At 31.9% G+C, this 288,358-nt stretch overlaps 12 protein-coding genes across 18 annotated transcripts in view; 4 read left to right on the forward strand and 8 right to left on the reverse strand.

The window, feature by feature from the left end:
* The first annotated feature begins 5,201 nt into the window (after positions 1-5,201).
* Positions 5,202-12,284, forward strand: LOC134690981 (uncharacterized). The gene is made up of 3 exons (XM_063551171.1): positions 5,202-5,221; positions 7,126-7,452; positions 9,933-12,284. Exons 2-3 carry the CDS (start codon positions 7,134-7,136, stop codon positions 10,277-10,279), a joined length of 666 nt encoding a protein of 221 aa, XP_063407241.1. The 5' UTR covers positions 5,202-5,221; positions 7,126-7,133; the 3' UTR covers positions 10,280-12,284.
* A 5,026-nt stretch (positions 12,285-17,310) lies between these two features.
* On the forward strand, positions 17,311-29,020 carry LOC134690993 (protein SSUH2 homolog). 2 transcript variants are annotated; one of them, XM_063551179.1, is made up of 13 exons: positions 17,311-17,544; positions 20,212-20,546; positions 20,746-20,892; positions 21,822-21,894; positions 22,278-22,407; positions 22,678-22,738; positions 23,352-23,476; positions 23,968-24,030; positions 24,721-24,881; positions 25,314-25,406; positions 26,320-26,422; positions 27,673-27,771; positions 28,636-29,020. In XM_063551179.1, the coding sequence occupies exons 1-13, from the start codon at positions 17,507-17,509 to the stop codon at positions 28,780-28,782; spliced, it is 1,575 nt and encodes a 524-aa protein (XP_063407249.1). In that variant the 5' UTR covers positions 17,311-17,506; the 3' UTR covers positions 28,783-29,020. The 2 variants fall into 2 exon arrangements, with proteins under 2 accessions (XP_063407249.1, XP_063407256.1); XM_063551186.1 differs by lacking the exon at positions 17,311-17,544 and adding an exon at positions 17,727-17,846.
* A 10,352-nt stretch (positions 29,021-39,372) lies between these two features.
* LOC134691008 (ATP synthase subunit gamma, mitochondrial-like) lies at positions 39,373-51,609 on the reverse strand. The gene is made up of 7 exons (XM_063551195.1): positions 51,497-51,609; positions 47,102-47,136; positions 46,461-46,592; positions 44,558-44,759; positions 43,894-44,037; positions 41,515-41,735; positions 39,373-39,584 (listed from the first exon to the last, which is right to left on the reverse strand). The coding sequence occupies exons 1-7, from the start codon at positions 51,529-51,531 to the stop codon at positions 39,484-39,486; spliced, it is 870 nt and encodes a 289-aa protein (XP_063407265.1). The 5' UTR covers positions 51,532-51,609; the 3' UTR covers positions 39,373-39,483.
* An 11,978-nt stretch (positions 51,610-63,587) lies between these two features.
* On the reverse strand, positions 63,588-113,417 carry LOC134691016 (sortilin-like). Of its 2 annotated transcripts, XM_063551207.1 has the most exons (23): positions 113,145-113,417; positions 106,098-106,157; positions 103,724-103,791; positions 102,207-102,315; positions 99,299-99,466; positions 98,727-98,753; positions 96,063-96,133; positions 95,248-95,330; positions 94,716-94,846; positions 94,002-94,085; positions 93,162-93,222; positions 92,370-92,620; positions 85,802-85,904; positions 85,316-85,392; positions 83,922-84,213; positions 82,418-82,535; positions 82,017-82,091; positions 81,100-81,216; positions 79,381-79,513; positions 78,437-78,543; positions 77,478-77,592; positions 76,346-76,483; positions 63,588-67,469 (listed from the first exon to the last, which is right to left on the reverse strand). In XM_063551207.1, the coding sequence occupies exons 1-23, from the start codon at positions 113,370-113,372 to the stop codon at positions 67,455-67,457; spliced, it is 2,631 nt and encodes an 876-aa protein (XP_063407277.1). In that variant the 5' UTR covers positions 113,373-113,417; the 3' UTR covers positions 63,588-67,454. The 2 variants fall into 2 exon arrangements, with proteins under 2 accessions (XP_063407277.1, XP_063407283.1); XM_063551213.1 differs by lacking the exon at positions 98,727-98,753.
* Positions 113,418-122,529: 9,112 nt separating this feature from the next.
* LOC134691030 (U3 small nucleolar RNA-interacting protein 2-like) lies at positions 122,530-149,821 on the reverse strand. Its single transcript, XM_063551223.1, has 14 exons — positions 149,624-149,821; positions 148,276-148,373; positions 140,502-140,611; positions 136,645-136,712; positions 134,792-134,833; positions 134,190-134,316; positions 133,723-133,838; positions 130,442-130,534; positions 128,300-128,400; positions 127,189-127,323; positions 126,507-126,569; positions 125,683-125,822; positions 123,555-123,634; positions 122,530-122,701 (listed from the first exon to the last, which is right to left on the reverse strand). The coding sequence occupies exons 1-14, from the start codon at positions 149,675-149,677 to the stop codon at positions 122,549-122,551; spliced, it is 1,380 nt and encodes a 459-aa protein (XP_063407293.1). The 5' UTR covers positions 149,678-149,821; the 3' UTR covers positions 122,530-122,548.
* Positions 149,822-158,047: 8,226 nt separating this feature from the next.
* Positions 158,048-169,116, reverse strand: LOC134691040 (uncharacterized). 2 transcript variants are annotated; one of them, XM_063551243.1, is made up of 4 exons: positions 168,977-169,116; positions 168,512-168,584; positions 167,360-167,516; positions 158,048-158,171 (listed from the first exon to the last, which is right to left on the reverse strand). In XM_063551243.1, the coding sequence occupies exons 2-4, from the start codon at positions 168,558-168,560 to the stop codon at positions 158,120-158,122; spliced, it is 258 nt and encodes an 85-aa protein (XP_063407313.1). In that variant the 5' UTR covers positions 168,561-168,584; positions 168,977-169,116; the 3' UTR covers positions 158,048-158,119. The 2 variants fall into 2 exon arrangements, with proteins under 2 accessions (XP_063407313.1, XP_063407305.1); XM_063551235.1 differs by lacking the exon at positions 158,048-158,171 and adding an exon at positions 166,253-166,502 and having other exon boundaries at positions 168,977-169,101.
* Positions 169,117-173,775: 4,659 nt separating this feature from the next.
* Positions 173,776-176,585, reverse strand: LOC134691053 (uncharacterized). The gene is made up of 3 exons (XM_063551254.1): positions 176,503-176,585; positions 175,514-175,670; positions 173,776-173,897 (listed from the first exon to the last, which is right to left on the reverse strand). Exons 1-3 carry the CDS (start codon positions 176,552-176,554, stop codon positions 173,798-173,800), a joined length of 309 nt encoding a protein of 102 aa, XP_063407324.1. The 5' UTR covers positions 176,555-176,585; the 3' UTR covers positions 173,776-173,797.
* Positions 176,586-181,003: 4,418 nt separating this feature from the next.
* LOC134691075 (uncharacterized) lies at positions 181,004-183,595 on the reverse strand. Its single transcript, XM_063551275.1, has 4 exons — positions 183,514-183,595; positions 183,077-183,153; positions 181,906-182,062; positions 181,004-181,212 (listed from the first exon to the last, which is right to left on the reverse strand). The coding sequence occupies exons 2-4, from the start codon at positions 183,123-183,125 to the stop codon at positions 181,125-181,127; spliced, it is 294 nt and encodes a 97-aa protein (XP_063407345.1). The 5' UTR covers positions 183,126-183,153; positions 183,514-183,595; the 3' UTR covers positions 181,004-181,124.
* A 6,554-nt stretch (positions 183,596-190,149) lies between these two features.
* On the reverse strand, positions 190,150-192,996 carry LOC134691063 (uncharacterized). Its single transcript, XM_063551264.1, has 4 exons — positions 192,915-192,996; positions 192,588-192,665; positions 191,692-191,851; positions 190,150-190,391 (listed from the first exon to the last, which is right to left on the reverse strand). Exons 2-4 carry the CDS (start codon positions 192,634-192,636, stop codon positions 190,301-190,303), a joined length of 300 nt encoding a protein of 99 aa, XP_063407334.1. The 5' UTR covers positions 192,637-192,665; positions 192,915-192,996; the 3' UTR covers positions 190,150-190,300.
* Positions 192,997-211,290: 18,294 nt separating this feature from the next.
* Positions 211,291-213,114, forward strand: LOC134711201 (uncharacterized). The gene is made up of 2 exons (XM_063571663.1): positions 211,291-211,937; positions 212,584-213,114. The coding sequence occupies exons 1-2, from the start codon at positions 211,412-211,414 to the stop codon at positions 213,042-213,044; spliced, it is 987 nt and encodes a 328-aa protein (XP_063427733.1). The 5' UTR covers positions 211,291-211,411; the 3' UTR covers positions 213,045-213,114.
* Positions 213,115-217,001: 3,887 nt separating this feature from the next.
* Positions 217,002-234,936, forward strand: LOC134691081 (uncharacterized). 4 transcript variants are annotated; one of them, XM_063551299.1, is made up of 14 exons: positions 217,002-217,910; positions 220,615-220,704; positions 221,317-221,424; positions 222,721-222,805; positions 224,712-224,773; positions 225,355-225,408; positions 226,129-226,239; positions 227,374-227,394; positions 229,019-229,104; positions 229,564-229,643; positions 230,432-230,635; positions 231,743-232,098; positions 232,981-233,027; positions 234,771-234,936. In XM_063551299.1, the coding sequence occupies exons 1-14, from the start codon at positions 217,803-217,805 to the stop codon at positions 234,838-234,840; spliced, it is 1,482 nt and encodes a 493-aa protein (XP_063407369.1). In that variant the 5' UTR covers positions 217,002-217,802; the 3' UTR covers positions 234,841-234,936. The 4 variants fall into 4 exon arrangements, with proteins under 4 accessions (XP_063407369.1, XP_063407359.1, XP_063407379.1 ...); XM_063551289.1 differs by lacking the exon at positions 227,374-227,394 and adding an exon at positions 227,581-227,610; XM_063551309.1 differs by lacking the exon at positions 227,374-227,394.
* A 50,627-nt stretch (positions 234,937-285,563) lies between these two features.
* Positions 285,564-288,358, reverse strand: part of LOC134691096 (RING1 and YY1-binding protein B-like) — a 22,928-nt gene continuing 20,133 nt past the window's right edge. Inside the window, exon 4 of the mRNA XM_063551330.1 lies at positions 285,564-285,849. Coding sequence (XP_063407400.1) covers positions 285,630-285,849 — 220 coding nt within the window. The 3' untranslated portion in view covers positions 285,564-285,629. The remainder of the gene's footprint in view (positions 285,850-288,358) is intronic.

Raw genomic sequence — 288,358 nt, forward strand, 5'->3', positions numbered from 1 at the left:
TGTATTTGATGATAATACATAACATATATGAAGGTAGAGGATGAACACATATGCGGACATTTTCATTTTTGACAGATGAACCTGAAATTTGAGGCCAAAATCGGCCATAACCGGACCTACCCCTTTGTTACATAATACCATTTGATATCTAGAGCCTGTGTATCGAAACTGTCCTAAGATTGGTCATAAAAGATATTCTTTGAACAGAAATTATGATAAAGTAAGGACCGACTTACGACATGTCTCATAATTCACATCGAAGTTATCTGAGGTTCATCTTTGAGGATTATCTTAGCTAGGATGTCCTAACCACTGTCCTAAGTATTGGCGTAAAAGAAAATACCAAATGAAGAAAAGAAAATATTGTATCAAATTTAACAAACAACTTAAATTTTAAACCGATTAATTATTAGAAAATAATTATAAGTTTAAATTTTAAAAATATAATAAAATAATTTTGATATTATAATCGTACATTTTAACTCTTTGAAACAAATCATAAGTAAAAAATATAACTACCTTTTATATTTGAATTGAACAAACTAATTGTAAATAGCTAAAAATATATATTCGGTAAAAACATTATATGCTTTGAGGGAGCTAAATTCGAAGTGTCACGGTTTCATACTTAAAAGTTAAAAAGCAAATCTCGTGTATCTTTCATATACATACTGAGTACTTCAACTATTTTATTTATTACTGCAATTAGCATACGTTTGAATATGAGCAAAAGAAAAAAATCGAAATTTACCGATGCCAAAACTACAGGGCCAAGTTTCACCCTAAAAATAGAAAGAAGATGTGGTATGATAGCCAATGAGACAACTCTGCACAAGAGAGCGGAAATAAAAGCACTAATAAAATATTTTATTTATATCAAAACGCATCAAATACCTATTTAAAAATCTGAAAAACTTGACAAAAAATTGTGTTTAAATCATTTTGTTATCACAAGATGTGTAACTTTTAACAAAGACAGTTTATTTATCAAAAACAAAAATTGGAAAGTGGTGTGAGAAAAAAATCATACCTTAATTTTGTCTACTTTTGACCAGTTCAAACCATTTTGATTAGTGAGGTGTACAAATTTTCAAATATTTTTTTTTAATATTTTTTAAAAACATGACAAAAGTATGAGTAAAATCTGTATTTTTAACTGCTTAAATTACTTAATAAACTTACTAAATTAGAAGATCTGTCAAATAAATGTAACTATATTTATACATGTAATATTAGAAATATAATTAAGAAACGACTTTATATCAAGAACAAATCAACAAATATGCATAAATTCCCGAGTTTACTTATTGCCTAAAATTATGTTCGGCAAAAGGATGAAAAATAATCATCAGAAGTTAGGAAATAATACGAAGTTTCAGGACATTTAACGCAAGATTTGTTTTAATGTTGTCCAAAATACAGCAAAAGCAATCCATGCTTTTTATATAGTTTTAAGAATTTGTCAAGCAAGAACTTAATGCCTCGGCATTAGTTTATTGCCTAGGATTTAAGCTCAATGTCTAATTTCAATTATTGCCGCTAACATATATATGAAGTCTTTTAAAACAATCATTGGGTCGTTGTTACAGTTTTTGGACGTTGCTTCAATATTGATTCTAATTTTCGTTTTCTTTGACTGCCTCATGGTCTTTTAGCAGCGTGCTTCCTTCTAGTGCGGGAGGTTGTGGGTTTGACCATTTAAACCTAATGCCAGGTTTCACTGTACAATGTATACATACTCGTTGGATTCTTATGAAGTTTAGACACTACCTTCAGCATTATTTGAAATGTTTATTTTAAGCTCATACCAATGTAAGCAACTAAATTTTCACCAGTATGAAGTATTTCTAAAGTTGACAATATTGAGCACCATTATTTTTTGTTTTTATCTCCAATAGATGTCAACTGAAACAGTTACTTGTGCGTAGGCTATAAAGATCTGAATTTTCAGATGTTGCCCACTTCATTATACAAATTTTCCAAGCTACATCATAATTTTATAACAATAATAGAGATTAGCTAAATTGTTTTGGCCAAAAATAACTAACAAATGACTGCCACTATAAACTAACATTGTTTTTTTCATAAATAATTAACTTTTTGTATTGTGATGTGATAGACTTATGTAACAATTTGCCTAAAAACTTTTTATAATGATGCTGCATGTGTATTCAAACACTGTGCATTGATTTAGTTGTGCAATGATGCCATGGTCTCATCTTTTTGTCATCCCCTTCATTTATTCATGATGATAAAAAAAATTATGCAACACTGAATTTGAGATAAAAATAACAGCGTTGTTGCTTTCTATGCAAGTTTAAAGTTTTACAAATTGGGACCTTAAGAGTGTTTAATTATATATACAGTGCTTTAAATAACGTTTTTTTGTGGTACGTTGAGTGATAGCAATAATGGGGAGGTTTTTTCAATAAAAAGGTCACATCTAGGACATAATATATTGAATGTAAGTTAAACTGTTTACAGGTCACTTATATTTAGTTGTCTCAGTCACTCATTATGGAAGTGAAGTATGGGGTGTAATCAAAGTGTTCAAATATTCAAATCCATTTGAACATTTAAAAATAAATTTAATTATGGAAATTTTAGAGAAACAGTGCAACATAACTCATGTAGCTTGTCTAGCTGAGACAAACAGTACACCTTAAGTTTGTACTTTTATATAAAAAAAAAAGTTCAACTTTCAGCTATAACATTTCTAAACAATATAGTAAACTTACTTAAATCATATGTCTACTTCATATATAATGATGTAGAGAAATCATGTAACGGGTTAACATTGCAAAAGACTGGTTTAATGAATTAGGTTTTAGCAATCTTACTTTTGACACCTTGCATTTGAAATATTTTATAAATACTTTCAACAAAGAATCTTTGACAAGGCTTATCAGATTATGAATTGTATTATCCAAAAATGTGAAAAATAATAGACTAGAAATTGAGGATCGATAACATTTCTTCTCAGTATGTCCATGCTGTATATCATTGAAGAATACCAATGCACAAAATATTGATACTTATCTTAATTTAAATTTCATTAAATTGCACTCAGCTATAACACTGAGGCATATGGCCTCATTTTTAACCAGCAGTTTACTAGTTCAATATAATCATATTCAAGTGAGTGTGGTCCTGGCCATTGATTGACGACCTAAATTATCCCATTGACTGGGACAGATTAGGTGAACGTTTGTCGGTAACAATCACTGCTCACTGTGTACTTGTTAGAGACACTGAATCTGTGGGGTCACCAAAGGTTCTCAACACCTAAATAAAGCAATTCGAAAAACGAATCCGGAATAATACGATGTGTTGATTTATATCAATAATATAAATCAAAACATAAAGTTTATTCAATAATTTTTCGAATTATTTTATTATTAAAGGTGTTAAGAACCTTTGGTGACCCCACAGTTTAAATTCTATAATAAGTAAGAAGTGAGCAATAGTCGTCAGAGACAAACGTTTGCCTAATCTGTCCCAGTCAATGGGATAATTTAGGTTGTCAATCAATGGCCAGGACCACACTGTTTTGAATATGATTCTAAATCACCCAAAGTATATGAATGAATGCCTTTTATTGAGAACATCTGTATGATTTATATTATTTTTATGTATCATTTTCTTTTTTCTTTTTTCTTTTGTTTGTTAATGAAGTATTTTAATGTGTTAACTGTCAATACACACATATTTCTAGTCTTTTTTTGGTTGAATACCACTGTCACTCATTGTTTAATTATAATAAATTGAATTATTTTTTTTTGTAATTTATTTTTATTTCATCTGAAAATACACCAAGTATTGTGATACATAATTATATAGTTCTTTCAAAGTACAAATATTGATATTAAATTTTTCAATAACAGTCTAAAATTAAAAAGTTAGTTATGCTAATTGTTCTAAATTTTCTACTCGATCATACACATCCTTTATCACTCTGGATTAGAATACCTGAATAAGCTGCTAGGGTTAATGATTGCATCAGCCTTCTCCTCTAGCCACATGCATCACTGCCTATACAATGATGTTGAACATCAGAGGTACCAGGAGAGGCAACCAGAGATCATTAACAGATAACATGTTGGACAATCAATTATTGTCGGTTTATTGTCTCAATACTGTATGCCATAACCATTTAATGTAAATGTGTCTGTGCAAATAAATATTGTCTATTGTCTATAATTACAACCAATAATCAGTTTTGTTATGATTGTTCTAAATAATAAGGATGTTCTTATCCCAAGCAGAAAACCCTAGCCGTATTTGGCACAACCTTTTTGAACTTTTAACCCTCAGTGCTGTACAACTTTGTACTTGTTTTGACTTCCGAATTTTTATATCTGGGCGTCACTGGTATGTGTCCTCTGTGCACGTTTTTTTCATTTCTACGCCAATACATCGTATAATCGTCATTTTGTTTTCTCTCTGTCTGTTATGATTTAACAAATATGGCTGCAAATGAAATGCCGTGTTTTAAAGCCAAAGTTTATCGATTACCACCTAATAGTAAACAAATAACAAAAAGCATTGGCATTGAGCACGTGTTTAACATGTACAATCAGATAATTGTTGATCCATGACCGAATTTGTACGAGGAGGGTTACACTAAGGTCACTATGCATACGGAAAATATGCCGGAGAATTGCTTCCTGGAAGCAAGCAATTAACGATAAGTAACCTTCTTCTAAATGTGGACAAGTTGAAGAATTTTCGTCAGAAAAAATTATATGTACATAAGTTGCATAGTGAAAACTATCCATTTAGTTATAAAAAAAATATGTGCATATTTTTTTTAATTTGAGGTTTCTTATGACTTTAATTACAAAATATTTTTCCATCTGCGCAACGATAACTTACCTTTTTAATATATTCACGATATCCGTCTTTTTTTTCGTGTTTGTTATCAGCAATGACCTTTGCACCTAAATGGATGATTTCCCTTGATTTTTGTCGCACTTGCTCATTGCGGAACTCCGGACTCCCATATTAGATTTCCTGACCAGTGAATCCAGTGCCGGTATATCAATTTCTTACCATGATATACTGTTGATAATACAACTGAACTGACATCAGAAAAACTGCCGAAATTGTTTAATAATCTTTAATATGAAATTGGGTTCACCAAAAACTAAGATTTAACATATTTCATATAAAATAGTTCTTGGAAAGTAATTTACTTCCTGGTTCAAACTTTGTCGAGCAGGTAAATGTGTTGCTACAATGTATGTATTGAATAGATTATACACACCGATTGCGTGCTCTAGTTTTTCTTTGTATGTTACAATGCCTTTGGCTTAGGTTTGTTTACGGTACAGTGAAGATTGTACGTTTTCGGTCGTAAACCATGCAGTTACAGTCAGGAATCTCAGATATGACTGTGAGGCATTTTTTTGTTATTGATTGAATTAGATCTTCCGCACACAGTTAATTTAATATCTCTAGGCTTGTACCTAGGAAAGAGGATGACCTTGTTTTCTCTCTCCTACAACAATGATCAACAATGTCATGTTTACATAATTAGTGAACGTCTCACACCGAGTTTTATTTTCTTTGCTCTATACCAGATCATGTTGATGTCCACATAGCAAGATTCATTGTTATATAGGTAAGAACTGGTTTGACCAAAGAATCACATAAATTACATGATGCATTTACTGGCATCTACGTTTCGTCCCCGAGGGTATCACCAGCCTAGTAGTCAACAATTCGGTGTTGACATGAATATCAATAATGTGGTCATTTTAATAAATTTCCTGTTACAAAACTTTGAAATTTCGAAAAAAAGGATTTTCTTATCCCAGGCATAGATTACCTTAGCCGTATTTGGCACAACTTTTTAGAATTTTGGATCCTTAATGCTCTTCAAATTTGTACTTGTTTGGCTTTATGAATATTTTGATATGAGCGTCACTGATGAGTCTAATGTAGACGAAACGCGCGTCTTGCGTACTAAATTATAATCCTGGTACCTTTGATAACTATTTACTGAGAGAAGATGTGTTAAGGAAATTCAAATGATGAAAGCATAACAGGGTCTAGATAAACAAATTGTTAATGCATTTTATGTTTCAGATCATTTTAAATTTACCTTGATTTTGAGATTTCTTTTTTATCATTCAACAGATAATGCTAAATGCACAAAAGTTGACTTCAATTTGATGCAATTTTCCAATCATTTTAAACAGTTCAAATCACCTTTTGTTGTGACGATATCTATCGTCTATCTGTAGTCAATTGCTCGATAACAAGTTAAGTTGTGATTTTCCTTCTAAATCAAGTAGGATATAAGTAAAGGAAACTTCGCTAAGTGGTATGCCAAAAATCATCTTAAAAGAGGGACGAAAGATACCAAAGGGACAGTCAAACTCATAAATCTAAAACAAACTGACAACGCCATGGCTAAAAATGAAAAAAGACAAACAAACAATAGTACACATGACACAACATAGAAAACTAAAGAACAAACAACACAAACCCTACCAAAAACTAGGGGTGATCTCAGGTGCTCCGGAAGGGTAAGCAGATCCCGCTCCACATGTGGCACCCGTCTATGGATTTTCTTAGTAAAATTTCATTTGGGTAAAGTCACGCCCACAAAACTTGGGTGGTGTGCATAAACATCTACAACTAAACAAACACTAAGTCGATCGGTAAGTATAAGTTACCTTATGGATGGAGAAACCTTGTTGTTTTTGTTTTTAAATAGATAGAATCATTCGAAAGTCCTTTTTATGTTTACATCCAGTTGTAATTTTCTTTTTTCCTATACTAAATTAGAAGAAACTTTCGACTGATGGATTTTCTATTCAAATATGTTATTAAAGTAGAACTGAATGACAAAATTGTGAAATAAAATGAATTTGCTTTGTCAAACCAGTCATAATAAAATTTAAATGTTATTTATGTTAAAAATATGTTTTGTTTTTGGAAGGTTCCTCAAAAGACACATTTGTTAACATACTATAAATTCATCATGTTATAAAAAGGCGTTGCTCTTAACTTTTGAACATATTGAATCAGACTAGCTGTAATCACTGCAACATCTATTTGATTTATTGTTACAGTCTTTTCAGCAGTAATACACAAAGTGGGTTTTTTTCTTTGTAGAAATAGCAATGCCTCTGACGAAAGAGAATGAATCAAAGATACTGAAAAACTTTGAAACCATCATAAATGAACTGGTAATTGTTGATATAGTAGATCATATGATTACTAAAGGAATTTTTACCATACCTAATTCGGAAACAATAAATTCAAAACCTACACAAAAAGAAAAGAACAGAGCATTTGTAACCATCCTCATTCAAGGTAAACCAGCAGGGTATAAAGAATTTATCAGTTCGTTACGTAAAGATGAAAAAGCATATGACTCTATTGCAGACCAAATAGAGAATACAGTTATACAAGAAGATGAAGATGTAGATGAAACAATTGGTAGGTAAACAAATCAAAAGGTTCATAAATAAACTGTTTGTTGTTGCAACAGGAAGCTACACTCGTTGTCGTGCGCGGTAAACACCCACTCGTCACTTAAAATATCGAAGTACACGAAGAATGTGTCTGACAGATTTTTTAAGAATACACACGTTACTGTCAAGCCTGTTGAAAATATAATGAGTCCGTAATTCTATCCTGAAAAAAATATGCCAAATATATTTGTTGTTATTTAACAGAAAGAAGATGGTTTACAGCCCATAAATGTGCACACGTTACAATTTCTCACTGTCAAGCTGGTTACAATGTATGATTATTTTGTAGTTCCTTAGAATGTAAAATGTGGCGAAAATATGTTTTGGACGTACGAAAAATAACAAAAGTATCAAGTAAAATTCAAGAGGGAAAGTTCCTTTTCAATTGACAAAATGAAAAGCAACCACTATAACAAGACAATGATAATCAAACTCTCCATTAGTATATACCCTCTGTATGTTTTTGTAAAATGTTTGGTGAACCTGTTGACCATCAAACCATAACTTGTGTTTCTTTTAACACATAAAGGCAAGCAATGATTGATAATGGTATAGCAAAAAAGATAAACGCCCTTGAATTAGAGAATCAAAATCTAAATTATATGAGATTGTGTATAACAAATTGTTTTATAAGAAATCTGGGATACTATTCTAGTATTTTAAATGTCTAAGAAATGTCCATTCTTAATTCCATATATTTAAACTGTTAATGGAAGAATGTATTATTATCAAAAGAACCACGAGTTTCACACTAAATACAGTGAGATCATTTGATAAAAATAGACTCTACAGAACATCGATTGCAAAGATCCACAGCTACAGAATTAGCAATGTTGGGGTATCATGGTTCTATTAACACTAGATTTTAATTACTCGATACTTGCGGAAATTACTTCTACATGAACTATTTATTTAACATTTAAAATATTATATGCGTAAATAGGAAACGAAGTCCTGCAACATATTGTAAATCCAGTACTGATTTCTAAAAAGATGCCACTTAAGAGACACTTAAATGTAGTTTGGACCGTGAGTCTGTCCGTCCGTTTGGCAGTCTGTTATGAGATAAAAGACATCAAATAAATAGTGAAACTTTCTGCGCTAGTGGCGACGTGAAACAGATGTTGAAATTTAACAGATCTATTTGAGTCTCTTTTCCCTTGAAATAGTATTAAAATATTTGACGTCTCTATACTTTTACACAAGTTTGAATTCACCATTCTCGACTAAACACAAAAAATGAATAATTTGTCCTGTTTGGTTTTATAAAAAGTATCTTGTTTTCATGAGGGATAAATCGTACTTTGTTAAAAAATAAACGTTTATATTGACACTGACAATAATGGTCTGCTCAGAACAAAACGTAGCGATAAAAGATATGATTTCAGCATCCCAGTTGATTTTTGGAGCACCTGCAAACGGAGTAAATATATATCTCATTTGATACCATATTTCAGAGCTTGCATTTCGTATCATGATTTCCTTGTTAGGCGGTAATTGTTGCTAACATGGAAGCTATTGAACAAAAAGTTCAAAGTAGTGGTTTTGAATTATTCCTTCAAAAACTTAACGGAGGTAATCACGAGTTGATAAACCATTATGGAATATATGTATTACATACGACGACGGATAAGCTGCAGTAGTCGTTTCCAAAGTCCTGTCCTCTTGTCCTCGATTGTGACCTACCATATTATACTTATCACCGGATTTTACTTTCATCAGCAACTCGACGGACACCACCTATTGAGAAGGATCTTCTTTCCCTTCAGGAGCACCTGACATCAACACCGGTTTTAATGGCTTTTTTGTTGCATAGCTTGTTGTGTTCTATGTTATGTTTTATGCACAGTTTGTGTTTTCGTCTTTGTCTTGGTCTTATTCGGGGAGGGCAGTTTGTTTTGCCCCAAGACAATAGGATGATGATTTACATTCTGCAACACACAATGAAGGAAATAATTATGTAAAGAGTGAAAATCAATTTTGTTAAAAAAAAAATGAAACACCCTTAGAAACAACTACTGGAAATGAATGTTCCATCATGATTGCCTATGAGACAACTTTCTAAAAATTGTACTTAACTGTTTAGTATATTTCGTGAAAATACCATCATTATTTTTTGTTAATACATTCAAAGGTAAAAGAAATTTTAATAATGGTGCGAAAATAGCAATTTCAGTACTAGAAAAAAGATCTTGCAACAACTGCTGTTTTGTACAAAACTTAAAATCTTTTGTGAAGAGATTATTTAATGCACAGCACTGATGATACATTGATTTTGGATATTAAGGTTACATATTTTTCTTAGAAATGAATGTAGACGATGATGGATTATATATCTGATCTGTAGACAAACCCATATGCTATCATCAGTTGTTATTTCTATATAACAAAAGTCAAATATAGGTATGATACAATATGCCATTTACATGTATGCTCTTCTTTCAGGGGAGTGGATTGCAAACCGAATGCCACCAGGAAAAGAAAACCAATATTTACAAGATGTTCACCTTTTGTACTTCAGTAAAGCAATAGCCCCAGCACATTTATTTACGTTCGGAATATATCTAGGATTTGGACAAGCAGATGTCGATAGCATACAATATAAACATCCTCGGGCTTCAGAACCTGCATGTCATGATCTGCTTGTTAAATGGAGGAATAAGTATGGACATGGTGCAACTGTTACACGGCTAATGGATGTTTTTTTCGCTGCACATCAGAATGTACCTAATTCTATTTACGAAAACCTAATTTGGGACGCTCTTAAAAAAATAAAAGAGGTAAAAATATAAAGAATCAATAAAGGATTCAATAATGCAGCAAAATGCGGGAAGGCCATTAAAATGTAGAAGGTTACAATACTTCGGGTACTTAGATTAATACTCATGTTTGCCTTCCAGTTCTCTTTGTGTTTTTCTTGTAACAAAATGAATGAAATTCAATCTGTAAATAGTCGTATGTATGTAAATGCAATAGTAGAAGAGTAGCGAGAAAAGCACCCTTGTTAATAAATAATTCACTTCAAGAGTGTGCAAATAAGATAAAAATCAAATCATTTTATTGGTGTTAACAACAAATATTGGGTAGTTACCAAGAAAAACATGACCATATTTACAAACATACATTATTTAAATTTAATGAGGCTCGTGGGTAAAAAAATTTCAGAACAAAATCAAATCTTTATTCTTTCATTACACATTTTATTTATTACACTAATAGTTATTACTTTAAAATATGGTACAAAAATCAACCCCAAAAAACGATTCGATTTGGCCCCGAACGACTTTTAAAATGTTTATTGCATTGAAAAACCTCCAAATTATCTTCCTTTGGTGCAAAAATGCATTTTTTTTTCGGCATTATATTTTAAATATCTATTTAAGGGCATACGATACAGTTACAGGGAAGGTAATGACGTTGCTAACGTAATATGTTATTTTCGCGACGTCAAACTGTGACATATTGGGAAAAGATGCATTTTTCGACTGATTTTAATCATTCAAACTGTTTTAATTTGAAAACGAGTTCATGGACCCCTATTTTTCAAAACGTCTATTTGTTTCATTTTGTAGGGAGATTATATGACCCAAATTTTATAAAACTGTAAATAGAGGATTTTTTTTTAATTTTGATAAACATGCAGTAAAAAATGACGTTTTTTCCTCAATTCATGAGTTATTTCTAAATCAAATGTTGCATATTTTTTTAGGATACTTATAAAATACAGAAATTATCGATTATTTAACAAAAAACAATTTGTGTTTATCTTTTATAACAAAAAAGTTATGTCTTTCTTTCGAAAAAGAATTACGGACACAAATCTGAATTTTGAACAAATATACAAAATTTCGACCTCATTTTACTCAAAAAGTAGCATATGAAGGTATATTTTTTATAACATTTTTGATTTAATCAGGTAAAAAATAGCCTATATGCAAATTTTCACGAACTTGTAAATACAGGATCAAAACTGTATCGTATGCCTTTAAACTCATCGGTGACCTATATTTTTTATTATTGTTTTCAAATAAGCTGTACATAAACTAAATAATTTAAGCGATTTCTGTAATTAAGATATTTTTTTTATTTCGATATTACCTCTATTTTTTCCTATTAGCTCAACAGAAAAAAATGACATTAACAAAAATGAATGCTTCTTCCGGAGGCAGATTGTGAGCTTAAATGAATGGTGACCCCATTTTTTTATTTCATTTTTCTTTTAAGTATATGATAAAGTTTATTTGTAAAAAATATACCGAAATCCTATATTAGAAAAAAATGGATTTATACCCAGGACTTAAGCCACATTCATATCATTTATGTATCTCGTATATTTAGATATTTTGGTGGAAATACTAATTTTGCAAATATGAGAGTAAAAGTGCAATATTTGTAATGAAGTGTTATTAAATATAACATAACAAATATACAAAATAAGCACAAATGCCTATTACATTAAATGATTAGTTTTCTTGTCTGTTAGGCTATTTCTTGGTACATATAAATCATAAACAATAATTTTAGTTTTGTCATACTCATTAAATGTAAACATAGAATTAATTTTAATTTTTCCTCATAAGACATTTTGTAAAAAAAGATTAACCTAAACTCTCTAACTCGTTTAAAAAAAAATTGGCTACGTTTTTTCTGTGATATTTATCTCCAGTCCTATTTTTACAGAGGGAATATAATGTTTTTTTCAGAGGTTATTTACGGTGTCTTCGATGTTCATTATTTAGATTACTATTACTTAATCTGATCTTAATTAGCTATCATGTATCTATCTAAATCTATTAATTAAAAAAATATATATATTTTGTAGTCGCTTTTTTATTTTCAACATGTTCTTAGATTAGTTTCCATTAGCATAATGTTGGTCATTATAGTTATCAAAGGTACCAAGGTTATAATTTAGTACACTAGACGCGCGTTTCGTCTACCTAAGACTCATCAGTGACGCTCATATCAAAATAGTTATAAAGCCAAACAAGTACAAACTTGAAGAGCATTAAGGACGCAAAATTCCAAAGAGTTGTGCCAAATACGGCTAAGGGAATCTATTCCTGGGATAAGGAAATCCTTAGTTTTTTTTTCGAAAAATTCAAAATTTTGTAACAGAAAATTATAAAGATGACCATATGAATTAATTGATATTCATGTCAATACCAATGTGCTGAATACTGGGCTGGTTAAACACTCGGGGAAGAAACATCCACCAGCAGTGGCATCGACCCAGTGGTGTAAATAGTTATCAAAGGTACCAGGATTATAATGTAATACGCCAGACGCGCGTTTTGTCTACATTTAACTCATCAGTGACGCTAATATAAAAAAATATATAAAGCCAAACAAGTACAAAGTTAAAGAGCATTGAGAGCGCAAATTTCCAGAGTTGTGCTAAATACAGCAAATGTAATCTATTCCTGGGATAAGGAAATCCTTAGTTTTTCGAAAAAAATTCAAAGTTTTGTAACAGAAATTTTATACAAATGATTATATAAATTAATTGAAATTCATGTCAACACCGAAGTGTTGAAAACTGGGCTGGTGATATTCTCGTGGACGAAACGTGGAATCGACCCAGTGGTGTAAATAGTTATCAAAGGTACCAGGATTATAATTTAATACACCAGACGCGCGTTTCTTCTACTCATCAGTGAGCTCATATCAAAATAGTTATAACCAAACAAGTGAAAAGTTGAAGAGCATTGAGGACATGTTGACGTAAGATAAAAAGAAGCAAAGGGTCAGATTCAAAAGTTCAGATTTCAACCCATTTACATGCACGAACTAATTCAATTAGATAGAACATCTTTTGAATAATATTTGATTGTTAATTGTGTCAAAAGTTTTTCAAATTCTGTCATCACCATTACTGTAACTAAACCTTTATGCGTTGGTAATTTAATGTAATCAAAATTAATGTGATCAAATAGATGGAGAAGACAACAATCAATTGAATAAGAGTAACGAAAAACAGACTCAAATTAATACAATATATTATGATGATCAGATGAGTCTCCATTTAATAATATGCAGATTTTTCAAGAAACAGATGCTACATAGGATGCTAACTGGTCTAATTTCCTATGTCTGTGGTACTTTGTGACAAAAAAGACTTCATACTTGTGAGTTTTAGTTCATCTTTTACTTCAATTGTCGTATTTGAAAGATATACGAGGAAAGGTATATGATTTGCCTTAGTAATTGATTCGTCTTTGATGAATTTTGCAGTAAAGTTATCCAATTACGATATAATCAAAAATTTAATTTATTAAGACACAAAGTCTTCCTAGGCCTACTTTGTATGTTAATTTCAATTAAACAATATTCTAGGTAACTTTACTGTAACAATGTTGGAACATTGCGTAATTAAAACCAATTATTTTTGGTCCTGGTAGAAAATTGTCAACAAGAGAAGAACAGTTGTGACGAAATTGTTTTCAGTTTCTTTTTAAGTGACATTATGTTAGTCTGGTCGATACAAAACGGTAGTTGTCCGATTTCGCTGTTTTGCACTATATCATATAGATCGTTGACAGAGTGCTTTTGAGAATTTGTAGCTTCCTCTATCTTGCCTAAAACATTGTTTTCCTTATCCTTTAAAAATTAAAATCCCGAAAATACTGAACTCCAAGGAAAATTCAATACGGAAAGTCCCCAATCAAATGGCAAAATCAAATGAAAAATCACATCAAACGAATGGAAAACAACTGTCATATTCCTGACTTCGTACAGGCATTTTCAAAAATAGAAAATGGTGAATTGAACCTGGTGTTAAATTATAGCGCTAATCCACGCACTTGTATGACAGTTGCGTCAATATCCATTATATGTACAACGATACGTGAACAATACAGACATAAAAAGTAAATAAAGGCAACAGTGGTATACCGCTGATCGTAAATCATAAATCGATTGAGAGAAAAACAAATCAGGGTTACAAACTAAAGCTGAGGGAAACACATCAAACATAAAAAGAGAAATACGACACAACAGAAAGAATCAAATGTTACATATACCGAAACGAGCTATATCACAACAAAGGCCTTTTTTCCTGACTTTTTACAGGACATTTTACAGAACAAAATGGAATGTTGGACTTGATTTTGTGCCATGCCCAACCTTTCGCTTTAATGGTAGTTTTAAATGTAACATTATAATGACAACATTACATGATAGGACTATATTACTAATAAATGGGAGAACATATAGAACAAGAATCACACGAATGAAAGCTAACGAAGATACCAGAATTTAATACGCCAGAAGCGTGTTTCGTCGACACTAGACTAACCAGTGACGCTCAGATGAACAAAAGTTCGAAAGCCAAAAGTACAAAGTTGAAGAGCATTGAGGACCAAAAATTCCAAAAAGTTGTGCCTAATACGGCTAGGGGTTTCTGTCTGAGATAAGAACATCCTTATTGTTTAGAATAATTCATACTTTTGCAAACAATATGTATTTTTTATAAAATTATTATATAATAGATATACATGATAAAACCAAAATGGTGACTGCTACAACCTAAACCAGATCATACAAATTCACAGGCGAGATAGCCTAAGTCATCAATGCACGGAGTGACGTCACAATTGACAAATTAGGGTACAGCAGTCATCATAAGGTGTACATGTCCAACTGGCAGGTGTCATCTGACCTTGACCTCATTTTCATGGTTCAGTGGTTATAGCTTAGTTTTTGTGCTTTGGTCTGTTTTTCTCATACTTTATGTAATTGGTCTACTGTATTTGTTGTATGGAATGGTTGTAAGGTGTAGATGTCTAGAGGGCAGATGTCATTTGACCTTGACCTCATTTTCATGGTGCAGTGGTAAAAGTTAAGATTTTTTAGTTGTGGTCTTTTTATCTAATACTTTATGCCATAGGTCAACTATATTTGGTGTATGGAAATATTTTATGATCAGTTTGTCAGTCGTGCATGTTTTATTTGACCATGATCTCATTGCGTAGTGGAATTAACTGTTTTTGGATTCTTATAAATTATATATATAACTTTTTGACTAGTTTAAATCTCGGTCTATTTCTGAAATTTCTTCTCACATACTTTTGATTTTTTAACCCTGTACGCTAACATTGCCTTTGTAAATTTTAAAATTGTTTGTATGCACATTGAACGAAAAATTTATGTGACGTATAAAAAAAATTCTGACGTCAGACACTCAAATCAATTAATGTTTTCGTAGATAGTAGATGTTTTTGTGTTCTGTTGAATTGTTCCTTTTAAAAATGTTATACTATGATGACTGATGTACCCATATTTTGACTTTTTATTTATTGTGTTTGTGTATTTAACGCATCAATGTAAACATAACGGAATTTGATGAGACTGCCATTAAAGTGAGAGGGTTAGCGCTATAGAACCAGGTTTAACCCACCATTTTCTACATTTGAAAATACCTGTTCCAAGTCAGGAATATGACAGTTCTTGTCCATTTGTTTTTGATGCGTTTTGTTATTTGATTTTGCCATGTTATTATGGACTTTCCTAATTGATTTTCCTCTAAGTTCTGAATTTTTGTGATTTTACTTTTTCATGGTTCATTGCTCAGTGTTAAGTTTTTGTTTTTTGTCTATTTTTATAAAACTATAAGCAATAGGTCAACTATTTTGTTGTATGGAAGCATTGTTAGCTGTAAATGTCTGCCTGGCATGGTTCATCTGACCTTGACCTCATTTTCATGGGTCACTGTATGAAGGATGGCATATTTCCTACATGTTCTTTCTTAATTTTTGGAACACGTTTTAGAAATTCAAATGTGACGTAACTTTGAGCGTAATAATGGTTATGGCTAGCAAGGCTGTGATTTTTTGTAATTTATCCGTTTTTGTTCCATAGCTAGTCACCACTCCAGATTAATCATGTGTATCTATTATATAGTCATTTTATAAAATTTTCTGTTTGCAAAAGTATATATTATTCAGTTTTAATTCTAAATAATATCAAAGGATGTTCTTGTCCCAGGTGGATAACCCTGGTCGTATTGGTCACGACTTTTTGAAATTTTTGGTCCTCAGTGCTTTTTAGCTTTGAATTGTTTTGGCTTTAAAAAAAAAATTCATCAAGGCGTCGCTGGTTACTCTTGTGTAGACCTGACGCGAGTCTGGGGTATTAATTTTTTAACAACGTACCTTTTGTTGGCTATTAATCGTTTGTTTCTCTATATTTTCTCCCATTTATTTGTATTGTAGTTCTGTCATATAATGTTGTCATTTTGATCTTATAATTAACATTGACATTAAAGTGGGAGGTTTGGCATGCCACAAAACCAGGTTCAACCCAACACTTTTATCTTAAAATTCCCAGTACCAAGTCTGGGAAATTGCCATTGTTATATTATAGTTCGTTTTTGTGTGTGTTACTTTTTAGTGTTGTGTTTCTGTTGCGTCGCAGTTCTCTGAAATCTGATGCATGTCGATCCCTCAGTTTTAGTTTGTAACTCGGATTTATTTTTTTCTATCGATTTGTGAATTTTGAACAGCGGTTAACTACTGTTTCCTTTTAAAATTTATCTTAAATGAAAGTCAATAGATTCTGATATTTTCCTGTGGGTGATCGTTGTCTGTCTTGTCTTATACTTTTGATCGTCCTTTGAATCGCTATTACTTTTGCTGATTATCTAAATTCCGCAGACGCTCGAACCTTCAAATGTAAATGTTTTATTTGTTATAGCATAAATATAAAAAAAAATCGATAACTTTCTATTCAAAAACGCAATATTTCCTGTATGGTATATAGTGATATAAAACTTCCTCTTTTTAATATTTTCAATCAATTTTCAATTGGTTTCCCTAATTACATTGTGTATGCACGATGTGACATTTTTATCAAAAGATACATTAGTATCAAGGCTCTGAATAATTTGTGATTAGCTAACTTATCAATTAGAACATTGAACCTGTGACTCTAACACGAGTTGTGCAAATATCTATATTTAAACGGCTAATAAGCGGAAGTTTGTGTACCCTGATAATCAAAGTGTACATTCATATCTAAAGATGTCGGAAAATGATCGACTTTTGGGGCCAGGCAAAAGGTAAAGCTAATCTAAATGACATATTGGGAAGAAATTATATAATTTATAATAATAATTTTCACTTTTTGAGAAGTTGAGTATTAATTAAGCTTACTTTCACTTTCTGTTTTCATCTTCCCAAAATAAAGGTCAATACACAGGTGTGTCAATAGTCAATTTCATATGTAGCGCTCTATAAAACTTTTATCATTCTTGTTATTTCACAATAGACCGGAAGTGGGTAGCCTTAAGAAAAAAAACATTAATATATAGATATCTACACAAATTTATAAACGAATGAAAAAGAAATAAGACATGAACAGGTAAGATTATTTTGTTTCAATTCCCAAGTAGTTGATATAAATTTAATGTAAATTCGATGTAATAGGTAAGATTTATTTATATCTCTTGTTTGTTAATATATTATGTTTCATTCTTCCTCATTGTTCCTAATATAGTAGATCTACCTTTTAATATTCTACTATAAAATTTGGTTGTTGTTTGTTGATCTTTGGTGGCAGTTAAACTTACTTAATAATGTGATCGGTTTCATTTCAAATAGTCGCCCTTAAGAATGATAGTTTCGTGTACAACTGAACAGACATTTGGATCAATTCCGTACAGTACGTTAATTTCTGTTTCATTTTGGTCTCTTGTGGAGAATTGTCTCATTGGCAATCATACCATATCTTCATTTTCACAATTACAATAAATTCAATCGTTAAGGTAGCACTTTTGTGCAGATATAGGTATTGTAGTGTATATAATTTAGCGCTGTGGATAGTAAAGTTTGAATTGATAGTAAATAGCATATATACAATTTAGTTAAAAGTATATTTATTTGTGTTCGTATTTTACATAAAAAAGACAACATATTTCTAAGTTTCCAATTTTAACAACAAAAAAACAATTACAATTGCCATGTAAATTAATACATCGATAGATTTTTATAGATAACTATCGAAATTTGAATCCAACAGTGTAAGAGTTAAATTTTATGCTGACAATTGTTTTATCCCTTAACAGGATACAACATCACACCTTGATAACTGTATAGCACCGACCGCTTAGCCTCATGTTCGGCGCTCTAGACCACAAGACCACATCCGTTATATTCAAAAAAATAAAATGTTTAAAATCACTGAGTCGTAGTGTTACCTTGTCACGTTAGGCGAATTAAAAGATTGGGATAAGACTTGATTTTTAAGCGTGTGTAGATGGTCTATAATTATTTTCTATACACAATGTATTTTTATTTGTCAGCAATCTAAGTTATAACTCGGTATTTTATTACATACCATTATATCAGGTACATTTTATATAAGAAAGTCCCTGTTAATATATTCAGGGACAGAAATAGGAATAAGTATATCAAACAATTTAGTCTAAGCGAATGGTAACCATACATTATATATGCCCACAGGATCTAAGTGTGTCTGATATTTTAATGTTATAATTAACATTGCCATTTCAGCGGAAGGTTTGACATGCAACAAAACCAGATTCAACCCACCATTTTTTATAAAATGCCCTGTACCAAGTAAGGAAAATGGCCCTTGTTACATTTTAGTTCGTTTCTGTGTGTGTTACGTTTCGGTGTTGTTACTCTTATATTTGATACGTTTCCCTCAGTTTTAGTTTGTAACCGGGATTTGTTTTTTCTCTATCGATTTATGAATTTTGAACAGCGGTATACTACTGTTGCCTTTATTTATACATTGTAAATACAAATATCTATATGTGTCTTAAAATTGAACCAACTGTGTTAACGAGTTAGATTTTTATGCTGAAAATTTTTTGTCCCTCAACCGGATATATAAAGTACTTTTGAGAACAAGCAAATATTTGACCTACTGTCAACTCGTATAAAAACATGATCTGATGGCCTTATACTATGTAACAGAATATTGATATTAAACTTGTTGTCTGCTCATGTATGTCCAGCGGGAAATATTTCACGAAATAGATATCTGATATGAGATTGAAATTATTTCTGACCATGTCCACACTATAAGTTCTTTTTATGCCCCACCTACGATAGTAGAGGGGCATTATGTTTCTAGTCAGTGCTTCCGTTCGTCCGTTCGTTCGTCCGTTCCTGCTTCAGGTTAAAGTTTTTGGTCGAGGTAGTTTTTGATGAAGTTGTAGTCCAATCAATTTGAAACTTAGTACACATGTTCCCTATGATATGATATTTCTAATTTTAATGTCAAATTAAAGTATTGACTCCAATTTAATGGTCCACTGAACAAAGAAAAAGATAGTGTGAAGCTCAGGTTAAAGTTTTTGGTCAAAGTAGTTTTTGATGAAGTTGAAGTCCAATCAACTTGAAACTAAGTACAAATGTTAACTATGATATGATCTTTCTAATTTTAATGCCAAATTAAGTATTGACCCCAATTTCAAGGTCCAGTGAACATGTAAAATGATAGTGCGAGTTGTTGGGCATCCGTGTACTATGGACACATTCTTGTTTTAGTGATGCTTTATAGTGGAAAGAAAATGTAGCATGTTAATTGCGAAATGGGCATTGATTAATATTTTCATCCGCAAAGTTAACATTGCAAACACATAAATCCTCGGAAGAACCAGATTATGTCGTTTTAAAATAAAGTACATTTCTTTGGCACATGTTTCATTTTTTTGAGGTGTACAACTAACTATTGTAACTTGGTATTATTTTTTCAGTGGCTATCAAGGCGGGCAAGCAACTCCCTATCCATCTTCTGGGGGATATCAAGGTCCTCAGCCTGGAGGGTCTCACCAGGGTGGACCTTCAGCAGGAGGTTATCCTGGCGGTCAACAAGCAGGTGGGTATCCGGGCGGCCAACCTGCAGGAGGATATCCTGGCGGCCAACCTGCAGGTGGATATTCAGGAGGCCAACCTGCAGGTGGATATTCAGGAGGCCAACCTGCAGGCGGATATTCGGGAGGCCAACCTGCAGGCGGATATACTGGTGGACAACCATCTGGTGCATACCCTGGTACTCCGACTGCATCTAATCAAGGAAGCGGATATATAGGTTGGCTTTTAAACATAGATTTTATGCTTAATATTTGTTAAGACAATTATTTGTAAAACAAAATGCCAATTACAATGTTAACAAATATATATAAAATTTGAAAGAGGAAATGCAGAATGATTGTTAATTCATATATGAACATGGAATGCAATTTGTTCTAATACAATTTAAAAATAATTCTTGTTATTCATTTGGTTAGCACCTCCTCAGGGGGTATCAGTTCCACAGTATACTGGTGCAATTCCTGAAAATGAGGCTCCCACAGACCAGCAATCTGAACCAACAGCACCACCTCTGGAAAAGATGGATGCTATTCCAGGATATCAAAATATTGGATTCACTGAATGTAAATAAGTTTTCTATTATTTCATTAAAGTAGCAAATATTGTGTATATGAGAAAGAATATAACGATATAAAAGACATCGCCAATCAAGAAAACCGTAACTGAATTAATGATTAAATAATAAACGATCTGCATGACAATATGATCTTTTACATTAAGCAATGCGATTGAGAATGGAAACGGGAAATGTTTTGAAGAGACAACAACCCGACCAAAGAGCAGAACACAGCACAAGCCAACCAATGGGTCTTCAACTCAGCAAGAAAATACCACACCCAGAATCGCGTATCAGCTGGCTCCTAAACATAAATATACACATAACAAGTTAAGCAATGTGCGTTATTCTAAACTCAGAAACATATGTATGAATCAAAATTTAAAAGGTCAGAGATTTCTAACTTGGGTCACGCGCGGGCAGCGGGTAAAACATAATTTGTAAGACATCAACCCTTCCCTATACCTTAAGCCAATGTAGAATTAACAAACACATAGTAATACGCGCAGAAAAACTCAGTTTAAAGAAATCCGAGTCCATTGTTAGAATGGGTAAAAGAAGACTTCAATATTCACAGCACATTTTTGGGTAATCCCTTTTGCAGCAAGTATTTTTTTTAAAAGTCGTTAAAAACTTAAAGCATTGTTTAACAATGCTTAAAGTTTTTGAAAAGTCCCCAAACAATGAACTTTTAGTTAGCCTATTTTCTGCATTCACAGCACGCTAAAATAAGAAACTGTCCAGTTGATCTAGCACATCTTTGACTGTATATAAACTTTGAGATAGTTTATTAAGGGGAATACAATTAGAAAAACAGGGTTAGGCAGGGTTACTATATGATAAAACAAAGTCAACGTTATACAAATTGTCATTACACCTTTATCGTGGTTGCAATACCACACCTTTATCGTGGTTGTACTACCTATTATTTTACAGCATTTCTCCCTCCACCACCAACTTATCAAGATGCAATGAAAGGACCACCTCCAGAAAGACAAAATATATCTAAGTTAGTATTTCAAGTTATAATTGAAAATAATATTGTTATTTGATAAAACAAGTCTTTGGAGAAAATCGAAACTCCATGCTTGTAATTGTTCATTCAGAAATATCAATGGCTTTCAAATATTCGGATTTGAGCGTTCCTAATGAAGACAAATCCAGAAAGCGTTTCGGAAGCATGAAATTAACAACTTGTTGTTTTGATTTTGTATTTATCAGTGTGAGGATTTTTTTTAGTTAGGTTTTATGGCTATATTTTATGACTATATACTTACCAGTTGTATGTTATTTGGTCTTCTATTGTCATTGGGCTAAACTATTGCGATTATACCACTGTTTTCGACCTACTATAAAACTATGATTTCTGATGGTTTTACATTAAAATTTAAGTGTACCAACAATAACAGAACAAGAAGCTAGGGATGCTTTGCTGGAATTTGTAGCAGATAACTGTTGCTATGGAAAACGAGCCGCGGAAGATTTAAATTTCAACGACTTAAAGTCAAGTAGTGCCTTTCACGTAAGCGATCTTATTTCAGTCTTATTTGTAAGAACTTTGAAGAAAAATCATTTTGTCCAGTCAAACTAAGATTTAACCTCAAACTAATTGCAACAGAAAATGTTTGAGTAAATGTAAATTAGCAAATCAAATCTTAATACTGTATGATTTTCATATTACATAATGAATATCAATGAAAATAATATTCTCCATAAAATCTTATTTATTAATAATCTGTCATTGAAAACGTTTCATCAACATCATGTAATACATTGAATATATGATTTACAGTACACTATGGAAAGTTTTACCGAAGCAAGATCAACAGAATGGGCATACGAACCTTATACTGGTAAGACAATCACTCAGTTATACTCGGCTAAAAAGGCATTAGCAACTTAAAAGCGAAGTTATGGAATTTTGCAGTGTTTTTAATGATTTAGGGGCCAAGAAAATGCTTCCTCATAAGGACAAAATAGTTTTAGAGCAGTTATGACTTATCTTCACTATAAACACAATTTTAACAAAGTCTTACCAAACAGAAATTTTTCTAACTGATAAAATAGTTTTTCAATCAATTTGGTGTAACTGTTACTATTCGGTTGTTTAAACTTAATTTTTAAAAAGTACAATGATTGGAAATGAAAATAAATGTATGCATGTTATAATTATAGTTCAGCTACATTAGCATGATGACATTGAGTTGAATATATGGACATAATGTATAACGCTTAGCAACTGGTAATCCAACGGGTACTAACTGTCCCCTTTATTACATGTTTGTCATTTTACTGTTACAACTGTTTTGAATAACGGTAATATGCATGCAAAAAAATAAAACAAACAGGACGTTACTACCACCTAGTTTGAAGAGAATAAATAAAAAATATCTTTTATAATAATTGTATGTATACAAAATACATTTCGAAATAAAATAATTTTATTATTAAATTGTCATTAAAAAGGACAACCAATCGATGGTCCTCATAACGGACCAGCACCGGGACCATGGGATATACAGTCCAAACCATCACAACTCTTCAAAAACGAAGTAAGAAGGATAGAGGTACCACATACAGCATCGATAAAGGTAACTTTGTCTACCAACTTATATGTGTATAGATAATGTCGGATCGTTATTTTTGAATTTCATCTCTTTTGTGACACTGCTATTCATATTTTGCCATTCATTTTTTCCCCTCCAATTTCTAGTTTAAGTTTGTTTCGGGTGTGTCCAATAATGGTGAATATGTAAAGCGTGTACATAAAGTGTGTACAATATAAATAATTATACTTTGAATAGAGATTTAAGACAAGTGTTTATGAAAATGATGTTATCACTAATTCAGTATGTGTTGTTAAATTAATCAAATTGAGTGTGCCGTTCCAAATATTTGCAACTGGACGATAACATACAACACATAATCACTTTAATAAATACGACAGGAGCAAAGAAAAATAAGAAATGAAACTATATTTTCACATTTCTAAGTTTAATAAAAGGTCCTATTTTCACAATTCTGAGTTGAGTATAAGGATATTGTGACAATGTTAAGTTAATATCATAAATTTAATTTGCAGCCTTGTCATCATTGTTTTGCATCAGGGTTTATCCGGTGCCACAAATGTCAAGGTCGAGGAAGGGTAAGTATGAACTTGAAAATTACATTATTCCTTATTCAAATGAATATTGCAATAGAAAGCATTGTTTCTAACATAACATACTAGTATGTAGCATAGTTGTTGTCGGTCATAATGGACAGATCGAAAATTGTTGACCAATGGGAGTGGACATATTTTTATGGACACTTTTTTTTCAATAACATACTCGAACAAAATTATGAGAAAGACAAAGTTGGAATCGAACTATAATTTTTCAATTCCCTTCTGGAACATTTTTATTTATAGATAATTGGTCAATGTTCTGTTAAAGAGGGACAAAAGATACCAGATAACTTTTTGTTAGCACTCGTGTTTTAAACAATTGCTTTAAGAGAGTGATATACTGGTTTATCTTTTTTCCTCCCGTCCGTCCGCATTACGTTTCTGTTGCATTTTCCATCTGAAGTCAGAAGCATCGTCAGTGTTTGTCTTATGTCATCGTGTCTTAATGTTATTAGGGTTTCAGATATAAAAAAAATGTTTCTTGAATTTATTTTCATAGACTCGTACAGATGTAGAGATTGACTGAATGTTGCCCTTTTAATGCCTTTTGGTTCTTTTTATCGTTTGGTTGCTGTTTCATTCAAGAATATCCTAGCGCTTTCTTTTTTTATAGACAATAAAGGAATTGAAAGCTTATACTGGTATATGTCAATGCTAATTTTCTTCCAGACTCGATGCTTTACTTGTAATGGTTCCGGAATGAGAATGGGGCATAACCATCATCACCACGACCACCACCACCATGGTCATCATGACAACCATCATCACCACCATCATGGGTTTGAAGATGATAATAGGTGTACTTGGTGTCATGGCAGTGGATTTCGGGAGTAAGTATGTTTAGTATGAACAAAAACCGCGGATTCGAGGTCTAAGTGTCTAGTTTGATCTAGACGGAGAATGCATTAGCGTTTTGTTTGTTATGTGTTTTGGTACATGTGGGTTTACATAAATTGGTCAATTTGTATTTTCTAGTTTGCACGGCTAAATGTAATTTCTTTTTGTCAGTTGTTATGGAAGTGTGCTTTCTTTGCCAACACCTCATTTTACACAAACAAAACGTAAATGGTAAGAAAGATATGTTTAAAAGTACTTTATATTTCAGTAAATTCCTATAGTTAAGCATTCTATACGTAATTACAAATAAAACAGTAAACCACCAATAAGATGTGATGTTTTTGTTGAGGAAACTGTTTATGATAGTGAATAATTGTGTATTTGTTCAGTTTTGAGTCACATAAGACAACTATGTTTTTTTCCAGCTGTGGCACATGCCACACAAGAGGAATGGTTGTATGTCCCCTGTGTAGAGGTTACCATCAGTTGAAGTGTTACATATGTCTTACAATCAAATGGTAAGTTTGACCAACTGACAAAGCAGTAAAAGCTGTAAAGTCGTACTTTATTTCACTCCTAACGTTTATGAGTGTTCACCATTTTCTTGTAATTGGTTAACTGTGATATATGTAAAGGTTAGACAATACTTGGTAATTTTTTATGAAGATTTAAAGCAAACGCTTTAAGCTTCAAATTTTCAGAAAACACGACCAGGTATTGTCTAATCTGTGCATAGTGCATGGAAATCCTTTTACTATGAAAATTAGAAGGAAAATAAATGATTTTTCATTAGACGGGAAGAGGTGAATATGTTCTTATTTTTTTAAGAGTTGTCTTTAAGAGAATCTGGAATTAAAAGCAAAAAAAAAAGATACCTCGGCAATAATATGTTAAAGTCGCCAGACCAATAGTAATGTTCATTCCTAACAAATTGTTAATCCAGGTAAAATTCAAAATAAGTAAACTTACTAATCGCTTTTACTATACATTCCAGAACTGCATTAGAAGGTCGAGTTCCTTTGTTTTTTCCATGTGCTTTTTGTAGTTTTGTATCATAAATTGGTATAAAAGAGTGACGAAGGATACCAAAGGGACAGTCAAACTCGTAAATCTAAAACAAACTGACAACGCCATGGCTAAAAATGAAAAAGACAAACAGAAAAACAATAGTACACATGACACAACATAGAAAACTAAAGAATAATCAAAACGAACCCTACCAAAAACTAGGGGTGATCTCAGGTGCTCCGGAAGGGTAACAAATCCTTTATTTTCAAGTATATAACAATAACTATGTCAGTGTTTTAGTAGACATTTTTTTTAAATCATGTTTTTGCAAACAACAAAGAAAATAATCATTCTATAATGGAACATTTCATCTTAACATTTTTTCTAAATATCTGTACTGTAAAATTTGGCTTCAATAAATAGGCATACAGAGGAAGACCACCATATCGTGGAGAGAACAGCATTGCCAGACCATCTTATAAAGCAAGCACAAGGACAAGTAGCATTCGAAGAATCAATGCCAAGGGTAAATATCAAAACATAACTGAAAAGATTTTTAATTGAATGACCGTCTGGTTACATGTAATGAAAAATTGTCATCAATATTGATAATTTTATTTAAAAACAAGTTTTACATCTTTATAATTTAATCTCATTTTTTGTGTTTCAATTTTAAAAAGAGCTTGAAAAGGGTCCTGATTTCGATGGAACACACTTTCTCTAATTCTATGGAAATTTATCCCTTTCCGAACCCAATGTATAAAAAAATTTAATCAACGTGTGGTTAACTGTGATCTCAACAGATCATTGGATGATTTTAAGGGTCATGACCTTCTTAGCTAACTGAATGATTCAAAATATGCTATAACAGGTGTTAATGAAATATACAACTTCGTGCAATGTGAAAGGCACCCGAAGGGGTTTTTCGATTAACAAAACAAGAAAATGTTTTTAATCATTAGAGAAACAGATTCTTACATAGTTACTCGTGGATTATCGGATTTATCCAATCTCGAGGCGGCTCGGACTTTAAAATTGATAATTTAACTATCTCGATTGGATAAATCCGATAATCCACTGGTACCAATGTAAGAATCTATATTTATCAAAGCATTTTTCCATATTTATATGGTCATTTTTATAAATTTCCTGTTTACCAAACTTTGAATTTTTCGAAAAGCTAAGGATTTTCTTACTCCAAAGTGTATATTGTCTCAGCTGTATTTGGCACAACTTTTTGGAATTTTGGGTCCTCATATTTGTTTGGGTTTTTAACTGTTTTGATCTGAGCGTCACTGATAAGTCTTATGTAGACGAAACGCGCGTCTGGCGTATTAAATTATATAAACCTGGAACCTTTGATAACTAACTTATATATTATCTGACAGTTCTTGTTTCAAGACCTACTTAATGAATATCAATTTTGTCAAATGCGTTAAGTGCTATATGTTGCAACCAGTTCATATTTTGTATGAAATTGTGGAATTTGACTATTATTAAGATAGTATTTGAAATGATAGATTCTTGCTTAAAATAAAGTTTTAGTTTCCCTACAGCTTCAAGAAGTAATAGTCATTAATTAAACAGAACTTTTTAAACTTAACATTTTTGTCAAATTATAAGAATTATATCTCACCAGTACCTTAGATTCCTTATATAAACTAGGAATGCTACATTGAATCAATAAAAAAAGATAAATCAAACACCATTTTGTGAAGCAATGCCATTTATGATTTATTCGTATACAAAGAAATTTATGTCCTACTTACTTTTTAGGTGTATCCAATAACACAATTCCAAGACAGTGAAGTAAATCAAGCCTCAGCAACACTGGTCGCTAAACATCAATTCCCAAGTAAAGCTATTTTAATGCAGGTAAGTCTAACAGACATTGGTGCCCTTGGGTATCTTTGGATATTTTCTGCTCTTTTGTCCGGTTTTGTATTTTCGACACATTTCTCATTTCCATTCTCGATTTTATAGTACACCAGTTAACTTTGATAAAGGTACTTTGTATCGATAATTATCTTCTCAGGTAAATGGTATATTAGTCTTTCATTTTATCAGTAGTAATTTAAATGTATCCAAGACCATTGTTTGGTGGTTATTCTCTTGCCATGAAAGTTTGAATATTGTGCAATTAAATATATTTGTTGACTAAAATTGAAAACAGCTGACCTTTCCTGTTTTGGCTGCTCAAAATGGTTTTGTTTTGATGATTCCAATACATATAGTTTCTTTTCAATGGTTTGCTAGAATATATCTGAAGACAAATGTTTCAGTAGTTTGTGTCTACTTGATTCTATAAAACTTTCTAAGAACCGTTTTATTTATATTTTTTTACTTATTTTAACGTTCATTTCCTCCCATGATTTTTTAATGACTAGACAGCCAACAGAATTGGCCAATTCTGCTAAATGACAAATTCCATGCAAAGCTGGTAAACTACAAGATAGCTTGTTTGTCAATCACTATAATACACTAAGGAATCAAAAACCAGCTCATTCTCTGTAGAAAAAAGGTGGAACTTGTGAGACAATTTTATTCTGCGAAAATAATGGATTTTTGCAAAAGCTTTAATCTAAAAACTTAACTGAGAGACATATATCTACTACTATTTTTCATGTACTAAGCTTTCTCTATTAAAAAAAAAAGAAAATGATTGATATTTACGTTATCAACAATTAACATTTTTAGGTTAATGATATCTTTAATTACTTTTCACCTATTTTTTTCTAGAGGCAGAGAGTTCGAATTGTACCAGTAACTGTATGTATGTACAAATGGAAAGACGGAGATTCTGATTTTATAGTGTATGGTTTTGAGAAGAAAGTGTATGCACCAAACTATCCCCAGAAATGCTGCTGTGGATGCTCTATAATATAGAAACTGTTGTACTCTTGATCAGAAAAATATATCTTGTATCAAAATCAATTTCAAATACTCTATACATTCTGTACATGTATATTATTATCATTGTTTGTAAACTAATTGCAAAAGTAGATTGTGCCATATACACAAATGTATCATGTTTTCTACTAATCTGTTTATAGAAATCATCTGTGCCATAGAAACAGGACCTCTTTATTGAGACTTAACTGGAAATAAATTATAATGTAAACTAGTGAATTGTCTTATATGCTTAGGCGAAAATAACTAGACAGCTTATAATTAATGTTACTGCCAGAAAAAAATATTTATCAATGTATACTTTTTTTGATTGCATATCAAATTGTTGGATTTTGCGACCATGTTTACTGTCACGAAGATATCCAATTCAGGACGAATGTTCAAGTAAATGAACAAGTTTAATATGACCACATAATGTTATGACGTTGTCATTGTCTGGAGAGATTTAGTTTCCAGACAATAACTTGTATATAAGTATGTGGATCGCTATGGAACTGTATAGCAAGGTTCCATACCACAAAGGGAAGGTCAGTATTGATTTTGTAGAGTTACGATACTGTTTTCAATAAAAGGGTTTAAAAAACACTTTTCGAAAAATTTGATTCAAAGTCTAGAATTCTATAGCTCGAAACTGTGTTATTAAATGATCAACTTGAAAATTGGGTAATTGTACCTTCCAAGTCTGTTTGTGCATCAGGGGTTGGTATAGCCAGGAAGTAATATTGGACTGTTAAATGGTGCATTGATTACAATAATATTAACCAATGTATAATCAAAGATGAATATCATCGCCCTAAAATAGCTTGCTTGGCAGATGCATCGATGTTCACAGTTTGTGATTTACATTCGGGTTACTGGCAGTTATACATGAGAGGTCACAAATCAGCATTTTATATAACAAAATATGGCTTATTTGAGTGCATTAAAAATGTCATTTGGGTTGTGCAATGCTCCCTCTACTTTTCAGCGTTGTGCATGTTGAAAGTACTTAAAATTCGGGTGTTTACAGTGGAAAACACTTTTTATATATCCGGACACTGTAATAAATAAACTCATCATAGATACTAAGATTAAATTTTGTTTTTACGCCAGACGCACATTTCGTCTACAAAAGACCCATCAGTAATACTCGAAACCAAAAAAGTTCTATATGCTGGTATGACCATACACAGACAAAAATGACAAAGGGGACACATGCTTGCGTATTTTTTAAAGGAGCACACCTTTCTAATAAAAGACCCAAGCGACAGTGTTGCAGTAGTAACGCGTAAGAAGATGTGTTTAAATTGGCTTAGATCGCATCTGTCAAAGAATATAAATTGTAGAATAAATGGCGAAAATGCAACAAGAAGCACCATACAAGTCTGTGTGAAGGTCGATAGGTAGCTGATTTAAAGTTACAGCCAGTAATTTCAAGAGGTCTATATGGAGATAAAGCCGTGACAGCTGTAATGCACACGTCAACACTCGAATGCTTTGTTGAAAATCGCAATAGCATCAGTACATTTTGAACACAATTACGTAGAAGCAAATATTTTCGGAGCACTACCACTTGAGGATATATGGTTTTAAAATATTGAATCTGCAACTATTTATAAAAAGACCGATTCTGTAGAAAAGATAACAATTGATCCAACCATATTCGTTCCTATGCAGACCAAAATGTCTCGTAACGTAAAGAATTTGCTGTATTTGAGAAGTCTTAAACTTGCGCATCCTCTGAGTTCACATGCACACTTTGAAATTCCTTTGCTTATGGGAGCAGACTTTTACTGGTAGATAGTTGGGGATAAAGTGTAAATATGTGATAGAACTACAGCAAGGAGCTACAAAATTTGCTATTTATTGTCAGGACCAGTTACCGATAAAAAGACTTCATTAATTTCACCCGTCCTTATGGATATAATTTCAAATTAAAGTCATCATATGGAACAGAAAGGTATTAAAAAATTCTGGAAGTAGAATTGGCGTCGCTTGGGATAAATCCAACTGAAACAGAAAAATATTTAAAGCACCTCCAGATAAATTAACAAACTTCAAAGATTTGAAAATGGACAGTTCCTAGCCAAATTGCCATGGAAACAGGACCACTCGGACTTGCCAACAAACTTTTAAATCGCTAAATCGAGACGGAGAGCACCATCAGAAGATTTCGTCGACAACCAGAGGTACTTTACTGATATGGGGATATTAATAAGGAGCAACAGACAAGAGGATTCATTGAAAAGTAAATGAAGATACAATTACAGTCAAAACTCTTAATTTCCTCACCATTCTGTAAAAATATAATAGCAGCTACAAACAATCGCCATTATTATGGACATTATTCGGTACGGCACCTTATTCAAAACGATTCAAGTGACGCCTTTATTCTGAGATTTGTATCCAACTGTAAAATAAAAAAAATCACAAAGGAAATAAATAAACTCATCATTACTATCAGGATTATTTCTTTTATTTACGTCAGAAGCTCGTTTCGTCTACAAAAGACTCATCAGTGACGCTCGAATCCAAAAAAGTTAAAATGGCCAATTAAGTACGAAGTTAAAGAGCAGGAACCCAGTCTGCTTACAAAAAGCTATGGAACTATGGATAATGAGCTGTCAGCAGAGACAATACTCAGAGAAAATTTTAAACTTGAAGTCACCGACCTGCAAAAGATTCTCACTAGTGAAACAGTAAAGATTATTTCTGGATAGAAATGGAATTATCCGTTACGGTAGGAGGATTCACAACGCACCATTGATAGAGTCTGCTAGATTCCCTTATTCATAACCTAATGACTAACCACTTACTCGATTGGTTGTATTGGATGTACATGAAACTATAAGTAGCTACAGTAAATCAAAGTGATTGTAAGCACTGTGGTAAATAAAGGCAACAGTAGTATACCGCTGTTCTAGATTCATAAATCGATTGGGAAAAAAAACGGGTTACAAACTAAAACTGAGTGAAACACAACATTAAAATGTAACACACACATAAACGACCTAAAATATAACAATGCTCATTTTCCTGACTTTGTACAGGACATTTTAAGACAAAAATCGTGGGTTGAACCTGGTTTTGTGGCATGCAAAACCTTCCGTTTCAATGTTAATTATAACATCAAAATGGCAATATTACATGACAGGACTACAATACAAATAAAATGGGATTAAATTTGGGACAGAGAAACACACGAATAATAGCTAACAAAAGGTATCAGATTTAAAATTGTATACACCAGACGTGCCTTACGTCCACACAAGTCTAACAGGTGCCGCTCAGATGAAAAAAGTTTGAAATCCAAAACAAGTACAAAATTGAAGAGCACTGAGGACCAAAATTTCCAAAAGTTGTGACCAATACAGAAAGGGTGTTCTGCCTGTGATAAGAACATCCTTATTATAAGCACTGAAAGGTAAAGATTGCTTAGTAGAAAGTAAAATTAAAGATTGCGTTGGTCGTAGTTGATTTAACAACAATTCTAGACAAAGGAAGACAACTCCAATTTTTAAAGATGACATCATTTCAATTTGTATACAGATATTAAGATAAGATAAGATAAGAAAACTTTATTTTGATTCGGCAGGAGTACAAATAAGCAACACAAAAAAGAGCTTGTGTTGCTTATTTGATATAAGATTCCTGCACCTCGCAAATTGAAAAGTTATGTAATTTCTTGGCAAGTGTAACATCATTTTTATACGACCGCAAATTTTGAAAAAAAATTTCGTCGTATATTGCTATCACGTTGGCGTCGTCGTCGTCGTCGTCCGAATAATTTTAGTTTTCGCACTCTAACTTTAGTAAAAGTGAATAGAAATCTATGAAATTTTACCACAAGGTTTATGACCACAAAAGAAGGTTGGTATTGATTTTGGAAGTTTTGGTCCCAACATTTTAGGAATTAGGGGCCAAAAAGGGCCCAAATAAGCATTTTCTTGGTTTTCGCACTATAACTTTAGTTTAAGTTTATAGAAATCTATGAAATTTTGACACAAGGTTTATGACCACAAAAGAAAGGTTGGGATTGATTTTGGGAGTTTTGATTTGAACAGTTTAGGAATTAGGGGCCAAAAAAGGGCCCAAATAAGCATTATTCCTGGTTTTCGCACAATAACTTTAGTTTAAGTAAATAGAAATCAATGAAATTTAAACACAATGTTTATGACCACAAAAGGAAGGTTGGTATTGATTTTGGGAGTTTGGGTCCCAACAGTTTAGGTCTAAGGGGTAAAAAAAGGGACCCAAATAAGCATTTTTCTTGGTTTTCGCACCATAACGTTAGTATAAGTAAATAGAAAATCTATGAAATTTGAACACAAGGTTTATGACCATAAAAGAAAGGTTGGTATTGATTTTTGGAGCTTTGGTCCCAACAGAATAAGGGGCCCAAAGGGTCCAAATTTAAACTTTGTTTGATTTCATCAAAATTGAATAATTGGGGTTCTTTGATATGCCGAATCTAACTGTGTATGTAGATTCTTAACTTTTGGTCCCGTTTATAAATTGGTCTACATTAAGGTCCAAAGGGTCCAAAATTAAACTTAGTTTGATTTTGACAAAAAATGAATAAATGGGGTTCTTTGATATGCCAAATCTAACTGTGTATGTAGATTCTTCATTTTTGGTCCTGTTTTCAAATTGGTCTACATTAAAGTCCAAAGGGTCCAAAATTAAACTTGGTTTGATTTTAACAAAAATTGAAATCTTGGGGTTCTTTGATATGCTGAATCCAAACATATACTTAGATTTTTGATTATGGACCCAGTTTTCAAGTTGGTCCAAATCAGGATCTAAAATTATTATATTATAAAAGTATTGTGCAATAACAAGTCTTTTCAATTGCACAGTATTGCGCAATGGCAAGAAATATCTTATTGCACAATATTGTGAAATAGCATTTTTTTTTTTAATTAGAGTTATCTTTCTTTGTCCAGAATAGTAAGCAAGAAATATCTTATTGCACAATATTGTGCAATAGCCAGATTTTTTTTAATTGGAGTTATCTTTCTTTGTCCAGAATCAACTTAAATCTTTGTTATATACAATTTACAATGTATATTCACTTTTTACCACCAACTGATAAATTAAAATAATCTTTACCATTCAGTGATAACAAGCATTTTTTTTTACATCTTAATATTTTATGATGTATTTAAATGAGCAGTTATTGTTGCAAACTCTATTAGAAATTTTAATTGAGATTAGTTTTGGAATAAGGGAAAGGGGGATGTGATTAAAAAAAATTGGGTTCAATTTTTCTCATTTTAAATTTCATAAATAAAAAGAAAATTTCTTCAAACATTTTTTTGAGAGGATTAGGGACCGGTCAAAATTTATTGTCACATAGGACCGATGCAAAAAATAAAAAACATTTAATAAAAGTTACAACCCTATGGCTTTTTGACTGAAAAAAAAATGATGTCCTATGCCAACTTAGTAATAAAAAAAGTTGGGGTCCTATCCTACTTTTCCAATGCATTGTAAATAAAAGTACTCTTAATAGAGACATTTAACATATGTTGTCTTTATAATATGATCAAAAGCAACAGTTTCATGTTTTATTTTGTTGATTCACATACAATTACAGGCATGGCATTATCATAAATTATACTATGAATAAAGCATTGAAAAAAACAAAGACATTGCATAATACAATCAAACCGCAAATAAGTGTTTGTTAAACTGAAAAATTAATGAAGCTGCATGTATCTTGTATAGAATTTTATCAATACCTTTAAAAATTAATTATAAAAACAAGCTCCAGGAGAAACATGAAACTGAATAGCATTTGGTTTAACTCTCTCTATATATATTTTAACCTGAAGACCAATAGGTTGCCTTGGAATGTGTTTTTTATTAGGTATGGTAATAATTGCTTTAATATATTTCCATTTACAGAAAATGTACCTGATGTGACCCCCGAATGATTTTTGCTACTTTGTAGGTTGATGTAATGTACATGATGTACATGATGTATGTTTGTTGCACTTCTCCATATAATTGAAATTAAATTTTACAGCAAAACAACAAAAAACTAAATGACATTGGGTTCAGTAAGCTTGATATATATCTAAGATAGCAGCAAAGTTTGATGAAAATCCAAGTAAAATTTAAAAAGTTATAAAAAAAATTAAAGTGTACTTTCTCTATTTTGTTTGAACTGCAAATTCTAGCTTTTTTTACCTAGATTAATTGAATTCTTTAAATTGACTGCAATACAACAAAAAAAACTAAATGACCTGGGTTTTAGTAAGCTTAATATATATCTAAGATAGCTGCATAGTTTAATGAAAATCCAAGTTGATTTGAAAAAGTTATTAAAAAAACTAAAGTGGACTATCTCTATTTTGTCCGTATTGCAAATCCTAGCTTTTTTTACCAAGATTACTTTAATTCTTAAATTTTACAGCAATACAACAAAAAAGTAAATGAAATGGGATTCAGTAAGCTTGATATATATATCTATGATAGCTGCATAGTTTGATGAAAATCCAAGTTGATTTGAAAAAGTTATAAAAAAAATTAAAGTTTACTATCTCTATTTTGTCCTAATTGCAAATCCTAGCTTTATCTACGAAGATTAAAATAATTCTTAAATATTACAGCAATACAACAAAAAAGTAAATGAAATGGGATTCAGTAAGCTTGATATATATCTAAGATAGATGCATAGTTTGATGAAAGTCCAAGTTGATTTGAAAAAGTTATAAAAAAAATTAAAGATGCGTATCTGAATTTTTCTATAATAATTTTTTTTTTACATATTGTATATTATGTTATTTTCAGTTTTGTTATAAATGTTATAAAAATTATTTCAAAATAATCGTTTGAATAAAAACTTGTGTCCTATGGATATTATCTGTGAAAAAAGTGATGTCCCAACAAAAGTGATTCCGGAAAAAAGTATCTGTCCTACTGCACTTTGCAGCGGTCCTATGTGACGATAAATTTTGACCGGTCCCTAATAATATTCAACAGCATAGTGAATTGCTCTAAGAGAAAACAAAAATTTTAAGTTTATTAGAACACATTCATTCTGTGTCAGAAACCTATGCTGTGTCAACTATTTAATCACAATTCAAATTTAGAGCTGAATCCAGCTTGAATGTTGTGTCCATACTTGCCCCAACCATTCAGGGTTCAACCTCTGCGGTCGTATAAAGCTACGCCCTGCGGTGCATCTGGTTTGAATTTAATATCTGAGCATATATTCCATTAAATTATAAATTTCTGGAAATGTTTTTGATTAGGATGTTTAGAATATTGTGATAAATGCAGTATATTTTGTGTATCAAAAAGGTAGTGATAAGCCTTGGAAGATTTAGATGTCTAGTCAGTCCCATATTAAAGGATTTGATTGCATTCTTACCTAAAAAGTACGTTGAAAAGGTTCTACACAAATGATAACTTAACGAAAATCAATACAAAGCACCTGATCTGCCGCCATTGCCGAAAATCAGATTGACAGAAGCTCTACCTTTTACAGTCACTAGAGTCGACTTTGCGGGACCACTGTACGTAGGGACAGTATAGTCCGAGATTACTCTTGACGTCCAACGGCTGTTTTGTCAGACAAGTTGGAGCCGTGGGTAATCTAGGACTATGGACAGTACTGTAATGCAAATGAGATTAAAGTATTTGTCTGCCTGTTGACATGTGCTTCATCAGTAGTACCTGTACTTACAAGTTGCAGAAGAATCAACTAAGGATTTTCTTATTCCAGGCATAGATTACCTTAGCCGTATTTGGCTCAACTTTTGGGAATTTTGAATCCTCAATGCTCTTCAACTTTGTACTTGTTTGGCTTTATAAATATTTCGATTTGAGCGTCACTGATGAGTCTTATGTAGACGAAACGTGCGTCTGTTGTACTAAATTATAATCCTGGTACTTTTGATAACTATTATATACCTATTTATATAATTTACTAGCCGTAAATCTCTTCCTCATAGTGTTTTCTGATGTTTCTTCATACATACTGGCAGTCGACACAATAGAACAACTTACGTATGGAGGTTTTAAGGAAAGTCTTATTGGTTTGACAAAAACTTGGACACTTGGTAGGTCATACGTCACTATTGAGGTACTTCGAACTATCACAGAACTCTACGCTATTATAAATGACCGACCCCTGACATTTGTTTCTTTATACATCAAACACAAAGAGCATATGACACCATCGCACCTGCTATACAGGAGGAAATTAATCACAACTCAATATCCACTAACAGACGTTCAAAATATAGATAATATTTGAACAGGAAAATTAAAAATCTTGAAAAGTGCACAAAGTACAGCGAAACATACTGGATACATTTTTAAACAGATGTAAAAATGAATATCTCGTGTCAGACTTAAGTAAACAATAATAGGGCGATCAACACTGGTACTGCAGTTTATATTTAGGAAGACATGTCACCAACAAGCAAATGGAAACTATCAACATCAAGGAACGGGTGATTGGGAAGCGATGGACACTTCAGATCTGGCGTAACAAGAACTAACACAGGACACAAAACACGACCATTTGTTAAAATGTATCCAATTGCAGTGAATGGAAAACTCTATTGATTACTTTTAAACTGAAGAAAACACAAGACAGACTTCATCAAAAAGAGAATAGTCAATGTCCACCATTTTAGAACTTGTTCTTGGTGTTACTGATATTAACCTATAGTAGAAGTTTTATAAAAATCTAACAAGAATTGTTCCTGTGAGAGCAATTACAAGGTCATTTTCCAAATATTTCATATTTTGAAGAACCATTACTTTTTTCATAAATAAAATGATTTTCTGAGCGAAGCCCGATACGACCACAAAGGTTGAACCCTGAACAGTTGGGTCAATTTTGGACACTATATTCAAGCTAGTTTTTGGTGGGGTTGTGTTGTTTATTCTTAAATTTTCTATGTTGTGTCATGTGTACTATTGTTTGTCTGTTTGTCTTTTTCATTTTTAGTCATGGCGTTGTCAGTGTTTTGGATTTATGAGTTTGACTGTCCCTTTGGTATCTTTCGTCCCTCGTTTAATATGGTCTAGATTATGAACAGATTTTTGACATAACATAGGTTTCTGACCCAAATAAATGAGGGCAAAGGTCTTAAAAGTAATTTTCGCAATACTGTGCAATTGGAGATTTCGTCTTGAAACTTGAAAAATCTGAAATCCAAATACTTTTAAGACAAAATCTCCACAGCTAATGTTTTGACCTCTCCTCTTCCCTTTGAGAAATTACCCCAATACTCAATTCCAGCCGTCCCTCTGTGGTATGGAACCTTGTGGTACAATTTCAGAGCGATCCATACACTTACACACAAATTATTGTCAGGAGAATGCATTTTGCCCCTTTTTGGCCCCTAATTTCTTGACTGTTGATACCATAACCCCAAAACTATCCCAACCTTTATTTTGTGGTAGTCTGACTTATTGTAAAGTTTCATAGAAATCCATTCACTTTAACTGAAATCGTTGACCAGACACCAAATGTGTCTTCTGAGTCAGTTCATCTATATAGTTTTGTTTGATAAATTTTTAAAAGATTTTTCATTGCACACCAAACCACCAAACACCAAAATATTCCTAATATCATATTAAACAAATATCAAAACCAAAATCAAGACTTGATAATTTTTACCATTTTATATTTTACCTTAAAATGTGTGTTTTAAAGATTGATGTTATTTATTTAATACAGTAATTAACTGTGACAAATTTTTTTTTCATACTTACTTTTGTTTTTGTTAATATTTTATTTTTATTATACAATATTCTTCAATTTTATGTATTTTACCAATTTGTAATGAAAAGTAATGTACTTTAATTGAGGCATTACATCAATTTTCAACTAAAGTTAATCATTACATTACATGTAATTGTAATGCAGAAAATGTGCATTACAAATTACTTTGCATTACATAAAAAAAATGTAATATTACAATGCATTACAATTACAAATTACCATTACCCCAGGCCTGCTTCTGACAACAACAACACCACAGACGACATCATAGCATTATAAGAACAACAATAAAATTTGGCAGTCTTATGAAAATCAATTAATCCCCCATTTTAGAACTTGTTCAAGATATTGCTGGTATTAACCTATAGAATAAAGTTTAATGGCAAGAATTGTACCCATGAGAGCACCAACAAGACCTAACAGACGACCAGTAAAACCATGTCCGCCACAACACACTATGTAGGGGACAAATAGCAGTCTGTTCACCATTCCTAATATAGAAATATTTTGATGGAGGAATTAAAACAATTTTGATCATGCCAAGCCGTGGATGCAGATTACTTTCACTGTGAAAGTTCCTCATTGTTAAATTTTCATCCATGAAGTTTACATCCTTATATCTTGTGAACATCTGAAAGATGTCATTGTTTTTGAAAGTTGTATAAGAGCAAAAAGGCTGGCCTCATAAAAATTCTATTTAATGCATCCAAGTTGCTTTTTTGATGTAAGCTTATAAGTACACAAAAAAAATCAGGATATATCTTATTTTATATATAATCAAAGGAATAGTATTTTTACACTGTTCATTTCCACCTTTACACACAAAACAAAATCTGTTCAAATTTTCATCTTTTTATTATTATTTGTTTACTGTCAAACTTCAAAATAAATCTATCACAACAGGACAAGTTGGTCCACTGAAATAGCACTAAAATGTCCTCAGTTCATTACAATGCAGATGCACCAGAGATAATTTCTATCAACTCTCTTGTAATTACTGCCTGTCTGGTTCTGTTGAAGGTCAAGGTCAGCTTGCTTATCATTTCACCTATTAATGAATAAAGAAATACTTTTAACAGTATATATACAAATAAGCATGAAATACAATACAATAAATTCAGGGATCTCCATGGATGAAAATTGAATGGAGGAACTTTTAATCATCACGAACCGAACCGTGTCTCCACCATACAGTGTAGCGTGATCAAAAGTATTTCTTCCCTCCATGTAAAAAAGGGAACATGCTAATTCATTGCTTGTTTAAATTATATTTATTTGAATTTTCATTCTAGAAGTAGACTATTCAAATGTCAAGCCTTCATGCCCCCCTTTCAGTTGAGAAAGACCAAAAGCTGTCATGAAGGTCCCCATGTAGTTCTCTTGCTATTTTTGGTAATTGTTGTTGGGGTTAAAAAAAATATCATGTGGAGCTTACTTTTGAAGGACACTGTCATGAACCTTTTATTGGTATGGCTGATTTACAGCAACATCAAAACGATTCGTACAGGTTATGTAAAAGGTTGAAGAGATTTGTATAGAAAAGGTTGACATATGAAAAGGTTTTTTAATGACCTTATCTAGTAAATTGATGCTTTGTAACATGCATCTTTCGAGTCTGAATATAAAACAGAAATGCAGATGTACATGTATCATTAAGATTGTAAACTACGAAAAGAATTCGGAATTACGAAATGATATTTCTTCACAGTACATATTTTAGTTTTTACTTTTATCTTTTAAAGTAATTCTGTTTTATCATTACAGCAGTACTAGAGATATTTGCGATGAAATAATATTTATGTTTTACGTCTTATTGTGGATTTCTTAAAAAAAGGGTGTGTGTGCTGATTGAGTTAGTCAAAATAAAAGCATGTGTCCACTTGTTAAACTTTTTTCATTGTAACTGGATTATTAATTTATTCATTTTAAATGATGGTGGAAGCCAATTTAACGATGGCGCAAGACATTTGAACAATGGTGGGGCGTCATCATTAAACAGGCCATAGAGATCCCTGAAAGTATCCATTGATATCTGAAATTAGTTCTTTCACATTCAAATCCTTGTATAACTGGTTCCAACAGGAATGATATTTTTCTAGTTAGACCAAATAAAAATATATGTGCGGTTCCAGTTACCGGCCTGTCCCTAGTTAATACCCCTGACTCTAGAACTTTTTTTATTCATTTCTCAATAATAAATTTTCAAACGATCAAATTTTAAGATCGTGAATTTAAAAAAAAAAATCATGGATTTCTGTAATCTGAATTTCTGTCAGAAGTATCCTTTAAATATGGCTAAACTGCAACAATTTATAACAGAATGTCACAAAATTAACTCAAAATGCAACATAACTGTTTATTTTACAACCAAAATACATGAAAAATGGCAAACTTCTGGTATTGGTGTGTATAACATGTATAATACCGGAATCAATTTCGGTAAACATACATTTTTTTCCCTGATCTTGACAATCCAAAATAAAATTAAATAAAATTGCCGACCTACTGACCCTATTTTTAAAAGTATGTAACTAGAACCACACATATATTTTTATTTGGCCTTAATATTGCTTTTTTAACTTGCAAACCATGTGTTAAAATTTGATACTTAAGTTTTGAGTGTTCATTCCTCATCTCCACAGGGCGATTTAGTTTTTCAGATATGGTAAGGGGGCATTATCAATTGTTAAGGGCTGTTTATTGATCTCAAATGTTTTTTCCTGGTTTGTTTTTTATTTAGCTCTCTTGACTTAATACACCTCACATCTTGTTTTAACTTTATCACATGATAATTCACTTCATGCTAACCTGGTAAATTCCTCAATAAATTTAAGATAATGATTCCAATTAAAAACATTCACCCATAATGTTTAGTTATTGAGAAATAAACAAATCAACTATTAAACTAATTTTCAGATTTTTGATGACTTGATTTGTGACTTTGAAACTAAGATGTTTAAAATGGACACGAGACTTACCAGCATTCTTGCTGGCTCCCTCCATAGCTGTCATTCTAGAGCTTTGTTCACTTGTAGCAGATTCTTTCAAAGCAAAGTAAACCAAACTAGCTAACTGGAACTCATTATAATTTGTGACAGTTTCATCATCTACACTGTCGTACACTGAAAATTGTTCTGATTTCATGATGGATTCTTTAAGATGAATCTGCTGCTCAGTTGTTTTATATGAAATCACGCTCCTATAAAAGATAAAAGACATAATCTGTAACCACTGTGTATCTTAATCAGTGAGTTCAGAGAAATAAATTGTCTTTCCCTGATTCAACATATCTTTAACAGATTTATATAAAATATGGCATTGGTGAAAATTAGGATAAAAGGCAGAAATGTAAAACCAGTACAAATATGAATCTGACAACAGAAATATATATCAGTTGCTTATATGCAGGAAGCGAAAAGCACAAATTTGAAGGAATCCTTTTTTACTCCATATATAGACAACTTTCTTGTAATTATAACACCCACACAAATGTCACATATTTGTGACACTAAAATATTTATAAAATGGGATAATCATATACAAAAGTGGCATTAGAATTCTATAAATTCAGAAATTAATGTATTGTGTTTAAAGCATGGCTTCCAAAATTTTTCTGAGCCAGCCGGACATTTTATATCTGATCCGGATTTGATTCCCTAAGACTATGTCACAAAAAGAAATTATGGTAATCAGACAGATGGCCATCCCAATGATTGACATTAGATTAAAAACGATATCAAACTTTACTTTGATATGAATTTGATGTTCTGACATAAACTGTTAAAATTGGCATTGCATCATTCAAAGTGTGCACATCAGCGTGCTCATATCTGCATTAGACTCTTTATTTGTGCAAAATGATGTTGTCTTGAACTTTATTTTCGTTTTTAAAGTCACATTTTTCAAAACCGGATGTTGACTTGACAATGGTAAAACATGGACCATAAACGGATACGTAAAATCCATGTTTGTTTACATAGCACGACTGAGTGAAGAAGCTCTTTCCACGTTATTTCTTCAACAAAGTACTTGAAATGAACGTTATATACAGTTATCAATGATAGTTTTAGCATTTTTGAAGAAATGTAGGATGCATAATTAAATTTCCCACCTGTGCACATGCGCAATGTGTTCTTGTCCATACAACGTAGTTCTGACGATTTTTCATTTAAAACCTTTTTAAATGTTTCATCAAATAATGTTTATAAATTTATTTATTATTATTTTTATCTTTTGGACTAAATCAATTAGTTTACAAACCGCTGGAATGTAACAAAATAAATGTGAATGGACTGATTAATTTATACGATGTCCGGTACTGAAAATAGTTTACCTGTCACCTGAACAGGTAGTTTTCAGCTGTCCAACAACTAATTAGCCTTGATTAAAATTAGAAAGTATTGAAGTAGGGGTTGTATTGATAGTAATTAATCATCATGTCACTTTTATGACCGGAAATGTATGGCTGTTAAATGCAAAAGGTTGGGTCAAAAAGATCGTGAATTTATATGTTAAAATGACCGAAAAAGCCTTTGAAACTAAAAAGTATATGACCGTCTCATGCTTTGGCCAGCCAGACTTTTACCGGATATTATACAAATGACCGGAATATATGACCGTTTTGGAAGCCTTGGTTTAAAGGCCAAAATGCAAAAGGATAAGAAGCAATAATTGAATATCACATTTAAACTGTGGTCTTCTATCATTCTATTTTGTCTACAGCTGTTTGCTTTTGTTAATCCTACATTATTAATCTGGCTTCCTCCACCACGAAAAGCATTTGAAATCTGTTAGCAGGCTTTATATGAACATACTATATATATACTGTTTGGTCAGTTTCAGGTTCAACACTAATCAATTTTCTGTTTACATTTACTGATTACTTTTTAAATTTTAACATAACACTCATGCATGAAAATTAGTTAAGTCCTAATTAAATACCAAATACAAACAATTGGTTGGCAGACAGTTGTGGTTTAACTTATCACCTGAATGTATAGGTACTCTAGAACTGAAATAATATCTCTCTTTGAAGTTGTTTTTTAGTTTTGCTGGTTTGCAACAAAGTGATTAAGATTTTAACCAAATATTAATGAGTTTTTCAAAACAATATAAGCTGATTTATATCAAAAGTTTTAAAAGGACAATAATGGTTTATCAGCACAAGTGAGCATTTGCAAAGGATTGGAATTTGATGACCCCCCCCAAAAAACAAATAAGTTAATAGTTATACCACCTTTCTTTTTAATTAATCCAAGTTTTAACACGAATAATTAACATGAAAAGAACTACTACATTACGATGCTACTTGACAACAATGTATTAACTTCATAACAGATAAACATATAAATACTTACTTGAATACATTATAAAACATCCTGGCATTATCAAATTTATAATCAGAATCTAGAATATTTTGTGCTACACGAGTTGCATCTCCAAATGTTGGTGATTTCTTTCCAATATCATTAAATGACATAAGTATGTTCTTTGCATATAGTCTGAAAAGTAAAACACAAGGTATTCAAATATTGCTGGATAGTATAGTTAGTCAGAAAATTACCCTCCAAATTATTTTATGGAATAAAAATATAATTAGAAATTTTCAAATACCTCCAATGGCATGAATGGTATAATCCTGATTTATTGTATACTTTTAACCAACATGTGTTTTTATTTTATAGAAGGATATCATAAATTTTAACCTAATAATTTTACTAGGAATTGCTTACATAGATCTACTGGTCTTGTATGTGGTTTTTTTATGTTTCAGTCTTAATGTCTTGTACATGTTGTATGAATGAATGAATGAATGAATTTTATTTCAAATTGACTACAAATTACATAGTTATAGAGAATATATATGTATAAACAATCACATTTAATAGTATAACACACTGCATCTTATTTTATTCATAATCTGATAGTCTACAACCCTTCGACAAACAAGAGGTTAATTGTACTGAACTAGCAGAGATAAGACTAAGTGTAGGTACATTCTGCCTAAATGATAATAAATACCTGGATAATATTGCCTTGGACTTGTCACCAATCAGTACAAGTTTAGTATCAGCCGTGTTTTCCATCTCATTCATAATGCCTTTAATAGCTTTACACACATTGGAGTGTACACCACCACACAAACCTCTGTCTGATGTTACGGCCACTAGAAGCTGATTAGGTGAAGTGTTGTCACCTTTTATCTCAGCCTGGTCATAAAATGCTGGAAAAAAAACAACAATAGACAAGTGTCAACAAAGTGAATTATCCTACAAGTATGTTATCCATTAATATCCATTATAAATAGTGTTTCCTACAGGTGGTTTTGGCGTGTAATGGCGCCCTGCCACGATTTCTCGACGCCCTGCCCTTTTTTGGGAAAAAATTTGGCGCCCTTCTGCCCTAATTTTGTCGAAATTCTAGACGCCATGCCTTCATCAGCGCCCTTCTGCCCTGACGTCTTTTCCAAAATTCTCTTGTGCCGTTTTGGTGAAATTTTGTTTTATCGATTTCTGATCTACAAGTTAATTACATATGAAACCTGTGTGATTGTCCCCAGGTTAATCTTGTCATTACAATCAATTACAATGATAAAGACTTCAAAGGTGTTAATAACTAAGTAATTTAATTAGGACAATGTATCTTTTTGTCATACTTTTGATGAAGAGTGTATTTAGCTTGGGTCCGCATTTTCGATCTCCAAGTCACAATGGAGGAGTGTATAAATGAAGACTTTCATGACTTTAGAATTGAATTTAAGTCATCAAAATAAAACTATGCCGTTACAGAAATGCCTCCCATCTCAATACAGTTAACGCAAACGTGGTGGAAATTGATTTTGGAGTTACTTCCCCTGTTTTAGCCTATTACAAATTTGTGCTCTAAAAATATTATCTAGTACCAAAATAAGGAATAAATTACCAATTGAATATATAATAACATAATAATGTTACCTTAAAGATATAAACTGTCTTTGAACATATTGGAAAAAAAATATTGCAATTTCTACTTGATAATTATACTTTTTATTAGCAATCCATGTTCTAAACATTATCAAATTAGAATTGCTAGCAGTTTTTCACATTTTCCAACCATGCAATGGCTGAATAGTCAGTAAATGACGTTACAAACTTGTTGTAATAAAAGTTGTAATTCTTATATAGATATAATCAAACCATATAATGGGTAGAGTGAAGTTAAACTATAAAAACATAATAAAAATTGTATGTTGATGAAGATGTACTATACATAACTACACAAACAATGACATAAAGACTATAGTTGAAAGGCATCTTTATTTAAAAAAACAACAACCTATACAGTAAAAACTGGCACCCTGCCCCTTTTGAGTTCTAGCTTGAGCTAGCTAGCTAAATTGTGTTTATTGTTTTAAATATTTCATATATACACTTTTTTTTGTTTAACATTTGTTTTAATGATTGATTACAGATGTATATGTCCTTTTTATAGCATTAAACTAGTATGTTTTAAATGATTCCATTTTATAGAAATTGCCTGTTTATAGTTAGTGCCCTAAAATTGTTGTCCATCGCGCTTAATGTGCCCTCTGAGCTAACAATTACCCTGCCCTTTTTAAAAGCTGCAGGAAACACTAATAAAGTAACACTGAATTTGTATTAGCAATATTAAATTAATAAAATACTTGATAAATATAATGTACATTATCAACTTTTTAAAAATCATATACAAATCATAAAATATCAAAGGCTACACACATTTAAACCTGTTGGACTTCTAAAAAGCCTGATAATATATTTGAATTATATATTTGCCTTTCACATGTCTGCCAAACCTTTTTTTTTATACTATGTTATAAGTTTATTTGTGACATAATCATAATTTGTCCTCATAGTTCCTTTGGTCTGGCAGAACTTAATATTTTAACCCTTATATTTCAGCTTACCTTTAGCTCCTAGTCCATATGGCCTGGCAACTTTAAGATCCTTCTCAGCTCTGGCATATTTAGCTGCTGACACCATCTTCATGGATTTGGTGATCTTTTGGATGTTAGTTACAGACTTCAACCGAACACGAACTACAAGATGACAATATGTTTTTTTTTCACTTAAGCAAAGTCTGGAAGACATCTAGTTTTACAATATAAATAAATTATCATGTGTGTGGATGCTCTTCAGAATTTGTAGAAAATACTATCATTTAATTAAATCAGTTGATGAAGTGAAACAATGGGTTTAAAAGTGTGAAATCTCCAGTGTTGAAGGAAACATTAAGCTCAAAGCAATTGAAGAATGGTTGTTACTCTTATTATGTTTCCATAAATGATGTAAAAGAGTGGGGTAAAACAGGAATGCCTCATGTATGATATAGCAATAAGAATGTATTGCTAACTTAAAATGACCCAAAAAGGGAAAATAGGATTTCAAACATTTAAAAAATAGCTTTTCTGCTTTTAGCTCTACACTCATCATTAAGCACATGCTGTGCCATCTTTATTTCTAGAATTGACCGTGTCCTGATTATTTTTTTTTTATGTCAAAATGCAAATAAATATCAAAGATAAGAAAAATATTAATGCCAACTTACTTTCCTTTAATGTTGCCATCCCACGCACTTGCATGCTAAAATAGAAAAAAAAATTGTGATTAAACTGATAACAACAAACATAATCATATGACATGTATAAATAAAAATTCTTAAGAGTTCTGCAGAACTCAGTGTATCCCCTACTTTTGCTGTAGTCTATTGGGGAAAAAAATATTAAAAAATTTCTTCTAGACATTGCTAGATGCCGGGTGTCTCAAAAATCTTTTTTCCCCTGATGGTCCTTAAAGAAAATCTACTGGTCCTCACTATTAATCTATTGAAAAATACTGAAATTGTGTCAGTCCTATTCAAAATTTTGGGGTGAAATCCTGAGGACTGACACTTTTCGCTAACTCTTAAATTCAGATGCTACATTGTATCTTTTGATTGTACTTTTTTGCAATACATAGAAGCTTTTTTCCAGGTTTCATTAAAATCCAGGATGGTTTATGAATCAATTAAACGTTTTTAAAAACTTAAACTGCAGACTGTATGTTATGTTAACTAGATGAAAGCTGTAGTCTATTTATAAGTCATGTAAGTAAAATACGGATATATAAAACAAGATTTCTTTTTTTTACAATTTACTTCCGGATACAATCTTATACGTCTGTTCGCCCTGATTTTTTTTTTTAATTGTAATCTACATTTTTACTGTAGATGCATAATCACATTCAATAATATTTGAACAGAGTATGTTACAGTTTGTGGAAAAATTCACCCAATAATTGTATTGCTGCAACCTTTGATTTGCTTTGTCCCATTAGTAGAATATATGAATACAATGTATTCATCTTTACAGATATTTTTTATAATTTTAATATTATACTGCATGTAGTCAGTGAATTTATGCAGTATAATAAAAAATTAACTTATGAATCCTCGTCATCATTTTCAATTTGTACACCATTATTTTTATTCATTCCAAGGTGACTACTTTTTCAAAACAAAATGTTGTCATTAATCCATGAAAGACAATTATTACAATTTGAGTCAGAAATAGATCATTAAAAAAATTGATGCAGTAAAACACACCAAGAATTTAAAATATATCCATGTGTTTTCATGAATTTCAAGACTTTATATTCCATATAAATATCTGAATAAGTTTACTAAACTTTAATACCCTAATAGTAATACGAATATTTTTTAATAAAAGTAGGGAGAAGCCAATTGGTGAACAGACCACAGGCCAACATGTAATCAGGACTAACAGACCGGATACCCTATCTTATGATCATAAACAAGCTTCTGCAAGTTTGGCAAAAATCAAGGATATATTAAGAAAGTTTCAAAATTTCAAAAAATTTTACCACAAAGGGAATTATTTGTGGATGACAGCGTTGACGGAATGTAGGATCGCTATGTCAAACTGTTGCCACAAAAGTCACAGGCTCAAAAATAGTCGAAATATGTCGTAGGAAGGTGTCCCAGGAATTTGATGCTACAGAGTACTACTACTGTATCCAGGTGTAATGATAAGTCGTTATACTAAGGCTATTTTTTTCTTTTTTTTTCTGTAGACTTAGCTTTAATTTTTTATAACCATGCATTGGCAAGCTTTGTTAACTCGTAATTGTTTGTCAGTAACTAAATGTACAATGATGTCCCATACAGAACCTTCTGACCTTGTTTGTTTACATTAAAATTTCAATGGCGTCAAAATCACGTGATGTCAGTTCGTTATATCCAATTAAATTGCTCTACTGTCAATAAGGGGATTTTTCAGTCTACAGCAATTACGTTATTTCTTTCTGGGATATTGCTTCAAAATAGTTTGCAATAGTTCTGGGTTTTATTCAACAGGAAAACTCTTTTTTTGCCATCCCTTTTGACATCAAGGGAATTTTGTATGAATATTTGGAGAAAGGAGTACCTCTACTTTAGCGGACCCCATAAAAAGTACGGGAAACTATAGTAAGTACTAGTATATAGGAATTGGTCCCGCCAAAAAGTTAAAAACGAAAATAGGCCAAAAATCAAAAAAAGAAGGTCAAAATCGAACTCCCCAGGTCAAGTTTTGTTTAAAAAACTGTTGTTTTAAACAGTTTTTTAAATGAAAATTACAAAATCTAGTAGAAATACGTCTTGGTAAGTGTACAAAAATGTCTACGCTTCCGTAACTCAGGTAGGTATATCACGTGATAAAAATTCCATTATCTGTGACCTCTATGTCAGGAATATTCATGATTAAGTGACGTCATAGTCAACCGTAACGTAAAATCAGCTGTGTTTACAAACACTGTTACAATGTAAATACGGAAATGCCGATCAAGTTAAAAGATTTGTTTATTATTTGTGAAAGTGTTGAGAAAATTATTCAGTGGTGTTTTTCACTAGGATTAATTCTAGATTTATCTGGAGAGGTATGTAAAAAGTGTAGCCATGGACATTTCAGTTTAAGAAAAGACAGTTCTTTTTCAAACGACATTTTTTATTGGTAGTGCAGCAACAAAAAATGCAATAAAAAGGTCTCCAGCAGAAACGGATCCTGGTTTCAAGGACATAATTTAAGTTTGGAAAAAATATTATTCATCACTTATTTCTGGATTTACAAAATAGACCAAGAATTTGTTAAACATCAACTTTCTATTTGTAATCAAACAATCGTAGATTGGTACAATTATTGCCGTGAAGTTTGCATAGAAATTTTGGAAAAAGACAGTGAAAAAATAGGTGGAGAAAACGTTATCGTAGAAATAGACGAAAGTAAATTTGGAAAAAGAAAATACCATAAAGGGCGTCGAGTTGAAGGACAGTGGGTCTTTGGAGGTATAGAAAGAGACAGCAAAAAAAGTTTTTTTGCATCAGTAGAAAATCGGACAAAAGAAACACTGTTAAAATTAATAAAAGACAACATAAAACCAGGAACCACAATCATCAGCGACTGTTGGAAGGCATATGATTGTCTAGGATCTGAGGGATTTGAACACTTAAAAGTCAACCATTCTGTAAATTTTGTAGACCCTGAAACAGGAGCGCATACAAATACGATTGAAAGTACTTGGCGAGCACTTAAAAAATCACTTCCAAAATACGGCACATTTAAATCCCTTTATGACACTTATTTCAGTCAATATTGTGTACGAAAAAAATATATTATTGGCTCTGACGACCCTTTCCTAGCATTTATTAACCTTATAAAAAAAGTGTATAATCCGGAAAAACAAAAACAAGCCCTGATTACGACAGAAACCATCACCGTCAGTGTACCACAACCTGCATCTAAAAAACCAAGAGTACTAAACGAAATAACAAACACACTTAATTCTAGTATGGATGATTTTCAAGCTTAAATGGGTAAGTGCACTAAATTTATTTTTAATTGTTCAGTTTCACTAGTTAAAATCACTTTTTAAAAATCATTTACATCGACGTCTTTCGAAGCGGTAAAAAAAATGGCCGCTGTTTATATTTCAGCATAGCAACGTAACTCGGGGTTATCGGTCATGCGCATAAATTGTGCATCTTCCAACTTCCGGGGTCCGCTAAAACAGATTCTTCCCGAATATTTACATACAGTCATGATGGTCAGAATATCGATCTTTTTATAATGAATAAAAAGAAAATTCTATGAAAAATAAATGTAAATGGTTTCTTATTAACCAACTCTATATGCCTGTTCAAAATTATGGCATGGGCATCGTTTTTTCATATAGTTTTCCTTTCATTTTGGTTGAGCTTTTTTTCGCGGGAAAATCGAGAAAGAGGTAAGGAGCATGTCATTTTTAAATTCCTAAAAATACGTTTTGATTGACCTATATTGCCTGCCACAAGATTGATGACGCTGAATGGAACGTACACAAAGCAATGGAGGCCGGAAATGGGATTTTGTGAAGTTCTAGAATGTTTTTAAATATTCGGAAGTTGGGATTGAAACGGGCATTAGAAAATTGGCATTTTTTGGCAATAATTGAGAACAACAATGAAAACTTACCTTTAGAAATGTTTTTTTTATTCAAAAGTGCAGAAAAAACGTATTTTGCACTGTTTTTCTACGCTAGAAGTACCGTAGTGACATCAATGCGGAGTTTCTCCGTGTGTTAAGTTCAAACACAAATACCTAACGAACTGACAAGATGAACGATCTTAGACTACGGTAGGATATGCAGGTACGTTTCAATGTCAATTCGTCTCAAATAACTCGTTAAAGAATTTAGATTTTAAGAGCTGAACTGTGCAACATTAAACTATAAAAGGAATTCTTTTGAAGATCAAGGCATAAAATATCAAGACCGATTTATTTTTGTCAACTTTGACAGAGGTCACAAAGCCGGTCAGATTGTAGTTGAAAAACAACAAGCACCACATGAGAGCGGCTTGTTGCTGTTTTCCTTTAGATTAACTGGTTCATTTTTTTTAGTAATTATTGGATTTAATTTGTATTGCACTAACCATTGTGGGATAAATTGTGTTGTTCGGGAGAACATGATGATTGTTTGATGGAACTTCTCCCAAAGCGAGGCACTGTGCGGAAGCTTTTTATGGGAGGCAACTCCACATAAATTTACAACTATCAGCTTTTGAAAAAGATTGTCTCAATGTATATTTCGATCGCAATTAACAGAAACACAGTTATTTCGGAATGCATACCCGCCAACTGTCACTATTTGTGGGGGGATTTGATTACTCAAAAATGGAAATATTGTAAGAGCAATTCTGTCCACTATTTTAAAGAAAACAATGGCTATGTCGTATGAGCTTGTTAAAGCACGAAGAAGGCAAAAAAACCCACATTAGAATATATTTGAAGGCCCCCTTGAAGGTTTTGTAGGACTCTAAAAACCATCTTTCACGTAAAACCCCCATGGGCATTTTGAAAAGTTGGCTGGTATGGGGATATAGGACAGACAGACAGACACGGCAGGACAAAAAGTAACAGAACAAGAATTCACAGGACTAAATTTTGCCGAGTTCACTTGAAATTTTCGACCAAGTTCACTTGAAACTCGAGTTAAGGTGGTATTGGGTGTCTTCCGCCATCTTGGATTGTAAAAAACAGAGAAACTAAGGTCCAGATTTTCTATAAAGTATGCAAAATTTGATGCCGGAATTCTGATATTTAATGTGAATTTCATTTAAAAGAACCAATTAATAAGAATATAACTTATAAATATTAATACTTTTACAAGTGTAGATAATTTTTGTTTGTTTTTGTTTGTTTTAAAATTGGCATTTTAAGGGGAAGTAAATCCTATTCCGGGGATTTTAAACAAGAAATTATTTATTTTGAAATTATTTTTTTTTTATTTTCTTGAAGTTTTATGGGCGTATGACATTACCTGCGCATGTGTGAAAAAAGAAATGTCGACTTTTCTTTCTCTCTTGAAAATTTATTTTAAAATGGAATAAGATGGACTAAAACGGAATTCAACATGAACAATTTAAGTGATTTATGTGAAAGGAACTGTTAAATTTCTATACGAGTCCAAAAAAGAAAGCCAAAAATCCAAAGAAAAGGAAAAACACGAGTGGTCAAAATGTAAGTGGTCAGAAACGAAATAAAAAGACACTGAAATCAACTCACACGCCGAATGAAAACAAAAACAATGCAAGTCAAAATAAAACCGATAGTAATGTAATTGAAAAGGCGAATATGGACACGTTTAACGTTCCAGCTTATGATTCCCCAATGATCCAACAAAACAGATCACAATTCCAACAGTATGCGGTATCGCAGCATCCGATTCAAAATCCAAATTTTACTCAACTTTCGCCAACACTACCAGCTGCCGGGTTTTACACAAGTACCCCACACAACTTACAACCTATGATGAATCCTAATATAGATGCAAATAATAAACTTGATATGCTTACCCATAAAGTTAACGAAATTTTCAACAAAATGTCGATGATGGATGAACTGTCAAAAAAATTAACTTCGTTTGATAAAACTGTCCAAACCTTAGTGAAAACCGTCGAAAATGTAACGAAAAGAGTCGATGAGGTCGAAAAGAGCATGAACTTTGTGAACGAAAAATTCGAACATAATAACAACGATGTTAAAGAGGTTAAAAGTGCTTTTAATGAAATTCGATCCGAAAAAGATGCCTCTAATAACACAATCTTCCGACTACAACAAGATCTAGATGACTTATATGATCGGCACATAGATCTCCAAACAAGATCAATGCGGGAGAACCCGATTTTCACCGGAATACCGCTTCAGGAAAAAGACGAACAAACGGAACAAACGGAAAAAATCATTGAAAACTTTATGGTCGAACAACTCAAACTAAACAGACCCGCGGAATACGAACGTGCTCATCGTTTTGGGAAGGAATATATTGAGAGAAATAGAGATGGCTCAGTTAAATTTACAACAAAGCCGATTGTCTGTCGATTCAGAAACTTTAAAGAACGCGAGACTGTTCGAAAAGCCGCAAGAGAGTTGAGGGATACTGGATTCGGCATTAGTGAGCAGTTCCCAAAAGAAATTAATGACAGACGAAAAACGCTATGGCCATTCTTTCAAGAAGCACGGAGACAGGGAAAAAAGGCATTCTTTAGGAGGGATCGCCTCTTCGTAGATGGACTCGAATTTTTTCCACCAGAGAAAACAGATCATCAAAACCCTGGAGCGACAAGACAACAACCGAGACGAAACTACGATGATGAAGGCGCTCGCCCCAAATCAACCCAAGGAAAAAACAACGGGAGACGTTCCAAGAAAGGACATTAGGACAACCCTGGAGGCAAAGAAGATACAGTACGAAGTGACCAGTCAACCGATACATGTGACTTTCACCCTTGTGAATTGAATTTAACTGTAAATAAAACTGACAATAGTATTAACCTGTTATGTTTAAACGTATGTGGTATTAAAAATAGATTACTTTACCCTGAATTTAAATCCCTATTGTTTAATCATGATATTATCTGTCTTACTGAAACCAAACTAGATGATTGCGACGTAATTAATTGTGATGAATTTGTTTTTAGTTTTAAAAATAGACACAAGCTTTCTAACTATAGATCTGGTGGTATTGCATTGGGTTACCGAAAGTATTTAGAAAAGTATATTAAACCTATTGAAACTGAATGCAAATTTGTTTATTGGTTTACTATTGATAAGAAAGTCTTAAATTTATCTGAAAACGTTTTTATTGGTATAGTTTACATACCACCAGTAAATACAAATTATACATCTGAAGAAGCTTTTAATGAGATAGAAATTGAACTTCAGAGATTTTCTGAAAAATCTGATTATATTATTTTGGTTGGAGACTTTAACAGTCGCACAGCAAATTTGCCTGATTTTTATGATGAAGATGATATAGATGATTTTGTAATTGACAACCTTACTGATCAATCAGACTATACTGATGTACACTCTAAGACATAAGCCCGAAATTCCAGCTACTTTGTAGCTGTGGTCTTATCAGACATCATGCTGGTGCCAATTACCCCCAGACCAGTTTCAAGCTGGGTTTGTTTATCTTAATCCCCTGAATAACTAGTCACTTTAATCATGGAAGTAATATTTACTTCCATGCTTTAATTAATATATAATATTTTCAGCATTTATATTAAAGTACAGTTATGAATGTGTATAAATGATTTCTAGTGAACATGGTGAATATTGATATAGAAATAGAAACAATAAAGTTTGATCATGTGAAAGTTGGACATCAGAAATTGAAATAAAAAAAGAAACCTATTACAGTAAATCATAATTTATGTTCATAGTTTAAAATGTTTAAGTTTTAATTGTTATTTATAGCAAGGAGGTTATATAACCTTATAACCTCCTTGTTTAAACTTTAAAGTATGTAATATGTTAACTATGTTGCACAGTAACAAATATTACACACTTTTAAAAAAGGATAACATTATTCTGATATTGTCAAACAATAAGGGTATGATGGAAAATAAGAGAATACATTAACACATTGTATTGTTTTGGAGAAAAAAGGGGGATTGCCATTTAGAGGAGAAATTCATTTTTTTCATTTTCTGGTAATCAAATTTTTTTTTTTCTAAGAATCAGTTCTTTTGGCCACATTGATTTTGTGTCAAATATTCAAACACAATCCAAATAAGAAGCTGTCTTAAGCTTAAATGATGTGTTCGTACTTGTTCGGCTGTTCTGTGTTCAACCTCTGCAAGAAATCTGTGTTGCCTTCACTCTGATAGCCTCTTGTTATACTTGAATTTTGGAAATCATTGTTAATTTTGGAAAATGGCACAATAATGCAGAGATCATAGTACTCAACACCAAGAAGTTTTTAAAGCCCTCCCCCTTTTTTCAAAATCTGTGTGTGTTTTTTTTATTAATTTCTCGCTGTAAATAGTTAACTTGGAATTGAAAGTAATGTTAGAAGCAAATAAAATTCAATTCAAGCATATTTTTTTCTCATATAGTATAGAAAAATACGTGAAGTTAACCATACTAAGAAAAATACCAGATTTAAATAAAAGGGGGATGATGGCAGGTTAAAAAAGTTGTCTTTTTAGCCAATATCTATGGCATAAACCAGATTATTTGTAAAGGTTAGGCTTATCATTTATGGTGTTGTTGGGTTCCCCCCTGAATCCACATCAGTTTGAAATAATTCAATACATTGTAAAATGTTATTTATGTTAATAAAACACTAATAAAATGTTTATCAAAATTAAATGTACCGTTAATTATTCATTTTTTATTATACATTTTTTTCAAGTTTAAGAAATATATTTTTCTGAAGATATTTTTTTTTCATATTTATTGTTCAGAAATACAACCAAGCCTAGAGGAAAGACATAGAGAAATATGAATTTATAGCTTATCATTTTGCGGTCAACGTCTGGTTATAATTAGTGAACCACTAAGAAAGTGTGTCCACATAATTTATATCTAACTGATCACTGATAACATGCTGAGATAAATTTCCAGAAAAATATTAGTAAATCCGGGCTTATGTCTTAGAGTGTGTATATATGTTAGATGATTTAAATATACCAAGAACAAGAAATAATCCAGACGAAGTTGTAAATTGTTATGGTAGAAAATTTCTTGAATTTTGTAAAAATAACAAAGTATTTATTTTAAACGGTAGAGTTGGCCAAGATGTTATTGGTCGGCCTACCAGTAGAAGTAATAGTGTTATAGATTATATTATTTGTACTTCACACTTTTTAAAATGCGTATCGAATTTTGAAATTCTTGAATTTTCTAAACTTTTTTCTGATGTTCACTCACCTTTGAAACTATCTTTTAATAGAGTGAACCCCACATTTGAACTACTCACTACAGAGTTATCTTATCAAGAAGAAAATAAAATTGGAAAATGGAAATTTGAGCAAGTAAATGATTTCAAAAATAACATAGATGAAGACAAAATAAGAAATGTTATAGATGAATTATCTGTTTATAGTAATAAAGAAAATGTAACAAAATATGAAATAAATACTGCAGTTACAAATATTACTGATATTTTAATAGATTCTGCCAAAGCAACATTTGGTACACAAACTTTTAATAGAAATATGCTGAATTGTAATAAAAAGCATAATAAACAATGGTATAATTTTGATTGTAAAAAGGCAAAGAAGGAACTGAGAAAGGCACAAAGAATGTATAAACATTATGGGTCAAATTTATTTAAAGAAAGATTACGACACTGTGAATATTATTATAAAAGTCTAATGGACGAAAACATCAGGAAGCATAATAGAGAAATAAGTGATAATATGAAAAAATTAAAATCCAAAAATCCCAAGGAATTTTGGAAATTATTTAACAAAGGTAGACAAAGAGAAAAAAGCAATATATCTATTGAAACTTTATTTGATTTTTTCAAAGAATTAAATGAAAACAAATTTGAAGACAAGTTTGTCATTAATAATGATTTGAACTCAAATCTTGTAAATGAGACACTGAATGGTGTAATTACCCATGACGAAATTATTAAAGCTATCAAAAAGGCGAAAAATAACAAATCGCCAGGTGAAGATAAAATAATCAATGAATATGTTGCAAATTCTCTTGACAGTATGATTGATGTATATGTTAATTTGTTTAATCTTATTTTTGATACGGGTATCCTGCCGGAGGCCTGGCTTATTGGAAACATAATACCAGTATTCAAGAACAAAGGATGTAAATTAGACGCCAAAAATTATAGGCCTATTACTTTATTGTCATGCCTTGGTCAGATTTTTACATCTATTCTGAATAATAGATTGGGGGAATTTGTTGATGAACTTAATATCTTGAACGAAAATCAAGCAGGCTTCCGACATGGATACTCAACTAACGATCATATTTTTTCATTGTATGCACTCTTTGAGTTGTTATGTGTTAAACGAAAAAAATTGCATTGTGCATTCGTTGACTTTGAAAAAGCCTTCGACTTTGTTCAAAGAAACTCTCTTTTGTATAAGCTTGTTTTAAATAAGATAACTGGTAAATTTCTTAGAGTTGTAGAAAATTTGTATAAAGATGTGAAATCAAGAGTTGTACATAACAATGAAGCATCTGACATGTTTGTTAGTGATATTGGGGTCCGCCAAGGGGAAAATCTTTCTCCTTTATTATTTTCTTTATACTTAAATGATCTTCATGAATTTTTGGGAAATAGTGATTTAAAAGGTATACATTCAATTACATCTGATATAGAAGATGAACTGGATATTTATTTTAAGATATTTGTCTTATTGTATGCTGACGACTCGATTTTACTCGCTGAGACAAGCACAGATTTACAATTACTTCTAAATAGTTTTTCAGAATATTGTGAAAACTGGAAACTTAAAATTAATATTAACAAGACAAAGGTTATGATATTTTCAAAAGGTAGACCACAGAATAATTTGAAATTTTATATTAATAAAGAAGAGATAGAAATTGTTAAGAACTATAAATACCTTGGTGTTATATTCTCTAGAAATGCATCTTTTTTTGCAACTAGAAAATATCTTAGAGATCAAGCTACTAAAGCTATGTATTGTGTTATTAAGAAGTGTAGATCAAACCATCTATCTATAGAATGCCAGCTTGACATGTTTGACAAAGCTGTTTTACCTATACTTTTATATGGGGCCGAAATCTGGGGATACGAAAATCTTGACATTTTGTAAAGAGTACATTTGAGTTTTTGTAAGCATGTTTTACGGTTAAAAAGATCGACTCCAAATTTTATGGTTTACGGGGAATTGGGAAGATATCCGATTTCTTTATACGTTAAATTACGGATGATAAAATTTTGGTGCAACCTTCTTAATAACACACTTGATAACAAGATTTCGTCAATGTTATATAAGTTGATATATATTAATTATAATAAGTATGGAATTGAAAACAAATGGTTGTTATTTATCAAAAGTATCTTTGATAATTGTGGTATGTCAAACATTTGGCAAAATCAAGATTGTATCTCAAAAAATTGGATTGTATTAAGTATTGAACAAAAGTTAAAAGATCAGTTTAGACAAGAATGGTTTGCAAATGTAAATCAATCATCAAAAGGTTTATGTTATAAATTATTCAAAACAGAACTTAAATTTGAAAATTATATTACAGTTTTATCGTTAAAAAATGCACTGAAACTATGTAAATTTAGATGTGGCAATCACCGTTTGCCAGTGGAGACGGGGAGGTGGCAAAATGTTCAAAGACAAGAGAGACTATGTCACCTTTGTGAATCTGCTGACATCGGCGATGAATTCCATTATGTAATGTCTTGTCCTTTTTTCAAAAAAGAACGATATAAATATTTACCACACTATTGTTGTACAAATGTTAATATTCTTAAATTTAAAAATGTATTCACTACAGTCAATATTGTCTTGCTAGAAAAATTGTGTAGATTTATAAACTATATATCAGTGGAAGTCTGTCCTCCTGGTTAAACTACATTTATTTATGTATATTTCACACATGCAAAATATGTTGTATTGTATATATTATCATCTCTGTAACTATGTTATATAGTTAATGAGAATAAAGATCTATCTATCTACATTTGGGCCGATTTTGAAAATGTTCACTCTTTCATTTGCGCCGATTTTATTTTTTTCTCCAAATTTGGTTAACAGGTAAGTAACAGGTAAGTTAATACTTTTACATGCATGGGCAGAGCACAGAGTATAAAGACAAATTAAGCAACATTGGTAAATGGATATCCCATTTTTTCGGGTTACCATTCCTTCCCCAAAATGAAATCGGTGACTGCATAACGTTTGACAAAATGATTGACGCTTCTTTTGATGACAAATGTCTTACATTCTTCGGCTACAGACTAAGTACATATATTATATTTTATATGGTTCGCTACTGACCCCATACGGATCCATAGAGGGTTAGTATAATTCATAGGGGGTGAGTAACCGTATAACGAATGTATCGCACGCTGGACTTTTTCTGCTGCGTAATGTTGAGAATTAAACAATGAAACACAACAACACTAATAGCTGACGTCATCATTAACGCACTGATCATGAACCCCCCTATGAAATTTACAACAAATGGAAGTTTTTAACGACATTGACTGGCTATACAGCCCTTGCACGGTCGGTATAAAATTTACTAGCCCCCTACGGTCTCATATAGTGGGTCACCACGTGACGGCGTTAAACCAATCACAACGTGATATTATACCCGCGGTGCAATAAATGCACAATGTAACGCTATCCGACTCATTTCTGAGCAGCTGCACCCCACTTTATATGGTTTTATAGATGTTATCAATAAAATTCAGGCCGTTACGTATGTCTCGAAATTCCCGCATCGGTGCGTAACCCAGAGAAAGAAAAGACGAACCTCGTTATCGACAAGTATGCCAAATATAGAAGAGACGAAATCACAAGCAAGGAATATACTAGTATTAGATGTGTTTCCCATAACACTCGACAAGAACAGATTTATGATTTGAATGTATTGTGATTTTATGGATTTGAATGCTGTAAATATATTCATAATTCTTCGTTATAGCATTAACAGACGCAGAGACATATAATACAGTATACATGTCTCTGACAGACGGTACTTTAATTTGTATTAGGTTTTTACTTCTTGATTTTAAAGTATGTAAATATATAAAATTGAGAATGGAAATGGGGAATGTATCAAAGAGACAACAACGCGACCAAAGAAAAAAACAACAGCAGAAGGTCACCAACAGGTCTTTAATGTAGCGAAAAATTCCCGCACCCGGAGGCGTCCTTCAGCTGGCCCCTAAACAAATATATATTAGTTCAGTGATAATGAACGCCATACTAATTTCCAAATTGTACACAAGAAACTAAAATTAAAATTATACAAGACTAACAAAGGTCAGAGGCTCCTGACTTGGGGCAGGCGCAAAAATGCGGCGGTGTTAAACATGTTTGTGAGATCTCAAACCCCCCCCCCCCCCCCCCTATACCTCCAGCCAATGTAGAAAAGTAAACGCATATATAACAATACGCACATTTAAATTCAGTCCAAGAGAAGTCCGAGTCTGATGTCAGAAGATGTAACAAATATACCTTTTATATTGATTTATCCTGCTCGAAACCCTACTTCCACTTCCCCGTGTTGAGCAGAGAACTACAGTTCTATACACGTTATGATTGACAATTCATAACATTTGTACAACTGGCTAACGGGAGAGGTTAATACATGATAAATGAAAAATAACATAAATGGGATAGAGAGTTGTCTCACTGGCACTGATACCACACCTTCTTCTATCTTTTCACCTGTAATTTACCTGTAAAAAAATCGGCGCAAATGATAACAAAATCGGCGAAAATGAAAGAAAAAATAGGTGCAAATATTATGAAATTCAGATCGGCGCAGATGCAAAATGCCGAGTTTTCTTTTTTGAAGCAACTTTGTAATTAAAACTATTCAATAGAAATATCAATTATGATCAAATAATCGTTATGAATTAGAAAACAAAATGTCAAAGTGGCTTGTTACTTCGCCAATCAATATATCCTTTGCATGATATTTTGCATTAAATTTGTGACTTTATGTCCTGTGACTTTCTGTCCGTTTACCTCATTTCCCAGTGCATTTCAGAGAATAAACGAAAATAAATATTTAAAAAATGCGCCTTCTAATTAATATTTTCACAGTGAATTGCACTACTATAAGGACAAATTATATCAAAATTATAGAAATGCGATCATATTTTGTATCACTTTTCACTTTTCAAAATGTTTCAAATAAATAAGATGTCGTCCAAATATTCAAGTATATCATCTCACTGGATTCCAACACGCAAAAGTTTCCATCAGAAACTCAGACGTGCTTAGTTCGCACCACAATATGAGTGACCCTCTTAAAAAAATGTCATGAAAAGATCCGTTTGATTAAATTCAACTTGCAAATAACCTCTGCACAAATCAAGGGTAGAAAAACACGAATTCCATAAAAAAAACCTTCTAAGGAATCATTTATCCTTCAAAAAAGATAAACACCATCCACTACTATAATTATAGTCAACACTAAATATATACGACCATATTTTGTATAAATACAACTCTTGTTAAACAAGGGCGCTTGTATGTCTTGATCACATCAGTCACCAATATTTAAACAATATATTATATTTAGCTCATTTGGTAGATGTTCAGGGTTACGCCTGGTTGACCCTATTAAATCACCTGTTATTTGTTTGATGTTTATGATGATGGTTCCTCCTAGATCTTTATCAGTTTCGGAAAATTCTCCCTTATGTTTCAGAATTAGATCTCGAAGCTGTCTTTCTTAATTACGAAAATACTGTTTACTTTAATTATCTCTAATACTAGTATAAAGCAAGTTTTGTATATCTAAGTCTGATATAAACTGTGTATTTGGTCTTAAAGTCTCCGTACTCCTGCCCTGCATTGTCCCATTGTGGACCGTTTTTATACTTTTCAGCAGAAATTCAGAAGACTGATCGACACTTCATTACAAGTTATATCAAAGTTTGCCCAATCAAGCGACTGACCATTTTGATCCAGTTTATACTCTGAAGTTTTACAATCCATGAGAAGTGTCTCATTGTTTGTCAATTTGGAATGCTTTTCTCGTGAGAAATAACATCTCCCTCACAGGTGGATTATAAGTCGTTTCTGAAGCGACAATTCTATATTACCCAATAGAATCCTAATAAATAGGAATGCCTGTTTGTCAGATCTGAAGCACCTGTTTTTGGTACATATGAAGTTTCAGGAACCAGTTCTTTCTTATATGCCACTAAAGGTATGTTGAATTTTCCTTGGAGTTAGGTATTTTTGTTACTTTACTTTTCAGTTGGACAACTTCTCACAGACTGTGAAGTGGTTAACCAACATATTATGCATTATAACAACACTAGTTAACCAATGTTCAATGCAAATTAACTGAAATTAAGATACTAACCATGGTAACAAACACATATTGAATGATTGGGTAAACAGAACAATTCACAATCCTGCATAAAATTAGACACATCCGTAGAAACACTTTTGAAATGCACAATCGTTAGAATACATCCTAGTGTATGTGAGGTGTTTCCATAAGAAGAAATTTGGACAATTTCCATTTTTTTTTTAAATAAAAGGTAAACAATCCTTGAGGGAGTAAATAATGGAAAAGTTAACTGACTTGTTGGGGAACTAATGGATATCCCCCCTTTCTGTTAGCTAATAGTCAATCAATAAAGAGTAGCACAAAAACAGAAAAGTCAAGTTGCATAGAAAATGTTTAATGTAAATCAAAACCATTTTAACTTACACCAAAACAATGAATATATTATATATCATGTCCAGATATGTCAAGTACAAAATTATGTCTATTTTCTATGACAATAATCTTCTTCAAAATCAAGTGTAAATTTATTCTACTGAGGAACATTCATATGCTAATTGTAATAATCTTTTTTCGAATTACCTAGAAGTTTCCAATCAAAGAATTTTCTGCCAAGGGAAACAACACCTTAGTAAGACAAACTGTATCCTAATCTGTACAAACCATACAGAAAGAGTTATGTTTTCTTGAGACGATCATCTGTATACATTTCTGTTTGCTATAAATTATTATGCATTTAGGAAGCAAAAATCATCTTCAGATCCTACCCATGACAACTTGCTGTTTCCACCAGTTTTTTAAATGTTAAAATGTGAAGGGATACAGTTTGTCTTTTGCAGATTTTGTTTCCTTTAACCACTTTTTTTCATATAAAATCAGAAACAAAATTGACAATTTGAAAATGAATTACTAGTTTATGGTCCAACTGTGAACATTGATAAAGATGTTGTCTTAAATTTCTACAGACTATAATATGATCTAATAACTACCTTTAATTAAATCTTTAATAACTATGGTTGAAAAATTATTAATGCAAAATTGTACTAGGTAATTTTCTACAAATAAATTTTGTAAACATAAAAATGTTGTGTGTTTGATGAATTAAAAATATCATTTACTCCAATTTACATTAAATTTTAAAACAGTAGAAAAATATTTTTTCATACTTATTTATTATAATTTCTACTTCTATTCATTTCTAGTATATGGGCTGCACTGGTAAGAAATATAGACATGTATGTCAACTGAAAACAAGTGTAATATAATATATTTTCATTTATAAACTACAGACTGGTATAACCCTTACTAGTTTTCTTAAAATTTTGTCATGAAGCAGATTAAAATACAGCAGGTACATTGCCTGTATTCATATTAACAACATGTGTTGTTGAATTCTTATTTCAGTTGTACAATCAAACACCTGAGTAAAACTTAAAGCTAACTTTTTTCTTTTGATATCTGGAAGCACATTAGGATTTCTTTCTTATAATTTTGTATAAAGCATACACAATAATTCTGAAATACTAACTTAATTCCTTAATTTAACAAACTGATTTGTAACAAAATGAACTCATTAAGTCTAAAACATGAAGAAGGCATGTAGGTCTTTAAAATAAGACAGACCACTAAATTAGTGAAATAAATTGGACATAAAAAAAATGCTTTTTTAGTTTTAAAACAAAAGAATAAAAAACATATATTACTGGAAATGTTCCGGATTGCAACTTAAAAAACCCCATGTAGTTTAACTTATTATTTCCATGTACCACTTGTCAACAATCAACATGAATTTGATTATTTAACACAGTTAAATCTTCTTCAGTGAAAGACCACTTTCTTTATAGAGTAATGTATTGGCAAGTATAAAATATTATGCTTCTAGAGTTGGTTAACAGTTTTAGTACTAATAGGCTGCATAATGCATTTTTTTAAAGCTGGAAAATTGTGTATCTGATATTCTGTAACCATAAAGCATTAGACATATCTGGACAACTGTGAATAAGAAAAATATGAAATTGATAAAACCTAAAGCTCCAAGGCTCAGCAAGGCTAAAATAAACAATATTGTTCTTTCAGACCTCGGCTTTAATGATTGTTGAAGTAAGAGTTAAAATGATTCAGTTTCATATTTTTCTCAAAAACACTGTAAAACAGTTCAGAATTGCCCATTCCATAAAATGTAAAGGAAAACCTCTTCAAAATAAAGTATAATATAGTAACAATAAACCTTATACACAATCATACATATTCATCACATTCATTTGATCATTCATCTCAATCACATTAAGCATATAAATAAATAAAAACAAAAGTAGTATTTCCCACAAACCATGAAATTTTGAAACCTTTGAGCATGTCATTTTTTAGTTTTCTTTGTTTAAATTTTAATTTAAAATGCATTAAATGCCATAAATTGCATAAATAATTGTCCCCTACCAAAAGTCCTCTATTTATATTGAATAAAGTTTTCTGACATTGTAAAATTTGATAACAACTATATTGCTGATTTTTATTGCATGTTGTTTTTATTTGGCACAATTAGTCCTCACAAATTATGGAGAGAAAACATGCTTCAAACCATATAATACAGAAAAAAATTCACAAATGCTGAAATCTATAAATGTTACATACTTTATTTGTGAGAACCAACCTAAAACGGTTTCTGTTGTTGGGGTTTGGTATGAATGTACATGTTTGACCAACTACCCAATTCTAATAAAAACATTAACTTTAAAGATTGGTAGCACATTAGGAATAAACCATAAAATATAAACAAGAAACTAGAGACTAGAGTTCATTAGACCATAAAGAAAAGATTTTCTTATGTACATATTTTTTTATGAAATAATGTAATCATTGTCATCATTGTCAAACAATGTGGATTTCATTTTATATCTAATGTGAATATGATACAAGATTCAAATGTATATCAAAGCCATGTATATGATTCATCTCAAGTCATATACAATTCTTTTTATTTGACATGGACTTGTTCACAATATGGCAAAGACTGTTCCAAAAAAGTATATATTAAGTTATTTGAAGCTGCTTCATTTTAGTATACATAATAAATAGAAAGAGGTACATATATATAAAGATTCTACCACTGCATCATTGTTATATGATATTTCTACCCTAGGTTTAGTTACATTTTGTTGTGTGAAACACAAAACTTGTTGAGCCACTTAAATGATTATGAAGAACTATCAACAGGTTGAGAGCAGCATACATTGTCTAAAAATAATCATTCTTTTGAGTACATGTTGTCTATATGATCAGTAAAATCACGTCAATTAGACTATATATACATTTCTTAGGAACAGCCTAAAGTATATATAAGATTACATAAATGAAAGCAAAATAAATCTTTAAATAAAGAAACATAATAAAATGATATGCATTAGATAAAGTATAGTTATGTATGCAGTAATTCAATGTGAATATAATTCTATAAGCAAATCAAGGAAATAGTTAACCCTTTCCTCCATAATGATGCCTTTTAACACCAACCCCTTGACTCCATAATGACGCCTTTTGACGCCTGTGTAATACCTCAGTTGAAAAGCTTGGACTCCAAAATGTCTGTATCAGACTTAAAAAATTTGTATCCAATATGACAAGGAGATTCATGAGAATATCTGACTTGAATTTCATTGATGATATATTCTATTTCCCAATGCATTAACACGTTAAACCTGCTGATTTTTTTTTACTGAAAAAAATCCTATGCAAATCAAGTATGTTAAAAAAACAAATCCATGGAGGAAAGGGTTAAACAATTAATCATTCTCTTTTCTACATTAACATAAAATTGATCTAATTTTTCTTTAAACTATTAGATGTATCAAAGATACTAAAAAATAAAAACAGGTGACTTTCCATTATAAATAACATAACAAATATTCTACACCCTAAAAAATAAATAACTATGACATGTTCTGAATATTATATATTAGTACACCCACTGATCACTTCTTAAGGAGTTTGTAAACAAAAGTATATACATGTACTTCATGTAGAGTTTTAGATGAGCCTACATATGTGCTACTAACAATTATTAACTTTCAACAAAATTTGGCATACCGGTACATATATACATTTTTCTCAATTTTTAAATACACAATATGAAAGACAATTTTTTTTAAATTTCTTGCAAACAATATCAAAACTTTTATTTATATATCTATGCATAACTCCATCATGCCACATTTTTAAAGAGTAGAATCTTTACACTTAGATAAAGCCAGGTTAAAGTTTCTTATAAAACAACTGTTTAAAGAAAAAAATCCCCCCCATAATGTAAAGACTGTGAACATTATAGATGTAACTTAAAGGTATGTTTCTGTCCCACTCAAAACATATTGAGAATAGCATGAAGCAATCTAGACAAAGATACACATAATTTTCATTAGGTAAGGTTAACTCTTTGTCAATCTAAATCTAACCAAAGGCTGTCTGTGTGTCTTCTTTGGTAAGGGGTATATTAACTTGTATTTAACTATGAAAATTTGAGAAAAATCCTTATTTTCTTTTTAAAGTTTCCAAATAGGCAGATTGTTTCTATCGAGGATGTTAAGAAAGGGTTTTGTTTTTTTCAATGAATATTTTCAAGAGAGCACTTTTGTTTCTAAGAAGTATTATGAGAAAACCATATTTGTTTTTTAAGTGTGTGTCGAGAAAGGAAATTTGTTTCTATGGAATCTGTTGATTAAATTAAATTTGAGTCTGAAGAGAGTAATGATAAATGTGTAAAGGAAATTGATCATGATTTTCAAATGATTTTCCCAGGCACACATATAAAACATAAATAGAGAAACAATAAAAACATTAATATCTCCTTCTTGAATGTTAAAAAAACAAACTTTCTTTGCTTCACGTAATTAATAAAAGGATGAAGGAAAAAAGCAAATATAATCATTTAACAATAACTTAATACTTATTATCATTGCTGTACAATTAAATGAAGAGTATTTAATGTAATAACCCAACACTGGAATGGATTTGTATCAATGGGATTGTATATGTTTGTTCCCTGTCCTGGATTTCTCATTCTTTGGAGAATGAGATCTGGGAATGTTGAGAATTCTGCTCCGTCCATATCACAGTTGTCTATTGAATCATGTCCTAAAATAAGTAAAAGTAACATCTCAGTTATTTCAAATTTCTTTAGTGCTGACAGAGTTTTATTTAAAATGACAGAAACCTTAATCAACATGAAACAGAAGCAAAAAAATAGTAAATTCTATTTTCTATACAAGCTCTTCAAATTAAAAACAAATCTGTAATAGTTATCATTTGATAGAAAAAAACCTGTTATGCTTATCCATGCTTATCATTTAGCAATTGAATAGGGGTTTTCCATGAACTGCTTAATTTTAAATAGTTATGCTTTAAAATGTGATGTATGTGTATGGGTTGAACATCTCAGAATAAAGTACATTATCAATGTAATTGTGTATATTGTGTGTTAACTTACCACGTCAGAATCATCATGGTACAGGGGTTGACACTATTTTATTTAGGCACTAGCCCGCAGGGCTAGTAAAAATTATATTCAACTAGCCCTGTTCTGTGTCAGGTAGCCCGGGTCGTGGGCCAACTGCCCAGAAAGTGAGCGGGCCGTAGGCACGCGAACAAGCTAGGGGGGTTTGGGGGCATGGCCCCCCAGAAATTTTTTGAAATTTAGATGCAAAATCCTGCATTCTGAGGCCTTTTAAGAAGATATTTTCAGTCTGAAAAATACCTATTTCATACTAGTTATATCTTCAAATAAAAATAAAAAAATAATAAAAAAATAATAATTACACCAAAGAAATCCAACGGCAGGAATTTGTTTGTCAAAACTTACATTTTTATTGTAGATGAATTTATGATATATCTTTTATTGTGTTAAAATATTTAGTCAAACATTAACATTTTGTATATTCCAGACCTACTTTAAAAAATAAATAGTTCCCAGATTAAAAATAAAGACTTCGAAACATTGACCAGGTTTATAGGGTGGTAATATACAAATATTCCTGCAGCATCAAATCAATTAATGACAATGTTGTACTGAGCTTGACAACTACATGTATCTCACAGTCTCCACCGCAAACATAACAATAGACCAACCACAAAGAAAGTGACAATCTGCATTTACATCAAAACAAATATGTGTGTTAACTCATCAACTAAAATAATCAAATTATAAAAAAAAACCACAATGTTTTTGTCTATTTTTATTTACATAAATAAGTTGACTTGTTCCCTTGCCCTATTTTACTTTTGGTTTCTGGACTGAAGCCGAGTTTTCATGTTCCAACTGATTAATCATTTGGGTCATCCTGTTCTCGTTAATGCATTCGGACATGCATACATTTCGGTACGTGTAAAGAACGCTTTCTGATACCAATGGCCTAGTCTTGCTATCATCATCACCCCCCAGTTCTCAAAAAGAAGCTACATGTAATCACATGCACATTTAATATTATTACCGGAAATTTACTTTCGTTTCAGTCTGTTGCAACTGTATCGATAAGTTCCGAGCAAATAAAGATTTGTTTACCTGAAATTTCATGTGGAGATATTGATTTTTGATTGTGAGCAGTTTTTGACCATTGACTACAAAATGCCTTTAAGGGGTTCTTCACAAGGTGACAAAACTGGAGTTAAACCACAAGGTAAAAAATCTACAAATACAGTTCAGACATTGCTTTCAGCTAGAAAAGATTTGAATTCACAAAAGAATCCTAAACTCCCAAAAAGAACTCATTCAGAACTTTCCAGTGAGTCAGATAACAGTATGGAGTTAAGTGGTTTAAATAATTTACAAAAAGATCTTGATGAGATTAAATTAAACCTTAAGGGTGTAACAAAGAAAGACGACTTTGATATGTTTACAAAAGATCTTGTTAGAACACATGATTTGGAGATCGTAGTTACTACAATTGTAAATAAACTTTTCCAAAGATTTGAGTCTACCATGGACAAGAAGATCAATTGTAGAGTAGCACAAGTAGAAAAAGAAATGCAAGAAAAAATTGAAGCTTTGTCTGTTGAAAATGAAGACCTTAGAAAACAAATTGATCAAGTAAGAGCAACAGTCATAAATGAAAAGAAAATTTTAAAAGACACTGTTAATTATACACAAGAAGCAATTGTAAGTGCAAATTACAACGAACAATATTCTAGGAAAAATAATATAAAAGTTATGAATTTTCCAAGACATGAAAAACAAGACTTAAGATCAGATTTCATTCAGAAAGTAAGGAGAGATCTGAATGTGCAGTTACAAGAGAGAGATGTAGTCGCTATCCATCGCTTGCCCTCCAATCAACCTGGGCCCAACCCTGTTATTGTAAGACTTTTCAATAGTGACGTGAAAAGGAGCATAATGAGAGTTAGAAAAGACTTGAAGGACAAGGTACGATTCTCTGATGACGTCACAAGGAGAAATATGCAACTGATTACCAAACTTAGAGACATGGAATGCTTTGAATCAGTGTGGTATTATAATTGTGGGGTGTTTGGAAGAACTGAAGATGGACTGCAACTAAAATATAGACTTTTTGATGACGTTCGAAGAAGACTGCAGGAAAGAAAATAAAAACTTGGCTTTATAAATTGGTAATTTTTGAATAAGATATATATGCTAACATAGAAAACAAACTGTATATATATAATCAATGTGAATACTACTAAATTATTGTTTAAACATTAGGTTGGCAAAATTAGTTGTAAAATATAAATTCTGCAATACTATAAATTTTGACATAAAAGTATAGAATGATACTTTTGTGTTGCCATATTGAATCATTTACATATGTTTTTAATCTTTTTTCATTACAATTTCTTCAAATTTACTGTCTTCAATTTCTACTAATTATCATGTTTGATATCTATATATCCTGTTACTGTCAGCAATGTTGTGCTGTTTTTGAAAAATATTTTATGTTGTACATTGATACAAAGTTAGTACAAATATGGGTTCTTTAAAAATTCTATCTGTTAACTGTCAGGGACTCAGAGATAAAGTTAAAAGAAAAGATGTCTTTAATATGCTGAAGTTAAAAGCATTTAATATTTATTGTATCCAGGATACACATTTTACAAGTGATTTAGAAAATAGTATTAGATCTATGTGGGGATATGAAAGTTATTTTTCTTCTGTCAGTTCCAATTCTAGAGGAGTTGCTATATTATTCAACAATAATTTTGAGTTCAAAGTGCTAAAAGAAAAAAAAGATATAAATGGTAACTATTTGATTTTAGAAATATTTGTAGAAAATCAAAAAATTACTTTAGTGTGCTTATATGGACCAAATATGGATAGTCCTGATTTTTTTGATAATATTATGGGCATTGTTGATGATTTTGAAAATGAAAGTTACATAATTTGTGGTGACTTCAATCTTGTACAGAACCCTTATATAGATTATTGTAACTACAAACATACTAATAATCCTAAGGCTAGAGATAGTATTTTAGGAATCATGGAAGAAAGAAGTTTAATAGATCCATTTAGGGAGCTTTATCCCAATGTCCATAGGTATACTTGGAGAAAAAGAACTCCATTTAAACAGGCTAGATTGGACTTTTTTCTTCTTACAGATAATATGTTAAATAGTCTCAAAAACTGTGAAGTACATCCAAGCTAACGTTCAGATCATTCTATGATATTACTTGAACTGGAATTTAATCCTTTTATTAGAGGAAAAGGTTTATGGAAGTTCAACAACTCCTTACTTTATGATATAGAATATATAAATACAGTTAAACAAAAGATTAGTGAAATCAAAGCACAATATTGTGCACTAGTTTATGACTTTGACAATATTGATGAGATAGATAATGAAGATATTCAAATGAGAATTAATCACCAACTTTTTCTTGAAACTTTGTTAATGGAAATCAGGGGGAAAAGTATTTCTTATTCCAGTTACAAAAAAAGGGAATCTGAAAAAAGGGAAACAACTTTACGAAATGAAATAATACAGTTAAGAGGAGATTGTTGACGAACTTTCAATAACTAAACTTGAGAGCAAAAAAATTGAACTTGAGCAATTACGTCTTAAAAAATTAAAGGGTAAAATAGTGAGATCACGTGTTCAATGGATAGAGGAAGGTGAAAAACCAACAAATTATTTTTGTGGACTGGAATCAAAAAATTTTATGAGTAAAATTATACCAAAAATTGAAAGAGATAATGGGGAAATACTTACTGATCAGAACAATATTTTAAAAGAAGTAAAACTTTTCTATGAAAATTTATATAAGAAGAGAGAGAACTCAAGTTCAGTAGCTGATCTGAAAGAAGATCTTAAAAATGTAAATGTTCCAATACTTTCTAATGATGAGAAGGAGAGCTTGGAGGGTAAAATCACTGTCAAAGAGGCTGGACAGGCATTAAAAAATATGAAAAATAATAAAACTCCTGGCTCTGATGGCTTTTCTACTGAATTTTTTAAATTTTTTTGGAAAGATCTCCATTTTTTTGTGGTTGAATCTTTAAATTATGGTTCAGAACAGGGAGAATTGTCAGTAACACAAAAGCAAGGAATTGTTACTTGCCTTCCAAAAGGAAATAAACCACGTCATTTTTTGAAAAATTGGCGTCCTATTTCACTTTTAAACACTGTCTATAAAATTGGGTCAGCAGTAATTGCAAACAGATTTAAGACTGTCCTTGACAAGCTTATTAATCTAGATCAGACGGGTTTTATCAGTGGGAGGTACATAGGAGAAAATATAAGGCTCTTATATGATATCATGCAATACACGGAAGATCACGAAATACCTGGACTCTTGTTGTTAATTGATTTTGAAAAGGCTTTTGATTCTATTTCTTGGGATTTTTTGCTAAATGTTTTAAAGTTCTTTAATTTTGGAGAATCAATTATCAACTGGATAAAAGCTTTTTTTCATAATATCAGGTCTGCAGTTATACAAGGGGGTAACCTTTCTGAATTTTTTAACATAGGTCGAGGCTGCCGACAAGGTGATCCCCTTTCACCTTATCTTTTCATCCTTTGTGCTGAGATTCTTGCACTAAAGATAAGAGGAAATAAGGAAATTAGTGGTATTGAAGTTACTCAAGTTGAGCATAAGTTATCACAGTTTGCTGATGACACTTCATTGATTTTAGATGGTAGTGAAAAATCTTTATATGAATCCTTATCTGAATTGGACTGGTTTGCAAAAATATCTGGTTTAAATATAAATTTTGAGAAAACACAAGTAATTTGGTTTGGAAGTAAAAAGTATAGCAAGGAAATTTTATGTCCTGACGTTAACCTGTCATGGGGGGAGACAACTTTTAAACTACTTGGGATAAATTTTGATGTGGACTTAGACAATATTGTCAACATCAACTATAATGATAAAATCATACAGATTAAGAACATAATAAAACAATGGTCGAAAAGAAACCTTACAGTAATAGGAAGAATAACTGTGATAAAAACTCTTGTTTTACCTATTTTAAACCACCTTATTATTTCTTTGCCTAATCCTACAAACAGTGTATTCCAAAAAATTAATGACATTTTCTATTCGTTTGTATGGAATTCTCCTATTCATAGAGTGAAGAAGGACGTATTGATTAAAGAATATTTGGAGGGAGGATTAAAAATGATAGATATTTATAGTTTAACCATGGCACTAAAATCATCATGGATAAGAAGGATTTTTCAGAGAGATAATAAGTGGCAAAGTATATTGATGTCAGATATTGATAAAAATAAACTTTTTAATTGTGGTGTTCAGTATATCAAACAAGCTAGTTTATATATCAAAAATAGTTTTTGGAAAGATGTATTCATAGCATGGGAAATGATTACTGATAAAGAAAGAAATATGGCCTATGAATATTTTTTATCAAGTCCTCTTTGGTTTAACAATAGGATCAGAATTGGTAATACACCTGTTTTTTATCAACATTGGTTTAATCATGGTTTACAATATGTTAATGATGTAATAGATGAAAATGGATGTTTTATTTCATTAGAATTGTTACAACAATGTTATGATGTCAATGTAAATTTTTTGAATTACATGAGTTTTATTTCTGCTATTAAAAAAGCAGCAAATAATTACAAAAAAGGTTCATATAAGTTATGTTGTCCATTTATTCCAGCTTGCTTACAAGTCTTATTCAAAAGTAGAAAAGGTACTAAAGATATGTACAAAATACTCATAAGTAATAAGGTGACTCCAACAGGACAACTGAAGTGGAGTGAAATATTAGGTGAAGATCTCATTTGGAAACATATATTCAAACTACCTTTTACAGTCACTGTCAATACTAAACTACAGTGGCTTCAGTACAGGATCAACCATAGAATTCTTGCCACAAATAAATTTTTATGTAAAATCAAACTTATTGATAACCCTCTATGTACTTTTTGTAAATTAGAAGATGAAACCATTGAACATATTCTGTGGAATTGTGAGATTATCCAAATTTTTTTACAAGATGTAGATTATTGGTTCTTATCTGGTGGGGTAAGCCTGCCATTGAATAAGTTGAATTTTATTTTTGGAGATGTAACAAAAGTTAGAAAAGGTGACCCATATAATTTGATTTTTCTATACATGAAACAATATATATACAACAGTAGATGTTTTTCAAAAGATCTTTCAGTCAGTGCCATTAAAGAAAAGTTAAAATATATGTACAATTTAGAAAAAATAATGGCAGTCAAAAATAAGAGACAAAAACACTTTGATACCATGTGGAATGCATTTAAAGTATTATTTTTATAATTCAATTTGTCATTTGTTTATACAATCTATATTTATTGTCAAAACTAACATAAAATATTATTGTATCTAATAGCACAATTTATTATGTACTGAAAATCTTACAGGATATTTTTTTATTTTTTATAAAAAAAATTTTTTTTTTTTTACAATTCTCAAGTGCCACACAGTGGTACATGAACATTTAACTCTAATTATATTTTTCTTCTGTATTTTCTTACTTCTTTTTTTCTCATATAAATAGAAAAAATGAATTTACAACAATGTTTATTGTCATAAATAAATATATATTCAAATTTATCCCTAATATTACTGTATGTATGTTTGATGTGTTGTATTTGTTGTAAATCTTGAAAATAATAAAAATTAAAAAAAAAAAAAGTTCCGAGCAATACGAAAAGAATTATGACGACATGACAAACGATAATTCGATAAAGACAGAGAAGATCGAAAAGTTTTCATCACCACGTGTATGCTCTATTTTAAGAACGAAAGGACATTTCCAATTTTAACTATTTACGAGACGACTATGTAATAGATAAGGGTAAAATACGCACGCGATTTAACAGGATCTATCGATGTGATTAATAATAAAATACAATAAAACCAAAATGTATATGCAGTCTAATTAATATGTATTTCAAAATCTTGAAACGTAGTGCATTCTTACTTTATCGGACGAGTAATCTTAGGCCTAGTTGACAGTATATAGCGACTGGTTTACGGTAGAATTTTTACCCTCCAGTACCTGTATCTGTATGTAAATAAAAAGGTCGTGGAACCAGTGTAGACAATATTCGACGAAGTTGTCATATATGACCGGCGTTTGGACTGTACTTTGCCGAAAGTACAACAGTTTGATGTTCAATGACAAATAAATTTACTAGCCCCTCGGGCTACCGCGCTACGGACATTTACTAGCCCGACACAAAAGTTACTAGTCTCGGGCTAGCGGGCTAGTGGGCTAGCGTTAGTGTCAAACCCTGATGGTATGATTGTATATTGTGTATTTTGTGTGTTTACTCACCACGTCAGAATCATCATGGCATGATTGTATATTGTGTACTTTGTGTGTTTACTCACCACATCAGAATCATCATGGCATGATTGTATAGTGTGTATTTGTGTGTTTACTCACCACATCAGAATCATCATGGTATGATTGTATATTGTGTATATTGTGTGTTTACTCACCACATCAGAACCATCATGGCATGATTGTATATTGTGTATTTTGTGTGTTTACTCACCACATCAGAATCATTATGGTATGATTGTATATTGTGTATTTTGTGTGTTTACTCACCACATCAGAATCATTATGGTATGATTGTATATTGTGTATTTTGTGTGTTTACTCACCACGTCAGAATCATCATGGCATGATTATATATTGTGTATTTTGTGTGTTTACTCACCACGTCAGAATCATCATGGCATGATTGTATATTGTGTATATTGTGTGTTTACTCACCACATCAGAATCATCATGGTATGATTGTATATTGTGTATTTTGTGTGTTTACTCACCACGTCAGAATCATCATGGCATGATTGTATATTGTGTATTTTGTGTGTTTACTCACCACATCAGAATCATCATGGCATGATTATATATTGTGTATTTTGTGTGTTTACTCACCACGTCAGAATCATCATGGCATGATTGTATATTGTGTATTTTGTGTGTTTACTCACCACATCAGAATCATCATGGCATGATTGTATATTGTGTATTTTGTGTGTTTACTCACCACATCAGAATCATCATGGTATGATTGTATATTGTGTATTTTGTGTGTTTACTCACCACGTCAGAATCATCATGGCATGATTGTATATTGTGTATATTGTGTGTTTACTCACCACATCAGAATCATCATGGTATGATTGTATATTGTGTATTTTGTGTGTTTACTCACCACGTCAGAATCATCATGGCATGATTGTATATTGTGTATATTGTGTGTTTACTCACCACATCAGAATCATCATGGCATGATTATATATTGTGTATTTTGTGTGTTTACTCACCACGTCAGAATCATCATGGCATGATTGTATATTGTGTATATTGTGTGTTTACTCACCACATCAGAACCATCATGGCATGATTGTATATTGTGTATTTTGTGTGTTTACTCACCACATCAGAATCATCATGGTATGATTGTATATTGTGTATTTTGTGTGTTTACTCACCACATCAGAATCATCATGGTATGATTGTATATTGTGTATTTTGTGTGTTTACTCACCACATCAGAATCATCATGGTATGATTGTATGTCATTCTGTAACTGATTTGACCTTGATGGTCTCTGTTCCTTTGGTACATGTGATCCACCATTACTGGCAGTATCATTCTGTTTCTTTACAGCAGGAGAATTCAATTCCTAATGAAATTCAAATTAATTTTTCCAAATTACAGTCAAAACTTGCATCATAATATTATTTACATTATGTCTTTTTCATATTAATCCCTTTATACATTTATTACAAATTCATAGATCTAAAATAAATTATCCAACAAAAACGAACTTCACCTTCATCCTGTTGTCCTGTTTTGTACTTTCCAATTTGTTGTCATATATGATGATGTTTATTTCAGAAACATGCAAATCAATCGAAGTAAAGCTCAAATTCATTATATTGCCATGCTATAAATTACAGTACCTAACTTTTTGAACTTTTTGAACCCATTGTTTACAACCTCTTTTCTTAATTTACTGAAAAACAGCAACATGAGTTGTCATCTATAATACTTGGTAGAAATTTAAAGTCTTGTAGTTAATAGCATTTTTGGGGACATTTATTTTGATTTCGGTCACTTGTTAAAGGTATTTACATTTGGATACTTAAAAGTATTCATTGTAGTATCAAAATTGCATATTTTTTTAAGAATTTTCATTAATTTTGCTTTGATCTATTTTATTGGAATTTTTCATATCAAGCTGGCTGAAAATAGTTTTTCTCAGTCGAAAAGAATGAGAACATGATGATGTGTTGTCATTGACTTTTGTAGGAAAAAAATATATATAACAGATCATCAAAGGTCTTTCAAAGATATATTTCATGGCTACATAAAATTGAGAATGGAAATGGGGAATATGACAAACAGACAACAACCATCTTTATATCTCAGGGCTGTCACATTTCCATAAAATTGTAGCTGAGTTTGAAAAAACATTGATAATGTATAAATATCAAATAATACTCTGTTTTTGTTAATAAAGAAGTCAAGATGAAGAACAGCAAAAAATGCCATAAGTGTTTCCAAGAATTCCATATATCTTGTATTCCTTCTTTAACCATTATGATTATACATTGCAAATTGTATGGAGAGTTGTCACATTGGCACTCATACCTAATCTTCTTATTTATATTTACCTCATCATCTGAAGAATCGTGATATAATCCTGCTTTAGTTAATGCATTTTCTAATTCATCATCATAACTTACACCATCATTTTGGTTTAATAATGAATATCTATAGGTCACATTACTGAAAAGAAATAGCAGGTTATTTTTAAAGCAGTGAAATTTTCTCCATTAAATAAAAGGAATTTATTAGAAAATTATCATTTACAAGTGATCATATACATGAACTGCTTTAGAAAATGTTATTTGCTTTCACAGTAGAATTATAGATTATCGTTGATCATCTCAACGACATTGATTTTCTCGCTTGAGCTGGTACAGCGAAAGTGAGAAAAGCAATCGAGTTGAGATGACCAATGATAATCTATTTATCGCTATTTTACCTTTGACGGTGTTGTCAATTTCATGTCAATTTCGTTAGCAACGCCACGTGCCTGCTTAGTTTCTAGTGATAATTTACCATCTCAAGCGAGAAGCATGATATGAAAATTATCACAAAAAAGATCAAAAGAAAAATGCACAAAATAGCAATAATAATTTTTACATGTTATTATCAAACAAATATTAATAAAATATAACATTGTTTATAGTTGAATAGGTACTATTTATTCATCAAGTGCCAAGTTTGCTTGATGATTTTAAGGATTTATGTAAGTTGTATAGTGATTAGTGCTTTCTTGATTGAGGTGACCTGAATGACAAATATAAATTCCAAACATTTGGTAAATAGTCAATAAACCTCACATTTGAATAGATCAAGTGAATGTTTTTAATAAAAGTATTTACAGACTGGAAGATGCTGATCAACTTTGATCGCTTACAATTATAAGTATAACTAATATCACAAAATACTGACAGATAAACAAATAATCATCTTAGAAATACTTTTTTTTCATTTAAAGTATTTACAGGGGGTTCCACAAAACGCATACGTTTTGTTTGCTAGATAATGTACACATTATACTTACTGTTTACGTAATATGATATATTTATAAACAAAAAATCCAACCATAATTGTTACTATTAAAGCAACAATCACAAACACAGCTACTATAGCACTGGCATTGTTAGTTTTCTGAAAGAAAAAAAATAAATATATGTGTTAAACAAGTGAAACTGTGAGCTACTGTTAACTGATGATATTTCGGTAAACATGGAAGTTGTTGAGTGATGAATCTAAAACACTCACACGGTATAGCTAAATTATATATACCTTGAAACCAAATTTCAAAAATCCTTGTAGTGTAGTTCCTGCGAAAAATGTGACGAAAATATTCATTGGACGCACAAACTGATGGATGGCTGGACCGACTAATGGACAGACAGACAGAGATAAAACAGTTGCCCCCAACTTTTTTAAAGCGGGGCTATAATAAATTTTATTAATATCATATTTACTCACAAAACCCACAAAAGAAAGACAAAAGAGTTTGGACGAAGCCTGTTTGACACAACTCATATATGTTACACATGTTCAATCTTATATTTATTCAAAAAGTGATAAAATCCCTAAATGGAATATAGCAGTCATATTTGACAGCAACATGAGTTGTCATCTATAATACTTGGTAGGAATAAAAGTCTTGTAGTAAAGAGCATTTTTTTTGGGCATTCATTTTGATAAAGAATCAATCTGTTGTTTGGTCACTTGTTGAAATGTATTGGATCATTAATTCTATAAATATCTAACTGGTTTTTTGGCATTATGCTTAAAGTGTCTGTTTATTGTCTGCATTGCATTATCAGGTTTTAGCAGTAGTGATACACTTAACTGTTCTCTTCCAAATATTTGCAAAAGAATTATTTTCATGTTTAAAATATTACAACAACAAAAATGTCCAAAACCAAGAAAAAATAAAGACTGACAAACCAACTCCTTGATAGATCTTGATATATACAGTGATATCCCTACCTTTGTTTCTTGTGGTACTTCCTCCACATCTATCTGACCCTCATGTTTTGATGCACACTGTTCACCTAAATTTAACAGTTTTCCACTTGGCGAAAACCCTCCTACACATTTATCATTTGGAATTTTTCTATATCTGTGAAAAAACAAAATACATTGTATTACAATTCTGTAAACAATATATCAATGCTACCTGTCTCATAGTCAGGAAAGTCTTTTTTTATGTATTGAGCAATCTGTCTTCTTCCTTCACAACTTTTTACTTTGGAAAATATGCCCCTATCTATGGCAAAAGACATGTGTGTTTAAAGTAGTGTTGTCAAATCATACACTTTTGCCTAACCGGTTACTCGGATAATCGTTCGACCGATTAACCGGTTAACCGGTAATTTAAGTTGGTGTTTGAAAGCCTTAACAATAGAACCCTACACATAGATATAAGATGTGGTATGAGTGTCAATTTATCAACCTTTCATCCAAGTCATAAATACACTTTTAATAATCAAAAACACCGTATCCAACTATACCGTTTGTACCAACTTCAGATAAAAAAACATAAAAAAAAACCAATCCTAATCTCGTAGAATTGAATATGTCATATGTCTGAAACCGATTATTCTTTCCTTTTCTCTTGTTTTCTCCGAAAATAATGGAGTGTGTTTCAATTTGAAATGAATAATTATAAAAAGAAGAAGATGTGGTATGATTGCCAATGAGACAATTCTTCACAAGAGACAAAAAATGACACAGAAATTAACAACTATATGTAATTGTACATGCTGTAAGACCTGTTTCTTCACCGTTTTGGCCTTTTTCTTTAAGCATGTTACTCGTACTTTCACGTATACATTGAGTACATTCACATTGGTTTGTATTTCACAATTTGTGAATTTAAAGTAAGACCAACCCTTGCACTACAGAGGTTTCGCAATTTATTTTATGTTTACACAATATTAGATCGAAAACGAAATAATGAAGTAATTAGTAAAATTAAATCTCATTTCTGATTTAAAGTTACTGTTAAAAAAACATGTTAACTAATTATGTTTTTTAAAGATCCTACCCCGAACTCTAATTGATTTTACGTTTTTAGGATTAACAATAGCAATCAATATACTGGACAATTGATCTGTCAAACCAATCATCACGACGACAATTTTAAAATAAAACTTAACTATTTAATGATTTGATTTTCAACACAAATTTATATCAAATCTATCGAAATTGAAAAAAGTCCGGTTAACCGGTTAGTGTTTTTGGTATTCGGTATTCGGTCGTTCGACCGATTAACCGGTTAACCGGTTAACCGTTGACAACACTAGTTTAAAGTTTTATGAGGAATAAGACATATTGGTCATTATTATATTGAAATTTAAAAATTTGAGCAGTTAACAAATTCTCACTTGCTATAAAAAACAATAAATATTATTTCTTATGTGATATAAGTTTCAGATAAAATGTACCTTTATGTCAATGAGGGAGAGACTCTTGCTTCCATAAATACACCTTATCGCTTTTTCCACTTGACCCGATAATCTGTCCCGCTTGAACTTTGGACATCATACAAAAATCACTTTCCACTTGTGATGTCTTGTAATGGCAGACAAATAGCGATAAGGTGTATTAACTTCAGTTAAATTAAGTTAAAATAATTATAACTACCCCTGTGTTATAACTTGTTCTTCATGACCAATTAAATTGATTTAAAATAATGATACCTACCCCTGTGTTATAACTTGTTCTTCGTGACCTTGTTTACATACATCCACCTTAGGTAAATTAAAATTAGGTTGTTCTACACAATCATCTCTACCATCAGGTCGGTAAAACCCATAATCACTGAAATATTTATATAACACATGTATTATGTTTTTAGTTTAATCATATTTATTTATAGTGGATTGGGAAACAAATTATTACAACTTATATTAATCCTTTTCCACTTTGCTGATAAGAGTGCTGCCTTGTAGCCACATAGGCCTGCTCTTATTAAAATCTACAAGTGTCTTTAACGTGCTGAAATGAGTAATACCAGAGATTAGGAACTTACAGAAATTTCATCAAAAGTCAGTACACTAGCCTTTTTTGTGGGACATCTGTTAATTTTCATTTTTGGATGATGTTTTACTTTTTTGTTCATAATATCTTTATTTACAAAAAAAGATACATCAAAACTTTCAAGCGTTGATTGAAAATATGCTGTAGTGGAGAAAAACTTTAAAGAGGTGATTGATAAAAATATAATTATAGAGTCTAATATTATATAACAATATATAATATATCAGTTTTAAAAATTTGATATTATATGTCTCTGACGTCACTATTATGACAATTAACTCATTAACCTGTTATTCAGTGGTTGTCGTTTTTTTTATGTGTGACATATTTGTTTTTGTTCATTTTTTTACATAAATAAGGCCGTTAGTTTTCTCGTTTGTTTTACATTGTCTTCTCAGGGCCTTTTATAGCTGACTATATGCGGTATGGGCTTTGCTCATTGTTGAAGGCCGTACAGTGACCTATAATTGTTAATGTTTGTGTCATTTTGGTCTTTTGTGGATAGTTGTCTCATTGGAAATCATACCACATCTTCTTTTTTATACAATATATCACAACACTAGCCATTATACATATCTTACCATTCATAATCATCCCTGACACATGTGCATGCTTCCCCTGTATGTTCCAATGGGTGATCTGCACCATTATAGCACCTTCAAAGGGACAAAAATTCAGACATATTTAACAGTTTTGAATTGATTAACTATTCAACTTGAACATAATGGATCATTTCAATAAAGCGTTAATATGAATATTTCTGTTTCCTAACCAGTTCATTTTGGGGTCCTCTTTGCTGTCAGTGTTTCAACTATATTGAATTCTTTGAGATATTAGAAACAATGATAAAGTTTCAAGTGTTGGGATTAATTTAAGGATACCAGTTGGGAAAAAAAATAAAATTTATTTGTACTTGCTACAAAACAGGAGAAAAGCTCCTATTGTATGAATAATCTCAATTCACTCAACACTTTTCACATACCATGAGTCTTTTTTCACTTTTTTAAATGTTTCTTTATTTCCCAGGAGACATCCTTGTATATTTCCTTTTTCATTACTTGTTTCATGGGGTACCCAAGTGTCATAATCTGTTGCAGTATCTGTTGAAATAAAATTATGTCAACTATAGTGTAATGTTGAAAGTTATACAAAAAACATCAACTGTTCTGGAGCTGGATGAACAATAACACATTATCTTGTCAAGTATGAGCATTCTTAGCTATTTTGTTCAAATAAAGAGACAGTCATCTAAATTATACCTTGTCCAGACTTATGCAGAAAAATTCAACATACCCTTACTTGCATTTTAGAGCCCACCACCCTGGAAGTTTGGTAATAAATACAAAAAAAATGCCATTCTGTTTAAATTTCAGATATTTTATTTTTTATAATTCAAAAGAAAAACAAGGCTTCTGCAGGGATCTAAAGTCCTTAATATTTAATTTAATACCTAAACAACCTAAATAGTTTATTTATTGACAAAGTTACAGATATGTATAGAACTATTTTGTTTAAAACATGTACTACTTTTTTTTATGTTATTTATGACCAGGCCTGAGTTTAGTGGTTTTCTACCTTTATTGTATAGTCAAACAAATGAAAACCCCAAATATCCAAATATATGCATAAAAGAAGATACATGGTTAAATTTCAATGAAACATTCCTACCAAACAACACAAAAAACTAAAGGACACTTAGGGGTTGATAACAACCACAATGACATCATATCTGGTAAATTTAGGTTTTATATGATGGGTATGGTGAATCAATAAGCAAGAAAAGACACAAGAACATTTTATCTCATTTCCCTTTTTTAAAATGACCTTACCATTAGTATAGAAACTTATCTTAATAATTTAATCATTTACCATGTTTACAAATCTTGGGACGAAATAAAGATTTCAAGTATGTCAAAACATCATTTAAACAAGAATGTGTCCATAGTACATGGATGCCCCACTCGCACTATAATTTTCAATGTTCAGTGGACCGTGAAATTGGGTTCAAAACTTTAATTTTGAATTAAAATTAGAACGATCATATCATAGGGAACATGTGTACTAAGTTTCAAGTAGTTGTGACTTTAAATTCATCAAAAACTACCTTGACCAAAAACTTTAACCTGAACTTTGCACTTTCATTTTCTGTTCAGTTGACCATGAAATTGGAGTCAAAACTATAATTTGGCATTAAAATTAGAAAGATCATATCATGGGGAACATGTGTACTAAGTTTCAAGTGGATTGGACTTCAACTTCATCAAAAACTACCTTGACCAAAAACTTTAACCTGAAGTGGGACGAACGAACGGACGGACGAACGGAGGCACAGACCAGAAAACATAATGCCCCTCTACTATCGTAGGTGGGGCATAAAAAAAATATCCTAGGGTTAGAAGCCAAGAAAACTTTACACCAAAAGAAATGAGAAAAATTAATTTACACAGGGAACTTAAGTTTGGGCATCAGAAATTTATGATACATACCACACTTCTTTTTGAATATTTTTTGGAAATCAATGATAAATGTGGTCCACTTTCTTGTGTCTGGTTTATAACCCCAAATACTGACAGTCAAGGCCTTGGACCCAGGCTCTGTTAATAGTCCAGTAAACATAATGGTCTCATTACTCTCCTTGTCAATGAAATCATATGTATGCCAACACCTTCCCTCGTCTGTAGAAAATTTGATAAGTTTAGGTTGAGTTGTATCAGCTGGTACTGCCACTAGTAAACTTCCACTATCAGCTATATGATAATGATGAGGACCATCTAAAGCCTGAAAGATACACAATCATAAAAAATACTCCTGATTTGTGTTTTTAATGCCACTTAATAGCACCACTTTTGGACTATTTCGTGGTGTCCAGTTTTTATGGGTGGAGGAAGCCAAAGTGCCTGGAAAAAAACCACTGAATTCAATAGGAAAACTGACAATCCTAGTCAATTAAGATTGGAGACAAGTGCACCCGCACGAGCAGGGTTTTAACTCACAACCTCTATGTTGACTGGCTAGTGATTACAGAAGTACTTACTTAGACCACTCGATCACTGAAGCCCCTTTATTATTATCAATATGAATATTCTACCTGTTACATTGGTACATATAAAGAGCTGTCACATAAATGATAATTAGCATACTTAAAGCTTTCATCAATGAATAATTACACGATAATAAGCGTCAGCAAGCTGTTTTTACTTGATATATAATATTTAGTAAAATTGGCAAATTATTTCCACATGCTCATTTTAATTAGCCCTGCCAGGTACTTGCAATGGCTTTTTAACTTAATTATAAAATGAAAACAGCAAATAAGGCCCTTTTGCTTGTTTAAACCACACATTTTATATATGACTGTCTGAAATCAGTAATCTGTACTTTAGTGGTCTTCATTTGTAAATGTATATCATATTAGTTTTTTTTATTGATTTATATATTTATAATATATGCTATGGAGTTTTTGTTTTGCTCATTCTTGAAAGGCTGTACAGTGACCTATAGTTGCCTACCTTCTTCATCATTTGGTGTCTGGTGGATAATTGCTTAATTGGCAATCATACCACAACATACTATTTCAATATATTGCATATATTATCACATGCCCTCAAAAATATTTTCGTTACAACTCCTCCTACCAAGTATTATGGTTTTATATAGATAAACAAAGATGTGGTATGAGTGCCAATAAGACATCAATCCATCCAAGTTACACTTAGTAAAAAATAAACCATTATGGATCAAAGTAATGTCTTCAACTCAGAGCCTTGATTCACATAGAACAGCAAGCTATAAAGGGCCTTTGGTTTGTTTGTACCCATTGAATCAAAGTTTCATTTACTTTAAGTAAGTTTTGCTTATTATATCTATGAGTGTGACAGACCTTTCTCCATTTGTATCCACCGTCAGTAGTTATATACACATCTGGTTTGGTCGTCTGTAAAGCATCAGCTACATGACCTGCACAACACAAAAAACATTGTTTGGTCAGTTGTTCCTTCCAATACTAAACATATCTATTTTAAGAACACCATGATTTTTTTGCAGTTATCTGGTTGTCATCTTAAATGTATATTTGATAACATACAATTACTGCAGGAAAGAGTACCTTCGCCTCACCTTGGTCAGTGGTGTCGCAAAAAATTTGAGTAAACTGTAAATGTCAAGTGCAAATCAGATAAGCGTGAAGCATGAAAATCAACAAACATAATGATAAAGAGACGAAAGACACACAATATTAATTTAAAAGTACTAGCAGTTACTGGAAGGTAGATTAGAAAAAATTACAAATAATAAATAACTCATGTATATCAGCTCTATCTTATAGTGATTTTTGTTTTTTGATGAATTCATTGTAAATAATACCTACCATGAGCTAGAATGACACCTGTAGCACTTGGGACACTAAGAGGTAATTCTGATATAATCCCTCTGCTTCTACTGTATGTCCCATGAATCTGCAAGGCACATTCCTACAATAAAGGATCAATATAAAGTATTACTTATTCATTCAAATGAACCTTTTTCCATTTAAATAAATCAGTTTTAATGCAATGATTTCTGATATACAGAATCAATCCAAATTAAAAACTAATGTTTTGTTAGCACTGTTATTGAGAGCAATGTATGAATGTCATTTATCATCTAAGACCTTGACAATTTGATTTAAAATGGTTTGTTTGTTTGCTTGAATTTTCTGTATTATATCACTGTTTACATTCATCTTCACTGATGGTTAAACACAATGAGAGTCAGATTGCCAAGGTCTTAGATGATTAAACACAGACAGTTAAACTGTCAAGGTCTTAGATGGTAAACACACTGAAGGTCAAACTGTCAAGGTCTTAGATGGTAAACACACTGAAGGTCAAACTGTCAAGGTCTTAGAAGAACAACCCACTGACAGTCAGGAACTTCAAATTACACATATATTTATTAACCCCTTATATGAAGGGGAGAATTTTTTTCAAGAAAAACATGCTTCCAATTACAATTCAAACAAGAGGCTCTCAAGAGCCTGAATCGCTCACCTTAATTCTTTTGGTTAAATCTCTCATCAATGATTATTTTGGCTTTTCAATTTATTTAAATGTTCTTTGGATCAAAAGCAAAAAAAAAATCCTTTTCTCCTATGTTATATTTTAGCCATAGGAGCTATGTTTCTTTAATTACAAGGAAATAAAATATAAAATTTATACTAAATACTCTGAAACTCATTTAGCCTAAGTTTGGCTGAAATTGATACAACATGATGAACAAATTGTGAAAAAAGTCTTTAAAGGGCAATAACTCCTTAAGGGGTCAATTGACAATTTTGGTCAATTTGACTTATTTGTAGATCTTACTTTGCTTAACATTTTTAAATATAATAATATTTGAGATAATAACCAAAAACAGCAAAATTTCCTTAAAATTACCAATTCAGGGGCAGCAACCCAACAACGGGTTGTCTGATTCATCTGAAAATTTCAGGGCAGATAGATCTTGACCTGATACACATTATAACCCCATGTCAGATTTGCTCTAAATGCTTTGGTTTTTGAGTTATAAGCCAAAAACTGCATTTGACCCCTATGTTCTATTTTTAGCAATGGCGACCATGTTTGTTGATAGATCAAAACTTCGGATACAATTTATAAACTAGATACCCTAAGAAACATTCAGTTAAAGTTTGGAAGTATTTGGCCCAGTAATTTTAGAGGAGAAGATTTTTGTAAGATTACTAAGATTTACGAAAAAAGGTTAAAAATTGACTATAAAGGGCAATAACTCCTAAAGGGGTCAACTGACCATTTCGGTCACATTATATTTGTGAATCTTACTTTGCTGAACATTATTGCTGTTTACAGTTTATCTCTATCTATAATAATATTCAAGATAATAACCAAAAACAGCAAAATTTCCTTAAAATTACCAATTCAGGGGCAGCAACCCAATAACGGGTTGTCTGATTCATCTGAAAATTTCAGGGCAGATAGATCTTGACCTGATAAACATTATTACCCCATGTCAGATTTGCTCTAAATGCTTTGGTTTTTGAGTTATAAGCCAAAAACTGCATTTGACCCCAATGTTCTATTTTTAGCGATGGCGACCATGTTTGTTGATAGATCAAAACTTCGGATACAATTTATAAACTAGATACCCTAAGGAACATTCAATTAAAGTTTGGAAGTATTTAGCCCAGTAGTTTCAGAGGAGAAGATTCTTGAAATAGTTTACGACGACAGACGACGGACGCCAAGTGATGGCATAAGCTCACTTGGCCCTTCGGGCCAGGTGAGCTAAAAATTGTTGTTAAGATTTTACAAATATCTAATGATATATTAACAGGGCTTGCACTTTTTTGTAATGTCAATTGGGAGAGGTTTTATAACTTCCTGTAACAGTTTACCATTATTTAAGTTGTATTTTTAAATATACCGTTCAGTGCTCCAGCTAGAATTCAAAAGGGGCAGGGCACTTTTTTATGATAGGAGAAGGCAATGCTCATTTCTTTTGTATACGTCCCTGCGTGAATCACGAGTTCACATATTTTTTTACTGTATATATTGTTAATAAAGATGCATAAGTTGCTGTTTTGATTATTTATTCTACAAAATTTGCATAAGAAAAGTCATTCATACTACATGTTCATAAAACATGGCAATACACATTCTTACTATTACCCAAAAAAGGCAAGATAAACTTACAATTCTCCCCCACCCCCTCTCCTTCCAAAAAAGAGAACATAAACTAAACATCTCATAGTTTACCATACATGTACATGACGGAGTAGTTGTATTTCAAAATTTCCATCTAGAGCTTGGCCTCTTCTTTGTTTGTGTTTAGGAATATATTAATTAGGTTTAGCTTCATAATTTGTGATGAAAGTTTAACTGCACGCTACCATTTTTGTAAGTTGAAAGCTTGACACCAATCAAACAAATGTTTAAGTTATATTTCTTTCTTGAGAATGTATAAAACATGGATGCTAAAAGTATAATTATCAAAAATAAATTGCAATATATTTTTTTGTATGTTTGAAGACAGTTAATATCCTTAAGGATGTACACCTCTGAGGAGCCAAACATTTCTAGAATTAAACTTTTTTTCTCAACCTGATTTTTGGGTTTATAAGACTGTAACAAAATAATTGGTGAAGAAAAAATCATATGGTGGTGCACTTCTTTTTTTGCTACGGCCCTTTGAAAATGCCCAATTTTGATGATTTTCCCCTTTTTCATCGATTTCAACCTATTTTTGGGCTATTATCGTGAAAAAAATTACAGTGCCGCAATTAAACTTTTGTTCATACTTTCTATAAAGATGAAGTGGACCAATCTCAATAAATTTTATTTACAAAAACTATAGGTAGGTGTTAATATAAGAAAGTTTTATCATATTTTGACGCTTTTTTGTGTAAAATTTACCATGCTGTCAATTTTGTTTTTTTGTGATTTTTCTCAGTTTTAAGAACAAAATGCATATTATTTCAACTTTTTTGTAATAAATGATTGAAAAAATACATATCTAAGAAATTTGAAAAGACCAAAATGATATGGGATGTACATGATTCTTGTAAAATCATTTTTTTGTATCCCTCACCCATTTTCTCCAATTTTTGGCTAAAAATACTGACTTGATTGGTTGTAAAATTTCAAAACTGGATTACTCAAAAACCATTTATTGTATATACACAATTTTTTCACAGATTTATGTTTGATTACAATATTTTTAAAATTCATTGACATTTTCCACTTCTATCGCATGTTTTGGAAATAATTCAAGAACGAGATTTCAACGAGACTGAACGAGACTGAAAAGTCAGAAGAATACATCCTTAAGGTAACATTCTTATATAATTTTGTATTTAAGGTGGTACCTAACACTACAGGGAGATAACTCTGTAAAATCAGCAGAACGTTTTAATGACGTTGTGTTGTATAAGGAATATTAAGCTTCTCAATGATCAAAATTGGTTTTTGTCAAAGTGCTATATAACCAGTGTAATTTTTCTGACAAAACGGTTGGTTCAAAAATTTTGAAATTTTTATATTTTTGTTTAAGGGTCAAAGTAAATACTTTGACAAAATTTTATGAAAATTAAACGAGCCAAATAAATTTTAGTGAAAGTGTTGGGTACCACCTTAATTGGTTATTTTTTCCTATTTTTAGTCCTAGATAACATTTTAGGAGCACTTTGTAATCAGCTTTTTCAGGGGAAGTAACTCCAAAATTAATTTCCAACATGTTTACGTCTGCTTGTTGCTCACAAGTTGAGATGGGTGTCGTTTCTGTGAAGGAATATTTTTATTTTGATTACTTCAATTCAATTCTAAATTCATGAAAGTCTTCATTCATACACTCTTCCATTGTGGCTTGGAGATCGGAAATGCAGACACATTCATCAAATTTATGACAAAAAGGTACATTGTCTTAATTAAATTACCTAGTAATTAACACCTTTGAAGTCTTATCCACAATAATTGATTGTAATGACATGATTAACCTTGTTACCTGAGGGCAATCACTAGGTGTCATATATGTAGTTTAATTTCTGATAAGAAATCGATGAAACAAAAGGCAATTTTACGAACACGGCACAAGGTTTTTTTGGAAAACAGCGTCAGGGCAGAAGGGTGTGGCTGAGGGCACACAGGTAGCGGCTTAAGGAACCCAGGGCGCGGCGCCCTTCTATTTAAGGGTAACGAGACCACTGCCGTTAATTTGAAGAATGAAAACAATAAAGATATCCTGAAAGCATTGATTGAGACTGCACCAGGTTGTAGCAAACCACTCTCATGGAAAACACTGGAATTGTCGTTAGATAAGTGTACAATGTTGTTGCAAAAGATTTGGACCGTCAACCTAGAAACTGACGACTAACATAATCAAATCATAAGTATACATCATATTGCATTAGATTTTCTTCTATTTCTATATTTTGTTACTAAATTCATGTGTACAATTTATTTATCAAAAGTTCTTCATTCTATTTTTTTTTAATTTAGTTGTTGATTAATCAAATGAGTTTTAGGTAATTCATTATAATTGTGAAAATAAAACTTTCAAGAAAAATCCATATATTTCAATTAGTTATCTTCAAGTCTTTTTAAAGTTCTCGATTTTTATTTCATTTGTTTATTCAGATTTTTTTTTAATTCCTAGTTACATTGTAATTCAGATCCTGGATAGTGTAATAAGCATTCTCATTTTTAATTCCTGGTTACAATTCAGTTCCTGGATTTTACAAGATGCATTATAATTCTAGTTCCTGGTTACAATTCAGTTCCTGGATTTAACAAGATTCATTCTAATTTTAGTTCCTGGTTGTTAATTCAGTTCCTGGATTTTAAAGATACATTCTATTTTAATTCCTGGTTACAATTTAGTTCCTTGATTTGAAAAAATAAAATAAAATCTGTTTTTAATTCCTGGTTATAATTTAGTTCCTTGTTTTAACACAAGCATCCTTTTTTTCCTTTCTTGTTATTAAAACAAGCCCTTTATTGTCCTGAGTTTCATTAGACATTTGAAGTTTCTAACAGTAACAAACACTGAAACAGTTTTATTACCTGAAATTTTGTGGCAAGAAAGGGTGTGTGGACAATGGAGGTCTTCGAGCTAGGTGGGATGTTCCTCCTATATTCAATGATATGTAACTATACCTTCTTAGGGTCTTTACAAGTAGAACCTGGAGGTTTGGGTCCTTGGGGCCCTATTCTTCCTAGATAGAATGATATATAACTATACCATTTTAGGGTCTTTACAAGTAGAACCAAGATATTTGGGACCTGGGCCCCCTATTCTTCCTAGATAGAATGATATATATAATAACTATACCTTCTTAGGGTCTTTACAAGTAGAACCAAGATATTTGGGACCTGGCTGGGCCCCCTATTCCTCCTAGATAGAATGATATATAACTATACCTTCTTAGGTTTTTTTTTACATGAAGACCCTTCAGGTTTGGGAACTGGGTGCCATGTTCTGCCTAGATAGATTGTATTATGTCACTATACCTTTTTAGGATCTTTACATGTAGACCCTTCGGGTTTGGGAACTGGGTGCCATGTTCCTTCTAGATAGAATGATATATAACTATACCTTTTTAGGATCTTTACATGTAGACCCTTCAGGTTTGGGAACTGGGTGCCATGTTCCTCCTAGATAGAATGATATATAACTATACCTTTTTAGGATCTTTACATGTAGACCCTTCAGGTTTGGGAACTGGGTGCCATGTTCCTCCTAGATAGAATGATATATAACTATACCTTTTTAGGATCTTTACATGTAGACCCTTCAGGTTTGGGAACTGGGTGCAATGTTCCTCCTAGATAGAATGATATATAACTATACCTTTTTAGGATCTTTACAAGTAGACCCTTCAGGTTTGGGAACTGGGTGCCATGTTCCTCCTAGATAGAATGATTTATAACTATACCTTTTTAGGATCTTTACATGTAGACCCTTCAGGTTTGGGAACTGGGTGCCATGTTCCTCCTAGATAGAATGATATATAACTTTACCTTTTTAGGATCTTTACATGTAGACCCTTCAGGTTTGGGAACTGGGTGCCATGTTCCTCCTAGATAGAATGATATATAACTATACCTTTTTAGGATCTTTACATGTAGACCCTTCAGGTTTGGGAACTGGGTGCCATGTTCCTCCTAGATAGAATGATATATAACTATACCTTTTTAGGATCTTTACATGTAGACCCTTCAGGTTTGGGAACTGGGTGCCATGTTCCTCCTAGATAGAATGATATATAACTATACCTTTTTAGGATCTTTACATGTAGACCCTTCAGGTTTGGGAACTGGGTGCCATGTTTCTCCTAGATAGAATGATATAACTAAACCTTTTTAGGATCTTTACATGTAGACCCTTCAGGTTTGGGAACTGGGTGCCATGTTCTTCCTAGATAGAATGATATATAACTATACCTTTTTAGGATCTTTACATGTAGACCCTTCAGGTTTGGGAACTGGGTGCCATGTTCCTCCTAGATTGTATGATATAACTGTATGAATACTATTATCATCTCTCATCTGGCTGGCAAGATAAACTCCTCTCATTGACTGAACTCGGAAAAAATCTGTAGAATCTCCATAGTTGGGGTATAAATGTTTCTGTAATGATTCTGAATATAACATTCCCTTCCCTGATGAGGTATACAGTGTACCATGACCAGTATCTGTAATCAAATTATAACATATTGTAACCCATGTTGTGTTGAATAAATGAACATGTGATAAATGCTATTCAATTTATTAACTGTCATTTTATATCTGTTGTGAGATAAATTCTTCAAAGGTTGTATTCACTACAGCTTTTATCAAGTGCATTCCTAAACTAAATGCCTTGTTTATGTTTGTTATTCTTGGAATCAAAATTTCTGTTAAGGAAAAGAAAGAATTTACAATCACCTCATTTTGAGAAAGAAGGAAATAAATGGGGAATGTGTTGAGGGACACAGATGATGCCCCCGCTTGCATATCATATAAAGTTATAAAGAGACATCACTGAAGAATGGTAAAAGTGACACTACACAAATTTTGTAATTGATTTGACTTTGAGTGGTGTGGTAATAGGTATTGTGTATAAGTTTCATAACATTTGGTTGAGGCAAAGTTAATCTAGAAACAGAAATAAAATAGCATTAACAAATTATGAGTACATTGTATTAGGAATATATGGCATTACACTTATCAAAACCAACAGTAACATACACATACCTCCTGGATTATCCACATGCATAAATACCAATCCTTCATTCATATCCAACACTGAGAAAAACTGAAATAATAAATATCATTTCTTCATTCATGTCAAGCACAGAAAATTGGAATACATATATTACAACAAAAACAACAACAATACTTTATTTTAAGAGGTTTATACAGTCAGATTATCTTCCTTGAGACCCTCATCATGAAAATCAAACAAAATACAAACATATACATTGCATACATCAGTATTAAAATATGTTAGCAAAATATTTTGTCCTTCCCAATATTTCTTTAGCATTTATTTGTCTAGTTATTTCTACCAGCACTGTGAAAAAGCTGAGAAAATGATACATGCCTTTCCAATTATCTCCCTTTACAAGATCAAAGTGTCCATCATCAAGATAGATGATCATAACTATTTCTCTTCATGTACATCTTTTTGGGGTGTTCTACATTTGTGTGACATTTCAATAAAATTTCTTGGATGGTTTAGAGAAGATGCATTTACAAGGTCAACTAAAACTGTAAGTGAACACACGAATGGATACCCCTTTCCTGCAATACTGTTAAAATATATTGATTTAAGTAGTTACATTAGATTATCTCCCCTTGAACTTGGATTATATTCCTTCATGCAAATCTTATGAATGTGAACTACAAAAGTGTAAAATTTCATCAATATTTGTTTAGCCATTAAGTAGAACTAACAAGGAATATGGACAAACGAACAGACACCTGATATTGAAACAACTGACAGAAAATCAGACAAACAACCTGATTACTTTAGAGCTCAGTATTTTGGCTTCTTCAAACTTGGTGTTAATTATTATTATTTATTATTCATACCCTTTCTCCATTCATAGTTGGTAAGTACGTTCTATCCCACGTTGCTCCACCATTAGTTGAAACCAACATTTTTCTTTGAGAACTCTGTAAAAGATAAAAATGTCAGTTATTTGGGATACCAATTTGCTCCTGTTTAAGCTTTAAAATCCATTTTCTTTATATGAGTTCAAGTACATTAGAAGGTATAATGTATCACAGAAATGAGCCATTTAAACCTATTAAGCTATCTGTGCAAGCTTCTCAATGTTTTCTAAGGTACTCCTAAAGAATTTAGAAATTAAGAGATATAAAGAGCCTCCTCAAAGAATTTGATTGATTTAAGAAATGAAAGACTGGACTATCATATAAAATTTACAAGCTTACAACAATGGTTGAGAACAAATGTGTCAACTGCCCTAATTGTAATAAGAAAAAGAGATTTGTAGAACATTAAAAGATAAAATGAAAAATAAATACAAATAACAAGGTTTAGATCGTTATGCCTAATAAGTCTTTTTCCAATCTGGAATGAAGCTTTTTGTGGGAGTTTTCACAATCCTTCTTTAATAAACACATGACACTTGACTTTCTCAATATCTATCCATGAAAAACAGTCAAGAAATCTACTTATACATGAGAGTCAAGCTGCAACTGAGAATGATTTATCTATCATCAGATCTATCTGGTTTAAAAAATAATCTTGTGGACCACTTTAAACCCTATAATATATCATACCCCCGCTTTTTCTGGTACAGCTACATAAAGAAACTTGTCCTGGTGTCCAAATGATATAACATCTTTCATTAAAATTGTCCAACTTTTGCCAAGGTCAGTTGACTTCTTTAAATCATACTTGATTACAAAAACTACAATGAAAAGAAAAATCATAGCATAATGAAACAAAAACAAATTATCGTCTGTTTCATAACAGATTTTACTAAATCTGGCAATGGATTTTTATTAACTATAACATGATTAGTTATTTCAAACAGTCAAATAATATAGTTGTCATCATTAATGAGTCGAAACAGGGATAGTTTTTTTAGATTTTAGAGATGAAAGGAGACCATAAAAAGAGTTTGTTCTCTATTTTGACAACATAATTTTATTTTTTTGAGATAACATTCAGCAAATCCAAGGCATTTGGCAGCCATCCTATATAACAGTTAGTAAAAATTGAAAATTTGTGGAACATTGAAACTTGAAATACCATGGGAGGAACTGCCAAAAGAACTCCATTCTATTGCTATGGCATATTAAAACTTACATGTGGCAAAGAATGGATGAGTATTAGCTGAATCAATTGCTGCATATATAGTCTGATCTGTATCCACCTTTGAATTGAAACCCCTGAAATGTTTGAAATATTATTGTCAGTGAAGTAAAAATACTATCATCACAATATACCTGTCTAGCTCCTAGGTTCACATCAAAATGACAATTGGCAATAACACATCTTTTTTGTTGAAATTAATTTCCCAGTACTTCTATGGAATACAGCTACATATAAATTCCCTTATATCTGTGTTGTCCTGTGTTATAGAAAAACAATTTTCTTATCATATTGACCATTTGTTATCTCTATATAAAAATCTATTACAGCAGATTTCAGTGAGTATGTAGGTAAAGGTAATATCTTTGGTTACCTTGCTTGTTAGCTGAACCGTGAAGTCATTGTTAGGTTAGGTAAACTACCCTCCTTAATAGTAGACTAGCCCAACAGATAACCAATCTATCTCTCTGTAGGACTAAGCTACTTTAAAAGGAGGGTAGTAAACCTTACCTAACAATGACTTCACGGTTCAGCTAACAAGCAAGCTAACCAAAGATAACACCATTAGCTACATACTGACGGAAATCTGCTGTAACAATTTTTTGAGACTTGTGGCTCATATAACATCATAACTATTGAGACTTTTAACGTACACAAGCTATATATGTTCAGTATTCATTTTAAAGAACATTTCTCAATTCTATTTGGATGATGGTCATTAAAAACAAAATCAACCCTTCAAACAATGGCTGCTCCATTTTTCCAGAGCCTCCTTTTCTAATACATGTGTGTTTTTCTATCATTCTTACCATTTAAAGACTTGAACCGATTCTGCAATTCTTCTCCAGTTTTTACCATTATCCTCACTCACATAAATAGTCTGAAATGTCATAAATATTAAATATTAGCAAGTTTTTTCCATCTAGTCTTCAAAATTTTAACCATGTGTGTAGTGAATATAGGTATTAAAGAACTTGTTGCTGAAAACCCAGAATAATTTAGATTTTTGTTGGTTTGGACTCAAACTTGATCATCTGGAAGCTGCAAGAAAACCACAACAAAGACTTAAGTGGAATCTCAACCATTTGCAATGAAAATATTAAGACCATATACGGCAATGCAACGTTTTGTGAGATCATTTGAAACACTTTTTATTTAACTCTATCTCACTATCAAAACAAATCAAATATACCCAAACTTTTACTACATTTTTTGTGTCAAGTGTTACTATCAATTAGCTAAATTATAAATTTAAGTTTTTAAAATATTGAAATGCAGGAAAATTGGTACCATTAATGTTATTTCAGCACTACCTGTAAATGCTGTTCATAAAAATATGGCTATCTTCTTACCACAAAATATGAGGATACGTGTATTACTTTAACCGTAACAAATATTTAAATTTTAACCTATAACACATAAAATAATGCAAATATGTGCTGTGCAATTAAGTGATTGGACCGAGATTGTGTTAAGTAGCATCTATAGGAAGGATAAAACATGCAATAATGGTACTTACATAATGCATACATAACTAAGGGGAGAATACGCTTGATTTGGGAAACTTGTTGCTATCCATTGATAACATACTTATTTAGAGTTCAACATTAAAGTTTGCACATTGGAAAAACAAAAAATTCAGACATTACTTCTTAAAAAAATACAAAGAGCATATATAAGATATAATAATATCTTAATATCAACTAAAATTGAGAATGGAAATGGGGAATGTGCCAAAGAGACAACAACCCGACCATAGAGCAGACAACAGCAGAAGGTCACCAACAGGTCTTCAATGAAACAAGAAATTCCTGCACCCTAAGGCAGGGTTGGCAAAAACCCGGGTTTTATGAGTATTGCCCAGCCCAGTGGGAAATACTGGGAAAACCCGGGTTTTACTGGGTTTTAGTGGGTAATAATGGGCAATACTGGGTAATATAAAATACTTGTCTGAATTTTAAAGAAGATTCAGTGATAAACACGAATGTTATATATTTAATAAGATATTTATACCCTATTTTGTTTGTCTAGCATTTGCCTAGATTGGCAAACTGTAAATATAAAGCAAAACTTTTTTTTCTTTCAAATAAATATAACTCCTAATTTAAGAATTAACAATTACCTAATTGTAAGAAAAATTACAATTAAATAATGTCACTAATTAATTAGTAATTATTCAGATTAGAACACAGATTTGTTTATGTAACAATAATCAGACCTTATAATTCTATAAGTTTTATTGGCATGACCCCTTAGGGTGTTTATTTAGCAATATGAATGTAAATTTAAATGTACAAATCTTCTGTTCTGCCTACACATAGAATTAATAGAGAAGAGAATGAAATTGATATTTCACTCTTTCTAGAAATGACTGTCAATGGTTATCTGTATAAAAAGTATATATTTAGCTGTTATACTATGAAACTGTACCAAGTCTTTACTATTTAGTCTTAAAATAAGCATAGAAACACATGAGAAAATCATATTGCCCAGTTTGCCCACTATTACCTATTTCTGGGAGTATTGCCCACCCCGGGAAAACCCAGGTTTTCCCACCCGGGAATTCCCAGGCGGGTAATACTTTGCCAACCCTGCCCTAAGGTGTCCTTCAGCTGGCCCCTAAACAAATATATACTAGTTCAGTGATAATGAACACCATACTAAACTCCAAATTCTACACAAGAAAATAAAAGTTAAAATAATACAAGACTAACAAAGGCCAGAGGCTCCTGACTTGGGACAGGCGCAAAAATGTGGCGTGGTTAAACATGTTTGTGAGATCTCAACCCTCCCCTATACCTCTAGCCAATGCAGAAAAGAAAACGCATAACAATACGCACATTAAAATTCAGTTCAAGAGAAGTCTGAGTCTGATGTCAGAAGATGTAACCAAAGAAAATAAACAAAATGACAATAATACTACACTGCCTTACAAAAGGGCCTTTAACAGACCCTTGATAATTGGAAGATCAGTCAGTATAGAATGTTCATTGTAGCTAAGTAGTATAATTTGGTAAAAAAAAAATGGTTTTGTGTCTCAAAACACAGCCATGATTATCATTAGTAGAAGATATATATGAAATAATTAGTAAACAGTTATATATTTTTTCATCATACCATCAAATTGATGCTGCAAGTTTTTCAAACTGATTGATTGTTGGTTGTCTAACCTCTAGCAGCAAATATTTCATGCATATTTTATGACCTTACACCATTTTATAAGTCTGAGCAATATTTTGTTTGTACACATATATACAATGCTTAAGGATGCTGTTAGTTTTTTGAAAATCATTCACAAGTCTAAACAACTATTTTTATAAATATATACATACAAAGATACATTAGTTATTTTTTTACCACTTGTCAAGTCTGAACAACACATTGTTTTTTCACATATAATTTTCTAGCATATACAACATACACAACAGTGGTAAGCAATGACGACACATAAAGGGAGATAAATGGTACTTTACCTGTCTTTTTATTTCTTTGGATTTTTTCTAGAATCAGTAAAATTCTTATCACGGAACATAATATTAGAGATTCATACAAATAGTCTTAGCCCTGAACATTGTTTCTTATTATTATAAGCTACTGAATTATTCAAAAGTTGCTGTCTTGGTTAACTGACACTGGAAATTCATCTCTTGATTTCTCTGTTTTTTTTTTATTACAGTGAAATAAATATGATTTAGTAAACCATGTGTAGATCTAGACTGATGTCGGATGGAAAACAAATTTAACTAAGTAAACATTTTGGTACTTGTTTTGCTATTCTGTCTGTTAGTTTATCTCCAATTCGATTCCTGTGAATATACCCCAGAGTGTAGAGCCCCCACATGTTCTTCAATATTTTATCCAGTTACTTGGATAGAAAGTCATTCACTTTACTTTCCTATCAATGTGCAAGACAGCAACTCACATTTTCAAAACAGGTCAACATGTAAGAATATAACAAATTTTTTCTGTTTTTTTTTAATATCTGTAAAAAATCTAATTATTCAAATATCAACATGATCAATGTAGGAATAAAATAAAAACAAACCTTGACTGTAAGAACACTTGAAGATGCCATTAAATAATCTTTGTTTTTAGGGTTAAAATGTAATTGTCCATCTATCTGAAAGTCTAGCTTTACAGATACAAAACTTTTCCCACTGTCCTCTGTTATGTACAGTACAGTTCCATCTCGACGAACAGATACTAAATAGACCTGTAAAATTAGATATGATATCAGGATGATCAGATACCACATATACCTGTTAAATTAGAAATTATTCAAGTCAAGCAAATTATGTAGTAAGATACAAAAACAGTTTGCAAAAGAAATGTCATTAATATCAATATAAGAGAAATGTAGTGTCATTTGTCATGTCCAACAGCAACATTTTTATCAAACACTAATATTTTTGCAAAAGAAAACTCATTATGTACATGTTAAGTATTATAAATATCTAAATGATGAGAAATTCAATGTCTTTGGTCATCTCCAACTGCAACATTTTTATTGGACACAAGTATTCATTAACAGGTTATTATTTTTTCATTAAATGTAGCAATACAAATATTATATTTCAGCTATACAGTCAAACATGTTTTAAAGAGACCACTCATGGGAGAAGGCAATTTAAGTATTCTCATAATACAGCCTGGTTGTTTTTGATTACAGGTTCCCCAATTCAAATAGAAGGAAGCATGTATGTGCATTATAACTTTTGAAAGTACTAGTGTAAGTAAACCATTCTAAATTGGTCTTGTATGTATATGCACTATGACTAATTATGAGAACTGATTTTTATGTAATTAAATGTTTTCCTTGCCTTTTGTATTTTTTGTTTTAATTTGTTCATACATCAAAAGACAGGGTTGATTAGTTTATCTCCAATTTGATTGCTGTGAATATACACCAGAGTGTAGAGCCCCCACATGTTCTTCAATATTTTATATAAATTGTCTCCTCATGCAAGGTCTTACAAATATTTTTTTTTCAATTAAAAATATAGTTTGATTGCTTGTTCCTATATAACTGTCAAGAAAAGTCTATTTTTCCTGCCATGCTAATGATATTGTGAAATCATCAACTTCATCATTGTTATTTTTGGCAGTTTTAGTCACAAGCATATTACTTTTACTACCAAAGCAGCGAATAGCTCCATTTGAACAACCAATTTCACTCCAAACAGGAGTTGAACTTTATAGCAAACACAACAAGTGAAACTGTGAGCTACTGCTCACTGATGATACCCCCACCGCAAGTGGATAATATTAATAGTGTAAAAATATGCAAGTGTTCGGTAAACAGGAAGTTGTCAAGTGATGAATCTGAAAACGCATCACACAGTATAGCTGACTTAAATAAATCCTGAAACCAAATTTCAGAAATCCTTGTATTGTAGTTCCTGAGAAAAATGTGACGAAAATTTTCAACTTGGCTATCATGTGTAAATTCATACAAGTGTTCGGTAAACAGGAAGTTGTCAAGTGATCAATCTGAAAACGCATCACACGGTATAGCTGACTTATATAAATCCTGAAACCAAATTTCAGAAATCCTTGTATTGTAGTTCCTGAGAAAAATGTGACAAAAATTTTCAACTTGGCTATCATGTGTAAAATCATACAAGTGTTTCGGTAAACAGGAAGTTGTCAAGTGATCAATCTGAAAACGAATCACACGGTATAGCTGACTTAGATAAACCCTGAAACCAAATTTCAGAAATCCTTGTATTGTAGTTCCTTAGAAAAATGTGACGAAAATTTTCAACTTGGCTATCAAGTGTAAAATCATACAAGTGTTCGGTAAACAGGAAGTCTATGAATGATGAATCTGAAAACGCATCACAAGGTATGGCTGACATATATAAATGTTGATACCAAATTACAGAAAGGGTGGGTGTGTAGTTCCTGAGAAAAATGTGACGAAAGTTTCATGGGACGGACTGACGGACTGACTGACTGACGGACGGACTGACAGACAGAGGTAAAACAGTATACCCCTTCTTTTTTAAAGCGGGGGTATAATGAAAGTTTTCCATAGTGCCATCTCTATCTGACCAGGCTATTTAAACTTATGTAAGTTCACCTGTCCTATTAAATAAATACAATAGCTATTGTTCTCTGTGTATTTTATTCACTAAATATGCTACCCTTGCAAAGATTTACCCCAAAATTAGATGAAAGGAAAGTTCACATTAATCATAAAAATGGTGGTATAATTTGCAGATCCTTCAAAGTAAATTTTGGTCTTTTAATTTAAGACAGTGCATGTGGTTGTTTTAAACAAATCAATGTGCACAGTCCCTGGTCATGTAAAGCAGGTGGCAGCTTAATACAGTTAAAATATGTAGGACAAGTAACTGCGAGCTACTCCTCACTGATGATACCCCCGCCGCAAGTGGATAATATTAATAGTGTAAAAATATGCAAGTGTTCGGTAAACAGGAAGTTGTCGAGAGATGAATCTGAAAACTCATCACACGGTATAGCTGACTTATATAAATCCTGAAAACCAAATTTCAAAAATCCTTGTATTGTAGTTCCTGATAAAAATGTGACGAAAATTTTCAACTTGGCTATCATGTGTAAAATCATACAAGTGTTCGGTAAACAGGAAGTTGTCAAGTGATCAATCTGAAAACGCATCACACAATATAGCTGACTTAGATAAACCCGGAAATCAAATTTCAGAAATCCTTGTATTGTAGTTCCTGAGAAAAATGCGACGAAAAATATTGATGGGAGGGACGGACGGACGGACTGACAGACAGAGGTAAAACAGTATACCCCCCTTTTTTAAAGCGGGGTATAAAAATCTGTTAAGGGGGCTTGATAAAAGGTCAGTTTCAGCAGGTGGTTGTTAAGACATGTTTTACTGTATTTCCATTAGCTGAGGAACCATAGGTCCATATGATATTTTATTGGACAATTTACAGATCCAATTTTTCAATATTTACCCTATTTGTATCATCTGTATGTCTGAATATTCCAGCATGCTTTCTGATAAACGTTGGCTCTTTAGTAAGTTTACCAGTAATGTTCTCAAATGTCAGACCATAATTTTCTCTGTAAAAATGTACAGAAATTCAATTTAAAAACATATATGCAAAGTTATCAAATTTGAATAAAATGCAAAGTTATTACTTTTATCATGTTTTCCAATACATCATATTGATAAGCTTAAAAATAAACCGTACAGATTAAAAAGAATTTACTTGACAATATATATTCTGACTCAATCATATCTTATAATTTATACCATGTACTTGAAAACAACATTATTATGTTTATTAATTTTATATAATTTAATTTTGGATGTAACACGTCCTCTGATTGGCTGACATTATTTTGTTATCAGCCCATAGACATAATTTAGTCATGTGACTGTGACGTCATCAACATTTTTTCATGGTTTTATACGGTTTTAATTGGAATTTAGAATTAAATTATAAGAAATGACTGTAATATTTTTTTCTGTCTATTTGAAATATCATAAAAAATTAGGTGCACACTGTTAAATAACCTGCTACGCGCGTCATTCAGTGTGCACCAAATTTTTTATGTTATTTTTTCATAGACAGAAAAAATATTACATTCATTCCTTATATAAATATGTAAGACAATAGTTTGAAATTACTTATCTCCCTTTGTTCATAACTGTTGATAAAATTGAGAATATGTTTTTTGTGGCTGCAGGAAATTGCTATCATATTTTTGTTGTTGCAGCAGTGACCTAAATAGCTTGATTCAACAAGGATGTGTTTATATATCATGAATGCACCACTTGCATTATCATTTTCTATGTTCAATGGACATTAACTGGGGTAAAACCTCTAATTTGGCATTAAAATTAGAAAGATTATATGGGAATCATATGTTCCAAGTTTCAAGTTGATTGATTCATCAAAACCTACCTTGAGCATAAACATTATACAAAATATTTACCTGAAACTGGACAGACAGACAAACAAACAATAGAACAGAGAGACGAACAGAAGTGCAGACAAACAAACATAATGCCCCTAAGTAGGGCATAAAAATTTATGTTTGTGGTACAAGTGACTTAGGGTTGCAGAACACCTAAGGAAGTAAACTCTCTAAAAAATCAATTGTACATTCTAATAATATATTGTTAGTTAAGAGAAATCACGCTTTTCAATTATCAAAATTAGTGTTTGTCAAACTGCTACATATTTAATACAAATATTCCTGTAAATTAAATGGTTCAAATTTATTGAAAATTTTTGTCAACCAAATTTATTGAAATTTTTTGTCAACCAGTCAAAGTAAATATTTTGTCCAAATTAAACGAAGATTAAATGAGCCAAATCTATTTTAGTCAAAGTGTTGGGTACCCCTAAAGTTAGGCATTGCTGACCTACATTCTTAAAGAGAATGTGGCACCACTGACTTAAATTCAATAAATGATTATGGCATTAATATTGTACAAATTTTAGATAAACCAGTAACTTACGTTCTATATATATTAGAGGCACCTGTTGCCATACCAAAAGATTCTTGACTTGTCACTACTATCATGGTCTGAAAAGGACAAAAAATATTGAGTCATGTCTTTTGACATTTCAACAATATATTTACTGGACATTGGATGAAACATATGGAACATAATGTTAGCCTTCAAGCGCATGTTATGCTTATACAATTTACCAGTAATTTAAGTTTATTTTACCTTTACTCAAAACTCTTTGCATTAATTAAGTTGGTGTCAATGTTTTGATATCATTTTCAGTATGTGCAGTCAGGTGATTTGAACATGTCTAATATAAATCATTTCCTGTTTGATGTAAATTTCTGAATGCTTCTTTTAAGCTTGAACTGCTTCTAATTTTTTTTATATTATAATTTCTAAACATTATAATCTGGTTATTTATGAACATAATCAAAACCAGATGCTCCGCAGGGCGTAGCTTTATACGACCGCAGAGGTTGAACCCTGAACGGTTGGGGCAAGTATGGACACAACATTCAAGCTGGATTCCGTTCTAAATTTGGATTGTGATTAAATAGTTGACACAGCATAGGTTTCTGACACAGAATGAATGTATTCAAATGAACTTAAAATTTTTGTCTTCTCTTAGAGCAATTCACTATGCTGTTGAATATTAATCCTCTCAAAAAAATGTTTGAAGAAATTTTCTTTTTATTTATGAAATTTCAAATGATAAAAATTGAACCCAATTTTTTAATCACATCCCCCATTCCCTTTATATTCCAAAACTAATTTCAATTAATATATTCTAATGGAGTTTGCAACAATTACTACTCATTTAAATACATCATAAAATATTAAGATGTAAAAAAACTGCTTGTTATCACTGAATGGTAAAGATTATTTAAATTTATCAGTTGGTAGTAAAAAGTGAATATACATTGTATATTGTATATAACAAAGATTTAAGTTGATTCTGGACAAAGAAAGATAACTCCAATTAAAAAAAAATCTTGCAGATATTTCTTGCTTACTATACTGGACAAAGAAAGATAACTCTTAATTAAAAAAAAATTTGCTATTTCACAATATTGTGAAATTATATATTTCTTGCCATTGCACAATACTGTGCAATTGAAAAGACTTGCTATTGCACAATACTTAATATAATAATTTTAGATCCTGATTTGGACCAACTTGAAAACTGAGCCCATAATCAAAAATCTAAGTACATGTTTAGATTCAGCATATCAAAGAGGCCCAAGAATTTAATTTTTGTTAAAATCAAACTTAGTTTAATTTTGGACCCTTTGCACTTTAATTTAGACCAATTTTAAAACTGGACCAAAAATTAAGAATCTACATACACAGTTAGATTTGGCATATCAAAGAACCCCAATTATTCAATTTTTGATGAAATCAAACAATGTTTAATTTTGGACCTCGATTTGGGCCAACTTGAAAACTGGGCCAATAATCAAAAATCTAAGTACATTTTTAGATTCAGCATATCAAAGAACCCCAAGATTTCAATTTTTGTTAAAATCAAACTAAGTTTAATTTTGGACCCTTTGGACCTTAATGTAGACCAATTTAAAAACTGGACCAAAAATTAAGAATCTACATACACAGTTAGATTGGCATATTAAATAACCCCAATTATTCAATTTTGATGAAATCAAACAAAGTTTAATTTTGGACCCTTTGGGCCCCTTTTTCCTTAACTGTTGGGACCAAAACTCCCAAAATCAATACCAACCTTCCTTTTATAGTCATAAACCTTGTGTTTAAATTTCATAGATTTCTATTTACTTATACTAACGCTATGGTGCGAAAACCAAGAAAAATGCTTATTTTGGTCCCTTTTTGGCCCCTTATTCCTAAACTGTTGGGACCGAAACTCCCAAAATCAATACCAACCTTCCTTTTGTGGTCATAAACCTTGTGTCAAAATTTCATAGATTTCTATTAACTTAAACTAAAGTTATAGTGCGAAAACCAAGAAAATGCTTATTTGGGCCCTTTTTGGCCCCTAATTCCTAAAATGTTGGGACCAAAACTCCCAAAACCAATACCAGCCTTCCTTTTATGGTCATAAACCTTGTGTTAAAATTTCATAGATTTCTATTCACTTTTACTAAAGTTAGAGTGCGAAAACTAAAAGTATTCGGACGACGACGACGACGACGACGACGACGACGACGACGACGACGACGACGACGACGACGCCAACGTGATAGCAATATACGACGAAAATTTTTTCAAAATTTGCGGTCGTATAATAAAATCATTATTTTTTTTAAAATTATTTCTCTTACACCAAGTGGATGATGTAAATATTCATAATATTTTCTGTTAGCATGTAAATTTATTGTAATTAAAACAGATCTATACATACCCCATGGGTACCAGCCCAGGCCAAAGCCATTCCTGTATTACTATCATTCTGAAATACTCTCTGAAACAGAAAACATCACTATACATATCATTTGATAGGACATTCCAATAAATTGAGAGTATAAAATATGCATATGTGCTTATAAAATACTACTGTACTTCATTTAGTTGTCTAATTGGCAATCATATCCCATCTCCTTATTTTTGAATTCATATTGATAAAGCATAAATGGAACATTGACACTATCAATCTGTTTTCTATGGGAGGGAATAACTGCAATATTTTTTTTCATCTATTTACTTAAAACTCAGAAATTAATGCAAGGTTCTTATTATTGCGAAAAATGTGACAGAATTGTAAACGCAATAATTTAAACTCGCACTTTGAAATGTTTTATATAAATTAAACAGGATTTTTCTCAAAATCGTTAAAATAAATATTGCAATAATAAATGCATGCAATAATATTTGAATTTACAGGTATGCATTCTTTTCTTTTTCAGATTTCTATTCTATTGAACTATGAATATGTTTTTCTTCAACTTAATTTTTTGAATTTTGTCTTCTTGACATTTTAAAATCTTTGAATCTTAGTGAGTGTTACAATCATGTTCTTTCAAATGCTGCTTTATTTCTCATGTGAGAATTCATATACATTGTACAATATTTTGATCTCTTAGTGCCAACACCTCAAATTTTATTATGTGTGAGACCTGAAAATTGTAAATTGAAACCAAACAAAAATTGAAAGCAGTTTCAATCATTATGGTATACATGGTATACTTGGTATAATTATCAGTAATACTTGGTTTTGCAGAAAAAAACAATAATTTCAAAACTAAGTCCTAAAAAAATTCAGAACTTAACATTCAGTAATACATTTTTATATTACCAGCAGCTAACATTACTAGATATTTACAAGACAGAAAGTCCAGTAAATATCTTAGAACAACTCTAGGAGATATCAAATCTTTGGTTCACAGTTTGCTTCTTTTAAGTTCTGAATTTGAATACAGAACTACAGAATCTTTGTTGATAAAAATGAAAAGATGGGGTATGTTTTCCTTATTAGTAAATACAGTTGTAGATTGATGCATAAAAACTAAAAACATTCTGATCTATTTAGAGAGTGCACTACATAGACATTTTTTTATAAGGAAACAAAATTCTGAAATCACTTTGCACATAAGCCAGTGACTTGACTTCTCATTGTCTGATAATGTACATGTATCATTTTAATCTTTTTCATTCATTTATATATAAACATGTCTACATGTACAAATGTTATTTTTACAATAACATCATACATGAGATTGAAAGTTGTGAATTACAGAATACTTGTATTACATGGTTCAAAAGATATACATGTATTACATATAGTACATGTACTTAATTAGGTAATTTCTGTATATTTCATACTAAAAAAGAAATCAAATAGTTGCCTTGTGTTACACATATGTATCAGAGATCAGGGGCGTGTCCAGGATATTTGAAAGGGGGGGGGCGTAGAATAAAACATTTGTGGGACCTTTTTTTGGCTTAAAAACATAAAATAATAGAGAATTGCACTAATGCAACGGTTTCTGTCTTGGAGCATGTATATTTTAAAGTTAAAGTGTCAGGATGTGACATTTTTTATGCCGAGTTCTCTCCATTAATTGTCTATGGTATATTAAAATGATTGGATGGATCTTAATAGGAGTAAACCAATAACGAGAAATTCCAAACTCAAGGGTATATAGGAGTTACTTAACATTTCAATTCCTAGGCCAGGATTTTATTAACGAGAGGCGTGATTACGGTTGAGGGTCCATGGGGAAGCTCAGAAGCTCCTGAATTTCAACAATTTAGCATCAAATTATGAAGTAATCCCTCTATTTTTTATTAAGTTCGGGTTTCGTTGAACGACACACATGATACAAGACAAATAAACACTGAAGAATAAAGTTCTTTCGTTCTGAGTATTGCTTTAATGTGGAAATATACATATTTCTAGTATACATGTACCTTGACGCAAAACCTAAAATGAACACAGAAAAATACTGACGGACTCTCATTTTCAATTACTAGAGTGGATTCATTAGAACCATTTTACGTGGATTTCTCATGGCGTAATCGTCAATAATTTTATCAAAATCAAGTTTAATGTCTCTGTGAACATATAAAAGAAACAGAGCATTTAGGCGATCCTCCTTCATGGTGCTTCTCAAATCATTCTTGATCAACTTAAGGGATGAGTTAGCTCTTTCGGTGGAGCTTGATGTGACGCTCGTCAAAGCAAGTAAGAAGAGAACTTTCATGATGTTTGGAAATAAAGTCGAGCATGCCCTTACATCAGCCGGACTCCGAGAAACGAAATTTTACGGTTGATGATGACCCATCAGATTGGGGAATCAGTATAAAAAGAAATCAGAGTATGTGTTTAATTAATGAATATGATAAATTGCTTTTATTCTATACAATACTAGCAGATTATAACGATAGGCTTTTTTTTTTTTTTTTTTTTTTTAAACCCATTACGCCCTTACCTGGACCCGCCCCTGGAGATGATGAACTTTAAACTTGAACTTAACAATAGATCAGGCAAAATCAGTTATGTATAACTACCCTCAAAATGAAAACTTTTAAATTGATTTTTTAAAGTTGGATATTGTAAACCTTTGTTGAATTATACAATATTTACATTACAAACAAAAGGGAGGTATATAAGTATTATTTAAGTATATTTAGCTCACATATATCCTAATAACATTACATATCTTGAGCTTTAAAAGGTTTTTTAAAAACAAATCAATGAAGTTAATAAATAAAATTCAGTCAAGCAGTAAATATAAACAGGATTTTTCAACATTTGTTGCCATCAAACTTTATGTGAGAATGATTTAGATTATATCTAAATGTTGTCACATGGCTCGAAAACCATGTGATTGACTTTTTAAGTGAATGATTTATTTCAATTTTTATCTATTTTTAAAAATCATGTGATTGACTATTTTAAAAAGTGAATAATTTAATTTAAGTTTCATCTAACCCACTTGGCCCTATCATGCCTATCATCTATGGACCGGTGAATTATTGAAAATTAAATGATGTTCATCCATTGAAATGGAACATTATTCAGTAAATGATCTACTTAGATTTTTGTAACCAAAAGTAGAATAAATATTGTTTTGAATCAACCCACAGGTTTTTTTTGTGACCAACTTTTGTTTAGTGTGAAAAATCAAAATCATTAATTAATCACTAAAATAGATACCAGAAATTGGACTTGAAAAATGTTCTATCTCAACTTCATTGATACAAAAAATAAGGAGACCAAATAGAACAGATACTCACAAGAGCCCAAATGATGTGGATGTATGCAATCAAAGGTCACTGATGGGTGTTAACAATGGCTAGTAACTTAAGACACATGGTATTTAACATGATAGCTCACATACAAATGTATTTTCAGTATCCAAGAAGACATATATCACCATTCTAAAACACAATATGGCATTTAACTTCATTTGCATTTATAACTCTAAGCCATCCAATCTTTACTTTTCATTGCATGGTGTGCGGTAACGACAGAAAAGACAAATTTCAAAGTCACTGGTTTGATTACATGTAGGCCAAGAATCAAACAAAAAGACATCATGCTTATACAATTAATAAAAATTGTAAAATATGTTCATTATATATGATCATGACCCCATAGCGATTAAAAAAAAAATATATGAGAGAATGTTTTTCTACTGGGTTCATGGAATACATTGATGGAGTTTATATCTACGGTAATATATGCAATGGATTATTGCATCATTATAATATAATCATCTCTTTTATCACCTGTTATATTTATAAAACTCCCTACTTAGGAGCACTTTGGTGTGCACTTCTTTATACTTTTTTGTAACAATTTAAATGATTACAAGTTAGGTAACTTTCAATAACACAAATACTATATGTCTAAAAAAGTAATTTTAATGTAGATAATTTAATTACATAACAAATTCAATTTTGTTTAGCTCCATCTTTCAGAACTACTTGTTTGTTTTTATAGACTTGTATAATTAAGTTATATAAATTATAAAATAAATAAAAAAGATTTTTCTAAGGACTTTTTTCATGATCAAAATGCACAGTTTGCATAAATTAACATCAATTAAAATGATATGCTTTGTGTCATGGTATGATAATTTGATAATAAAAAAATCTTACTGAAACCAACACTTGGAACACATTAATTTCTGAATAAGGTTAAAATACAAGTAATGTTCTGCAGCTGAGCCTAGCAATATATACATGTATTTAAGGTTATTAATACACTGCCAAACAATGCCCTTACAATTTAAGTTATAGCGCTAAAGTGCCCTTTCAGACAAGTAGCACCCTTCTGCCCTGAGATTCAAGCTGGAACACTGTCATTTTAAAGTAACTTTGCTCTAAAACACCAAAAGTCAAAATAGGGAAAAGGCTGCTGCTCATGTCTATAATTAATAGAGATTTTAGTATGAAGCAATATCTACTTCATTTCTTCAAATGTAACAACTCAAAAGTCTAGGAATAAGCAACTTCATGTAACATACTATATTATAATAGTCTTCAAATCAGTCCAAAAGAAGTACAAAAACACAGGGCCAAACCAACTTTTTATACTACCCCAGTCTTGACAGAGATTGATATACATGATACACATATTTATTAACTACTTTGACCACTCAAATGTCAAATGAGACTTTGCACAACATGACAATATTAATCAGGTTACTTGTCATAGTATTCCAGAGCTGCACCTGTCCTAAGTATTTAGAGGAATCTGATGTTCAGTGGTTGTCATCAGTTTATATGTCATGTGGTTCATAATTAAATAATAAGGGCTTCTTTTTTATATAGATGAGACTGTTGGTTTCCTGTTTGAATGCGTTTACAATAGTATTTTTTGGGGGCCCTCTATACATGTAGCTTGGGCCACACTTAAAAATATTTTGGTTTGCCCAAACCCTACCCAAAGGTTGAGACAGTGGGTAGGTAGGTAGGCATTTTCTTTTTTTTTATTTCAAAAAAAGATATTGAAGTATCAGGTGTTTATTAGTCTTCATGCCTATTTGATTAAAAAAACTTCTTCAAATCAGGACAATAAAAGAATTTGAGTAGGAAGCTTTTTTCTGGGTAGGTAGCGTTTGGGCAAACAAGCCTATTATGGCCTAATGCTGTTTGGTGTGAGCCAAGACTCTTGTGTTGAAGACTTTACCTTGACCTATAATGGTTTACTTTTATAAATTGTGACTTGGATAAAGAGTTGTCCATTGGCACTCATACCACATCTTTCTAATTCTATCTCTGTACTGGATATACATGTACATAGTGTATGTATACTATTATTGTTTTTTTAATGTTAATATATTGGGTAAGGCCTCATGGAATAAAGGTAAAAAGAATTTTGGAACTGTTAGTAAGTCATTGAACGTCTTCATAGTTTGATTAGAGATGGTTCAATGACTAACCAACAATTCCAAAATTCTTTATACCCTAAGTGTACACCTTCCTGCGTTATTACATGAAACTTACTATTTATTTTTGCAATGCCCGAATATTGTAACCAGGGCCAATACATGCAAGAGACTTGAAAGGGTTCCTAAGAAGGCTCAAGTAAGTCCTTTTTCAATGTTCATTTACCAACCATAACAAAATGTCAACATTCACACTTTTCAGTTACTGTCATTTGCATCAACAACTATATTGATGTCATATATGACCTGAGATCAGCATGCAGAGATACTACATGTATCAGCATTAACTAGTTTGCCCACATTTACCATACATTTTTTGTAGGTTACAAGATTTTAGTGGGACATTTGTATAAAACATGTGCATTAGTTTTCAAGTGGACTGTGGCCCACTACCTGAATTCTGTACTTGGCAAGCTCGGAAATGGACAAACACTGAAACAAGACATTTTGACTGATTTTGTTAGCGTTACAAATTAACCAGAATAAACAGAGGAACAAAATAACTGGACTGAGTATGAAGAGAATACATTGTTCCATTATTCAGCAATACACAATATCACTATTTGTCTGCCATTACTGGACATCACAAAAATTTGGTTCCCATAAAATTTTGACATTACATAACCATGATAACAATAGAAAATATCTGAAACCATAATGGAAAAGGGATTATTGTATGATGTCAAAAAGTCAAGCAGTGCAGATTTTTAGATCAACCGATGCATATTTCCAAATAGGAATAAGGTGTATTAATAATAATGTAAATATACATTTTGTACATGCATACAGATCTGTTGATAAAACTCACTGCCACTGGTCTGTGCCTCTTTTAGTCCAAGATTACTCTGACGTCCAACCGCTGTTTTGCCAGCATGGCCCCAGCTTGTCTGGCAAACCCGCCATTGGACTGGACGTCAGAGTAATGATGTGAAAATCCATGGATGGTACCAGCGGGGTTCATACCCTCAATCTCCGGATCTAAAGGCAGCGCTCTAACCAATTGAGCCAAAGAAGATCTCCTCTAACTCAACTAGTTAGACTACCTTTATATCCCCAGGTCTACAACACTCTTCCCCTTTTTCTTTTTTTCGGGCTGCGAGCAACTCACAGGTCCACTACCTGTACAACCCCGAGACATCTACTCGGATATCTGGCCAGTTCGACCTAGATATGTCATGATCATCTTATGACCGCTGGTCAACCACCTTGACCCCATATCAAACTGCCAGGCACCTATATACACTTGTTTGTACAAGTAGTAATTGCTCGCAGCGCCAATGATGTGAAAATCCATGGATGGTACCAGCTGGGTTTGAACACTCAATCTCGGGATCTAAAGGCAGCGCTCTAACCAATTGAGCCAAAGAAGATCTCCTCTAACTCAACTAGTTAAGACTACCTTTATATCCCCAGGTCTACAACAGTAATTAATCTTGGACTAGGCCTCTTTCGAATTTTTACTGTTAAACTAAAACTTATTGCTTCTCTCCTCAAACCTTGCTGAGTGTGTGTTTGTTTTTATATCTAAGTAATATTTTGTCTGTATTGAATACCTTTTCCAGTATTTGTGTCTTCTTCTGAAGAACATCAGTAAGAAATCTTGTTTCTTGTGATTGGCAAGTTGAGTCAGCATCACGCCGAAATCGTGTTTGTGTATGACTTCCATGACTTTTCAAGGGTATGCTATTTTGTGATATTTCGAAATGATGTACAAACTCGTTGCTGCAATGACACTTCTGACAGACTGTCAAAGCCAACACAAACCAAAGATGTAACTTCATTCTTCCTAATGTTCAACGACGTTTCCGTTTCACGTGAAAGATAAATATTAGCGACACCTATAATAATATTGCAATTATCGACCCTTTTTTATCCTTTATGTTTTAGTGCCTCCGATATACAAAAGAACACCTCTGCCTAAGTTTTACAATCACAAATATATTCTCTGCATTTGAAATGAGGGGGATAGGACATTTATCGGGACTCGTCTGTCTGTCTGTCTGTCTGTCCGTCTGTTACACTTTTTACACTTCTTAGAAATGAAAAAAAACGTTTTACACTTCTAAAAAATGAAATAAACACTTCTTACACTTTTTAAAAATTATAAAAAAAAAATTTAAAAAAATTGTTTAATTCCAAGGATAAAGTACCTTATTTTAATTTTATTGAAAGCATTTTATACACATGTCAGCCGTCTTTTCATATTTTATTTCAAAATTCTGTAATATTAATTTTTTGTTATCATTCCTCAAAATCGTACTTCTAGTCGGGGCTATATATATGAGGCCAAAGGGATAACAAACAGTAACAAAAACTTAACCTTGATCATCAATCAATAAAATGACTTAAATTATCTGACGGGCATGTAGGCCTTGCTTGCACAAAATAAACTTAGCATGTTACTCATTACAAGTCAGGCGGAGTATTTCACATGGCAAAAATCATGATAAAAAAATTATCACAGCAATCATGAGCACTGAACCATGAGAATGAGGGCAATGATATATGTCAAATGGAAACATTGTAACATGAGTTATATCTGCATACAAGAAATGAAGCATCCAGGTCTTGTATCGTCTGAAATATAACTTGCGTTTCTGTGACTTTTGTATTATCCTTATTTCATTTTGCTCACAAGTTAATTAATCCAAATGTATATATGGGGGCCCCTCATATATATCCTAGCAACAAAGGCATATTCCTAAAATGGCCTTGATGAAAAGGCTGCCAATGAGTCAGTGGGTTCACGCATAATCTGAACCTATTCATCACACAAATAGGCCACATCATAAATATGAGCAACATTTCTAAACTTAAAGCTGTGAACATCAGAAACAATTTCACGATAACAGCCCAAAACTGCAAAAACAATGATTTAATTCAAGGTCAATCCCTCCGACTCAAATTTCGCTAACCAAGGGTTGCAATCCATTTCTTTTTCCATCCTTGCAAATTGATCGTAACCCTTGGCTAGAGAAAATGCTCCAACACATATTATATTAAGGTTATATTGGAATACTTTTTTTAGACAAGTGCCTGTTGATAATGTGACAATGTTTGAAATCCAGCAGTCAAAACTTTGTAAACAAACATCACAGATATACAACACAATTCATAGGCCTAGAGAAACATTATATTTATAAAATAAAATAATAAAGAATTGTGAGACCCCATCCAGATCCTCGTGGTAAATGTCATTTAAGCCCCAGTCCCACTAGACCACGATCGCACCACGCTCACGTGGTGAGGTCGCGGTATGAGCGGCTTGAACATGTTAATTTTCGTTGCTTTCACGATTCTACTACGTCCTAATTACGCTTCTACAACGATCCCGCTACGATTAAACCACGTTCTCACCGCGCTTATTCTGCGACCTCACTACGCTAATAAAGATCTTTCTACGCTCTTCACGTTCTCACTACGACCATACCACGAGTTTTCCGATTGCAACACGATCTTACTGCGAGTATAGCACGTTCTTACCACGATTATACTACGACTTGGGACAGCCGCAAAAATATTGGGGTTAAACATGTTTGTGAGAACTCAACCCTCCCCCTATACCTCTAGCCAATGAAGAAAAGTAAACTCATAACAATACGCACATTAAAAGTCAGTTCAAGAGAAGTCCGAGTCCGATGTCAGAAGATGTGACTAAAGAAAATAAACAAAATGACAATAATACATAAATAACAGCAGACTACTAGCAGTTAACTGACATGCCAGCTCCAGACTTCAATTAAACTGATACTACATGTATACACAAAAGTAGTATAATATCAAGAGATGTCGGAACGACCAATCAAACCTAAATTACAACCTATTGCTGGCCATACAGCTCAAATGACGATATTTTAGTGAACGATGGAAGAGATGTGTCAATATATATAGGAATATGTGGTATGAGTGCCACTGAGACAACTCTCCATCAACGTAAAAATCTATAAAAGTAAACCATTATAGGCCAAGGTACTGCCTTCAATACGGAGCCTTGGCTCACACCGAACAGCACGCAATAAAGGGTCTCCAAAAAAATACTAATGTTAAACCATTTAAACGGGAAAAACCAACGGTCTAATCTATATAAAAACGAGGAGCATGGTTGAGCCGTTAGAGCAAATGGATAAATACATTCAGACAAACAAAATCTAGGGAGTTTTTTTTTTTATATATTTTATGTGAAAATGACAATAAAAATGATGGTCTTAGTTTGAACGTAATAAGGTCGTGAGAAGAGCGTGATGAGGACGACAAGGGCGTGCTAGAATCGTACTATGGTCGTGAACATTGTGGTAAAGTCGTAGTGGTAGCGTAGTTGGGTCGCGGTGAGAACGTGATGGTCGTAGTAAGGTCGTGATAACGTCGCTGTGAGATCGTAGCGCAATATCTCCGAATAGAATCACGCTTTTGCTACGCTCTCGTTACGATTGTACAGCGACCTTTGCGATCTTACTACGATCTTTGTGCGCTCTCACTACGCTTCTACTACGACCTAATTTCGCCACGACCGCACCACGATTGTTTTGAACATGTTCAAAGTTGGCCACGCTCTTCGCGATCTTGAAGACCTCACAACGACCGTGGTACGACCCCAGTCCAACTAGACCACGATCGCACCACGCTCACCGCGATCTAAATTAAATTCAGATCGTGGTGAGGTCGCGGTATGAGCGGCATGAAAATGTTAATTTTCGTTGCTTTCACGATGCTACTACGTCCTCATTACGCTTCTACAACGATCCCGCTACGATTATAACACGTTCTCACCACGCTTATTCTGCGACCTTACTACGCTTATCAAGATTTTTATACGCTCATCACGTTCTCACTACGACCATACCACGAGTTATCCGATTGCAACACGATCTTACCACGCTTCTACTGCGATTATAGCGCGTTCTTACCACGATTACACTACGTTCAAACCGCGATCTTACTACGCTCAGTCTCAGCAATAACGTCAACATCGTGTTCCATATCAATAAAGTATCATTCCTTCAGTTCTATTTCTGATTAATACGTAGATTTCTCGAAAAAAAAAATACAGTCATGCCATCAAAATCTACTAGAACACGTGGGCGTGGTGTTAGGGTTGATGTAGAGGTAGATGGAGCTCTGATATCATAGTAACGAATCTTGATCAAGTACAGATGTCGGACCGACCAATCCGACCTAAATTACAACCTATTGCTGGTCCATAAAGCTGAAATGACGATATTTTAGTGAACGATATCAGATATGAAACAGATGTGTCAATAGATATAAGAAGATGTGGTATGAGTTCCAATGAGACAACTCTCAATCCAAGTAACAATTTTTAAAAGTAACAATTATAGGCCAAGATACGGCCTTCAACACGGAGCCTTGGCTTGCACCGAACAGCAAGATATAAAAGGCCCCAAATATTACTAGTGTAGAACCATTCAAACGGGAAAACCAACGGTCTAATCTATATGAAAACAAGAACCATGGTTGAGCCGTTAGAGAAAATGGACAAGAAGTCCCAATTACATACATACAAACAAAACCTGGAGAGAATTAATATATTTTATGGGAAAATGACAATAGAATAATGGTCGTAGTATGAACGTAGTCAGGTCGTAAGAAGAGCGTGACGAGGACGGCAAAGGCGTGCTAGAATCGTACTATGGTCGTGAACAGCGTGGTATAGTCGTAGTGGAAGCGTAGTTTGGTCGCGGTGAGAACGTGATGGTCGTAGTGAGGTCGTAATAACGTCGCAATGAGATCGTAGCGCAGTTTCTGCGAATAGAATCACGCTTTCGCTACGCTCTCACTACGATGGTACAGCGACCTTTGCGATCTTACTACGATCTTAGGGCGCTCTCACTACGCTTCTACTACGACCTGAGTTCGCCACGATCGCACCACGATTGTTTTGAACATGTTCAAAGTTGGCCACGCTCATCACGATCTTGAAGACCCCACCACGACCGTGATACGACCTTACTGCGATCTACACGATCGTACTACGATCATCAAAATTTGCTGTTTTTTCACAGATCGTAGTGCGATCGTGGCCTAGTGGGACTGGGGTATTAGCTAGGTTTAAAATTCATATAGGGTCAATACTTCAAGGGTAATAACTCCAAATGAAACTGTTTGATTTTTTTCTCCAATTTTTATGGTGACTTTTTTTACTCAGTGAGTATTTCTCGACATTTGAAGACATTCAAAATACTCTACTGTACTCTACTACACAGGACTTAAAATGCGTTCTTAATATGTGAATATTGAATACAGCATATGTCGAGATAAATATTTATAAAATGTATGTATGAGATTACAGAGAAAGCAATTTGATTCATGTTGTAAACAAATGATTAAACGATTGATTTTCGGTTTAACTGCAAGAAATTTTATTCGCATCGGTACATAACTCGGTTGAATCGCCATTATAAACGCACTTATATAATTTCATGAGTGTTTGATTTTTTAATAAGTTGTGTTGTATATTTGTGATGTATTTTTACACAGTTTAGGCTGCTGGATTTCACACATTATCAGATTCACATTATCATATTATACATTATTCTACCTTTTGGGGTGGCTTACACAATTCTATGAATTATGACGGAACTATATAGACATAGCTGTTATACAAGTGGAAAGTTTAGCTAGCTATAAAACCACGTCTAAACCACCATTTTCGTCGGACTTGAATGCCTGTGACTAAGAAATGTTTGGCAGTTGGTTTTCAGTTGTTCTGGCAAAACAAAATAATTACAAATGCCAACTTAATTATATGAAAGAAGACCATAATCATAATTTAATAAATAAACATTATAAGGTATTAAACAAACTTTTTTTTATTGCTTTTTTGTTCGTGTCCGAGGATCAGTTAACAATTCTTGGTTCATGTGAAATTGTTCACATCACTTTTTTCAGGTGTCGGTCCGTTTCCTGCAGGCGTTTTTAGTCAATTTCAACATTGCGTTAACATCGAAAAGCGGAGAGGTTAGCACAAGTCATCAACAGACCAGGTCACCATGCCAACAATATCATCCGTGGCAATCTTTAGTTGTAGAAATTACTTCTGTAGTCATTTATTGAAAAAGGTGTTAACTAGGGACTCAGAGTTGTTCAAGTTGAACATACACATATATGTATTGTCTAATGATTTTTGTTAAGTTCCAGATAAGGGGTTTTGTATACTAAATCTGATTCCATATTTTCTTTTTTTTATTGATTCGTGTCTGTCTGTTTGTATTATAGCATATAAAAGAAGGAAGCTTGCAGTAAATATATTGCTGAACTGTAATCTCTTTACTTGAACTTCAACGTGATTAACAAAATAACAAGTAAATATGCCTTTACTTTCAGAAGCCCGAATGTTATACAATTGATAATAGAGTCCTTTAAATGTATACAAAAGTTTGTAAGTACGTGTTAAAATGCTAACTTGTAAATTTCTTGCTATAAAATATGTCTTCCGTTTATTGTCTTTATACATCCTGTTTATGAAATGTTTTATATGTATTCTGGTAGTTTCTTACATGTTTGATATGTTATTAGCATTTTTAAGATTTCGTAATCGCGTTTTAAACTTCTGTGTAATAATAAACACACAGAACATGTATTAATTTAAACTTATTTGTACAAGTTTTCATTTATTATTTATTATTGATGTTTGGAGAGAAGCAAAAATTCGAATACACAACCAAACCCTCTGAAACTTAAAGGGACATTCGCTGGTAAATTCATGTTCATCGCTTTGACCCAAATTCTTATATCTTACTGCCAAATACAATTTCTAAATTGTGCTTTAACAGCGTCTGGTCCAAGTCAGGAACATCTAGAGCCTTTGCCAGTGTGTTCGAAAATGTATTATTAGTTAGGGACGACATCAAAAGTTCAATGATGGATAAAAAACTTAATTCACCTAGTTTTTTCACAGACCACCCCCCCTCTTAAATTAATTTGGGAAAAATTGATTGACCAATAGGGATATATGTAAAATCGATTTTAGATTAACAAAACTTGCAGCAATGTTGACCCTCCCACCCCCAAACTATTTGATTTAAGTTTTTTTTTATCCTACAAAAATAATATCGATCTTTTGATGTCGTCCCTTAATGGGATGATTTATAAGGCTTTATATATGAAAGTAACCTGGATGACAACACAAGGAGCAAGATGTAATCAAACTACAAGAACATGTCAAAGGGGAACTTCAAAGACAGATGTTACAGAAGTATATAGGGATCTGAAAACATGACATACATGAGGGATTCAGCAAGGGGCATTTTGGAATCGGCTTTACCCAGCTTAATCCCATACCTCTCAAGACTGAGCAACTAAACCTCTTTATGGACCCATTTACTCAAGGTAAACATGTTTTAAAGTCAAAGTCTAGCTGCATACCTTTTAAAAAGTTTTTGTTGTAGCTTTGCTTCATGTATATATAGCCAACATTAGCAATGTCCCTATCTACCATCAAGCCTCTTTTTAAATCTACATTTAAGTCTGATCTTTCTGGTCTCAATAAAACACTAGCTCTATGCTACACATAATTGTGATTTCCTCATATATGTCACATATTACAACATGCCTTTCTTACTTGGTAGTCATTTGCTTACCTAAAATACTGCAGGCAAGATGTGTATCTTTTTAAAGTCAATGAGACTTGAAAATTAGAATTGCTGCTTCTCCAATAAGCATGCATCATTTAAGAGTAAGAGTCATTTAAGAGTAAGAGCAGATGGATCAGCTTACAAAGTCTTAATAATGTGTCTTGGTAGGGCTACTTTTTTTCTATGAACAGTAAGCTTATGAACTACAATGTTTAAAATCATGTGTAGAGCATCCATTTTGCACACAGCAGGGTTTATAACCATCCCATTAAGTTACTTGCATGCTCTTGTCCAGAAATGCATGCATAATTTTAGCACTAGATGTTGAGCGGACAATAACAGTTTTGTATTGCGTCAGTACTCTTAAAAACATAAATTCCTATGTACCTTTGTATGATCTCATTATCCCCTATCCAGTCACCCCTATATCTATCTTTTTGTCTGGTCAAGCATGGTTTTGAAACTAGCATCTGAATATCAGATAAACTCTTTATTGTCTATGTATACTTGTATCTATTTCTACATTGAAACTGTGTGTTATTTCTTTACCAATGACTTTTGTATTAATTTTCCTGATGCAACCTTGTTCAAATAATCTTCTTTTTACTGCACCTTCCCTGTTTTCAACATTTTTATGGCCAAATAAATCATTATCTCAATAAATTAACTTTTATATCAAACACAATCTTTCCAAAATTCCAATGCAGTCATATTTTATTAATTATCCCATCTCTGTTCTGTACTTTCTGTAGTCTTATTCACTACACAACAGTATTGTATTCCATTGAGGGAAAAGCAACTGCTCAATCAATGCCTACTGCAAGACCTTTTAAGGAGGCTTGAGGGTATACAAATTTCAGAAAAAAAAAAATATTTGTTTTTCATTACAAGTTTTATTTATTACCTTTTGTAGTTGTTTCTTAATCATATGGCACAAAAATGATTCAAAACAATTAATTCATGTTGGCCCCAGATGACTTTTAAAAGGTATACATCATTGAAAAAGTTCCAAATTATCTTCCTTTGGTGGAAAAATGCCATTTTTGGGCTTTAAAATTGAAATATCTTTTACAACTCATTGGTGACCTATATTTTTAATATAATTTCCATTTATGCTGTACTTAAACTAAATTATTGTAAAATTTGAGTGATTTCTGTAAAAAAGTTCTTTTTTTATTTTGATATTACCTTTATTATTACCTTAGAAAAAAACACCATTACAAAAATGTATGTTTCTTTCGAAGGCAAATTGTGAGCAAAAATGAGCGCTGACCCCATTTTTTTATTTCATTTTTCTATTAACTATAAGATAAAGTTCATTTATAGAAAAACATAGAGAAATCCTATATAAATCATTTAGAACTACGAACCCCCTTAAAATAATGCTGGATTCAAACTTGTATGCAACATGCAACAACTGTTCTCATCACATAATAATAAAGAATCAGCTTAACTGATAGAAAGGCAATAAATGGTACAGAAAATAGTAATTTTTACAATTTTTTTCGTAATTTTAAGGGTTTTAATAAGATCAAAAATAGTTTAAAATAGAATGAAACTCAAATGTAATCTGAAACAACTTATTTCATAGGTCCAATTTTCCTGGAATTCCATTCATTCATAGATTCGAAATCAAAATTAAGTCTGTTGTGACCTTTAAAAGTCACCACTGACCTTAATTATAGCCAAAGTTCAATAATTACTGAACACTTTTTCGAACCACAATATGTTTAGAGTGGTACTAGAAATAAAATTGGGGAAATAAATTACAAGACACAACCATAAAAGAAAGATGGTAACAACATCATGTTACAGACGAGAATAATTATAATAACAGTTCCATTCTGACTGTAGCTATATCAGAACTAATTCAGAATAGTCTGCTTTATAACCATTAAGTAAATTAAGAGCACTTTGGTAAGGTTTTTTCACATAGCGAAAGAAAAACAGAAATTATAGAATGGAAGCCAAGTATGATGAAGTTTACGTTTAGGGCCATCACTTTAAATGCATCCTATCCATAAGTAATATAACAGTTTGCAATTTATAGAATTTTGAAGAACTTCAGCTTTTATCATAATTTCCATTTCATTGCATTCAAGAGTTATGTGAGAAAATGGGCTTCAACATCAATTCTTTTGGAAGTGTGTTTTGGTCAACTCTGATTTTGGATGTGTTTTTTTTTTTTTTATTATTATTTTCATATTCATGCCCAATTTTAAAGATTTCAAACATTGAGTATATCTGTGAATGTGAAAGTAGAATGCAAGTGGTAACTATTTTTCAACCCAACATTATATTACCTAATTGCCACATTTCAACTATAATTTTCTTAAAACAAAAAACATTCATGTGAATATATTTTATTATGGTTCGTTAGCCTTTGACAGTTTTATGATACAAATGCTATTTCTAGCTTCTTTAATTCTCCACCATCTGCCCATTTTATGTTCTTGTCCTACACCGGCTACTAAAAAACTGCCATCTTTAGAAAACTGGAGTGAATTCACAAATCCTGTCTGAAAAATAAAGAAACTAATCAAATAATTGTATTTACATAATCGAAAACGTAAGTTAGAACATAAAATCAATCTGTGTTGAACTAATAAACTTGAACCTGAGCGGTCAAATAACAGTAGATGTTTGTGTTTAAACACTTTTTCAAAAGCAAATTTTTAGTCCTATATTGGATTTTTGAAAGGTAGGTAGGGGAAAAAAATCATTATTCCATTAAGGAATGACTGTAATATTTTTTCAGTCTATGAAGAAATAACATAAGAAATGTGGTGCACACTGAGTAACATGTGTAGCGTGTTATTTATAAGTGTGCATTCGATCCATATAAAATCATTCTTATCGGTTAAAAACAATGAGAAATATATATGTTGAATCTATAAAATCAAATCAAACAGACCTATAAAAATCCAATTGCATGTGTTGGTTTAATCTATTCATATCTTTATTTATGTTTACATCGCTTATATGGTCATCTGAGGTCAAATCGATAGTTAATTAGATGGCTTCTGGACTAAAATTCACACGAAACGAACCTACATATTATCTACCCATGCTCTATAAACTGTTTCTTTTGGACTTTTGGTAGTTTGGATAAATGTTTTACATTGTTATAAATCAAATATGAGAATTAGAGTCAAATCGGTGACCATGAATTTGACAGCTAGTGCCCTTTTAATATAGCAGTGTGCTTTTGTGACTCATATTTCATTTCACTTCTTGTAAACATATTTGCAATATACTTGTTTCATTTTAAACTAAAAATCTGTACTTTTTCTTTCATTGTAAATATTTCTATTATCTGAATATTTTCACCAAATTTTTATCACTAACTGAAAGTTTTTTTTGTGTACTTACCACAGGCAAACTAAAAATGGGTTTTAATGATTTAAAGTCATCACCACATTTCCAAAATCTTATCATTCCATCTTTTGAACCTAGTAAAAAAAAGGAAATAGGAATAATAACATAAGGCCACACCAATTTGATTCCTTGTTTGACGGACCAGCCCGCACCTATTTTTTTCAAAACAGATTTTTTTATTTTTTTCATATTCCTGCTTCCCGCATCCGGAAATGTAATCGTGTTCATTTCCGGCACCGTTTTTTTTGTTAATATTATAAAAAGATATCAACATTTGTTTTAAAATCAGTCTAACCTGTATAAAACGACTTTAAACATAAAATCACCCCACCGCAAGGTGTAAATATCTGTAAGAATATTTGTTTCAGTATGAAACCTATTTATCCAAAGAGGGAGTGCTCCGATACAGCGCGAGAATACCTGTAAAGAACAAACAAATGGTTTCTTTTCCCTGTACTTATATTCCCTATCAAAACATGTTCGCTGTTATAATAAAGTACAAAGAACTTCTGAGGGATTTGCCTTCAACTGCAATTATATTGTATGCTGGCGAAACAAAACTATCTATAGCCACTGCATGTTTATGCACCTGTCCTAATTGATTCAGGGGCCTGTCGTTCAGCAGTTATCATTTGTTGATGTTGTTCATAATTTGGTATTTTCCTGTTTGGATATATATATAAATTAGACCGTTGGTTTTCCTGTTCAAATTGTGTACGCTAATAATTTTGGGGTCCTTTATAGCTTGCTGATTGGTCTGTATCAAAGCGCTGTGTGAAAGGCCGTAATTTGACCTGTGTTTGTTATAATCTGGTTGAGAACAACCCTTCCTCAGCACCCTCAGATAAGGGGTCATTTTATTGATGTAAAAAGAAAATAGAAATACCAAGGATTTGTATAGTTCTCCTATACAAAACCTTTGAAAACTTAGAATTTTGTACTCAAAAAGAGATCAGAGTTGCATCGTATTTTAAACATATTTTTCTAAAAGAGGGGTCCACTTATTTTGAATAATATTTAACTGTTAAAGTAAATGTGTTAACATGGTCAAAGTCCAGGAATATTACAAAATTTTTGGACATAGTTTGACCATTTAATACCAGATAGATAAATAGTTCTTTGAGAAAATATGAGCTCTTTTATACAAACAAATATTTTATAACTTATATTGATCCCTCATAAAACATGTAAAAGGGATATTTATAACATTAAGGGGTTGCCCCCAAACTGATTATGACTTGAATGGAGAATTGTCTCATTGTCAGTCACACACACATAGACCAGATCTAGATTTAACTATTTCTTGGTGAACAAGGAAAAATGTATCGTCCGCTCTAGTATTGTTCGCATGGGCGCCGAATACATCAGAAATTAAAGAAATGTCAACGTACAAGTGATAAATCAAGTTTTAATATTGTCAAAATTTTCTTTTTAATGTTTACATAAAAAAATTATAATCGCTTGCCTTTACTTTTCAAGCTTTGCCTCAAAAATTTTCAAATTAAATATTTTTTTATTAAAATTTTCAAATTGCTCGCTCGCCCCATATTTTGGCGTCCAAAAATCTGTAGAACAAGAAATTAAATTGGTGTGGCCTAATATATTTAGAATTAATAGAACTGTTCCTTTCTGCATTTAATTAAATTGTTCTAATTTATGAACCCTTCTTAGAGAGAAGAGGAGTACACAGTGAACACTTTGAGTAAATTGGTATCAATCTTGTTCTTTAAATATTTGATGTTTCTAGATCTTGGTAGATGCTCTTCCTTCGATTTTTACAAATGAGCATGTAATAAGGGTCTGATATCAACATTGCCCTTACATAATAACATTATTAGCAATCAATTGCTAAGTTGCTATGTAGTTTTGAAAATGACAATTTGAAGTAACTGTGTATGGCCTGCATAATCAAATATGACCGTAACTAATTAATACTAATTCTGAAATAAATATACGCAGGATTTTGATAACCATCTAAATGCTTTTGTTTTTACTGTAATTATAAGCATCTATGAAATACACCTTATCGCTATTCCCGGCTCACCCAATAATCTGTCCCGCTTGAACTATTGGCGTCATACAACAATCACTTTTCCATTGTGAAACTAAAATTTCTATTTACCTGTAGCTATTAAATCTGTATGTTGTAATGATGCCACTGCTGATATCCAGTATTCAGATTTTTCCTCACTGTCCCCAGAATGAGCATTTCTGACTAAAGCCATTGGCTTCTTCTTCATAACTCCCCATAATGCTAGGGAACTAGAAAAGTAATTCAAGGTCAGAGCTATTCAACCTTTAGAGTTTCTAGAAATGCCGCTGATGAGAGGTTTTTCTTGATTTAATTTATTTTAAACAATGAGGACATATAAAATTCATTGCCATTACAGTTGTTATAAAAGTGAATACTTGTGTCACATTACATTTTTTGCATAACTGTCTTAACATGTAAGTCTAATGAACCCAGAAAAAAATATTTTTATTACAAGAGTTGAAACATAAATATGTTGAGCCAGCTGCAATAATAGAAATTTCAGAAAGAAACTTGTATACTTTACTTAAAATTCTTTTGACAACAGCACACATGTATTTTTTAAAAGCAAATATAAACTGTCATAATCTGACCAACCCCATTGACCTTTGGCATATCAAGGAATTTGAGGACTTAATAAATCCAAGTTTTACATCCCCTTCAATAAAAAAATATTTTTGCAGGATTAGATCAAGATAGATATACATGTAGTATACTGAAAATTCAAAAAATATTGTGATTTTTACAGAATTGACAAAAATGTGAGATAAATTATTTCTATTTTATGAAAATCTGCATACAGATGCAGAATTGCAGATATAAGTATCTAAATCAGAATACCAGTTCTTACTATTGATATACTCCCACTTTACATTATTCCCCATAAACACAAATATAATAGGAAATATTCTTACTTATCATCTCCTCCCGATACAAAGTTTGTCTCGTTGATCAAGGATACACAGTCTATGGAACCCCTACAAAATCAAAAGAACAGATTTTAACATTTCAGATAAATCAATTTCTCATGTTTTAAGACTGTATAAATAATATATCATCCTTACTATGTAAATTTATTGATCGGTGGTCACTTAATGTCCAGTGGCTAGAATAACAAACCCTCTCAGGATTCTGATGCATTATTATTTGTTGGATACAAATTTTCGTTTTTGGCTTTCGTGGGTACGGGTGAACAACAAAATTTAATGTACAACAAATGACAAATTTTCTATAGGCTTGTATGAGAACTTCGGCAAAACCAAAAGAAAATAAATGTCTACGAACATGCTAGTTTTCCTTAACCCAGGAAAATTGGAACCCATGCTAATTTACACAGGGAATGAACCAAACTTTAGATATTTTAATTTAGCCTTCAATCTCAATTAGCTAGGGTAATCATATTTCATGCTGAAACTGGCAGCCATGATATAGCCAAGTGAGCGGAAAGTGGTGTTAAGCAGCAACAATCAATCAATCAATCAATATACTACCAAACTCCCATGCTCCTTAGCTTGCACATGTCCATGAAGTAATGATTCTACACTACCCTGCTTTTTAAATGCTAACTTTTCAACTTAAAAATAGAAATAAACTTACATATGACCATGAAAGACTAGTTGTGATTCTTCAATAATTTTCCAGATTCTAATACTTGCATCCCTTCCGCCTGCTGTGATGGCTCTCTCCCTTGTCAAACTATCTATAGATGTTATAGCATCTTCATGTCCATATCTAAAGAAAAATAAATATTCTATTGCATAGTTAACATCTTGATTATTGGGCATTTTCAATTTTTTGATTGTTTTAACTTTAACTATATCAATATGATTTTTAAAGGATCAGCCAAAAAACTGTCCGATTTGATAGAAAAATTTGTGTATCTGGGAATTATCAAAGAAAATAAGGCCTGTGACACCTTAATTTAATTTAATATTCGAGAAGAATTTCATACCCGCAGCCAGGGGTGTTTGGACGACCCCCACCCCCCTTGAAAATGAATAAGCACTGTTAAAGTCAATGTTCTGTTTGAATTGTGACTGTTAAAGTCGAGTTTGTGAGTCCAACGACCCCCCCCCGGAAATTCCTGGCTATGGGCCTGAATTTATGAAAAGAAAAAAGTAATTCTCTCTTTGATGTGAATATTAATCAATTCTACCGTTTAATTTTTCCAGTATGAATAATCATATATAATAACAGGTTTTGTTAATTTCAATGTATTTTCGTTTTTATATGCTAAAAAATGTCAAAATTATGATCAAATCAGTGTTTATATTGAACAGACAGAATATATAATATTGATATTGAATAAATACAACATCACATGCAGTTTTGTGAGTTTAGACATGTATTTTCATTTGATTTAAAAGAAGATTACTTTTTTACTCCAGTAAATTAATCAATGAGTGATGGATTTCTGTTAGAAGAAATTACAGGTCCCAGTGAATAAACTGCATAGAGAACAAAAGCTATTGTATTTATTCAATTGGACAGTAGAAACTAACAAAATTTTAAATAGATTGACCAATAGAAGATGACACTGTGGAAAAGTTTCATACAGTTTGCAAAAACCAAAAAAATAGATCAATGACTCCAAGTTTTTAAATTGAAATCTGAAAACACATTGACATGAAAATTAGAAAAATATATCCACAAACTAATATTCACCACAGCTACCTTAAAAATTATTCAAATATTTTAAACTACGTACAACGTTTCTACATATGTCATCTCATCCAAATTCCATATCTTTACAGCACGGTCATGTGATGCACTGAACAACTGATGTGATCCTTTTCTAAAAGCTAGCCCCTGTAAAAAAAGGCATTATTTTAATATTTAGTTGTTATGCCACTCTTTTCTTCATCTTTTAGCTATTTATTTGAAAACAAAATCCTGTTACATCATCCTTAACTGGTACAGAACATGGTCCAAGACCTGTCTACTCTCAACACTCTTTTGCAAAAGAAGTCACTGCTGAACACAGCCATTATCATCTTACTTGTGATAGGATTATAGTATCATGGATGTTCCCCCTCAGATTTTTCTTTAAATTGTTTTACTGTATTCAATGAGACAGAATAGGAGTATACAGTTATTCCATGATTAAACAAGAATGTGTCCATAGTACATGGATGCCCCACTCACACTATCATTTTCCATGTTCAGTGGACCCTGAAATTGGGGTCAAATCTTTAATATGGAATTAAAGTTAGAACTAGAGGCTCTCAAGAGCCTGTAACTCTCACCTGATTCTACTTGGGTTTTTGAATTCATATAAAAAAATATAAAATTTGGCTAAAAGTAACAACACAACCTGATAAGGAAAGGTACATTCAGGCTATGTTTGATTTCATTCAAAGTCCCCCACTGGTGGCCATCTTGGATGATGGATCGGCTACAAAGTAACAACACTTGGTCAGCACCTCATAAGGAACATTCATGCTATGTTTTGTTTTATTCCATTCAGTGGTTCTCTAAAAGAAGTCATTTGAATGCATTTCCCTTAGGGTCCTATGTTAAACAAAGCCCCCTGCTGGCGGCCATCTTGGATGTTGGATCGGCTACAAAGTAACAACACTTGGTCAGCACCTCATAAGGAACATTCATGCCATGTTTGGTTTCATTCAATTCAGTGGTTCTCTAAAAGAAGACATTTGTATATATTTCCAAAAGGGTCCTATGTTAAACTAAGTTCCCTGCTGGCGGCCATCTTGGATGATGGATTGGCTACAAAGTAACAACACTTGGTCAGTACCCGATAAGGAACATTCATGCCATGTTTGGTTTTATTCCATTCAGTGGTTCTCTCAAAGAAGTCATTTATATGCATTTTGCCAAAGGGTCCTATGTCAAACTAAGTCTACCGCTGGTGGCCATCTTGGATGATGGATCGGCTACAAAGTAACAACACTTGGTCAGCACCTGATAAGGAACATTCATGCTATGTTTGGTTTCATTCCATTAAGTGGTTCTCTAGAAGAAGTCATTTGTTACATTTCCCATAGGGTCCAATGTTAAAATAAGTCTCCCGCTGGCGGCCATCTTGGATGATGGAATCGGCTACAAAGTAACAACACTTGGTAAGCACCTCATAAGGAACATTCATGCCATGTTTGGTTTTATTCCATTCAGTGGTTCTCTAGAAGAAGTTCAAAATGTAAAATGTTAACGACGACGATGACGGAGCAGGTAAGCTAAAATTCATATCATAGGGAACATGTGTTCTAAGTTTCAAGATGATGTGACTTCAACTTCATCAAAATCTACCTTGACCAAAAACATTAACCTGAACTATCGTTTTCTATGGTCAGTGGAATGTGAAATTAGTTCAAAACTTTAATTTGGAATTAAAATTAGAAAGATCGTATCATGGGGAACATGTGTACTAAGTTTCAAGTTGATTGGACTTCAACTTCATCAAAAACTACTTTGACCAAAAACTTTAACCAGAAGCAGGACGAACGGGCGGAGTAACAAACAGACCCACAGACCAGAAAACATAATGCCCCTCTACTTTTGTAGGAGGGACATTAAAATCCATTATCAGGCTGAAATACCAAGTAACAAAACAGAATATACAGTATAGACAATACTGTAATGTATGTAGCTGTATAAACAAAACAGAATATCAGAAGAAATTACAGAGGCCAATTTAGTGCTTAAAGTTGTGTTGCTTTAAGCAGGGTTTTAATGCAGACACATTTAAGGGAGGATTATAATTGGAGGTGCTTGAGAGAAAATGAACCCTCCAGCAAATAAGATGTTTTCAGCAAGCTGGACACATTCTGGATGAATAACCATTATAGTATGTTACATATATATTATAATTTTCTCTACCACTATAACTTACAGATACTGTCTTTCTATGACCTCTGAATACTTTTATTTTTTCCATTGTTTCTGGGTTTCGTATATGGATTTCTTTATTGGCATCACCTGAGGCCTGAAAAAATATTGGTCTAAATGAAAAACATAAGAGTAAAACACATTATTTGGACTCTGATGGATAGTTGTCTGGCTGGCAATCTTACAACCAGATGCTCCGCAGGGCGTAGCTTTATACGACCGCAGAGGTTGAACCCTGAACGGTTGGGGCAAGTATGGACACAACATTCAAGCTGGATTCAGCTCTAAATTTGGATTGAGATTAAATAGTTGACACAGCATAGGTTTCTGACACAGAATGAATGTGTTCTAATGAACTTAAAATTTTTGTTTTCTCTTAGAGCAATTCACTATGCTGTTGAATATTAATCCTCTCAAAAAAATGTTTGAAGAAATTTTCTTTTTATTTATGAAATTTCATATGAGAAAATTGAACCCAATTTTTTAATCACATCCCCCTTTCCCTTATTCCAAAACTAATCTCAATTAAAATTTCTAATGGAGTTTGCAACAATAACTACTCATTTAAATACATCATAAAATATTAAGATGTAAAAAAACTGCTTGTTATCACTGAATGGTAAAGATTATTTTAATTTATCAGTTGGTAGTAAAAAGTGAATATACATTGTATATTGTATATATAACAAAGATTCAAGTTGATTCTGGACAAAGAAAGATAACTCCAAATAAAAAAAAATCTTACAATTAGATATTTCTTGCTTACTATTCTGGACAAAGAAAGATAACTCTAATTAAAAACAAAATTGCTATTTCACAATATTTTGCAATAAGATATTTCTTGCCATTGCGCAATACTGTGCAATTGAAAAGACTTGCTATTGCACAAAACTTAATATAATAATTTTAGATCCTGATTTGGACCAACTTGAAAACTGGGCCCATAATCAAAAATCTAAGTACATGATTGGATTCAGCATATCAAAGAACCCCAAGATTTCAATTTTTGTTAAAATCAAACTAAGTTTAATTTTGGACCCTTTGGACTTTAATGTAGACCAATTTGAAAACAAGACCAAAAATGAGGAATCTACATACACAGTTAGATTTGGCATATCAAAGAAACCCATTTTTTCAATTTTTGATGAAATCAAACAAAGTTTAATTTTGGACCCCGATTTGGACCAATTTGAAAACTGGGCCTATAATCAAGAATCTAAGTACATTTTTAGATTCAGCATATCAAAGAACCCAAACAATTAATTTTTTGTCAAAATCAAACGAAGTTTAATTTTGGACCCTTTGGACCTTAATGTAGACCAATTTGAAAAGGGGACAAAAGTTAAAAATCTACATACACAGTTAGATTTGGCATATCAAAGAACCCCAATTATTCAATTTTGATGAAATCAAACAGAGTTTAATTTTGGACCCTTTGGGCCCCTTATTCCTAAACTGTTGGGACCAAAACTCCCAAAATCATTACCAACCTTTCTTTTATGGTCATAAACCTTGTGTTTAAATTTCATAGATTTCTATTTACTTATACTAAAGTTATGGTGCGAAAACCAAGAAAAATGCTTATTTGGGTCCCTTTTTGGTCCCTAATTCCTAAACTGTTGTGACCTAAACTCCCAAAATCAATAACAACCTTCCTTTTGTGGTCATAAACCTTGTGTCAAAATTTCATAGATTTCTATTAACTTAAACTAAAGTTATAGTGCGAAAACCAAGAAAATGCTTATTTGGGCTCTTTTTGGCCCCTAATTCATAAAATGTTGGGACCAAAACTCCCAAAATCAATACCAACCTTCCTTTTGTGGTCATAAACCTTGTGATAAAATTTTAAAGATTTATATTCACTTTTACTAAAGTTAGAGTGCGAAAACTAAAAGTATTCGGACGACGACGACGACGACGACGACGACGACGCCGACGCCAACGTGATAGCAATATACGAAGAAAATTTTTTCAAAATTTGTGGTCGTATAAAAACCCACATCTCCGTTTATTTTTAATATATGTATTAATACAATATAATCATAGTGTTGCCAACCTGTATATATCTTTTTTGGCATCGCCTGGAGCATGAAGAAATATAAAACATACTTTATCAGTAGTTTAAACTTAATTTCTTTTATTGGTAGCTTTTTGGGTTATGATGCTCCTATTGGGGTGAGTTTGCAACTTTGTTAATTCTATCAAATTATAAACCATGCATCTACTTTCCAATTTATTATAAAAACTGTTTGTATCAAACATATTGTGTGATTCTGAATTTTTTGAAACTAATAAGTTTGAAGTTAAAAAAAGTGTTTTCCTAATAAAAAATTCAAGCAACTCAATGATACAACAATCCAACAGGGACAAATGACCTAGCTACGCCACTGACTAAAGTTCAGACTAACCTTTAACAATGCAAAACTCATACCCTCTAGTATGCTATAAAAGGTCTGTGTATGAAAAAAGTGACACAGTTCAAACAAGTGAAACTGCGAGCTACTGCTCATTGATGATACCCCCGCCGCAAGTGGATATTAATAATGTAAAAATATGCAAGTGTTCGGTAAACAGGAAGTTGTCCAGTGATAAATCTGAAAACGCATCACATGGTGTAGCTGCCTTATATAAATCCTGAAACCAAATTTCAGAAATCCTTGTATTGTAGTTCCTGAGAAAAATGTGACGAAAATTTTCAACTTGGCTATCACGTGTAAAATCATACAAGTGTTCGGTAAACAGGAAGTTGTCAAGTGATCAATCTGAAAACGCATCACACGGTGTAGCTGACTTAGATAAACCCTGAAACCATATTTCAGAAATCCTTGTATTGTAGTTCCTGAGAAAATGCGACGAAAAATATTCATGGGAGGGACGGAGGGACAGAGGCAAAACAGTATATACCCCCCCCCCCCCCTTTTTTTAAAGCGGGGGTATAACTAGATAACTTTAAAGTCTCATCTAAATACCTTTGTTTCATGGTAGGTTACACATTTCATAAATTGTTACATTTTCAAGGCATTGGATTTTTTCAGCACAAAGAAAATTATTTTCTAAAAAGTATGAATTTCAAAACATAAGTTTCCATATTAAAGACAAAAATACCAAAGCATGTATGTGTAATTTTTTATTTACAAATTTCTATAAAAAAATATTTATTGTTCCAAGTGGATTGGCAATAGTTGCAAATGTGTACTTCAGATTGAATTATGCACATGTTTCTCATAGCTGTCTTTTACAATTTAACTTTTTTTTGGTGACTATATGAAGTAAAATACATCCTACCAAATATTTTCCATCTGAAGATATTGCCAATGACATGACATGTTCTGAATGACCTTCACCTCCATTCTTTTTAGCTCCATATACTGTAAAAACTTTACGACATTTCTGGGTATCCCCTAAAAATATAAATCAATTGACAAAAAACTTTTTTATTTGATTAAATCAGAGTAACAGCTTTTGAAATCCATAATAATACAAATATAACCTTTGCAAAATTCTAATAATTTTTTATAAATTTCAAATTTCAAAGATCTGCTAATTCTACCCAAGGATTTAATAAAAATAGCTTTTATTTCTAAATTTAACACTTTTATTTTCTAATTCTTGACACAGGTATATTGATAATTTTATGATTGATTCTATCAACTATGGTTTACTTTAAGTTGTCTTAAAGAGATCTATAGATGTGTCTCAGAAAACAAAGATTGACAATGTTCTTTTAACACTGTTACATCACCCTAACTTACATTTTATTATTGTACAGTCCTTAGAACCACTGTAAATATGTTTACTGTCTGAGGAAATAATGATGCATGTCACTGAAAGTTGATGTCCATGTAACACTGTAATGTCATCAACTGTTGGAGGTATATACTAAAACAGAAATTATAAGATGTATTACATATCTCAACATTATTTGTACTGGTATAAATTTTATTATACTGAAACATGTGTGTTATGTGTGATTCTACTTACCATTTCAAGATTAATTTTCTTTTGATGGGGGTTCTAAAAATAACATCATTTTGAATTGTGTCTTCTGCATACTCAAATTGATAAGACTTTTATTTGCATACAGTTCAGTAGATAATATTTCATGCATAATATTCAGGATGAGAATAAATTCAACTATAAATCTGTGTTTCCATGAAACAAGAGAATAAAGACCCCCAAAAAATCCTACAACATACATTTTCTGCAATTTTTTGAAAGATGAGAATCATATCAGTTTGTGGGGGAATCAGATTTTTCAAAATTGATGTATCACAAAAGAATAACACAATTGAAAATTATATTATCCTATAAAACACAATGAAAAAAGGTCAACATTTAATAATGTTCTACTTACATCATCAGCAACCTGTTTATGTAATCTACCTGTTTGTTCTAGCTACAAAATAAAATAAAATATTCATTGAAATGTAAGTATGTTAAATAATATTTATACATTCATTATGAACACATGGCATGGCAGTAGCCTTATTACCTGTATTCTTTTTATCAATTCAGGAAAAACTAATAACAAGAACAGTTTTGTATCCCTATTATATCAATTAAATTAACTAAATTTCCATTCAATATGTTGTTATTTGTTTAACTAGAGGCTCTCAAGAGCCTGTGTCGCTCACCTGATTCTACTGGTTTTTGAAATCATATAAAAGAATATAAAATTTGGCTAAAAGTAACAACACAACCTCATAAGGAATGGAACATTCAGGCTATGTTTGATTTCATTCAATTCAGTGGTTCTCTAGAAGAAGACTTTTGTATGCATTTCTCCTAGGGTCCTATGTTAAACTAAGTCCCCCCACTGGCGGCCATCTTGGATAATGAATTGGCTACAAAGTAACAACACTTGGTCAGCACCTCATAAGGAACATTCATGCCATGTTTGGTTTCATTCCATTCAGTGGTTCACTAAAAGAAGACATTTGTATGTATTTCCCATAGGGTCCTATGTTAAACTAAGTCCCCCGCTGGCAGCCATCTTGGATGATGGATCGGCTACTAAGAAACAACGCTTGGTCAGCAGCTCATAAGGAACATCCATGCAATGTTTGGTTTCATTCCATTCAGTGGTTCACTAAAAGAAGACATTTGTATGTACTTCCCATAGGGTCCTATGTTAAACTAAGTCCCCTGCTGGCAGCCACCTTGGATGATGTATTGGCTACTAAGAAACAACACTTGTCAGCATCTCATAACGAACATTCATGCCATGTTTGGTTTCATTACATTCAGCGGTTCTCTAAAATAAGTCATTTGTATGCATTTCCCATAGGGTCCTATGTTTAACTAAATCCCCCGCTGGCGGCCATCTTTGATGATTGATTGCCTACAAAGTAACAACACTTGGTCAGCACCTCATTAGGAACATTCATGACATGTTTGGTTTCATTCCATTCAGGGTTCTCTAAAAGAAGTCATTTGTATGCATTTCCCATAGGGTCCTATGTAAACCTAAGTCCCCCTCTGGCGGCCATCTTGGAAAATGGATCAGCTACAAAGTAACAACACTTAGTCAGCACCTGATAAGGAACATCCATGCCATGTTTGGTTTCATTCCATTCAGTGGTTCTCTAAAATAAGTCATTTGTATGCATTTCCCATAGGGTCCTATGTCTAACTAAGTCCCCCTCTGGCGACCATCTTTGATAATGGATCGGCTACAAAGTAACACACTTGGTCAGCACCTCATAAGGAACAATCATGCCATGTTTGGTTTCATTCCATTTAGTGGTTCTCTAGAAGACTTTTGTATTTATTTCCCATAGGGTCCTATGTTAAACTAAGTCCCCCCGTGGCGGCCATCTTGGATGATGAATCGGCTACAAAGTAACAACACTTTGTCAGCACCTCATAAAGAACATTCATGCAATGTTTGGTTTCATTCCATTCAGTGGTTCTCTGAAAGAAGTCATTTGTATGCATTTCCCATAGGGTCCTATGTTAAACGAAGTCCCCCACTGGCGGCCACCTTCGGGCCAGGTGAGCTAAAAATGGCTTAATTATAATTTTGATAAAGACTTGAATAGTGATTAAAGGGAGATAATTGAACTAAATTATACTATACAAAATGTAAAAATAGAAAATGAAACTGACAATTTTCCAATAAAAACAGTCTAACTATAAATACTTTTAAAAGTTTTCATAAAAAGTTGGTTGCATTCGACAATGTTTGGACAGCTAGATAATACATACTATATCCTGTTTTAATCTGTGCGATACTATATCTCTGTGAATTTCTTCATCTTCAAGATTGTCAGCTTCTACAAGAAGAAAGATATGATTGGTGAAAAATCTCTTACTGCATATAGAGGTTTATATCTATATAGATCTCTATGCACTGTAAACACATTTTTTTGTCTTATAACATACCGGTATATTCATTTTGATAAAATTCAGGAAATTGTTCAAAAGCCGCCTTGATAAATGAAAATTAATTTTAATTCTGCATTTAGGATGTATTTCTTGTCACCATGAAGCGATTTAACAAAACTGTTTTTTCAATGAAGTGCTTTCTTATTTAAAGAAATATGACTTTTTTGTTCTGTGACTTTTGGCCTGTGCATTTTTTTCCTGAGTCCCAAAAAAATGATCTGCAATTTCATTGAAAAAAGCAAGTTGGTCAAACGTTTGCTAGGCATGCATTTATAGAAGAGCTGTAAGAGAATGAAAGAACAGAGAAAATGGTCTAGTGGCAAAGAGAACCGGTTAACACCGAACATTCTATTGAACCAGGAATTACCCACTAGACTTTCTGAATTGAAATTCTATGGGTCAGAAATTTTATTTACAGTATTTTTTAATATCAAGAATTCTCTCATTAATTTAATTATAAGAGTATATGTTGTCTTACTATTTTAATGTTTGACAAGGAAAAGGAAATTGTAAGTTAAAAATAAATTGTAATGGGAAATCCGTATCATACATATGGTTAACCCCTTACATAAATTAAGTAAAGCTATAATCTGAGTTTAATTGAATATTTTGAATTATTAGTTATCTAAAAAAATAAACTGTTTGTTACATGTAGACATCCAAGATCAGCTTTAATATATAAATTATATATATAAGTTCATCTTATAATACTTGAGAAACAAAACTATCCATGCAAACTTAAAATTTACCAATGACCCATGAAAATGAGGTCATGGCCAGACAAATTCTACCATTTTTTAAGTCTGGGCCTTATATACTTTGCTATGTTTTATCTGTGTTTCTGATTGTTGAAGGCTGTTAGGTAACTTGTGGATAAAAACCTCTGCATCAATTGGTATCTTCTGGAACATTGTTGTATAAAAATCAAAGCGCTGTAAGCACTGTGGGCAGTTAACCAAAAAACAAGGCATACACAATTATGAAAACTGTGGCAATGTTGCTTCAACTTTTTTTTTAAAGATTTAAAAGAACAAACATTAAACATTCATATATAATTGTACATTTATGTTCATTTAATGAATAAAACATTAAGGCAAATAATTCATATTTTATCAAGGTTTTCAATAGCAACGCACATGACCACGAATAGTCATGAGTCTTTAATGAGTCAGCAGTGGTACAAATTTGCAATGATTGCAGTTCTTCTACTTGATCGTAATCGTTCGTATTAGTTAACTGTTAGTAGTTCAAGTTGACTTAAGTACAAGCTTGTAAAAGTATGAATGGACTTGCTTCCCTGGAAACAAAAACTGAGTTTGTGTTGTACAGTACAAAAGTTATGAGACACAAATCAGACAAATGTTTACTACTACAGGGATCAATGGTGAGGTCTGACTGATAAATGTAAATGACTCCCACCTTCACCCCAAGTCCATGATGTCTAAGTTTGTAATAAAATAACAGGTGTTAGGGTCTAGCAAAGTGATATGCATATGTGACGCCTATGAGATTGACCTTGTATGTCATTCAATCTTTTTTGAAATGACAAACAGGAATGAATATGGTTTAGGCGTTGGTATCTCAATCTTTTACAAGTTCTCAAAACACACACAAGAGGGTGTGGGGTGACCCTAGGGACTACCCCTAATTTTCATTTGATTTTTTATATTGTCCCATACATGAATATATATATGGTTTATTGGTGGGGATCTCGACCGTTATCAAGTTTTCAAACAGGAGGGGGTGGGGGACCCCAGTGACTTCCCCTTTATTTAATTTGATTTGTTATATTGTCCAATACATGAATATATATGGTTGAGGACTGGGATCTCATCTGTTTCTAAGTTATCAAACAGGAGTGGGTAGGGTGACCCTAAGGACTCTCCCTATATTTCATTTGATTAGTTCTCATACATGAATATATATGGTTTAATCTAAAGGTGGGGATCTCGACTGTTTCCAATTTCTCAATCAGGTGACTGCAGGGACTCCCCCTATATTTCATTTAAGTTAGAGTTGTGGATCCCAACTGTTTCAAAGTTCTTAAACATGAGGGGTAGGTTGACCACAGGGACTTCCCCTATATTTCATTTTGGTCTGTTGTGGATAGTTGTCTCATTGGCAATCATACCACATCTTTTTTTTTATATAAGAAACTTCCAGCTATTTAAACTGACCTATCAAAACTGAGAATAAAAAAATACCCCTTGAAATTGCAATAATATGTTTAACTTCAAAAACATTTAACATGCATTACCAACATTTATCACTGATAAAAAAAATTAAACTGTTGGATAAACTGTTACCACTGTCACATTGTATTGGATTTTGACACTATAATTGATGTACAAAATATTTTCTTCTTTTTCATCTTTTATATATATCTCAGACTACTTTGTTATAGTAGTCTCAGCATATATCTTTTGGTTTTCAATTCTAGTGTTTATATTTATTCACCATGCATAGATGTATTTTGTCACCTGTCTAGATTTTCTAGTTTAAAATAGCCGAAACCCAGGATTACCCTTATCCGCTTCCAGAATCAGATCCGATATTGTAATCTCGCGGCACTCATTTAATTTTCAATGTTGTTTTTGACAGAGAGAGAGATACGATTTTACTCGGATTTACACATTATTAATTGGCGATTTTCTGTATAAAGCTAGCGGTTGAACAAATTGAACATCGCTCTCATGAATGGTAATGATAAAAATAAGTTTGAGATCGTTTATTGATCTTTATTAGGAAACTTTGGTAAAAATGTTTGCAAAGTTATTTTTTTATTTTCTTTCAAGGTCCGTCGGGCATGTAGGGCGTAGCTAGTAACCAAGTAGAAAGTACGACTGCAAAATTGGAAGGTCGAAGACCTCGGACCACCGCTAATTTGAAACCTTGCCTCCAAATTGAAAAGATACAAAATTTTCGTTTTCTGATTCAAAATTGCAGCCAACAGCGTGACCAGTTGAACTTATATACTAGACTACTGACGTATACATATGTAGTTGACTACGTATTGACGACAAACAATATTCCTACGACTTTTGCCAGTTGGGAAATCTTAACTACTTGTCTTTAGAGATTTTCGGCGATTAAATATTTCATACATTTGTTCTTTGACATCTTAGCCAAAAGCTCAGGGAAGAATTAACTACATAAGGATTCCTAATGTGCTCTACTTCCTATGTGCAACTTCAAAACTTTTGGGAAAATCTACGATCATTTAAGGTTTTTCTGGTAATATTTTTTGTAATCCAGAATGAAAAGTATGAAAAAACTGTCCAATAAGTTATAAATAATATAGTAGCCAGCTAGATGATAAATGGCATTTATTTCAGCATTTATTGGGTAGCACACAAATCCAGGGAGCTCGCATAAGGCAGCTTAACTGCCTAAAAATGTTTCCTAATATTATTTTTGTTTTATTGACAAACATTTAGACTGTACAATCATTCTAATTCTATACCATGTATATCATGGCTTTCAAAACGGTAATAATATCCAATCACGAGTGCCAAAATTGATTCCCTGTCCTGCTTGTGTATGGCTCAGACAGACAACAAATATTGATGTGCTATAATTCAGAAAAAATACTTGGCAATCCTTTTGACTAAGACTATTAACTTTACACACACACTTTAGAAGTGATATGTGGATCCCAGATTTCATTATAACTATACCTTCAGCTTGTATCTGAGACAAGTACTGTTTGGCTAATCTAAGTTTCTTCTCTTGTGCTGTCTCTATGTCCTCCTCTGAAGATGAATAGGTCTTTTTTCCTTCAATATCACTAAAATGAATGCAAAAAGTTTGTTTTATAAACACCGATTTATTTTTATTGAATGTCATTTCTAACGTAGAATAATAAATATTTTGAATTACGTCTTCAAGAAATTGAGACAAATATAAAATTAGTTGAATTTTTCAATTCATGTTTTTCTTTATATACAATGTAGGTCAATACAAGCAGGCCAAAGAGCAATACAGTTTCCGGTAAATACTTTTCAATACAGGTTTATGTGAAGATTTATTGAGTTGTTTCAGTAATAACATATGCAAAATCTCCTAGTTAGGTTTCTGCATATTTTGTTACATATTAAAATCATATCTCAAATATCTTGATTTTAACATGTTGAAATAATTAATATTGTCATTTTATTCTATCAAAAGTATGCAATATCGTAATCACCATGTGCATAACCCCATAGGTATAAAACAGTCCTTATTAATAATACTCTTCTATGTTTCAATATAATTTATAAAACATGTCAATATCATTCACAATGCAAAAGTACAAAAAGTTTAACTTAGACCCCTCATCTATCAACCATTGTTTTACTAGAATATTATTAATAGTAAGACAACCATGAAAATTTCAAACCGTTAGTATTGACCAGAAGGGTAAATACCTGTCAAAACAGCCCATATCAATAATGTAAATATATATCAAATCTAAACCATAACATCCACACCTAGGTGGTTTTAAATAATCAAAGAGCTGATAGCTCTGAAGTGGAAGAAGGTGAATAAAAAGTAACTTGAATTACCATAAAAGCAGCCCCACTTACCCAGGCTGCTTTGTTCCATAATTGTTAAAATGTATTTTTTTCTTCAAACAAGAAAAGGTCATAAGTACATGGATTACCCATCCGTACAATCATTTTCTAAGTTCAGTTGACTATGAAAATTAGGTAAAATCTTTAATTTGGCAGTCAAATTAAGAAGATCATATCAAGAGGAACACATGTGTACTAAGTTTCAAGTTGATTGGATTTCAACTTCATCAAAAACTACTGAGACCTTGAAAGTTCCCATATGGGTTTTTACTGCACAATAACAATTTTAAAGGTTACAATTTTTAGCTACGTATTTTGCAAGATCTGATTTGTCTAGAAAAATTGTCATATTTGTATGATGAACTTACATGCCTTTTCATTAAGTCTGTTTGCATGATTCTAGTTATATATTAAATCGGTAGAAAAAATATACATGAAGCTAGCAGACCAGGGTTTATTTTCCAGATTAAGAATATTAGATACTTGTTGAAATTTCCAATTTTGAATAATGAACAAAGATGGACCTTTAACAGGTTGGGAACAACACTCCAAATGAGGATAAAAGAAGAGAGGGACGAAAGACACCAAAGGGACAGTCAAACTCGTAAATCTAAAACAAACTGACAACGCCATGGCTAAAAATGAAAAAGACAAACAGAAAAACAATAGTACACATGACACAACATAGAAAACTAAAGAATAAACAACACGAACCCCACCAAAAACTAGGGGTGATCTCAGGTGCTCCGGAAGGGTAAGCAGATCCTGCTCCACATGCGGCACCCGTCGTGTTGCTTATGTGATTACAAATCCGGTAAATAGTCTAATTCGGTAGGTCAAATTCATGAAAGGGAAGGGGATTGTAGTTACGACGTAAGGAACATATCCGATATCATTTGTGAAACGGTTATTCCATAACGGTCAACCAACTCGTGATGGCGTCCGTAAAATTTACTAAGGGATGATTTCAACTTCACCATTTGGAACTCTTGGTTTAATAGCTTCCTTGTGAGCAGTAACCCTCTATCAAGAAAATCATGATAGGAAATGCAAGCAAAAATGGAAGATCATAACAACCCACTGTAAAAAATGAGCACAAAAAAAGTCATTTATATTCATATTATTTGATGAAACTGTTTTCCCCAAGAACTATGCATCTATTAAGTACTGAATGGTCAAAACATCATGTTTTTTATCGACATAAATTTTGTCGTAAATGTAACCAAATGATGTAGAAATTGTGTTTTTTCTTCAAATTTCCATCAAATTGTAATGTTTATAGTTCCCTTATTGTCTCTCTATTTGAATAAAATAAAATAATAAGAAGAATCTGTTTCTTGTTTTGTTTTGTTTTTGACAAATGATTGTTCACTGCTTGCAAATGAATCATTGTATTTATATATCTCATCTGTATATAATTTTGTTCATGTCTCCATCTCCTTATCATTTGTAAATGTTTAGACAAATAAGAAAGAAATAAGCTCCACACGTATATTTGCAACATCGTAAATTAATTAAAACCAGATGCTTCGAAGGGCGTAGCTTTATACGACCGCAGAGGTTGAACCCTGAACGGTTGGAGCAAGTATGGACACAACATTCAAGCTGGATTCAGCTCTAAATTTGGATTGTGATTAAATAGTTGACACAGCATAGGTTTCTGACACAGAATGAATGTATTCTAATGAACTTAAATTTTTTGTTTTCTCTTAGAGCAATTCACTATGCTGTTCAATATTAATCCTCTCAAAATAATGTTTGAAGAAATTTTCTTTTTATTTATGAAATTTCAAATGAGAACCAGATGCTCCGCAGGGCGTAGCTTTATACGACCACAGAGGTTGAACCCTGAACAGTTGGGGCAAGTATGGACACAACATTCAAGCTGGATTCCGCTCTAAATTTGGATTGTGATTAAATAGTTGACACAGCATAGGTTTCTGACACAGAATGAATGTATTCAAATGAACTTAAAATTTTTGTTTTCTCTTAGAGCAATTCACTATGCTGTTGAATATTAATCCTCTCAAAAAAATGTTTGAAGAAATTTTCTTTTTATTTATGAAATTTCAAATGAGAAAAATTGAACCCAATTTTTTAATCACATCCCCCTTTCCCTTATTCCAAAACTAATTTCAATTAAAATATTCTAATTCAACAATTACTACTCATTTAAATACATCATAAAATATTAAGATGTAAAAAAACTGCTTGTTATCACTGAATGGTAAAGATAATTTAAATTTATCAGTTGGTAGTAAAAAGTGAATATACATTGTATATTGTATATAACAAAGATTTAAGTTGATTCTGGACAAAGAAAGATAACTCCAATTAAAAAATATTCTTGCAGATTTTTCTTGCTTACTTTACTGGACAAAGAAAGATAACTCTTACTTAAAAAAAAAAATTTGCTATTTCACAATATTGTGAAATTAGATATTTCTTGCCATTGCACAATACTGTGCAATTGAAAAGACTTGCTATTGCACAATACTTAATATAATAGTTTTAGATCCTGATTTGGACCAACTTGAAAACTGAGCCCATAATCAAAAATCTAAGTACATGTTTAGATTCAGCATATCAAAGAGGCCCAAGAATTTGATTTTTGTTAAAATCAAACTTAGTTTAATTTTGGACCCTTTGCACTTTAATTTAGACCAATTTTAAAACTGGACAAAAAATTAAGAATCTACATACACAGTTAGATTTGGCATATCAAAGAACCCCAATTATTCAATTTTTGATGAAATCAAACAATGTTTAATTTTGGACCCCGATTTGGGCCAACTTGAAAACTGGGCCAATAATCAAAAATCTAAGTACATTTTTAGATTCAGCATATCAAAGAACCCCAAGGTTTCAATTTTTGTTAAAATCAAACTAAGTTTAATTTTGGACCCTTTGGACCTTAATGTAGACCAATTTGAAAACGGGACCAAAAATTAAGAATCTACATACACAGTTAGATTCGGCATATTAAAGAACCCCAATTATTCAATTTTGATGAAATCAAAACAAAGTTTAATTTTGGACCCTTTGGGCCCCTTTTTCCTTAACTGTTGGGACCAAAACTCCCAAAATCAATACCAACCTTCCTTTTATAGTCATAAACCTTGTGTTTGAATTTCATAGATTTCTATTTACTTATACTAACGCTATGGTGCGAAAACCAAGAAAAATGCTTATTTGGGTCCCTTTTTGGCCCCTAATTCCTAAACTGTTGGGACTGAAACTCCCAAAATCAATACCAACCTTCCTTTTGTGGTCATAAACATTGTGTTTAAATTTCATTGATTTCTATTTACTTTAACTAAAGTTATTGTGCGAAAACCAAGAATAATGCTTATTTGGACCCTTTTTTGGCCCCTAATTCCTAAACTGTTGAAACCAAAACTCCCAAAATCAATCCCAACCTTTCTTTTGTGGTCATAAACCTTGTGTCAAAATTTCATAGATTTCTATTAACTTAAACTAAAGTTATAGTGCGAAAACCAAGAAAATGCATATTTGGGCCCTTTTTGGCCCCTAATTCCTAAAATATTGGGACCAAAACTCCCAAAATCAATACCAGCCTTCCTTTTATGGTCATAAACCTTGTGTTAAAATTTCATATATTTCTATTCACTTTTACTAAAGTTAGAGTGCGAAAACTAAAAGTATTCGGACGACGACGACGACGACAACGACAAAATTTGCGGTCGTATAAAAATTGAACCCAATTTTTTAATCACATCCCCCTTTCCCTTATTCCAAAACTAATCTCAATTAAAATATTCTAATGGAGTTTGCAACAATAACTACTCATTTAAATACACCATAAAATAAACTAAATAAAATGTAAAAAAAACTGCTTGTTATCACTGAATGGTAAAGATTATTTAAATTTATCAGTTGGTAGTAAAAAGTGAATATACATTGTATATTGTATATAACAAAGATTTAAGTTGATTCTGGACAAAGAAAGATAACTCCAATTAAAAAAAAATCTTGCAATAAGATATTTCTTGCTTACTATTTTGGACAAAGAAAGATAACTCTAATTAAAAAAAAATTTGCTATTTCACAATATTGTGAAATTAGATATTTCTTGCCATTGCACAATACTGTGCAATTGAAAAGACTTGCTATTCCACAATACTTAATATAATAATTTTATATCCTGATTTGGACCAACTTGAAAACTGGGCCCATAATCAAAAATCTAAGTACATGTTTAGATTCAGCATATCAAAGAGGCCCAAGAATTTAATTTTTGTTAAAATCAAACTTAGTTTAATTTTGGACTCTTTGGACCTTAATGTAGGCCAATTTGAAAACGGGACCAAAAATGAAGAATCTACATACACAGTTAGATTTGGCATATCAAAGAACCCCATTTATTCAATTTTTGATGAAATCAAAAAAGTTTAATTTTGGACCCCGATTTGGGCCAACTTGAAAACTGGGCCAATAATAAAAAATCTAAGTTCATTTTTAGATTCAGCATATCAAAGAACCCCAAGGATTCAATTTTTGTTAAAATCAAACTAAGTTTAATTTTGGACCCTTTGGACCTTAATGTAGACCAATTTGAAAACGGGACCAAAAGTTAAGAATCTACATACACAGTTAGATTCGGCATATCAAAGAACCCCAATTATTCAATTTTGATGAAATCAAACAAAGTTTAATTTTGGACCCTTTGGGCCCCTTTTTCCTAAACTGTTGGGACCAAAACTCCCAAAATCAATACCAACTTTCCTTTTATGGTCATTAACCTTGTGTTTAAATTTCATAGATTTCTATTTACTTATACTTACGTTATGGTGCAAAAAACCAAGAAAAATGCTTATTTGGCTCCCTTTTTGGCCCCTAATTCCTAAACTGTTGGGACCTAAACTCCCAAAATCAATACCAATCTTCCTTTTGTGGTCATAAACATTATGTTTAAATTTCATTGATTTCTATTTACTTAAACTAAAGTTATTGTGCGAAAACCCAGAATAATGCTTATTTGAGCCCTTTTTTGGCCCCTAATTCCTAAACTGTTTAAACCAAAACTTCCAAAATCAATCCCAACCTTTCTTTTGTGGTCATCAACCTTGTGTCAAAATTTCAAAGATTTCTATTAACTTAAACTAAAGTTATAGTGCGAAAACCAAGAAAATGCTTATTTGGGCCCTTTTTGGCCCCTAATTCCTAAAATATTGGGACCAAAACTCCCAAAATCAATACCAACCTTCCTTTTATGGTCATAAACCTTGTGTTAAAATTTCATATATTTCTATTCACTTTTACTAAAGTTAGAGTGCGAAAACTAAAAGTATTCGGACGACGACGACGACAACAACGACGACGACGCCAACGTGATAGCAATATACGACGAAATTTTTTTCAAAATTTGCGGTCGTATAAAAATAACATACACTAACACTAGTACTGCATGGATTTTAAGCATTATGAAAGTCATATTTGTAGAAAGCTTAAAAAGACTTAAAAACAGTGTAAAATGTCTTGCTATTTCTTAGCTTACACAATAAAATCTAATATATACTAACATTTACATTTAAGATTTTACTAGGAATTAATGTAACTACTAAACCTTTGTATTGACACCAAATCAGTAAGAAACAAATTTATCATATAAACTTCAATGTAATCCTTGAAAGGAGGTCTAGATTGCTAAAATAATTTATAAATTTTATTTTTTTTATTTGTCCAAAATCATTTAAATTCATTTAATCAACATCATTTTATGATTATTTGATTAAAATATTAATCATTTATAGTCTTTTTACAATTTACATTTTTAAAAGCAAAATAATTGAAAACAGGCTAAAACAAAGGGAAGTAACAAAAAAGTATTTCAATATTCCCAATACACATCGTTTTGATAACACAACGGCAGTTAGCCGGAGTTAAACATCGTTGATTACCAGTATGTTTAACACCCAAGCTGTCAAGTGAAGCCATATAATTATACATCTTCTTTGATGTTCAGGTAAAATTTAACACAGGTGTCAATTACACCCGTACAGTAGTAAGAAATGATCAAATATGGCGTCTGAAAATTTTCATTCATGAAATATTTCATACACGGGAGTTTTTTTTCTCCTAAACGGGAGGACGGGAGGAGACCCCTGAAAACACATGTATGTTACGAAGGGCATCTAATTCACATGACAAAGGAAAACCATGAATAAAGACAACACTTTATATATCCTTTTTATTTATATAAAAACAACATCTTCTTGTCTGCAGGATTTCAAACTCGTAACTTCAAGGGCGAACTTGTAAACAGGGCGAGTTGTCCCGATACCAAATTCACACATGCGTAATACAAATATCTACAGTAAAACATCCTGTTACAAGTAAACAAATAACGTTCATGATCTAATAATTTACATAAATAAAAGGGTCATATTTACGATAGTGTTTGTTTTACAATCATAATTTACAAATTAAATGATGCAGATGCCTAATCATGTGTAAAAATCGGTGTCAGGAATCTTAAGTTGTTTTGAAATTGTAACACACGAAATGAATGCGGCATACAGAGACTCAATGCCAAGGGTCGGTCCCTTAAATCTTCAGAAGACTTGACGTCTTCTTCCACTAAAAAACAATTCTGACATATTTGATGTTTGGTCTAAATTTTCCTTTATGTCACATTCAAGATAAAGGTAATTACTACATGTATCTAAATAGGATTTAGTCTAGTGAATATGTCTAACATGTCCATTATGAATTCACTATAAATGAGTATCTACATGAAAGTTACAATGGCCCTCATATATTTTGCATAACATATATGTCTTGGTTCCATTTTATTTGCACATACACATGTATTGTAGTTCTAACATACTGTCCATAAGTTCCATTCACTGCAAAGTTTCACAATTTTTTGGCATACCTTTCAATATCTGAATCACTGTCAAGTTCCTCTCCAAGAAATCTCTTTTTTGGCTTTCTCGCATCTGATTTATTTTGTGAATCATTGAACTTTTGTTTCTGAAATTAAAAATTGTTAACTTAAACATCAGTAAACAAGATGTGTGCGACATAAAATTTCTTGATCCTTAAATTTATGTCCAAAATGTCCTGCATCCACTAGGACATTTCCATATTCAGTGAACAGCAAAAACTGTGTAAAAATAAAAATAAATTGTTGTATGACCAATGAGACTCTCCACAAGTGACCAAATGACACAGAAATTAACAACAGTCTGCACGGTAAGCTGCTAGTCTGATGCCCTAGACAAGTAAAATTTCATTTGGACTAGTATGTTTTTGCAAAACTTTGTTTGGACAAACAAGAAAAATGTCAGAATATTGGTCTTCAGACTGGTAATCTAGTAAACTTAGTCATGATAGTAGTCCCATATCAAGTATTTAGTCACACCAAAAAAGTTTTTGGTTTTTTGGTGCATACTGTAACAACTATTGCCTATTAATTAATAAGGTTATCATATGGCCTCCAACAATAAGCAAAGTCCATACCGCACAGTCAGCTATATAAGGCCCTGAAATCACAAATGGAAAAAAAATCAAATGAGAAGACTAACAGCCTAATCAATGTAAAAAAAAAATGAATGAAAAACTAATACGTAACACAGCATTTATTTGTCATATATTTTTTAAATTATCATCATGTATGTATGTACTGGTATATTCCTCTGTTAATTGGAGCATTCCTCGAGAGCTGCTAGTAGACTCCCTTTCAGGTTTAATGGCTTTTTTATGCAGATGCGTCATATTTACAAGGACAATTCCTTTCCATATACATTGTACAATGGGAGTACTAGGACACCGGGAAGTCTGTTATTATGGTGGAGGAAGCCGAAGTACTTGGACAGAATAATCAGGACACACGGCAAGATTAGACAAACAGAAGAGATATCAGTAGATCGATCTCCAGGTGTGTGAGAGGGTGAAAATCACTTATTTATCTAGGTGCTGCCAATTTACAAAGAGAACATTTTATGATGTAAACACAGACATGGACATGGGCAAAGAGTATAATTGATGAAATTTACAGACGCCTGCAGGCCTTCACACTGACAGGTACTTGTTTCTGTCAATGTGGGGTTTACTATCCACATCCGTACGAAAGTCATGATTTTTCGTACGTACGGATGTAGATTGAAAACCCCAAATTGACAGAAACAAGTGCTTGTGATGGCCTTTATATATATTTCCGAACAATTCGGTCTCTCCAATGTGGGAGACATTTTCAAAACAATGGTCAATATTGATGTTACCTTGTTTTGAGATTTTTCTGGCTTTCTTTTCCTATTCTTGATGAAAAATGACATTGTAACGATTGATTTCCACTGCTGTAGTGTATGTTTTCACTTTCTCGCACGTGTTATTAATTTATAAACACATTTTCAGCTTACACCTTTCATATAAATCTACAACATTTAAAACGCGTACATGAGTTTGATTTTGCTAGAACTAATATTTGAGAAGTCGATAACGGGTTGAAAGATCCGCACGCAGCACGTTCAAACAAGGACGTGCAAATAACATAAGAGAACTAACATGCTAATATAACCAATTAACATCCTTGTTACAACAAAAATAACTAAAAATATCTTTCTTCCTAATTATACATCTCATTTATCTGTAGCTAGTTCTGAAGGATCTCCTCTTGATGACTCTTGCATTCACGGTTGTGATGTAAAAGTCCATCACTGTTGTGCACTGGTCATGAGGAGAGAACTACTGCAGAATGAGATACTATATTCCTGGTTCTATTTTTGCGTTTTCTTTGTTTCCGTATTAATAAACTCATTACACTCAATGCCTCTTACCATAATTATATCCTACATTGGTTTATATTATCAACTTATTATTTGTGTATTACTTATTGTGCATTTCACTTATTTTTATATATAATCATTGTATTATGATGTTTTTGTATCTTGCCCGACAAGTGCCCATAATTGGTATAATAAAATCATGTCTAAATGTATACTGTCATCCTACAGAGGTAATTTCAATTAACTCAAATTAAAAAAAGATAAAGACAAAAAAACAAAAACACCGCACAATGCAAATATTTTTTTTAATTTACAAATTGTTGCGTCTTTTCTTTGTATTCACTCTGTTTTATATTGGGTACATTTATATAACTACAATTGCAAGAAATCAGCTGCTTATCATACCACATCTTCTTTTTTATATTATGAAGTTAAGATTACAATGTAACATTTCGTATATTGCATATGTTCTGACATCCAATTCTTTTAGCCTTTTTATAATTGGAAATTTTTCTTTTACCAAGAATTTTATTGATGATTTTGGGAAAATGAGTTCCATTTGATCCTAGTCCCGGTAATTTTATCAGACAAATTGTGGCCATATTTTTTCATTCAGTTATCGGAACTATTAAGGTAAAATTGACTCGAATGTAAATGGGTATTGTGGTAAGAGATATAGTCCTATAACATATGACCTCGGGGCCAGTATTTACTATTTCTATTTACTGTTCTGATATTTTTTACTTTTTTAACTATCAATGTGCCACCCGCATTAGACAAAAAATAAAAAAAATGAAATTATCAGCATGAAAACGTTAAATAGTGAATATATAATGCGGAGGCATATATTATAGGACTAGTAAGAGATAATAACCCCACCAAAGCAGAAAACAGCCGAGAGCACCCGATGGGTTTCCAATACAGCGAGAAAACAATAGAAACTTAGCAAAATTACAATGCTATAAATACATTAACAAGGAGTACAAGCAGTTACTGTGAATTAATATTTATATGAAAAAATGCCATCTTTAATGACCGACAACTTTATCGTAACTGTATTCCTTCTGCAATTATCAATTCCAGATTTTGATTATATCGGCAAAGGATATATTACACTCATCTTCATCTTTCATCAGTCTTTATAAATAAGAAGATGAGGTATGAGTGCAAATGAGTCATCTCTATGTAAGTCGCAATATATAAAAAGTTAACAATTATATAGATATAAGCATGTGTGGCATTCATGCATGCAATTTAGACAACTCTCCATCTAAGTCACAATTTGTAAATTAAACCATCATATGTCAAAGTACGGCCTTCAACACGGAGCCTAAATTGGCTCAAACTCAACACCAAGTTATAAAAGGTAATAAAATGACTGGTTTAAAACCTTTCAAACAGGACAACCAACGATCTAATCTATATAAAACGAGAATCGAGAAACACTTATGAACCACATCAACAAACACCCACCAATGAACAACAGGTTTCCGACTTACTCAGACCAGTGCAAATAAATGCAGAGACTTGTACATTTTAAACCTCACCCTAACCTGAATATATGATCACGTCATAGAAAAAAGTAAAATCACAAAAATACCGAACTCTGGAGAAAATTTGAAACCGCAGAAAAGTCCCTCGTCAACGGCAAAATCAAAAGCTGAAACACATTAAAAGAATGTACAACAACTGTCATATTCCTGACTTGGTACAGGCATTTTCTTGTGTAGAAAAGTCATCATATAAAATACCAAATGAAATTCAAAAATTTGTAAACAAGTTAAAATTTTATGAATAAATTATACCTACCTGACATATGTCCGTTAGGATTTCTTTCTCTCGTTGGTATTTAACTCGCTCCCCACCGGAAGTTAAAAACTAGTACTCATGTGTACTGTTATGACTTCCGGTCCAGGTAAACGAGATCAGTTTTCACTCGGCGCTTGAAAGACACCTCGTATCAAACTTCTCATTTACGGGGAGGTAGGGTGGTCTGACATATGTCAGGTAGGTATAATTTATTCATAAAATTTTAACTTGTTTACAAATTTTTGAATTTTAATTTCATAAATTAAAAACCTACCTGACATATGTCCGTTAGGATTATCTCTGATTCCAAAGCAATCCCTTTCTGGATGTGGATAAATAGAAGTTTGCCTCTATAGATCTTTAGGAATCATTTTCCTCTTCTTCACATCAGTTCATTATATATATATATGTACAAACATCTTTTTGTAGTTTTTAAAGTTTTATGATTTTTTTAAATATTTTTCTGCATTTTTTATAAAAATGTTTCCCACAACTTCATGTTGTAAGTATTTTCTATATACAGTTAAAATATATACCACTGTTAATATTTACACACAAAACTAAAACATTCTCTCCACCAAACTCGTCGGGAAAGTATTCAAATGTTTAAAAAATCCACCTGTACATCTTTCAAGTAAAAATTCACAAAAGTGTTGGCTTGACTCCAATCTGCACTATCTAAAATGTCTTTCATTTTTGCTCCTTTGAAAAGAGCCCAGGAAGGTCCAATTGATCTAGTAGAATGTCCTCTCACTTTAGGAATATCTTTCTTCTGTTTCTTATATGCATGTCTAATCACCTTAACTAACCAGCTTGAAATAGTTTGTGAAGACACTGGTCTATGTGGTTTATTTACAGTTAAAAACAATTTCAGTTCATCTTTGCCATTCTTGTCTCTTAAATCCTCTGTATTCCTCAAATAATGTGTCAAAGCCCTCTTAGGATCTAGTAATCTGTTGTTCTCAAAAGCTGGAACAAAAATAGTTGGACTTTGATGAGAAATTCTATCTTGTTTTGACAAACCATGACGTAAAAAAGTTACCCCTTTTTTCTGAACATTAACTGAACCTTCACCAATTCTCAAAGATTGCAAATCCCCACATCTTCTAAAAGTAGTAATTGCAATAAGAAAAATTGTTTTCCAAGTTATATATTTCAAACTAGCTTTTTTCATTGGTTCATAAGGTTCTTTCTTTAGTAAGTCTAAGACTAAAGGTAAATCCCACTCGGGTACAAGTTTTCGTTTAGGCGGTCTCGTATTAAAAACCCCTTTCAGTAATCTTATAATGTAAGGGTGTTGACCAACAGGGATTTTTTCAATAGGAGATAATACTGAAGACAGCATAGACCTGTAACCTGCAATTGTCCTATACTGTAAACCTTTGTCAAATAAATGTGTTAAAAAATTTGCACAATTTTCTAAAGAAGCTGTATAGGGATCGATATCCCGTTCAGAACACCAGCTATTGTATTTTCTAAATTTAGCTTTGTAATCCTTTTGAGTACCTGCCCGCCAAGATGCTGACAGGAGTTTCCTAGCGTTTTCAGAAAAACCTTTTGTTTTGAGCTGCTGGTCGATAGTAGCCATGCAGTTAACTGAAACACTTCTGGGTTCGGATGTGCCACTTTTCTCTTGCCCTGAACCAGCAGATTTTCTACTAGTGGAAGTTTTAGAGGACAAGCTACAAGTAGTTGTAACAACTGGGGATACCAATGTTGTCTTGGCCAATGTGGAGCTATCAGTATTATCTCGCACTGAAATTTTTGCATGTGCTGTAAAATTTTTGGAATTAGTGCAAGGGGGGGAAATGCATAGGCAAACATGTTGTTCCATTCTATGGATAGAGCATCCACTGCTAATGCTTGTGGGTGATTCATCCATGAGCAAAACACAACTGCTTTTTTGTTTTCGTTCGTCGCAAAAAGATCGATTGTTGGATGCCCCCAATTTTGAAAAATTTGATGCACAACTGAATTGTCTAATTCCCACTCTGTTGCCTGAATTTTTATCCGACTCAATTGATCTGCTAACACATTGTTTACTCCCGCAATGTGTGCTGCTTTCAGATAAATTTTGTTTTCTAGGGCAAACATCCATAAATCCCAAGTCCTTTGACATAGCTGAAGTGACCGAGTCCCTCCTTGCTTGTTTATGTATTGTACTACCGTAACATTGTCTGACCGAATCAAAACTAGTTTGTTTTTCAAAAATTTCTGAAATTTCTTCACAGTCAGAAAAACTGCTTCCAATTCTAGATTGTTTATATGTAACAGTTTTTGCTCCTCTGTCCAAAGACCCTGAGCTGTTAGACTGTTCATGTGACCCCCCCAACCCGACTTGGAGGCATCCGTCGTGATTGTAACTGAGGTCTGATTTTGTTTTAAAGATCTTCCCTGCATAATGTTTGCTAAAGACAACCACCATTTCAAATGAACTTTTAGGTTTGGAGTACATTGAATTTGAAAATCTAAACTCATTTTTGATGGGGTCCAATTTCGAAGTAAATGTAATTGGACAGGCCTCATAAATAACCTGGCATTCGGAATCAACTCTAGACAAGATGCCATTTTCCCCAATACTTCCATGTAATGTCTGGCTGTTACCATGCCATTCATTACTTTTTGTACTGATAAAAATAGACTCTGTATCCTGTCCTGAGTTGGTAATACTAAACCTTGATCGAACTTGAACACCGCTCCCAAATAAGTGATTGTTTGATTTGGTATTAAACTGGACTTTTCGTGATTGATTAAAAAGCCTAGTCGAACAAGGAGATTCAACATTATTTCTCGATCTATTACAAGTTTTTTGCTGAAACTGATTGACACACATCCAATCGTCTAGATATACTGCTAGACGTATGTTTTGTTTTCTTAAATGGGCTGCAACTACTGACACCACCTTCGTAAAAACTCGTGGTGATGATGTTGGGCCAAAACAAAGGGCTTTGAACTGGTAAACTTGACCTTGAACAGAAAATCTGAGGTATTTCCTGTGATTTTTGAATACTTTTATATGAAAATAAGCGTCTTTTAAGTCCAGACTTATTGCCCAATCTCCTTGTTTTACTAAGTTTAACACCTTTGAAATTGTGTCCATTTTGAAGTGTTGCTTCCGAAGATACTGATTTAGTGGTTTCAAATTTATAACCGGTCTCATTTGTCCATTCTTTTTTGGAACTAGGAATAATGTACTGTAAAAACCGGTCATTCGTTCCTTGACTGGTACTTTTTCTATAGCCCCTTTTTCCAAAAGAGAATTTATTTCTAAATTTAAAATATCCAAATTTTTTGTACTGACTACTGTCTTTTTTATTCCCTGAAAAGGAGGTTTTTGCAGAAACTCCAGTTTGTAACCGTCTTTGATTATTGACAGAACCCACTGATCCTGAGTTATCTGCTCCCATTCTTGTAAAAAATGTGTTAACCGCCCCCCGACCGGTATGTGTATCTTCGGAAACTTCACTTTTCTCACCTTGTCATCTAGAGTATCCTGAGAATTTTCCTCCTCTACTGTTAACTAGCCCCTCTTTTAAACTTAGGGATCCGAAAATGTGGAACTTCATTTTTAGTCTCACTATGCCCAACTTTTTTATCAAACTGTCTACTATTAAAATTTGGCTTATTTGAATAACCAGAACGATCTGATGACTCTGTTTTGTCCTTTACCACAAAAGGTTTCTTAGAACCAGAGGCTTCTGAATAAGACACAGTCTTTCTCTTACCCAAATAGGATTTTTTCACACTAATTTCTGGTAGTAAGTCGTCCAGAGCTTTATTTTTCTCTTTACGAGTCTTGAGAAATTTTTCAAAGTCAGATCCAAACACACCATCTGCTGATAATGGTAAATCAGACAAGTCTCTAGCCTCATCAATTTCATATAAACCTGTATCAGTCATAGCTACTTGCCTTCGTACAATGTGATGAAAAGTACCTGTACGCCCCACTTGATCTAAGCTTTTAGTGGACATGGCAAATACATCTCTAACCTGTTGTATTGCTTTATCTGAATCTACATTGTCTGACTGTAAAGTTTGCATTAGCGCACCCAAACCTTGTTGCATGTACATATGCATAACAATACCCATGTAGGCAGCTTGTTGACCTCTGTAAGCTATTTTTTCAATCATTTTACTAGGTTGACTGAATAAACATTTACCACCTTTTGTAACTGAAGCTTTCTTGCCATGTTTTTTAATCAAACATCTACTTATCAAATCATCAATAGTAGGAACCAGTAAAAAATTTTCAGTATCTTCATGTACTGGAAACTCATCTTTGCTTTCTTCAGCAAAAGCAGAGACTAAATTAGGATGTTCAGCTCTCCAACTATTTAACAAAACCTGCTTTTGTGCCTCGTCAATTTCAATGCCCATTTTCTTTTCAGACTTTTTTGTCAAGGCATCATCCCCAAAGAGATCAAACAAACACTTTTTTGTCTCTACGGACAAGTGTTCTTCATCAGAGGACTTTGTGTCCCACTCATTGTCACTTTCACCTAATATTTCATCGTCTCTTGGTCTGATTGAAACATTGTCATCAGAATTTTCATTTTCTGACAATTCCCGGCGCAAACTTTGTGTTTGCTCACGCTCACGACTTTCAGGTTGTCTTTGTGACAAACCTTTTGCCTCAGAATTTTTGTCGCCATTTTCGGCACAATTCTTGGCTTGAAACAATGTTATTAAAGTATCAAATTTATCATTAACATTGTCCAACTTACTGTTCATTTTCTCTTCAAGAATGTCATATCTGCTTCTCCGCTTTTTCTTCGTCTTTGAACTTGAAGAACTGGTTTTTCTAATGCCAATGGCGGTTCCCGCGCCATTAACACTGCTCTCATCTCGTGGTTCATCCACGTGTTCACTAGTACTGTCGCTATTCATTATAACTACAGTTTACAAAAGTTTTTATACCACGCTGAAAAACACGACCGTCTTTCAAGCGCCGAGAAAGAAAACTGATCTCGTTTACCTGGACCGGAAGTCATAACAGTACACATGAGTACTAGTTTTTAACTTCCGGTGGGGAGCGAGTTAAATACCAACGAGAGAAAGAAATCCTAACGGACATATGTCAGGTAGGTTTTTAATTTATGAAATTAAAATGGGATAACTCAATCAAAAGACAACAAACAGTATACAAACCACAACGAGAGGACATTGTATATGAATTGTAGTAAAATAACTATATAGATGACTGTACGGCCTGCGATAATGAGTAAAACTCATACCGCACTGTCACTATTATAACAGGCTCCGCAGGTTTTACCATCTTGAAAATTTGTCGTTAACAGCTGATTGTTTAAAGATTGACATGTCTCATACTCGGGGCGATTAAACCTTGTGATATATATTGTTGAAGATTATGTTTTTAGTAGTACTGGGTGTTTGTCTCATGTAGGTCACAAATATTTCATTGAAAAAAGAAAAAGAAAAAAAAAGAAAACAAGCTAGGCATTCCAATTTTTAAACGTCAATCTTATTAAAAATATAGATATCGGAGATCTATATTTTAATTAGATTGTCCAAACGTGTGCTAGCCCCGAGGATGAATTATCACGGGCGACAATTACGTCACCATTTATTTGAATACTTAAAGATTATCGTTGGTTATCTGGTTTATTCCTGATTGTCCCACTTAATTTTTTTTAGAGTTCTGATTGTCCCACAAGTACGGCGAAAGTGAGAAAAGCAATCGAGTTGAGATAACCAATGATAATCAATCTGTTCATCGCTATTTTACCTATGAAAACGTTGTTATTTCCTTGACAACGGCACGTGTTCCTGGCTTTAGTTTCTAGCGATACTTTTCATATCATTCGACTCCGCTGAGCAAGAAAATTATCAGCCAACAAGATCAAATTAGGAAAAACTCGTAAAATAGCGATAAATTGCAATATAAACACCGGAAATTATAATTAATTGAATAGAACTATTTTCATGTAAACTTCTATGTCACTCAACATATTTTAACTCATTTGAAACACAGTTCTTTTTAAATATTTATTGCATTATAGAACATATAACAGAAATCCAAAACATCTATACAATATTGGAACTAAATAAAAAGTAGAACTACATCAAGTCAAAATAGAACGGATCATCATCACGGCATTGGATCTTCCCTTTATATGCCAGTTTCACCTTGCTCGGCTTTCCTGTGGGCATGTCCTGGCCGAATTAAGTGTTCTCATTTTCATTCATCTGTGGCATCATGTCAGATGGAGATGATCTTAACATTAAAAAAAAGAATAAAGAAAGAAAGAAAAGAAATAAATAAAGTAGTAATTATAGATAGGAAGTTGATTGTAGTACAATTCTCAAGCTGATAGATTTTTTAAGTGGTTGTCACTGTTGTCAAGAATACGTCAACTATATAAGATTTACTAATATTATACCAGTTTTTGGGTTGTTTTTTTTGGGGGGGGGGGGGGGACGAAATTGTTTTGTTTGATGCAAAAATATAAAATAATTGAATTCTTCACTGTATCTTTTGAATGTAAATACGAACTCTTAAACACTCAGATTCGTTTGGACAAATAAAGGATTCTAAATCCAGAGTATATGTTTTGAAAAGGCTTTGTTATGTACATATTAACAATTGTTCCGTATTTAATACATTGTTACCAAACCAGTATTTACAAATCAACCTACTTATCAAATCCTGTCAACTGTTGTATGAATAAAATACATATTAAAGTCAGTAAGGTAATACTTAATTTGTTATTATTTTAATTGCAACATACCCTTCATTTAAACAGGAAAGGAGTATTTTATTTAAATTAATTTTAGTCATTAAAAACGATCCGATTCAAGCTCAAATATGAAAAATCTACCAAAAATGCCGAAAAATGTCACTTTTCAGATGGTTTTTGGAAACAATGGAAGTGGCCGCATCCGTGTTCATCCTCAACCTTTATAATGAGTTTGACTGTCCCTTTGGTATCTTTCGTCCCTCTTTTTATGTTCTGTATTGTCATCAAATACAACTTACATTTCAATATGAAGGATGAACACGAATGCGGCCACTTTTGTTTTACATGAAAACCGTCTAAAATTTAACTAAAAAATAAAAATGCTAGAATTGTGAAGATTTCAGTAATTTAGCATGACTTAATGGTGCTAGTACCGGATATATGTACATTGTATTGTCGAAAACAGCCCATACTTATGAAGCAGAAGTATCTACTGTCCAATAAATAGTTCAGGAAGCACCGATATTCAACCGTTTCTAAGCGAATAAGTCCCGATAATCCTGTTCTGAATCCGCTTCTAATCCGATTTGTATTTTTCGACAGGTAAAATTCGACCGAGTCTGTCACGACTGCGTCCCGACTCTACCGAATGTAATCCGACTGAGATCAGACAGTGACCAGACAGTGAACCGACGCTGACGGAAGTTATTTGTTCGAAACTGTCGGCATGTTCGGGATGATCAGGTACTGTCGTAACGTAATCCTATCACGGTCCGCTCTATCGCATTGCAAACGGCTTTGTCTGGTCTCAGTCGTATTGTATTCTGTAGTTGTCGGTACTCTGACGTGGGTATCATTGACGAATTTCATATTAATAACGGGACTGTGTCGGAACGGTTTCGGCAAAAAACGGTTCGCATACGACAAGATCTGGATGCAATATGGACTCAATCGGCAGAAAAACAGCTATGAAAAATTACTCCGGATCATTCCCGTTCCACAGGACACCGTCCAGAATACACAAGACATTGTTCGGAATTCGATCCGATACAGCAGAATCTGTCACGACATAGCCACGATTGTAATCCGATTAGACAAAATCGGCTGAGTTGCCCCGAATGTTACGGGACGCACCTAACTGTCGGGATGCTTTGCCGAACTATTCGGACCCTTCCCGATCCGTAGGAATCTGTTACGAACTAAAACGAATGTGTTCAGACAATGATAGGACATACCAGATAATTGAGGATACCAATCCGACTTTTTCACTTTTCATATCGTATTACTGTCTGATCTCAAACGGGAGCAATAATCGGCAATGTGTGAACCCCGCATTACTCGCGTTAAATTATAAGCGTCAGCGTATTGGTCATGATTTTAACATCATGAACGTATAATGGGCAAAACCATAAAATATTGGATATATTTCCAACAGAAAATTGGTTCTGTTTTCGAGATGTATATCTTGAATTGTAAATGTATCATCTTTTTCTATGCCAATTTTCAACCAATGTGTAGCAAAATACTACCGTTTAAAAGTCAAGTCTTAAATAATAGATCCCTGGTTTTCGGGAAGTCTTGAATAAGTATAATATGCAAAAGCAACAAGGACTTAACATTTCACTCTGGTTTTCAAACAAATGATATTACTTTAAATAAAAGTAACATCATACCTGCAAGAATTGCTACAGGAGCAATAGCCAGAATAATTGCTGCCTTCATATTGGATCAAAATAAGATACTAGTATTGGTCTGAAATGAAAAGGGATGTAACATCATTGACATAAATATGAAAAGGTATGGAATTAAAAGGGCGAGCGCTAAGAATATGTAATATTAACACAATAAACTTTAAGGAAGTATTAAATACGATAATTCCGCGATATATCTAGGTAAAAAATATTTAAATAAAGAAAAAGGACATCACTTTATTTATATATTGGTCTATATAAACATCACTGCAAAAATCAGGACAGATATAACACCACTGCTAGAGTGTTGTTCCTTTAGAATCAGATTATTTATAATAAATTAGGTAGCTGTTCTTTGAAATCTGAATGTTTAATTGTTTCTGGTGCCAGGGCTTAATCGTTGAAAACTGACTGAACTAAGACATAAAAAGTATATTTCTAAAGATTGTCACTTTTTGATTATTATGATTTTAACACAGTGATATAGTTTTAATTTAACAAAGCTACCCACCTTTGACCTCCAGCTTTTCAAAAGGCTGTGCATTTGTTTTGTAACATTTAGCAGTTTTTATAACATCTGATTCAGAAATGACAGTTCCGTCGGAGGATTTTGGTTTGAGCAACTAAATTGCGTCTTATTTTTACTGTATTATGTACGAAATCTAGGGCGTTTAAATTACAAGTGTATCTCAGAACAACCACAATAAAAATAAACATTTAAAATAGAAAAGACAACACGAACGAGACAAATAACAGGGACAAATACTTGGACCCCATGCGACATACGTTATACTAAGCATTAGCGTATTCATGTCAAAACACGCCACTAGCAACACTTTCAAAATTGATGAAAGTAAGAAGACACGAATAGACGATGAAAGGAATAAGTCAAGAAAAATCAGTTGGGCAGTATTAAAAAAAACAATAACGACATAACATAGATTCAAAGCTAAAGACTAAGCAACATTTATCGCACTGACGCCGTCAATATTGTAGTTCAATCCATCTTTATGATTACTTGTCAGTGCTTTCTAATAAAACCTCACGAGTGAGATGATGATGAGACACATATAGATTTTCGCAGTTTGTTTTTTGATGTTCTTTTTATTTAATATGTTATATATTATTTCACGGAGATAGCGGCCAAACTACAAAAAAAAACCAACGTCCAAATTCACGAAATGAGACCAGTATCGTCGACAGAATCACCGTCTATAATTATACATTAACTGTTAACACAAGTTTTGAGTTTTTGAAATACGAAGGCTTTTCTACCTCAGGAATAGATAACCTTAGCTGTATTTGGCAAAAACTTTTAGGAATGTTTGGTTCTCAATGCTCTTCAACTTCGTACTTTATTAGGCCTTTTAACATTTTTTTATTCGAGCGTCACTGATGAGTCTTTTGTATCTACGAAATGCGCGTCTGGCGTGAATATAAAATTTTAATCCTGGTAACTATGATTAGTTTATTCATACATGTATCACTCTCATAATATTCTATAGGCATCAAGTTTAAAAAGATATTTAAAATTTAAGTCAGATTATGAAGAATATCTTTTAGTAGCCAAATGTTTCATGAATTAAATACAGAACGATGTATGATTAGTAGGAGATTCATTTGAATATTTAAATATGGTATTTTTATGCAATTCATTAAATGTTTGCAAAGAACAAACAAACAAAAAAAAAACCCGAAGATACTTGTCTGGCCTATAATTAAGGACCCAAGACTCACGTTTGGTCTTTATACACAAAATTTACAAGAGGCGCTCGCCCCATCGCCAGATATGCCAACTTAAAACAGAAGTCGAAAAATGTTATAAAGCAGTCATTCAAAAAGTTGTGACCGAAATGGATACGACCATCTATGCATGAAGAAAAACCGATCTTAGCTACTTGAATGCTTTAATAAATTGTGAACTGCAAATCTGCAGAATATGACCGTAATGATTAAATGTCGTATTTGGTTGCTTGTTAGTTGTAATATGACATTTGAGGTTGTGATTAAATAAGTTTCCGAACAGGGGAAATAAATGTTGCTGAACAAAAGGAATTAACTGTATCCGCATAAGTAAATATGTAGTTTATTAACCTTGTATTGTGATGGTCCTTTTATCTAAATTAGGATGAACATATTACTTCTGTTAGATGTACTTTATAAAATGGATTGGAAGTTTGTATTTCATATCAAAATCAGTTTCTTAAAAACTTATTTGTCATAACAAATCTTGTGAAAGGAATACTAGTTATCTTACCTCCTTAACATTTCTAGGAATATGATTGGTTAAAAGCGACCTCTTGGAGACCGTGTATATTGTGTATATTCAATATTAGGTTAGTAGGAAGGCGGGGTTTATTTCAATTCACGATTAGTAGTGTAATTACGACTGTTTGTTTATTATAAAGTATTGAAAGTTCTGTTTAATATTGTTATATCAAGGTTATTGATAATAGATATTTATCGTTTACATTAGTTTTTTTTAAAGTGCAGACCAATAGAAGAAGGTTCTTAAAACTGAACACTTGAACACTTTAATACAGAAAACAAGAAGATGTGTTATGAAAGCAAATAAGACAACTTATTATAATAATAATAATAATAATAATAATAATAATAATAATAATAATAATATTATTATTATTATTATTATTATTATTATTATTTTTATTATTATTATTATTATTATTATTATTATTATTATTATTATTATTATTATTATTATTATGTTGAGTCTAAATTCAACAAATAGAGATAGTCGGTAAGATAAATTCGTTACATAATGTGCTAGTGACCTAATATGATATATACAGGGTCAGTAAATTCCATATGGGGTAAGAGCGTCGCTCTTACCCCATATGGAATTTACTGACCCTGTATATATCATATTAGGTCACTAACACACTATGTAACTAATATTGTCTCATATTACTTTTGTTTTATAGATATGTCTTCAAGCTAGAACGAAAACAAATATGATAATTTAATGATGAACATCAATTCCTCAATTCATAGTTTGAAATAGATTTAACATATTCTAAAATTCGTATGAATTGAAATTCACTGCATATACGCATATATAATTGGAATTGGACAATATCGTGTCTTTCAAACATAATCAGACCGCTGCAGTTATAAGAATGTAGGACGACATGACTATATACCACCAGTTTCAAGATCAAACATCGTATTAAGTTCTAAGTGTGCTTTTTTCTTAAAATCATATGTAAATGTTTTTCCAAATATGATTATTATTTGAATGTTATCTAAAGAGTCAAATGATACAGTAATATTAAAACTACAAGAGAAATTTCTACTTGTCATGTTAAACAAAAGATGTGTATCCGTCTATGAAAGATTACGGAGTTGAAGATTCTTGGTGTATTGATCTTTTAAAAAAAGAGTATAATTCTTTTGATGCCCGCCAAAAATGAAATTTAAGAATGAAAAACGTTTCTAGTATTAATCAATATCCACCAGTGATTTAAAGAATGTGTCGTGTACTCTTTAAAATAAAGCCCCCAAACAGTTTTTGTAACCGAACTTTTAAAGAAATGATTTTCATGTTTCATTTTCTCATTTGTTTTCTTCAGAACACTGAATCGGACGGCAAGGTATAAGCTTCCGACAAATTTTACAAAGGAGTAAGTTCAGTAAGACCCCTTTTTGGCCCCAAAATATAGCAGTTTTACAAAGTTGTTAAAATGTAAACTTTTAGTTATTTATTGGACAGTAGAATGCATCTGCTACATAAATATGGGCAGTTTTTGACATAGCCATGCACATATATCAGGTACTAGCACCATAAAGTTATGCTAAATTACTGAATTCTACACAATTATAGCATTTTAGTTACATTTAAGACGGTTTTCGTGTAGAACGGAAGTGGCCACATTCGTGTTCATCCTTAATATTGAAATTTAAGTTGTATTGTATGATAATACATAACATATAAAGGTTGAGAGTGAACACGGATGCGACCACTTTCATTTTGACAAAAAAACCATCTGAAAAGTGACATTTTTTGTCATATTTTGTAGATTTTCCATGTTTGAGCTTGAATCGGATCGTTTTTAATGTCTTAATCAGTTTAAATCATTCACATAGGCTTATTGATTCAAATGAAATAGATACTTACGTGTTTAAAAAGTGGTAAAAATCTTTGGTCAGAACCTGAAATTTAGGCCAAAATCGGTCCTTACCGGACCTACTCCTTTGCAAATTAAGCGTTTGATTCCTATATTTAAATGAATTATACTAACAGCAATATATGCGCAAATACAAAATTTCAAACCTGGTGTCTATGAAGAGATTGTTTTCAACCACTGGGTCGATGCCACTACTGGTGGAGTTGTTATTCTCCGAGGGTATCACCAGAACTTTTGTGTTGACATAAAATATCATCGATATGGTCATAATTATAAAGTTACTGTTTACAAAACTTTGACGTTTGAAATACTAAGGCTTTCCTACCTCAGGAATATATTAACTCAGCTGTACTCGGTAAAACTGTAAGGAATTTTTTTATCCTCAATGCTCTTCAACTTCGTACTTTATTTGACCTTTATAACTTTTTTTGATTCGAACTTGACTGACGAGTCTTTTGTAGACGAAACGCGCGCCTGACGCAAATACAATATTTCAATCCTTGTATCTATTATGAGTTTATATATAACTGCTTTATTATCACGTTTATGTATCATTAATTGTCATTTTGTTGCCGTACATAACTATATATTATGAACGTCGTCTGTTAAAAAAAGGGGGGGTCTTGAAATGTAAAATTGTTCAAAACCCCCCTATTCTCCACCTTGAAAATTAAATATTTTTTTTGCTTTCTGTGCAAAAGTATTGATAATTAATAGTTACCCATCTTCCCACATACACATGTTGAACATCACACATCTAGGTTACAGGTAGCGTTGATTCTTTTATGTTCATTTTTTGTTTACTTTTCATTAGCTATATATTGGCGACATAACCTCAATTTTTAGACAATTGTATTTTGACGCATTCATCATTATTGACCCACACATTATACGGTATAATTTACTGCATTTTGCCAAGGTGGAAACATGTCATATTGTTTTATGTCATAATCAAGTTGCGTTAGATCATGAGGACAAAACAATGACTGTTTGGATTTTGAGTACTTTGTATGCGTTCTTTGATATGGTGTTTATCATTGTCTTGCTTAAACTTGTGTTCAATTTTGTATCACAGATATGTTCCCCCCCCCCCCTGAATATGATTTCACTGTCCGTTCTTTTGTTATTACTTCTCTTTAGTCTATTAATCGATAGTTGAAGGGGGAGGATTGAGAAATGATATAAAAACTCTCGCTCAACTTTTATTTTGCAGTATCGTATATTTTTTCGTAGTTGGAATTTGGTGTTGAGATCAGATCTTTAAATGATGGTATCTGTGTAATTTATTGGCAACTATTTATATACCCTTATGCTTACACTTTGTCATATTGTAAAGGTCACTACGTATTGTTGGAAGCTGTATAATCTCATCTATTTGTTACTTTTTTTCGTTCGGTTGCTATCTCATTGATATGGGCAACAATTACTTTATTTAAATGGAAACACAAGAAAAAAAAACCCCACCCAGATATAAGAAAAGTGAGTTTGCTTCCAGGATGTATTTTCATGGGCACCAACTACTAGTATGTTATCAGTTATTTAGATACATTGTAATAAAAATAAAGGCAACGGTAGTAGACCGCTGCTCGAAAGTCATAAATTAAACTGATTAAGAGAAAATAAATCTGGTTTACAAACTAAAAATGTGATAAACACATCAAATATAAGAGGAAAACAACAAACAACAAACAACAGAAACACTAAAAAACAGGCTATTGATACTATAAGTTAAATCTACTATTTCCATGTTATCAATTACTAAGTAAGCAGTGAGACACATTTTTATTTAAGTTTTTATTTAGATAAGAGCTACAATTTTAGAAATCAAAAACACCTCCTAAACAATTAGAAATACATAGAAGAATCATAAAATGTCAAACAGAACAGGTCATTATCACTTCTGATAATCATTGGATCTTCCCTTTATATGCCAGTTTCACCTTGCTCGGTTTCTCCTGTGGGCATGTCCTGGCCGAATTCAGTGTTCTCATTTTCATTCAACTGTGGCATCATGTCAGATGGAGATGATCTAAAAATTAAAACAAGGAATTAATAAAGGAAAGAAGGAAATAACTGTTTACTGAAAATGTGTTTTATTGTTACATTATAGTTCGTTTCTGTGTGTATTACATTTTAACGTTGTGTTGGTTGTTTTCTCTTATTTTTGAGTTTAAATTATTGCGATAAGACGTGGCACGGTACTTATCTATCCCAAATTCATGTATTTGGTTTTGATATTATATTTGTAATTCTCGTAGGATTTTGTCTGATGTTAGGTCCGTTTCTCTGTGTGTTACATATTAGTGTTATGTCGTTGTTCTTCTCTTATATATAATGCGTTTCCCTCGGTTTTAGTTTGTTACCCCGATTTTGTTTTTGGCCATGGATTTATGAGTTTTGAACAGCGGTATACTGCTGTTGCCTTTATTTACATTATGTTAAGAAGTTGATTGAAGGTTGGTTGACAGTTCTATAGTATCCTTTTCATTTTTTTAAAGAAAATTTTCCACCAAACTTATTGCAGGTTAAACTGTTCAGAATTATATATTATTATATGGAATGTTTAGGAGAGATGTGAAAAAGTCGGAATAGTTTTAATCTAATGTAAAATTATAAAACAAATGAGTCTTTCATTGTGTTTTTTTTTAAATCAGCGTATGGTATACTATTTAGACTCGTATGGACTAATTACGGATGCTTAATCCACTACATATGTTTTTAAACGACTTTCACTTGTATATGTTAGCGGAATGTTCTTTATGTAACACGTTGTTATCCAATCAACATTTAAAATCAACGTAAGTATAAAATCCTATCCAATTATGTATGAAATATATGGAGATAGACAAAAACACAAAACAAATCATTATTTCAAATGCAACTTACCCTTCATTTTCAGGGAATGTCATGGCATGCTCACTGGAACAACGAAGACATTTGCAGTAGCAACGCCCTCTGTATAAGACTGATACATAATATCCACAGCGTTTTGCTCTACAATGGCCTTTACATCTGGAAGCACAACTTGCCTCTGCCTCATGGACTTAAACATAAAAATAAATGTAATGCGTTAATAGCTAATATAGGTATATGTTATTTGCTAATATTTCAGGGGATTGCTGTCTCATGTCTAAGCATGCCATACCTGTTCTTTTGTCATTTTATGCAGCACTTAGTTTTTAAGTAATTTTCACAAAATGACCACAAAAAAGAGCTAAAACTTAAAGGGAGAATATTAATGACTGAATATGGTGACATAGTCGGAATGCATGCAAAAAAATATCTCCGGAGATCACATTAATGAATATTACTTTGATAAGAATAATTGATAATCTAAACCTAAATTGAAGATACAACGTTGAGACAATGTCGATGCTCTTGGCAAAACAGAGAAATGAGTAAATCTTCATAATCATTGCCTTTGAAGGGTCTGTTTGACCAATACTAATACTGGTAGTTTGAATCTAAAAAAATGTTTTACTCGCTGAGATGAAAGAAATCCCATTGTTTTCCATTATCCTACGTTTTTATTTTTATCTGTATCTGGTCATTTTATTTTTAAGAAATTATCGTGTTGATCGTGATTTAGACATCACATACGTAAAATGAACAAAACCATAAAACATAGGTATATTTACGACATAATATTGGTGCTGGTTTGAAATATTTTCATTATTCATTTTTAAGACGAAATGTTTAATACGCTATAATTGATCTCATGCAGTTTTAAACTTCTTGTTAATTGATGAAATAGTCACAAATATAAATCATTTTAACTGGAAATATTTATGAACTTCATTAACATATAGAGGTTTTGTAAATGTCACGTGCAGTTAAATGATATGAAGAGAATTGATCACACCTGTTTGTAAATTTTATAAAAGCTTAAAAAACCCTTAAAACTAAATGTCCTCATTGGAGACGCAAATACTTTACCGAAGTCGTTCTGAAGGAGAGTAAGCCAACGTAGAAAGGACATTTTAATCTGCATTAAAACATTTATATGACTAAATTAAAGTAACAAAATTATGTACATACCTGCAAGAATTGCTACAAGAGCAATAGCCAGAATAAATGCTGCCTTCATATTGGATCAAAAGTAGATATTGGTCTGAAATGAAAAGGATTGTAACATTATTGAAATACATATGAGATGTAATGAAAAAGGAGAGCATACAAAATATAAAATATAAACACATTAAACTTTTGGGTAGCATCAAACACGGAAGTTTGACAAATCTGGCGATTACAGCACTTTATTTATATTTTTGTTTGAAAAATAAGAGACGTTTTTAACCCCACTGCGAGAGTGTTATTCGTTAAGGGTCCAGATTAATAAATATAACAGATTTATATTAAAATATGCATGTTTTTATTAATTTGTTGAAATAATTCTGATTTATTGAAAAGGTAAGACAGAATACGCGTATTTCTAAAGATCTTATTTTTGATTATTATGATTTGAATACAGTGATACAATTTTTATTTAAAAAAACTACTTACCTTATGTGTATGATTCAGATAGTCAGCAGGCTGTGATAGTAAATTGACAAATTAGCAGTTTTTATAACATTTGATTTTGAAATGACAATTCCGTCGGAGGGAAGTAGGTTTGTAAAACGGATTTGCGTCTTGTTTTCTGTGTTATATCTATGTTATGTCGGAAATATAGGCGTTTACAAAACGTGTGTAGCACAACAAATAGATATCAGAAGATTTGGTATGAATGCCAAAGAAAAATTCTTCATCCAATTAAGTTACATTTTTTTAAAAGTAAACCATTATAGGTGAAAATACGGTCTTCAACACGGAGCCTTGTAAAACCATCAAACAGGACCACCTATGTTGAAATGTATATAAAAAACGTAAAACAAGAAGCACTTATGAACCACACCAACAAACGACAACCAGTATACAACAGGTTTCTGATTTAGGACCGGTGCAAACCAATGCAACTGGTTTAAACGTTTTAATAGGCGCTAACATTCACCCTAACCTGAAATAGTAGTGTAACATTACAACATAGAAAGACACACTATAACATATAAATTGAAATGGCCTATCTCAATCAAAAGACATATTAACAAAAACAAGTAAACTTACACTGACCATCCGTGATAATATCATGCGCTGATGTCAAAGAAAGCTTCTATCAACAATCTGTCGAAAGTAACTTGAGAAGACACGAAAGGAAAAGACTAACAAAGAAAAAGATTAGGCCATGCTTTAGAAAAATAATTTGGGACACCACTAGTTAAAAAAATATACCAAAGAAAGATTTAACAACATAAATGTCACTAAAACCGTCGAACTGGTATCCAATCTATCTACTTGCAAGTGCTCATTAAGTCGAGAAGTCGAGACTATAATTGATTTTCACAGCTTGATATCGTTTTTTTTTTAATATAATATATTTTAATGATACAACGGAAAGGCTACAAACAACGACCAAAAGATCATTTTTCAGTTCTTAATCGAGTGGAATATTCAGTATCTAAATCATCAGTTGGTTGTCCACATTTAAAAGAAAAACGACCTCATTGGGAAAAAAACCTTCTTGACCTCCTTGTCCTTTAATCTTTCGGAGGTCTTATTGGTAATTATACCGCAGCTCCTTATTTTCATACTGAATGTATGTTTATTATTCCGTATGAACCAAGCATGAATGATAAATGAATAATACAGCAAAATGTATTTTCATGATTGAAATTTAACTATTCAGAGACACGCAACACAGAAATGCATTTACATGTCATACTACATATTATATTTTCAAGCTATCTTGTAGTGAACTAATTTCATTCTTTTAAATTTTATTTACAAACTAATTCAAATTAAAACAAGTGAAGTTTTGGAGTTTTTTTCAAATTATGTTTTTGGATATTTTCATTTTTGTAATTTGACTAGCACAAAACCAGGTTTAATCAACCATCTTTTTCTTGAAATGTTCTGTACCAAGTCAGGAATATGATATTCATTTATCAAATAGTCCGTTTCTATATATGTTGACGTTTTTTTTGTGACAGTTCATTTTTTCTGTTTTCCTCTTATAGTTGATTTGTTGCCGTCGGATTTGGTTTGTGACCCAGATTCTTTTCGTTAAAAATCGATTTATGACTATTGATCAGTGGTATACTACTTTTGCTTTTATTTTCATATTCAAAACTGTGCTTTTATGCACCGAATAGTTTTTTAAGTGAATCATAGAAGCGGCTGCATTCTGAAATAGATTTAATGGCAAGTTGCGTATCATAACATTGGATAGTTCTAAAAAGAATTATAAATATACGATTATGTGGTAAAATTGACAATTAGACATATCTTAAACAGAGACCAAATAACATAGAAGTTATTAGTTGTAGGCCATCATACGACCTCCAAAAATAAACAAAACCCTTATCGCATAGTCAGCTATAAAAGGCGCCAAAACCCCATTTACCTCGGACAATGCAATATATAAGAACCATAATAATCATTATATGTATTCTACAGACTCGGCTGAGTATTCAACAATGTCACAATATCGTGATGCATTTCTATTTCCTCTTGGAGACATACATGGCTTTTTTTGTAATGCATCCAGTTATCATTTAGGGAGGGAGTATGTTTGTCTGTTTGCCTTTTCTCTACGAAAGAAAGTGACTCATTTATTTAACTTTTGCCATCCTGAAAACAAGTTATTTTACCAAATAGAAGCAATAGTAGTAAACCACTGTTCAACAGTCATAAAATCGATTCAGTGAAAATAAATCCGGGTTACAAACGTAAACCAAGGGAAAAAAACATCAACTTTAAGAAGAAAAACCTTACAAGAGAAACACCGAATTGCAACAAAAACAAACGCCAACATACATAGACACTGGATATTTTATAACAAAAGCATATATGTTTTTAGTCGTATTTAAAAGCATAAATTTGTTAACTTAAAGTTTTCACTTCGTTTTTGCTCGGCTTTCTTCCTGTTTAGACTGGAGTCAATAGGAAGACAACTCGTGCCTCTGTCGTACCAAACTGTATTTAAGATTTCTTCCAAACTAATACCAGACGTCTTTCGACAAATACATTTAAAACAAAATTTGGATTCATTATTAATTTAATAGATAAAAAATAAAGGGCAATTGGTAATATTAAGTCCCAAAATGATCAATTTAACCGTAAGTGATATCAACCGGTTAATGATTTTTAGTATTATATTTTAGACCTTTCCGACAGTTTACGGGTTAAACGAGAAAAAAAAACCAATCAAGTATCAACTCCAAAAATACACATAGACCAATGATGTAAAGTACGCCGCCATAAAAAAGCATCTGAAACTATGTGTGAATCGTTAAAGGGAAAGAAGATGATACAAGAAGAAAACCAGACTGTACTGTAGCCTTCTGTCCTTGGATAGTCTTCAGAGTATAAAGGGGTACAATAAAATTATAAGATTTATGGTAAACATAAGTTCAACACGACTTAACCATAACCACTCTCTTAAATTATAATCCTTCCAAGTGTTTTTGTTATTTGTTCTGTTGACCCGGTTATTTGATGTTAGTGATCGAATAAGTTTCCGATCGGAAGGAAAAAAAATGTTGCTGAACAAATAAATTGTATCCGAATCAGTAAACAAGCAGTTAATAAACATTGTATAGTTTATGACCCTATTAATCTAAACAAGAAAAGACTATTGTAAGATGTGCATTATAGATTTGATTGAAAGAGCATATTCCAAATAGCAGTTTACTACCTAAAATGTCTGTCTCTTAGAATTGAAGAAAGACCAGGGAAATAATTATCAGATATCATGTCTTTTTCTGGGAATTGCTCAAGCAGATTTGCTTGTTTTAGTAATTATATTAGCTTTTCTTAATCTTTCCACTTTCCTGCTCAATAATGTTTCATAAAACAAATAGTCTTGAATGAAGCAGCACACAATTGAAATAACCTACCGAATTATACTTGTTATCGTATTTGTCCTTCAAGAATAAACGATGGGTGCCACATCTGGATCAGGATTTACTAACCCGTCCGGGACACCTGAAATAGATCCCGTATTTTGTTGGGGTTTTGGTTGCTCAGTGTTGTTTTATTTGTTGAATTTTATATACTGTCTTTTGGTCCCTTTCTTTAATTTTGCCATATCGTTGTCACGTATTTTCGATTAATGATTTTTAACCTTCCTTTGGTATTTGATCTCTCTTTTAATGTCATTGGAGAACCGATTGTATCTTGATGTACCTGTTGACTAACTTATGTGAATATCATTTAAAAGTATGGTGCTCAAACAATAGTTGACTTGTATTACATTTTTAAAAAGGTATGCCTTCAAACAAGATACTTTTAGATACTTTTAGATACTTTTAGATAAGGAACTTATAAAGATTGATACTTTGGGGAGGAGTTGAAACCTAAATTTCGTATTAATTTCGAAATCTATAAACGGATAATTTACGATCTGTTTATTATCAATCTTGTCAGCAACAAAGTACTGAATTCTTAGCAGATGATACCCTCGAGGAGTAATTGTCACATAGCAGGGGTTTCGACCAAATGCTATGAAAAATGAAAAAAAAACCTTGATAATTTCTTGCGCCTCACGCGCTATTCTGGATTTACGTTAATCAGGACTACACATTTTGTCGATTGGATTCTTTTGTATACCTATATATTGTTAGACAATTCATCAAGGATAAGGGTTTATCTTCAACGCATGGTTTTGCTATATCGTATATTTTGTCATTTTTGAATATGGTAATGAGAGCAAATCTTTAATAGTATCTGTTAAATTTGTTGGCATCTCTTTATACTGTAGAAGATAAGACCAGGGCATTTTGTAGAGACCACTATTTTTTTGTAGAACGCCATACATTGTCGTCCAGATGTTTGTTATTGTAACGTTAGGTTGCTGTCTCGTTGATGTATAACCCATAGATTTTAGTAAAAAAAGTAAAAGTAAAAAGTAAGCATCACAAAAGTCAGTTAATCGCATGAGTGTTAACGGGACCAATTATGTTACAGATTTTAGTAAAAAAAAGTTTAAAAAAAAGTTAAGCATCACAAAAGTCGGTTAATCGCATGGGTGTTAACGGGACCAAATACGTTACTACATATCTAGATCCATTAAAAAAAATAATCACAAGTAATTTTTGTCACTAAATATGATTTTGAACTGTAAAATTTGTACTTCGTTGAAACACAGTTCTACTTATAATGAATATTTATTGTATCAGAACTACAATAACAGAAATTAAATTGAAAAAGAACAATTGCATTAAACATAAGTACTAGTATATAATTTTAAAACAGAAATGGTCATCATCACTTTATTAGACCTCCTTGTTATATGCCAGTTTCACCATGCTCGGCGTGTTCTTTCGGTGTATTCTCCGCGAATTCATTGTTCTCATGCGCATCCATCTGTGGAAAAATCTGAGATGATCTAAAAAAGAACGTCAATAAACTCATCATAGATACCAGGACTAAATTTGTATATACGCAAGACGTGCGTTTCGTCTACAAAAGACTCATCAGTGACAATGGAAATTAAAAAGGTTAAAAAGGCCAAATAAAGTACCAAGTTGAAGAGCATTGAGGACCAAAAGTCCTAAAAGTTTTGCCGAATCCAGCTAAGGTTATCTATGCCTGAGGTAGAAAAGCCTTAGTATTTCAAAAATTCAAAATTTTGTAAACATATAATTTATAAATATAACCATATCAATGATAATTCATGCCAGCACAAAAAGGGCTGACTACTGGCCTTGTGATACCCTCGGATAAATAAATCTCCACCAGCATTGGCATCGACCCAGTGGTAGCAAATAAACTCATCATAGATACCAGGACTAAATTTTGTATATACACCAGACTCGCGTTTCGTCTACAAAAGACTCATCAGTGACGCTCGAATCCAAAAAAAGTTAAAAAGGCCAAATGAAGTACGAAGTTGAAGAGTATTGAGGACCAAAAGTCCTAAAAGTTTTGCCAAAACCAGCTAAGGTAATCCATACCTGAGGTAGAAAAGCCTTAGTATTTCAAAAATTCTAAATTTTGTTAACAGGTAATTTATAAATATAACCATTTCAATGATAATTCATGTCAGCACAAAAAGGGCTGACTACTGGGCTTGTGATACCCTTTGGGGAAATAAATCTCCACCAGCAGAGGCATCGACCTAGTGGTTGTAAATAAACTCATCATAGAAACCAGGACTACATTTTGTATATACGCCAGACACGCGTTTCGTCTACAAAAGACTCATCACTGACGCTCGAATCCAAAAAAGTTAAAAAGGCAAAAATGAAGAACGAAGTTGAAGACAATCGAGGACCAAAAGTCCTAAAAGTTTTTCCAAATCCAGCTAAGGTCAGCTATGCCTGATGTAGAAAAGCCTTAAACAAATATTTATATATATAAAAAGTAAGAAATGAGTTAAACTTTTAGATCTATGAGGTTGATTGAAGTATACAGTTTGGCTGGCAGTGGTTATCTACTTTACTCTTGCCAAGTAAACAGTCAACTAATTTCAGATTCTGTTAGATGAAGACTTTACCATTTCCCTTCTCAATTTTATTCTAGATAGCGATACAGATAAAAAGACTGTGCATTTATAATTTATGTATCTCCACAAACCCGTCCCGTGGTTACCTTTAACCGCCTATGAAGTTTATACTACGTATCACTTACATAATGAGACAGTTATAATTTCATGGCAATAGAAGCAATAGAAAATTGATCAAGAATCGGATCGATAGTTTTTGGATACAAAGGTTTGATTAAAAAATCAATATATCGTCTAGTGTGTTGTTTTATATGCAAATACACTGATTCGAATTGACTGAAAAATGAGACTAAATCCACTGCATATGTTAGGTAAAGACCTCAATATATTTATATTACAGATTTTATTGAGCTCTTTGGATGGTTCCGTACGGCAAGATATATCATCTATCCTTCTATTGCACATTTACAATAGAGCCTCACTTTCAATTTTTCAACTGATGCATGCATACAATATTTTACATAGTATATTTTCTATATATTCAAATTGCAACGTACCCTTTATTTTCAGAGAATTTCAGATTTTGCACACTTGCACAATCTAAACATCTGCAGGTGCATCGATTTCCATAAGCGAATGCTGAATAGCATTTATATCCTTTGCTTCTACATCGATTTCTGCATCTGGTACGACAATCTGCTTCTGACTCATCAACTAAAAGAAATTACAACATAGATATATCAATAAAATGTGCTTATATTGTTGTCGAATGTATAACTATTAAACCCATAACTTTTATAAGCTTCTTTACAGGGTTTTTCGGAAAAAACATATTTGGGATCTAGATTCTTCTCGAAATGGACAAATCACATGAAAGAAATAATTATGAAGAAACTGGGTTACCTTCGTGTAAAATTTATAAATGTTTTTTTTAAAAAAACCGCTGAATCAAATCGTCTATTTATCGAAACCACGATCCAGTTCTCTTTTTATTTGGTTCTGACGTCCCTGAATTTGTTATAGCCATAATCGATACAATATGTGCCACATGTTGAGCAGAACTGCAACTCATTTAGGGCACATGCTATTACACCTGGGTCTAACTTAGGCTCGTCTTGCTCAGTCTTTAGTCTTTTATGAAGTGTTTTGTAGACTGTCTCTATAGTTGGTTTGATTCCCTCGGTTTTATTTTGTAACCCGGATTTGTTTTCTTTCAATCGATTTATGACTTTTGGGCAGCGGTATACTACTGTTGCCTTTGTTTGTTTTTTCGTCGTTTTTCGTGAATTACCTTGATATTGCCTGGTTTCTTTTAACACGATTTTGTTTGTTCTTCCGGTCACAATTTTGTTCATCCTTTTCATTCACAGTTTTGTTAATATTACGTCCCAAAAGTTCTCATACTGCAATGTGCTGTGTCAAATATTTTGCCGTTATCGTTTATTATTGATAAAAATAACACAAAAAGGACTTTACATTTTAATAAGCTGGTCAAAAGATCATGTATCATTAAGTTATAGAAACACGCATTATGTGGGGTACATACCTAGTATAAGAAGTACTGCAAGGGCAATAGTCAGAATAATCGGTACCTTCATATTGGATCTCAAGGAACGTTGAAATTGATCTGAAAATAGATAAGCTGTTTCATCTTTGCAATATACAGTATGGCAAAAAAAAAAAAAAAAGAAAGATACACAGTAGACTCTATGGTGGTATCAAATACAAAATCTCAAGCAAAATTAAACGACTTAAGTAAACGGTCAAGAATACAACACTTTTATAACTTTAGTTTTTTTAAGTATCAATAGAGATTTTCTACCCCTTGCCCTGAGGTAATTATTTAGAATGCAGATGAATAAATGAAGCAGCATGTTCAATAAGTATCTTGATACACCGTTGATGTATTGAAAAGGTATTTCCTAAGATTGATATGTTTTGATTATTATAATATGATCGTCTTCATACAGTGATACAGTTTACTTTGACAAAGTTACCTAACTTATGTATATGATTCAGTAAGTCAATATGCAGTTTATGTAAATTGACAAATACGCGATTTTCTTTTATAATATTTGTTCCAGGGACAACGATTCCGGCGGACGGGCTTCGGTTCTATTTTTGTCCTGCGACGGAAATTCGTTCTGCTTGTTTACTATATTTTTTCTAAAATCTAGGGCGTTTATATGTAAAGTTTAACATAAAAGGACTAATCAACACTAATTGCTCTAAACACAGACCAGTTCGACACTCGATGAATTGCTGATTGGACATATATGCAATTTTTAATAGTAATCTATAAGATGATATATTTGATATATGTGCCTTGGTAAATTAAGGTAGCACAATAATAAGATTTTTTCAGTCTTAATCAGACAACTTTAAACTGATGTTATTCATTTCATCTTACTTTATATTCTATAATATTTGTTTAATCTTTCAAATTGGGATAATTTCATTATGACCTAATTATTACATAATTTATTGTTATGTAATTAGTTGCTATATTGTGATGTCCACACTCGAATTTAGCGTCTTTAGCATCCCAAAATATTTTAAAGATTCATGTACAACACAGCTTGACCTCCAAAACAGTGTCTCAGATTTCCAAAATCATCAATAGAACAAATTTTATACCCAATTGAATTTAATAATCTCTTATGAATTGATGTTGCAAAAGAGGGACGAAAGATACCAAAGGGACAGTCAAACTCGTAAATCTAAAACAAACTGACAACGCCATGGCTAAAAATGAAAAAGACAAACAGAAAAACAATAGTACACATGACATAACATAGAAAACTAAAGAATAAACAACACGAACCCCACCAAAAACTAGGGGTGATCTCAGGTGCTCCGGAAGGGTAAGCAGATCCGGCTCCACATGCGGCACCCGTCGTGTTGCTTATGTGATTACAAATCCGGTAAATAGTCTAATTCGGTAGGTCAAATTCATGAAAGGGAGGGAGATTGTAGTTACGACGTAAGGAACATATCCGATATCATTTGTGAAACGGTTATTTCATAACGGTCAACCAACTCGTGATGGCGGCCGTAAAATTTACGAAGGGATGATTTCAACTTCACCATTTGGAACTCTTGGTTTAATAGCTTCCTTGTGAGCAGTAACCCTTTACCAAGAAAATCATGATAGGAAATACAAGCACGGGAATATCGTATCAATTTGGAGATATATACCCGTATACAGGGGCAAACTTCATGGAAAATTATGAGAGAATGAAATACAATATGAAAAATCTGAGACTTGTTTTTGGAGGTCAAACTGTGTTGTACTGTGTTGTGTTATTTTGGAATGCTATGAATAACAAAGAAGCTAAATTCATTCAAGTATGGACATCACATTATAGCAACTAATTACATACCAATTAATTATGTCATAATAAAATTATCACAATTTGAAAGATTAATCATTCTTCTTTCTTTTGGTACCTCATTTAAAAAATTAAAAAAAAGGATGAGTGGAATTACATTTCATGAATTTGACCTTCCGAATTAGACTATTTACCGGATTTGTAATCACATAAGCAACACGACGGGTGCCGCATGTGGAGCAGGATCTGCTTACCCTTCCGGAGCACCTGAGATCACCCCTAGTTTTTGGTGGGGTTCGTGTTGTTTATTCTTTAGTTTTCTATGTTGTGTCATGTGTACTATTGTTTTCTGTTTGTCTTTTTCATTTTTAGCCGTGGCGTTGTCAGTTTGTTTTAGATTTACGAGTTTGACTGTCCCTTTGGTATCTTTCGTCCCTCTTTTACATCAGTTTAAAGATGTCTGATTGGGGATGAAAAATATTTGTATTGTGCTATCTTAAACGAAGATGTGAAATAATAATTTTATCAAAACTGACAACTTGTTTATCCATTACACATGACTTGTTCTCATCGAGGGTTATTATTATAAAATAGTTAAATCATTATCAAATTAAACAAGTCAGTGAATGCTCGTATACTTCAACTGAATAAACGCCTTTAGGTCTTCATAAATAATCTGTCTATCACAGAAAAAAGGTGTCCCATCCCGATTATTTCCACAGTGTTGTTTGCGTTAACATGAAATTTAATTTTCGTCTACAATAACTAGCGCACAAGGACTTTACAACTATATACACATTACCATAGTCCCGTAAATGCTTATAAAAACTTATCTAAGGTTTAAAGGAACAAAATATTTCAAACTGAAATACACGTCTTTTCGATTTAGCTATATGATTGAGTTAGAAAAGCAGGTCTGGAACGTGTCTGCTGAGTTAAAGCACTTGGGTGTTCCTGATTTAACGTTCATTGGCAAACATTTTATGAATGTTCAGAACGAAATCGCAATTATACATTGAAAGTATAAAAAAGAAGATGTGGTATAATTGCCATGAGACAACTGTCCACAAGAGACCAAAATGACACAGACATTAACAACTATAGGTCACGGCCTTCAACAATAGCAAAGCCCATACCGCATAGTCAGCTATAAAAGGCCCCGATAAGACAATGTAAAACAATTTAAACGAGAAAACTAACGGCCTTATTTATATAAAAAAAAATAATGAAAGACAAATATGTAACACATAAATAAACGACAACCACTGAATTACAGGCTCCTGACTTTGGACAGGTACATACATAAAAAATGTGTCGGGATTAAACATGAACGGTTCTAGGATTTATGCACACATCACAATGGGTAGTTTCCAGGGAGAGGCGTTGAATCACTGCAAGTTATTTAAAGAGCCCTGGTATATGTTTTGAGGTCATTGTTTTTCCATTTTTTTGTTGGATTTTTTTTTTAATTTAGGTAGTATTAGGATTTTTTTATCCTATGTCTTGTGTGCCTTGTTATTCATTTTTTTCCGAGGGTTAAATACTTCAAAGCTGTAAACCAAATAAAGGGTGGGGTGAGCACAGTCTTCTATTTTTTCCCTCTGACAATTTTTTTTAAAGCAAAACAATTGTAGAGTTTCTCCTTCCAGCTGAAGGTATTATATTTTCACCTTTATAACGTCCCGTAATTCTTATATCTCTCGAAAAATCAAGCTTAACACGGTTGATAGCATGCTGTGTAATGTTCTTTGTTTTTCATGCATTCGAAGCTCTTTCCTTCATCAGGAACGCATAAAGCAACAGATTCATTTAATTTTAAATTTTGAACTATGGACACCTAACTCAACCGGTATGTTATCAATCTTGTCAGATCCGACGTACTGACCACTGATCTATCGAGTTCTTCAAATCTACTTTTAAGTATTGTCGTAGGTTGTAGAATGTAGGACGACATGACTATATACCAGTAGGTTAAGTACTTTGCGGTTTTTCTCAGTAACTGTGAGCTTTTTTTATGCGATAATGTTTATTATTACAATTGCTTTTAGTTGTGTGAGCTTTAATATCGGTTTTAAAGAGATAAGTGCTTTTCCTGTTCTGAATTAAACTTTGTGTCCTTTTGTTCAGTTTTTGACAGGCTATTAATCGAGATGAAAATTGTGTGTTTGATTTCACGGCATTTCTTTGCTATATCTTATATTTTGTCATGTTGATGTTATCTGTTTAATTTTTTGACATCTTTTTATATTGTGGGTGATTGAGACAATCACATGTTGTAAAGACCACTATATTTCGTTGAAGGCCATACGTTATCGTCTAGATATTCATGTTTTGTTCCATTTGGTTGCTGTCTCATTGGTGTAGAGCCAAAAGATTTTATTCATAATAGGACGTGAGGCATCACAAAAATTAGGTTTTGGATAATTACGAGCCAATCTAAATAAAATATGTATCTCTGATAACGTTATTCTACATATGTATTATATTAATTAAAATATTGGTTTCTGATAACGGTATTCTACATTTGTAGTATAACGTAATCAGAGATCAATATTTTGATTAGATTGATTACGAGCATATGTATCATTTATCTGAATCCATTGTAACCTTAACACATGTAGTTTGATTTAATGTACTCTGCTCTCCAGGATGTACATATACTATGTTACTGGTAATATTTTTGAACTGTAAGACCTGGAAATATTTGAAACACAGTTCTACTTATAATTAGAATTTATTGCATCAGAACTACAATAACAGACAACAAACTAAAAACAACTTGACAAAAAGAAAGTAAAACTATATAATGTTTTAACATATCCTATGGATATTCCCTTTATATGCCAGTTTCACCTTGTTCGGTTTCTCCTGTGGGCATGTCTTCGGCGAGATCAATGTTCTCGTTTTCATTCATCTGAGATGATCTAAAAAAAATGAAGAATAAAATGAATTACTTAATAAAGATTGGAAACTCATGCAAGGTAAATAGTCTATCATGTTCTATGTTGTATCATGTGTACTATTGTTCGTTTGTTTGTCCATTTAATTTTAAGTCATGGCGTTCTCAGTTTATTTTCGATTTATGATTTTGACTGTCCCTCCGGTATCTTTTGTCCCTCTCTTGGAAAAACAACTAATGTTTTTAATTCATGTTTCTCCATATGGGGATCCCTAAACCCGCCTTTGAAGTTATTAATATGTACAACTTTCATAGTGATGAAACTATAATTTCAAAGTAAGAACAGAGATAGAAATTAATCAAAAATCTTATTTATTTATCGAATGCCAAGGTAATTAAATCGTCTAGTGTGTCTTTTATGTCTTTTATATGTGCATTTATGTGTAGACAATATAAGTAACTAAGAAAGGAGTCTACTGCATAAATTTGGAGAGGGATTACATGAGAACATCCTAAAAATAGTTTAAATTTGCTTTTAGAATTGTTCTGTACGGCAAGATATCTCATTTATCATTGGCTAATTCAATCGGTCGAAAAGAGGGAGATGAAACAAATCACATTGACAATACAGGCTCACTTACAAATTGTGTAATCTAATGTATATATCATAGTTCACAAGGCAGCCGAAAAGTACAATATAAAGTATTATTAAACATACCCTTCATTTTCTGGGAAGTGCATGGTATGCTCACTGCCACAACGGAAACATTTGCAGTAGCATCGTCTTCCAAAACTGGCTGATGCCCAGCCTTTACAGCTTCTGCCTCTACATTTAGATTTACATCTGGAAGCACAACTTGCTTCTGACTCATGAACTAAAATAAAATAAAACATAGGTGTATCAATGAAATATGGTAATGTTAGCAAATGCATTACAAAGTCATAAATGTTTGGCTATTTTAACTGTCATAATCTTTTGACCATTTGCTTAGCACTATTTTTAAAAGTATTTTTAATTGAAGAAGTAATAAGCACGGCTGGAAGAATAGCATAAACTTAAAAAACAAGAATATTTATTACTTATTTTCGCTAGTATAGGCTTCATTCGTAGAGATATATAATATTTGTTCATATTATTTTGTTAAATGTCATAAGTCTACATAAACATGAATCGAAAATGATATGTCTTGACAAAAACAATGTTTTGAATCAATGGAAGAACATTAAGGTTTTAGTCATGATGGAAACATAAATTACGTGACAGGATAGATACATAACATAAGACTTGTCTTGCCTAGTCGTTAGTCTTTTCTGAAGTGTTTTGTAGACTGTGTTTGTCGTCGGTTTCGTGTTTAACTGTGGTATTTTCGTTTTTTTCTTCGACTTATATATTTCAATAATTTAATTTTTGATGTAACGCGTCTTCTGATTGACTGACGTTATTTTGTTATTAGCGCATATACATAATTTAGTCATGTGACCGTGACGTCATCAACGTTTTTTCGTGGTTTTCTAGGTTTAAAATGGAATTTAGAAGTAAATTATAAGAAATGACTGTAATATTTTTTTCTGTCTATTCGAAATAACATAAAAATGTGGTGCACACTGTTAAATAACATATTACAGTCATTCCTTAATTGTAAAGTTTTTTTTTCTTTTAACACGCTTTTGTTTATTCATCCAGTCACAATTTAGTTTCTTCCTTCCACGCACTGTTTTGTTGATATTTCGCCCTATGCACACGCGTATTCCAATCTATTGTATCATATTATCTTTTACGCTATCGTTCTTTATAGATTAAATGAAACACAGAAAGAACATAACAATTTACTCAGCTTTTGAAAAGTTAAAATGTCATTTAATTACAGAAACCAAAATTTTGTACATACCTATAAGAAGTACTGCAAGAGCAATAGCCAGGATAACTGCTACCTTCATATTGGATCTCAGTAACGTTGATATTAATCTGAAATTGAAAGGGATGTTAGAATGTTAGATTTTAAAACACTAGACTCTATGGATGTAACAAGTACGAAATATATAAAATAAACAAAAAAAAATTTTAGAAAACGGTAAAGTCGAGAATTTGAAAAACAATTTGTGGTTTAAAGCTTAAATGCGATTTTCTACACCTGACTCAAAATCATAAATCTAGAATACAGGTGAATAAATTATGCAGCTGATCTGAGAAATTCTACATGTTCAATTAGTTTCACGTTTCAGTGCTAACTAAATGAGAATCTTTTCTAAAGATTGTAACGTTTTGATTATTATAAAACCGCCGTTACCATACATTAATACAGTTTACTTTGACAAAGTTACCTACCTTATGTATATAGTTCAGCAAGTCAGCAGGATGTGAAAGTAAATAGACAAATTAGAGGTTTTTATAGTATTTGATCCAGAAATAACGATTCCGGCGGACGGGCCGGTTTCTATTTTGGTTTCTATTTTGATGTCTACGACGGAAATACGTCTTGTTTTCGTACTGGTTTTTTTTTTCTGAAATCTAGGGCGTTGAAATCTTAAGTTGAACATAGAAAACACATCAAAAATAAACGTTTATAATGAAAAATAATTCATCGTGTTTAAAGCAAAAATTTGACCTATAATTGTTAACGTATTATACATTACAATTTGTTATCCTATAGACACTCATCCAAATCTTCGTTCAGTTGTATATCCACGAACGAGATTGTAACATTGAGAATTAATTTGGATTATTTGCGATATTCGTTATCTTTCTGTGAAAAATCTTAGCAACAATTGTAAATCTGAAGAAAGTAAAGAAAAAAAACCAAAATGGGACTGCAATCATTTAATCAAGGATCAGAACAAAGGCATGCTGAATAAAACAACAACAAGAAACAAATACAACACATCAATCAGAAATATAAGGACAAGGCGAATCAAATCTCAAGTTATCTGAATAAACTCATCATAAATACCAGAATTGAAATTTTGTAAACAAGTTAAAAAGGCCAAATAAAGAACAAAGTTGAAGAGCTTTTTTAGACCAAAAAATCCTATTTTGTTTCCAAATACAGCTAAGGTAATCTACTCATAAAGTATAAAAGCCTTAGTATTTCAAATTAAAACAAGTCAGTAACTGTGCTTCGTTAAACACCTGATGAATTGCTTATCGGACATGTATGATTTTTTTTTATTATAGTAACATATACAATATTAATTTCAGGTATCTCAGTAAAATTAACGAAAAAATGTTAATAGATATTTATTCATTATCAAAAACTTCATTCATTATAAAAAGTTAATATTCTTACTTGTAAAAACTAAACTAAAGTTCAAAGAACATTTTTTTTCAACTGTGATACACGTCTCTTCGAGTTGACCAAGTCGTTTTGAATGATTATATCTGAGATGACGCACGGGGAAAGCACCCAACGGTTTGTGGATAGACAACTAGAAGAAATTAATTTCTATCTAATTCAGTTCCTTCAATAATTCATAATATTAATTCACTTAGAAACAAAAAACTATGTCAACGAGGATATCCAAATGCAATTTAGGCTCTCTTTAAACAAAGAACATACTAGTAATATAAAACGAAAGTCAATAATATAAAAAAGACCATAGCACAATACAAGATGACGAGATAAATAAATACCGAGCATCGCAAAAAAGGTTAAAATAAAGATATATACAAAGAGAAATAATAATAAAAAAAAACCAACACTTTAGATGACGAACAATACCGTATTCAGATCGCAAGACTTTATCTCGACCAATATGCTTCACAAGGTAAATAAGAGAATGTACAACGAAATTTGAACGTTAAAAGAACTAACCTCTATGAAATCAGCCAAAAAATTTGCAAAACAGAAGTGCTAGCAAAAAATAAAATAAAAATGAAATACAATATCAAAGAAGGATGAAATCTACTAAAAATAAGCTCAACGTACTTAACCTGCTAATTTGAAATCATGTCAAGCTTTAATCTAGTATTTTTATCTTATATAGTAACTCAATTTTTACGATATTTCTTGATGGTATGCAAGTCTAAAGTTCTTTACAAAAAACAACAATAGCGTTTAATATACTGGCGATCATATTCTACGAAAATAAGTAAAGCAATATGACATCAGATAAGGTATAACAAGACTTTTAAATTAGCATTTATCAGGAAGAACACAGCATTGTTCTACTTCAGCAATACAAATATGTGGTGTATAAGTCAGGGGAACCCAATTGCACCCTACACGCCCTCTTCCACAAACAAACAAAAAATGAAGAAAAAAAGAAATATTTCGAAAGAAAGTATCCAACAGCAATTAAAAGTTGACCGTTGAATAAAGCTTGTCCAGAAACTATCATCACTTAATCATCCCGTTTATATGTAACTGTACTATTACAGTCAGCATAGTACCCTTGTCCTAAAACTCGTATTTGTTTACTTGTTATGTTGACCCGGCTATTTGATGTTTTTGAGCCAATAAGTTTCCGATTGGGAGGAAATAAATGTTGCTGAACAAATAAATTGTATCCGGACAAGTAAATACGCAGTTTATAAGATTTGTAGTTGTGATGCCCTTTTAAAATAACCACATGAAAATAGATATAGGACAAATGTTAGATGTAAAAGAATGAAACTTCATGGAATCAATTGGTCTTAGAATGAAGGCCAGGAAATGTTAACGAGATTATAGGTTCACACCCGCAGTGAAACATAGTTTATTGTTTCTTAAATATCACGAATTTTACACTTTTGCAGTTGCATATGTTTTTTTAAACAACTCTTCATGGAGCAGCGCATATTTCAATAGCATTTCAATCTTTGCAGAGCATAAAGTTTGTTACTGCAAGTCTCCACTGACTAAAGCCAATGATTTATTATCAAAGAAGTTTTAGTGCACAATAAATATGCATCTCAATAACTAAGTATTAAATTAAAACTGTTATTCAGCATTCGTGTAGCAGAAAACATTTTCATATATCTTAGGTATATAATACAAGTTAAAAAGGAAGAGAATAGAATGTTAACAAACGTCCGAACAGAATATTATTCCAAACCTATACCAATGTTCTTCATAAATCCGCCTCCTTACATCACAGTTTCACTTTGCTCGATTTCACTTTTCTGCGTATCCTGTAATTGGTCAGTGTTCTCATGGTCTTTTGTCTGTGCTTGCATCTCAGATGGTAAGAAGATAAAATAGGACGAAAAACAGAATGGAGGAACTAATAGAATTTCAAAATCGTAACATTTAGGATGTCAAAGTAGAAGTCATAGCATATTACTGTCAGCCATTCTCTCTTTTACCCTTGTAAAGAATATTGTCACATCTGTTCATGATAGGTTTTACTGATATGGTGTGATGAATTCAACTTGTTGAAATCAACATGATTCTAAAAACCTACAAACTGATGTATGTTAAAAAAATTAACCAATGTTAAGCAGACAGTCAACACTACATAATTGATAGATGTTTTACTAGTAATTTTAATAGATCCTTCATTTTCAGAGACTTTCATGGTACGCTCACTGGCACAACTGAGACATCTGCAGTCGCAAAACCATACTTATCTGTATGCCAATTTTATCTACATTGTCTAGCCGTCCATTGGTATTTATAACTGGAAGTTCAACTTGCATTTGAGTCCTGGATATAAACAAAATATAACAGGTGTAAAAATACAAAAAAAAAAAAAAAAAAAAGCTGGAGGTTATTTTTATTATTTCAATGTATTTTTCATTCATGTTGAAAAGTCCCATATATTCATATTCAATTATGTGTATACTTTTTAAAAGTATTTTTGATAAAACATTATATTCTTACAGGAAAACAATTACAAATATAATTGTCATTAGAGTTCTGTATTTTTGTTGTTTTACTTTTTTACACTACGTTATTTAAATAAGAAGTAAACTATAGTGGCATTTTTTTCTTACGTCATTTTCGATTTATGAGTTTGAATGTCCCTTTTGTATCTTTTATACCCCTCTATGCTGTTTCAATATTCTTCAACTTAGGGGACGGTCAGATCCCTTATAAACATGTTTTATCTCTACCAGGTTCTATATGTGCATTTTTAAGTTTGCAGTCTATTGTTTAGTGGTAGCTGGTTTTTTTTGTCCGTTTTATTTGTTTTCCTTGTTTTTTGTTTTTTTAATTATTCAGGCTATTGGTATTCTCGTTTGAATTTTTACGTATTTGTCACGTCTGGCGTTTTATAGGCGGCTCTACGGTATGGGTTTTGCACAAGGATAAAGGTCGCTATTGACCTACATCTGCTAACATCAACGTCATGTGGACTCGGAGTTCTTCAAAACAAAGTTTTACTCTGCGTGCCATTGTGTCTTTATTTATTCTACATTGACTGGAGGAAATAGGGGGGGGGGGTATTTGAATCTCCCCAAAAAGGGCAATTCCCGCCTTATTTTTGAGCCTTCCCAAAATCAGGAGTCTTTGAATGTTGTTTTTAAACATTTTTTTATTCATTTGTGGTTTTGAGTTAAGTGAAAAAAAAATTTCGACCTCGGGGTGTTTTCTGCTATTTGTTCGGGTTTATTATACAATTCCTATGTACCATACAGATCTAAAAACTTCAAAAAACTAAAAATCGGAAATACAATACTCGGCAAATTAAGGACAATTTCCAAAAACTCCAAACCAGAACAATATCCATCGTATTATCCTTCGTATCGACAATAGTACGAGAAAAGTTTCCTTTAAATCATTTTAAATCAGAAAAAAGTATGCAGACACATAACTTAAACAACTAGAATACGTACTTTAGTCGCGAAATTTTATCTTTATGTCTGTGCATCTGTTTGTTCGTTCGTTCGCCATATTACAAGTTGAAATAGTGATTTTAGGAAAGTTAAGGTTTTTTTGTTCAATTTTATTAAAGATTTAGTAAGTGTGATCTTAATGAAATGAAATTTTTACAATATTCCCGAAAATCAAACACATAAAACGAATTGAAAACAACTGTCATTTTTCCTTACTCGGTACAGAAATTTTTCCATCGGATAGAGACATTTAATCCGAGGTTCAGTGGTTAGGGAGTACCACGATCTTTACACTATAAAGATCCTTTTCATCAAACTCTTTTTGTGGTCTATACTTGAAAAAAATATTTCATATTGGTTTTGGATTTGATATATTTGTCTGTGGTTTATAATTTTACTATTTGGTAATTTGGTGTTCATGGTCTAATTTATGTTTATGATGAGATCAGCCTTTTTCAATTCATGTATTTGAGCGTTTCCTTTGATGTAGTATATGTACACCATTGTTTCAGGTAAGGGTGAAGGTTGACGCCAGATGAAACGTTCAAACCCGTTGCATTTGTTTGTTCTTTTCCTAAATCAGAAACCTAATATTCAGTGATTGTTGATTGTTGATGTGATACATAAGTGTTTCTCGTTTTTATACTGATGATACCATTGTTTTTCCTGTTTGAATGGTTTTACACTTGTCATTTTTGAAGCCACTTATAGCTTGCTGTTAGGTGTGAGACAAGGCTTCGTGTTGAAGGCCATACATTGACTTATAATGGTTTTTATTTACAATTGTAACTTAGGCGGAAAATGTTATCATTTGCATTCATACTTCACCTCCTTATATATATTACCTTATGAAAAAAAGGTGGATTAAATCTTGTTTTATAGCTTATTAAACCTCTCACATAAAATGCAGTGGCATATAATTATGTCAAATTGAACAATGTGAGAGGATAACAAACAGACTTAATTGATGAAAATGTGTGATACTGCGAATTGATGGTGTCCTACCGTCACATACTTTTACTTTTTACTTTTTCAGGGAAAAGCAAGCTTCATTAATGATCAAAACTAGTGTTTGTCAAACTGCTGTGTAACAAGTGTAATTTTTCTGATAAAATGGATGGTTCAAATTTTTTATATATTTTCAAAGGGTCAAAGTTAATGTTTGTCAAAATTTTATGAAAATTAAACGAGATAAATTAATTTTAGTGAAGGTGTTCTGTACCACCCTAAGTGTGATATATCAATATTGAAAACATACAATACATGTCTCGATCCAAAATAAATAACGAATTGTGTACGTTTGTACGAATATTACATAAATTTGCTATAACAGACAAATGACCATTTTGTAGAGTGGGTTTGTATGACGAAATCAGTATTTTTCATATGCATTTTGGGTCCTACATGCTCTTCAATTTTGTACTTGATTGGCGTTAAACCTATTTTAATCAAAGCGTCATTGATGAGTCTTATGTAGATGTGTCAAATTATAATTCTTGTACCTTTGATAACTATAATCGTTACTTTTGTCTATATCCGATAATTAAAAACCTGGATCTGCAACCAAATTTGAGATTTTTTTTATTTTGAAAACCTAAATTGTTATCCTTGATTTGTTATCGCCTTTTGATTTTGAAATATGGAAAATTGAAATCAGAATAACCGAAAGTTATGAAATGTAAACTGCATGTTTTAAATTGAATCACGATGGTACGTCAGTAACTATTACGACAAAAAACTACTTATCCATAGATGTAAGGAGATGCGGTATGAGTGCCAATTAGAAAACTCTCCATCCAAGTCACAATTTGTGAAATTACACCATTATAGGTCAAAGCAGGGAGTCTTGGATCACACAGAACATCAAGCTATAAAGTGCCGCCAAAATGACTACCGTGAAACCATTCAAACTGTAAATCAAAACAGTCTAATCTATATAACCATGCAGGTGTTTATGTAAATCTTTTCATTAAAAAAAAGATAGAAAAAACTCAAACAGCTGAAGATGAAATATGGAACTGTTACATGTAATTTTCTTTTTAAACACTTGTACAACAATTGGGACATGTATGGTGTGTAAGTATGATATTAATACCGACTGTTTCAGGAAAAGTATGCTACCTCAGCATTATTTCTATGTGTCCTACGTTCTAATTTGTCTATTATGATTGTCTCCCTGTATTTGACTAGCGTCTAAATCAATAACTGTTAAGTTGAAACACAATTTTATTTAGAATAACAATTACAGAAATCTAAGACATTTTATACAAGTGAAACGAAAGAGGAAAGTCTATAAACACATTTCGAATTTCACTCCAAAACAGAATGTGTATCAATGTCACTTTATCAGGCCGTCTATTTACATTCCAGTTTCACCTTGTTCGGTTTCTCCTTTCTGCATGTCCTGGAATTGCTCATGGTCATTCATCTGTGCTGGCATCTCAGCTGGTCTGAAGATGAAATATGATATATAAGAAATTGAAAAAATACATCTAGATTTGAAAAAAATTTAAAACGTGTAGGATGTTTAAGTTTACTGTCAGTCTCTTTAAATCTTTTATTATTGTCAAAAATACTGTCACCCTTGTCGTGATAAATTTTACAGGCATTATTTAATGACTTAAATACATTAAGATAACTTTAGTTTCAAAAATCATATCAACTGATGTCTATATAGGAGGCAGTCAAAACTACTTAATTAAAAAAATGCTATAAATTAGTGTTGTCAAATCGTACACTTTTTCCTAACCGGTTACTCGGATAATCGTTCGACCGATTAACCGGTTAACCGGTAGTTTACGTTGGTGTTTGAAAGCCTTATCAATAGTACCCTACACATAGATATGTATAGGTGTTAATTTGACAACCTTTCATCCAAGTCAAAAATTTACGTGTATGATATGATTTCTGGCGCAATTTGACTTTTAATTTTCGAATACACCGTATCAACTATATATATAACGATTGTACCAACTTCAGATTGAAAAGTAAAAAAAAACTTCTTGATCTCGAGGAAAATGAATATGTCTGAAACCGATTATTCTTTCATTTTCTCTTGCTGTCTCTGAAAATAATGTAGAGTGTCTCAATAAGAAATGATTCATTATTAAATAAAAGAAGATGTAGTACGATTACCAATGAGACAATTCCCAACAAGAGACCAAAATGACACAGAAATGAACAACTATATATAGGTTACCGTACGACCTGTTTCTTTACTTTTTTTGCTTGTCTCTTTAAGTAATGTTACTCGTTCTATCACGTATACATTGAGTACATTCACGTTGGTTGCATATTACAATATTTGAGAAAGCATAAAAAAAGACTGAGCCTAGCACTACGGAGGTTATACATTTAGATGTATGTTTACACAATATTAGATCAAAAACGAAATAATGAAGTAATTAGTAAATTTCAATCACATCGCTGATTTAGAGTTACTGTTAAAAAAACATGTATACTAATTATGTTTCTTTAAGATGCTGCTCGAGCTCTAATTAAGTTTTTAGAATTAACAAAAGCATTCAATATACTGAACAATTGATCTGTCAAATTAATTACCACGCCGACATATTTCAAATAAAACATAACTATTTATTGATTTTAATACACATTAATATCAAATCTTTCAAAACTTTAAAAAAAGTCCGGTTAACCGGTTAGCTTTTTTGGTATTCGGTATTCGGTCGTTCGACCGGTTAACCGGTTAACCGGTTAATCGTTGACAACACTACTATAAATGTAACGTACCCTTCACTTTCTGGTGAGAATTTCATGGTGTGCTCGCTGGAACATCTGAGACATTTGCAGTAGCAGAACCATCCATATCTGACTGAGACGTAATATCTACAGCGTCTGCTTCTACAACGAGATTTACATCTGGAAGCACAGCTTGCATCTGCGTCTTGGACTAAAACAAATATCACAGATGTGAAAAACGCAAAAAGGGGATATCTTTGATACTGTAGGTATAGTTTAATTGTGTAAATATCACGAGTTTTTTGTAGGTATATTCTAATATGACATCTTTCTTTCTATTTTTATAAAATTCTCGATATACCAAGCGCTGTCTCAGATCTTTGCCTAATAATGACTGTTACAATATACAGCCATAATCTTAACACTTTCCTTATTATATTTTGTTAACAAAATAAATAATACGCATACTTAATTTGTTTACTGGTTATGTAAAAAGTTATCAAAGGTACCAGGCTTATAATTTGATACGCCAGACGCGCATTTCTGAAATTGTTATAATAATAAATTGGTTGTGCTGAGCATTGACTATTCAAAAAAACAAACCAGACTCATTTCAGACATTATGCACTCCTTTTGGGCGTTCACTTTGTTTTCAAACATGAGTAATAGTTTTGCATAGTGAAGCTATGTTAAACACACTATCATTCAATTCATAGTAACCGATGTTTTTTTTTAAAAATAGCAAAATTTAACATACATTCATCAAAACTTGTTCTTCAGGTTTTGCCCTCTCTTCTTTTTAAATTTTTTTGCAATTTGTGTTTCTTCATTTTGGCAACATTTTATTTATTCCCAGGTGAAGAAGGTAGGCTGATATTTACATTCTGATTATTAACCAATCAGATTGAATGGTATTTGCTGCATGAGAAATACAATTATTTACATACCTATAAGAAGTACTGCAAGAGCAATAGCCAGGATAACTGCTAACTTCATTTTGGATCTAAAGGAGTGTAGATATTGATCTGAAATTTGAAAAAAATTACATAATCAATAACCAATAAAAAAGACACACACACAATTATTATTATAAGCCTCGCAGAAAATTTCAACATTTGAGAAGAAAGTAAGCTCATTAGAAATTAAATTAATAAATGTAGCAAGGCAGCTTTGAAATATTTTCTGTGCAGTATTCTTGTCTGATTTATTGAATAACAATCACATTTTGATCATAACAATACATTGATTCGATTTATTTTCACAAAGTTACTTACCTAAGGTGAACAATTCAGCTAGTCAGCAAGATGATAACCATCAATGACAAATGAACGGTTTTTATATACATGGATCCAGACATGACAATTCCGGAGGACGGGAGGGTTAGGTTACACATTTGCGTATTTCCTTTGTTGTCAATATTTTTAGAAATCACTGTACACTTGTTTTGTTTAAGATTTCGCAAACAAATTAACATGAAATAGTTACAGTTCGAGTGGGTGACCTACCGTCACATGCTTTTATTTTGCTGTGATATGTATATAGTTATTGAGATCAGAAGATATTACACGTGATTCGTTAATAAAATAATTGTAAATAATTTTGTATGTTTTTACGAATATTACAGAAGATTCGTTACAACATTCATTTTTAGAGAGATTGGCCAAAAACCTGCTGAATTCGGGACTTAACTTTTCATATATTGTTTATGTTCCTTTTTATTATTTTTTTTAAATATGCAATATTTAAACGAATTGATTGTTTACTATTGAAAGTCTTGAATGCGTTCTAATATTGAACAACATCAGTTCAAAACAATTATGTGCCAACATTTTTTTAACCAGAATAAACCAAAATTATAAAATATAAACTGAATGCATATGTAAGAATCTAGGAGATACGTCTGTTAATATAAGACTAATTGTATTATCCATATAGGTTTCTATTTCTATGTTTTTTTTGTCAAACGTTTATTTGTAAAATGAATAAACAGCTCAACATCAAAATGTCTAATTCTACAGTAGATATTCATCCTAATGTTAAACAGCGGAGGAAAAATTGTTGAAATTCTACAGGTGAGTATCGTCTAAGTATACTAAAAGAATTGTATAATAACTAGAATGACATTCAACTATGACATTATTTGCGGATTTTATGGACGAAAAGTGTTCTATTGATATAGGAAGATGTGGGTTGAGTGCCAATGAGACAACTTTCCATCCATATAACAATTTAAAAAGTAAACCATGATAGGTCAATGTAAGGCCTTCAACATGGAGCCTTGGCTCACACCGAACAACAAGCTATAAAGGGCCCCATAATAACTCAAACGGGAAAAACAACGGTCTAATCTTTATAAAAAAAAACGAGAAACGAGAAACACGTATAAATTACATAAACAAACGACAACTACTGTACATCAGATTCCTGACTAGGGACAGGTGCAAACATTTGCAGCGGGAGTAAACGTTTTAATGGTACCAAACTTTCTCCCTTTTTCAGAAACAATAGCATTACATCACAACATAGAAAATCTATGTTTTCTATTATCGTATATGTCTTTCCTGGTTGTCTTTGTATGCAGTCTTGTATTGTTACTTTTGATTTGCAAGTTTCGTGTTTTTTCCATATTTAATTCTTGTAGTTGTTTATATATCTTCTATTTGTATTATATTTAAAAAAAGTACGTGATATGAATATCCTATATCCATAAAACTAATACTAAAGATGTAAACATATCAACGATTTCTAGCACCTTTAGTAATTTACTTTTCATAAACCATGATATAATGGACGGAACTCGAAAAGGAGTATCCAGTTTAAATATCTGAAGAAAAAAAATCCCCCAGTAAAAAAAACCCCAAGCATGTACGGATGAAAATACTTAGGGGAACAAAACTTGAAACCGAGTTTATCTGTGACGAGTAAATTATGAAATTAATACTTTTAATGGTCCATCATGTTAGTATTACTCTTGTCTGTCATCAGAGGTCATATACAAAATTTGATGGAGTTTGTCCTCCACAATTTTAAATTTTCATGTAATGTTTTGTGCACTATTATTTGTAATTTCGTCTTTTTTGCCGAGATAATTGACTTGTTTGTAATATTGTACAATTGAGCACATCCGAAGAGCTTAATGTATTTCTATATTATAGTGTCAATATTTTGTCTGTTCATAACGACACCTAGGACTAATGTGATTTCTTGTTTTTTCTTTTTTTTATAATCGATGGTTTACAAGAAACCAAAAAGTAACATTCTCCGAAGTAATGAAAATAAATTACTTTAATGTAACTCTCATTTAGTAATTAAAAGTTTTAATTTTAACAAAGGTTAAAGCTCGTATCAACTTTCAACAGATACAATTTATTAATTAGACGAAAAGCTACTTTCCGCTCTTAAAAAAAATGTATCCGTTGAATAACATCCGTCGACCATGCAATACATGTACTGAAATGAAATATCGGCCAGCGAAAGTAATCTTTTTTTCAGAACAGTAGTTTATCAAGCAAAACAAACAGTACATGAATATTCTATCATTTCCATTTTTCTATTTCCGTTTTTTTCTATTCTTTAATATAAGATTTTTGAAAAGCTCGAAATGTTCTGATCTTCATTCATATGAAATATTTCGTTAGCGGAAAATGCAATGAAGCTTCATATTTTATTATTTTATGCATAATAGTGATAAAGTTTTTTAATAACATGTTATCACCTATTATTCATTTATGAGTTTGGTGAAAATATCTTATTCATTTTAATTTAAAATCTCCATTTTAAATTATTATTTTAATGATTTGATAACTTTTGATTATCCTCTTCCTGTTAATTTCACAAATATGTTCTGCTGTTGAAAGGTTTTTGGGTGTTAAATTTTGTAAATTTGATAAATTATTTCACATAGTCAGGACTTAAACTGCTTTCTCCACGAGTTATGTAAATAAAGGCAACAGTAGTATACCGCTATTCGAAACTCATTCATTGAAGATTTTACAAAAAAACATCTCCTGCTTTTTATGGGTTCCTGGTGTATTCTCTATTGCAAGTTTTAAGATTATAAAAAATAACAGTCAATAAATAAATACCAACTATCAAAGTATCCAGTGTAAAACTGCAATGACTAATTACGATTGATCAATTTGGTATTCAAGTTTGTTTACATGGGCTTCTATTGCATTGTAGTAAGACACATGTGGGAGGAATAAATAAACAACATTGACCAGGAGTGTTAGAACTTAGGAAATACACTTATCATTAGGAACAATTATCTCAGCTTTAAAGACCTTTTATACCCTAGTTATTTGATATATTCCTTGTTCTCCATCTGTTTGAATACTTTTTTTTCTATGCATGAACTTTCTAAATTTATCACATAATGCTCTCAAAAACAAAACGCAAGCTCAAAATTCTGTACTTGTAGATGAGAAACCTTGTTAGTCGACTCTTTTATATTACTGAATTTAGCTGTACATTGGACAATCTTTACACAAGTTCTTAGTGGTTATCATTTAAATAACTTGATATGATAATTTTTCTAAATGAATATACCAGGATTCCAAATCTTAAGATTATCAAAAAGTAAAATCACATAAACACTGAATGCCGGGGAAAATTCAAAACGGAAAGTCCCTAATCAAATGGCAAAATCAAAAGCTTAAACATATCAAACGAATGCATAACAGCTATCATATATATTTACATGTTTAGCAAACCTCAAGGACACGCATCCTTTTAAAGACACTCTTATCCTTGAAAGAGAAAGAACATTCAGGTGATATTTCTGATGAAAAAGTAATTGAATAGTATATGCCTTTTCTTAAAAGGAATGTGCCATGAGTGTCAATAAGATAATATTTATAGATATATTAAAAGTGAAAAAACGGTCGATAGAGTAAAACATCATCAAATGATTATATTGTTTAAAGAATGAGTAAATATCCAAGATTTGAGAAAATTCTGAGGGGGAAACAAAATTCAATAGACCAAATGGAGGAAAATAGATATAAAAGTGCGAAAATTATAAGCCTATTGACTTAGAGCAGGCATATTTAATATGTAACAGGTGAAAATAAATTAAGGCAAATATAGGATATACGTCAATCAAACTGAACAACAACTTAGTCACCACTGATACCATCAAGAATGTGAAGACACACCTGTTGGTACCAGTAAAAGGCAAGACCCAATTACCCATGAACAAGATATATATAAAAAATTACATCAAATATTAATCAAATATGTGTCTGACCAGAGAAAAAAGTAGTTGTTTGTGAACGACTTATTACATCCGGATACGTAAACATGCACTTAATATGTCTTTTTACTAGTATGTTCATTTCGGTCATTTGCCTCTTGAAATGGCTCTGTGTTTTGAGTTCTTTTTTATGGGCGTTTGTGCGTTCCTTTTATTGATAAGTCCAGAAAAAACGCCTTAAAGGCATACAATTTTTATGGTATTATTTTCGTTTTTTGCGCCCTTTATTTCATTAAATTTGGTCTTTATAGGAAGATGTGTATATTTATTAATCTATGAAGTATATTTTCTTATTTTTGGTTGCTTGGTCTTAATTATTGACACGTAATCTATCGTATCTGTTTGGTTTGCTCAAACAATTTTGTCAAAATAACAACTTTCATACAAGTGGGATATTTAGCTGGATATAAAACCAAGTTTAGCCCAGTATTTTTATTCATATTTACTTTCGTCTTTGGAGCATATTTTCGTAATTTTGGTTTCTGGATCCCAATAATTTTTACGTTAATAACTAATGTCTGTTCTGTTTGCTCAAACACTATTGTAAAAATTACGGAACTGTCATACAAGTGGGAGATTTAGCTAGATATAAAACCAAGTTTAAACAAGTATTTTTCTATGAAAATGCATGTTCCAGGTGAGGAATATCACAGTTGTTTTCCAGTCGTTGCATTTAGTTTGTCAAATTTCATGCATGGACATTTTGAAATTTTCTTGAAGTTCAGTATTTTAATTCAGAGCTTTTTTTAAACTTAAAGAGAATAGACAAAGTTGAAATGAATATTTTTTCATAGAGAATGATACCTCAGTTTTTTAAAATGAAATAAACATTTTGACTTGGTCGATACAAGAAATACTAAATGTGTCGATATTGTCTTTTCGCAATAACTTTGCCTCACCAAACGAATCTCACATTTTATTTGTTAGGGTTTTACTTCATAGTAAATTGTGTTAATTAGTGCTATTCAACTAGAATGTGTTGGGTTCAATATATAAAAGTAGTCATAGTTGGAATTCAAGCTACGTTATTTTTTCAAAAGTCAATATTCTTAAATTTCAAGAAAATGCATCACTGTCAAAATAATTAAATGAATATCAAAATAGATGATGTTGAATAAAAACAGAGCATAATTCTCTTATACGTCGGTTTAACCTTGTCCTTCACGATAGAATTGTTCATTGTTTTTTCATGAAAGTGTAAAAATTCAAAACAAAAACATCCCACAATTGATCGAACAAGCAACCAGATTTTCACTTTTCAATGATTGTTAAAACCTTTTTGTTTGAAATCATTGAAAAGTTGAATAAAGACAAAGGTTATAGTCGGTACTTGAAAAGGGCAGGATGCTTATTTGAATAAGAACAGTGTCATTAGTCTGTGTCATTTGATCTCTGGTGGATACAGTTGTCTCATTTGCAATCATAATACTTAAACTTGTTATAATACTTTAGAGGTTAAGCAATAAAAATGATGAATAGTACTTTAGCGTTTATACTGAATTGAAATATAAAGTATATCTTTTAGAACATTGGTTTAAATAATTCACAATTTGATTTAATTTACGGTTAAGAAGTAATCGATAGTTGTAATTCTTTTCATTGTGCATAGTGTAACACGTCCTGCTTATTGAGATAATGAATATCTGTTTGGTAAAAAAATAACAACAAAATTGAAAAATCTCTGCAGCAGTAGACGTGAGAATGCCTGCTTTCTATCATAAAGATATAAGAAGACGAATTTTCATGCGTATTTAAAATCTTGTTTTTTTAATTATATTTCAGAAGACAGCTGATTAACTCTGATCTTTTTAATTCAGAAATACTTTGAAAACTGTTTACTCTCGTAGTGTTAAACCATTTGTTAAGTTATAACAAAAACACTTTAGAGCGTCTGCATAATTTTAAAGCGATAGAATAATTTATACCAAAACTTTAGATTGTTCAACCTTTTATACCACATTTCCCCATTTGAAATTGAAAAATTGTCTAAAAAAAATAATCCACTTTGCTTTTTAATATAGGAATGGAAGCTTACGCTATAAATGTATTGCTTTGGGATACCTTACAGCATATTTTGGTTATAGTGAAACAAAAATATAAAACATGGTATACCGAGGAACAAGTGATCAGTTTATGCCTTAGTTTCTTCCTTTAACATATCTGTTGATTTAAGGTAGCACAATACAAAGATTGTTTTACTTCCAATCACTAACCTATGAAATGTTGTAACTTTCTTATGAATGCAAAGAATAAATAATAATGGAGGTATATATAGGAAGATAAAAGATTAATCTTTTAAATTAAAGCAATATTTTTATTATGCAATCATTATGTAATCAATTATTATGTAATTAGTGGCAAAATCTGGGTAAGTTCACTCGAATGAATTTAGCTCTATTATCTCTTTAACTAAAAAGAAACTTTGAACGAATTCTTAATCAACTCATAATGGGCTTCAAAAGGGTGTCTCAGATTGTCTCTCTGGTATACCATTCTCTCATAAATCTCTAATTAGTGTAAACATCATAACCACATATTTTTAAAGAAGATAATGTTTAATTAGGTGTAACATTTGTTCTCTACATTCTATCTGAAATCTGAGACATTCTTTTGTAGATAATGGCCAGAGGAACAACATATAATAAAACCAACTCTCTAGGGATACCTATGCAGAAGCTAATTTCATTTGAATGTGGAAATTTGGGTGAAACATATTTTAAACACAGTTAACATTATAATTATTTACATAGTTGTTGCACAATACTAACATTGCATTAATTTGAAAAAGTAATCTGTTAGCTATCCAAAACTTTCACTTTTATAAATTTTCAAGCATTATTAAGAAAGTTACAGCATTTTAAAACTTGGGAATTGGAGTTATACAATCTTTGTATTGTTCTAACTTAAGGTAGACCTTTTCAACACATTTTCTAAAATTCCTATGAAAAAGGGCAGTCTCTCCTGCTAACCTCTTCTTATTTTCATTTGAGTCGGGGTTCCTTCAAATACTTGTCAAATGATGACAGAAGCTAGAAGACTTAATTTCTATTTCAGATATATATTCATGATGCTCTATTCACTATTTGTTGATTTAAGGTAGACCTTTTCAACACATTTTCCACAATTCATATGGGAAAGGACAGTCTCTCCTGTTAACCTCTTCTTATTTTCATATGAGTCGGAGTTCCCTCAAACTTGTCAAATGACAAAAAGATCATTTAATTTCTATTTCAGGTATATTTATCATGCCTTTTCCATTATAAAAAATCCAAACTTTTCTGATTGTGTTCCATTAATATATTCTACAGAACTAGAAACTGGGGAAAAAAAAACAATAGACTCAACCGCCTCATTTCAAGACGTATAACTCGAATTGGACAAAAACAGTCATCTCAATACCTGAATCGATTACAAATAAGATGATTTAATATTGAAAGTATCTATTACCATCACTTTAGCAGCAGTAAACAATTTCACCTACATACGAGATATACATTTACCATTACTCATTCGGTATTCAACAGCTAGCAGCTGTCATTTAAACTTAATAAAACGTCACCAGAGTCTAAGCAGAAAGTTGATGAACCAGGGTTATGCAAAAGAACGTCTTATTGATAAATGTCCCGTATAAATATCAAAAACAGTTCAGGATGGTATTGCTGTATAGATTACAGATACTGACATGTTTAGCATATTAATTACGTGGTATGGTGATGTTTTCACTTATCTTTGTATATCTTTAATCTTTACTTTTTAATTCATTTTTTGCAATATCCTATTGGCGTGGCTCCGCTATCTATGCATCCCGCCATTATCTAATTGTGCTAGTTTCATTCATTTTCTGTATACTTTTCGTTCATTTTTATTTATGTGCTTTGTCTATAGAATGAGTCTTTAAGCCATTTTGTTTTTCGTTGATATAGATGTTCGTTTTTATATTGATTAAAATTATAACACTAGAACAAATAATTGTATTCCATTATTTTTTATCTTTCAACTTTGTAATTTATAATTTGTAATTTGTAACTATTCTTATGCTAATAACAGATACACTTAAACAAATAAAACTGTGTAGAACTAGTTTGGGTTGAGAATTATTCCTATGGGGAAATTCCTTTACAAGACATGATCAGATTTCCATGAATTTTTTTTAAAATCATTATCATTATATAACGTAGCTTTTAGTGCTTTCAATTTTGATTCGGACACCGACACAAAACCAGAAAAATGCACGACTCTCCCACCTTCAGTGATAGGTTAGGAAAAAATCTTAGCATATTGAGTCATTACAATCTTTAACACTAATAAACAAAAGACTTATTAGAATACATATGTATGTACGGTATATCTTAAAAACAATGTCATGCTATCTTGTCAAAAAGTAGTGTTTTCTGACCTAGGTTTATATTTGATTCTGTTTACTTGTTTTGTTTCGGAAATCTCAATTTCATTAAACGGTATATTTGTTCCTGAGCGGAAAACAGTTTTTAGTTAAATGGATAAATTTGTATCCGTTGAAATAAAGACGCAGTTTATCATACATTAAAGATTGTTTGAGAGCTCATTTTTTTTGTATTCCGGAAAATGTTACTTTTTTTTTTTCTTGTAAACCTTAGGAGACTAAAATATTTCACAAACTGTACAATAGGTCATCTTACAAATGAAAAAAAATGCAACCATAATACAACAAATAATAATATTAAGTGAATGAGTACAAATAGGTATAACATTATAGTTTCTTAAACCATCATTTTGAACTTTAAAAAATTTCACAGACATTAACAAAGATAATCACTAACTGAAACGGTATCAAACAAAACCGGTTTATCGGGATAGCACAGACTTTTCAAAATAATATTGTAAATAAAAATAAAATGACATTCTCAATCAGTAAATTTAAATCAGTAAATTTAAATAAATTTACCAGTCAAAAATATAGTGACATTTTCCATTTTTTTTTACAATCAACAAGTATATGCAATTGTTGGTGAATGTTTTATTTTTCCGCTAGAGTATCAAAAACTCAGTAGGTAGAGCTGTTGTTGGTCTTCAACTTCTTTTGAAGTTGACAAATAAACTTCAGAATGGGATTGGGAAGTACGTTAAAGAGACAACAACCCGACAAAAGTAGAAAACAGTCAAAGATCACCAATTGGTCTTCAAAACAGCGAGAAAATCTAGCACCCGGAGGTGGGCTTCAGCCGACTCTTAAATAGAATGTGTACTAGTTCTGGAATAATTGACATCAGATTAAACTCCAAAACATATAAATGAACTAAAATAAAAAAAAATATAAAAGATCAATAAAGGTAATAGGCTCCTGACTTAGGTCCTCAACTTTGTACTTGTTTGGCATTTTAACTGTTTTTATATGAGCGCCACAGATGAGTCTTATGTAGCCGAAACGCGCGTCTGGCGTATTAAATTATTATCCTGGTACCTTGATAACCATTTGGGACAGGCGCAAAATTGCGGCGGGATTAAACATGTTTTGATATTTGTGAGATCTGAATCCTTCTCTATACCTCTAGTTAATGTCGATTAATAAATATTAAATAGCAATACGCGCAGTAAAATCTGTTTGAGAGAAATATGAGTCCGATTTCAGAAAAAAAACATACATATTGCATCTTAAAATAGTTATTTTGTATTGTATCTGTACAATTCGTTGTCATGAGTATAGAACTAACACTCGTTTATTAGTAGTCAAAGATGAATATTTGTTAGAACCCATTCACGCGTCAAATTTTTTCAAAAATAATTGTCTCACAAAGTTATACCACTATTTTAGTGTGCATAGCTCTTTAAACGGAACGACATTTTCCGTATTATTATATTCCCCAAGATCCAAAGTTGCCAAACACAATGAACCTTTGGGTACATGAATTTAAAAACGTGTACAGTAAACAGTACAGCAAATACGTTTAACGCCAACTTTGCAATCGAAACTAATATCTCTGTCAATCTTTTTTTTTTAATGTATGACCCGCATTTTATAAACTTAGTATGGGGCTTCTTACATTTTTAGTTTTTAAGAATACAGGTCTGATGTCTGGAAAAAACACATGTCACATACTTCTTTATATCATAATTAAATTTATCGGTCTCTTTAACCATGGTATGTTATGTGTAAACAACTGTATCTATATTTGTCTGTTTTATAGTAGCATAAGTTATATTTCTAGACTGAACCTTTTAGAGCTTGACATTTAATTGATAACTGGTAACTGTTGTAAGCCTATGAGTGACCCATTGATGTCCGTTGGTTTGTTTTCTGTTTCAGTGACTTATAGTCCACATGTCATTTTATTTTTTATTTAGACAAACTTGTTGTATTCAAATTGTTGTTTTTATAATACTATAAATATTACTTTTGCTGACCTATCTTTACATTGTGGACGAAAACTTTGATATTACTGAACGGATATGGTTTTTTTTGTGGTTTTTGACAACGGAAAACAATGTTTTGTTGTACTATTAAATTGCTTCCTTCGAAAGTTCGAAGTTTAACATATATAGTAGAGTAACAACTTACAATTGATTAATGGTTCCATGACGGAAAAGGTAACGTTTTAGCCAATTAAAAACCTCAGTAAATGGAAAAGTCAACTTAGAAAGTTAGTTTGATTCAAGCAAATGATTTTTTTTTGCAAATTGAAAATTAAACTATAAAAAATCTTTTATCTTATTACAATTTGTATGCTCCATGTTACCTGTCTGGTGATTTCATACTTTCTAAAGGGCACTCCCGTGTGGGATTTAAAACTAAAATGTAAAATTACTTGATCAGTAACAACATTTAACCATTGAAATGATTTATAAATGTATAACTCACGTCATTGTTACTTCTATAACAAAAGTGGTGAAAAGTATTTTTAAGACACTTTATGTCCTTGTGGTGTCGAACGATATGTAATATATTTTTTATGATAAATCTAGAACAAATTGTGGTAGTAAATTCTTTTTTTTTTAATCTACAATTATGTTCTTGTTACAGTTGTAACATATGCTCTTCAGCTTTGTACTTTTTTTACTCTTTTTAACTTTTTTTTTATTCGGCGTCACTAATGAGTCTTATATAGACGGAACGGACGTCTGGTGCAAATATAAAATTTAAATCCTGGTATTTATGATGAGTTAACTTACAACCACTGGGTCGTTGCCACTGCTGGTAGAGTTTTTATTCCCCGAGGTTATCATCAGCCCAGTAGTCATAGCTTTTATTTTGACATGAAATATCATTGATAAGGTCATTATCATAAATGAACTGTTTACAAAACATTGAATTTTTGAAATACCAAGGCTTTTTTTTACCTCAAGAATATGATACCGTAGCTATATTTGGCAAAACCTTTAGGAAATTTTCGTCCTAAATGCTCTTCAGCTTCGTACTTCACTTGGCCTTTTGCTTAACTTGTCACGATTCGAGCTTCACTGGAAAGTCTTTTATAGACGAAACGCGCGTCCTAGAATCAATGCCGATGAGTTTATTTACAACCACTGAATCGATACCACTGCTATTGGAGTTTTTTCCCCAAGGGTATCACCAGCTTAGTTGTCATCGCGTCTGTGTTGACATGAAATATCATTGACATGGTCATAAATTTGAATTTTTGAAATACTTAGGCTTTTCTACCTCATGAATAGATTACCTTCGCTGTATTTTGCAAAAGCTTTAGAAATTTGTCACCTCTTCCACTTCGTTCTTATATGATTTTTTTAAAATTGTTTTGATTCGAGCGTCACTGATGAGTCTTTTGAAGACGGAACGTGTGTGTGGCGCAAAAATTAAATTTCAATCCTGGTATCTATGATGAGTTTATATATATACTATTTTTTTTTAATTCTAAACAGATATTTTTTTTCAATTTCATCAAGCGCAGCACACTATAATATGACCGAATCCAGTCATCTTTTTATAAATTTTGATTCGATACAGCATCTATCTTTAATTATCCCCCCAACAAAATAGATGGAAAGGAGTATGTATACGAATGCTCGTATATGATCAATTCTAAATATGATGTATTTTGCAGCATTAGTTGTTAGTGCTATTAAACTCTGTATTCAACATATATTGATTTCGCTCTAATTTAATAATGTCAGCAGATGGGTAGTTTAGTACATCATTACCGAAGAGACATCTTTGTAGAGAATATGTCTGCTAAAGCTTAGCGGACACTAACGGTTACAGTCCCTTGCGAATTTGTAATCCTTGTCTCAGAAGTGCATATATAGGTGGTCTCTAGATAGAAGGTTGCTACGTACAACTAAAAAAATAATAGCCCCACTCCCCCCAGTTTCAGTGAGGTTCGATTCTGATCAATCTTTAGGTTTATATTTAATATTACGGTGACAATTAAGGTAAATTAAAACATTAATGCACCGAAATACCTCACGGCTAGTTTTGGTCTTATTTTGAAGATAAATATAATACCCTTCTATTAAGGCATGTCGTAGAATGCCAAAGTGGTGCAGATTTTTGATAATTGCGATTAAAGGTTAAAAGGGGGGACTTTAAAAAATCGGAATTTTTGGACATTTTGGACGATTTCTCGGTAGTCGCTCATGATAACTGAGAAAAAAATTCAATGGAAGCAAGCTCTAAGGGTGCTGCAGAAATTCAGCTTCTAATATTTATGCCAGATTGACATAGATTAGTGATGTTCACACCCGCAGCCAATATGGAAGAAAATGATAAAGATTATCTTTATTTACAAAAATTATCGATAAAAAATATTTATATTTAATATTCAGCTTTGCAATAATATATTACAATAGATAAAGATATTTTTGGGAAAGTTTTGTTAAGATACCATAAAGAATAAAGGAGAAGTTAGTATGTAAAGTTTACACCCAAATTCATTATTCCTTTTTGAAATAAAAAAATAATGTTGAAATTATAAAAATAGTCTTGATGCATAACTGTCAGCATGAACACGATAGTATATGAAGTTTTATTGATGACAATAGGTCAACCAGTCTAAGAGTAATATCATTTTGAAAATGCATGACGATGTGTGCATCCCCCTTTTTTTATAAAACAACGCAAACAACAAAACATCAAGAGTAGACTTTTGACTTTTACCGTTTTAAAGCACTATATATATCACACAAACACGATTTACAGAAATTTTGATACAAATGAAGATATTTGTGTATATTTCAATAACATTTGACATTATTATGCACGTCCGATGATTTGAAGTGGTTACGAAAAAATAACACAAAAAAGTACATGTTATACTTCTAAATTATTTGATAAAGTTTGCAGTTGGTTTACAAGCATGCAAACCTGTTGCAATACCGCCGTTTCCCTTCGAATCTGTGATTATAGTCTTCTCTGTTGCCATATCACTCCATATGCCATTGAATATACCAGGCTTTTGTCTGACTGCAAACTTTCAGGACATGAAAGCTGAATAAGTGTCTTTTGGGAGATTCAGCATGTCAATTAAATAAGCTGGTGTCCACCTAGCATAATTTGTTTTGTTTGCAAGAAGAAACAAGGCAACATAGAAGACACGGATTGGAGGTGTAAAGTCCAATCTCCATCACGTTCTGCTTTGACATTCATAATCATAACGTCAACGGCTCGTAAAAACATTTCCCAAAATTTAAAATTGAAGATGCTTTATAAGAAAACTCTCTGAACTCCGAAATCAACGAAGATAACTGTTCCCGGAAAAGAATTAAAAATTCAGAGAGATCTAATACCTTTGTATTAAGGTCACTGAATGCATCATGACAAGAAAGCATTGTTTGCCAGTATTTTCGTCTATGCTAGCAATTTTTCGTTGGTTTGAACACCATTGAAAAAATTTCTTGAACCATAATGCCATCACAGTTTCATATGCTAATGTGTAAGCTCTAACACCGCGATTAAACTGCTTGCCTTAGAGAATCTGATCTACAGTTACTGTACATCCTGCAAATGCACCCGAATCGACCAATAAATCCCGAAGCCCAGCCATATTTTGCCTATTGCTGAAATGTAACTAGAAACCATGTGAAATCAACATAATCTAACAACGTGTGGGTGAAAAATCTGAGGCATAGACCACTTTACTTGTTGGGCTATGGCATAAAGCTGTTGGTCGAAGGTCTGTTCTGGGTTATTCTGACCTGCGGCCTTTGACATTTCTACGCATTTTACAATTGTCGTATATACTGTCGCCATGTCAGCAGTTTTTGCGTCTATGATTGGAGGATATGCAACGACGACATGAATGTTTTTTTGGTCGGAAAGTCTTTTGTAAAAGCCTGTCCAAAAAGGTATCATTTGTTTTTTATCATTTTAAAACCAATGTAGTTCAACAATGTCGCGTGTAAGTGATCGGAGCAATACCCAAGCCTTATCAGACACGTTAGATTTATTGGTTGCACATGATTCGATTTGGCAGTATGGCTCGGTACATTTAGGTGGGCCGAATCTTTCCTTAGGCTTATAGAAAGGAAAACATGACATGAGACTAGAAGTGTTTTCATCCATAGTTTCTGCATTAATATCAACGTTGTCAGACCCGTCTTGAATGAAGTCTCCACCTGAAATTTTAGAACATATTCAATTGGGGATGTATGTTTCATTTTGGGAACTTATAATTTCATGGTTAGCTGAACTAGTCAGAAATTGTCTAACCTCAGTGTAAGACGCACAAAAGCCATGCGAATGTAAAGTTTCAATAAGATTTTTAGAACCATAATCATGATGCAACTGAAGAGCCAATGATAAACTAAAAGGTGTAAACTATTTTTTTATGCAGCGATATCACACACTCGACTAAAGCAATACATTTCCGTACTGTATCACCTGAGAGTGAATTGAAATCATTCTCCATATGAAAATAGTTATCATCTATTACTAGTAATCTGGCAAGAAAGTTTATCAAAGAGGTAGGTATGAATTGTAGCCGTAGAGATAGAAACTTCCGAAGGAGATGGATAAAATTCAGCCGAAATTTTGAAGGATTGTAAACTGCTTCTCAAAATGTTTGCAGCATCATGTAGGGTCTGATCTTCTTGATGTATGGAATCATTAACAAAACTGGTTTTCATCTCAGAAAATTCCGCTTTTAAACTACTGGCAGCGCGAATAGCCTCAGAAACACCGATAGAGCTACTGAAAATCATATTTGATTTACCCTGTCCTCTTTGAGACTGAACAACAAAGCGATCACCGTAGTGATTTTTCAGTTTGTGTTGCAGTTTATAAGTTGTATATCTACTTCTAATTTCTTGTGGGAGAGTGGAACAATACGTGTCTAGTAAATTCGACAACGAAAATGCTTTCTTATTAAAAAACAGATCATCGTGTAGAACTTCCGTCAGGTTCTTGAAAGCAATATCATGCTCCGCCTCATTTGAAACATCATCGGAAGGTTCCCTTTTCCAGTTCAGCATATAGTTAGCAATGCATGTTGAATGATACAATGCCTTGTCCTTGAAGTTCTCCATAGAGAGTAAACTTACCATTTGAAAGTCAAAGTTGTCTTTTGCTGCATTTAATATATTATCAGCACGTTCAACAGACTCAACTCGCCGTAATTGCTTATCTCGCTTGTAAGACTTTTGTTTACAGAATAAACATTTAGGCCAGTCTAATTGTAATACCGTTGAGCGTGTTTTAACACAAGTTGGTTCAAACACAGAATGGTTTGCACTCGATGTTGAGCATACTTCTTTACCTATTTGAAATGTTTCCAAGTTTTTTTTTACTTGTATAGGCTTTATAACACGACCTATGATATTTTATTTGTTCTAATGGAATCACTTTCGTTGATTCAAATTCATCATAAAGGCGGCGATAAACAATACCCTGTCTGACATCTATTTCGTCTAAAAGAGTAGTCTTCCCTTTTTCTGTTGCATTGACAAATGTTCATTAGTAGATATTTGGCAAATAACGCATAATTCCCAATTACTCTTAAGCCTACTCCTTTTTGGAACTGAGTGAGCAAATTAACAGGACTCGTGTCCATTATTTTCCGGGTTATTTCGGGGATGTACCAATGTGGTTTAAAATTAGTTTATTCAACAAAATTAACAAGAAATAAAACAACTAAAAATCACTAACACATAAAATCTGTATACTCAGTCAAAAACTAGACATGGACAATGATATAAATATGTCTTACTATAGATGAAAAAAAAAAGAAAATACACAGTTTTATTTTCTGGGGAAAAACAGCAAATCATAAGTCAGGGGAAAATAGGAAAAGGGAAAGCAAAAAGACTTAATGAGGTGAAAATCAAATAGTAAAACTGCTAAATGATAAGTATTATAAAACGGCCCGAAAATCTTAATTTGCATACTTTTTCGCAATTTTAGGCATTAAAACTTCTTGCATATTGATTATTATACTGTTTTTTGTGAAAATGTGCCACTGATGATATATATAAGAAATGGTTTATACTTTGTCAAACGGTAACATTGTAAAAAATGACATATACATTTGAAAATCGTCCAATTCACTTAATTTATATGATAATATGATAAGACAGTTTGATATCAATTTAAAGCTGATACAGTACTCTTTCATCTGATAACAACTTTTGTGTTGATATCTTCATTCGGGAATTAGTTATAAACGTTCGCGTTTTTGAAAATAAAAAAGAAAAAAATCGGAAAGTCACACTTTATCGCAATTTTACAAAAAACTGCACAGCGGGAAAACTCTACGACAGGGCTAAAATGAAAGTATAATGTTAACTCTATCTTCATGTGCATTTTCAGCCGTGAGGTATTTCGGTGCATTAAACTCCTTAACTAAGCGACTTTTCCTGATTTGTCACTCCACTATAATGTTTTGTTTTTCTTTCGGATTTTCTTTTATCGTGAAGTCCATAGTTTATCTTGACTTATGGCAGTTTGCTGTCATTTAATATTTCCGTACTCCCATTCTCCAGATAAATGTGAGTTTTGGCGAACGGAGGACCCCACTGTCTATTCATATTTGACATGTTTGTGTATTATCTACAATATAAAATGTGGCATTCCATCATGACCTTTCTATGAATTTCACGTTTTAAAATAACGATCAAAATCTTGATTTTTAGACATTTTCGTGTCAGGAAGATACATTTTTGTATTCACTGACCTATGCCTTCAATTTTTGGCTAATGCTGTAGCTTTTTGTGTCATTTACAATGGAAGACAACATTGACCTCTCGACTTCGAGGTCAAATAATGGATTTTAAAACTGATAATAGTATAATCCACTAGTTTTAGTCCCCTAAAACAGTTCCAACCAGTTACAGTTATATATTCATAAGGCTCGTAAAACATACCATCCATATTGTTTGCATCACACAAGATTATGCCTTTTCTCGGACTGCTAGTTGCGGCTTTACACCAAATATTCTGGAGTTGAACTGCTTGATATTTTAGTTTAGGGAAAAGGACGCTATTAAACCGAAAGTTCCAAATGGTGAAGTTGAAATCATTCTTTCGTAATTTACGGACGCCATCACGAGTTGGTTGACCGTTATGAAATAACCGTTTCACAAATGATATCGGATATGATCCTTACGTCGTAACTACAATCCCCTTCCCTTTCATGAATTTGACCTTCCGAATTAGACTATTTACCGGATTTGGTATCACATAAGCAACACGACGGGTGCCACATGTGTAGCAGGATCTACTTACCCTTCCGGAGCACCTGATATCACCCCTAGTTTTTCGTGGGGTTCGTGTTGTTTATTCTTTAGTTTTCTATGTTGTGTCATGTGTACAATTGTTTACTGTTTGTCTTTTTCATTTTTAGCCATGGTGTTGTCAGTTTGGTATAGATTTATGAGTTAGACTGCCCTTTAATATCTTTCGTCCCTCTTTTATGGGTGGATTGAGTGCTCACAACGATTTGAACCACATGGCATTCCTGGAAAGTACGAGAAATATGTTCTCTATCATATATAAGTGCTATCAGAAATCGAATTTTGTAGTAATATTTTTTGTCGTCAAGTTTAGTTTTGGACCGACCTCGAATTCAATGACAATTTCAAATGAAAGTAAACAAATAAGAAAATTTAATATTGTTTAGCTAATCAAATTTACGGGTGAATGTAGCGGAATTTGATGAGACTGTTATTAAAGTGAGAGGGTTAGCGCTATAGAACCAGGTTTAATCCACCATTTTCTACATTTGAAAATGCCTGTACCAAGTCAGGAATATGACAGTTCTTGTCCATTCGTTTTTGATGCGTTTTGTTTCTTGATTTTGCCATGTGATTATGGACTTTCCAAATTGATTTTCCTCTGAGTTCAGTATTTTTGTGATTTTACTTTTTACCTCATAGCTTTACATTTAACATACATTGTTTTAAATGTGGATAATTAACGTGTTTTACATACTCCTGATGTTCTATTTATCTATTGAAATTAATAACAGTATACACAAACCGTTGTGAACGTCCTATATATGATATAGATAAGATAATGTGAATTAGGAAATACCTGTCTACCTTATCTTGTTAAGTTTGGCATTCATTTATTGAAATATTAATTACACACTGTATATGTCATATTGTTCCTTAAACAAACTAAACATCATGAAATCTTATTGGTATGTGTTTTGGAACGTTAGTTTCGTGTTTGTAATGTCAAAAACTTGTTCTGCCTTGCCGGAAAGCACAGATACAGTGTATAATTCTATGCCTTCAGAATATAGGAGTATACAAGAGGCATTAAAACAATTAGAAGATAAGTTAACTGCGCAATTTCATTTTAAAGTCCTGGAACTGGAAGAAAAATATGATAACCAAATGCGAATAATGAAAGAAGCTATTGTTCAGCACGACCTTGAAATCAGGCGTCTGAAGAAAGAGGAGGAATTATCTCAAATAGAAAAAGAGGAGACAGTAAAAATAAAGGAAGATGTAGAACATTTGAAGTTAATGTGTAACAAATGGCAGACATTTTCTAACGAAAGTGATTCTGTTTCGGGACAGACTGACGCTGTAGGCACTGTGAATGACAATGAAACACTCAAGAGAGCAAGAAAAGATAAAAAAGAACAGATGTATGGTGATTATCGTGGAAAAGGTAGATATTCAATATGACTGGTTTGTGCTCATGGTATAATCCTAAAAGTTACAACATATATTGCGAGGTTACATTGTACCAAGTTAGGAATATGACAATTCTTGTCCATTCGTTTTTGATGCGTTTTGTTTTTTGATTTTGCCATGTGATTCCGAATTGATTTTCCTCTAAGTTCAGTATTTTTGTGATTTAACTTTTTAAAAAGAGAGCGAAAGATACCACAAGGGTCATTCAAACTCATAAGTCGAAAATAAACTGACAACGCACTCTCTTTATTCGATATAGTAAGTACCGCTCAGTTGCAAAAGTCAATCCTTGTGGATGCTTTCCGCTTTGCCGTTGAATTAGTATGAGTAAAAATATTTTGACTGAACCTTCGGTTTGAATATGTAATGTAAGTAATACTGAGGCTGTAGCCTCTCGTAACAGAGCTGAGGGAACGATTATAAGGTCCATGTGATTATGATCCTTAACAAACTAAATGTGTTATGCATTTTGTCTACCTATAATGTTGATATGATAACGCATTCATAATAGCATATTTCAGTTGAATTCTTTTTCATACATATTGATTATTGAAATATAATGGGAAATATATGAAGTATAAAACGAAATGCATGATTAATGAATTGTTTTTCTTTTAAAGCAAAAAGACTTCTTCTTGGAACTGCCGCACCGACTTCAAAACCAACGGTGGCATTTTATGTTTGGCTGAGCCACAGCGAGACGAAAATTGGACCACATCATACTTTACTATTTGACCATATAGAGACAAATGTCGGTAACTGTTACAACAAGCATACTGGGGCATTTATTGCGCCAATTGGGGGTGTTTATCTATTTTCTTACACAGTGTTTTCTGAACGACAGGGCTACGGTTCATTTGAGATTGTTGTCAATAGCGCAAGTCGCGGATCAATATTTGTTGAAAATGGGGGAGCACAATCTGTCTACACAGGTTCAACTGGAGTTGCTGTCTTGCTTTTAAACCAGGGAGATGCATGCACTATACGGACTCATTCTACGTACTCATCTACCGGAACAATCCGTAGCGGGAACTTAATGCGAACAGCATTTAGTGGTGTGATAGTTGGACACATGTTGTAATAAAATGAGATTTTCTCACACTATGTTTGAACAATATGTTTTATTAAGATATTATCGGTATAACAAAAACAGTATTTTATAATTTGATTAGTATAGCATTGTTTTCCTTCTTCTATGGACCTATGTGTGCATCTTATTGCCGACCTATTCTTATTTTCATATGAATCGGAGTTCATTCAGAAACTTGTCAAAAAGAAGAAGATCAGGTCATTTATTTTCACATTCAAATATATTGATGATATTCTTTTAATTAACAATCCTAAGTTTTCTGATTGGGTTCCATTAATATATCCCCCAGGACGAGAAATTAATGAAACAACAGACATAGCTTCCTTTGTCTCATTTTAGACGTATACCTCGAGTTTGACATACACGGTCATCTCAGTACCAGAATCTATGACAAGCGGGACGATTTTGATTTTGAAATTATCAATATTCCAACTTCACCTGGATATTGTATATACATTTTCCAACTTAAACCTTTAAACAGACTTTTTCGGAAAGAATATAGCTACGATACTCTTGTCAGGTCATTAAATATTGCATACTTTGGTATTAATATTGATTCATTCATAGGTTCTTTGCATCGGAAATAAACACATGTATTCTAAAACGATACTCTTGTCAGGTCATTTAATATTGCATACTTTGGTATTAATATTGATTCATTCATAGGTTCTTTGCATCGAAAATAAACACATGTATTCTAAAACCAATTGTTGGCATGCCATGGGTTGTGTTCTCATATGTTTATGATGGTATGATACTAAACCCCTAACGGGAGGGATTGTACTTGATTTTCATATGACGAAGACATAATATTTTAATCAGTTTGATTGAGGTCTCGCGTGCGTATGTCAGTAAGTGCTAGAAGTTCTTACTTCATTTTGTATCATTGTCAATTTGCTTATTTTCCTTTGTTACCTATTAATTCATACATCGAACGCTGACTTTCGTTTTAAACTGAGTTTTACTGTGCATATTGCTGTGTGTTTGTTTTTTTTCTACATTGGCAACAGGTATAAGGGCAGGGTTGAGATCTCACAAACATGTTTAACCCCGCCGCATTTTTGCGCCTGTCCCAAGTCAGGAGCCTCAGGTCTTTGTTAGTCTTGCATGTTTTCTAATTTTAGTTCATTTCTATATTTTGAAGTTGAGTGTTACGTCCATTTTCACTTGAACTAGTACACAATGATATTTAGGGGCCAACTAAGGACGGGGGTCGGGATTTTCTCGCTGTGTTAAAGAGTCATTGGTGGACTTCGGATGTTGTCTGATCTTTGGTCGGATTGTTGTCTCTTTGACATATTCCCCATTTCTATTCTCAACTTTATTATTCGGTATTTAAGAGCATGTAGCAGCTACTATGACTTTGCAAAACGTCTCTAGTGTCAAAGCATGAAGTTGACTAACCAATGGTACGTCAAAGAACGTCACCCCCTTTCAAAAAAATCATCGGAAGGTACCTTGTTTATAAATATTCCGTATCAACTTCACAAATAATCCACGATGGTCTTAAGGTATAGATTATGGGTACTGACGTTGTTTATCATCTTAATAACGTGTTTTTCTTTTATTTGTCTAGTTTATAAATTTACTATTTAGATTTATTTGGAGGTGTCAATTTGATGCGGCTCAGTACGTCCCGCCATTGTGTTATTATTCTATACTAATTGTTGTATACTTGCTTGTCTTTCGTGTTTGCTAATGTACTTTGTCTGTGTGCCTTTCTGTGTTTTGCCTGATGTTCATATGATGAAATCATAATCTTTCAGTCAGTTTAATTGAAGTCTGGAGCTGGCATGTCAGTTAACTGCTAGTAGTCTGTTGTTATTTATGTATTATTGTCATTTTGTTTATTTTCTTTGGTTACATCTTCTGACATCAGACTCGGACTTCTCTTGAACTGAATTTTTTAATGTGCGTATTGTTATGCGTTTATTTTTCTACATTGGTTAGAGGTATAGGGGGAGGGTTGAGATCTCACAAACATGTTTAACCCCGCCGCATTTTTGCGCCTGTCCCAAGTCAGGAGCCTCTGGCCTTTGTTAGTCTTGTATTATTTTTATATTAGTTTCTTGTGTACAATTTGGAAATTAGTATGGCGTTCATTATCACTGAACTAGTATATATTTGTTTAGGGGCCAGCTGAAGGACGCCTCCGGGTGCGGGAATTTCTCGCTACATTGAAGACCTGTTGGTGACCTTCTGCTGTTGTTTTTTATTTGGTTGGGTTGTTGTCTCTTTGACACTCCCCATTTCCATTCTCAATTTTATTCTTTCTTCCACGCGAAGTGGCTATGTACTTATACATCCGTAATTGTGCTATTGTGTCATGTTAAATGTTTGTTTATACCGGTATATCTGCTTGTTTTTATAGTGATTAAGATAATACCACACTGAACGTTGACTGTCTGACTGTTATACCCCTATTTTTGACATTTTTACCTATTATATAGATATAGGAAGATGTGGTGTGAGTGCCAATGTTTGTTTGTTTTGTTTACACATCATTGTCAATATAAGACTAATGTTTTTTTTTTATACTACCGACATAAACATCTAAGCCCAAGAAAAAGCCCAAGAATTTGCATCAAATGATGTTAAATAAAAAGTGAACTTATCTCCTGCACCACTTAGAAAACACCATATTTTAAAATTAAACTGTCACATCAATTATATTATGTTAGTTCACAGACACCACTGTGCACATGTTTTCTCTCTCAATTTATAGGTGACAATTGTTGCAAGAAGGGATACAAATGAAATACACAATAACAATCAAGATTAGTATCTTTTTTTTTCATTATATATATATGTGTGATTTTGATTTTTTTACAAAATTATTTTTTTCAAAAATTTGCAAGATAAGAATAACTTAAAATCATCTACAAAAATAATTAGATTTCAAATAAACCTTGAAAGTCATGATAAACAACATCAAAGAATATTTCCCAGCAATTTTTTTTTAAAATTTAAAAATGGGGAGAGGCTCAACCCCAATATGTACCTGTGCATTTTCTCAAAACTTTTAAAATTTTACAATTTTGTGTTTAAAACATCTGTTTGTTAAGTAATATTAACGGTCGCCTTATCAGTATGAAATGACAAATTTATAGCACTACTTAACCATTTTATAATTGAGAGAAGATATGAAATTTTCACTTTCTTGTGCATGGAGCTATGACTGTAAAGGTTGCACTTCTGATAAAATAAACAATGCAATTTTCCATAGAAACTCTCTTTGCGACTAAAGCTGTGCCACTTTTACTATTAAGTTTCGTACACAATTATATCCTTAAACAGAAAGTTGATATTGCTGACTGCTTTATTTTAAGTATTTTTACAAATATCAAAACATAGGGCTGTGAGGCATATTTTCAACATTTATATGCCCCGAACCTCTATTGAAGAGTTCATCATAGATATTACCAAAACTAAAACAGTAAAAGTTATCATTTACAAAGACAAATAAAAGCAAATTATAACACATAATTAATAAAATAACTGGTACCAAGTTTTCTGCAGTGATCATCAGATAAGTGGGAATAAATCCAATAAACTTATCATAAATAAAAATGGGTTACCTTTGACAAAACAAAACAATCAACCAACTTACACTTATATGTGGGCATCAAGTCTATAGCGCTAGTTTTGGATTTTAAATGTTCAATTTATCATTGATTAATGTCCATATGCTACATTTTTGTAAATGGAGGTGAGAAAAGCCTCTTTTATATGAATTTTTATAACTTAACATAGAGACGTCCTAATCCGTTAACGATAAAATAGTACTTATCTAATCCTATTAAAGAATCAAACATACCAATTTAACTTAACTCTAAACAACAATACTTTCATTTAAATGTTATTGTTTCTGGTTGGTTGCAAGTAAAGAATGGTAGAGAAAAAGACATAAATATACTTAAATGTTATGATCCGTTTTAAATATTAAATTTCATTTGAAGGAATCTTACTGCGATTCAGGTAGAAAAATTGTTAACGTGTATGTTTGTTCGTAAAAATCAAAGTTCAGCGATAGTGGTATACGAAATTTTGATTTTAGTTTCACACGGTTTTCTTATGCATACCAAAGTATGTTTCATTTAAATTGAATCTACATTTTGTATCTAATTCATTTCAAATTTAGCCAGTTCAAATATTCATATGAAAGGACAATGGGCGGACATACAGTCTTTTTCCGTCATTTAAAATATAATGAGTCTTAGTTTATTTATAAAAAATGGCTCTCGAAAAAAGCAAATATTATTTTTCTGATGAATTGCCGAAATCAGAATTTGTTTACATAACGTTATTGTAAGATTTGCTTTCAATGAATTTAAACACTCAAATTGACAGAAAGATTATTAATTAAAAGGGTTTGAAGTTTAAGCGATAAAGAATAAAAGAAATAATCTGAAAAATGAAAGATTAACTTATGGATTATATGAACCGAGCAATGACACTACGCCATAAAAGTGAATTAGTGCTATTGTCGTCGGGCAATGAGACACCTAACAACAAACGTTAATGTGAAAGTGAGAACTTCTAAATAATATTATTATTCAAACATTTTAAAATCTCGAGTGTTATAACCAGGATTCCGTATAAGATCGGATATTGATAAATAAACATTCATAATACTTGACTTCAAGGAGAACGAAGACATGAGTATATGATAAGATTTATTAGTGCTTTCCTCAAATAATTTACAAATATACCTCTTGGATAAATTTTGATTACTTTACCAAATACACAATGGAGAAATGGACATGGAATTTCATAAATATGGATCATCTTCATGTAGCAGTAAACTCTACTATCAGACATATTATGCAAAATGAAAGGAGTAAAAAATGGAGCAAGGTAAGATATATTAGTTATGTTTAAATCTAAAAAATATTTTTTATATTCAAAATATAATTTAGAAAGAAGATGTGGTCCGATTGCCGATGAGACAACACTCCAATAATAAAATATGTAGACAGCTCTCTTACAAGCAAAATCCTAACGGTAAAGTTTTAAGGCTTAGGGAATACTCTATCGCCAGGCGCACTTGGACACATTCTACGCATCAATACATCACGAGTTACAAACCCACAGGAAGGTGTGGTATAATTGCTATAGAGACAACTCTTCATATAAAACTAGATATGTGTTTGCACCTCTACTTCTCCCGTCCAGCTGTTTTGTTAAAACTTGTATATTTGTATTTTCGTGATAAACTTATTATGTAGTAACACATTGTAGCCTAAGCCATCAGATTGCATAGATGCTATGCTGGTCGCCATTATTTGCAAGCCTATTGACATAATTATTGTAATTTATCAAGAGCTCTGATCGCAGAAGGTTTGTTTCCACACATATTCATCTAATTTATAGACCAAAAAGGTCGACCGACTTGTATGTTTAAGCAGAGACATATATACACATATGTATATATATGTCTCCGGTTTAAGTAACTGAAGGTTTGATTGTTTCATTAAAATGCATATATTCCAGTGTTATAATGTGACCATGTGAAAGAAGTTCCAGAGAATGTGTTTAGAATACAAATATGTGTTTACTCAATATTTTTTTTAAATAAGGTTGATAAGCACTTGCTTGAATATGTATTATTCTGTCGATTAATTGACTGTTGGTGTTTAACGCCACTTTAAGCTATATCATGATGGTCCTTTTATAAGTGAAGTTTTAGAGAGAACCGCTGACCAACGGCTACACAACTGACAAAAAAAGCCATTGAGAACGAAGTTGTAACTACTTTGCAAATAGTGAGGTTCGAATACACCACTTCGGATTTGATTGGTAATGACAGGATCGCATTAGAATATAGCAGTTACTGTAGATGAACTTTTTTACCACTCACTAGGTCACTAACTCCCCTATACGCTGTTGATTACAACTTACATTTCATATATATAGGAAGATGTGGTATGAGTGCCAAGGAGACAACTCTATGTCAATTAACACTATTTTACTTTGTCAATTATAACTTTAATAGTGTAATGAAAAACTATTTCATAATTCATACCTAAAATTCAGACAAATCACGAATGAATGAGCGTACAGATGCACTTCGGTGTGGTTTGTTAAATTTACGGAAAATTAAAGAATTAAAATCATATTTCTTATAATTAAGACCTGCAATGTAGAAAACACACAGATTATAAAGACAAGGGATTGGTTTAGATTTATTTAGTATAAAAAGTTGAGAGTAAATAAAGAATAAAACACACTTCAATCCTAAGCTTACTGTGGCTGTAACTACAGAAGTGTTTATGAACGCTTTTAACTTTAGAATCATAATATCAGCTAATAGAAGCTAGGAGGCAATAAACTTGACACTTGAAATAAAATTAAATAAAATGACAAAGTATACTTGTTAGAAAATGTAAAGCCGAATAAATACATGCTGATAACGGATTAAATAAAATCAAAATTTCACTTTTATCGTTAAAGTTTTATTACATTGGCGTGTTTACATATAATAATACCTGGACACTTTTTATTCATTCAAACAGAGTAGCATTAACATATGAAATATACAAATTAAATTCTCCATGTCAGTGTTTGATTAAAGATTTTATATTTCTATACATGTTTCGTTACGATGTATGAAAATATGCTTTCTCCTATTAAATTTATACACATTTATGAGTTCTTTATTGAAATCGATAATATCTCTATTCTAAATAAATGATACTTGAAAATAAATCTCAATAAAAATAACGAAAACAAGATAAAGTTTGGTGGCATAAGCTGAATAGGTGTTAAATGGACATTAACATTAGAGTGCTTTGTACACGAGCAACAAACTGGTCAAAGTGTTACATGCTGCTATTTTACTGCCGCAATATGATATCAAAGGAAAGCAAGCCCCTCCTCTCCCAGGAAACTCTGTTTTTTTCTCTCTCGCACTTCCAAATACTTAATACTTAACAGAGCAGCGGACACTATTCATTTTAAGTAGTTTTGTTAAACCTAGTCGTGACACAAAACCAACCACCTCTCGTACTTCTGTGAGAACCATAGGTTGTACATAGCGTTCTTTTACGGTGTAAAATGTCTTAATTTTTGTTTCCAATTAAAAAAAGAGATTACTGGTATTAATGAATATATACATTGATCTGAATTGGATTTATTCATTTAACATGAATTGAATGAAAAAAGGGGTAAAACAGTGTGATTTTATGCGTTTTATGATGAGGATGACGAATTTGGTCCCGTTAATAACCTTCGATTACATTTTTTAAATTCTAATCTTTTTTAGGGATATTGGGAAGATGTTTATTATCAGTAGGAAGATAGAAACTTTATCATTTTTCTCTATGAACACTATGGATGAATGTAGTACATGTATATCCAATCGATTTTCGCTGGGTATTTCATGATAGTTAAGGTCAAAATCAAACGACTTTAGAAACCGTCCTCTTTTGTTGTTGATCTTGTAGGCATTGTGTCTTGTCCGAATTAAGTATTTTTCTCGCTGAAAATATAAAACTCTAAAATCAAAACGATAGTTTTTAATCAAACGCACTTCTATAACTGCCAATTTTATTTGTTCTAGGTTATAGAAAATTATAAGATACTGCTTTTTATGGTCAGCAAAAAGAACCTCCCAGAAGATTACGAACCACCGCCATCATACAATATGCTGGTGAGTACATTTCATTGATATGCACATTTATCATAAGACTCTCTTTACCAGGGTTGTGGCTTATAAATTGCCTTTAAAAATATTTTGATATGAGCGTCTGTGTAGACGAAATGCGCGTCTGGCGTACTAAATTATAATACTGGTACCTTTGATAACTATTATACACATTAGACTCTCTACATGTAAGTGTTATGGCTTATGCATGTTGACATTGCTTTATTTCTTAAATGCTGATATAGATACCCTGAAACAATGAAAATATAGATACATGAGAAATGGAAGACGACAGTAAAAACCACGAGCAGCTTATATCTTGAAGATAGATGAATTTTTTTGAAGATACAAATTAATGTTTATTGAAATTTTTTTAATTATTTTTCAAAAATAAAATGAACAATTCAAGACGAATATATGCAAGATATCCCTCCCCCTCCCCAATTTGAAGCAACATTAAAGTTGTTATTGCCGTATCGATGATGCACATCAGTTCATGGAGTATTCTGTATACTTGTTCTTTGTCTCTGCATGGTAAATAATGGATTTATTCACAAACGTCTCCAAATTTCTTTGTTTTGATTTAACGGATGTTTTTTTTTTATTTCTTTTTTTCAGTTGTATGAAATTTACTATCATTTAGGTGTTGCTTATCAACATTTGAAAAATCCTAGAAAGTCCGCTGAAAGTTTTACAAGTGCAATTTCAGCTGTATCAGCTCCAAAGGTGAGTTTGGGATTTTATTTAAACATACATTTGATTGGACTGCGCGGTTTGATAACAATAAACCAAGATCAGTTGAATTCAGATTCCGTAATATGTTGTTTACATAATTCTACCGTCTATATGGATCTATCCTCTGAGGAATGTGAAGTAGATTTCATTTAAAGAGCAACACATCAACGTTAAAATCTACAAAAAGTAGTCCTTAGTTCATCATATTAGCTGTTCGCTTCCAAAATCATTTGCATATATACACAATTATTCTAATTATCTTCCCGACTCTGGACTAATTGACACGTTCCGTAAATAGAGATGACACACATTAAATAGACACAGAAAAGTTAGGACGATATGTTTTAGCTAAAAACACAATTTATATTATCCCCCTAAAACTTTTTAGAAAATCTAATTGAAGGGAATAAAAAAAATTATATTCGTCTGGAACACAATTGTTTAAATTGATTACTATTGTAGCGTTGTCGTTTTTGTATGGATTCGTGTTTGTCGATGTGTTATTTTGGTAGCGTAAATTACGTAAAATCCATATTCAAATGGCACAAAGAAAACAAACCACAACACAAAGTTTCAAATCAAATCACTATATAATCAGTTAAATGTATATCAGTTTGACATAATACAACAGTTGAACAATAATCCTAATTCACTAACACAATATTACTCTCAACACTTCTAGCTAACAGTATCAATTCTATCTTTTTCTATTCCTCACTGATCTCTCTCGCATCCCCTTATATACATATTTACAGGCGGTACCCCGACGGTTCCAAAGATGGGGTACCGGGCGGTTCTAAGGATACCGGGCGGTACCTCAACGGTTCTCAAGATTGGCTACCGTGCAGTACCCTGACAGTTTTAAAGATGGTGTTACCGGACGGTACACCGACGGTTCCAAAGATGGGGTACCGGGCGGTTCTTAAGATACCGGGCGGTGAATTTAAATGATATAGAAACCGTTCAAATAAATAAAAATACTGGGCATTGCCCTATAGAAATGTAATGTAACCCCAATGTATTAATAAAAAGATATGTTACATAATAATAAATTATACAGTCAAACTAAAATCGCTACACTATCATATAAAGTACGTACTATAATCGTGACTGAAATCTATCGGTTTTCTTTAAACTACACCATAGCGACAATTTAACTTGAATTAACTAATTGTAGTTTGATTGGAATTATTATTGTTGCTCGATATAAATCAAGTGATGGTATTGATTTTTTTAAGAACTGCTTTTATTGATATGGTTGAAGTTATTATTTTTATTAAATTTCAGAACGGATGTTTGGCCGGATGTGTAACTAACTCTTGTTTGATGACACCATTGTATGCCAGGAGAGCGTTCTCTTTCTCCCAAATAGGTAAATGAATATTCAAGAGAAATGTAAAAACACGCTGTATGTATGTGCCTGTCCCAAGTCAGGAGCCTGTAAATTAGTGGTTATAGTTTGTTTATGTGTTACATATTTGTTTTTCGTTCATTTTTTGTTACATATATATATATATAAATAAGGTCGTTAATTTTCTCGTTTGAACTGTTTTACCTTGTCATTTCAAGGCTTTTTATAGCTGACTATGCTTTATGGGCTTTGCTCATAGTTAAAGGCCGTATGGTGACTTATAGTTAATTTCTGTGTCATTTTGGTGTATTGTGGAGAGTTGTCTCATTGGCAATCCTACCATATCTTCTTTTTATATGTATTTATTAGCGATCAATAATAAGTTATGTGAGAGGAGGTCTTTTCATTAAAAAAGTAGAAAATGTTTTACTGCTCTTAATCATGTTTATAGTAATATAATAATACACAGTGGTCTTGGAGTACAGATTCTGGGTACCGACAACTTTGTTTATCGTCCTAATAACGTGTGTTATATTATTCTTTTATTTGTCTTTATGTATATTACTTTTACTGTTTAGTCTTGTTTTTTTTTGTGATATCCATTAGACTTGACTCCGTACTTATTTATCTCTCAGTGTGTTCTTTGTTTTAATAATTTTTGTATTCTTATCTTTCATTTTTTTCTTATGTTTTTTGTCTATATGCCTTATAGTGTTTCTTTGATACATATGACGTGGCTCTGTACTTATACATCCCGTCATCATGTTATTGTGCTAATTATTGTAAACTTTTGTATGCTTGTGTTTCATTTTTGTTAATGTGCTTTGTTTGTCTATAATTATATATGCCTTTTTGTGCTTCTTTGTTAGATATTTGTTTGCTTTTGTAGTTATTAAGATTATAACACAATGTTGGCCGCTGTACCCCTATTTCTGACATTTTTACCTATAATATCTGTTTGTTTTGTTCACACATTGTTGTCAATATAACGGAATTCGATACGAATGTCATACAAATGAGAGGTTTAGCTAGTTATAAAACCAGGTTTTATTTACAGTTGTCTTCATAAGAAAATGTCTGTACCAAGTCAGGAATATATAAAAAAGAAGATGTGGTACGATTGACAATGAGACAACTATCCACAAAAGACCAAAACGACACAAACATTAACAATTATAGGTCACCGTACGACCTTCAACAATGAGCAAAGCCCATACCGCATATAGTAAGCTATAAAAGGCCCCGATAAGACAATGTAAAACAATTCAAACGAGAAAACTAACGGCCTTATTTATGTAAAAAAATGGACGAAAAACAAATATGTAACCCATAAACAAACAACAAATATGACAGTTATTATCCATTCGTTTGATGTGATTGAACTTTTGATTTTGCCATTTAATTAGAGACTTTCCGTTTTGAATTTTCCGTGGAGTTCAGTATTTTTGTGATTTAATTTTTGTTACTTGCAACCATTTCAAGTACCATCGTTGTATGATTTAAAATTTGTCGACCATCGTTTGTTTATATATTTCGTAAAATAACTAAGTTATCACTGAAACCACTGAAAGAAGAAGATAAGTGAAGGAGTGTTTAATATTCATAAAACAGCTTTGATTTGTCTCACGTTTTTCAGTCTTATGTCTATAATCTTGTCTTCAGCCAGTTTTTATTATTTCAAAGTTTGACAATTATAAACGGTGCTATTTTTAACTGACTATACAGTATGGGTTTTGCTGATTGCCGAAGCTAAATCGCCTGTTTACTAGTACCAGTACCTATAGATGCTTATATGTACGTCAATGAACAGTAAATGACAAAGTTCAAATAGGAAATAAGTATAGTTGCAACGCATTATTCATGCATTTACACAGAGTAAATTTACATGTCGGCAAGTCTTAAATTTTGATTATTTTTATCTTTAAAGGTGAGCATGAAAAGGCTTTAAAAGACGCAGAAAGATGTGTTGTACTTGACAGCAGAAACCCCGTATGTAGAAATTCGTTTATATAACACGAATCTAGTTACATATTTATAAGACACTGTCAAACATCCAAACATACTATCCACACTCATCTGTGTCCACACTTGTTACATATTTAAAATATTTCTTAATAAAACAAGTGTGGACACATATCAGTGTGGATAGTATGTTGGAATGTTTGACAGTGTTTCTGACCAAAAAAACTTTTCTATGTTTTTTTTTCCATAGTGATTTATGTTAAACTGTGTTCCACAGTAACAACCATCCTGAATATCAGAACAGTGCCAAACACTTGATGTGTCGGTAATTCAATATTTGGTTTTTATTTTCAAGATTATTATGAAAGAGACACATTTTGTATAGATGTTATATGGAATCAAATGATTCTGTTAAAATGTCCCACTACTTTTCTTTTTGGAAAAAAAGCAAACACCTTATATTTAGTAATTAAATTAACACGTCTTCTTTTTTTTATGCATGTCGAGGTTTCTGACTTGGAACATAAGGACAATCACTTAAGTATGCAACCATAAATAAGCCACGTTTTGCTTTCCAATTCCTAAACTTTTATATCATCTTCTTATAGGACCTGTATTGCATCCGAGCTTTGGTCAAAAGTACAATGGACAAGGATAGTTCGGTAAGTTATGAGACAACAGGTTAAACGAAATGAGCTCTTAATTTTTTCGAATATTGCAGTACTGTTAAAACTCGATTGTTGTCAATTTTCTTACTATTAAAGCCCAAATTTATCTTATCTGAAAGAGAAACAATGAATTTACCAATAAATTGAGAAATGACATGTTTTTATGAGACGTTAGAGAGGGTAAATTCATTTGAACCCAGTTTCAAATTTTTTCATGCATAGACCAACTTTAAACGAAACTCATCAATATGCACGAAATGAGAAAAAAAAACCGCAAACATCCGATAGGGCATATACTGTATTCGACAACTGGCTAGTGTCTATTACCATATGTCAAACTTTCAAATTGAATAGATTCGGCTGCAATGATTAAATGTATAAACAACAATGATCCTCTATTCCGATAATGTTTTCAAATATAGTGTATGTGCTACTGCAATTAAAGTTTAACATGGTTACTGATGCTAATATTTTCACATATGGTGTATGTGCTCTGTCGTTAATATTTTCTGAGAGTAGACGTGCGGTAGTTTACAATGGCTAGGTTATGTCGGGCACATATTGCATGCACCGTGACAGGAATTACATGTGCTATGTCGGCATTATTTCCATATATGTATTGTATATAGTTTCAGTAATTTGACATTATATATATGCTAGGAATTTTCGAATTTTCCGATATGTATGTGCAATGTCGGCTTTAATTTGTTGTAGACATATAAAGGAAATGGAAGAAGAAGGGATCTTAATTTCATGACAGATGTTGACATTGCATTGAAACTCAATTCAAAACATAAGTGTGCTTTGGTTCTACGCTCTGCTATGGTAAGCATTGTTGAAGATTCTAATCATGTATATTAATAACGTAATTAATGATTTAACGATTTTTTTTGTGTGAATTACATTTTAATGTATTTTTTTTAAAAGTTTTAATCAACATAAGTAGTTTCTGTATTGTTCGAAAACAACACAGAAAGGTTGTTATTTGTAGGAAACATATACAATGTGTTTTCACTTAAGTGCTTTATATATTTATGTTTGAATGATCATCTGATATATTTATTAACATATAATTGATGGCCGTAATATGATTTAAAGAAATGAAGTTTAGTTTTTGAAGTTAAATACGAGCTGTTCTCTTTATATTTGTGCCAGAAAATCAAGCTTTCCATTTAATCAAACCCTATAAGGAGATGGGATATGAGTAATAATGCCAAATATCCACCAGAGTCCGAACGACACGGAATTAAATAAATATAGCTGATCGAACAGTATTCAACAATGAGTAGACCTCATAATAAGCTATAAAAGAACACGGGATGATAAGCTCTGAAATAAGTAAAGAAAAACAAAACTACGGCTTGATTTATGACAAAAAAATTAACAAAACCCCCAAATATTACAAACAGCAAACAACGAGCATCATTAGATTACAAGCACTCGACTTAGGACAAACACATATGGCGAGGTTAAACACGAGAGCTCAATTCCCCCTAACCTGTTACAGTGATGTTACATCACAACGTAAGAACACAAGTTGTAATTAATCAGCGGAAAATGGGTAGTCTCATGATGTTGGTACGAAGAACAAAACCAACTACCTTAAGGACAAAACCCTATCTAAGAGTACTCGCAGTTACTTAAAGCATGTTCAAAACCATTAAAAGCTAATTAATTGAACAGACTATTAACCAGCTATCGTTACGGCAGGTGTAAGTGGTTTAACAGATCAAAATATGATGTTCAAGTTGTCAAATCAATTGTATTTTAATGGCATTCAGAAACCCAGACATAAATTCGCTGTACACCTTAGTACCAAAAGTCCACAATAGGTAATGTGAAAACGTCGATGAATTCCATGATGTACATTCCAAGGTTGACGTTTTAGAATGTTTCGTATTTAGCTAATTGTTGTAGTTTTGTAAGAGCCATTTCACACATTTTTGTCGAACATTTTAGACAAAGTATGGATTTGGTCAGGTGAGTGCTGACGTCCAGTATTTTATAAATGTGTTGCATAGATCTGTATTGTTATCTGACTTTGAAAAGCGCTTTATCTAGTGTATTTTTATTTTATCTGCTTTCATCAAGCCGTATTGTTTAATATACGACTATTTTGCTTGCCTTGTAAACATTTGCTGTAGTTTTGTGTTTATGTGTTGTTAGTTGGAAGAACAGTCCATTGCTGCTCGAGGTGTATGTATATAGTGTTGTTTACATTATACAGATTTTTAACATTTCCATATGTAATCTTTTATAATTTACTTAACCCTTAAATATACTAACTTAACTTCCTATATAACAAAAAGAAATTGTTTCTTATTAATCGGTTTCTGAATGAAAAAACGGGAAATTCGACGTACACTGATTCTAACAAAATCGTAAATTTTAGATAAAATTATATACAATTTTTGAAATCCTTATTCATTTACAACTAATATAAGATAATAATTTTTGCTTATAAAATTTTTGCAGAGAAGTTTTTATCTGTTTGTTTTCATGCCTAGATTTTTTGAACGATAATTTAACATGTTGGTGTAAAACAACAGAGATGACATATTAAGCGATGAGTTGTAATCCGATTTTTTTTTTTTTTTTTTTTTTTTTTCTCATCTAACTCACTTGAAATTGTCAAGATGATAATTTTCATTATATTAAAACTTAGCCACAACTAAATATTTCCAATTTTTCTGTTTAATTGTTCGAAAATTAACGTTTTCCAATTCCATCGATTTCAGATGTTTTCCCCTTACGTTTCCCAGCTCCAAAATTGCACACTCACAGCATTTAACTTGGTTGCTATTTTATTGACTTATTTACCCTTTTAAATTTTATTTGATGCACATAAAAAAAATTATATATTCAGAATATTTTAAGGCAAAAAAATTCATAGTTATTGATCGCATAAGGGTAACTACAATACCGAGTATATCGTTTGACTGGACGTTTTGTCTTTCTTTTGGAAATGATGATATGTGGAATGATTTCCATATAAACATCATTTTTACTATCTATCAGAGACAAAAATCATTGGACGTTATCAAATATTGATCACCGTTAGGCCTTTGACGATGAGAAAAACAATATATATATAATTTCATAACATGTATGTCTCATGATCAATCCTTCTGATGTGATGACAACAATCGCGAGACATCCCATAGTTATATTTTATTTTATTTTCGATACTCTCTATCATTCATGATTGCACATCATTTTTATCTCAAAGTCACAATAATGCATAACAATTACCAATATAATTCTTGAATAGTAAGCTAGTAAGCCATACAAATTACCAACTTGACATAATGTGACAAAAGCAAAAAAAAACATCAGAGGGATACAATCAGTTTTATACCCCTACAATGCATTTGTTTAATTTGAGATTTTGCTTTTAAATAGGAATGATTTTCGGGCTTTTAGTAGTAAATCATGAATATGCTTATTTATGTGTATAGTTTTTTTAATCAAGATTTATTCCAGTATGTCAGAGAAAAAAAGTTTTTAAATGAGAGAGGGAGAATTGTATCTGTGTATCTGTGTATATCAAAAGTATGTCACAGAGAAAGGCAGATTTTTAAATGGTTTATTTTTTCCAAAACAGACAATACCAGTTTACCAGATGGAGACGGATCTATGTAGAAATATTACAACTTTTACTCACCCATCAATACTGGAATTTTATGACAAGTAAGTTATTTTTGCTAAATTGAATAAACGAAGGCAAACTAAATTGTTGTTCAGTTGTTAATATTTACTTCAGATAACCAGTGATTGTAGATCTGTAATCAATGCTTTAAAGTTAAGTAATGTATTTGGAATTCTTACACTGATTTCGAGTTAAGGAATGGCTTCTAATTTTATTCTATATTCCATTTTAATGAGTAATAATGAAAATAAATATGTTCATAATGTCACGGTCAAATAACAGATTGTGTCTATGAGCTATCAGACACCAACCTGTTTAGAAACATTAATGATAACATTGAACGAATCGTTAAAACAAAATAACTTAGATATTTTTGGGATAATGAATTACTCAAATTCATAAAGTTTTGTTATGATATGTTGGCCACACGGGGAATACAAAACGAACACATACATATATATCTCAATACCATGTAGTGATTTTTCTTTTTCTATTTTCAGATACTTGTACCCACTTAGTGTTCCTCATACAATCATCTCGATAAACCTTACACCAGATAAACCAAGCAAGAAAAAGCTAGGTATGGCAATGAAAAAGAATTCACTAGAACACCCAATCGCTTCACGGTATACATGAAAGTATAACAGAAACGAACATAATTGAATTTTGATTATCTGGATATTCCAATGAGAAATTATAACCCAAAGAGAAATCTTTGCATCTTTGACCATGGACTGCTTTGTTGTGCATGCGTCTAAAAAGCTAAATCACAAAAATACCGAACTCAGAGGAAAATTCAAAAAGGAAAGTCTGAAGCTCAAACATATAAGTGCATAGCAATGTCCTGTTGAATTTGTAACATTAAAGAATATGAAACGCTATCTGCACTTTACAGAAGATTTTCAACAACTAGTTTAGGGTTCTGTAGTTTGCCTGTTGTAGGGATTTATTTTTTCCGCATTCTAAATTACCCACTTATTCAGTGGCCCATCTACGTTTTCCGCCCTACACCCTTATCGGGCACTTTGCATGACATACATATTTATTAATTTAGGGGTTTTCTCTTGAATTTGCACATAACTTTAAGATTGCAAAACAACTATCAATCAATCATTTAACTGCCTTAATGAAGATTATAAGGTATGGACCTTGCCATTTTCCTAGAATTTGACAGATTTTTTTTTAAAATGTCAAATAACAAATAAACCGAACTCCAAGGAAAGTTCTTATTGAAAAGTCCATAAACAAATGGCAAAATCAAAAGCTCAAACACATCAAACACATGGAACATATATATCTATTATTTTTCAAATGTGAAATCAAAAGATATTCTCACAGACGGATAAATATTTTGACTTTTATTGTTAGAGTGCAAGCAACTACAAGAATATAACAGATCACCCAATGCAAATTCTCCAAACGAACATGAAATATCTGTACAACAACCTCCCTTTAGATGTGGAACGCCAAAAGGTACAAGCAGTGATCGCTCGTCAGTTAGACGAAGACATGACTATGCTAAAGCAATTCAGAAATTTATGTCCCGACCAAAAACAGCTTCCGATTACTTTGGTAAGAATTGCTTTTAAGGTAACTTAAACCAATAACTATTTGATTGTTTGAAGATGATTACATTACGAACTGCCTTTGTTTATTTTTTCATATCTTAACTGTTATTGAATTGGTACATTACTAGTAAAGAGCGTTTTCTTGTCTGTCAAAATTAAATCATGGCTATACAATAAATAAAGGCAACAGTAGTATACCGCTGTTCAAAATTCATAAATCGATAGAAAAAAAACCAAATCCGGGTTACAAACTAAAACTGAAGGAAACGTATTAAATATAAGAGAACTACGACACAACAAAGCATTCGTAAATATAGATACATAAAATAACAAGGAGATGCGCCATGGTTGGTTATGGCACAATTATCCAACAAAGTTCGAAGGTTATGATGTAAACAACTATTGACTGCAAAACTGCTTTCAACAGCGAGTAAAACATTTCTCCTATAATAAGCATTAAACATGTTAAAAGGCATGACAAAATGTGAAACAAACCACAAACCAAAAAAGAAAAGCAAAGTGTATTTAAAAACCCTCCCTTATCCTTGGACAATGTTTTTACAAATCATTTGGAAAGGTGTGTCAAATGAGATCGACACAACTCACAATTAAATACACCATCAAAAACACATTATCCAACAAAATACCGTAATTTTTTGCAAAGAGTTTCCCGAGTGAACTTAAATGTCTACAGTGTATCGAACCTTCCAAAGAGTTAAATAATGCTTTATTCAAGGAATTACTGTAATATTTTTTTCTGTCAATGAAGAAATAACTTTAAAAAAATGATGCACACTGAATAATGTGCGTAGCGGGTTATTTAACAATGTGCCCCACATTTTTTATGTTATTTCGAATAGGTAGAAAAAAATAATACAGTCGTTTCTTATAATTTAATTCTAAATTGCATTTAAAACGTAGAAAACCATGAAAAAACGTTGATGAGGTCATGATCACATGACTAAATTATATATATATATGGGCTGATAACAAAATAACGTCAGCCAATCAGAAAACGCGTTACATCCAAAATTGAATTATTGCATAATATGATAATGAGTTCTTCCTTTCATAACATCATTATTCCAAAATTATTTTTTTTTATTTACAGCTCAGTTAGAACGTGGAATGAAATTAAAAGCACAAAAAGAGGAAATAGAAAGCAGACGGGCAATTTCGGCGGGAACCTGTAGGCAACAAATAGACTTGAAAAATTTACCAAAGACTTCAAATTTATCTCAATCTATATCAACTATCCATTCACCAACAAGAACGTACGAGCAAAAAGAGAACCTATCACCTTCTACTCAGCCTTCGCCATCTAGTCATAATCGTATGTCAATGTGTTCAAAACTTCAGAATGTTTTCAAAAAACCGGGCACTGCTACAACGCATAAGACTGGAACCAGTATAGCCACCAAGACTTCAGAATTTGTTGTTCCAACGCCGGAGACTTATTCGATACCTGTATGTTATTTTATGTCAATTATAAATTGTTCTAAGTGTCTTGTGCAGTGTAGAATAAAACAAACTTTTTTTCAAGAGAATACAATCAAACTATTTTTCAAATCCGCCATTCATCTTCTGGGAGATTTAAAAAAAACAACGATTTATTTGGACTTTTTCCGTCCTTATTTACAACTTACAGTGGGTGTTTGTTTTCAGATAATTTATTATGAATAAAAGATCTCCAATAGAGTTTGTTCAACGTGTATTCAACTTTAAAACTTTTTATGTTTTTTTTTGTTTTAAAAAATGACATATTATCGTATCAGATGCTTATAAGCAGTTCTTTGGTTGACATTTGTATATGATTACATATGGATGTTTTTACTTTTACTAAGATTAAATGAGATAGAGTCTAAGGGAATACTTTTAAAGCTCAACATAAAATGTTCACCCCCTATGTGCAGATAGTTGCATAACATAATTGTATTTGGTTGGCCCGGTGCTGCTTTATTACTGTTATTGTGATTTAAAAACAGGACAATTTTTCAAATAACGAATATATTTCGTTTACTGATAATCAGTAGAAATATATATTTTTTAAAGTTTTAATATATTTAATTCGTCATTGTCTATGCAAACTGATGAAAACAAGTTTTACAATCAGTAATGACATTTCCGGTAGATAGTTTATTTATCAAATGTAAGAAAATGTAAAATGAAGTTAAATCAACTGATATTGGATTTTATCTATGTAAAACTGACAGTAAAAATGGACAATGGAAAATGTAAACAATGATCTCCAACAAATACAATAAATCATCATTAGCTAAACGGTCAAAATATGAACAGTATAATTTTAAAATAATGTCAAAGAAATGTTATTGAGATATTTATTTACAGGTATTCCAACCAGTCAACATCAGAGAAGCTCCTCGTATGTACTACAAGTAAGAATTTAACTTTTAAAACTTCAATTATGAAGCTGTTCACACAAATGATCACGAAAATATAAATGAACGAATAGTTAATGCAACAGATCATTCACGTCGAAATATTATGCAGCCATTTTCTGATTTAGCTGGTTTTCTTTTTTATTTTTGGGGCTATTACCTTTACGAATATACATGATGTGTCAGTGACCAGTTCTTTTTTTTTTTTACTCTTTAAAACGTTTGGCAACGTTATTTGCAATTTATATGACTTTACATCATTGGCTTTTTCTCTCATTCGAAATTTATGTTTTTTGAAAGATTTCCGTTGCAAATAAACTCATCAAAGATACCAGGATTATAAATATCTATTTGCGCCAGACGCGCGTTTCGTTTACAAAAGACTCGCCAGTGACACTAGAATCGAAATTTAAAAAAGACCTTAATAAAGTACAATGTTGAAGAGCATTGAGGGCCACATATCCAAAACCGCCATGTATATTGCTACTAATTGATTGGTTTATAAACGAAATTTTTTCGTTCTTCACGCCCACTGACTAGGTTTTATTAACAACCAATAAAGAATCTCAACGCCAACACTATCTGGTCATCTCATTATCTAAAAATACACTTTTAAGAGTACCTACATGAACTCCTTTCCTTTATCGATAAATCTATACATGTACAACTAAAAAAATAGGTAATCAACACACAGATTGACTGAAATAAAGTATAACAAATCCCGATTAAAATTACAATTCTTGTATGATGGTATATTTGCTATCAATGGTTCGATGTAACTGTTGGTGGAAGTTTACTCCCCAAGGAATCATCAGCTTAGAAGTCAGCACTTCTGTGTTGACACGAATTATCATTGATATTTTCTTAATTATAAATTGTTTAAAAAATTGCAAATTGTTCAAAATGCTAAAGATGTTCTACCCCAGACATAGATTACCGTTGTTGTATTTGTTAAAAGCTTGTGGAATTTTGATAAAGTCTTTATATTTGAATTTACCTTGCATTGTATAAATTAAAGTGGGACTGGTGAGTTTATGGAAACGCAATGCGCCACTTGAGTAACAGATTATATATATAAGTTTTGACTAATTTTGACTAGAAACATTGTTATCCTTTTATATTTAATGCGTTTCCCTCAGTTTTAGTTTGTTACCCCATTTAGTTTTTTGTCCATGGATTTACGACTTTTGAACAGCGGTATAGTACTGTTGCCTTTATTTATCGGTGACAAAAATTATATAATTATTATAAAAAAAACTTATACATGTAATCGTTTCTGCAATTGCGCATTGTGTTTGCATGAAAATCAACAGTCCCACTCAAATTGAAACATTGCAAGATCAATTCAAATACGACAACCATTCAAAATAAAAAAAAAAAAACAACAAAAGCTGTGGTACAAAGTCTATCTGAGTCTGTAGGTAGAAAAGCGTTCAAGTTTTGAATCATAATTATTAAAAATTTTCGGAACAGAAAATTAACAAACACGATTAAGGTAAACCGTTCAATAATATCAACATCACATTATTGTTTCATCCTTCTAAAGCATAATGTGTTCAAGATATCTTATAACTGAATATTATAATATCATTCTCAATAAAAGAGTGAATTGATTGTCACATTATTTTTTATTTGGATGTGCACATTTTTCTGTTATGAATTAATACGACTGCACACGGTGATGCTGATATATAGGACGTTGACAAACAAATACGTTATACTACACATCTTATATTTCAGGCCTTGGAAAGGAGACAAACTTCCTGTTGCTGAAATAAGAAGAAAAGCTTTTACTCCAAAATTTATATGAAAAATATATATGATCTTTAAGTGTTTACTGGCGATCTCAAAAGTATTGTGTATTGTTAATATATTATAATAATATTTAAATAAAGAATTTATGCTATGCATATTTTATAAATTCTGGTAAATCAGAATGATCATCAAATTTTGCCTTCTCAGTAATAAAAGAAAAAATATAATGATGATTAAAAAAAACTTGTCGTTTCTGAAGAAAGTGAAGAATATTTTATTTCAATTTGTATCGGAAAAAAGTAGATCATAAAACTGATCCACTCTCAATTTTTAAAACAATTTATTTGTAAATATTTGTCGGTTCAGGCGAGGTAATCCATATAAAAACATAAATTAACTTTTAACTTTTTTTTTCTGAAATCAAGTATCAGCATAAAATTGCAAAACTCATTGATCATATATTTGATTTTAAAAGGCATCAGGTATTAAAAGTATCTTAAAAGTATCTTTCAAAGAATATTTAATGTATTTGTATATGACTATTTAATACCACTAGGTAAATACTATTGGTGTTAACATGATTGTTGATCTTTGTACATTGTAGTTGTCTACATCATATACCCATAGTCTCTAACAGATGACTGTCCTCATTGACAGTCGAAATCAATTACAGAAGTCATCAAATCATCTTGCAACATTAACCAAATACGACACATAAATGCTGCTCACCTCGATATAATCGTTGTAATTGAGCTAGTCACTCTAGCTTTTTATTTGGATTTTACAATCAGTATGAGAATTTATTATTAATACTTTATGCTATCAGGAGTTAACTGGGCATCTGTTGCCTTCCTAAATTACTTTGTATGTACACACGACTTTTGCAGTCTAAATTGACTGGAAAACCTAACTTTAACTTTTTTTTTCTGAAAATTGCCAAACTCATTGATCATCTATAAAATTTTAAATAGCATCAGGTATTAAAAGTATCTTTCAAATAAAATTGAGAATGGAAATGGGGAATGTGTCAAAGAGACAACCCGACCATAAAAAAACCCAGCAGCAGAAGGTCACCAACAGGTCTTCAATGTATTCCCGCACCTGGAGGCGTCCTTCAGCTGGCCCCTAAACAAATATATACTAGTTCAGTGATAATGAACGCCATAATAATTTCAAAATTGTACACAAGAAACTAAAATTAAAATAATACAAGACTAACAAAGGCCAGAGGCTCCAGACTTGGGACAGGCGCAAAATTGCGGCGGGGTTAAACATGTTTATGAGCTATCCACCCAAGTATATCTATAAATCTATTTAGATAGGACTACTTAATACCACTAGGTCAATACTATTGGTGTTTGATTGTTGATCTTTTGTACCAATACAGGTTTTTGTGATTCATTTGAAATTTTATTTGAAAATTTGAAATAGTTTATATACTGTACTTTGTATAAAAAAAAATTAAAAAAATCGAACTCCTAGAAAAATTCGATGAACGGATAGTCCATAAGCAAATGTCAAAATCAAAAGCTCAAACACATCAAACGAATGGATAACAACTGTCATATTACTGACTTGATAGAGGCATTTTCTTATGTAGAAAATGGTTGACTTCACCTGGTTTTATAGCTAGCTAAACCTTTCACTTGTATAACAGTGGCATTTCATTATGTTTACAACTATGTGTGAACAAAACAAACAGACTTTTAAAAATAGGTAAAAATGTCAAATTATATAAAATGTTGTAAAATGGGATAAAAAAGTACACACACTTATTATTTAACAGAGGAGAATGCCATGCAATTTAATGTTTACATCAACTATTTCAACGATGGTCTACTCTCTACCGAGTTACGGATGTTAAATTTGGCTCCGGTTAAATAACGACTAATGCAAAGTGTCTAATTAAAGCATACAGCCAACTGCAGTGCGTTAGCATATTTCATGTCATAACAAATAGCGAATGTAATTGTGATTCTTATTTTGATTTATGAGAATCTACTCGTTGGCTTTAACTTCGGGTTTGTCAGTAAGTTACGTGTAAGAGTTTTCTCAAACAGCTGCTAAATCTCATTGCGACTAAGACAAGAACGTGTTAAAGTAATCGTCGTTTTAAACATTGAAATCCTACAAACATGAAATTATTTCTAAAATTGGAGTATATTGCTACCGTTAGCATTTTTCTTCTGAAACAAAACCTTCGATATAAAAATTGACACTTTTTGTAAACATATTCTTTATAGCACAAATGATATATCTGCAAACTAGGCTTATATGTAAAGACAAAACGCGCACATGCCGTTCACAATTACTAGCCTGGTATCTTTGATAAGACTATTTTTAATTACTGAATTGATAATACTGCCCGTGGAGGTTTTACTATTTGAGGGAATCACCAGCCGAGTAGCCATGAATTATGTGCTGACATGACATATCCTTGATATAATCACTTTCTAAAACGAGCTTTTACGAAGCTTTGCATTGTTTAAAAGACTAAGGATGTTTTACCCAGAAATTGATAGTTTTTGTTGGATTTGGACAATTATTTTAGACTTTTTTGGGGGTTATCAATGATTTTCAACTTAGTACTTGGCTAAGAACATGAAAACATTGAGAATATTCTAGACTTTGGAATAGCGGTATACTACTGTTGCCTTTAATTGACATTTTTGTTTATTATACGATCGTCACTAATGAATCTTAGGTAGACATAACCACGTCTCTTTTACAAAATTAATGTTTGTTTTTTATATTACAAGAACGGTACGAAATTGATATGCTGTTATCATGTCGATACGTACAGTTTGGCATCGTATACGGTCATGCATGCATCTTTACAGACTGTTAATACAATAAAGCAATGATGAGGTGTGTTATGATGAGAAAATTAAGTGGCAGAAATGTTTTAGTTTGTTACCCCGATTTTGTTTTTTGTCCATGGATTTATGAGTTTTGAACAGCGGTATACTACTGTTGCCTATATTTTATAGGTACCCGTACAGACGTCAATTCATACCGTATTCTCGCCTTAATTATATGTAGAAAAAACCAGAAAAAAAACCAGAAAAAAAAACCAGAAAAATAACTTGATATAATATTATTAGCATAGAACACATTTAATATTAAGCGCTTCGGCTTGTTGTTTGTAAGATGAATATGTATGTGACTTTTAAAGTACAGCTATTTGTAAGATCCAGGCAGGGGGTGATTCATGCTATGTCTCAGAACTGCTTTATTTTTTTATATAATAGGCAGCTTAGCATGAAATTAAGTTTGCAAGCTTTTTTTTAAAATTTTGTTGAACGGTTGCTATGGAAACAAGCAGCCATTTTTTGAGGAATTTATGATGAAATCAGGCGTGAAAATTGTAAAATGTCTACTTTTTGGTAGCAGCAATTTCATGATAATGACAATTTCAAGAAAAAAAATAATTTCAACATATAAGTCGGCATTATTTGAAGTTTATATTTTGATGTTTAGGTTGTGAAATTTTTTTTTGATATTAGGCTAAAATGGTATTTAAAAAGGTGCAAAAATCTGTATTTTGACATTTTCTGAAAATAGCTCAAATATCATACTTTAAATCAAGAAAAAATGACATTGAGCAGACAAGTTCATTATAAACTATGATTGCATCTAAAAGTTCAGACATTGAATTATTAAAAACAGGAAAAAAACATCTGGGTTTTTTTGAATTTTTTTGTTACCATGGCAACAAAAATTGATCAAATTCATAAAAATGACAAAACACAATACTTGTTCATTATCAAAATTTTTTGCTATTTTTTTATATTAATGTAATTTAACAGACAATAAAACTTATGATTTGTTTGAAAATGATGAAAAAAAATATAGAAGCTTTAATTTAAGTGGCTGAAAGACCATAGCAACCCCAAAAAAGCCCTAGCAACCGGTCTGAAATTGCTGAATTAATTCAGAATCAGCATCAAATACATGGTTTTCTAGGTATTGGATACATATAAATAATGGAGTTTGAATAATATACTAAACAGTTAGATAGTTAATTTACACTTGATCTGCTTTTAGTACCGGTAACCATGGGAACAAAAAAGTTCAGATTTGATACAAACCATTATGTACCTTATAATATCTGTTTTTCAGCCCTGTAAATGGACTTTTTTCAACCATTATCAACAAAAATCATATTTCTCTATATTTACAACTAATATCTCTTGATTTCATAAAAGGCTAATTTGTTTATTGTAATAACAAAGTATGGCATAGAAACTTAAGATGGAGAGACAGAGTTAACTAGATACCATTTGAGATGGGAGCCATCTCTGTGGGCCCCGCTGTCAATAACATCGGGTAAATAAGTTGTATGGATACTCTGATATGAAGCATTATCGGAAGTTATTATATAGTCTCATGTGTGATTTTATTCTAAGATTTTAAGTTAAAACTGATATATATTCTCAACTTACTTTCATAGTACGGTATAATAGTGATATGACTGCATGATGTGAACTCATTGTTGACTACTCTAAGGTGACTTCTGGATATATGGATTGATATTTGAACAATATGTTTAAAGGTGCTGCCCAATTGATAGTTGAAACATATTTTTAGAATTATGCCTTCAATATATTATGACCCACCAAGTATAAAGTATTAAATATAAACGGTTCTCGAGAGGTAGAGCGGACACAATTTGTTAAGAACAACGAACAGATGGACAGAACGACGGACTGACCTTTGACCTAGGATGCATACATTATGACACATTCTCTGGTATTGGTTAATATATATGTTAAGTTGAAAATGTTTGTCAGGTATAAAGTATGGAATAATAACAGATGTCCTCTCAAAATATAGTGTGGATCAAATTTGTTAGCGATGGACAGACCAACAGACAGACAGACCTTTGACCTAGGAAGTTGTACATACATCATGACACACCCTCTGGTGTTGGTTAAAATGGATGTCAAGTATAATATTTGAAATCATAACGGTTCTCAAGATATAGAGCGGACATGATCTTCACCACAGAACACGGGGTTGTCAACTGAAACCAAAGTTTTTTTTACCTTGACCTTTGACCTAAGAAGTTGTACATACATCACGACACGCCCTCTTGTGGTGGTTAAAATGGATGTCAAGTATAATCTTTGAAATCATAAAGGTTATCTAGATATGGAGCGGACACGATCTTCACCACAGGACACGGGGTTGTCAACTGAATCCAAAGTTTTTGACCTTGACCTTTGACCTAGGAAGTTGTACATACATCATGACACACCCTCTGGTGATGGTTAATGAACATGTTAAGTTTTAAGTATAAAATCATAACGGTTATCTAGATATGGAGCGGACACGATCTTCACCACAGGACACGGGGTTGTCAACTGAAACCAAAGTTTTTGACCTTGACCTTTGACCTAGAAAGTTGTATATTCATCATGACACATCCTCTGGTGTTGGTTAAAATGGATGTCAAGTATAAACTTTGAAATCATAACGGTTCTCAAGATATAGAGCGGACACAGGGTTGTCAACTGAAACCAAAGTTTTTTTACCTTGACCTTTGACCTAGGAAGTTGTACACGCCCTCTGGTGGTGGTTAATAAACATGTAAAGTATAAAGTATGAAATCATAATATGGAGCTGACACAAAGTTAAAGTGTTACGGACGGACGGACGTCTAATTTATTATCCTGCTATTAGGACTCCTTGGTGTACTAAGAACTTTACAATGCCACTAAGGACTAGAAGGAGTGCTGTTATATTTATTGTTTTTACATATTATGGTGGAGATAGATATTTAATGCAAAATTCAAATTTTATAGAAAATAATCATAAATAAATAAGATATTCAACATTATTTAAACGGTTCATTCCTCCTATTCCCTCTTTTTTTATAAATCTGGTAAGAAAAGTTAAAATTTCATGTGGGAATAGGAGGGCAAACAAAGGATTATACATAATCAACTATTAATTGGCCAATGTATTTTGGGATAGGAAATAGGTTATTTTTGTATATGTTTGAATTTTGTGTTTTTAATTCAAATAAAAATGAAAGAAATTGAATAGCATTGAGAATGGAAATTCTGAATAAGTAAAAGAGACAAAAACGTGACCATTTAGCATAAAACAATCGAAATAAAGAAATTTAGCAAATTATCTAATATTTCTTTTATAACACAAATTCAAAAGTAAAGTCACAAAAGCATAATAATATGTAACAAACAATACAAGTAAACAACACTAAAGCAAATCACACATTGTAGCACACACATGAGAAATCCACCGTATATGAGCCTATTAAAGTTTATTAATCTATTCAACGTGAATAAGGTGGGTGGCTGCATCGCCAAACTGTACTGGTGTTACTTCTTGGTGGGGCATTAATGCTGCATAGTAAATCATGGTTGAGGCCTAGATTCCTCATGTTTCAGTAGTTTTATTTGTTTAAATTGTTTGGTCGCGAGTGCTGGAATGTTTCGTCGACTTGCTTTGCCATCCCTTTAGATGATGTGTAGTCTCAGTCCAAGTATTGTGTAATGATCCCATCAGTATTTTGTTTCATAATCAGTAAAGAGCATGCAGTCTAATTAGTTGTGTAATTAGTTATGTAACATATACATAATGCTTATTACCACAAAACAGAGATCAATTTATTTAGTTGGCGTCACTTTAGCTGTTCCCGAGTTATGCCCGTGTTGCGTTACTTTTCTTTGTTTGATATATTTTAAAAATTGTTAAAACCAAGAACCAGATCAGTTTCATAGGCGGATCCTGGGGGGTCAGCCCCCCCCCCTTTCGTCGGAAAAAAATGGTTCATTATATAGGGAATCACTGAAGTGTGACTGGAGCGCCCCTATCTAAAAGTGACCATTTGATATTTAAGGAAAACTTTTTTTCTGTGATACATACCATATAATATTTTTTCGACTTTCATGTATTTAAATTTTATCATTTCTGTTAAAATAAAATAAAAGATGTGGTATAATTGCCAAATTGAAACAATTCTTCACAAGAGATCAAAATGAAACAATTCTTCACAAGAGACCAAAATGACATAGAAATTAACAACTGTAGATTATTATACGGCCTCCAACATTGGGCAAAGCCCATGCCGCATAGTCAGCTATGAAAGGTCCCGAAATGACAATGTTAATCAATTCAAACAAGAAAACCTATTTATTTACCAAAAGATAACGAAAAACAAATATGTAACACATAAACAGACGACATGCACCACTGAATTACAGGCTCCTGACTTGGGACAGGCACACACATAGAGAATGGTGCGGGTTTAAATATGTAAGCAGGATCCCAATTAATATAAATTAATCCTCAAGAAAATTTTTAAATAGATAAATTAGTAATGATTAAAAAGTTGACATATTTTCGTGTAGACACCGATAACTACTACTAGTATTGTGGAAATCTTTATATTGCCTGCTAAATGTCATTAGTTGTTTTTTGTCGTTTGATTGCTGTGTTATTGACGTATAACCTGCATCTCTTACAGTTTTATTTCCATTTTGGTGTACTTTCAAAAAGGTGTATGCAAAATCATAACTAAAAATAGATGTATTGCTTTTCTTCCCCTAGGTAATATGCTTAGAGAAAGATGAACCAATGAGAAAATTTTATGTACCTCAATTTAGAAAGTTAAATAAACTGGAAAAAAAAAAATCACTTTCCAATCTTAAACTCTTCCCATTTTTTTTCCATTTTTCGTTCAATAAATTGTTTATATTTATTGACGGAAGTTCACTTTTAATTTTTATATGTTTAGGTCACGGATAAATGTGATTTTAATCATAAAAAGGGGGAAATATTCCAGTTTTCAGACAATGCTTTGAGCAGTAATGAAACTTTGGTGATGCCAGGTTTATATCTATTAACACTATAACCTCCCATTAGTTTATCATGAATTTGTTATATGAAATAGAGAAGTTATTAAACTTTTATTATTCTTTGAAAAGGCGACGGGCGTAACATGCGCTCATGGGGCAGCTGTTTATTTTTATTTTATAAAATTACACCCCTTTCAAAGTCTAGGATCAGTTAAGAGTACATTTAGTGTTAAGAGGCAGGAGCCTCTGGTCTTTGTTAGTCTTGTATTATTTTAATTTTAGTTTCTTGTGTACAATTTGGAAATTAGTATGGCGTTCATTATCACTGAACTAGTTTATATTTGTTTAGGGGCTAGCTAAAGGACGCCTCCGGGTGAGGAAATTTCTCGCTACATTGAATACCTGTTGGTGACCTTCTGCTGTTGTTTTTTCTATAGTCGGGTTGTTGTCTCTTTGATACATTCCCCATTTCCATTCTCAATTTTATTTGAACTTTGCAGTATATCTGAGCTAGTTAATGCACACCTTAGCCATGTTAGCTGTGCATGATCCTGATCTATGAAAGATTCAAACAAAAACTACCCAACCTCCACTCTTCCCCCCCCCAAATACAACAGTGTATATATTTAAATTTGTTAAGTCTTTTCAATGAGCAAAGACAATCATGACAGTACTGAGAGTGAAACAAAGCAAAGCATGCAGTTATATTTCCATTAGAAAAATGAACATTTTTACCATAATTATATGTATTTTTTTAAATAAACTATATTATATATCATTTGATTGACTGTAATGGGTGATATTTGTCACCATGGCAACTGTTGTACTAATACTTAACGATTGCAGTTTAGAGTTTATATATGCTTCAATGCATGTCTTTTCATAAAGGTTTGGAAACAATTGAGAACATTGAATTCCCCATACCGCAGAATTCAATAAATAATATCTGTTTCCAAGGGGAAAATACGTTAACATGGTGATACAATTCAAGAGAGCCCCACGCAATGTTTCATTTATTTTGGTCAGGTAGTATTCAAACTTTGTAACTACAATGCTAGCTATGATTAACATATTTCAATTTTCAGAAAAACACACAAGAAATTTGATAATTTCACAATACTCCATGATTTCGAAAAAAAATAATGTTTTTTAGTTTTTTTAACAAAAAATCAAAAAGTCGGGGTTGAACTGCAATACTAACTAAGCTCTGATGCTAAAACCAAGTTATATCGTTGTTATACATGTATATGAAATTTCTGAAAATAAAATTGATTCTATTCATAATCATTATTCTATTCATAATCAGGCTCTCTGACCAAACGTTATCTTTTCAAGAATCTACATGTATGATTTTTTTTTAAATAACCCCCCCCCCCCCCCCCGGTTCTAACCTCAACGTTTCATTATATATTATATACAGACAAGACTGTGAGTGAAGCAAGGTATGCAGTCATATTCAAATTTGAATATAAACACCGTCTAAATATAATATATGTATTTTTTTACATACATTTCTATTGATACATTTTAAAATAGATGTTACTATGGGTAATTATATGTATTTCCATGGTAACTATTGAAGTCAGCAACTATTAATAATGGTAATTTAGAGTAAGTTTATGCTTAAATGTATTTTTTTTTATCAGTTATGGAACTATTCAGTACATTAAAGCTCTAAAACTGCAATATTCTGCAAATAATAACTCCGTTTCCAAGGAAAAAATCGGTTGCTATGGTGATAAAACTAAAGAAAGTCCCAAGCTTTTTTCTATTTAATTTGGTAAAGTAGTATCCAAACTTCATAACCAAAGTGCTAACTATTCTATACACAGTTGCTCTTTTCTGAAAAACACCACAGAATATTTGATAATTTCGCAAAAATCCCAAATTCAAAAAAGTTGAAAATATGCATTTTTTGGCAACAAATTTAAAAAAATTTACAAATTTGGTTTACATGCAATCTGAACTAAAATGATGCTAAAACCAAGTTGTATCAATGTTACATATGAAAATTTATGAAAAAAGCTTGATTCTATTCCTAATCAGGCTCAGAATTGTAGTGATTTAGCTGATTTTGGAAGATTTTACTATGCTTCACAATAAAAAAATAGAGTGTTCGTTACCATGGCAACCACTCGTATTTTCCCACTCATATTTATTTTTTGGGCAGTATTCAGTTACTGCTTCTTCTAGGCCATTTATAGATAAAATCTGAAACCCTCATGAATCACATGTATAGGGCACCCTGCCTGGTTCTAACAAAGAGCTGTACTTAAGATAATATCAAACTGATTTGTCTGTTTCCTCCCCATTCTTACTCCAAAGCAGCAGAGCAGATATGTTTCAAGCAAAAAACACTTCATTTATTTTTCACAAATTACCTTTCCGTGATTTTGTGTGTGTCATAAAACTATATATTGAGATGGTTTTTTTATGTCTTTTACATGCTGTATTATAGACATATGCCCGACATTTCCTTTATTTGCATTCTTTTGCATTTATAGTCTAAAGTACATCTCATAAATTGCATGGTTATTTCTACAACGAAACCAATTAAAAGTACGATCTATTAAAGAAATAAAAGACGTAGTAGGATTTCCAATAAAACATATATCAACTGTCGTCAGAAATTTTTATGAATCTTTAAATTTTGTTACATGCGAAATATTATCTTAAAGTATTTTTATCAAGGTCCGTGAGCATTAGGACTAAATTGAATGCTATCTTTTTAATAATCATACAGTGTCAATATTTTTCTCTTTTTTTCATAGATTTTTATAAGCATCATAGAGTTTTGTGCAAAATTTACAAACACGATTAAGGTCAATCGTTTACTAGAATTACTAGACACTGAACACTCATAAATTGTTTTGAAATTTGTCTTAAGAATGTACTCAGATGATCTAAGTAAAAAATACATAAATCAAGAATTCAAAATTGATTCTTCAAGCTGGAAGTGTATCAGTTAAGGATCAAAATAAGCTAAAATTATTGATAGGTCATGGGGCTCCTTTTATAGGTATTTGATTTATAAAATATGGCGGAAAAAGGCTGACTCCGACTTTTACCTTATATTTGCATTGGTATTATTTGGGTCTCAAATCAAAAGAAAGAAAATCAAGAATCTGCTTAAATTTTGTCAAATGACCTTTTATTAAGTCTAATATTAAAAGATAAATAGGTGTTATTCGGCCAACTATTTGAGCTCGTATAGTATGAAAAAAACACCAAGGATTCCAAACCTGTGACACTTATTTCAAAACTTCACCTTAGTACATCCTTAATAAAAGTAAAACTTATTTCTGAAATTTCGTCAATATTTACCACAATTTTAAATTCATTCTGTATTAAGATTAAAAAGTAAACGTTGGGGCTTGATGGTTATAAATTGTCTACGAATGAGGCTGATATGAAAGTGACAGCATGCTTTGTACGAAAGTATCTTTTAACGATGAATTTATTTTCTGTTCTCGCAGAGAAGATAAACTTCATGTTGGTGAAAAAAGGATAAAAGCTTTTACCTCAAGTTTTAGTATGAACATGAACGTGTCAACTGACGATCTCAAAGTAATATGTATTTTTATGAAATTTAAATGTATATATATATATATAACATCTCCATGCCTTATATATCATGTACTGTAGTATGACGCTAGAATAAAACTGACGAGGAAAAGTAACACACGGCCACCGAAGCTTTATTTTTTGTAGAGCCAGGTGGTCTTGTGGTCTAGCGGGACGGCTGCAATGCAGGCGATTTCGTATCACGATATCACAGTAGCATGGGTTCGAATCCCGGCGAGGGAAGAACAAAAAATTTGTGCGAAAGCAAATTTACAGATCTAACATTGTTGGGTTGATGTGTAGACGAGTTATATATATATATAAATACAAATTATGATGCAACATTACAAAATTGCTTAATGGTGAATATACTTGACCATTTTTTGGAATAAGTAAGTACATCTGATTTTTCATCTCAGTCAAAACTATAGAAATCGTAAGACGTATCGAGGGATTTTGAATTATCAGTTTGTATTGGAAGTAAAATAATATAGAAGCCGGAATCATACACTGATGCGTTGATTTGCATGCAAAATTTTAAGACTGATTTACTATCAATTTTTCAAACATTTTTCATATGTTTGTTGGACCAGGCAAGGTAGTCCAAATTTGAAACACAAGCTTGAAAACCATATCAAAAGTTTTCTTCTTTAATCAATTACGCGCTTGATCAGTCATATACAAAATAGTTATGGTACGAAATTGATATGATGCTATCCTGACGATACTTACAAGTTGGCATCACACACATTAATGCTTATATCATACAGACAGTTTACATCAATACAGTACATAAGAGATGTGGATTGAAAAGATAGCTACCATCCAGAGTTAAACTGGAAGTGAAAGTAAGTTATTATTAGAAGAGGCCTTCGAACGGCTTCAATATTTAAAAAAAATGCTTAACGAATTGTCGGCTTACAAGGATGGACTATGTTTTTGGGCAACTAGTTTGCGTTAAGTATTGAATCTTTGACATGTGTTTACTTACGGTAGTGGTTGAGGGCTTACTACTATTACTATATATCACAGCTATGGGATTCATGGTGACTTAAACTTCTACCGAGGACTGTTTGGTATCAAATTGCCACTAACTGACATCATTCTTTTTTTAATAGTTTGAACACAATATTACCATAGAGTATGGTAAAGTATAATGTTGATTTTTGGGGCAATATGATTTGTTTTTAGCAGGACAGTATACGAACAAACTATGAAGATCAGACTTAAAACAATGTATGAGGTACAGTAACAGCTTAGATAAAAATAACAGGCACACGGCACAGAAATAAGCATACGAGAATTTACTGAACACTAATTAAGTGCAACGAAATTGGTACGATTGGTAGTCGAACATGTAGCTACAACAGTGATTAACTAACGATTTAAATATTGAATGAAGTGTCAACTATCGTGACTGCTACCGAATTTGTTGGTTTCTTTATTATGTATTAACAGAGTTATCTCGCGTTGTATACAAATATTTCATTCATTAGTCTTACAGTTCTCTGTTTGAAAAAAAGCTTTTAATCACATTATGTAAATATGATTGTCTAAGTTGTTCAATAAGATGAGGATTATTTCAAACTTTATAGCACAAAAATGAATATAGACTGTAAAATAACATATATCATAAATGTGTTGTATCAGTTACATGATTTATGCATACTTATGACGAATATTAAAAAAATAAATTTAGTTTTCATACTCGGATGTTTTTATATTTTAATCCTAGTTTAGATCTGGGGTTCACGAAGAATAAAAAATACCAAATTGTGTGCATGTGCATGTGCATATGCATGCGGTAATTGTGTTGGTGGCTACTTCAAGAAAATATGTGGTCGAATCACGATAATATCATTATGACAAACAAATACATACAAGGAAAACAAGTCGAAAAGCGATTTAATTTTTTTTTAATTTTTAATATTAAGCAACAAGATCACCACTAAAAAAACGGATAAAACTCGGATGCTCTGAAAAACCTAACCAACAAGTGGTACATGTTGTGTAGCTCATGCCAAGTAGTAACTCATATTGATAACTATTAAAACTATGAGTTAAAGTAAGCTAAGAAAAGAAACACAAGCCTATAAAACGTATAAAGTCTTCTCCAATGAACATTTTTTAACAGTAAATTTTTTTACCAAACATGCATTAAGTACGATGCATTATATATACCGCATTAAGATATATGTAAAAATAAGGGTTGATGATGTAATTACGATATCAAGAGGGCGAGATGAAAACCAGACTATGACTTTACTTTCTGTTACCCTAAGAATTCATTGATGTCTAGTCAAAAAATGTATGTTCTTTACTAATGAAATTTATGAACATAGTATTGCGTGTGGGCTGACCGTGATTCAAATTAACAAGGAGAAATACAAACTGATGAATAAAATTGCCTTTTACTCATGGCAATAGCTTAAACGCTGATGGAAAGATGATACATGTTTAGTTTTAAAATTCCAACGTATTTAATAAAAAGATCTAAGAATAGAATTTTCATTTTTTACACGAGCATTGACATTTCATTTATTGAATTCCAACTTACGATGCACGTTTAAATAGATCAAATAAATCTTATCTATCGTATTTACATTTTAATTAATAATTAACCTTTTTGGAGTGACTATCTGCATCGATGCCATGTGTTTTCTGTCCGTAACACTGAAACTAAAAAGGTAAAACAGTTTTAATTCATTTATTAAGCAAATAAATCATTAACAAATTGATAATAATTTAAAACTTTAAAGGAACGATCAACAAAACATCAAACAATGTAATAAAAATAAGTTATCCACGCGCCTGTGTGCTTTTAACCTGAAACTTTGGACTAGCTATTTCAATAGGACTTATATTGCCAATGTCATTTTTCTACTATAAGAGAAAACGAATATGTGTGTTCCATGATAATTAAAAAAATCATAAATTTTATCTGTCACGTTAGAGTCAAACTTTTGCCCCATTTTATGATATGATTATTCTCAAATATCGTTTTTATATAATTATACTGATATTTTCATTTTTTAAATTTAGATTACATTGTTTTGTCAGACACCTGAACAATTTAGAAAAATCTATAATTATTGCTACTATTAAGAAACAAGATCTCAACAAAATCTTTTGAGGAGTAAAATCGAGTCCAATTATGAATAGTTTAAACGGTTATGTTACATATTAATGATTCTCGTGAATTTATTTTAACTATCACTATAATGCGTAAAGGATATTTACTAGGCATGTTGTTTTTTGTATTACCTATTCATTTAGAAAATTTTCAAATTAATTTTAATAAATTGACGTATATAGTGCCCACTACTTTTTTTTTAATTTCAAATTTGAAAAAAAAATATGGCTTTGCTAATTATACCGTTTAAGTTCTGACGTAAACTTGTTTCTAAAATTGAACACGACATATATGGGAAATTTGGTAAAAGAATAATGGTAATACCAATTCTCCTGCATTTATTCAGTTTTTGTAGATTTTGACAATTTTTTTCATACTTTTACACCGAATACAACCAAACTTTAATTGCTTCAAACATGAAATTTCTGGTGGCCGTGTTTTCTTTCGATTTTGTAGTGATTAAGATAATAACACAAAGTCTACTGCTGTACCACTTTTTGGATATTGTTACCTATTATGTCTGTTTGTTTTGATAACGTATCGTTGCTAGTATAATGGAATTTAATGCGACTGTCATACAAGTGTGAGGTTTAGCTAGCTATAAAATCAGGTTCAATTCATAATTTTCTACACAAGAAAATGCACGTACTAAGTCATGAATATAAAAGTTGTTATCCATTCGTTTGATGTGTTTGAGCTTTTTAGCCATTAAGTGGTTGGCAAACTGCTACATATACAACCAAATTATTCCTGCAAATTGTGTGATTCATATTTTTGTAAACAGGTCAAAGTAAATATATTGTCAAAACTTTATGAAAACTAAACGAGCCAAATCTGTTTTAGTAAAAGTGGTAGGTACCCCCTTTAGCTCTGATATTTTTCAGAAAAAGACGTTTCAATATTTCGAACGTTTATGAAGTTTTATAGTTTATTTATACAAATCAATTTGTCGAACATTACATATATCCTATCAGCTGTATTTGCTTTTGCATTATTGGCCATATTAGCATTGAAATTCTGAAAAAAAAGTTTGTTATTGACATCTAACAAAGCGTAGTTATCATATACTGTCATAATTGTCATTAACTTTATTGTAATTGTTTTGGTTTTGGTTTCAGACGATATTAGCCAAATGCACGTACCAATATCATGATCAATTTCGATGCATATCTCACTCATATACATGTTTGTAGAAAACATATTAGTCTTAGATGCATGATTTATTTATTAGTTGTTATTGGCTTTGAACTAGCTGTCAGATAACTGCGATTACTCTCAGATCAGTTCATTGTGTTTTTTGTGTCGGTATGTATAAGTACCCGGCCACGTCCACTTGTATTTTTGTCCATCTGATGAGTTAAGCATTTTTTAACTGATTTTTATAGTTCTTTCTTATTTTGTACTGTTCTACCACTGTCCCAGGTTAAGGGGAGGGTTGGGATCCCGCTAACATGTTTAACCCCGCCACATTATTTATGTATGTGCCTGTCCCAAGTCAGTAATTTAGTGGTTGTCGTTTGTGTATGTGTTACATATTTGTTTTTTGTTCATTTTTAGACATAAATAAGGCCGTTAGTTTTCTCGTTTGAATTGTTTTACATTGTCTTATCGGGGCCTTTTATAGCTGACTATGCGGTATGGGCTTTACTCATTGTTGAAGGCCGTACGGTGACCTATAGTTGTTAATGTCTGTGTCATTTTGGTTTTTTGTGGATAGTGGCAATCATACCACATCTTCTTTTTTATATATGCATAAGAAACTTATACGAAGTTACTCAACGACATCAGCTAAAATAACAATTTCAAGCAGAGAAATATTCAGACTGCATATAATTAGTTTCCAATGACACATCAGAAATGTGCGAACAGATGTACCGATCCTATTCACCAAATATTTCTATGAGTCGATTCTACGAAAGAGTTGTAGGAAGATTTTGTTGTTTAATTTTCTCATTTTCAATTGTAATTTCACAGTTGTAAAGTGGGAGGTGAGAAAGGTCGAGTTTGAATAGAGATAATTATTAAAATAATAACTTCAACAAGTTTTAATACGATTTACATGTAGACACTTCGTTCTATACTAGTAGTTGTTAATTGTACCTCCCCCTGCTAACATTTATTTATTTATTTTTAAAATTCTGATTTTAGGCTGATAATTTTTTAAACCTTCATCTCCTTTCATTTGATGTAAATGTCCTTTGGTTTTGTGAGACTTTGTTTACTCCTTGGTTTTGATTGTTATTGACTCCTTTCAGTTCCACGAAAATAGGCACAAATTCGACAGAATAACAAAAAGCTTACATATATATTGAGTGCAAGTTGTCGTTACTTGTAAGTCATTAAACGGCATGATATATGTGCACAGTGTTCTTTAAAAGTATGTGTTAAACATTTGAAGTTGACTTGTATTGTGTCCGTTTCATATAAGCCATATTTTCCATGTGGATATTGTATTAATATAATACAAAGCTTTATTTTGATACTTTTTTATGTGCTCCTCAATAGCAACAGAAAGATACATAAAAAAAGAAGAAGTAAGATGTCCATAATTTTCAATTCTATGGATTACATTTTACTTTTTGTTCATTAGATTTGCTGTTACTTATTTTGATAATGAATTAAAAAATTTAATAAAAAAATTGTTGATTGTACTTTTAAAATGTGATCATTGTTTTTTTTCTCTCTCTATTTTTCGTAGTCAGAAACTTTGCTAATGATTTATAACCAAGTAACCTATAACGGTGACCTATAATTGTTAATGTTGGTGTCATTTTGGTCTTTTGTGGATAATTGTCTCATTGGCAATCATAGCACATCTTCTTTTTTATAAGACTGATCAACTCAAATGTTTACTTGACATTATCAACACAATGATGCGGAATCAGTACAGCAGGACTTGCTGTTCAAATAGCTCATCTGATCTAAATTTTGTGTAATTTCTTTGATGACTATTTACTGCCTTATGTCTTATATTGTTTTAATTTACAAGATATTGTTTACGTTTCAACTTCATATGACTTCGTATTGCCTTATTGGTACCCTTATTGTGTTGCAGGAAAAAATAGTTCAGTAATAACTTAAGGCATTGAATAAATAAAATCATCAGTTGTTTTTGCAAATATGTTCACGCGCTGAATAATCGAAATACAAAAGCAAACTACCACAGACCACGTTACATCAGACCATGATGCTATCATTAATGACTATGCGAGGTTTAGTTTATGTTGCCACTAACTGCGCTTTACAATTGACAGTTATGAACCAAGAAAGGAGTTAGTCTGCAAAATCATTGGTGAAATATTTAATAAATTGAGTTGAAAGGACACCAGTTACTGTTTTTTTAATACTTTACGGTTAAGAAAAACTTCCTTTTGATGAATTTATAGCTAACTAGTGAAGGATAACATTTGTATTATTTTTGATTACATGACAAGAGATCGTGGTTACATGGTCTGATATTGTTTGAAGATTTATAATAATAGATTGTCTATACGCTGTGTTAATGTATTGCAACCTTTTCTTCTGTTAAAGCATGAGAAAATCCCGGAGCAAGTATTGAATCCTTCGGGGGGCGTGTTGGGATGTTTGCAGTGGCCTATATCTATACACAAGCAATGACAAACTATCTTAAAAGAGACAATTTGAGTAAAAAATAATTACAATTTTATTATGTTCATTTGATGTTTTGTGAATCAAATTATTACAAAAATGTCTTATTCATCAACTTTGGAATGTATAATCCATTTAACTTGAAGCTCTTAAGCCGACTTTTGAATTTGTTGTTAGAGATGATCTTTTTAAATATTTAAAAAGGTTTACTCCTTCTTAGTGTTGAGTGGTTTTAACAGCAGATTAAAATGATTAAAGATATGAAAACTAAATATTTACCTTCGATCACAAGTCTTATTATATTGTCAAAAATTACAAAATTAATATGCAATACTTATTGTCCAGAAAAGGAGGTACCTCCCCTTTTAATTCATTAACATGACGTAGACTTAAGTTGTTTCAGGTTGTATTATATGAAAATTCTGTGAACATGAATGAAAAATACTCTTGAGTTATGGAGTATTATTCTGTTAAATTAAATGGTCTCTATCAACCAAATTAAAGTTGATGCATGTCTCGTCACAAAGAAGTGTTTAAAGATCAAAACAGTTTTACTGAATAATTTGGTTACTTAAACAGTTTTGACAAAGACAATTAAAAATAGTTACTCACAGATTTCATGTGAGAGATGGCAGTTTGATATTTTATTTTACATGTAAAAAATACATGAAGTGTGAGAAGTTGTTATCAAATGTATGACCAAGTTTCGTTTATATATAACCAGTGTCTTCTTTTAAACCTAAAAGCTGTTTGACTAGAATAAGTCTTTCAATACAGGTCGGTGATTTAAAAAAAAATAGGGATAGATTCCCCAAGGAAAAATCCCTTTAAGGAAATGGTTTGTTCATATTCCCGACCTTTATAATTGATGGAATCAAATCATGCTAGGCGGTGCATGTATCGCAGGAGATGCTTACACGGTCGACACAAATGGTCTTAATGCAGAAATAGACCTCCAATGTAAGTTATTATGAATTTACAGTTTACATCTAATGATGAATAGACCATCAAAAGTTGTTTTACATTTCAATCAATAGTAAATGAGCAAGGGCATATATCAGCTTCGAATGCCAATATGTAATCCAAATGCAAAGACGAAAAATATACACCAAAAAGAATTAGAATCACCTTTTAACAAGAAAACTTGTCTTCTTAAACAATTTGAGAAAAGACATTTAAGATTTAATTTTTCTTATAAAAAGGTACATTAAAATCAGCGGCTATTAAAACCATGCAGATTTCAGTTTTAACTTTAAGAGTAAATTATATTTGTTTTATATAGTGTAAACACGTCTTTTGAGTACGGATATCATATCAAACACTTTTTTAGCAGAGATTTAGACAAACTCTTCTTGACCTTACTAAATATATAAATCTGTCCTACTTGCAACAATCAATCGAACACATCGAATACAAAACATCAAGGATATTTACTAGTTTTTCCTAGGGATTAACTTAGTAGTCTTGATTGAAATGGTAGTTGTTCTAATTATGTACCAATTAATACGACATCTCATGAAGATGAGTACATCAATATTGTTTTTGGTCAAAGAAACATTAAAGTAGATTGGTGCTTAAGTGTGCTTTAAATGTTATTGTATTTCGACGATATGTCTCAAGTGTTTATGTTGTAACAGATGATATTTAAGTTGGACTGGTTCAGTATATTCGTACTTTCTAACATCATAGATTACTAAAATGTAGTTCAAATGAGAAGAAATGCTTTCGTTAAATTCCGTAAAATCACTCAAAACATAAATAATTTTTCCTTGAATAATGAATCAACGTTAACTGTAACTGTAATTGATATCAAGATTATCAAGCCCGTTTTTAAATTTAAGTTTATTTATATGTTTAGGAGTTTAGTATGATCTCCATAATCACTGAGCGAGTGCACATTTTTGTTGAGGGGCCAGCAGTTAAAAACGCCTTCGGGTGCGGTATTTTCTCGCTGTGCTGAAGACCCATCGATGGCTTTTGGCTGTTTTCTGCTATTTGGTCGGGTTGTTGTCTCTTTGACACACTCCCCATTTTCATTCTCAATTTTATTATAAAAATGAAGATGTTATTTATGTAAAGATATATTACTTATTTTAAGTCACATGCAGCCATTCGTACAATTCTACAGTGCCAAACGAGACACATATGCACGTCCACGGGACTTTCGGCAAGTTTTGTGCTAAAAATTAACTGAAATGGTACATTGAATAAAATTCAAATTATCTCGAAAATAAAGATGTGTATTCTTATCAAAAGTCCACACGCTATGCAACGTTTTAGGAAAGCAGTTTGGACTTTTAACATAATAATATCATCACTCGACCACTATAATAAGCACTCTTCGTATACGAGATCGACTTTTACTTTTTAACGTCTGTAATTCTATTAATGAAGGATATACGAATTTATATTTAGAAAGACATATTACGAGCAAATAGCGTACTTTTAAACAAATTGTATTTATTTCAGTGTTTATGTAAAAGTTTTTTTTTAAATATGCTATATTGCTAAGGAATGTTTTATTTCTTATACCATAAATCTTGACTACTGTCAATATCAAATGTTCAAATGTAAAAATAAAGCAGTATAAAACCGAAATAGAAAGCACTGAGCAGAAAAATTTATTGATGATGAATTAAAGAAAAAGATGTTTTACACCCGCCGTGAAATTTAAAGGTATAACATAAAAGTCAGTGAAGCTGATATTGTCCTTCATTTATTATAATCCCTTGTGTTTAAAAAATCAAAAAGCACTTTATTGATAATAAAATTTGATGTTGTAACACTTTATATAGGTGGTTTTCTTACTGTTAATCTCTAATTGCGAAAGTTTTTCGCACAAATGATAAAATTATTCATAAATTATTGATATTTTGCATAAAGGAACCATCACTATTCGTTTATATTCTTTGAAGATGAAAGTAAAAATTTGTATCAATCAATTTAAGAAAAAATAGAAGACATAAATTCAGTAAATATTGATAATTAAACGCTCATAGGTAATAAAATGACTTTGTTAATAAATACATGCTTTCTATAGAGCGTAACACCCAACATATTTATGTTAAATTTAGAAAATTTGTTCTTCCATCAATTTAATGCGTATAAAGTCGACAAATGGACACACATATATTTAAATGTATATATTGTCGGCAACTGAATGTATTATTATTGTAACACTTAAAAGTATGCATGGATAAACGTTTAAAAGGTAATCAGTAAGCAACGAAATATCAATATTTCGACAGTTCTACATACAGACCGACTTGAAAATCCTCCCTATAGATGGTTGAAATAGATCGAGTTCTAGATCGTTCCCACGTCTACATTCGGACCTCCTTGATTAATACATTTAAAGTTTTTAAAATACGATACACGAAACCTCAGAGGATCGCATGAACTCAATACGAGGCAAATCTAGAAAGGGCTACAAAGTAAATCGAATCCTTAACGATTCCAATGTTTGAATCCAATTAAGGAATGACTGTAATATTTTTTCTGTCTATGAAGAAATAACATAACAAATTAAGTGCACACTGAATAACTCGCGTAGCGGGTTATTTAACAGTGTGCACCACATTTTTTTTATGTTATTTCGAATATATATACAATATTACAGTCATTTCTTGTAAGTTAATTCTAAATTTCATTTTAAACCGCAGAAAACAATGAAAAAACGTTGTTGACGTCACGGTCACATGACTACATTATGTCTATGGGCTGATAATAAAATAACGTCAGCATATCAGAAGAAGCGTTACATTATAGATTAAATTATTCATGAAGGGAGCTAATAGCGTTAGCTTATATACAACTCCTTGCATTGCCAATCTCACCGTTTGCTTGGATAGTGCCTCTCTTCCTTTGCTTTAGATTTTGTCTTGAATATGCTTTCTATGGTATCTTCATAAGCGTTATACATAAAGTAATCATACCGGTATCCAGTTCGGATCTCATAAGTCAAGTTAGCATAACGATGTTCAGTTGAGATTTGATCAGTAAGTTAATATATATCATCAATCCTGGAATACGATACTAGGATTTAAGGTTTTCTGTCGAAGATCGGTGTTCTCCCCGGTTATAACTCCAGATAACTCAACAAATTAAAAATAAGTATTAGAAACATGTGTATAAATTTAGTAAACTGAAATTCACCTATCATATCACAAACCCAGACACATATCATGAATTAAGAAAAAGACATGTTCAGTTTATATATAAAGGCAGTATACTAAGTCCAGGCATACAATATGTACATCTCGTCATTGTGTTATTGTTATAATAATTTTTGTATTTTTATATTTCATTTTTTCTAATATGCTTTGTCTATATGCCTTTTTGTGTTGTTCTGGTACACATGACGTTGCTCTGTACAAATTAATCTCGTCATTGTGTTATTGTGCCAACGTTTACATGTTTATTTATTTTTATAGTAACTGCTGTACCCCTATTTTTGTCAAATGTACCTATTCTGTCTGTTTGTTTCTTTTGTTCAGACATCGTTGTCAATATAATGGAATTTAATGCGTCTGTTATACAAGCAAGATGTTAAGATAGCTATAAAAGCAGGTTTAATCTAGTATTTTCTACTAAAAAAAATGACTGAAAGTCAGGAATTTGATAGTTGTTGTCCAGAATATGACAGTTGTTGTCCATTCGTTTGATGTGTTTGAGCTTTTGATTTTGCCATTTTATAAGGAACTTTCCGTTTTGAATTTTCCTCTGAGTTTTTTTTTGTAATTTTGTTTTCTCCAGGCGTAATATAAAAAGTTAGCACACCGAATGTTCACTTTATATCTAATAAGTATCTATGATGAGTATACTATGAATCTTAAAAACTTTAAGTACAGACTGTATGTTATGTTAACTAGATGAAAAACCAAGTCTGTTTATAAGTAATATACGTAAAAGCAGGAAAAAAAATTCCCTTCTAGATATCAGCTTCTGGTCATAAACAAGCTTCAGTTTGGTACAAAGCAAGGATATTTAAAAATGTTATAAAAAAACATGAAAATTGAAACCAGTGTGAATGCAATGTTAACTGGCAGATAAACTAAATCCATTTATACGTAAAATACGGATAAACAGGATTTGTATTACAAAATTTACTTCAGGATCTTATGATCATAAACATACCACATCTTCCTATATCTATTCTATCCAAGATTTGTAGAAATCCTTGATAGTTTCAGAAAATTACAAAATTTCAAAAACTTTAACCACAGAGTGAATATTTGTAGACGCTGCCGCTGCCGACGAAGACGACGGCATGTAGGGTCGCTTTGCCTCGCTTTGACTCGCTTTTGCGACAAAAGTCGCAGGCTCAACAAAACTACAAGAATATAAAGGTCTCGTACCAGTTTTCAGTAAAGTACATAAAATATAAAGTAAGCATTTACCGATGTTCAGTTGAGATCTTATTAGTCAAAGCATAAAATATAAAGTAAGCATTTACCGATGTTAAGTTGAGACCTTATTAGTCAAAGCATAAGCTATAAAGTTATCATTTACCGATGTTCAGGTAAGATATTGTTAGTCAAAGCATAAGATATAAAGTAATTTACCGATGTTCAGTTAAATTCTCATTAGTCAAATCATAAGATATCAAGTAAGCATTTACCGATTTTCAGTGAAGATCACAAAAAACAATAAATAAACGGAGCGAAATCAGAAAATCATACAAGGTAAGATTCTTCTTCTATAAGTTTCTTCTGTTCAAACGTCACACCGGATAGTGAGAAAGACACTATCATTGAAGCGTGAGATAATTTGTTGAAAAATAGTATCATTGACAATCTAATCATGTCAACTTGTTTTAAATAAATTTAATTATAAAAAAATCTGCACTCAAAACTAAACCTGGGTCAAAAAAGAAACGCATACAGATATAACTAAAGGTAATAAGTTTTATATATGACAGGTACATGCAACGGATTCAACAATTTTGTTTAAAATCTTTCTTTTCATTGCAAATTTTGTATTCCACTGATAGAAATCGGTAGAAAGAAGCATGTTGTGTATCATTATAATCGCTTTACCACAGAATAATTTGCATATCTGCCTTTAGCGAAACCAACTACCTTATTGTCTTCTTTAAGAAAGGATTTGTATACTTTATAAAACATATAAACATATAGTTGATAGCAAAATTTTATATAGTCTCTGTTAAATGAATTAAAAGTTTCTCACTCTTTTATCGATTTAGAGATTGCAATAAAGATGAAACACATGCATATTATCGAACACTGTATATATATGACTTCTAAATTGCTATTTTCTTGTAAAATGTTATACGACGTCTTGCTTTTTAGATAACGTCTCCCAATATTTAAAACGTACATATTTAGAAAAAAGCCCTTGCTATAATGCATAGTTTAATTAAGGTGTGGTTGCCAATTAATTGACAATTCAGATATAAAAACTATTGTTAGCTGATCTTTGAAGGTCAACACCTGTTCCAAAAATATAGACTACAGAATGTTAAATTTATCTATAAAATGATGCCAAACACGGCTGTTTTGTTGTCAATTTTGGAGGTCTGTCAAGGTCTTCAAATGACATATTTGACAGCAAAATATGATAGGCATTTGCCATGCCCTAATACGATATGTTCGATTAATGTTTTATAAATAAAGAAAAAAAAATGAATTAAAGTGTTTACTTTTTTTTTAATAATAAAATTATTTGTAATTATGATAATTGAAATAATAACAAAAAGCAGTTAGTTTCACTTTATTTTCTTCCTTGTGGCCCTCGTATACTGCAGTCAAAATCAGATATTTTCCCATGGTTAATAGAATTACAATCATACAGTTCGATATATCAGTAGTAAAAATTAAACAATTAAGATGGTATATGTAATATTCGTATAAAAGTTATACATTATTAAACAGGTACCAGGACAAGTGTACAAAACTGTTCAAGCACTTCTTGGCACCTTGTTTAAAAGTAAAAAAGGATTTCACTGTAGGCATTTTGTTCTGATCCAGACAAAAAGAAATTGCATTTACAGCTCAGTTTTTGGTTTAGGAACTTTGATTGCATAACGCATTACCTCTTATAATTAAGAGGCGAACAATACCATAGCTAGAGAAATTTAAACTCATATGTAAACAATAAATTGACAACACCATGGAAAAAAGCAAACATAAGTATTATAAGACAAATAACAGTTCATAAAACACAGGAAACAAATCACTGAGCAACACGTAACCATTCAAAATCACGCAAAAACCGCGATGGTCTCAGGCATATACAAAGTTGAAGAGCACTGAGGACCAAAAGTTTGAAAAAGTTATGCCCCATACGGCTACGGTTTTCGCCTGGGATAAGAACATTCTTATTATTTAAAATATTTCATACTTTAGCAAACAGTTAATTACATTATTTTAAGCAGCTCCAGTTCCACATGTAGCACCCATCGTGTTACTCATGCTTTTACATACCGGATGATGAGTCTAATTCGGTAGGTCACATTTAGGAAAATAGGACGCTATTGTAATTTCGACAGTTGGAACATATATGTCGTCTTCACAGAAACAGATAAACGGGCAAAACTAAAAAAGACTTAAAGAATTATGATTTGCGCTGATAGTGTCTTGTCCGTCTATAATAATTATGTGTAATATATTCCAGAAAAGATAATTGATCCCAGCAATTTAACTATTGGTAAAGACGTATAAACCACGTATAGGTTTGTTCATAATGAACCACCTTGATATTTTACATTATTTTTCATTAAAGAGTAATATTGGCAAATGTAAACTTCAGACATTATCATCAGTTTGATTAGTATACATATATATTAACAAAAACCAATTTGCTTGCATTATGTTATAAAGTGTGAACACACCTCATACAATCTAAACCTTGGGGGTTTCACAACATCATACATTAAAATTAGCTTTTCTCTGTGATTTAGTTTATAGACGCGACAGGTTTAAACTTTTTTTTTTAAGTTTTAAAGTTTTTTTTATTTTTTTGAAAAAATATGAATAAATCTTTTTGGGTTACAGCTTTATCAATATTATACATTGCAATCTAACATTGCATATGCTTCGTTCTGAGGGTAAAGACAAAGCCACTGTTACAGGAAAATAGTTAAAACTAACAACTAATTCATTAGATCTCTTTGTTAAGACCCATACCATCAATTCTGGCAGAATTATTTTACCCTCTCTAATGAAATAACTTGTTTCTGTCAGGTTCTAGTGAATTGCAACTTTCGACTTCATTTGAACATTAATCACAATGATAAATTCTAAGTAACCATTAATGGTGACGTACAATTTTGATGTTATAAAGTTGTTGTGTTGGTTGTTATGTTGTACTGTTTTTTAAATGCATTTCTAAACTAGGTAGCAGGACCTGAGCCACTGCATACAATTGTTTAAGGAAACATTTATACTGAAGCATAATTGATAATTCCGTAAATCATCGAAGTGAAGGAAATTTTTAAGAAGATTAATCTTGTTCAATTCGTTTCGTACGATTTACAACTATCGGACGAAAGAAATTTTACCACAAACAGATGTAAATAGTTATCAAAGGTACCAAGCTTTTGATTTAATACATCAGACGAGCGTTTCGTTTACGTAAGACTCATGAGTGACGCTTAGATCAAAATACTAGTAGTTAAAAAGCAAAACAAGTACAAAATGAAGAACATCAAAAATCCTAAACCCCTCAAAAAGTTGTTTCAAATACGGCTAAGAAAATCCTTAGTATTTCGAATAATTCATACTTTTGCAAACAGCAAATTCATAAAAATTACCATATAATTGATTGGTATTCATGTGAACAATGAAGTGCTGACTACTGGGATGATGATACCCTCGGGAACGAAACATTCACCAGCAGTGGCATCGACCCAGTGGTGAAAAAGGTACAAGGTATAAATTTCCCGTTTACAAAAGTTTGAATTTTTCGAATAACTAAGGATTTTCTTATCCCAGGCATAGATTACTTTAGCCGTATTTGGCATAATTTTTTGGAATTTTGGATCCTCAATGCTCTTCAACTTTGTACTTGTTTGGCTTTATAAATATTTTGATATGAGCGTCACTATTGAGTCTTATGTAGACGAACACGCGTCTGGCGTACTAAATTATAATCCTGGTACCTTTGATAACTATTTGAATTTATTAACGTAAAATATTCTGATACGCAACAACTTAGTATAAAACTGTAGAATGCAGACCAAATATGAAATACGAATCATCGATTGAAGCCAAGAACACATACCTACAACTCAATTTAATCACGCTTCAGATAAAATACATTCATTGAAATCATTGAAAAGTTTTCTGCGTAATGTGTCTCAATATCATCGCAGCTACTAAGGGCTACGTAGTTTTTGACTACTGAACATATACTACATAGATAAAGATAGGTCCCAAAATGCAAACCTATAGAATCCGTTATGACATTATAGAATGCAAATTGACGTTTTATGTAAATATCAAAACAAATTAAAACATTTAATACAGAAATTTCTATATGTTTTAGCGAGCATACGAGATTTAAACAAAGACAAGCACAACTTCCTTATATGAATAGAAAGAAGAAGTTATCAACTAAACAGAATGATTATACAATCGACGTTTTTTTCCCAAAGCGATTAAGCTACTGAGCATTTAGTTCAACATAAATAGATATCTGGGGGCAAATCGGTTAAAGGAGCTGCTATAAAACGGAATGCCGTCCTGAGTTCGGCATAAGAGACGTTTACAACAACTATCTAGTAATAATGTATAGGTCAGGATGGAGTCAAAGGAAAAGTGAACAAAGTCAGCATTTATCAGTTATAGATTTTTGACAAGATCAATACGTTATATATGACCTGTTCAGATTAAATTGACAGAGGAAGAAGTCCGTGTGTCAATATCATCTAACAGGTCCATATATAACTTATTAACTGAGTGAAAGTCCTTAATTTCTATATTACAGATGTAAATAATGATTATGTATTAGGAAAGTGACCTTCAATGTTCTTTCTGTGTATTTTTTAATTGTATTTTGCAAGAATTTTAACATGCTATTGAGTATGTCATTTTTTTTTTATTTCATAGCTTGTTGCATTAGCATTCTTATATTTTTATCGTCTCATTTAACATAAAATTCTTGATAAACTTGCAAATTTTATTTTTTAATGCAACGCCTCCTCCGTGGTTGTTATATGTGACGTCATAATGTCACTTATATAAATTTAGTTAATTTTTATACTGACCACCAATATACGTATTAATAGAAACATAATGTCCATATACGTAAAAATAGAAACAAGGCGTCAGATACGTAAAATAAGCTTTGAAACACGTGATCGTCATATCCAATGAAAACAGTAGAATGCTACACCATATGTAATATGTTTGTATATTGTATGTAATGTCTGATGAAATAATATCATTTCATTATAACATCATACATTTATCATACCATAATGATGCATGTAGAACCAAGTGTGCTGTAGAGATAAAAGCGAAAGAAAAGAGTAATTATGATGGCTAGGAACGCTTTACCTACATCGATTCAATTGCAACATATTCATATAAGTTGCTAAGACAGGGTTATGAATCAATCAAATTAAAGTCATCATCCCGGATACCCATATCAAACCATTCGTATATAACGATTATCCCCTTTCCTGCGTTTTCCCAATTTTATAACTACATTTATGTAGTTTCAACCAATGAAACGTAACCACTCTGATATGCAGAACACACTGTGCTTAAGTAATGACTTTGGGGACGTTCAAATAGACCAATACTAATAGCTTAGCAGAAAGGTGAGCTCTCAAATTAACATTTCTACAAATATACCTGTTAACATATTTCCCCCCAAAAATGAAATTCACAATATGACCTGTACAAAATAATGAAATCTTAAACCTTTAAGTTTCTAAACTAGAAGAAAATACAAAAACCTTATCATTTAAATACTATTGTTTGATGTGTATTGTTGTAACTGTCAAATTTTACAATGACCAACCGTATACGTCTACCATTACATTATATACTAGAAATTTTCATTTGTTATTAAACAAAAGTGTTTAAGGTCCCAATATTGTCATCACCGTACATCAGACGTCCATCGGTAAACTGATGCCAAAACCTTATTTTGAAACAAACATGGTCCTTATTTTCATGACTATTGCCGGTTTCACCACCGACAAATTAACATTGCTTCTAGCATATAATCGCGATAAAAGTCACAATAAAAGCATAATGCCCTGATTGGAAACTGACACGGTTGTGGAACTCTAGTACAGCAAGTCTTTCATGAATTTTGGTCCTCCATGCTCTTCAAGTTCGAACTTCATTTGTCCTTTTTAACTTTTTAGGATTCGAGCGTCACTGATGAGTCTTTTGTAGACGAAACGCGCGTCTGGCGTATATACTAAATTTAGTCCTGGTATTTATGATGAGTTTATTCACAACTGTCGAACTTCCACCTCACTAAAACTACAGTCTTTTTACAAAGTTTTTCTATAGATCAATGTTGAAGAATCCCGGTAATGATCTATATATAGTTATACCGGTATCCAAGTGATCCTCATTTAAAAAATAATTTTGATCACCTCTACAGCCAAATCAAATTCTACAACTAATATGCATAAAGAACACACTACTTATTTTGTAACTGTACATAGGAAAACTGTTAGGTTAGTAACGAACAACTAAGTCTTTTAATCAAAAGCGAGAGGGACAAGAAATAAAATAATACAGTAAGTTATTAATGCCAATGTAGGAATCGGTTTCTCTGATCCTTCTTTAGAAATACAAAGTACTAGTAACAGAAGGAAAATAACCGGTTTGTGCTGGAGAACTTGCCCGAGTGTCCTTATCATTTATTAAATCAGTTATCATGATTGATATACATGTTAAGTAGCTTGACGAAAAAGAAGTCTGATCTACGTTTTACACTGTGACCTTTGTAGAGTCTCGGAAATGGACATGATATATATTTCAGGTCAATGTTGAAAAGGTTCAAATGAACTATATCCACTACTGAATTTCGGTTTACTATTTTGTTTTAAACATGAACTACTTTCCTGTACATTCTTTTCACAAAGTCCAGAATTGTATTCAAATAATTCATTCCAAACCAGTGCTAGTGCCCGTCTTAAATTTGCAGAAGAGTGGGAGTTTTGTGGTTCTGTGTTCCATGTTGAAACATCACTGTTTACTTCAATTTAGTATCGGTGGCTGTAATCTAACTTGATATATGGGACTTGCCTCAATTTGATATCGGTGGCTGAACTTCAAGTTGAATTCAATATATTACATTTTTTCATAAACAGAGAGATAAACGGTATATCATGCCATGCAAAAAGTTGATTTGTTTATAAAGTAAAATAGTCGTATCTTAGATCGTAAAAGAATACAAAATTCAATAAACATCAGTTCATGCAGTTTACCCAAAACATGACCAAATGTTAAAAAAGGACGAAAAATATCAGAAAAAGGAAATATACAATATCTTAGTTTATATCAACAATTTAAAGTTAACGGGTAGAAACACAAAATATAATTAGAAGAACACTCTTTTAAAAGCAAAATGTAATCCACTAGAATAGATTTGATTTACTTCATAAAACAACAACAATCAGAACCAAGGAGTAAACAAATCATATACACTTAATACCCGATGATTTAAAAATAGCAGTTTATTTATAACCTGCAACAATTAATCTGTTTAGCTAACATGTGGATTAAAAAAAACATTCTTGTTTAGTAATTTAAGAATGATGCCTAGATTAGATTTGAAAGTCAAAGTCGTCAACAGAAACTAATTAAACATCTGCCCTTTTGATATTAATCTTTACATATTTTATCCACTGTTATCGATATAGAACTTGAATTACAATGTATATATGTAATCAAATTTGTGTTAAGACAACCAACATTTCGTAACACGCTTCAAAGGTTATAATGTTTTGTTATTCCATTTTTATATATATTTCGCAGGTTCTTACAATAATCGTATTATTAATTATCTGTGATGAGCTTCAAATATCAATATTTGTATTAATAATTACAGTTTGTAAACAAATCTGAATTCCACCAGAAAATAGCGGTTGCGGTCAAACTTTTTCATTGGAAGCTTTTAACGACTGTGACATTCATGATATTACTGCCATCAAATTGCAATCTCTTCGGGTTTTCCAATGCTGACATGAACATCATCTATCTGATCGTTTTCTGTGAATTAACAGTTCATTGAATACAGAAATCTATCGAATCACTATGTTATTCTTACATCACGTTGGTCACACAGTCATGCATTGCAAGACAGATATCTATATGTGAAGTTGACCTTCTAGTTTTTGTCACACTACTAATGCCAAAACAGTGTGCTATACAGATAAAAGCAAAAGAAAAGAGTAATAAATATGACTAGGAACGCTTTTCCTACATTGATTCAGTTGCAACATATTCATCGGTCGGGTCCCGGTTACCCATATTAAACCATTCGTATAAAATGCCTCTCCCTTTTCCTGCGTTTTCCCAATTTTATAGCTAGTTTCAACCAATACAATCGTACCATTCTAATATGCAACAACTCAGAACACACTGTGCTTAAGTAATGACTTTGGGGACGTTCAAATAGACCGATACTAATAGCTTAGCAGGAAGGTGAGCTCTCAAGTTTTAACACATTTCTACGAAAAAAACTTTTAACATATTTTTTTCCCCCAAAATAAAATTCACAATATGTCCTGTACAAAATAATGAAATTTTAAACCCTTAAGTTTCTAAACTAGTTTACTAGTTTACTCTAAATACAATAACCTTTTCCTATAAAAAAAAATATTGTTTGATGTATATACATTTGTACTATGAACATTCTGTCAAATTTTACAATGATCAGTCGCATACGTCTACCATTACATTGGAGACTACAAATTTTAATTTGAAATTACACAAAAGTGTTTAAGTTCCCAATTTTGTCATCACCGTGCATCAGATGTCAATTGGTAAACCGATGCCAAAGCCTTCTTTTGTAACAAACATGGTCCTGTAATTCTATAGATACTTAGTTTCATGACTATTGGCGGTTTTACCACCGACAAACTAATCTCAATCATCAAAACATTGTTCCATCATTAAAACCTTTGATTTTTGAACTCTTTATACCACTATTCCACATACTAAAGTTAAAGCTCGACCGACAGAACTCGTCAGCTTATGTTTCTTTAACAAAAAAGGCACTAGACGTTTTGTATATCTAGTTTTGGGCAGGAATTCAGCTTACTTTTTGAAAAAAATCATACAGAGTGAAGCAAAAAAACAAAACAAAGAAGATAACACTGACTTTTTAATTGACAACATATTTGTTGAATTTGGAGGTTTGGTCTTCCAACAGACTATTGGAATCCGAATGGGTACCAATTGCGCTCCTCTACTTGTAGATTTGTTTTTGTATTCCTATGAAGCAGAATTTATCCAAGGGCTTATACAAAAGGAGAAAAGAAATTAGCCCAGTCTTTTAATTTCACCTTTCGGTACATTGATAGTGTACAGTCTCTTAATAATAATAACTTCAATGATCACTTACATTTAATACATCCAAGTCAACTTTAAATTAAAGATACCTCCGACACAGACACATCTGCTTCATATTTAGACCTTTTTTTCTCGAAATGACTACTGATGGTAGGTTAAATACCAAAATTTATGACAAACGGGATGATTTTAATTTTCCTATAGTCAGCTTTCCATTTCTGTGTCGCAACATCCCAGCGGCACTTGCATATGGATTATATGTGTCATAATTGATACGTTACTCTAGAGCTAGCTCAAAGTAAGTTGATTTTGATGAACAAGTAATACTGCTTTCTAAAAAGTTGCTAATACAGGGTTCTGAATCAATCAAATTAAGGTCATGACTCAAGACATTTTACGGTCGCCATCATGAGCTGATTGGCCATTATGACAAAAATGTGTCAGAAATCATATCTGATATTCTTCCTCAGATATAATAACCTTCCATCATTACCGAACTGAACAAAGAAATAGCACGACAAGTGCCGTATACGGTGCAGGAAATGTTTACCCTTCCGGATCACCTGATTTCACTCACGGTTTTTTGTGGAGTTCGTGTTGTTTCTTATTTCTTATTTATAACTGTTGATGTAAATGTCCTTTGGTTTTGTAATTCTTTGTTAACTCCTGGATTTTGTTTGTTAGTTTCTTCTAGCATATAATCGTGATAAAAGTCACAATAAAAGCATAGATCCCAGAATGGAATATAATACAGTTATGGAACTCTTGTACAGCAAGTCTTTAACAACTGTCGAACTTCCACCTCACTAAAACTACAGTTTCTTTACAAAGTTGTTCATAGATCAATGTTGAAGAATCATCCCGATAATGTTCAATGTATATATCCACGTGATCCTCATTTAAAAATGAATTTTGATCACTTCTTCTGCCAAATAAAATTCGACAACTAATATGCACAAAGAACACACTACTTATTTGGTAACTGTACATAGGAAAACTCTTAGCTTAGTAACACACAACTAAGTTTTTAACCAAAAGCGGGAGGGACAAGAAATCGAATAAAACAGTAAGTTATAAATGCCAATTCAGGAATCCGTTCTCCTGATGCTTCTTTAGAAATACATTGTACTAATAATGGAAGAAAAACAAGCGGTTTGTGCTTGAGAACTTGCCCGAGTGTCTTTATCATTTATTAAACCAGTTATCATGATTTATATATATATGTTAAGTAGCTTGGCGAAAAAGAAGTGTGATCTACGTTTTACCCTGTGACCTTTGTAGAGTCTCTAAAAGGGACATGATGTATATTTCAGGTCAGTGTTAAAAAGGTACAAAATGAACTATATCCACTTCTGAACATATGTTGTTTATCTGTAAACTGAAATCCAAACCCTAATTTCTTAAACCATCAGATCCTAAGGATGCGTAGGTTTTCATCGACCCAGTAACGTTAAAAAAACTTAACAAATAACAAGTAGAACACTTAAAATTAAATCATTAAGCATCAACATTTTGGGCTTACTATTTTGTTTATTACATGAACTATTTTCAAGTACGTTCTTTTCCTGAAGTCTTTCCGCATTGTATTCAAATAATTCAGTCCAAACCAGTGCTAGTGGCCGTCTTAAACTTGCAGTAGGGTGAGAGTTTTGTGTTTCTTTGTTCCGGGTTGAAACATCACTATGTACTTCAATTTAGTATCAGTGGCTGTACTTCAATTTGATATCTGTGATTGTACTTCAATTTGATATCGGTGACTGTACTCTAACTTGATTGTAAAAGAATACAAAATTCAATAACCATCAGTTCATGCAGTTTTACCCAAAAACATGACCAAATGTTAAAAAAGTACACAAAAATATCAGAAAAAGGAAATGTACAATATCTTGATTAATATCAACATATAGAGTTAAAGGGTAGAAATACAAAATATAATAAGAAGAAAACTCTATTAAAATCAAAATGTAACCCACTAGAATATATATTTGATTTACTTCATAAGACAATAACAATCAAAACCAAGGAGTAAAAAAATCATTTAGACTAAATACCCGATGATTTAAAAATAGCAGTTTATTTATAACCTGCAACAATTAGTCTGTTTAGCTAACATGTGAATAAAAAAAAACATTCTTGTTTAGTAATTAAAGAATGATGCCTAGATTAGATTAAAAAGTCAAAGTCGTCAACAGAAACTAATTAAACATCTGCCCTTTTGACATTGATCTTCATAACCTGCACTCGGAGTTTTGTATGATAAAACACCTCTGTTTATGTTTTGTAATTTGAACATGTACATTTGGAATGCAGGTACTGACATAAAACGGCAAACGAATGAAATCATGTATATCTACTGAGAAAGGCAAGTTGACAATAGGATAACGTAAACAATCACGTTTGTCCTACAGTCATGAATTGCAAGAAAGATATCTATATCTAAACTTAAAAAGTACACCTTCTAGTTTTTGTCAAACTCTTAATGCTAAATTCAATGACATGATATGGAAGCACTCGCTTTAATTATAGGACATCATGAATATCCATAAACGAGATTCCTATGTGACAATAATTACGTGATGTAATGCGTTTTTACTGGTCGTTGGATATGAAATGGGTAGGTATTAAATTTTATAATAGTTTCCACACAACTTTGGCATCTATTCCCGAAAAGCGAAAAATCTAATTTTTAATTGTTGAACTCGTTCAAATATTACTGAAAAAATCCTTTAAAGGATTCAAGATCTGTATACAATAAACTGTTATTCTATCGAAAAATATTATTTAAAACTTTTGAACGACATACTGTTCTTTGACAATATAAAAGCTTGTTTCCAAGATTCGTAAAACTCAATGAACGTTTGACAAAGTTGTTAATGTTTTAAAACTCGAATAATAGCCTGTATCTTCATATGAAATGAAAAACGAAACTATGTACGTTTATTTATAAAATACGGAAAATAAAAAATATAAGTGTTTTAATGTTTGTTCAGAATTCTTTATTTTGATTATAAAAAAACGTGTAAGTGTCTCGCGGAACCCAGTGTCTCGTCTACTTTTGCTGTTAAACGCAGGCTCAACAAAGACGATGGAAAAAGTAATAAACAGATTCCTCTCTTTTGATTGTAGGAAGCTTCTGTCTAAGTTTGGCAAAAATCCAGGATAGTTTATGAAACTTATAAAATGTTTAAAAATCTTTAACTGCATACTGTATGTAATGTTAACTGGAAGAACTTATCAATATAACCCTTCTTACCTTTATCGTAATAAAAATAGAAAGAAACGCACACAAGTGTTGCAATCTATTAATCTTAGTTACAAACGTTTATTTTTGAGATTGAAATGCAAATTTTTATTTATGTTTTTCATGTAACAATTTCGTAGCGAAAATACATGGGATGTTTTTGTATTGGTGTGGCCCGTCATTTTATCACGAAAAGCAAATCTAACAATTCATCAATTTGGGCGAGGAAATAATAATCGTTTTGTCATATTCCCAGACAGTTCATGGAAATTTGTCTTGTTAGAGGCTTAACAAGTAAGCTATTACATGATATTTTAGGACCATAAATAACAGCAATCAGCCATGTATCTTTTAAGAAAAACTTTTATACAAATAAATAAATCAATCAAAGGCTAAATTTGACTAAATCAGTGATTATTTTTTCGTGTTTTTTTAAAATCAAACACATGTAAAGAGATGACAGACGACAAAAACTATTCAAAAATATGTGTAAATATTTTTTTTAAAAGTGATTTTTATATAAGCTTTCAATATACAAATACCGCTTGAAATATTTCAACTTAAATAAAATGGTGTTTTTGGGCTTACTTTGTATATATATCTAATATAAGCTTTCACTATACAAATACCGTTTGAAATATTTTAAACAGAAAAAAGATGGTGTTTAATGCTTACTTTATATGTGTATCTGATTAGATAATACAGTTTTCTAATTTTAATTTCGTTGCTATGTTGATATTGTAAATAAAAAAATAAAAAAAATAAAAAATAAATAAAAGGAAAACAAATGTGTAGCTTCTCACCCCCCCCCCCCCAAAAAAAAATCAAACCCCAACATCAAACAATCACAAATATCTTTCTTGTGTGTCTTCTTTGATAGTTCTTTGATAGTTACTACACCCTTACATCGATATCCATTCATACAAATTCCTTACAGTACAAATATTTTACCTTATCCTCGGTATTCTACTGTTGCTTTTATCTACATTGCTACTTTGTCTTATACAACTTAATTATTGTTTATAAATGATACACAAAACACACACTTATAGTCATTGGTAAAGAAAAAAATATGTGTTGATATAAGTACACGATAATTGCAGAAGCAATACGTTATCAAAATAGTTATATTCCGCCAAAAATTGAATTGCGATTCCGTATGTCATTCGAAACCGAATTTTTCTAGTTAAACTGTTTTTAATATATTATGACACAGAATTTTATAAGCGGATAGACATGTAACAAAATTCTTTAATTTAACTTTATGAGAGTTTAATTCTATAAATGCAATACATTTGTTTATTCCATATTGTATTTTTCAGTGATCATGAAATCAAGAAATCCAATTTGATATGAGAGTTTGCTTAATTCATAGAATCAAAAATTATGAATCGAAAAAAGGCGAAAACGATAAAGCCATAAGTGTAAAGGCGAATAAATCAAAACAGTTCCCAAAACATTGAATGCACATAGTTACAAAATCCTAACCAAAACATTTGGGGTGAACTAAGTTGCTTCAAAATTATAAGTAGTTTCTGTTCTACTAGTTGCACCCTAGGCTATATACTGCTCATATTAAGCATATCTACGATGGTAGGTTGAACTATGTGCTGTCTTAAATGAGGGAAGATATTATTCTAAACATTAATAGCTTCACAAACTACCTACTAAAACGCTACGATTTCAGTTTTCTTTTTGAACATTTTTCTTTTTTTATAACTTACATTTTATCTGCCCCAGTCATGGACGTTTACGTATCTATAGTCATTAGCCATAACTTTTCGACAGTTGAAATTCTATACTGAGTGTATCATATTGACTATTTTTTAAATTGAAAACATATGATTGAGTCATTTCTAACAGGAATATCATCAAATTGGTAATACTAAAAAGCAGAGCTACCTAACACGGGCTTATCTATTCATTGGAACAGTTCTGTTTAAAGGCATTTTCATTTTCTGCTGACATAATTACAAGTATTATATGTTGTTCCAAATTTGCAACATAGTTCCAAAAATTAACTTGTAAAAAAATGTATATAAATGTGTACAGGAGGAGAGAAAACATGCTTCGAAATATTAATATTTTTTTTCTTTTAGATAGATATATATATATATATATAAAAAGGCACGGAATAAATATCACTAAAACTAGAATATGTGTGCATAGGAAACATTGTGGAATCTTGCAATCGTGGAAAAAAGTTAAATCACAAAAATACTAGACTCGGAGGAAAATTCAAAAAGGAAAGTCCCTAATCGATTTGCAAAATCAAAAGCTCAAACACTTAAAACGAATGGATAACAACTGTCATATTCCTGACTTGGTATAGGCATTTTATTATGTAGGTAATACTCCATATTTTGACTTCCAATTAATAAGGTTTTGATTAAAATAAACAAGTGTCATAAGTTTTACGTTGGTGCGCTCGCATTATCATGGGAAACATTAACTTTAAACTCATACGGGAATCACAAACTGCCAGACAAACAGACCAACGGATGTGTGAACATGAGCCTAAACAAATGAATCACATTTAACTAGACATACATATCAATCAGTTAAATTAAATTAGTGTGAAGACGTCATTAATTAAAAACAGTAAGGCGGTATGCAATGCATGATATATGCCAATAAGTGTTCATAACTGACACGGGTATGTTTTAACTTAAAAGGCGATATAGGACTTCAATATGACTACTAATGGTAGGTTGAATACCAAAAATTATAATAAAACGCGATGATTTTAATTTTCCTAGTCAACTTTCCATTTCTGTGTAGCAACATTCCAGCGACACCAGCATATGGAGTATATGTGTCTCAATTGATACGTTACTCTAGAGCTAGCTCAAAGTACATTGATTTTGTTGAACGAGGAATACTACTTTCTCAAAAGTTGCTAAGACAGGGCTATGAACCAATCAAATTAAAGTCATCACTCAAGACATTTTACGGTCGCCATCATGGGCTGATTGGCCATTATGACAAAAGTGTGTCAGAAATCATATACTTCCTCAGTCATAATAACCTTCCATCATTACCGAACTGAACAAAGAAATAACACGACGGATGCCGTATACGGTGCAGGAAATGCTTACCCTTCCGGATCACCTGATTTCACTCCCGGTTTTTTGTGGAGTTCGTGTTGCTTCTTAATTATCATTTATAACTGTTGGTGTAAAATGTCTTTGTCTACTCCTTGGTTTTGATTGCTATTGTCTTAGTGGTCGATTTGAAAAATGTTTCAGTATTTTTGCGCTTTTATTTTTTACTACGAAAAGTTGGTCTGGTTGTCTGTCAGATTGTGTAAACACATTCCCTTTGTCAGGTATTTGATGTTCAGTAGTTGTCGTTTGTTGATGGAGTTCATAAGTGTTTTATATAGATAAGACCTTTGGTTTTCCTGTTTGAAAGGTTTTTGAATATACATATAACCTTAATTAATTAAACAAAAATGACAAATGTGAACCAATCCAAAATCCAGAGAACTGATTTCTACTAGAACTATAATCAAAAATCAAAGATAACAAGGTGCAAACAACGACAACCAATGAATTACAGGCGTCTAACTTAGGACAGGTACATAAAGTATGTGGCAGGATTAAACATTTTTTCTGACATTTTTCTTCATTCTGACAGGTGTTTAATAGCTATACAAGTGTAAAATAAAAGGCTGCGATTTAGCGCATGATACGCCCGTTGCTCTTTTAACTTGTCTTTTAATTAATTTATATATGATCAACTAGAAATAGTGTGAGCCCTGTCAAATACCCCCCCCCCCCCCCCCCCAATAATAAATAAAAATGCACAAAACAATTGGCACTATTAAGGCTACCTCAAATTTAACTAAGTTTGTTGTCTTGATTTTTCATCCATACATTCTATCTTGTTCACAACACACTTTCTGAGTACCAAGTTCCTTTTATATTTATAAAATTATATGCCTCAGGGAACAGTTAGTATCTCAGGGACTGCTAATGTGCTTTCATCCTTGTGACCATTCAATAATAGTACAAACGTATGACATGAATGGAAACTATTTTTTACAAGAAATTTAATGTTTTAAATTGAACTATTCAACTATAGATTTTACAAATTTTATGTTTTCATCAAATTTTATTTTAAGTATTATTTGTTACATCAATAGATATAAACAATTCACCAAAGTATCATGGACATTAGTGAAAGGCTTTTTGAGTTATTGTCCGAAGTGTTAAAAATCCCCCTTTTTTATGAATAAAGCCCCATAAATCAAAAACTTAAAACCTGAAATTAAAAAAAAACAAAAGGGAGCTTACATCAATAGATATAAACAATTCGCCAAAGTTTCATGGACATTGGTGAAAGCCTTTTTGAGTTATTGTCCGAAGTGTTGAAAATCCCCCCTTTTTTTATTAATAAAGCCCCATAAATCCAAAACTTAAAATCTGAAATTCATAAAAATTAAAAGGGAGCTTACATCAATAGATATAAACAATTCACCAAAGTTTCATGGACATTGGTAAAAGCCTTTTTGAGTTATTGTCCGAAGAGTTAAAAAGAGCTTTGTACTTCTGATCGACACACAGCACAATTGCAAATAATATGTATTAAAAAAAGAAACAAAGCATCGATCCTAGTGACTAGCAGTTATTGAACACTACAGTTTTAATATTCCACAAATTACAAATAAATTATATTGAAAACAGACTAATACATCAATTAGCACAATGAAATCAGTTTATCGACGTAATAAACAATTGAAGAAAAGTATAACCTTGTGCAATGCAAAATAATAGATATTGTCAGGATATATACCAGTAAGTGTTCATGACTGTAAAACAATGCATATTAAAGTTATAAGAAACCTCAAATTAAAAAAAAAAATGCATATGTTTTTATAACTCAATGAATAGTTTTCATTATAAAACTTATGTACATATCCTTTTTTTGAGAAAATTCTTTAATTTGTTCATATTTAGAAGAAGTTTACTTTATTTTAATTCCAGGAAGCAATTCCCGACATATTTTCCGTATACAAAGTGACCTCAGTATGACCCAACTCGTAAAAATCCGGTGATGGCAATATGCATGGATGTCCCTAAAATAAACTAGTATCTGATTGTACATGTTAAACACGTGCTCAATATGCATGCTTTTTTGTTGTTTTTTGACAAACAGGTGACAATCGTTAAATTTCGGCTTCAAAACACGAACTTTAATTACCTGCCATATTTTCTAACTCTAACTCTCTTTCATCTTGTAACAGTATTACAACATTTGACTCCACATTCCAAACTAAAAGACAAATTGAAAGAGTTGGTATTACTTTGCTTCATAAAAAAGAATAGCCAACGTAGATACAAGTATCTTGTCTTAGGGTGGAATAAAACCTACTTTGTAAAGGATCACTCTGATTCAAACAAAATATTATCAAGATGCTTGATTTCTTGATTGACACCATATTTGTTACGTTCGGAGGACGTGTTTTTCAACAGACTGTCGGCATTCCAATGGGAACAAACTGTGCCCTTCTACTTGCCGACTTATTTCTTTATTATTATGAGGCTGACTTCATGCAGGAACTTCTTAGGAAGAAAGATAAGAAGTTAGCAATATCATTTAACTCTACTTTCCGCTATATAGATGATGTTCTTTCATTAAATAATTCAAAATTTGGTGACTATGTGGAACGCACTTATCCCATCGAACTAGAGATACAGGATACTACAGATACAGTTAAGTTGGCTTCATATTTTGACTTACATCTAGAAATTGACAATGAGGTTGGGTTGAAAACAAAACTTTACGACAAAAGAGATGATTTCAGCTTTCCAATTGTGAACTTTCCCGGTATCACCTGCCCAGTAGCCAGTACTTCGGTACTGGCATGAAAATACGCGGATTTTTTTTTGTTTTATTAAAATTTGCTGTTATAAAATATTAGAAATTATTATAAATTAAGGAATGTATCTCCCTCATGCAAAGCTCTGATTCCTTTCACGGATTTGGCTTTACTTTTTGGACCTTTTTGATTATAGCTCTTCATCTTTTATATAAGCTTTGGATTTTAAATATTTTGGCCACGAGCATCACTGAAGAGACATGTATTGTCGAAATGCGCATCTGGTGCAAGAAAATTGGTACCGTTAATTTTATTCCATTTCTAAGTAGCAACATTCTAGCAGCACATACATACGGGGTATATATCTCCCAATTGATACGATATTCCCGTGCTTGCATTTCCTATCATGATTTTCTTGATAGAGGGTTGCTGCTCACAAGGAAGCTATTAAACCAAGAGTTCCAAAATGGCGAAGTTGAAATCATCCCTTCGAAAATTTTACGGTCGCCATCACGAGTAGGTTGACCATTATGGAATAACCGTTTCACAAATGATATCGGATATGTTCCTTACGTCGTAACTACAATCCCCTTCCCTTTCATGAATGTGACCTACCGAATTAGACTATTTACCGGATTGTTTTGGTCGCATAAGCAACACGACGGTTGCCACATGTGGAGCAGTATCTGCTTACCCTTCCGGAGCACCTGAGATCACCCCTAGTTTTCGGTGGGGTTTGTGTTGTTTATTCTTTAGTTTTCTGTGTTGTGGGTCATATGTATTATTGTTTGTCTGTTTGTCTTTTTCATTTTAGCCATGTCAGTTTGTTTTAGATTTATGAGTTTGACTGTCCCTTTGGTATCTTTCGTCCCTCTCTTTCACAACAACATTGACCAATTGGGAAAAAATATGACGATTATACGAAATTAATGCGAGAAAAATGATAAAATCGTGAACAGAAGACTAAGTTTATGATGTTTGTATGCATTGGTTCAAGAATTGGAATAATATAATTTTTCACCAGGCACTCGACTATTTTGACTTTAAAGGAGAGGCGAATTTATCATACTCTATATATGGCACCTTCGTATTGCTTGTTGCTCATGTGAGTACAAACTAGGTGATTCATTCGGTCACATTCAAAGGTGGTTGTAGTGAAGACAATCAGAACATAGCAGTCTTCTTCTAAGACAAACAGAACTGTATCTGTTGTATCCTCTAAGTTCGATGGAATAAACGCGTTCCATATAGTCACCAAACTTTTAATCATTAAGGGACAGAACAACATATGTGAAGTGAAGTTGAGGATAGTGCTAGCTTCTTTTAATGTTTCCTAATAACCTGCTGTACGAAGTTAGCCTCATATGTATCAACGACTAAGTAGGAAAGAACAGCATCGCCCGTATCCATCGATGTCATTTTTACAAATCACGATATATGCCTAACTAAGACAAGATACCTAATTTCCTATGTTGTATGTTGCATGTGTACTGTTGATTGTCTTTTCGTTCTTGTCATCGCATTGTCAATTTGTTTTCTTCGAATCATGAGTTTGAATGTCCTTTTTGTCGAGCCTTCGACTTTTGTCGAAATAGCGAGACAGAAAGATCCTACATTCCGTCGTCGTCGTCGGTGTCCACTTTACTTAGTCTGTGGTTAAAGTTTTTTTTAAATTTTAATGACTTTCTTTAACTATCCTGTATTTCTACCAAACTTGGACAGAAGCTTGTTATGATCAAAAGATAGTCTCCAGAAATTAAAAAAAAATCCTGTCTTATCCGTATTTGACTTATAGAGGGACTTATTTTTTCTGCCAGTTAACATAACATTCACTCTGGTTTAAGTTTTCAAAATTTAAATAACTTTCTTAGTCTATCCTGGATTTCTACCAAACATGGACAGTAGCTGGTTTATGATCATAAGATAGTATTGTGAAGTAAATTTTGTCAAAAAAAACTTTTTTTTCTTATTTTTCTTATAAATGGGCTCGATTTTTCTGCCAGTTAACATTACATTCACTCTGTGGTTAAAGTGTTTAAAATTTTAATAACTTTCTTAAAGAATAATGGATTTGTACCAAACTTCTGCAGAAAGAAATTTTGTAAAAATGTATTTTCAGTTTTCCATATGTTACTTATAATCATATGGACTTAGTTTTCTTTCATACGTACAGTCTGCAGTTAAAGTTCTTAAAACATTCATTACATTCATAAAGTAGGCGAAACACTGGGTTCCGCGGAACCCTTAAAATTCGTATGTTTTGCCTCTCTCTCTTTTTCTTTGTTGACCATTATTTTCATGAAACAAACAGGACCAACTAGTCTTACAATTTGTCTTTTAGTTTAGAATGGGTAAAAGTTATGTCAACGATTGAAAATTCAATGTTTTAATACTATTGCAAGAGGAAAGAGACTCGGATCTAATGTTCTCTAACAATTCTTAGTGTGTTTGTTTTAAAAATTAAAATCTGCGTAAACTTGCAATTTTGATATCTTTAAACACCTATTTAACATAATACACAAATAGTCTAGCTATCTGATATAACTGTTGAAAATATCTTACTAATTTGTCATGTTACTCAAAATAATCTATTTTCGGCATTATATTACAAGATAAGAGGCCAATATGTTTACAGCATAATTGAAAAAAATATGTTTAAGCCATTTATCTCTGCTCTAAAAATATATCTTTGTGTAACTGATTGGTCATACCAAATACGATTTTTTTAATTATTTTCCACAATCAAGAAATAAAATAATAAATTAAAACTAATTATGTCGAAAGTGAATCACATATAACCACAGACTGAATCATCTTATGTTCATCATATATATAATCTTATTTAAATGCATGTATCTTATGATGACAGTTTTATGGAAACTTATATATGAAAAAATAACATATTTTTTTTTAAATTTGAAAATTGTAGATTCCAAATTATGTACATGATGGTCACGAGACAATTCCGTACGTTCGTAATTATGTACAGGTATTGTTTGTCAAAATGTCCGAAACAATTTTAGTTATGTGTCGTTGGAGAGCATTTTCATTGATGTTAAGCTGTATCCTCTATAAATCATTTTCATGGTCTGTTAATTTCTTGGGAACATTTTTTATTCCAATTCAGGCATTGTCAAACGTTTAAGAACGAAATTCAGTTAAAAAAGGGCTTCGCTTAGCGCTGCCCGATACGAACTCTGAACAGTTAGGGCAAGTTTGGACACAATATTCAAGCTTAAATAAAGGCAACATTAGTATACCGGTATTCGAAAGTCACGAATTGGTTGAGAGAAAACAAATTCGGGTTGCAGACTAAAACGAGGGAAACACATTCAAAATATAAGAGGAAAACAACGAAACAACAGAAACACTAAAAATTTTTATTGTGATATTTTTTTGACAAAATTAAGGTTTCTGGAGATTTGAAAAATTTGAAATGGTATATTTAATTTGCCTACTATAATTGAGAATGGAAATGGGGACTTTGTTATCCAAAATCTAGCAACATGGTTAGATTCACCAAGTAAAAAAAAACGATCAAAAATAGTTGAAATCAAACAAAATCTAATTTTGGACCTTTCAAACCTCAATATGTCCTCATTTGAATAGGGCCAAACATAAAAATTTAAATGCACAATATGATTTAGCAATTCATACAGGCGCAATTATTCAATTTTTGATGAAATCAAACAGTTTATTTTGGACAATTTTTACCTCAATATAGACCAATTTAAAAATGGGCCCTTTAATAGCAATACAAGGTAAGAAACCCGAAAACTTAATATAAATCCCATTGAAATTAGTGATTTGTATTAATTTTCAATTGAAAGTTTTTTGCTATTGCTCAACATAAATATTGCAATTGATGATCTCTTTCTATTGTGCAATCAATGCTGTGCATATGAAGATTCCTTCTTGAAACTTTTCAAATTTTGTGAGAGGAAAAAATATAATGAACCCCCAAAACATAAGTAAATGATCTAAAATTGAGTCAAAGGTATATAATTATCATTTTAACAATATCCATTTTATAAATATATAAAAATTTCACTGTTGCACGAAAGCTTCTGTGTATCGCGGCCTCCAATATTATATTGTGAGGTTGAGCGATATTCAAATCAAATAGATATAGGAAGATGTGGTGTGAGTGCCAATGAGACAACTCTCCATCAAAATAACAATTTATAAAAGTAAACCATTAAAGGTCAATGTACGGCCTTCAACACGGAGCCTTGGTTCACATCGAACATTTGTCTGGAAACTAGAAAAATGCTACTCTTCTAGCAACTCCTGAACGTTTGGAGCAATTACTACCAAACTGAATCACAGCCTTCCCTTTGTGATGTGAAACCTTGTGGTGCAATTTCAGAGAGACCTATACGCTTACACACATGTTGTGGCATTGAACCTTCTAGTAAATTTCAGATTTTCCATAATGAGGTCAATGTCATGTGGACCTTACCAGACCAACATGCATGTACCTTACAATTATTCCATATACCAAATACCTTTAAACTCATTGCTTGTTGTATGTGCTACGAAGTTGCCTACACAACTTAACCTTGATCACAATCCATGAAATGAGGTAATGTCAGTTAAACCCTGATTGATAGACATGAAGATCTTGCAATGATGATATTTACCAATCAAAATTGAACTACTTCATTAAAACTCATAATAAGTGGGGGAAAAAATTAATCATATGTCCAATATTCAGGACTGAGGTACATGTTTACCATCTTCTGAAATATTAAACTGTTCACAAATAGTTTAAGCCACGGCTGTCGGTAGCCTACTTAGCGTTTGAAATTAGAACATTAATACAATATTACCAAGTTAATATCTTAAACAAAATATCCGCTTTTTTAAGCAGCTTAGTTTTGAGCCAGTTACAAAATAGTAGATATTTTTCTGATAATCTTTTGATTTCACACTGCAGCTAAAAATGTCTAATTAATATAGTATTAAGAATTTACACAAAAGTAGAATCTTCAGTCCCTAAATGAGCACCGAGATTGTGAAGAAAAATTATGCAATATGAAATCTACATAGCTTAAAATTTTACTTTCTTGCAATATTTGATCAAGGACAACAGAATGTGTACAAAATGTCATATAAATTGCATTAACCTGAAATTTACTGACAAATGTATCAAATAACATATGCCAGTATCAAAGCACTACAAGGCTTCATAAATCAGTATCTGTCAAACAACATTGGCACTAACCTTGATGTGGTAACAAAAGATATGGTAAACAATTCCAGTGCCCACAACACGTTTCTTACATAAAATTCATTGAGTATATTTGAAACCAAATGTTGGTATTCTTAAAAATACAAAACAGAACATAAAGAAATATAAAACAAGTCATCTCTCAATTTTCATCTTTTTTATTTCAATATTCGAACTACAAATCATAGTCAGTAGCAATGACATAGTACTCTTATATATTTTAAATGTATGATGATGTAAATAAAACATACATGACTGAGTGTGTTCATCTAAATGTGTGTGCTGAGATGGTGAACAACCATGAAACATTTGTACTACATTGTAAGTTTGTGTGTTGGGATAGTTTTAACTGTTGCAATACATTATATTGATAAATATATTTAAATCCCTCCACACTTTTTTGCACCAATCATAAACGAGATCATCACAATTTATCCTCAACCAGCCGTTTTACAAGTAATCTTTCATACTATAAATAAGTTGCCAGTTAAGATTCTATAATAAACAAATAGATACATTCAAACAAGTGTTCCCAATGTATTTCATTCTGGTGACCTCTGTGATGCCTGTGTTCAAATAATGTTATAATAACATGTTACAATTATTTAATTCTCATTGACCAACTGAAAATTTGACGTAACTAAGAAACTGAACATTGGTAGGTGAACCATAAAAATGAGGTCATTGTCAGGTGGAATTTGTCAGACAGACATTAACTCTTGGCAATCATCATATATACCATATATATAGTTGTCAAATTTCTTGTCTGAACTGAGAAACTAATTATTAAAATAAATGATTGATCTTTGAACAAAGAAATCAATATCAGATGAGTTTTATCAGGCAGACCTGTACAGAAAAAAATATCTGTATTTCACATTGGAATACACATTAAATTTGCATTTTACATAGCATCACACATATTTTCAGGATACAAAAATTACAATATATATCTTAAAATATTTTTTCTTCAACAGTTAATATCTTAGGTGTGTGGCTCTATGATGTATATGTATACCAATACAATCATTGATATGGTATACATATAAATAAAACATAAGATAAGATGATTGAATATAGGTCACACTGATTCACTTATCTTTCCAATTTCAGATACAAATTATATATATTTAAAAAATACATGATTATTTAGCCTATTCTTAACCATGTTAACTGAACATTCTTATATTCAGCAATTTGGAGGAATGTTTCTTTTGTTGAGAATGACAAACTTGCACACAATTTTGTTTTGAAGTCCCACCTGCACATGTACAATTTCATTGGATTTATAAATGAAACAAATCTGTATAATTATTCTAAATTCTGAAAAATAGTATTCTTAAAATCATGTGCATCCTCTAAATAAGGTTATAAAATTGAGGACCAAATCTGATCTACCTTCATAATCAACTTCATTCTATCTGTTATATCTGCCAGTTTTTGTGAGAATATTAGAGTATGTAGAATAATAAACATTCTTGTTTTAAACAAATCAGTAGCATATACAGTCGGAACGGCCTTAAAAGTCCCATTGATAAAGCAGTCCCTGCCTCCTACAACCTCTTTAAGGTTGGCCTTTATGTTTTTCTCTCTTATCTAACTCTTTTCATTAGCAGTCACCTGTCTAGTGACCATGGGCAGCTGTCGCCTAATTTTTGCATTTCAACTTTTAACCAGATGCTCCGCAGGGCGTAGCTTTATACGACCGCAGAGGTTGAACCCTGAACGGTTGGGGCAAGTAAGGACACAACATTCAAGCTGGATTCCGCTCTAAATTTGGATTGTGATTAAATAGTTGACACAGCATAGGTTTCTGACACAGAATGAATGTATTCAAATGAACTTAAAATTTTTGTTTTCTCTTTAATAGAGCAATTCACTATGCTGTTGAATATTAATCCTCTCAAAAAAATGTTTGAAGAAATTTTCTTTTTATTTATGAAATTTCAAATGAGAAAAATTGAACCCAATTTTTTATTCACATCCCCCTTTCCCTTATTCCAAAACTAATTTCAATTAAAATATTCTAATGGAGTTTGCAACAATTACTACTCATTTAAATACATGATGTAAAAAAACTGCTTGTTATCACTGAATGGTAAAGAATATTTAAATTTATCAGTTGGTAGTAAAAAGTGAATATACATTGTATATTGTATATAACAAAGATTTAAGTTGATTCTGGACAAAGAAAGAATTTCAAAATTTGCGGTCGTATAAAAAGTTGTCATCTTAATGTTTTAAACTACCAACAATAATCCTGTGAAAAATATAACATGTTTGGAATCCTAAAATCTGCAGAAATAACAGTCAGTCACAAGCAAGCCCTATCAATTTAAAATTATAATAAGAAGGGAGTCGAATTATGTTTCTTCAGATGTTTTGGATATCAGATAGCAAAAAGGTTATTGTTCTCAGTATGTCTGCAATCAATTTTAGAGTTTTTAGACAACTAATATGTATGCCAGAGATTTGGTCAGTACCTTAACCAACTGAATCACAAATGTGACTGCTCCAAATTCACTTTATTCATGGTCTAAGAAACTTATACTTGTATACTGAGGAAAAAGTCTAAATATCAGTCTGCAATAGTTATGTCTCAATCAACAAATAAAACACTACCGCTTTTGCTACAAGGTTGTATTATAGATTATGTATAAAAAAAGAGGGATGTATGCCTTTGAAAATAGAGTTCTAAATCAGGCTATTGACAACTAATATATAATAATTCTGCAAATTGTTTTCATTGTATTACCATCAATCACTGAATGTTTGACATTTTTCAACAATATGTATACATATATAGTAAATATATGTCAGTTTCAGTTAAAAGTTCAAGGTCATTTAAAAAAAAGCTTACTTTTCTCATATAATTGCCTGAAATTTGTGCGACTGTCCTAATTAATGTTTATTGAAAGGCACATGCACCTGATAAATATGATAGGAGAATGTCCAAAGAATTTTTTTGAAATTGTATAATAATGTGTAATGTGTATATTTACATTATTGTATTATGAAAAGGTCATTTTATTACCTTCCAAATATTATAATAAATCATTGTCACTTATCTACACATATTATTATGCATGAAATCAAATGAGTAACATCAAACATGTCAAATGAGTAACAGTTTCAAATGATTATTAAATTTGGGGATTAATAAAGTGAGAAAAATAAGTGCAAGTCTGGCAATACAAAGAATACTGACATTCACAAGACAAAACAAGACCTTTAAAGGACAAAATAACGGTTTTGGGATGCCCTTTATTTTAAATGACATATTCTACATTTCTTTTTATGCCAGCAATTATATTGACAACCATAATATGGAAAATAAAAAAATGAATTTAGTGTGTTCAAAGCATGTTCAAAGCACTTGTCTGAATTTGATTTCATCTGAAATGCTGGAACCCAAGCCTTTGAAAGCCAAGTGTGTATAACTTGAACATGCAAGCAGCTTTAGACCAAAAGATACCAAAAAAGAAATAGCCAAATTCATCTACAGTAACAAATACCAAATTTCATAGACAGGAGCTATGAACCCAGCTCTAATTTATCAGACATGGGCTTTAGAACAAGGATTAATTTTGTGGACTTGAGATATCGATATAAATATCAATGTAAACGGAAGTCCGACTAGGCTTTTTACTTGTACTATTAATAAAACCTGTATTTGACAGATGGGTTACACTTGATGAAAATTGAAATTTTGCAAAGGCCTAGTTTACTAGTCATGAGCTGTAAACATTGGTCTAATGTGATTGATTTGTATGTACCTAGGTCTTATAGGACTTAAGTAATGTTTCAAGGCCTATATTGATAGAAAAAGTCTTTACAAGAGTAAATTTTAGACACTGATCATTAATTTTATGGCAATATATAATACAATCAAAATAAACAATTATGATCATTGATGATTTTCTGTTACAAGATCCTCTGTATGACAGTGACTTCCGCCTGAGGTGGAAGAATTGTCACTATTATCCACATGATTTGTTTCTATGGAAGTCCTTTTCTTCACTTTTTTAGGTACATAGTCTGTAATTATTACTGTAACATTATTCACTGTAACAGAGATTTTCTCTTCAGATCTTTCTTGTTTATCTGCCTTCTTTACCTTTGGTATTCTGTAAAGACACAATGAAAGACAAAATGATAAAACCATCATTAAAAGCAAATTATTGAAGACTTCATGGCAGTTAATAGAGATAAGCCTTGTATAGTACAGACTTTGTCAGTAATTATTATTAGCATAATCACTCATTTTGATTGGATAACATAATTTTTAAGGAATTAATTCACAATCAATGCTATATGCAAGAGCAGAGGAGGTATGACAGATTTTCAATGTGTGATTTGACGTTGTTTTCTGTCAGTTTTATTAAAATGAAGATTACAATATCATATTTTCAGCAGCGACTGCAGAAATTGGTGATTAAAATACAATATTATACAGTTATCTCCTAAAAGTCCAAAAATATATAACAATTATTGTTCACAAGACAATGGAAATATTTAACAACTATAGTCTGCAACAAGACAATGGAAGTATATAACAACTATTGTCCGCAACAAGACAATGGACAGATCCACATCCAGTTTTGCCTACAAACATTCCGGCATTAAATCTACCAATTACATTGAATATCAGCAAACACATTATGATCTTTATATATATATAAGTATGCAATATCAGGATGTTGCCCATTTAATCTTAAAAAACATAAACTGTACAATATCTATTTAATTCTCATGTAGTTATAATTATAATCATTGAAATGACTTAAGTGATGATTTTATCCCCTCATAATTCTTATAAGGAGTGAAAAAAATTATCATATGATATTGGGCTTACTTTTTATTTCATAGAAATGAATTATACAATCCAAGGTTATCAACATACATTGCAGAAGCATTTTTTTTATGTAACCATTTTTATTTCATAGAAATTAATTATACAATTCAAGGTTATCAATATCCATTGGAGTAACATTTTTTTTATGTAACCATTTTCTTCAAGTGACATGTTTATGGCCAATTAACACCTTTGATGATTATTAATCTATTGATCATTAGATCTTGGTTTTGACTACCTAATACAATGACTTTGCAATTTCCTTCAATCATAGCCCTCCTTAAGAGCTAGCTATATATAGGTATAACAAAAAAATATTTAAGTAAAAAAAAAGTGTTGACCACAGACTATCTTTATGTATCTTTATGTGAACTGCAAAAAAATACCAAAGTATTTAAAATAGTACAGTTTAGAAAGATTACAAAAAATTATTTTGCCGTGGATGCTGCATTTTGTGTTAGTCATGTAAATTATAACCACAGACTGAACCCAACTGCTGATGACAACATGAGAATGTAGAAACTATATCTTCCAAACATAAAAAAATGAACTAAACTAAGTGATGTCAATTTTTAAAATGTCAAGACAGATAAAATAATAGTAGTGACAAAAAGAACACAAAAAAGTTAAAATTTACTCTTCCTCCATGAAAGTTTGGGATGTTAGTTTTTTTTAACATAATTTTCCTCCCTCATCAGTTACAACTTTCTATGATCATGCAGTCACTTCAAAGAACTAAAAACTATTTTATATATCTTTCTGCACACCACTGTAATAGCTTGTAGGTCTATTTAAGTCTAGAAATTGCCTTTGTTAGTCCTTTATTTCATTAGTTTTCTTTTCAAAACAAGACCATAGAGTTTTTTGATTTTCCATAAATGAACATTAATAAATCAGTTTTGGATGTTAGAATTTTTCGTTACATCTTTTTCTCACTCTAAAAATACAATGTTCCATGATCATGCCGTCACTTTAAGATTTAAAACTATTTCATATATCTTTCTACACGGCATTATAAAAGCTTGTAGGTTTATTTTACTTTCTACACACCACTGTAATAGCTTGTAGGTCTATTAAGGTTTAGAAATTGCCTTTGTCATTCCTTTATTTTATTAGTTTTCTTTTCAAAACAAGACCATTGAGGTTTTTTTTCTATTTCCATAACAGCAGTTCTTTAATGGTGAAACACAACTATATCAATAACTTCTTAATGTCTATAAATTTAATTATAATATCATATTTTTTAGCATAAATCTTTACCTTCTTTTAATAAAAGAGATTATATCTAACTTATACAGAGATCTGACTCCCTATTAGAACACCAAGAAGCAGGCCACCCAAGCAATTTCAATCTCTACTATTAACCCAAGATCAAAAGATTCTGCTACTGGTGAATATGTATGGAACGTTTGCAGCTATAATGACAACTCTGTTAACCAGATTGTTGCTCATGTGTTTAAAATGTAATAAAATTTCAAAACATTAATGAAGTAGTATAAATCAAATAGAATGGTTGACATTTGTGATCATGATGCTTCATAACATAAATGATATTAATGTGTTCCGTCAAATCTAACAGGTGTCACTATCAACACATTTTCCCCTTTCTATCAGTATTGTTATAATTGTTAACTTATATATATATTATATCTAATTATAAGGAAAATATATTGATAAAATATGACTAAGTATCTATTTTTTTTCTTTATTTGGTTTATTTATTTCTTTTTACCTGCCTAGTTATTTAATTATAAGCAAAACATGATAAATCTTTAACCATT

The sequence above is a fragment of the Mytilus trossulus genome, chromosome 1, assembly GCF_036588685.1.
Source record: "Mytilus trossulus isolate FHL-02 chromosome 1, PNRI_Mtr1.1.1.hap1, whole genome shotgun sequence".
NCBI lineage: Eukaryota > Metazoa > Mollusca > Bivalvia > Mytilida > Mytilidae > Mytilus > Mytilus trossulus.

What these genes read in the sequence shown, in the direction of transcription:
- LOC134691040 (XM_063551235.1), bottom strand. Translation starts at nt 168,560, where the DNA reads ATGAAGGCAGCATTTATTCTGGCTATTGCTCTTGTAGCAATTCTTGCA. An exon ending in TCTTGTAGCAATTCTTGCAG is followed by an intron (nt 167,517 to 168,511) that starts GTATGTACATAA and finishes TTTATGTTTAAG; the next exon opens with TCCATGAGGCAGAGGCAAGT. An exon ending in ACATTCCCTGAAAATGAAGG is followed by an intron (nt 166,503 to 167,359) that starts GTAAGTTGCATT and finishes TTTAATTTTTAG; the next exon opens with ATCATCTCCATCTGACATGA.
- LOC134691081 (XM_063551289.1), top strand. Translation starts at nt 217,803, where the DNA reads ATGGAGAAATGGACATGGAATTTCATAAATATGGATCATCTTCATGTA. An exon ending in ACCAAGCAAGAAAAAGCTAG is followed by an intron (nt 229,644 to 230,431) that starts GTATGGCAATGA and finishes TTTTATTGTTAG; the next exon opens with AGTGCAAGCAACTACAAGAA. An exon ending in GCTCCTCGTATGTACTACAA is followed by an intron (nt 233,028 to 234,770) that starts GTAAGAATTTAA and finishes CTTATATTTCAG; the next exon opens with GCCTTGGAAAGGAGACAAAC.
- LOC134691016 (XM_063551207.1), bottom strand. Translation starts at nt 113,372, where the DNA reads ATGAAGTTACATCTTTGGTTTGTGTTGGCTTTGACAGTCTGTCAGAAG. An exon ending in AGACACAAATACTGGAAAAG is followed by an intron (nt 106,158 to 113,144) that starts GTATTCAATACA and finishes TTTCTGTTTCAG; the next exon opens with AGAGTATTTCAGAATGATAG. An exon ending in GAACAAGTTATAACACAGGG is followed by an intron (nt 79,514 to 81,099) that starts GTAGGTATCATT and finishes GTTTTTTCACAG; the next exon opens with ATATAGAAAAATTCCAAATG.
- LOC134690993 (XM_063551179.1), top strand. Translation starts at nt 17,507, where the DNA reads ATGTCGGAAAATGATCGACTTTTGGGGCCAGGCAAAAG. An exon ending in CACATACAGCATCGATAAAG is followed by an intron (nt 23,477 to 23,967) that starts GTAACTTTGTCT and finishes TTTAATTTGCAG; the next exon opens with CCTTGTCATCATTGTTTTGC. An exon ending in GTAAAGCTATTTTAATGCAG is followed by an intron (nt 27,772 to 28,635) that starts GTAAGTCTAACA and finishes ATTTTTTTCTAG; the next exon opens with AGGCAGAGAGTTCGAATTGT.
- LOC134711201 (XM_063571663.1), top strand. Translation starts at nt 211,412, where the DNA reads ATGTCATATTGTTCCTTAAACAAACTAAACATCATGAAATCTTATTGG. An exon ending in TGGTGATTATCGTGGAAAAG is followed by an intron (nt 211,938 to 212,583) that starts GTAGATATTCAA and finishes TTTCTTTTAAAG; the next exon opens with CAAAAAGACTTCTTCTTGGA.
- LOC134691030 (XM_063551223.1), bottom strand. Translation starts at nt 149,677, where the DNA reads ATGTCATTTTTCATCAAGAATAGGAAAAGAAAGCCAGAAAAATCTCAA. An exon ending in AGTGATTCAGATATTGAAAG is followed by an intron (nt 140,612 to 148,275) that starts GTATGCCAAAAA and finishes CATTCATTTTAG; the next exon opens with TGATATTGAAGGAAAAAAGA. An exon ending in GTATCGGGAGGAGATGATAA is followed by an intron (nt 125,823 to 126,506) that starts GTAAGAATATTT and finishes TTACTTTTCTAG; the next exon opens with TTCCCTAGCATTATGGGGAG.
- LOC134690981 (XM_063551171.1), top strand. Translation starts at nt 7,134, where the DNA reads ATGCCTCTGACGAAAGAGAATGAATCAAAGATACTGAAAAACTTTGAA. An exon ending in AGATGTAGATGAAACAATTG is followed by an intron (nt 7,453 to 9,932) that starts GTAGGTAAACAA and finishes CTCTTCTTTCAG; the next exon opens with GGGAGTGGATTGCAAACCGA.
- LOC134691075 (XM_063551275.1), bottom strand. Translation starts at nt 183,125, where the DNA reads ATGAAGGTAGCAGTTATCCTGGCTATTGCTCTTGCAGTACTTCTTATA. An exon ending in TCTTGCAGTACTTCTTATAG is followed by an intron (nt 182,063 to 183,076) that starts GTATGTACAAAA and finishes ATTTTATTTTAG; the next exon opens with TTCATGAGTCAGAAGCAAGT. An exon ending in CACTTCCCAGAAAATGAAGG is followed by an intron (nt 181,213 to 181,905) that starts GTATGTTTAATA and finishes CATTTTTTTTAG; the next exon opens with ATCATCTCAGATGAATGAAA.
- LOC134691008 (XM_063551195.1), bottom strand. Translation starts at nt 51,531, where the DNA reads ATGTTCTCCCGAACAACACAATTTATCCCACAATG. An exon ending in GATGGCAACATTAAAGGAAA is followed by an intron (nt 46,593 to 47,101) that starts GTAAGTTGGCAT and finishes GTCATCTTGTAG; the next exon opens with TTCGTGTTCGGTTGAAGTCT. An exon ending in ATGTTTTATAATGTATTCAA is followed by an intron (nt 41,736 to 43,893) that starts GTAAGTATTTAT and finishes TATCTTTTATAG; the next exon opens with GAGCGTGATTTCATATAAAA.
- LOC134691053 (XM_063551254.1), bottom strand. Translation starts at nt 176,554, where the DNA reads ATGAAGGTACCGATTATTCTGACTATTGCCCTTGCAGTACTTCTTATA. An exon ending in TGCAGTACTTCTTATACTAG is followed by an intron (nt 175,671 to 176,502) that starts GTATGTACCCCA and finishes AATTTCTTTTAG; the next exon opens with TTGATGAGTCAGAAGCAGAT. An exon ending in AAATTCTCTGAAAATAAAGG is followed by an intron (nt 173,898 to 175,513) that starts GTACGTTGCAAT and finishes GTTCTTTTTTAG; the next exon opens with ATCATCTCAGATTTTTCCAC.
- LOC134691063 (XM_063551264.1), bottom strand. Translation starts at nt 192,636, where the DNA reads ATGAAGTTAGCAGTTATCCTGGCTATTGCTCTTGCAGTACTTCTTATA. An exon ending in TCTTGCAGTACTTCTTATAG is followed by an intron (nt 191,852 to 192,587) that starts GTATGTAAATAA and finishes TATTTGTTTTAG; the next exon opens with TCCAAGACGCAGATGCAAGC. An exon ending in TTCTCACCAGAAAGTGAAGG is followed by an intron (nt 190,392 to 191,691) that starts GTACGTTACATT and finishes TTTCATCTTCAG; the next exon opens with ACCAGCTGAGATGCCAGCAC.